This window comes from Schistocerca gregaria, chromosome 6 (genome assembly GCF_023897955.1).
Source record: "Schistocerca gregaria isolate iqSchGreg1 chromosome 6, iqSchGreg1.2, whole genome shotgun sequence".
In the NCBI taxonomy this organism is placed as follows: Eukaryota; Metazoa; Arthropoda; class Insecta; order Orthoptera; family Acrididae; genus Schistocerca; species Schistocerca gregaria.
The window spans coordinates 390,298,737-390,560,075 of NC_064925.1; the positions used below are offsets into that span (position 1 = coordinate 390,298,737).

Genomic DNA, 261,339 nt, shown 5'->3' on the forward strand with positions numbered 1-261,339 from the left:
AAGTTCGTGACTGAAACTTCGTAAATAGATCTCGCCGCGACGTAAAACGTCTTTGCTTTAATGACTTCCATCCAAACTCGCGTATGATATCTGCCACACTCTCTCCCCTATTACGTGATAATACAAAACTAGCTGCCCTTTTTTGCACCCTTTCGATGTCCTCCGTCAATCCCACCTGGTAAGGATCCCACACCGCGCAGCAATATTCTAACAGACGACGAACGAGTGTAGTGTAAGCTGTCTCTTAAGTAGACTTGTTGCATCTTCTAAGTGTCCTGTCAATGAAACGCAACCCTTCGCTCGCCTTCCCCACAATATTATCTATGTGGTCTTTTCAACTGAAGTTGTTCGTAATTTTAACACCCAGGTGCTTAGTTAAATTGACAGCCTTGAGAATTGTACTATTTATCGAGTAATCGAATTCCAACGGATTTCATTTGGAACTCATGTGGATCACCTCACAGTTTTTGTTATTTAGCGTCAACTGCCACCTGCCACCTGCCACACCATACAGCAATCTTTTCTAAATCGCTTTGCAACTGGTACTGGTCTTCGGATGACCTTACATATACATCTACATGATTACTCTGCAATTCACATTTAAGTGCTTGGCAGAGGGTCCATCGAACCACAATCATACTATCTCTCTACCGCTCCACTCCCGAACAACCTAAGAGAACTGCTCGGATTGTCATGAAACGTCCCCTTAAAACAATTATACAAGACTGTGCTTAAACTGACACACAATATTTTTAGTGCAACGCAATCTGACTTTCAAAAATCCCTACAAAAAATGGTCCTGACTAACATTAACCTATATGTTTCACAAATCACTTACCTCACAAAAATCTTCGTTACTCGAACTACTGCAATACAGCGAGCGCCACTACTGCCAGCTAACTAAAAGTTTCAAACTACGGAAGTCACTAACTACTGATAGGCAGTTAGCAAATGAAAGATTTTAATAGAGAACAAACAATATATTTACCTTAATAGTCATTATATATATATATATATATATATATATATATATATATATATATATATATATATATATATATCAGTTCATCACATCCATTCTTACAAATTTCAAAACTCCGCCGTCTCTCTCCCCACGTCCACCACTGCTGGCGGCTCACCTCCAACTGCGCAACGCTACGCGCTGTTAGCATCCAGCTGCCGCTGCCCAACACTACAATGGCAGACAACAATGCAAACCAGCCACATACTGCACACGGCACAGCCAGTGATTTTCATACAGAGCGCTATGTGGCGGCAGCGTTACACATAAAAAAAAACCTAAACAGCTTACTTACAGTCACCCAGGTCATTTATATAGATCAGGAACAGCAGAGGTCCCAGAACGCTTCCCTGGGGAACACCTGATATCACTTCAGTTTTACTCGATGATTTGCTGTCTATTACTACAAAATGCGACCTTCCTGACAGGAAATCACGAATCCAGTCGCACAATTGAGACGATACCCCATAGGCCCGCAGCTTGATTATAAGTCACTTGTGAGGAACGGTGTCAAGAGCTTTCCGGAAATCTAGAAATACGGAATCAACTTAAGATCCTCTGTCGATAGCGGCCATTACTTTGTGTGAATAAAGAGCCAGCTGCGTTGCAAAAGAACGATGTTTTCTGAAACCATGCTGATTACATATCAATAGATCGTTCCCTTCGAGGTGATTCATCATTTTTGAATACAGTATATGCTCCAAACCCTACTGCAAACCGACGTCAATGATATAGGTCTGTAGTTCGACAGATTACTCCTACTACCCTTCTTAAACATTGGTGCGACCTGCGCAATTTTCCAATCTGTAGGTGCAGATCTATCGGTGAGCGAGCGGTTGTATATGATTGCTAAGTAGGGAGCTATTGTATCAGCGTAATCTGGACCTGAAGACTTGCTCGTTTCAAGCGAGTTGAGTTGCTTCGCAACCCCTAAGGTGTCTACTTCTAAGAAACTCATGCCAGCAGCTGTTCGAGTTTCAAATTCTGGAATATTCCATTCGTCTTCCCTGGTGAAGGAATTTCGAAAAACTGCGTTCAATAACTCCGCTTTAGCGACACAGTCGTCGGTAACAGTACCATCGGCACTGCGCAGCAAAGGTATTAACTGCGTCTTGCCGCTTGTGTACTTTACATACGACCAGAATTTCTTCGGATTTTCTACCAAATTTCGAGACAATGTTTCGTTGTGAAACCTATTAAAGGCATCTCACATTCAAGTCCATGCCAAATTTCGCGCGTCTATAAATTTTAGTCAATCATCGGGATTTCGCGTTCTTCTGAACTTTGCATGCTTTTTCCGTTTAATGAATGCAGTAACTACTTTGAAATGAAATAGAAGAGCAATTTAGAAAGCATGTGAAAAGACCTTCTTTAACAATTTTTAGAGACGGCTGTTGTGGTTTAGTTAATTGTTTGTATGATTTACTATTATTGTATTGCTGCACTTAGGTTTTGAGAATGTCCCGTCATAAATCAGAATAACGTGTTACATGTAAATACCTTGAATGATATCATTTTTCGCAGGGTTGCAACTCAAATGTATATTAATAATTTTTAATTTTGTATGTCAACATATTAAATGTGCTGATTTTTGTCATCTTGAAAACATACTATTAAGAATTCTTCGTTCCTTTGTCAACATGTCCCATGAGACCGATTTTATTACATTTGTGAGAGGAGGAACGCCTCATTTGCTCATTTGTCATGGAACAGAAAGGAATCTTATGAGTCACACCTGGTAATGGAATTGTTTATAATAATTTAAATGATCTTGTTGCCTAAGCTCGTTGAAAGTTTCTGCTATGAAATGCTCGTTTACCGATGACGAGTTTATGGTCACCTATGTCTCCATTACAAATATACCTTCGTCCACGTATGCTAACAACACGTCTCAAAAAAAAAAAAAAAAAGAAGGTAGATGCATTTCATTAAGGCATCCCGAGCATATAGGCGCAACTGTTTTTTATGTGTTAATCGTCAAACTCACCAAAACAGTTGAGCAGGTTCCACAGCACGTAGAAACGGTTAGGGAGTGTATCTCATTGAGCCGCAGTTCGTTGTTTTTCTCTGAATGGTGTCCTTCACTTCATCTAACACGATATAAAACTCCTTTCCAGACATCCTGTAAATTTTCTAGAGATCTTATTCTTCTGGCTTTCCCAGTGGTCTGTTGGCATCTAGAGGCGCTGGGTATTCTGTCTGATATCAGTTCATGCAAAATGTTTTAACAACGTGACTCGTTGTCATCATCAGGTGCTCCATGAGACTGATAGTCGAGTCTTCGCTTCCGGTCCTCCATAAGTTCTATCTGGCACGGTTACCATGCCGTGCGACAATACTCGAGAAGAGAACGATCAAGCGTAATGTAGACATGCATCTTCTAAGTGTTCTATCAACAAAAAGCTGTGTTTGGTTAGCCCTCCGCACAACATTTTCTATGTGACGGTTTCAGTTTACGTTATTTGTTATTATAATCCCAAGTGTTTTTTTCGAATCGACGATATTTAAATGTTTGCGATTTATCGTGTAACCGAAATTTAACGGATTTCACTTAGTAATCGATGGGCGACATCACACTTTTCATTGTGTAGGTTCAATTTCCACTTTTCGCAGAATGTTGACGTGTCTTCTAAATCATTTTGCATATGGTTTTGATCTTCTTATGACTTTAGTAGATGTAAATGACAGTATAATCTGCAAACAATCTAAGAGGGCTGTTCAGATTGTCTGTTCAGTCGTTTACAAAGACTGGGCACTGCAGAGGGCCTGTATCATTTCCTTAGGGAACGCCGGATATCACTTCCGTTTCACTAGACGACTTCCGGTGGATTACTAAGAACTGTCACATTTCTGACAGGAAATCTCGGATCCAGTCGCACAACTGAGACAATACTCCAGAGAAATTCAGTTTGATTAGAAGACGTTTATGAAGAACGGTGTCAAAACCCTGCTGGAAATCTATAAATATGAAACCAACTTAGAAGCCCTGTCGATGGCACTCATTAGTTTGTATGCAATAAAGGGCCCATTATATTGTATAAGAACGATGTTTTATTAATGCATGCTGGTTATGTGTCAATAGACCGTTTTCTTCTATAGGTATTTCTTAACGTTTGAACGCAGTATTTCCAAAATCCTACTGCAAATTGATGTCAATGATATAGTTCCGATGGTAAGTACCCTTTGATATGTACGTCCGCTGTGGTTTGCAGAATATGTATGTTAGACGTAAATAGACATAAAGTGTGTCGGATTTTAAGGGAATGCCACAGAAATCTGTAAACCTATTTCACCTTTTTTAGTCGGTAATGCGCCGCAGGGAGACAGCGCTGACAAACGTCCCCTTGAGACGGAGGTCGCTATCAGCAACGTCGGTAGTCGGCAGGAAGTGTGCAAGCTATCAGCGGGACTAAGCGGCCCTTGTCACAGCACGAGTTGGGGCTCATTAGCTCCCACCCGCGAGTTTAGCAATTAGCTATCGCCGCCCGTAATGCGCCAGCTATTCGGACGTTTCCCGGGGGGTATCATACTCTCGTCCGATTTCTTGCTGGTAAACAAGTTTCTCACCCACAACAATATTACAACAGCGCATTTATTGGTGTTTTAAAATTGGAAAATATAAGAAACAGAGCGGCGAAATGTGCAAACTCACTGCAAGACCTAACCTAAAAGGAGCAAAAATATTTAACGAAAACCATGTTACCACGCAAATGAATGAGACAATACTTTTGTTAGTAAACCTACCTATATCGACATGAGCATACTCCATCTATCTAAACAACTAATGTACGATTTTCGCCGTAGAGTAATGAAACCTAAATATGGAGAAAATACTGAAATTACAGGTATGGATACCGATACATTTATAAACATATAAAAACTGAAGATTTCTAAGAAGACATGATACTAATGATTGATTACTTTTATACAAGTGACTATCCGACACATTATATATATATATATATATATATACACTCCTGGAAATTGAAATAAGAACACCGTGAATTCATTGTAACAGGAAAGGGAAACTTTATTGACACATTCCTGGGATCAGATACATCACAAGATCACACTGACAGAACCACAGGCACATAGACACAGGCAACAGAGCATGCACAATGTCGACACTAGTACAGTGTATATCCACCTTTCGCAGCAATGCAGGCTGCTATTCTCCCATGGAGACGATCGTAGAGATGCTGGATGTAGTCCTGTGGAACGGCTTGCCATGCCATTTCCACCTGGCGCCTCAGTTGGACCAGCGTTCGTACTGGACGTGCAGACCGCGTGAGACGACGCTTCATCCAGTCCCAAACATGCTCAATGGGGGACAGATCCGGAGATCTTGCTGGCCAGGGTAGTTGACTTACACATTCTAGAGCACGTTGGGTGTCACGGGATACATGCGGACGTGCATTGTCCTCTTGGAACAGCAAGTTCCCTTGCCGGTCTAGGAATGGTGAAACGATGGGTTCGATGACGGTTTGGATGTACCGTGCACTATTCAGTGTCCCCTCGACGATCACCAGAGGTGTACGGCCAGTGTAGGAGATCGCTCCCCACACCATGATGCCGGGTGTTGGCCCTGTGTGCCTCGGTCGTATGCAGTCCTGATTGTGGCGCTCACCTGCACGGCGCCAAACACGCATACGACCATCATTGGCACCAAGGCAGGAGCGACTCTCATCGCTGAAGACGACACGTCTCCATTCGTCCCTCCATTCACGCCTGTCGCGACACCACTGGAGGCGGGCTGCACGATGTTGGGGCGTGAGCGGAAGACGGCCTAACGGTGTGCGGGACCGTAGCCCAGCTTCATGGAGACGGTTGCGAATGGTCCTCGCGATACCCCAGGAGCAACAGTGTCCCTAATTTGCTGGGAAGTGGCGGTGCGGTCCCCTACGGCACTGCGTAGGATCCTACGGTCTTGGCGTGCATCCGTGCGTCGCTGCGGTCCGGTCCCAGGTCGACGGGCACGTGCACCTTCCGCCGACCACTGGCGACAACATCGATGTACTGTGGAGACCTCACGCCCCACGTGTTGAGCAATTCGGCGGTACATCCACCCGGCCTCCCGCATGCCCACTATACGCCCTCGCTCAAAGTCCGTCAACTGCACATACGGTTCACGTCCACGCTGTCGCGGCATGCTACCAGTGTTAAAGACTGCGATGGAGCTCCATATGCCACGGCAAACTGGCTGACACTGACGGCGGCGGTGCACAAATGCTTGCGCAGCTAGCGCCATTCGATGGCCAACACCGCGGTTCCTGGTGTGTCCGCTGTGCCGTGCGTGTGATCATTGCTTGTACAGCCCTCTCGCAGTGTCCGGAGCAAGTATGGTGGGTCAGACACACCGGTGTCAATGTGTTCTTTTTTCCATTTATATATAACATTCCACAACTAAACAAGAAAGTTTTACGAAAAATGAAAGACGAATGTAATGAAATAAATAATAGAAGAATTCTGTGGTTTAAGAGCAAAAATTTCTGCTAATGAAGGTGATGAGAAGAAAGAGAAAAAATCGAAAGGTGTCAAGAAAAGTATAATAAAGAATAATATACGCCTTCAAGACTGCAAGGACTGACTGTTCAACAATATTGAAAGATACAGAATGATTAAACAGATTCGAAGTGAAAAACACAAAATCTACTCAGTTGAAGTTAATGAGAAAGCACTGAGCCCACATGACAAGAGATACGTTTTGGAAAATAAAACAGGTATATTACCATATGGACATTATAAAATCTAACTTCATAAAATAAAATAATCTATCATGAAAAACAGCTTCTTAAAGATTTTTAATGAAAATATAAGACCTCCCTGTTTGGTGCCTCCACAAAAATTCCTTTCTTAATACAAAAAGGTAGTCGGTTATTCACTAGTTCCAAAAAACTCAACTTTTTAAAATAAAAATAATAGGGGTGTCTTTTTGTCCCCTCACAAAATGCAGCTTTTTAATTAAAATTTTTTAATATAAATGGGTAATAATTTAAGTGAGTTAACCAATAGTCATAACAATTTTTCCAAAACATAAAAATTTTAAGTATAGAATAAATAACTTCTAAAGAAGGTATATTTAGAATTACATGAAATAGCACAAGATTTAAATATAATAGAATATTATTACAAATGTAAACAAGATTTAACAGAATGTGTCGATAAAATACAGCATAATCATAGTCATTCCAAAAAACTCAGATATGGCCTAAAGATTCAGAAATAGAAGCATTAAATTTAAACAACTCTGGGGCACTGCCAAGATTTTAAAGATAGCAAAATACTACAACTATCATACAGAAGAACTAACATGTTTGATAAGAAAACTGTTAACTAGTGTTAGAAAAGCCATTTCAAAAGGATTTAGAGAAGAAGAAAACTGTAGAATTAAAGCACATAGCAAAAGAGTATATAATTTGTGGACTTTTTACACTAATGGTTGTAAAGGTATTCAAGGAACAGAATTAAGAAAATTAATATTGTAAGAAGACGAAAGAGCACAGGACTTTAACTTTGTTGATGTGCTGTTTCAAAAATAAACCCCACTCGTTTGTCCCCATAACAAAAATACAACATTTTTTCCTGGCTGTAATCATAAAGATTTCCCTGAATTTTATTCATTTCTCTCTGGAATAACTGTATTAGTCTCTTTAAAAATTTTAACATTAACTGCGAATATTCCAAACAGAAATATTTCTGTTTGTCATTCAATTTGCTTTCATTAGTGTTAGGAACAAATTTATTTTCAGGAGCTAATGGTAAATCTATATGTAAATCATGCAGTTCCTTGAGATATTCTAGATCTACTTCGAATATGTATCCCTCCTGAGAAGTGTTTGACATCTCACTTATTTTTGCTGAATCAAAAGAACCTGGTTTTTACCATTCAAATCCTGCATATGGTAAATACTGACTCATGGCCCAGGCAAATCGATTGTTTGCATCTAAATAAACTAAATCATTTGATATCTCAGCCATATCTAAATTCTTCAGATATATGTCATTTTCGTTCACACATCTCTTGCAACACTGGGATATCTCTCTTCTTACACTTTTTTAGAGCTTTAGAATCATATCATAATTGTGTATTAAATCAAGTCGTTATTTAGTAATTATTAGCATTGATTCCTGTGATAATTCTGGTGCTGTATAGTATCAAGAGGGATCAAGATCATAGATTTTTAAATAATTTTTCTCAAATTCTTGAAGACATAAGCCAACAACTATACATTAGTTTTCAGATATAAATCATGATATTCACCAAGATTTTTGATATCAGATTTTTTCCATATCTTTTCTGCATGCTTATAGTCTTTGTGGCTTATGTTAGTATTGTTGAGTCTCTTGAAGAAATTCTTCTTTAGTGGAAGACGTGTTTGTTCAAATTTCTTCCAGCTGTCCATGTAATCGTAGGGATCAGCACATTTTCTGATCACTAACTCGACTAAATCTCCCGGAAAAACTTTTTAATGTTTAATGTTTGATCTTGCATGTTACGGTGAACATTTCACCCTTTTCTTGAGATGGACTGTGCTGATGCTTTTCAATGGTAATGTGTAAGCAGTAACGATAAATACAGTGTAGATGCTTTTATTTGTTCTCTGTCTGAGATGTTGTGGAGGGAACATGGTCACCTTTGATTGCTCCTGGGCACTTTCAGCCAGTTAGCGCAGAGGTGTTTGAAAGGGACTGCTCGTGGACAACTTTGAAACACACTTGTTCCACTAGGCTTGTTATGCATTGGTCGAAGGTCAGACGCAGCGCAAGGTGTTTGCACAGGCAAGATTTTCCAGACAGCTGTGTGGTGTTTGCATTCCAGAGAGTAATTTTACTAGCTTCACGTATTAAACTTGTTATGAGTTGCGAAGATTAAGATTTAGGTACGTTGTATTACAATATTTCAGAGCATTTGTAATTTCAGCAACCTTGAAGCTAGTCACAGGATGCTGTCCTGGGCATTCAGTCCTAAAGTATTAAGTATTCAATTTTATCAGTCTCTTCTTCAGTTTAGGTCTTTATATCGTTTTCTTAAAGTCGTGCGCACCTATTGTATCTTTCTGATAGTTGGAACTTCCGACTTACGTTGCATTTTTATCTTGAATTCCAATTGGCATGTGTCATCCCTTTGCTTATTTTGGATTCAACGTACAATTTAGTTACGTTTACTGTTTCTTATCTCAGTTGTACAAGTCATTTATTGAAGATATGTATACATTTTGAAGCGTGCCTATTCGGCCGCTATTCCATATCCACATATTGCCAAGTACCGACTTTACGTCTAAAAGTGTCACGTGACAAAGATGAAAAAGTTAATCATTTCTCAGAGAGTTTTCCCCTGTTTGTAGTAATAAATACCCTGTGCTCTGCTTACAAATTTTTCACCTGTGAAGGCGGCTAGGTGAAGAATTACTGTGGCGGATTCTATACAGAATATGTGTTCATGTTGCAGGAACCTAACTTGCAGATGTTGTATTGACGTTTTCAGCCCTATGTAATAGTTCATGAACACTCAATTCTTTCTAACTGTACTGTCACTGAAATGATTTGCAGAAGTATTGCAAGCAGTTAGAAATCTTCATCTTCCAGTATTGTGGTTACAGAAAGCGACTCCAGTCCCCATTACACATTGATCGGCTATAAGTGGTTCACTATTACACTGTTTAGGTAGATTCTTTCGAGCGATTTTAACATTCATGGGCGTTTCATTACACATGGCATACTTGCCATTGTTGTACGTTTAATGTAATTGTGAGCTACTTATTTAAATTACTTTTTCATTATCGAAGTTAGATAGTGTTACAGCATTGGTTACTGGGTCATGAATTTGTTTATAACATAGTATAGCTCCACTAAATCAGGGCTAAATTATACTTCCTGCATTAGTATGCAAATTTATACTTTAAGTACCATCTTGAAAAGTGCACACCTTTACCTTCAGAAATGAAACGCTTAATAAGCTGTTTCAAATATTACATGACGATAACGATTTTTCTACTTTTAGAAAAAGTGATTTGTACATCATAATGAATAATATTGGTCTTAAGTACAAAAATAAGAAACGAAAAGCGTAATGATACACAGGGACAAAAGTTCTTTGTGGAAGAGGCGTTATTCCCAACAAATTCCAGAATTTAGATGCGAGTAACCTAATGGGAATTGGGTTAACAGAGGTCTACAGGGACTGGTAAGAGACAAGCTTCCTCCCAGGATATAAAAAATCTCAAGGAAAAAAGTAAAAGATCAGTATTGGACGTACAAATAGCGACATTACTTATGTGGATGGCACTCCTTTGATTTTAGGATCTATAAAATTTGGAGACTATCATTAAGACATAAATGGCGATAGATTGAAAAACGGCATAGTCATGTTGGCCAGAAACTAACACCATTCTGTACTATGGGCAGTGATCCGTATTGTAGGATCAAGGCACAATACAGACTACTAAACTCTTTGAGAAAGCAAGACATTATAAAATGGGGGTTATAAAAAGGGAGTCAATGTGATCCGACTGCGAGTAAGCTCGAATTTCTTATACTGGTTGAACCTTACGTTTTACATTAGTGTATTGTTGATGACACGGTAAAGGCTGCGGGGCCACATTGTCGTGCAACTGTGGCTGTACTACAGCACCTTGGAGCCTCGTAAAAGGATATTTCACTAGGAACAATGGAACTTGCAAGCGTCCAAACGTACCGAAAATTAATTCACGAAGCTCTGCCGGACGCCACCGCCGAACGCTAGCGGGTTGGAGAACGTCATTAAGAGGAAATGGGGCACTTGAATGGCTTCGGGGATTCTCATCATTGGTGTACCAGATGTCAGCTCAGGTTGAGAACTGAACTGCAATACTTCTAATATGGTAGGAATTGAGAAATTGCGAGACATTTGAGTCTAAGTACCACCGTAAGTAGCTCTGGTGTTTATTGTGAAGCTATTACATTATGGTGCACTTGGAACACAACATAAATAAAATATTCTGTTTTCGGCAGGTTATTTCCGCCTATTTTACGCTTTCGGGCTGATCTCTTGTGAATCGACTTACTAGAGTTTCGACCTTATAACAATTAAGTGTCTTTTTTTTGCGAATGGTTTTGATTTGCATTTGTACTTCTACTGTTTGATCCGACAATATGGTGACGTAGGAGCCGCGAGGATGCAGCCTAAACCCTTATAATCGCACACTAGTGCGTAGTACACGACACGGCGCCGTTAAGTTGCACGGAAAAGAGGATCCTATGACGTAACAATAAAGAGCAATGTTGACTTCCGTGTTACAGTTTAGTTAAACAGAGTATAGTACTTCTGTCTGCAGATAAAACTAAGAACACACTGGAGTCACAGTACTTCAAAGTATTGCTAGCATAAGCAAATATCGAAATAAACCTGAGCTGTTAAATTGCCATGTGAATAGTTTTGTCACACTTTCATTCGTTATCTTTCTACAGCTGAGTAAATCAATTTGTGATATGCGATAAATAAAAACCATGTTACGCGGTTTACATAGGTCAGTCACTGGGAAACACTTTCACCATCTTGTATAATATATTTGGTTATACACTTTAAGGAGGAAAACGACACACCATGAAGGAGTTATCCAAATGGGACGGAAATCTATAGATGTGATGTACATGTACAGACAAGTAAATGATTGTAATGTCAGAAAAATTGGATGGTTACTTCGAGAGAACGAGGTCCAAAAACTGAGCAACGCAGTAACGAAGTGGTTCAGCTCTCACCATTCTGCAAACAGTTATTCGGCCTGGCGTTGGTTGCCAGGTTGTTCTCTGCCTTTCTGAGGGATTACTTGCCAAATTCTGTCCAACTGGTGCGTTAGACTGGCAAAATCCCGAGCTGGCTGGAGGGTCGTGCCCATGATGCCCCAAACGTTCTCAAATGGGGAGAGATCCGTCGACTTTACTGGCCGTGGTAGGTTTTGCAAGCACGAAGACAACCAGTAGAAACTTTCGTCAGTGTCTAAACAGACATTATCTTGCTGAAATGTAAGCTTGGGATGGCTGGCCATGTAAGGCAACAAAACGGGGCGTAGACTATCGTTGACGTATCGTCATACCATGTCCTGACATGGAATGAAATTGCACTCTAGACCATCATTCCAGATTGTCAAGTCGTATGGCAAGCGACAAATGGTTCAAATGGCTCTGAGCACTATGGGACTCAACTGCTGTGGTCATTAGTCCCCTAGAACTTAGAACTACTTAAACCTAACTAACCTAAGGACATCACACACATCCATGCCCGAGGCAGGATTCGAACCTGCGACCGTAGCAGTCGCACGGTTCCGGACTGCGCGCCTGGAACCGCGAGACCACCGCGGCCGGCGGTAAGCGACAGTCAGGCTGGTATCCCACCACTGACTGGGGTGTCTCCAGACACATCTTCACTGGTCGTCGGGTCTCAGTTCGAAGGGGGTCTCATCACGGAAGACGATCCTTTTCCAGTCAATGAGATTCTGGGCAGAATGTGCCTGACACGACTGCAAATGGGCTTGTCGCTGCACAGAGGTCACCAGTAGCCTGTGCAAGGGGCACATGAGCTTTCTGTGAGCCGTCTGTTAATGATCCTAGTGGTCACTGAAGCACCAATTGCACGTCAGATGAATGATAATGATGAATATGAAGTTCCGAGTGCCTGTCTTACGATTGTTCGGTCCTCACGTTCTGTCATCTCTCTAGGTCAACCGCTTCCTTCTTGACGCTTTGTTCGGCCATGGTTCTACAATTCCTGCCAACATCATCGAATAACGGCATCGCTTCAATTCAACTGTCGAGCGATTCGCCAATTACTCCAACGAGTCTCTTGGAGTCCAATAACACGTTCTCACTCAAAGGCTGAAATCTGTGTATATTGCTCACATGTCTGCCCATCTGATTACGTGGAATGAAATTCGTAAAGACTTCATGCCCTGGTCTCCAGAAGTCCCGTGATTACTATTCTTGCCAGATGCACTGTGAAACCGCGCTACGACACACATTCATCCATTGGCCGCCAAAGTTGACATTTCTGCATTTTCCGTCGATAAATGTATGAATACCAATTTATCACCGATTAGCGTAACTCCTTTGTGGTACGTCATAGATGATCTTTTCAAATGCAAAGAACAGGGCGATAGCTAAATACCAAAAAACTAGGCTGACTAACAAAGACAGTGAAACACTCAAAAGGGGAGGCGAAAGCGACGGACACTTCGTTGGTTGAAAGGCTATGTGATGTCATTTCAGTCATTACAAAATCAGGTTAAATGTCCAAAGAACTTGGCAGTATGAGCTCCTTTATCAGTAGGACGTAACACACCTTCTGACTTGGATGCATGAACTGATTCGTTTGGAAAGGGTTTCATAAAGCTGTTGTATCCTCACCTGAGGCAAGCTAGCCCACAACTGTTGTAAGCAGTCCTTGATATACTGGATACTTGCACAGGGACAATGTTGACATCTGAGATCTTACCACACATGTTCTATTGGAGACAGATCTGGGGATCTTGCTGGCTATAGAAGTATGCCATTATGTAGACAATTCAAATGGACACATGCCATTCTTAACGAGCATTGTCCATTTAAGAAATGGTACCACGTTGCTGTTGCATCAAATGTTACATATGAGGACGCAAGATGTCCATGGTGTGCTGTTGTGCCATCAGGGTACACCCATGAGCCAAAGTCATAGCCAATGCCTCCCCACACTTAAAGCCAGGAGTAACACAGTTCTTGACCTCTCCCATGGATGCCGCTATACATGTCAACGATGGTCATGCGGAGGTGCATAGCTGCAATTCATTGCTGAGTACAGTGTGGCTCCAATTGTCAGTACTCCATGCTTCCCAGTCACTGCACCACTACAGAAGCAGCCATTTGTATTGTGCTGTTCACGGCAGCCTACGCATGAGACGGTGATTCCTAAGTGCAGCCACTGCTATAGCCCGATTCACAAATTATGACGGGTTGCCCTGGTTGAGGCTCAGACGGGGGCTACAGTGTTGCCAGTAACAAAGGACAGTTCAGGTAAACGTATACATGTGCTTAGCACTTGAAGAAAGCGTGTATCCTGAAAATAAATTATGTCTCTCGCTTGCTCATGTGGAATTTATTACTTACCACCAACATCAGCGATGGTATCTTGCAACAAATGGAACAAAAATTGACAAGTAACTCCCTATGATCACGTTTAACGCTCACATTGAGTGTGACATTTACAACAGAGAGCTCAGAATGGTACTGGACACTCAGCGACAGTCAGAAAATGTGGGACACAGGTGAGCAGCACAAGCCTCATCTCGACCAGCACCGTTTCAGACTCAACTATAATCTCTGACAAAAGATGCGGGATATCACAGGATATTGGAGGAAATCGTTACTTGTTCTTGGATAGCATGTGCAGATGTGAAGGTGTTATGATGTGTTTGGTGCACAATACGATGGCCCTCCATAATGGCGGTCAGACCTGGTTGACAGAAACCTAGACAACGAGTATGCCGGCAGTCCAATATCGGGCAACCGTCAAGTCTGAATATCCCACAAATTTGATACAGCACAGTTGACCAGTGGGCGAATGTGACCCCTTTCAAGCTCTGTCAGTTGCTAACAACGCTATCTCATAGCAATGTGTGGGATGTCTGCATCCTTCATGGTGATCGTTCACTGTCTGATGTTGTTTATGGCTGTTATAAACTTTACCAGGGCCAGTATTAACATTAAACACGAACAATGTTAATATGCTAGGATGCACACCCTACCCATTACAGAGAATTGTCACTGTAATCATTTACATAACGACTAATGATGCTTAGGTGTATGAAGTTACGCTGACATTCGACTATGGTGTCTGGATGTTTCAGTTTTTTAGCAGGACGTTTAAATTACAAACCAAACTAACTTCTATACACTCTTAAAGCACATAAACCCTCTTAGGGGTTTACCATCCTGCTGGAGCAAATGTAATCTCAATGTATTGCTCACTTGCTAGAACGACAATTCACAGGTACTGACTGAGACATAAAATATCTTTGCCCCTGTTAAAAGAAAGGTGCAATAGAGTGGCAGGTCAGAGCAGTCTCTGTGGAAGTTGCAGTCGCTCGCTGCTACATTGTAGTTGTAGTCTGTCGCTGGTACAGCACAGTTTATGGTTAGCAGTTGTTAAAGTCACAGTGCAGAACAAATTGTAAAATTTTATTATATGGAACTGAATAATAATTATGATTAGCCCGCAGGGCTAAATGATTCCATGGAAGGAGATGATGATGAAAAAATGAATAATTGTTAATATAATGAAAAATAAACAGTGTAATTAAGTCAACCATCTATTCCAAGGTAAATTTTATTATTTTTATTGGCATACGCATACTTAAGTCACTTGTCTGAGATGTTAATATGAATTTGTTTCAATCTTTTCTTTTGTGATTCGTCAGCACCAGTTGACCCATATTTGTAATATATTCAATTTTCTCATGTAATGATTTGTGGATCTTTATCAATGACATAAAAAAGTTTTCAGAATATTGTTGTTTTTACCAGTAAACTATAAAAGTATAGTTTCCCCTTAAGCCATTGCCAGTCAGAGTCCAGTCATTTACCTAAATTAAAATATTCCAGAATTTTTGTCAGATTATAGTCATGTGTTCGTTAGTAATCAGACGACCAGCTGTGCAGCTGTGTCACTAAGTAAAGTCAGTTTCTTTCGTAATTCAGATCTCAGACAAGTTTATCCAGTATTAGTATATAGGCCAGCACTGTATTAAGCTGTGCCATTTACGAGCAGATATATAGACAGTGTTATGCGGCGACACCATCATGAGGTAAGAATTTTCAGTTTATTTCTCACAGACAGATTCATATTGATTTCACTGGGTCATGGTGTAGCGCTGCTTGCGTCAAAATTTATGTTTTTCAGGAGTTAAGATTTATCACTTTTCATACATCAGAATTTAATTATCCAAATTTAATTATTTTTATTTTCTGTTTGGGAAGGTTACACATCATTATTTTATATTTTTTGTTTATACAGAAAGGTCACAACCCTTATACAAAAAAAGAAAAAAAGGAAAAGAAAAAACTAACCGTGCAAGAATTACATGAACTGTATGCAAATCAGTACATATGATGTTCATGTACCGGTAAACAACCCATTTTAGTTTCAGGAAATTTCGATGATTGTTCAGGCAGAAGAGCATCAGAAAATAAGCAAGTTAATAGCATGTTGGTCCACCTCTGGCACTTAGTCAAGAAGTAATTCGTCTTTGTGATGGTTGATAGAGTTGTTGGATGTCCTCGCGAGCGACACTGTGCCAAATTCTGTCCAATCCGCGCGCTAGATTGTCAAAATCCCGAGCTGGTTGGAGAGTCCTCACCATAACGCTCCAAACGTTCCCAACTGGGGAGAGATCCAGCAACTTGTTGGCCATGAAGGGCAATAAAACGGGGTGTAGGATATCATGAACATACCGCTGTGGTCTAAGAGTGGACAGTTTGATAACCAAAGGGCTTCTGCTGCGAGACGAAATGGCATTCCAGACCATAATTCCTGATGTCGGGCCGTATGGCGAGCGACAGTCGGGTTGGTGCCCCCCCTGGGGCACCTCTAGACACGTATTCGGTGGTAACTGGGGCTCACTTCGAAGCGAGGCTCATCACTGAAGACAATTCAACTACAGTCAATATGATTCCAGGCCGAAGACATGTCTGGAGACGCCCTGTACAGAGGCAGAATTGTAACCTGACTGTGGCCTGCCATATGGCCTGACAGCCAGCAGCGATGTTCTGGGGCGCCATTTATTTTCATATCAGGACCCCTTGGATTGTCATCTGGGGCACCCTTACAACACAGCGGTACATTTACGATATTCTACGCCCCATTTAGTTGCCCTCCATAGCAAGCCATCCTCGGCCTACATTTCAGCAAGATAAAGTCTGCCTGCACATAGCGAGAGTTTCTGCTGCTTGACTTCTGGCTTGCCAAATCCAACCTTGGCCGACAAGGTCGCTGGATCTTTCCCCACCTGAGAACGTTTAGAGCATTATGGGCAGGGCCCTTTAACCATTTGGGGATTTTCACTATCTGTCGCGACATTTTGACAGAATTTGGCACGATATCCCTCATTAGGACATCCAACAACCCTATCATCCAGTGTCAATCTCAATAACTGCTTGCATAAGGCCCAGAGATGGATCAACGTGTTATTTACTTCCTAAATTTGTGAAGCTCTCTCTCTTGAATTAATGATCCAATTTATCTAAAATTGTAATCATTTGTTTAACTGAACATGCACATCACATCTGTAGATTCCCACCCCATTCGGATAATTTCTTCGTAGTGCGCCGTTGTTTTGTTTTAGAGTGTACGTAAGATAAGCAGTGTTTACAGTACAAAACTGATTATGAGAACGACAGGTGTAGATAAATATGTTGTTGCGCTCTGAACGCCTGCCTGCAGACGCAGTCCACAAGTAGCAAAGTGGTACGTGGCAGTCTTAAGTGTACACTGAACAGCCAGAATTAGAGAAGTCTTACATTAGATTGCTGTTAGACCAAGTGGGCGCCAGCACAAGGATGAATCATAAAAAAAGGGGGAAAAGCGGGGAGATGGGACGTTATAATAGGCAGGAAGATACTTCGAAGAAGGCTTTATTACCGAAACCATTTTGTTAATTAGATGACATGAGGAGCTTTTCTTTAATTAGTGTTAATTTTTTCAAGCACTTGAAGTGTATCCAAATGGTGGTGTTTGGAAACATAATGACTGGTATCAAGATGTTTGAAAGCTGTTTTATTACTGCCTACGACACAATATTTCCTTAGGGCTCTTTTGGCCTATGTAAAATTTCGTGCAGGTTCCATCTCTTATATTATAGATGGCATACTTGAGTATTTTCTGTAAACTAAAATATCTTTCTGTCGTATTTTAGGTCGAAATCGATTGTCAGTGCAGAAGACTAATCTCTTTTTGTTCTTAGGAGAAGAACGAGAAATCTGTTCAGACGTTCTTTTTCTGTAAGTGAATACAATGATATTTTTCTTGTGTTTCAGGTCTATCATCTACACTGCTCGTCCACTTCTTAATTAATTTATTATACACATTAACAATTTCTTTTGTCTTATAACTGTTAATCAAGGCTACTTGTTTTAATATATCTAGATCATGATTTGCGCTTACTAGTTTAGAGACAGACTATGTAATCTCTGTATCACAGATCGGAAATATGCCCACTTACAAACCACCTGAATTTTACAAGGAGATACATTGACTTCTAATTAATAGCCTATGAACAGGTCGGCTTACAGAAACATGAAACTGTACTATTATTTTCCTATATTTCGAATGTGGATTCGATATTAGTTTGAAAATATTTAAAAATCGAAAATTTAACTCATAGCCACCTCACAACTAGTAGTTTCCAGAAAAAAATACGATGTCTGTTTAATCTTTTTTAATTTTGCTAGTAACCATTCTGTGTGTTATAAATGACAATGTGGTTCCAAAATTATGTAACAATTCCCTTTTTTAATATTTTGTAATGTTTGTTTGATCATAACCTCTGTAATCAAATGAAAACATGTGGGGTTTTGTAAGTGCATGTGCTTCTGAAAAGTTCCACCAGTCCCTGGATATGAAGAGAAAAATAGCCTAAAAATCTCGAACATGACTGGAGGCAGCAACTGTAACTCAGTCTTCGTGAGAAAAAGGTTAAAAAACACAGCGAAGTCAGTTGAAATAGTACTAGGTTTATGGTGAGGTATAATAACTGCTGCCAGTCACAATAGAAGGTGATTTTATTTAATGTGTGGCCAGTTTTGGTCTTGTACCCACCTTCAGGTGGTTTTCATTCACGCACATATTTCCATAATCCGTGCCACATATCACTGTTTAAATAAAAAACAAATAATGGCTTCCAGCTAAATAGCTTTGGTAAGTCCACATTTGCAATACATCTGATGGCCATCAGCCACAGTCGTTAAAGACAACCTGCATATACTACACACTGTCAGCAAAGGACAGAAAATGAATCTTCTTGAAGAGATCAAAATTTACATCCCAAGCTTCAGATTACCACACCTAATTCTCAGTGAACAAGTAGACCTTGCAAACAAGTCAGTTCCACATGTTTTAAAAGAAATATTTAAAAATCGAAAATTGTAACTCATACCTCATCACAACAAGCAATTTTTGGGGAAAGAAAGACAATGTCTGTTTATTCTTATATAATTTGGTAACAACCATTCTACACATTACAAATGGTAGTGTGGTTCCACAATCATGTAACAATTTCATTTTCAAAATTTGTAATATCTGTGTCTCTGTGTGTGGCATCTCTGTACTTCTTGGACTTAAGCTCTCTGACCATAATCTCTGTTCTCAAATGTAAACTCGCTGGATGTTGTGAGTGCACATGCATATGAAAGGACTAACATCTAAAGTGCCAGTATTTTATAAGTTACATAGTATGGAAGCACTAATAATTAGCATGGTGACTAATGTATAGTTAACATGTCAAAGATGAAACATTTTTGAAAAAAATTTGATAAATGCAACTTGGAAACGATATGATATACCCCCTGTATGTAATTACTATTATAGTTTACAACACATGTCGCTTAGCCACATCAAAAATTTTCATTTGTGTCTATTTAGTCATTATCAGCTATTTGTTTTTCATTTAAACTGCGATCTCAAACACTTAGTATGGAAACATGTACATGAATGTAAACCATCTGAAGATGGGCATAAGCCCGAAACTGGTTCTGTGTTAAATAAAATCACCTTCTATTGTGACTTGTAGCAGTTATTATTTTACACTCTATAAAGGAATAGTCATGGACTTCAGCTGCTCCATTGTGAGTAAAATACAGTAAAAGATTTACTGAAAATCCCTTAACCTAGGATTTGATATCTTTAGAAAGTCTTTTTCAGAAAGTTTGATGATTAACGCCTAAAATGGTTAACAGAACATACATGTAAAAAATAGGTTTAGGCAAAAGTAAAAGCAAATCGCTGGCCTACAAAGAATTTTCACACTAAAGGTCCATGATGTGTGGTGGCACATTAAATATGCAGCCATGAGGCACAAATGAAGATTAAATCACATCCATAATAATGAAACCACAAAATATCTTACTGACTGTCATTAGAAAGTTGATTCACAGATGCAGCTAGTGAACTGATGTCGTGTCAGTGTCGCTTGAGTTGAGGAAAATTTAGGATCCAAGAGGTAAGTAGGTGTATGCTCAGAATAAGTGTGTAAAATTGTGGGAAAGAACAGTACTGAAACAGTCAGAAATGAGTAAGTTATTAAAATATTGTATGAGAAAAGAGGGACTTAGCACTCATATTTTAGTATAAGAGACAAACATACGGGGTTTTATTTGGGTATCCCCAAAATATTTTTGTAGAATCTAACGAGTTGAGCCAAATATAACATAACTTGAAGTAAATCACCTGTAAGTGAAAACAAGGGGTAGGTGGTGAAGTGGAATAAGTGAAATGATGTAAGATAAGAGAGCAGGAGCATTCCACATTTTAGCTAATTAAACTGCTCCATTTTACCTCCCCCTCTTATCATCAATCTATTGCCATCATTTAATTTACCCCCAGTCCCTCTCCCCCTTTTTTACTTACAAACGATGTACTTCAAGTTATTTTACATTTGATTTGAGTCATTAGATTCTATTAAAACGTTTTGGGCGACAGTCAAATAAAACGCCATATGTTTAACTTTATATTACCATACAGGTATTAAGTCCTTCTTTTCTATACAATGTTTAATTATTTAGTAGTTTTCTGTTTCAATTCTGTTCTCTCCTGCACTTTGTACACTTATTTGGTGCATACATGTACTGTCCTCTCACACCCTAAATTTTGCTCAACTCAAGACACTGGCGTGACGTCAGTTCACTAGTTGTATTTCAGAAGCACTTCCTAGTAACAGTCAGCATGATATTTTGTGCTTTTATCGTTATGGAGGTGCTTCTATCATAATTTGTGCGTTATGGCTACCTTTTTTAATGTAGCCCCACATGCCATGTAACTAGTAAGTGTAAAATTCTTTTTAAGTCAGTGATTTGCTTTCACTTTTGCCTTTTACCTATATTTTAATATCTATATAATGTTAACTATTTTAGGTATCAAAACTTGATTCTTCAGAAGAAGATGCTTTTAACGACGTCAAAACCTAGGTCAAGGAGTTGGCAATAGTCCTTGTACTATTGCAATTGATTTGGCTATTTTTTCACCTTTTCCTCATGACATAAAAGTAATCTAATATCACACAGACTGTATCAGAAGGTATGTTACAAGGAGTGGTGGTTGGTAGATGGGTACCATGTGAACATATTATGCTGATAAATTTATGTTCGAAAATGCTTAATCTGCGAGATAGAATCTCTGAAATGTGGAAGATGACATAGGCAGTTTGGATCACACAAACTAGGCAACAATGCCCTTTGTTTCCTGTTGGTTAGGTAAGGCTAGAGCCATTTTGCAGCACTGTTGATGGCACCATAATGTCCTAATTTACTTAAGAGAATGCTGTGATTCACTCAGTCAGAGGCTTTTGACAGTACACAGAAAATGGCAATAGCCTCTAGTTTATTATCTAATGAATTAAATACAGTCTCACAGTACAAGTAATTAGTTTTCTCGACATTGGAGCCCTAAAGCAACCCAAACTGTAACTTAGACTTGTGTGATCCAAACTGCCTGCGTCCTCCTCCACTTTTCAGACATGCTAGCATGCAAACGAAAAGTTCTCGAACATTAGTTTATTAGCAAGATGGGCTCACATGGTATCCATCTATTATCCACTCGCCTTGTAACATACCTTTTGATAGACCTGGGGTGTAGACGCTGTTATGTTTGATGGCAGGGTTATTTTATGGGGATGATTTAGTACATGGAGGCTCCTGAGCAACTGAATGTATTTCAGCCTAAAATCGTGTTCTTGATTCATAAGTAAAAAGTATTTTACCCTCCCTTTTTTCTTTCCGTTTAAACAGTTCATCTGATGACAACCTGATAATAAATCGAAACCGGTAATGACACCATTTGTGTGAGAAGAGGATGAAATTCACTATAAAAAACGTGACAATAACAAATTAAGGTACTTCACATTTGTTGAAACATTCAGACAATTTCTGTACATAAAATTTCTCACTGGTAATTCATACTTATAGTACCAGTACTGTTACAAGTTAGGTTTAGGTTTCTTGTGTTGGAAGGTATTGAGTCTTGTTGTGACTGCACATTGTAATAGTTAATGAACACCTGTATATATTTCATCTTGGTGTTATTAGGTAACTTCTTACGCAGCCTGCACCCTTCTTTATAGTGCTGCATTTTGTTTTTAAATTGTGAGTGCCATTTAACACGTACGTTACAGGTGTATGCTGATTTGTCATTAGACCTAAGTACAGTACACACAGTAGGCTTAGACTATTTAGGTTCAGCATATTTAACTTATCAGTGCTTCATAATACCAAGTAATTTCACATAAATACATTTTAATGATTTATGCTCATATAGGAGATCTGTAGTATGTCTCTCATTATAAACCCATATAATATGATTGATGAAGACTAGTTGACTATTACTGACTTTATTTATTTTATTAACAGGTTCATGTTTAGAAAGAACATTATCAGACTGTAAGTTTCTTAATATTTTTTGAATTTATGTGACAATTTTATTAGTGTGATCTATAGATAGTTTAGTAGGAGGACATAAAGTTTTGTAATTACTCGTGGATACTGATATACTAGTAGGCTTCGTGCATCTTGTTCACATCATAGTACATCTAAGTCAGAAAATGTTCCAAGTTCTTTGATGTTGGTTCGTTTCAGCTGTGTTAGCTCAAGAATGTGCTGCCAGTGATGGTAATGAAACTACCCCAGTTATAATTTTTTGTACATTTATCGTTTGTGGTTGCAGTTTGATAGTCTGTGTATTTGTTTATTATATGTAGATTAGAGTTATTCAGACAATATGTCCCAATATACTTACTTTTTTCATTTTAGAATTGTTTTCCAAGAGTTCTTGTTACCCTCTTGGTAGTATTTGCTACAAAATTTGTAGGTAATATAATTTCATTTGTAGCCTTGTTATTTCAAGGAGAAGCAATCAAAGTTGTACTGTCATCAATATGATTGTTATGCTATACTTCATTTTTCTCTGATGAGATAAGAAAACGACAACAATGATTTATAATGGGTGTTTTCTGTTCTTTCGATCTGTGGCATTGTTCGCTTCTGCTTCTGAGTGTATACATGGGCAAGAGCTAAAGTGTGCAGGAGGTGAAAGGATTATAAACACTGATAGTCCAGAAGATCTCTGTGACCAAAATCTTTATATGTACAGTTTGTCAAGTTGCTGATGTCACAGAAATGTGTGAAATGCATCAAATGACAGAGCCACCTGGGTCAGAAAATTTATCAGAAGATCTCCCTAAGGGTGAAGATCCAAATCTTTCAGGTATGTTCAAATCTAGAGGTGGTCTTGCATGAATTTCTACACCCTTATGTCAAAGAAGATGGGCAGTTCATAGTATTTTGCTGTTAAAGCCTGGTTTATAAAAGGCAGTAAAACTGTCGATTCAATTGTAAATACGTTTTCCGTCTTTCTTCCTAGAAAACGTTAAATATTCCACTCCTGGAAATGGAAAAAAGAACATATTGACACCGGTGTGTCAGACCCACCATACTTGCTCTGGACACTGCGAGAGGGCTGTACAAGCAATGATCACACGCACGGCACAGTGGACACACCAGGAACTGCGGTGTTGGCCGTCGAATGGCGCTAGCTGCGCAGAATTTGTGCACCGCCGCCGTCAATGTCAGCCAGTTTGCCGTGGCATATGGAGCTCCATCGCAGTCTTTAACACTGGTAGCATGCCGCGACAGCGTGGACGTGAACCGTATGTACAGTTGACGGACTTTGAGCGAGGGCGTATAGTGGGCATGCGGGAGGCCGGGTGGACGTACCGCCGAATTGCTCAACACGTGGGGCGTGAGGTCTCCACTGTACATCGATGTTGTCGCCAGTGGTCGGCGGAAGGTGCACGTGCCCGTAGACCTGGGACCGGACCGCAGCAACGCACGGATGCACGCCAAGACCGTAGGATCCTACGCAGTGCCGTAGGGGACCGCACCGCCACTTCCCAGCAAATTAGGGACACTGTTGCTCCTGGGGTATCGGCGAGGACCATTCGCAACCGTCTCTATGAAGCTGGGCTACGGTCCCGCGCACTGGTAGGCCGTCTTCCGCTCACGCCCCAACATCGTGCAGCCCGCCTCCAGTGGTGTCACGACAGGCGTGAATGGAGGGACGAATGGAGACGTGTCGTCTTCAGCGATGAGAGTCGCTTCTGCCTTGGTGCCAATGATGGTCGTATGCGTGTTTGGCGCCGTGCAGGTGAGCGCCACAATCAGGACTGCATACGACCGAGGCACACAGGGCCAACACCCGGCATCATGGTGTGGGGAGCGATCTCCTACACTGGCCGTACACCTCTGGTGACCGTCGAGGGGATACTGAATAGTGCACGGTACATCCAAACCGTCATCGAACCCATCGTTTTACCATTCCTAGACCGGCAAGGGAACTTGCTGTTCCAACAGGACAATGCACGTCCGCATGTATCCCGTGCCACCCAACGTGCTCTAGAAGGTGTAAGTCAACTACCCTAGCCAGCAAGATCTGCCTGCCTGTGTCTATGTGCCTGTGGTTCTGTCAGTGTGATCATGTGATGTATCTGACCCCAGGAATGTGTCAATAAAGTTTCCCCTTCCTGGGACAATGAATTCTCGGTGTTCTTATTTCAATTTCCAGGAGTGTATATGAGTGCTTACTAATGAAAAATATCAAGAAATTTTTAGTATATACAGTGAATCTCACTCAGAATAACCTAAAGAATGACACAACATGACAGATCACGAGTTGTTGGTATTTAACTCCACATTATGGGCGCCAGGAGTAACTAATGGAAATAACACAAGTGTTACCAAGATGTGGACGAGCCGTCCACCCTTCAAAATCCATTTTTCATGGCTGTTATGTCATACCAGATTTTGAGATAGAATGACATAAAACTGTGTAGCATCAGAATTACAGATACAAACTACAATCTTCAGGCAATAAGAGACGCTTTTATTATCTTAATGAATAGAGGTATGAAAAATTACAGCCTGAGCGAGTGACTAACTGCTGATGAAAGACTGGCAACTTTCCATGCTAACTGCCCATTTTGGCTATGTATGACATCAAAACCAGCAAAGTATGGAATAACATATGGGTGTACACAGATGCTAAAACTGTATATGTATGTAATCTACCAGTATATATAGGCATGAAGTAAGTCAGAGAGAAGTAAATCAAGGGCAATGTGTTGTGTTGGATATGGTTGGACAATGTTTTAAGTTTGGAAGGGGGATCACTTTAGGTAACTTTCTTACTTGCATACTGCTAGCTGAAAAATTGTTGGATCACAACTTAACATTAACTGGAACTCTTAGAGCAAACAACAGAAATGCCAAAAGAGTTTTTGTCTAGTGCAACGAAAGAGGAAAAATTTTTATTATTTGGATTCACAGAAAAAAGATGACCACGGTCTCATTCATCCCAAAGAAAAAGAAGTGTTTGTGATCTGGCGCTTTCTCGGCGTGTATGCAGGTACCAAGAGTCTTCGGTGTATTGGCTGAACTGTCAGTACACCCGAGAATCTTGGAAGCTGCATACACGCCGAGAAAACCTCAGATCACATGAAGACATCGTCGAAAGTCCACGGTATTACGGTGAATAAACGTTCCGCCATCATCAAGTGGTGAAAATGATGGCAAAACGGTTATTCGTCGTCTTGTGGACTTTCGACAATTGGATCCGACAGTACATCTGGGAACCTTGGATGCAAAGAGCCACGTGTTATTCTGCTTACAACCGCACCACGATTACTTTGTTGAAGAGGGAATGGAAAAACAGACACGTACCACAATCGCACAATAATGAGACTACAGGAGAGTCAATGTTGGTGATATGGTGAATAGACAATAAAGCTGGGAACGTACAACAAATCGTTAGTCGTACAAATATTCTGGAAATTATGTCGACCACGCAGCTCTCTGTGCATATATTCTGTGTTCACAAAAGTATCCAGATTTGCAGAAAGATTCTTCAAGAAAGAAAAAGCATTTCTTTCCCTAATTTGTTCTGAAGTTGCTGAAACCACACGTGGTATAACGAGCGAGAATTCCAACTAGACTATATACAGAAACTGTAGGAGCTATTGAAGCTATTGAAATTGAAGTAAAGAAGACATATTCTGCTGAAATTACCAAAGAAATGACTTCAGAATTACCGACAGGAAAAATGTGAGCGTTGTGTCTGTGAAATATAGAATGGAAAAGTAGACTCATGTGCATAAAACCAGTGTGTCAAAACCATAGAACTGTGGCAAAATGTTCTCAATATTATGAGAAGTCATCTAAACAGACTAAATTTGTGTGATTTTTTTTAAATTTTGATTTTCTGTTGTGTCAGCAAATTCACCAAACATCTAGCATCCTAAATTATGTATGTTTAAACGATAAACCACCAATGATTGCTTCAAATCTTTAATAAACCACCAGTTTATATTAATAACTGACATTCTGAAGTATCTTGTGACTGCCTGACCAAAAGTAACATAAAATTATACAGTATTGAATTGACTATATTACCCTTCTGGTAATATGAAGGTGTAAAATTACCGTGATAACAGAAGGGTTAACTGAAATGTGCAGTATAATTTCTCATCGGCAAAATTAATCGTCATTGATGATGATCAAAGTGTGCACATTTCTCTATATATTATCGGTTACAACGAGGAATGCATTTCGTACAGCTTCGCCTGATATCTGCTTAGTATTAGTAATTTTGGCAGTAGACATTTATTGAAAAAAATCTGTTACTGACCTGTCACGAGCTCAGGGATTACTTCAAATGAATGTTTGTTGCTGCGCTGACTGCCCATTTTGATCGATGCTTCGTTGTATCCTCGGGGTATCGTCTTTTTAATATTACATTGAAAGCCTAAAATATTATATTTTTTGTATTTTAGCTATATTTCTGAAATTTCCATTATCCTAAACAAAGTCGTAATATACATCTGTAACACTAGCTTTGGTCGGACGACATACATAGTAACGCATTGCGATACCCATCGGGGATGTAGCTCAGTGGTAGAGCGTTCGCTTTGCATGTGAAAGGCCCCGGGTTCGATCCCCGGCATCTCCAAAATTTTTCTATCTAATTTCCAGATTACGGGGTACTAATATTGTTTGAGATTAACAGATATTTGTTGAAAAAGCTGATTGGGGTAGTTGTAATTGCCGAGATGTGTATCGTGAATCGAAATTGCGCTGAAGCTCTTTTTTATAACCACTATCAATTAATATTGCGTACGTTGTTACACATGCGAAGCGTTTAAAGACGCAAGGCAATCACAACGACACAAAAAATATTAATCATTTTCACCGACTTCCTGCGTGCTTTTTTAGCGAGCGTTGAGAAATACTTGGGTCTCCGTTTAAGGAGACGGAAGCAAGAGTGTTGGAATGTTAGGCCCTACTGGCCAACTGCGTGCTCTGTTCTATTGTAAATACGAATATTTATGACGTCATTCGACGCTCTTTTTCCATTCAAACGGGAATATTCGATGTGTAAGTGACTCTCGACAAATATGAAGTAAGAAAAGATCTACTTTCATGACGTCTTTCATATTTAACCACAAATGTTTTGCGCTTGCCGAATCTCAACTAAATGTTATCAGTTCGTTCTTTAAATAAGCTGATGACTCTCAGTCTGTCTAATCAAAAACAAGTCCTAGCTTCCTTGATCTTGTTTCAGTCTTCGGTGACTATATCTCTAACAATGGTGACACTCTCGCAAGGATCAGGTCTGCCGCGTGAGAGTTGTCTCATAAGTTGTCGGAGGCAGCTGTCAGACAACGTTTTTAATATTACTTCACGACACTCTTGGTCCATACCGCCTATAGCGTATGCGTAATTTTCCCTGACGACTATGGGCTCGTTAAAGTCACCGCCCACTACTACCATATTCTTGGGATATTTCCATGTTATCTTTGAATAACTCTACAACTGTTGTGTCTGAAATTGGTGGTCCATAGAAACGCCCGGTTATTAATCTGAAGTCCACGGACCCCGGCTACTCTTGTCCGCGTTAGTTTGGCATCAGATTAGTCTTGAACTTCGCTAGATCTAATGGTTCTGCTTGTCGCTTTGAACACGCCTCCTGCTGGAGAGTCCAGTCTATGTTTCAGACACGAATTCCACATCCTGTCGGAAGTCACCTCGCCCTCTACTTCGGGTTACCTTGCCCTCTACTTCGGGTTCGGCTGAGTTCCTAGAATTACACGATGGCAGCATCTTCCTACGAGAGACCCCAAACTTGGGACTTCGCTATGAGTGCTCCGGCAGTTAACATTTGATATTTAGTAATAATAATAAAAATATACCTACGTCACATGTACACTGCCAACTGACAATTGTACTATCGTTGTCAAACTAGGCGTGTAAGTATGTAAATGCCTGTGTATTTGAATTACGTCTTCTCGTAACCTGTAATACCGCTAAATGTGTAGTATCCATGTAAATGTGATCCACGGATGGTGGGAACTACTTCTATTGCTATTACAGCGACTATTGCTACATTCGCTGACGGCCATATGTTGATTTCAAGGAAATAAAATGAAAGTATCTGTTTATGAATTAAATAAATTATCTCAAGAATGTTACCTGAAAATTTCGTGCAGAAAACTAAACCCTTTGCTTTTGCAAAACAACATTCAGTTCGAAGTAAAATTCGCTAACAGAAAATAAATCTAAAATATACTAACGGAAAGAATCTCAACCACAAGACGCAACTGCGTGACACAAACTAATGTTGGTAGGCGTGTTCGTGCATCTGAAAGATGAAGTCTTTAAATTTGCGCCAGTTGCACAAGAGTGGCCCTAGTAACCCGCTATAAGGACGCAAATCAGGTTTGCTTTATGTAACAGTCGTGAGCGTTAGTTACCTTTGAGATTGGACGTAATGAGTTGATGTTGGTCAAGAATCCATTTAAGGTGACAAAGACGCCATTATCAGCACATCACTGAACGAGGTTGTGTAATAGGGCTATGAGAAGCTGAATGTTCCTTCTGCGATATTACAGAAAGACTTGGCAGGAATGTAGCCACTGTACATGAGTGCTGGCAGCGGTGGTCACGAGAATGTACGACGACAAGAACAACGAGCTCTGAACGGCCACGTGGCATATCGAGAGGGAAGAGCATCGTGTTCGGCGTATGGCTCCAGCGCATCATCCTGCATCTGCAGCAGCAATTTGAGCAGCAGTTGGCACCACAATGGCAAAACGAACTGTAAGAAATCGGTTACTTCAAAGACAGTTCCAAGCCAGAAGCCCTACAGCATGCATTCCATTCACGCCAAAGCACCTTCATTTGCGACTTCAGTGAGGCAAGAGAGAGCTCATTTGAAGGAAGGGTGGAGGTCTGTTGTGTTTTCTAATGAATTTTGGTTCTGTCTAGGTGGCAGTGATGGCCGTGTGTTGGTTAGAGGGAGACCACTTGAGCACCTGCAACCAACCTGTCTGTGTGCCACACACACTGGAGTTATGGTGTGGGGTGCCATTTGGTATGACAGCAGGAGAATTCTCGTGGTTATCCCACGCACCCTGAGTGCAAATTTGTACATCAGTCTGGCGATTCAAACTGTTGTGGTGAAATTAATGAGCAGCATTCCAGGTTTTATTTCCAACATGATAACGCTCGGGTACATATCGCTGTTTTAACCCAATACGCTATACAGAACGTCGACGTGTTGCCTTGGTCTGCCCGACCACCAGATCTGTCTCTCATAGAGCACATATGGGACATCATCGGATAACAACTCCAGCATTAATCGTTCTTGTACTGACCGGCCAAGTGCAACAGGCTTCGAACACCGTCCCACAAACTGACGTCCGGCACCTGTACACCACAATGCACACACGTTTGCGTGCTTACATTCAATTTTCTGGCTGTTACGTCGATAATTAATGTATCAGCATTTCACATTGGCAATGGTTTATCTCGCTCCTACATTATCCTGTGATCTTGCAATGTTAATCAATTACATATGTTATCTAGACATATGAACTCCCGAACATTCATTACTCGACATTATTTTTTGATGTTGAGATTTTTTCCTGTCAGATTATAGTTTTATAAAACTATTTCTCTATCAACACTATTATATGAAAGTGAATCAAGGGAGCCGAACAGAATACGGAGAAGACGGTTCTAAGAAGTTACAAGGGATTGAAAGGACAGAAAGGTTAAAGAAAAGTTGACATCAGAAATGAAATAAGCGTTTGCAGCGTAAAAGGGAAATTTGGAAGAAAATAAGATAAAGTGGAAAAAATATCAACAAAGAACTGATCCTGAAGACCGCCAGTTGAGATAAAGAAATACAAAGCCAAACAGAAAACGAGATCCCGGTAGACAAAAGAAAGATGAGAAATGTAACAAAAATAGTCTAAAATGAGAGGTGACTTGTGAAAACAATAGAAAGTTGTTCAAATGGCTCTAAGCACTATGGGATTTAACATCTGAGGTCACCAGTCCCCTCGACTTAGAACTACTTAAACCTAACTAACCTAAGGACCTCACACACGTCCATGCCCGAGGCAGGATTCGAACCTGCGACCGTAGCAGTCACGCTGTTCCGGGCTGAAGCGCCTAGAACCGCTCGGCCACAGCGGCCGTCTAGAAAGTTGTGTGGCTGTAGTATGGCCACGTGAGTCCCACAAATGCTGTATAATGTCGTTGGGCAGTATTAAGCTTTGCAGACTCCATGAACAAAACTGGAAGTAGAATTAATTTAATATCTTACTTTAGAAATGATTTTTCAATTGAAACATAAGACAGAGGTATCGTCTGGTATCTATGGTAAAAAGAATAATACCAACAAGATCACTTGGAAACTGCAACCTCTTCGAACGTGTGTATTAGCACTCTGCGTCCAAAATACTCAAAAGTAATGCAGTGTACAGTGAGTTGGGAAGAAATTAATTTAACATCTGCAATTTATACAAATACGTAGTGACTTTTCTTGATAAAAACTGCTTTTAAATGTCTAATAGTGCACTCCTCATATAAAGTATATCAGTACTATATTGTAAGAGAGTAAAGGATTTTTGTACTTGAAACTTTGGTGTGTTGAATTTTAATTATGTAAGAATTCTTCTTGTGGCGGGCGAAAAATCTGATACTAGAAATGTAGAATCGATCCAATTTTCACCACTGCCTCACTGGTAGCAAGTCGATTATTATGTTTGATTTCATTGTTATTTTTTTAATTCCATAGAACAAGATGAATGTTGAAATAACTTACGGGAATACACCTGGATAACGTCTTCGTCAATCGCCGATATTTCGACAGGTGGATGCCTCACAGTTTTCAATGAAACGAGAGATCGTTTCATTTGTGCCCAGAAAATGACGATGTGTACACCAGTTGAAAGATCGGCAGTTGTCGAAGACGTTACCCGGATGCATTCCCGTCAGTGATTTGAATATTCGATACGACGGAAAAAGCTCAAGTTCAAACAAGCAGAAACTTTATTGCGTAGGTCATGCCCAGAGGGGGACTGCCCCTCGTAGCTCAGTGGTCAGCGCGACAGAACGTCAATCCTAAGGGCCCGGGTTCAATTCCGGCTAGGTCGGAGATTTTCTCCGCTCAGGGACTGGGTGTTGCGTTGTCCTAATCATCATCATTTCATCGCCATCAACGTGCAAGTCGCCGAAGTGGCGTCAAATCGAAAGCCTTGCACCCGGCGAACGGTCTACCAGACGGGAGGTCCTAGTCACACGATATGCCCAGAGGGCAAAGCAAAAGCGAATGTCACGTGGTCCTTATGACACAGGACAAGACAACGATGCCCCAGAGATGCTGTGTATTTGGCAAGCAACAAGTGTCTTCTACTAGGGAACTAAATAAAGTAGTGGCAACATAGTCCAGACACTCAAAGAAATCGGACAAGCGCAAACAGGATATGGAAGCGGTCAGGTGGCGCTGTTGTAAATGTGTAGTGTATGTTGAGGGGCATCCAGTTGGAAAGATCGTTGCTGTTTGGCGCTTAAATAAGGAGTGTCGATTTTATCACTCTGGAGCATGTTTTCAAAAGATGATCAAAGTTCGTGGATTAAAATCGAAGGCACCCGTACCAAAATGCATCAGAATACTATCGTGGATTACTTCAAGCCTGTGGTGAGGACTCGTTACCGTGTAGGATGACTGCACGATAGGTCAAGGCGTTTCAAGTGGGTCGGAATGAGACTGCGGATTGGCACCGCAAAGGTCGGCCTTCCATTCCCCAAGATCGGATTGATATAGAGGGTGATCTCGTTTCCGTAAACCATCGGTGGACGGTCCGGGAATTAACCGTAGAGGTTGGTCTCAGTCAACAAATGGTGTGGCACATACTGACGAAACGTCTTAACGCGAGGAAAATTATGTTCCGTTAGGTTCCACATCGACGCAACGACCGACAGAAATGTCACTGGAATGCACTGGCTGGTATTCACCTGGACAAATACCGCGTCGAAGGTGATGCATTCCTACAGAGTATTGTAGCCATTGACGAGAAGTGGGCACAAGCCTAAGCGACTGAATTAAAGCGTAAATCGAAGGAAGTCACCTAAGTTCGCCGCGTCCACAGAAAATTCGACAGGAAGCCAATCATGTGAAGCTTATGCCGATTGTGGCATACCAGTACTAGGGTGTTACTCTTACGCGTGCTCTGTCTGAGGGACAAACCGTTAACAGTGAGTATTATTGCCGATTTCTGGAGCGACATCTCCGCCCAGTTATATGGCGCAAATGTCCAACATTTATGGAGAGACGATCGCTCTATCGTGTTGCCGCAAACAACGTCAAGCTCTTACTGCAACGTTGCAATTGGGAGGTCTTGGAACACCCGCCTTACTGCCGACTTCCTGAAGTGCCACCTGTTCAAAAGTGGTTCAAATGGCTCTGAGCACTATGGGACTTAACATCTGAGGTCATCAGTCCCCTAGACTTAGAACTACTTAAACCTAACTAACCTAAGGACATCACACACACCCATGCCCGAGGCAGGATTCGAACCTGCGACCGTAGCAGCAGCGCGGTTCCGGACTGAAGCAACTAAAACCGCTCGGCCACAGCGGCCGGTGAAGTGCCACCTGTACTCTGCACAGTAGGGCACTCCGCTGGTGTCATCAACAGCATTATTAGCGGCTTCTCGTCATTTGGTAAAAGGTAATAAACTTTGCGTGAGACTACATCGAAGCAATGTAACTTGTTATTTCATTGAATATTGTGTTCTATCATTATTACTACTACTTCATTTACAGCCCTCGTAGTTCACAGAGCACGCGCAGAATTTCTGTTCGTTAAAAAATAATCTCAATCACACGAAACAAGTTACCAGATCTCTAAGGTCCTTCTGAAACAGGACCCACCATTACTCCGTCAGTTTTGCCGGCACCTCATCGGGAAGCGAACGCTCTCTGGCGAGACGTTCGTAGCACGCCCGAGCTCGCGATACTGTATCTGTATTCTGTATGCGGCAGGTTCGCTTACTTGCGCCGCGATAACAAATCTCTCATTTAATGTTTCCAGTTCTGTGGCCCCGCCCTGGCCGGCTATAGTTCACTTATTGTGCTGCCAACTGGTGGGCCGGTATTGACTGAACGGTAAAAGTAGAGGCGGCTCTTCGGTAAGTCTGCGATGTGGTTCAGGCTGCGAGTGACAGAGCAATAATTAAGGTTTTAATAGCTTACTGATGGTTACCGTCTGTTGTCTTGTTACGTGTGTCTCCCAGTCTTATATTAGACAGGAAAGGGGTGATACCTGTCTACAGTAGATTTTCCACGTTTTTATTTGTCTCCTTCCACATACATATTCTGTAAGGGACATGGTTATTCTGTACGGTACATGATTGAGGGCACTTATCACCAATATTAGGGATTTTCTGTGCAATTTCATTCGCATGTTGAGTGAGGGAAAAATGAATGTCTCTACGGGTTGTCCGAGGAGGAGTGTTCAATATTCAGGGATATGACAGCAACGATCATTTGAAGCAAGAAACTTCATCCGAATGATTTTTCAAGGATGTACACATTAAATGAACTTCATTTACACTGAAGAGCCAAAGAAACTGGTACACCTGCCTAATACCGTACAGGGCCCCAGCGAGCGCGCACAAGTGCCGCAACACGACCTGGCATGGACTCGACTAATGTCGGAAGTACTACTGGAGGGAACTGACACCAGGAATCCTTCAGTTCTGTCCATAAATACGTAAGAGTACGAGAGTGTGGAGATCTCTTCTGAACAGCACGCTGCCGAAGTGGCCGAACGGCTCTAGGCGCTTCAGTCTGGATCCGCGCGACCGCTACGGTCGCAGGTTCGAATCCTGCCTCGGGCATGGATGTCTGTGACGTCCTTAGGTTAATTAGGTTTAAATAGTTCTAAGTTCTAGGAGACTGATGACCTCAGAAGTTAAGTCCTATATGCTCAGAGCCATTTGAACCATTTTTGAACAGCACGTTGCGAGGCATTCCAGATACGCTCAATAATGTTCATGTCTGAGGAGTTTGGTGGCCAGCAGGAGCGTTAAACTCAGAGGAGTGTTCCTGGTGCCACTCTGTAACAATTCTGAAAGTGTGAGGTGTCGCATTGTCCTGCTGGAACTGCCCAAGTCTGTCGGAATGCACACGGGACATGAACGGATGCAGGTGAGCAGACATGATGCTTACCTACGTGTCACCTGTCACAGTCGTATCAAGACGTATCACCGAGCGAGGTGGCGCAATGGTTAGACACTGGACTCGCATTCGGAAGGACGACGGTTCAATCCCGCGTCCGGCCATCCTGATTTAGGTTTCCTGTTATTTCCCTAAATCACTCCAGGCAAATGCCGGGATGGTTCCTCTGAAAGGGCACGGCCGACTTCCTTCCCCATCCTTCCCTACTCCGATGAGACCGATGACCACGCTGTCTGGTCATCTTCGCAAAACCAACCAACCAACCAACCGTATCTAGACGTATCAAGGATCCCATATCACTCCAACTGCACACGCCCCACACAATTACAGAACCTCCACCAGCTTAAACAGTCCCCTGCTGACTTTCTGGGTCCACGGTTTCACGAGGTTGCATCCATAGCTGTACATATCCATCCGTTCAATACTATTTGAAACGAGACTCGTCCGATCAACCAACACGGTTCCAGTCACCAACAGTCAAATGTCGGTGCTGATGGGCCCAGGCGAGTTGTAAAGCTTTGTGTCGTGCAGTCATCAGGGTACACGAGTGGACCCATATCTATGATGTTTCATTGAATGGTTCACACACTGACACTTGTTGATGGCCCAGAATTGATATCTGCGGCAATTTGAGGAAGGTTTGCACTTCTGTCACATTGAACGATTCTCTTCATGCGTCGTTGCTCCCGTTCTTGAGGGATCTTTTTGGGGCCGCAGCGATATCGGAGAGTTGATGTTTCGCCTGATTTCTGATATTCACGGCATATTCGTGAAATGCTCGTGTGGGAAAATCCCCACTTCATCGCTTCCTCCGAGATGCTGTGTCCCATCACCCGTGCGCTGACTATAACACCACGTTCAAACTTACTTAAATCTCGATAACCTGCCTTTGTAGCAGCGTAACCGATCTAGAAACTGCGCCAGGCACTTGTCTTACATAGGCGTTGTCGTTCGCAGCGCCGTATTGTGCCTGTTTACATGTCTCTGAATACGCATGCCTATACCAGTTTCTTTGGCGCTTCAGGGTATGAAGTAATAGCATTTTGGTGTGTTTGGTGGAAATTATATTAAAGAAAGTTGACGTTGAGAGACAACTGCCTGTCTCTATACGAAGCGTCTACCCTCTGCAGGTCTTTCTGCAGTTCGATACAATTTTTATGGCAAAGTTTTGAACGTGGCTGCTTGGTTCAGTGACCGTTTATAAACTAAAATTGAAACAAATGAGCCCACAGTCACAATTTTTTAGTCTTATTTACCAATTTTCAACGCATCTAAGAGTGCCTTCATCGGAATTTAGACATTAAGGTGTATAACATAATTACAGATTTATGGGAAGGCAAACATTATTTTATATAAAAAAGTGTAAGCATTGACTTACAATGCAAGACAAAGACAGTACTTACATATCATGTATAAAATAAATAACAGGCCAGAAGGGCTTTAGTCACAAAATATTTAAAAGGAATGTGTGAAGGCGAGCCTCTAAGGGCTGCTCATACCTATACAGCCACAAGGGTTGCTCAAAATGGTTCAAATGGCTCTGAGCACTATGGGACTTACCATCTGAGGTCATCAGGCTCCTAGAGCTTAGAACTGCTTAAACCTAACTAACGTAAGGACATCACACACATCCATGCCCGAGGCAGGATTCGAACCTGCGACCGTAGCAGTCACGCGGTTTCGGACTGAAGCGCCTAGAACCGCTCTGCCACCGCGGCCGGCCCACAGGTTGCAACGGACTCTGGCCTGTTATTTATTTTATACGTGACATGTAAGTACTGTCTCTGTCTTGTTTTGTTACTCAGTACTTACACTTTTTACATAAAATTTTTTTCTTTCCATAAATTTGTAATTATGTTGTAGACCACTTTAAAAGTCTAAATTCTGATGAAGGCACTCTTAGAAGTGTTGAAACCTGGTAAATAAGACTAAAAAATTGTGAACGAGGGCTCATTTGTTTCAATTTTAATTTTTATGGCGTTGCTACTTTCCTATACAGGGAAATTTCGTGATGATGTAACAAAACTTTAGGGATGATGGAGAATGTATCAGTGTATCAGTTTGAGGTAAGGCGCCCTAGTCCGGGAACGACCGAGTGGAAAGGTGTAAGCGTAAGTCTATCCAAGTTCTGCCTTGTCCTTGCGCTATTAAGGGCCACAGCGTCCGAACCCAGATCAAGACATGCAGAATTCCCGCTGAATAATCCCCAATACCCTAAGGTAACTTTCCCTGTTGATGGGGTAGTAATGGCGCACTTAACTTGACGTCAGAGGGACCGAAAATCCTACGTGTCTACGGTACAGTTGTTGAATTTCATTTATCTGCATAATTTTTACAAGTTGCTGGGTTTACAACAGTTGTTCAGAATGGTGTCCCCCAGCGTCAGTGCAGGCTTGGCATCACGCACACAGAGTTCTGTCATATCCGTTCTGATATCCCCGATGACGTTTGCACAGCGTTGCAGACACTGAGAATTCTTGCCAGGAGATCTTCTTCAGCCTCATACACAAACATTTTTTCATGGCCCCAAAAGAAGACATCAAGAGTGGTTAGATCAGGTGTACGTGCTGGTCACAAAAGAAGACATCCTCTTCCTATCCAGCTTTCAGGGAATGTCTAATCCAGGTGTTGGAGCACCCTTAGGCCAAACTCAGATGGGACTCCATCACGATGGAACCACATCCGTTCACGATAACAAGTAGGGTATTAGCAACATCAGTATGGGTACATTTATTCCTCAGTCAGAGGTATCAGAACGATTTTCGCTTATAACTTTGGACGAGGTCGTTTCCGGACCAGGGTCCCTTACCTCACAGTGATATATTTACCCTTTCCTGTCATCCATGAAAATTTCTATTATCATCACGACAATCTTTGTACACACTTTTCTTTCCTTCGTTCTGCAGAATATCTTGAACATTTGATTTAGAGATGTTGCTCCACTGCGCGTACTACACTGATCCACTACGGTCGCACGTCCGCTACTTAACAATGCCTGCTCACAACTGACTGGTCGAAGGCATATTTGTTATGAACAGTTGTGTGCAGGCTGCCGCCGTAATTACTGCGCTGACACCAGAAATAAAATGAGTCTCGGAACTTTGTTGATAGTGTACAAAAGCATTCAAAAATGGTTCATATGGCTCTGAGCACTATGGGACTCAACTGCTGTGGTCATTAGTCCCCTAGAACTTAGAACTACTTAAACCTAACGAACCTAAGGACATCACACACATCCATGCCCGAGGCAGGATTCGAACCTGCGACCGTAGCAGTCGCACGGTACAAAAGCATTATTGCAGGTAACTCTCACGGTGCTTTGATCATGACATCCCAATCAGAACTTTGTAATCGGTTCTACTTTAGGAAGTTCTAAATACAATCACCTCCCCCCATGAACCATGGACCTTGCCGTTGCTGGGGAGGCTTGCGTGCCTCAGCGATACAGAGAGCCGTACCGTAGGTGCAACCACAACGGAGGGATATCTGTTGAGAGGCCAGACAAACGTATGGATCCTGAAGAGGGCAGCAGCCTTTTCAGTAGTTGCAGGAGCAACAGTCTGGATGATTGACTGATCTGGCCTTGCAACACTAACCAAAACGGCCTTGCTGTGCTGGTACTGCGAACGGCTGAAAGCAAGGGGAAACTACGGCCATAATTTTTCCCGAGGGCATGCAGCTTTACTGTATGATTAAATGATGATGAAGTCCTCTTGGATAAAATATTCCGGAGGTAAAATAGTTCCCTATGCGGATCTCCGGGCGGGGACTACTCAAGAGGATGTCGTTATCAGGGGAAAGAAAACTGGCGTTCTACGGATCGGAGCGTGGAATGTCAGATCACTCATTCGGGCAGGTAGGTTAGAAAATTTAAAAAGGGAAATGGATAGGTTAAAGTTAGATATAGTGGGAATTAGTGAAGTTCGGTGGCAGGAGGAACAAGACTTCTGGTCAGGTGAGTAAAGGGTTATAAACACAAAATCAAATAGAGGTCATGCAGGAGTAGGTTTAATAATGAATAAAACAATAGGAATGCGGGTAAGCTACTACAAACAGCATAGTGAACGCATTATTGTGGCCAAGATAGATACGAAGCCCGCACCTACTACAGTAGTACAAGTTTATATGCCAACTAGCTCTGCAGATGAGGAAGAAATTGAAGAAATGTATGATGAAATAAAAGAAATTATTCAGATAGTGAAGGGAGACGAAAATTTAATAGTCATGGGTGACTGGAATTCGGTAGTAGGAAAAGGGAGAGAAGGAAACGTAGTAGGTGAATATGGACTGGTGCTAAGAAATGAAAGAGGAAGCCGTCTGATAGAATTTTGCACAGAGGACAACTTAATCATAGCTAACACTTGGTTCAAGAATAATAAAAGAAGGTTGTACACATGGAAGAAGCCTGGAGATACTGACTGGTTTCAGATAGATTATATAATGGTAAGCCAGAGATTTAGGAACCAGGTTTTAAGTTGTAAGACATTTCCAGGGGCAGGTGTGGACTCTGACCACAATCTATTGGTTATGACCTGTAGATTAAAACTGAAGAAATTGCAAAAGGTGGGAATTTAAGGAGATGGGACCTGGATAAACTAAAAGAACCAGAGGTTGTACAGAGTTTCAGGGAGAGCATAAGGGAACAATTGACGGGAATGGGGGAAAGAATTACAGTGGAAGAAGAATGAGTAGCTTTGAGGGATGAAGTAGTGAAGGCAGCAGAGGATCAAGTAGGTAAAAAGACGAGGGCTAGTAGAAATCCTTGGGTAACAGAAGAAATATTGACTTTAATTGATGAAAGGAGAAAATATAAAAATGCAGTAAATGAAGCAGGCAGAAAGGAATACAGGCGTCTCAAAAATGAGATAGACAGGAAGTGCAAAATGGCTAAGCAGGGATGGCTAGAGGATAAATGTAAGGATGCAGAGGCTTATCTCACTAGGGGTAAAATAGATACTGCCTACAGGACAATTAAAGAGACCTTTGGAGATAAGAGAACCACATGTATGAACATCAAGAGCTCAGATGGAAACACAGTTCTAAGCAAAGAAGGGAAAGCAGAAAGGTGGAAGGAGTATATAGAGGGTCTGTACAAGGGCGATGAACTTGAGGAGAATATTATGGAAATGGAAGTGGATGTAGATGAAGATGAAATGGGAGATACGATACCGCGTGAAGAGTTTGACAGAGCACTGAAAGACCTGAGTCGAAACAAGGCACCGGGAGTAGACAACATTCCGTTAGAACTACTAACGGCCTTGGGAGAGCCAGTTTCATGGTTCAAATGGCTCTGAGCACTATGGGACTCAACTGCTGTAGTCATCAGTCCCCTAGAACTTAGAACTACTTAAACCTAACTAACCTAAGGACATCAGACACATCCATGCCCGAGGCAGGATACGAACCTGCGACCGTAGCAGTCTCACGGTTCCGGACTGCGCGCCTAGAACCGCTTGACCACCGCGACCGGCGGAGAGCCAGTCATGACAAAACTCTACCATCTGGTGAGCAAGATGTACGAGACAGGTGAAATACCCTCAGACTTCAAGAAGAATATAATAATTCCAATCCCAAAGAAAGCAGGTGTTGACAGATGTGAAAATTATCGAACTATCAGTTTAATAAGTCACAGCTGCAAAATACTAACGCGAATTCTTTAGAGACGAATGGAAAAACTAGTAGAAGCCGATCTCGGGGAAGATCAGTTTGGATTCCGTAGAAATTTTGGAACACGTGAGGCAATACTGACCCTACGAGTTATCTTAGAAGCTAGATTAAGGAAAGGCAAACCTACTTTTCTAGCATTAGTAGACTTAGAGAAAGCTTTTGACAATGTTGACTGGAATACTCTCTATCAAATTCTGAAGGTGGCAGGGGTAAAATACAGGGAGCGAAAGGCTATTTACAATTTGTACAGAAACCAGATGGCAGTAATAAGAGTCGAGGGACATGAAAGGGAAGCATTGGCTGGGAAGGGAGTGAGACAGGGTTGTAGTCTCTCCCCGATGTTATTAAATATGTATATTGAGCAAGCAGTGAAGGAAACAAAAGAAAAATTCAGAGCAGGTATTAAAAACCATGGATAAGAAATAAAAACTTTGAGGTTCGCCGATGACATCGTAATTCTGTCAGAGACAGCAAAGGACTTGGAAGAGCAGTTGAACGGAATGGATAGTGTCTTGAAAGGAGGATATAAGGTGAACATCAACAAAAGCAAAACGAGGATAATGGAATGTAGTCGAATAAAGTTGGGTGATGCTGAGGGAATTAAATAAGGAAATGAGCCACTTAAAGTAGTAAAGGAGTTTTGCTATTTGGGGAGCAAAATAAATGATGATGCTCGAAGTAGAGAGGATATAAAATGTAGACTGGCAATGGCAAGGAAGGCGTTTCTGAAGAAGAGGAATTTGTTAACATCGAGTATAGATTTAATTGTCAGGATGTCATTTCTGAAAGTGTTTGTATGGAGTGTAGCCATGTATGGAAGTGAAACATGGACGATAAATAGTTTGGACAAGAAGAGAATAGAAGTTTTCGAAATGTGGTGCTACAGAAGAATGCTGAAGATTAGATGGGTAGATCACATAACTAATGAGGAAGTATTGAATAGGATTGGGGAGAACAGAAGATTGTGACACAACTTGACCAGAAGAAGGGATCGGTTGGTAGGACATGTTCTGAGGCATCAAGGGATCACCAATTGAGTATTGGAGGGCAGCGTGGAGGGTAAAAATCGTAGAGGGAGACCCAGAGATGAATACACTAAGCAGATTCAGAAGGATGTAGGTTGCAGTAGGTACTGGGAGATGAAGAAGCTTGCACAGGATAGAGTAGCATGGAGAGCTGCATCAAACCAGTCTCAGGACTGAAGACCACAACAACAACAACAACAACAACAAATACAATCACAAAGCTTGTCTATTATTCTTTAATTCGTTCACTAGGCGAAATTTTTAAGTTACGGAGCATAGTATCTGCACTGGTGCCTTTGTCTAGGGTCCTGTGGATTTTGTGGCGGAACAGAGCGAACTGAATTTCAGAGATCGCTGTCTGTGGAATCCTAAAAGGAGTATTTCCTTCTCTAAAAACGTCAACATAAGCGAGCTTGAAACGTGTTTCGCGATGCTGACTTTATTGGTTTAGTGCTGTAATTATGTGCGTAAGTCCGTTGAGGCCTTCTTGAAATCGGGGATACCACCGCCTCTTTCAAAGCGATTGAAATCCTTCATTGGATCAGCAGTTGACGATAAACTGCTTCTAAAAGGTGAGCAATTTTTTTCGAAAAATGTCTGTAGAATCTTACAGGGATCTCTTGCCTGTCTTCTGTTGAGCAATTTTAGTTACTTTGGTATTGCACGATCATTTATCTCAATATCTGTGATTTCGCTTTTTCTTGTCATGGTTAAAAAATAGGAACTGTGTTACGATCTTCCGCAGTGAAACAATTTTGTAACACCGAATTCAAAGGTTCGGCTTTTTGTCTGTTATTCTCCGTTTCTTTGCCAGAACGATCCGTGAGTACTGTTTTAACGATGTTTTGCTGTTTCTGCACATGTTGATGAACTACACTTTTAGGAGAAATATGGTAACTAGGAAGAATACCTGTCTAACACAGCCGGCTAGTGTGGCCGTGCGGTTCTAGGCGCTACAGTCTGGAAGCGCGCGACCGCTACGGTAGCAGGTTCGAATGCTGCCTCGGGCATGGATGTGTGTGATGTCCTTAGGTTAGTTAGGTTTAAGTAGTTCTAAGTTCTAGCGGACTGATGATCTCAGAAGTTCAATCCCATAGTGCTCAGAGCTATTTTTTTGTCTAACACAGTAACCTGAAATTTTGATAAAATATTCCCCGATCAGGAATTCGACGAGTAGGAAAGAGCCAACGGTGTTCTTCGATAGCAGCAGGAGCACTACATTGCAGAAACCTTATCATCAGAAATATCGCCAAAACTTGCGTACATTGCACACTTCTCGTATTGCTGTCCTTACGTTCATTATTTTTTCATTCAGCTTTTCTTTGCCAACAAGGAAGATCCTAACTTGTTTAAATCCATGATAAAATTTTATGACACGGCAACTGAATCACAGTGGGTCTTTCAATTCCTGCTTGAACATATCCATGTCTGAAGCGTATTGTGCAATAAGTTTGAGTTTTATCCACTTATACTCTACATTTTTGTGTCCAGGGACGAATATCTGATGTTGACTAGAAAGAAAACATATTCTCCTAGCTTTCTTAACGTTTATTTCTGCGCTAGTAACCACCGGCTCTGTGACAATTTCATTGTCAATAGTTTCCTGCTCTGCAGCAACTGAGTCGATAATTTCCCATTTATTAGCTACTAGCAAATCTAAGACGTCGCGCTCATTAGTAGGTTTCTAAATGCTCTTGTAATTACGTATTTGGAAAGGGGTGGGACAGTGAATGGTCGTTACTGAACCGATTTTTGCGTGAGGTGAGCAGTAGGGAGAGGGGCTTAGCGTACAAAAAGGTGCTTGATGCACCGGGCCAAATCGCTCACACAGCTGCCTTTGCACCTGGAAATTTGCTCTCAATTTTTTTTAAGATGTTTGCCCACGTAATCGGTTCCCTAAAATAGATCCTCATGATTTTCTTATAATTTTAAAATTGCGTTAGAGGGCAGGAATTTCCGTCGAATGAACATTACGCAGAACTGGGAATAAATATGTCTTCTGAGAGACTGAAAGGTTTGGAATTTTCCTAGTCATTATATATTCCCTGAATGGAAATGATGTTGAAATGCAAGGTGTGTCAAAAAGAATCATCCGATTAAAAATGGTTCAAGTGGCTGTGAGCACTATGGGACTTAACTTCTGAAGTCATCAGTGCCCTAGAACTTAGAACTACTTAAACCTAACTAACCTAATGACATCACACACATCCATGCCCAAGGCAGGATTCGATCCTGCGACCGTAGCGGTGGCGCGGTTTCAGACTGTAGCGCCTAGAACCGCTCGGCCACAGCGGCCGGCAATTAAAAAAATCAAAACTATAATGTTATTTGAGTTATGTGTGTGGACAATGTACTATTGGAAAGTGCAAACTCTTGAGTTTTACAGTGTGCGCCCTCTTCAGTTCTAGTAAAAATGGTGTCGGGACAACAGAATGCGTTTTGTGTTCTACGTTTTGCGCAGTTCGGGTCATTAATAACTGTTCAGCGTGACTTTCGTGCTAGGTATGGTGTGGATTCTCCTACAGCACAGGGAATTAGACAATGGCGTGAACAATTCCGAGAAACAGGTTATTTGTGTGCATGCAAATAGCTGGTCCGTCCCCGTGTGTCTGACACAGACGTCGAACGCATCCGCCATGGTTTCACAATGAGTACGCATAAAACCGTTCGCCATGCGGCTCGACACCTCACCATGCCCCCGACGTCCGCCTGGTAATGTTGTGTCGACGTGTACACATGAAACCATACAAAATTCAGTTACTGCAAGCTCTTCGTGAAAGCGACAAACAACAACGTGTAGAGTTCTGTAATTTCGTTCTTGTCAAGTTGAAGGATTACAGTTTTCTTCCACGCTTAGTGTTTAGTGTCGAGGCAACATTACATTTAAACGGAGAGGTGAACCGTCGTAATGTTAGAAAATGTTTAGGAACAATCACATGAAGTTGTACAACATGAGAGGGGCTCTCCAAAATTTAATGTGTTTTGCACAGTTTCGCGGGTAAAGAGAACACTGTTACAGGAAGCACATATCTCGATATACTTGAGAACTTACTTTTCCCACAATTGGAGACTAATACGAACGACTTTATTTAGCTACAGGAAGGGGCAATGCCACACTGGCATCTGGAAGTGCGGGAATTTTCAAATGACACTATTACTGAACTGTGAAACAGTCGTACTGGACCATATGATTCAGCCTTACATTACTGGCATCCAAGGTCGCCTGACTGTTTGTTATTATTTCTTGTGGTGGTTTGTAAAAGACTTTCTTTATGTGTCTCCGTTATCATTAACAGTGAATGAACTGAGACATCCAAAGCAGTTGTGGAAGCTGTAGCTCAAGACGTGCTCGCTGCAGTGTGGGAACAACTTGAATACCGCATTGACATGTCGTGCATCTCACTGGGGGCGTATTAAACATCTATGAAAGGTACGAAGAAAAAACATCTTGAGTTTCCCGTTCATCAAAAAACCAAATTAATTGTATATGTTTATTAATTTCAAAAAGACATATGTGCCTTATCGGATGATTCTTTTTGATACATCCTGTAAATTTTATTGTTTGTACCAACGAAAAGCAAACAAAAAGATATTTTACTAGATTTGTCAGTCGGCTTTCGTAAAGGTGAAAACTACGCCTGTAAGGCGTATGAGGTACTATCTGTCGCTACGCTGAAGAGTGGATGTGGGACGGTCCTACCAACATTCCGGTGACCCCTCTGCATACGCTCAGCCAGAAAGGAAAACAAAGAAAACATGCTGCAGTCAGTACTGGCAATTTTAGAGACGGAGAACGAACTTATTGGGTCATGTTTTAAGAAACATATCACCTTTCTAAGCTACCACATAAACTTAGCCTGAAATTATTTAGAGGAACCGCAGACAGAGTGAAGTCCAATTTTTCGAGCATAGGTTTCAACCCTGCTGCTCCTGTATGAGCTTCCGCTGTAAGAAGCTGTCTGGCGATCTGGTACCACGGTTCTAATCTGGAAAGGTGAAGGAGATACGGATAAGTGGTCCAGCTAAATCTACTTGCTTTGCCCTGTGATGAAAATCCCTGAGTGGGTTTACGACAATCGCCTACGAAACCTGTGTGATTTTGACAATGGTCTCAGTACAGCAGATGAAGTTGATGCTTCCCGACCATGGATAGAGAAGCACCGAGTAATATCCACCCGTGGCGCCTAGCATTTCTGACACTATCTTTTGAAAATGTCCCTCATGACGTCATCTGGACATCACTCCTTGGCCTTACACTGGGCACATGAATTAATTATCTCTCTTCGTTGCATAGAAAACACATGTTTATTTTAATACAAAGGTTTAAAATAATAAAATAATTTACTGGAAGTAGTGTCCTTGGACAACTACAACCTGTTCCCACTGATAAACGGATTCCGCAAAAAAAAAAAGAAAAAATACACCAGATTATTTTGTGGTGATCCACTCAAGGAGCCAGTTTTATAGGTTGTTAAAATACTTGAAGTGTTCTTCGGAAAGGTCATGGTCCACGGACCGAAACAATGGCAATGCCTGGTGAATATAGCGAGTGGGGTAAGACATCCCGTCGAAGTCCGTTCACTGTTTCTTTCAGTCGGTTTGCAAGATGTGGTGCGGCAGTTTCATGAAGCAAAATGAGTATGTCATTTTTCTGAGCACACTGCAGGCTTTTGTTATCAAGTGTGCGATTCAAATTTTGTAATTGTGCATCGTAAAGTTCAGCATTTACTGTTTGACCCGGATGCAGCAGAATGTACGTTTGGAGCACAGCATTATATAGTAGTGAAACGCGGACCGTGGGGAAACCGTAACAAAAGAAAATCGAAGCATTTTGGATGTGGATCCGGCCGCTGTGGCCGAGTGGTTAAAGGCGCTTCAGTCCGGAACCGCGCTGCTGCTACGGTGGCAGTTTAGAATCCTGCCTCGGGCATGGATGTGTGTGTTGTCCTTAGGTTAGTTAGGTTTAAGTATTTCTAAGTGTAGGGGACTGATGACCTCAGATGGTAAGTCCCATAGTGCTTAGAGTCATTTAAATCAATTTGAGATGTGGTGCTAGAGACGAATGCTAAAAGTAGGTGAATTGATAAGATAAGGAATGAATAGGTTCTGCGCAGAATCGGAGAGGAAAGAAATATGTAGAATACACTGATAAGTAGAAGGGACAGGTTGATAGGACGTCTGTTAAGATCTCAGGGAACGACTACCATGGTACAGGAGGGAGATGTAGAGGGCAAAACCTGTAGAGGAAGACAGAAATTCGAATACATCCAGCAAATAATTGAGGATGTAGATTCCAAGTGCTACTCTGAGATGAAGAGGTTGGCACAGGAAAGTAATTCGTGGCGGATCGGATCAGACCAGTCAGAAGACTGAAGATTTAAAAAAAAAAATCTGTTAATTCTTCGTAAGTCTAACTCTATTTTGTAACCACTGAGATAACATCACACTCCCCCTCAAACCGTGAATTTCCATTTCGTTTCCTCCTCTCATTTTTGGTGCTTCGCTTTTGTTGGAAGGAAGTGTATAACGTCCATAAAGAGAGATATCATTACACGTAAGATTTTAAAATTTGCATATGTAGAGAAAGTGTACTCTTCTTGCGTTGGCAGCTTATGTGGGCCGTTCTACAGGCCCGTAAATCTGAGTTCAGCACTCGGCCGATAGCCCCATTACATATTCATTCGAAAGCGAAGCGCCTAACGACACAGGCGGCCGGTTTGGTTATATCTGCGTTCCACGTGACAATGGACGCTGCCAAACGTATTTTCGAAGCTATCCAAAGCTGTCCCCCTAGATTTGCAGCGCGCAACTTGCAAGACTGGAAGACTGATGGCTGTTGTGATTGTAAAAGTGGGGAAAGTGTGCTTCGATGCTAATGAAGACTAATGACCGCTTTGTGTCAGAAAAAAGTTACTTTGCTTGGCACTAAAATTGTGATTTCTGAAATGTGTTACGTGACACATAACGGAGCGCGCGAAGTCGTTAACTCTGAACAGTGAATAAACGGTTTACCTCATAATTCCCCGTCTCTTCGCGGTTATTAAGACACTGTATTTGCATTCAAGATGACTTTGAGTCCGCCATCCATACAGCCATCCAGATGTGCGTTTTCCGTGACTACTGCGGATGTAGCGCAGTGGTTAGCACACTTGGTTCGCATTCGGGAGGACGACGGCTTAAGCCCCCGTCCGGCCTTCCTTTTTTGAGTTTTCCGTGATTTCCCTAAATAACTTCCGTCAAATACTGGGCTGGTCGCCGATTTATTTCCCCATCCTTCCGTAATCCGAGCTAGTGCTCCGTTTCTGACGATCTCACTGTCGACAGGACGTTAAACACTGCTTCTTTCCCTTTTCTGTGTCCTCTCTTAAGCTAGCAATACAGTCAGAACTTTTTTGTTTTTTCATTCTCAGAGATCTTTCGTAAGAGATATGTATTGTCTGAACTGTACTGAGAGTCAGCGCGCAGGCAGTGTCCAAGAGTGCAACAAGATCTCAGACAATCACATTCTACGAGTTAAGACCTCTCGTGTGGACGGCAGCTTTTATTCCTCGACGCTGCTCGCCGTAGTTCCGAGAGAAAAAAACTGTACCGGCACTGTCAGGAGACCTGGGAGTACTCGGAGAGTGCTGAGCGGCCATTTTGCGATCCAGATTCGTGTTGTACTTCACAGTTTGTGGACTACCACGTCTTTGTAAGTATACACTGAAGAGCCAAAGAAACTGGAACACCTGCCTAATATCGTGTAGAACCCCCACGAACACGCAGAAGTTCCGCAGCACGACGTGGCATGGACTCGACTAATCTCTGAAGCAGTGCTGGGGGGAACTGACACCATCAATCCTGCAATGCTGTCCATAAATCCGTAAGAGTACGAGGGGGTGGAGATCTCTTCTGAACAGCACAAGGCAAGGCATCACAGATATGCTCAAAAATGTTCTTGTCTGGGAAGTATGGTGGCCAGTGGAAGTGTTTAAACTCAGGAAAGTGTTTGGAATCACTCTGCAGCAGTTCTGGACGTGTGGGGTGTCGCATTGTCCTGCTGGAATTGCCCTAGTCCGACGGAATGCAAAATGGACATGAAAGGCTGCATGTTATCAGGCAAGAAGCTTACCTATGCGTCGTCTACATCTACAACTACGTGATTACTCTGCTATTCACAAGAAATTGCCTGGAAGAGGGTTCAGTGAAGCACCTTCAAGCTGTCTCTCTACCGTTCCACTCTCGAATGGCGCGCGGGAAAAACGAGCATTTAAATTTCTCTGTGCGAGCTCTGATTTCTCTTATTTTATCGTGATGATCATTTCTCCCTATGTAGGTGGGTGCTCTGAGGATAAAGGTGATTGAAAGCTCATGAGAAGTTCCCGTCGCAACGAAAAACGCCTTTGTTTCAACAACTGCCACTCAAATTCACGTGTCACGTCTGTGGCACTATCTTCACTATTTCGCAATAATGCAAAACGAGCTGCCCTTCTTTGAACTTTTTCTATGTTATCCGTCAGTCCCACCTCATGCGGGTCCTACACTGCACAGCAATACCCCAGAATAGGGCGGACTAGTGTGCAGTAAGCAGCCGGCCGGCGTGGCCGAGCGGTTCTAGGCGCTTCAGTCTGGAATTGCGCGACCGCTACGGACGCAGGTTCGACTCCTGCCGCGGGCATGGATGTGTGTGATGTCCTTAGGTTAGTTAGATTTCTGTAGTTCTAAGTTCTAGGGGACTTATGACCTCAGAAGTTCAGTCCCATAGTGCTCAGAGCCATTTGAACCATTTTTTGTGTAGTCTCTTTAGTAGACCTCTAGCACCTTGTAAGTGTTCTGCCAATGAATCACAGTCTTTGGATTGCTCTGCCCACAACATTATCTATGTGATAGTTCCAATTTAGGTTATTTGTAATTGTAATCCCTAAGTATTTAGTTGAATTTACAGCCTTCAGATTTGCACGACTTAACACGAAATCGAAATCTAGCGGATTTATTTTAGTACTCATGTGAATAACGTCACGCTTTTCTGTTTTCGGAGTCAATTGCCGCTTTTCGCACCATACAGATTTCGAACACAGTACATGTTCCAAAACCCTACCGCAAATCGACGTTAGTGATGTGGGACTGTAATTGAGCGGATGACTCCTACTTCCCTTTTTGGGTATTGGTGTGACTTGAGCAATTTTCCAGTCTTTAGGTACGGATCCTTCTGTGAGTGAGCGGTTGTATATATTGCGAAATATGGAGCTATTGTATCAGCATACTCTTTAAGGAACCTGGCTGGTATACAGTCTGGACCGGAGGCCTTGGCTTTATTAAGTGATTTAAGCTGCTTTGCTACACCGAGGATATCTACTTCTGTGTTTCTCATCTTGGCAGTTGTTCTTGATTGGAATTCAGGAATATTTACTTCGTCTTCTTTGGTGAAGGAGTTTCGGAAAACCATGTTTAATAACTCTGTTTTAGTGGCACATTCATCAGTGCCTTCACCGATGTTATCGCGCAGTAAAGGTATTGGGTCAAATGGATCTGAGCACTATGGGAGTTAACTTCTGAGGTCATCAGCCCCCTAGAACTTAGAATTACTTAAACCTAACTAACCTAAGGACATCACACACATCCATGCCCGAGGCAGGATTCGAACCTGCGACCGTAGCGGTCGCGCGGTTCCAGACTGTAGCGCCTAGAACCGCTCGGCCACACCGACCAGCGGTAAAGGTATTAACTGCGTCTTTCCACTGGTGTGCTTTATGTATGACCAGAATGTCTTTGGGTTTTCTGCCAGATTCCGAGACAGAATTTCGTTGTGGAAATTATTAAAAGTATCTCGCACTGAAGTAAGCGCTATATTTCGAACTTCTGAAAAACGATGTCAGTCTTGGGGATTTTGCATTACCTGTCAGAGTATCAGGGACCTCATATCACTCCAACTGCACACGCCCCACACCATTACAGATCTTCCAACAGCTTGAACATTCCCCTGCTGACATGCAGGGTCCATAGAAAAAATTTGGAAATTTGTGGTAAAGACTTATGCGACCAAACTGCAGAGGTCATCGGTCCCTAAGCCTACACACTACTCAATCTAACTTAAACTAATTTACGCTAAGGACGACACACACACCCATGCCCGAGGGAGGACTCGAACCTCCCCATGCCCGAGGCAGGATTCGAACCTGCGACCGAAGCCGTCGCGCGGTTCCAGACTGCAGCGCCTAGAACCGCTCGGCCACTCCGCCTCCGACGGGGGCAGCCACGCGGACTGTGAAGACGCCTGAGACCGGGCAGCGGGGTGCATGGATTCATGAAGTTGTCTCCATACTCGTACACGTCCATCCACTCGATACAATTTGAAGCGATACTCGTCCGACCACGCAACAGTTTCCAGTCATCAACAGTCCAATGTCGGTGTTGACGGGCCCAGGCGAGGCGTAATGCTTAGTGTCGTGCATTCATCGAGGGTACATGAGTGGGCCTTGGACTCCGAAAGCCCATATCGATGATGTTTTGTTGAATGGTTCGCACGCTGACACTCGTTGATGGTCTAGTTTTGAAATTGCAGCAATTTGCGGAAGGGTTTTCACTTCTGTCGCGTTGAACGATTCTCTTCAGTCATCGGTGGTCCGGTTATTGTAGGATCTTTTTTCGGCTGCAGCTATTTCGTTGATTTGATGTTTTACCGGATTTCTGATATTCTCGGTACACCCGTGAAATGGTCGTACAGGAAAATCCCCACTTCATCGATACCTCGGAGATGATGTATCCCATCCGTCGTGCGCCGACTATAACACCACATTCAAACTCACTTCAATCTTGATAACCTGCCTTCGTAACAGCATTTACCGATATAACAATTGCCACAGACACTTGTTGTCTTATATAGGCGTTACCGACCGCAACGCCTTTTTCTCCCTGTTTACATATCTCTATATTTGAATACGCATACCTGTACCAGTTTCTTTGGCGCTTCAGTGTATTTTGCCGTACTCATGCAGACAATAAATAAAAGTACCCGAGAGACTGCGTGTTTTGAGCCATAATACGTGGCTGTGGCATGTTTCTGAGCGAAGAAATTGTGTTTCATCTCCTAAACGAACAGCACAGACAGTTAGCCCATTTCGAAAGTTCTAGAATTACACTATCCTATGTAGCGATTAACATATGAAAACATCATAGCCATGTTATACGGAATTAAGAAACGAAAATAAAAGAATAGTACTGAAGAGACTCGATTCCACGTTAATATAAAAATGTTAGTGAAAAACTAACACGCTAGCTAGTGCGCCAGCCTAATGATGCAACACGATTTCCTGTAAACGTGTCCTGGAGTTGTTGGAACAGTTGCTGGACACGCAATGTGAGTGAATGTCAGTGATGTGCCAGCAAGAGAAGTAATGAAGAAAGCTGCCAGGAAGTGGACTCAGTGCGAAGTTACGCATTTAATTTGATTATACCAGGAAAGGACGGCGTATGGTATGTATAGTTACTGGACTACAGAAACTGACGTAAGAAGCAAAGTTTATTGGTTGATATTATTACAATTTTTAACACGTCCACAGAAGAAATTTACCAGAATATCCACAATTCAAGAAATCAGGCAAAGTAGTTTTATAACATAGGTTAATTAACACAGTGAAGCAAGTAAAACTTTGAAAGTGTTCGTTTTGGAACTCTGAAAGTTTTCCACTTAACTGCAGGTAATTCAGCTGTATATATAATTTATATGACGTGGTATTTATTGATTATATTATTATATTGGGTGTAGAATAATAGGCCTCCAGGAATTTACGAATAGATCTCTAGCTAATACAAGTAACAACTTTCGAATAAAGGTATGTGTGGAAATGTTTCGTTTATCAGACATCCGTCCTATTTGTCTTTTGAACGTCTGTGGGTATCAAGATGAAATTGTTACGTTATTTCAGTGTAACTGTTACTTTACCAAATATTCAAGAGAATAAACGTAACTGATGCTAGAAATATTAGTGTCACAAGCAGTTTGTCTTTAATACTAATGGATTTACTCATAATTTTGGGTCCAATTATAAAGAGTATGTCTTCCATCTCCATCGCAGTCACTCTCGTAAAATTTCGACAATGTGGTGGATTTTACATCAGAAGCTCTACAGTGAGATTCTTACATGCTCCAAAATCGTGCCGCCACCTAACCGGTTTTCTTGTGCAAAACGAACAGGGCCGTTATCGCTTTACCTTTGTCACTAAAAGCATTAAAAGTCGAGTTGCAGCCCGACGCTCTTCCATCGCAACATCTTCCTTCACGCGCTGAACTACGACAGAAAAATATCACGGAGAGTGATGTTACATCTCTCACATAAACACTCGCCCTGCTATGTGTAAACACTTACGACACCTGCTCTCGCAAGACTGTCGGGCACTTACACAGTGCATTCGAGCGAACTACCGTACAGTAACTACCACGAAAATTCGGCCGTAGTGTAAAAAAGTTCTTCGATTATTATCTAAGAGTGCCAAACTGAGAGTAGGGAACTCTCATGTGTATCCCAGACTTAATATACAAGAATTTTTTTCCGGATTTAAAATATTCTTATTGTTTGCCTTACTTGTCTGGTACTTGCAGATTCAAGAACTGTTCTCCAAGCGTTGAATGTTGGATGTCATTATTATTTATCGCCTTCTGTGGAGCATAAATAAGAGCCTATAGATGTTCTCGGACAAGTACTCAAGATAGTATTATGAGCAACACTTAACGTAAAAGCAAGATCTTTCGACTGTTTCTAAGAAGGGCGGGGAGGGGGGGAGGGGAGTTTTAATATTTACACCAACTCTACGCCATTCCCATGCGTAACAAAACCAACATCCAGGCCGTAATCCCATTCTTTTCCTACCAAAAATCTCTTAGTGTAGTATCAGACCTCTCTCTCCTCAAGAGCTAAAGTCTCCTAAAGCCAACTACCATCACTCAATCCTCTATTTTCTTTTTCATTCGTCAGCATATAATTCTACTCGTCACGTTTGGTGTATGAAATATCTACCAGATTGTGCGATAATTCTCGAATTCACCTGCCCTCCCTTTCTTCGAGTGTGGCTTTTAAAGGTACATATACATGCTGGGCTAGTATTATAAGTAATGAAATAAATAAATAATTTGGGGCATATAGTCCAAGGCTGTATAAATATTGTATGCAATCCCTGGAAATATTTGCAGATTTTTGATCGTCAGATGATTAACAGAATTAGAGGCACCTCTTGTTTTCTAGGTCTTGTCCTGATCGGACGTATTTTGGCACACCGCCATTAATACTACGTTATTTTATTAATATATTCGCGAGTTGCAACCAAATGGCACTCGTAATTGCATGATCCAATACTCAATGTAAGTGTTGTAATTTAATTGTGTTATATTTCAGAATATACTGTTATTAGTTACCTATGTATGTTTTATTTTTTATGTTTAGTCATTGTAAGATTGTTGGGTGAGTTGGCATGACAAAAGGTTCAGAACTTCTGAGCAAAGAGTCTCCAGCTCGATCCGCCATCGTCTTCGTGTGCTGTCTTACTACGAAGTCCGATTTTAATCAAAACGCAGAAGAAACACGTTTAAAAATACGTGAACAGACCTTTAACATAAAAAGGCATGCTCAAGCGTCGAGAGCTTGTACGATATTTAATATTCATTACTATAATTCATTGTATTGTCTCGATCCAACTACGAACGAACTAAAATTAAATGCTGATATTCCTTTGAAAGTCCTATGCTAAGTCACCAGCCTAATAAATACTACACAGTAAATTGAATAATACTTTAGCTTTCACTTTCTGCAATGATTTAAAAAATTCTGAAGCGTGTTATCTAACACCTCTCCTTTTTAGAGGACCTCAGTGCGCTATGTGTTTAAGAATTGAATTTATTTTGCAGTCATAACGTTGATATCTTTGCTTTTATGTTCCCTGAAAGTTATTTTGGCTTTTCTATAAGGTGAACCTGTCCTTGGGACAAACATTTCCTTTTCGACTTCTTCTAATCTTTTCTGGGTTCATTTCATCTTAGCTTCCTTACATGTCTTACTGATTTTATTTGCACATGACATTTCTGTGTTTTCTTTTTTTGTCTTGTAATTAATTTCTTCTTTAATCTATATGATCTTCGCTGTTGCCTTCCTAAGCCAAAATTTGTCTGTCCAACTTCTCTGATCACCCTTTTCAGAGATGCTCATTTCTTCTCAACTGCACTTCCTTTTCTAGTATTCATTATCAACTTATCACAACATTTGCAACTTAACAACTTAAGAGCTCTCCAAAGACACCTCAAGTAAAACATGAAATGGAGCTGCAGGACAAAGGATTTCCCCCTTCCCATTCTCCTCAAGGTTAAAGTCACCCCCACAAAGCCACTCCTCGAGGTCACACCATTCCCCTTCCCCCTCATTTCCTCTTCAAAATCACTCCCTCCCCTTGCCCCCCCCCCCCCCCACCCATGAGTCTTTTCTCCTCTCCCCATCGCTCCTCCTCCCCTGTTCAGGGTGCCCAGGGAAAATCCAAGATGGTGAATGTAGCCCACTTCTACTACTTAATCTTCAAGGTGGCAGGAATAGGTGAGCGATAATGGCCATGTAAAAAATTCAGGATGGCGAAAATAGTGATGTGTTTTACATCTAATATTGGAGATCCACTTGTACCGCTTTAAAAATTAATATGGTAGAATAGGTGTTTTTATCAGTAGTGGAAAGGCTTCAGGACCAGATGAGATGCCTAGAAGATTCTATAAGGTTTATGCGAAAGAACTTGCTCGCCTTCTAGCAGTAATTTATCGTAGATCGCTTGAACAACGAAAGGTGCTGAAAAAAAGCGCAGGTCATTCCCATTTTTAAGAAAGGCCGTAAGACAGATCCACACAATTATGGACCTATATCGTTGACGTCAATCTGTTGTAGAATTATGGAACATGTTTTATGCTCAAGAATTATGACGTTCTTGGAAAATGAAAAGCTCCTGTATAAAAATCAACATGGATTCCTCAAACAGAGATCCTGCGAAACTCAGCTCGCTCTGTTCCTCCATGAGATCCACAGCGCAGTGGACAACGGAGCTCAGGCTGATTTCAGTAAAGCATTCGGCACCGTCCCGTATTGCCGTTTAATGAAAAAAAAAAAAAAAACGAGCTTACGGAGTATCGGAGCAGACGTGCGATTGGATTCAAGACTTTCTTGCAGATAGAACTCAACACGTCGCTGTTCACAATATATATATAAATGATCTAGTAGAAAGCGTCGGATGCTCTTTAAGGTTATTCGCAGATGATGCAGTTGTTTATACCAAAGTAGCAACGTCGAGAGATAGCAATAATTTGCAGAACGACCTGCAGAGAATTGATGAATGGCGCAGACTCTGGCAGTAGACTCTGAATGTAAATAAATGTAACATCATGCACACACGTAGGAAAAGAAATCCACTACTGTGTAGCTACACTATTGGTGACAAACAGCTGGAGACAGCGTCTGCTGTAAAATATCTAGGCGTAACTATCTAGAGCGACCTTAAGTGGAATGACCATATAAAACAGATAGTGGGGAAAGCAGACAAAAGACTCAGACTCATCGGAAGAATCTTAAGGAAATATAACTCACCACGAAGGAAGTGGCTTATAAGGCGCTTGTTCGCTCTATTCTTGACTGTTGTTCATCTATCTTGGATTCCTATCAGGTAGGACTGATAGAGGAGGTAGAGAAGATCTATCAGAGCGGCGCGTTTCGTCACAGGATCGTTTAGCTGGCGAGAGAGCATTACGGAGATGCTAGACAAACTCCACTGGCAGACGTTACAAGAGAGGCGTTGTGCATCACAGAGAGATTTATTATTTAAATTTCGGCCAGTACTTTTCAGGAGGCGTCAGACAACATATTACTTCCCCCCACATACATCTCGCGTATTGACCATCAGGAGAAAATTCGAGAAATTAGAGCCAATACAGAGCCTTCCCGACAATCATTACTCCCACTCACTAATAGCGAGTGGAACAGGGTTGGAGGGATCAGATAGTGGTACCTAACGTATCCTCCGCCACACACCATTAGGTGGCTTGCGTAGTATGATGAAGTTGAAGGGATCTTCCCGTATGAATACCTGGATTCGACAGAGGGCTCATTGAGACCACACTAGTTGATATATTTCCAGTGTTCAAATGTGAGTGAAATCCTATGGGACTTAACTGCTAAGGTCATCAGTCCCTAAGCATAAACGCTACTTAACCTAAATTATCCTAAGGACAACCACATACGCCCATGCCTTAAGGAGGGCTTGAACCTCCGCAAGGACCAGCCGCACAGTCCATGACTGCAGCGCCATAGACAGCTCGGCTAATCCCGCGCGGCTATATTTCCATTCTCCAGTAAACTTACCTGATACAGAATTTGAACACGTGGTATGTATTTGACACGAATTTAATATCTCTAGCTTAGGTGAATATGCAGGGCTTTATATGGACACAGATGTACGCCTCCTTGCAGATGTAATCGAACAATTCTGGAGATATGCCTTCAACATGCATTCTGGATCCTGACTACTACTACTCAGCGATTGGGTTATCATTGGACCACAATACTCAAAAATACACTAGTCGAAATGGAGATTTTAACCAATGTCGTCATGTTGTACTTTCAGTGCGAGATGCAAGGAGAACTTTACCAGTGTATTCACAGGCACAACAAGACAAACAACTTACGAATCAGTAAAATTTCGACAGTACCATCTATTCAAGTTACATCATGTTCTTGGATGTTCGCAGTTTATACTGGTTTGCTATGCAGACATTTGCAACTACTGGAGGGTCATGCTGAAATATATAGAATGAATTTTTCAACGATGGCAGGTGATTCTGCTGTATGTTATGTCTTGTAGATATATTTGGCTTATCCTATTAATATGTATGATGAGGACAGTGATTTGCCATTCAATACAGAACACCGAGATCTGCGATATGGTTCCCTCACCAGGAGGAAGATAACGCTGAATGACAAAAAAAAACTGTTATACAAAGCTCTGACTTTTCACAAGTGCCGTTCATAGTGAGGTATAACATTGCAATATGCAACTTTGCATGAATAGTGTACCTAAGCCATTAGCAATTTCATTGGAATGGAGATGGTATGAACTGTTGTGTGACTTTTCTCAACGACAGTTACTCTTTACACGCGTTACTATTATCTGTCGCGTGCGTCCCACGTTTCTCGTTTTAAAATCTACAAATACTCTCAATAGCTTTTAAAAATTCACGTGCACAAATTTTCCGGACTAACTGTATCAGGTTACGAGACATTATTTTATACTTCCGAGTCCATTTTGAAAATGTGTTACATTAAAAAAATGTGAATAATTATTTTCTGCTTTTTAGCCTTGCGAGTTTGGAGTTTTTCATTTGATTTCAAACATTTTGAAGAGGGTGCAACAGAGACAAATGGTAAATGTCAATTTTATTGCAGTTTCTCTTCGCCTAAGTAAACCAACAATATATTGATTCATCTTACATATAACTCATGAAACGACCGTGGAGGTAAAAATTAGAGAAGATCGGACTCACACACCGGTTTAACAACAATCGTTCTTACCACGAAATATTCGCGACTGCAATACGAAAAGGGGGAAATGGTAGTGGTACACGAAGTACCCTTCGCCACATACCAGAAAGCGAGTTTCTGCTACATTGTCGGCCAGTCCTAAGCTGTATTGAAAGTTTTAAATCAATAGCTCATAGGAAAATTAGTTTAAAATCGACTGCAAAATTTGTACCGAACACACGAACCGACAAGAAAGCGACCTGATAAAAACATGCTAAACAAAGTACTAAACTCCTCACCACAGACACGAAAGCGAGTTAATATTGCATTGTCATCCAGTTCTCACATATACTTAAAGTTTCAAGTCAGTAGTTCATTGGCAAGTTCATTTAAAATCAATTGCTAAATTTGTAACGAACAGTCAGACAAGAATATGACCCAATAAAAACGTGTTAAAATTAGCTGTTGCAAAAGACACACCTGGAGATGAGATTGGAATAACTAGAAATACATACAACCTATAAATAAATTAACGTAGTCGTGAACTAGGATAGATACTGGTTTCATTCTAACAACTTGAGTTAAAAGGGCTATGTAAAGAACAACATTTACGTAGAAATGAAAATTAAAGTTAGTGAAAATGATTTTTAACAATTAATAAAAAGTTTCCAAAGAACAGCAGTCTCAGAATGACAGTTTATGCGATACGAGAAAAAAAAATAAACAGAAGTAATTTAAATTTTTATTTGCTCTTTAACCTAAATTTATGTGACTTCTTTAAACAACAAATGTTGACATACAATCACGGTAGTACTTAAAAAACGTAATTACTTTCTTATATTCACAATGCATTTATACTTCATTTTGCCATTGAGGAATATTTGGTATGTGAACATGATTTGTGAGCGTATAGTATTCTCTGTAGACATTCTATTTATGTACAACACACGAAACGGATGTATCACAATACCAACGTGCTTCATTATTCATGATATTTCTTGACTCTTGTATTGCTGATACATGCTAAGGTCAGGAAGTATAGCTTGGTAAATGGTAACGCCGGGTAACATCCTATGGTAGATGGTGACATTGGGTATCAAGCCATAGTGACTGGTAACTTAAGGTAAAATGACAAGGTAAGTGGTAACGTCATGTTACAGCGAATGGTAACTGCACAACGAAGTAAATGATAGTGGCTACTAGCATGAGATTGTAAATGGTAACATCACTTAGTATGGCAAACTGTATCGCTCTAGGTGGCATAGTGAACATTAACATCCGGTAGGATACCATGGTAAAAGAGAATAATACAATAGTATTCTACACTTGTTCAGTCTTCAAGTACAATAATGGGTCTGAGAATGTAAAAATCATAGCCATTATCTGACAATCGGAGGTATTTGATGTCTCGGTGCCTTGCGCTCCCGTGGCGGCCCATGACAGACATTTTAATGGATCATTTATGGATTTATATAGGCAGTGGTAGCACATGACTGGATTTGTGATCCTATTAAGTGTCAAGATACGACAGGCTAGTTCTCCACAATGTGTTTGCTGTGTAGTATCGGCTGCCCTTTGCTCCTCATTTTTGCTTCTGATAAGAGCTGTTGTTGCAATTTATCGAGGTATCCACTCGATCATCTCTGCCCCCAGCTACTATTGACCGACGAATTTGCACTGAAAACGCATTGCTTTTCCTCCTACTACAGTTCTGATTTCTTCTGTCATCCTGTTTCGCAGCTTTCTGCTACATATGCCTGGATTAACTACATTTTCGGTAAGCTCTAGTTTCGCTTTCGCCTAAGAACAGTTCAGAGATAGTGCTGCGTCCTGGAATGAGTTGTGTAGCTCAGCTGTAAGGGTGTGAAAAAGTTTACTTGTAAAGACAAGATGGATGGAGAAGTTTTCCGACTCCTGTAATCTACTACTAAAACTGCAGGTGATGTTATACTAGGTAATTTGATATTCAAATTAATATGGGACAGAGAATGGGAAAAAGGTGGGAAGGCATGGGTGAGAATTCAGGACTTCCAGTCGCAAGGGAATTGTGGTAATGCAATGGCGAAAGTTAAAAATTTGTGTCGTATCGGTACTCAAACTAGGATTTACTGCTTCTCACGAGCGGTTGCCTTAACCGCTTCGGTCATCAGGACACGATCCCTGATCAACTCAAATTTCTAACTTATCGCACGCTGCAATGCAGTACCCCTCGATATTCAAAGCTTGTTACTTTCTTGGGTACAGTAATGGTCACAGTTTGTGTATTTATATGTTGTTAGAGCAACTGGTGCCACTGCTACATAATTTACTAAGTATCCTCCGCCAAATATCATGTGATAGCGATCGTTTGCTTAAACCATTACAATTGAAGTTAAGCACGCCTTTCAAGGAGAACGTTGTCGCATTAAATCGTGGAGACGCATTCCTCTCTTTGGCTTTTCAAGCGTAGTCAAACATAAACAGGGCAAGACTTTTATGGATGTTGAATGTGCACCGCCAGCGCACGCTAATGACGGCTTGGGTGTAGGGGAGACATGCAGACGCGGCCTGAAACAGCTGTGGGACTAGACAGGCAGTAGAGAAGAGCAGGGTGGACGGTCAGGGCAGCAACAAGAGCTCGGGCTCGTGGTCGCCGAGCAGCATGCGGAGGAGGCGGCCAGCGTCTTCGTCTTCGCAGTCGCCGGCAGGTCCCGCAGGCAGCGCCACGGGCAGAGGCTCCGTGTGCTGGCGGTACGGGTCGCTAGAGCGCCAACGGCCCAGCGCGAACGGCGGGGACGACGCCGTCTGCACCACGAAGAAGCCCTCCTGCCTGCGGACACACAACCACATATGCTCGTCTTGTACCTCTCGGTCAAATTCCCACTGTTCGTACAATATCTGGTCAAAAGTGTCTGGTCACTTCTTGGTGGGCATTAATATGAGGTGCGTCCACCCTTCGCCTACAGTGTGTTTTATAATTCATCGTACACACCTCTACAGGCTGTAGAAGGGACATAGTAAATCAAGTTTTACATAGAGAACCTGTTGTGGTTGCCAGGAGAGCCAACCGTATGGTTAAAGGAGGCCGATGTGCACGCGTTTTAGCTCACGCAGGCTGGCGTGAGGTCTGGAACATGACAAGGGAATTAGAAGTGAGAAAAATGGACGTAGCTGATGGAATACTTAACTTTAATCCATTAATGGAGAATGTCGCTCTTTATGGTACATGATTCACAATATCAATAGTGCGGATCCTGGCGCCTTGCTAGGTCGTAGCAAATAACGTATCTGAAGGCTATGCTAACTATCGTCTCGGCAAATGAAAGCGTAGAAGTCAGTGAACCATCACTAGCAAAGTCGGCTGTACAATTGGGGCGAGTGCTAGGAAGTCTCTCTAGATCTGTCGTGTGGCGGCGTTCGGTCTGCAATCACTGATAGTGGCGACACGCGGGTCCGATGTATACTACCGGACCGCGGCCGATTTAAAGGCTACCACCTAGCAAGTGTGGTGTCTGGCGGTGACACCACAGAACCCATGTCCGGAAACGTCATCCGACGACGCTACAGAGCGTCAAAGTGAAGGACGCCGGCAATTGTAAATGTTTGTCTACATTGAGTGATTCCGTGACAACGTTACAAATTTTCAAGGACGATGGAACGGATAAATGTATCAATTTGAGGTCAGGGTCGCTGGTTCGGAAACGAACGAGTCAAAAGGTACAAACGAAAGTCATTCTAGTACCTCTGACAGTGGAATACGTGTACCGGGACTGTTGTTTGCTATGTACTTAGGGTAGATGGTAGTATGGTGCAAGACAAGAAAAAAATGTCCAGTAAACATGGGCTCTCAAATGAATACCTGAGGAGCTATGAGCACTTGTTCATCTTCATTACTGTGAAACACATCTCTACTGAAGAAGTGTTGGCCGGCCGCTGTGGTCGAGCGGTTCTAGGCGCTTCAGTCCGGAAGCGCGCGGCTGCTACGGTCGCAGGTTCGAATCCTGTTTCGGGCATGGATGTGTGTGATGTCCTTACGTTACTTAGCTTTAAGTAGTTCTAAGCCTAGGGAACTGATGACCTCAGATGTTAATTCCCATAGCCATTTGAACCATTTTTTTGAAGAATTGTTCATAGCTCTTAACGTATGCATTTTAGAGCCCATGTTTAATGGACATTTTTTATTTTCTTGGTCCATAGTACCACCTCTGAAAGTTGCCTACCTACAATCTTAGCAAAAACAGTAACGGCACATGCCACTGTCAGAGGCATCAGTACCGGTTTTCGCTTATAACTTTGGACTCATTTGTTTCCGGCACAGAGACTCCTACCTCAAAATGATACGAGGGCTGTCCAGAAAGTAAGTTACGATTGATCGCGAAATGAAAATCACATTGAAAATCAGAAATGTTTCATTTGTAACAGTTAGCTACACCTTTCAGCTACTTCTCTACGTAGTCGCCGTTCTGACTCAGACATTCGTCATAGCGTTGTACCAACTTTCCAATACCCTCATCATACAAGGCAGCCGCCAGTGCTTTCCGCCAATTCTCTACGCTGGCGTAAAGCTCGTTGTCTATGCCAAAATGTTGTCTTCGTAGCCAGCGGTTCGTTTGAGCAGAGATAAAACTCAGTGGGAGACAATTACGGGCTGTATTGTGGGTAACCAAACATTTCCAATTAAAACGATGCAGTAACATCTTCATTGCCCCTGCAGAATGAGGCTGAGAATTGACTTGAAGAAGAAACCGCACGACATTTATGTAATGTTGGTTGCATAGCTTCAGGGGAAAATTCTCACCAGGCCCCCGTACTTGGCGGGAGACACTATTTTCTATAACATCTTTACGCGCTCACTAAGAGCTCAGGAGTGTAAAGAGTGACATAATTCTACCTAGAGTCATACTAGAGACACTGCCCAACACATCTTTGCAAAGCTTTACCGGATTTTCATAGTCGTTTCCATTTCGCGACCGATCGTAACTTACTTTCTGGCAGTCCTCGTACATTTATCTGTCTCCATCACCCTTGAAAATTTGTAACATCATTACTGAATCACTCTCTATAAACCTACAGGGTGAATCACCTAACATTACCATTGGAAACACCTCCCAAACCATAGCAAACACTGAATAACCAATTCCACAGACCGAAAGTGAGGAGAGGGGCTGGTGGAATTGGTTAATACAAACCATTGGGAAATGTACACAAGTATGATTTTCAATACTTACGTTTATTTTAAAATGGAAACCTGTTATTATTATTAGCACAACTGAAAATAGAAACACATACTTAATCAATGCCGTTTGTTACATCGTAAAATGTTAAGCACATCCGGAGTAATTTGTAAGGTAAAGTTGACGCTTGAAATCTCAGTCGTTCAGTCACTTGTTGTAACAAACAAGATCTGTAGGAGTATGTTTACGAAGACCACGATGTTTACGAGTTTGGCTGTCTCTGTGTCTCCATGTAGCGCTTCCTGAATTAGTCCTTGTACTGTAGTACACTGTGTTACCGGACTTCTGTGATAGTGTACTGTACACAACCAAGAACAGCAGCACGCACAGTAGGAACGTGAGAAGGTCGCAAGTACAACAGTGTGTACAGTGTTGTAAGAACTTTGACAATGGTTTATTCTATCCCTGAAAAGGCAGAGACGATACTCGTTTATGCCGAGTGTAGACAAAATGAGCTGCAGCCTGCAGGTTATGTGCAGAAAGGCACACGGACAGAGTTAGTCCAATGCGCCGCATATTTGAAAACATCTGCAAATAATTGTATGCAACAGGTATGGTCGTAACACGTAAACAGGTCCGTAACAAACTCACCACAGGGGAAGCAGGTGCAGTTGCTGTGTTAGCTGCCTTTGCCGTGAAGCCACACATGAGTTCACGTGACATCGCTAGAGGCAGTGCAATGAGTTAAAGTAGTGTAATGCGCGTACTTCATCGTCACAAATGTCATCAGTATAATGTGCCGCTGTATCAACAATTACATGGAGACCACTTTAATAATCGAATGAATTTCTGCCAACGGGTATTAACAGCTAACGCGTTGTAGTTCCATGTGCTTACCGATGAATCAGGTTTGACAAATCACGGTGCAGTGAATTTACGAAACATCCATTACTGGTCCGTGGACAATCCTCGCTGGCTTCGACAGGTAGAACGACAGCGATCGTGGAATGTAAATGTATGGTGCGGAGTAATTGGCGACCATCGCATTGGTCCTCACTTCATTGAAGGCACCCATACAGCTGCAAAATACATCGAGTTTCTTCAAAATGATCTGCCAACATTGCTGGAAAATATCCCGCTGGAAACGCGTAGATGTATGTGGTATCAATATATGGGGCTCCTGCACATTCTGCAATGAACACTAGGCTGACCCTTGACAGGATGTTCGGCGGGCGTTTCATAGGATGTAGCGGACGCATAAATTGGCTAACCTGTTCTCCTAATCTTAGACCTTTAGACTTCTTTGACTGGGTTACGTTAAAAGAGAACGTGTACTGTAATGTGCCTACAACCCCAGAGGATACGAAACATCGTATTGAGGCAGCCTGTGTCAACATTACACCATATTACATTGTACTGCATCGTACAAGACATTCATTACGCGATAGGTTGAAAATGTGTGCAGCACATAAGGGACACCACTTTGAAAATTTTTTGGCCTGAAATGTCAGGACACATTCTTTTACATTCTGTAACTGAAAACAAAAAACAAATTTGTAAGTTTAACTACATTCCCATGTTAATGTACATTTTCTTCTAACAAATCAGTGCCGTACAGCATTCGCCAGAGAAAAAGACTAATAACACTGTTAGGATGTGGACGTAGCGTGCTGTTCATGTCTCTTCTGTATCTACGTAACATCACTTTTCTTTTTGTATCCCTTATTAATTCGGTTCTCTCCGATATACACAATTGAACTGCTGAGGCGTTACTCAAGCGTCAACTTTATGTTATAAATTACTCTGGATATAATTAACATTTTGCAATGTAAGAAACGGCATTGATTAAATATTTTTTTCTATTTTAAGTTGTGCTAAAAATAATAACAGGTTTCCATGTATGTGTTGAAAATCATACTTCCGTGCGTTTCTCAATGGTTTGTAGTAATCAATTCCACCAGCACCTCTCGTCATTTTTGATCTGTGAAATTGGTTATTCTGTGTTTATTGTGGTTTGGGAGGTGTTTCCAGTGGTATTGTTTGATGACTCCCCCTGTATACATACGGGAACCGGCGCCTATAACTCTGATGCTCTGTAGCGTCATTGGATGACGTTTTCGGACATGGGTTCCTGTGTAAAACTTGGTCTACTAAGTCCCCTCTACAACCTCTAGAAATGTGTAACATGACATATGAAACACAATGTATATGACGGCCTGAGCTATGCTGGGGACGCTTTCAGCGAGGCGTCTCAATGTCTTCCTCAAGAGCCGAAACCGGAGAAGGTACCAAAGTTGAACACTAGGGTTTGCAGCGAAGTCACCGTCCTTGCTCAGTGATCGTCAAACTTTTATGCTCAAGAGCCAATACTGACATTATGACGTGGCACCTCGCGCCGCATATTCGTAGCGATCTTATTATTAATTACTAATCTACATAACTTAACTGCTAATCTACATAAATTAATTGCTAATCTACATAAATTAATTGCTAATCTACATAAATTAATTGCTAATCTACATAAATTAATGTGTTATGAGCCCCTATAGTATAGTTACAGTGTGGGTACAATAAGTTAGCACTAATCTTCATGTCGACGGTTCTTTGTTTCAGAGTGCTGTCACTAAGGATGCCACCCTCGGCAACCTCAAAGTTCTAACACTGTAACTGCCTGACAAACTTTTGTTGTGTTGTCTGTGTGAGCGAATGGTTAATTAATTAGAAACATTAATTTTGCTTGTATCTAAATGCATTGTGCAATATGTGACACAAACAAAATTATAATTCATCTTCTACACTCTACATTGTACTACAACAGCCTTTATTTAGTATCATATTTCTTGCATCAAACGTGTACCCCATTTAAAGATGACTGTTTCCAGTGGCAGCTGCTGTGTAAGAGCATAAGACCACGTCAACACACTAATTTTTGACACCTTGCGGATTTATTATTATTATTATTTTTTCTTTGAATGCTGTTAAACGTAACATAGATACGCTAATCTGAAATATACGCCACTTAAGTCTACCGTGCAATGCTACATTGCTACTCCTCTACACTTTGTGAAACTTGGCGAGCACATCTTTGGTTGTGCACGTTTTAAGGGGCTTTTACTCATGCATAACTGTGATGACGTAGTTGCTTTAAGGATCAAACACATATGGATTTGATAAACAATGTGTACGGTTCTCGGCGTGCACAGTCAACCATTGCCACTGAAATACAAATTTACGTCAATACCTCTAGCTGGTAGCACACAGCGGCAGACGTTTATCCCCGTTCGCTTGACATAAATCCCGCTAGATGATAGCTCATTTCTCAAATGTGCAAATTCACTCACTATATATGTAGTAAAATTAGATCAGACGTCAGTGTATATTATAGCGATAGAAAATCAATCTGTATTGTGGATTTCTGAATGTGTTATAGTATATTAAGTAGTCCTGCTGTTTCTCAACAATGAAAAGGATAAAAACTTTTCTTCGAAACGCGATAACGGAGAACAGGGTTTCGGCATTGTCAGTGCTTGCAAATTAAGGAAAGGTTATGAATGACACTACAGGCTTCAATCGTAGCATGATCGAGACAACAACACGATTGAAAAATAGACATACAGCTTTTCTTTATAAATAGGCAGTGTCAGTCATGTTGCAATATAGTTTTCTCTTTTGAACGAGTATCTTCGGTGTGGTGTAACGTGTATTAACATTAACTTTTCGGTGGACTACATGGAAGGCCAGTCAATTTCGTAAGTGGAAATTATGCCGTTTTCTTGCTTCAGGAAATGAGACTTTGTAAGTGGCAATAATTAAGTGGCACAGTATTAATATTTGGCTGACGAAACGGAGAGCGACGAAAGCTTACACATAACGTTGCTCTTCCCCCTAAACTCCACTTAATTATGTACAAAATAAGAAAATTCCACGGAATCAATCCTTTCTTTTGTCAGAGATGCAAATTATTATTAATAAGACTGGTAGTGGCCGTCCGCCCCTGGTAGCTGAGTGGTCAGCGCAGTGGAATGTCATGCCTAACGGCCCGGGTTCGATTCCCGGCTGGGTCGGAGATTTTTCTCCGCTCAGGGACTGGGTGTTGTGTTGTCCTAATCATCATCATTTCATCCCCATCTACGCTCAAGTCGCCGAAGTGGAGTCAACTCGAAAGGCGACCGGTCTACCCTACGGGAGGCCCTAGCCACACAGCATTTCCATTGGCAGTGGCTGCAGTTGTATAAAATTGTCAAATCATAACTGTTATGTAGTACATACTATTTCATCCTTTTAAGGTTATCTGAATGTAAAAATTTGTGGACACACGAAATGGCTACTCATAAGCCGCTATTGATAGTTCCTGCAGGACGAGTTTTTCCACCGTGTACAAACTCTGGGGATTGATTGATGAGATGTACGCAACAAAAAAGGTCTAATGGAATTATGTCCGGTAATGCATGGTTTCCGTGCCAGAGACCAGTTATTCAATCATACTTTGCTACAGCGACTGCGGTCTAATACGCGCTGTGCCATGCAGCCACAGTTGTAGTATGCATGGTTATCTCCTAGAGTATGGTACTGTTCCTCATACGTCATGCCCTAGCGCAGTCTGCTGCCATAGCCATTGGTAATGTTGCGACAGATTCAGTTCTCTTGCTGACTCACCTTGTAGTGGATGTGATACAGCGTTGTCACAATGGTTCCGTTTTCGAATCGAGTGTTTGCCGACATGGTGTTTACTTACGGAAAGGCAAATGGCAACGGGTGGCGAACGGCAAGGTTGTGTCAGGAGACCTATTCCCGCCGACAACAACCACAGCATTCAATGTTTGCAGCAGTGAGTCGTCTTTTGTTTGAGACAGGGTCGTTTGTCGTTTCAGGATGCAGGAAATCGTGAAGGACGTACCGGAAATGTTCGGACACCAGACTTGGAGGAAAATATGATTAACACCATGGAAGGCGACCGCCATGTCAGTGCTAGGCACTTTGCTCGTCACTGCATTGTAAGCCAGACGACCGTGTGAAACATTCTTCATGACAATTGTTACTACCCTTATCACCTGTAGTGCGTGCAGAGCTTACTGGTGACAGACTTTCCACATCAGGAGCAGTTTTGTCACTGGCTTCTTCAGGCCATCTTTACGCGGAGCGGTATCTTCAACTTTCATAACAGTCATCTGTGGGACGGTATGCAGAATCCTCACGGTGTGATGATAGCGAATCATCAGCATCGGTGCAGCCGGAATGTGTGGACAGGGATAATTGGCGACCGTATTTTGGAACCAATCTTCCTTCCACGTCGCCTAATAGGCCGGAACTATCGCAGTTTCTTACAGTTGTTTCGGTCAATACAACTTTGACTGTACTTCCAGGTAGATTCTTCCAAAAAGCCTTCATGTTTTTTTTTATGGAAATGTTGTACTCATTTCCGTCATGTATCATTTCTACCATTAAACCACGCAGGACCCGACAGGTTCACTGGAAAATTTTTGTGAAAACTTAGCTACAAAACGATGTATGGGGAGAAACATTCAAATTTCAAACAGATAAAATTCAGACGCCGACAATACTGGTTACTCTTAGACGCTCAGACGGCACTATTATGGGGGGCTGGAGATGTTAAGTAGACTGCCTGCTGAACAAGCTTCTCGCTGATGACAAAAAGACCAGCAGCATCACACAGACTTACAAAGACAAATGGATGACACCGACACAAATGGGCCCGTTACTGTCCCATTTGCCCGAGAAGAGGTAGCGTTAGCAATTAAGCAATTCAAGAATAAGACGACTGTCGGTATAAATGATATGAACTCAGAAACACTAAAAAGTACAGTTGCACGGATCACACCTTTTCTAACAGAGTTACTAGGTGAAGCACTGCTGCAAGACATGGTCCCAGCTATGTGGAAAATCAGAAGATCGGGACTCAACATATCTGAAGACTTACAAGCCCATCTACCACGTGAACACTGACTAAGGTACAGGAGAAGCTCCTCTGCCATCATCTACACTCATACAGGACGCTCTGCAGCCTTAGTCAACAACAGTATGGCTTTAGACCCAAAAGTTCAATAGACGATGCCGTTAACCGTTTGCTGGAAATAATAGAGGACACACAACAAAAATACGGCGTAACAATAGCAATAGATACAGCCGGCGCTTTCGACAACATCTGATGGCCTGCCTTGTCCGCAAGGCTACGAGAGATGCAGGTACTAACAGTCCAATCCAATGTCTTACTCGACTGGTGCAAGGATAGTGTGGTTCAATGGCAAGCAAGAAAATAAAAGATTATCAAGAAAAGGTTCAATATGGGGGCCAATTTTCTGAGGTCTTGCCATGGATCACTCCTAAATAATCTGGACGAAGGTGATATGGTTAAGGGTATAGTAGCCTATGCTGACGAATTGCTATTAGTAATAACTGCAAACTCGAGAGCGCAAATCGAAAGAAAGGCTGCACAACTCCTTGCAAAACTAAGGGACGACTGATGTAGCCATAACACTGTCATGTTTTCTGAAAACAAGATAGTATATTCACTCATCAATGAGGCACTGCAGAAAAACACACCATTAGACTGAACAACACTAGCATACAGAAAAAAATGGATAGACACCTAGGCATATACCACGACGAATAATTAACATTCAACGAGCGCATAAGACTTAAACTCAACTCACTACAAACTACCATTGCAGATACTACGAATGTATCATACAGTATTCTTTGAATCTGTTATGTGCTTCGCAGCATTACTATTTCTTCCTACAATTACTTCCTCCATTTTCCCGCGCCGTAAACGGGAGAGAAGCGACGGAACGGTGACCTCGAGCCTCGTCTCACAGAAAGGCACTTCTGATCGGTGTTGTGAGTTCGTGTTCGTTTGATTAAGTCTTATGATTCTGTATTTGTATGTTTATGTACAATATTATAAAATTCACTAGATTTACAGTTTGCACCTTCTACAGTTTACGTATTATTCAATCACATGTGTGAAAATAATGATCCCAAAAACTAAAGAATTACTTGTTTTACTTTATACAGGCAGGAAAATTCGTTGTTTTATTTCTTATTACAAATATATTTCAAAATTCCATGTAAATATTACTTGTAGTATTGTTGCAGTCATGTGATCTGCTACTATCTGGTGACACTTGTCTGTTCATGTCGTCATCTGTTTCCTTATCAGTGTTTGAATCTCTGTTGTCCCATGTATCATGTTGTGGTGTAGGGTTTGTGTCTGGTCGTAACGACCCGCAAAACCGCTGTGAGGGGTGGACAAAGAGGTGTATTGCTCAGAATATCAGGGGCATTTGGCACCACTTCCGTAGAAGCGCTATCCGTTGTACTTTCAACACACCCCATTGACATAACCGTTAGCAACAGCTTAATGACTCAAACGGGAAAGACTAGACAAGCTACATAGATAACCGAGGAACATATTATTGAAAAACGCCAATTAAATCTTTTGAAGACTGAGACACAGCAAAAAGAAAGGGAAACACCTGATAAGGATCGTCGGATCTTCTCCTTCTTCCTGACCATCCGGGAACGTTTGAGGCTCAGACATGTTGACCCACATCGCGGTATGATACATTTCCAGACGGGCCATGGCCCTTACCCTACACACCTGTACCGCTTTGGCCTTAGCCAATTGATACATATGAATGTGTGGAAAGTGGATCCCCCACTTACACAAGACCAATGGCAGAAATAAAAGACGTGGGGCAAGCTTCAAGAGATTCAGATAAGTGGAGCTTGCCTAACTGGATCACTGATGAAATATCATGAGCGCTGCACAAGACTTATAAGCAGCAACGACCACATACAAGATTACGACCAGACACAAACCCTACACCACAACATGATACATGGGACAACAGAGATTCAAACACTGATAAGGAAACAGATGACGACATGAACAGACAAGTGTCACCAGATAGTAGCAGATCACATGACTGCAACAATACTACAAGTAATATTTACATGGAATTTTGAAATATATTTGTAATAAGAAATAAAACAACGAATTTTCCTGCCTGTATAAAGTAAAACAAGTAATTCTTTAGTTTTTGGGATCATTATTTTCACACATGTGATTGAATAATACGTAAACTGTAGAAGGTGCAAACTGTAAATCAAGTGAATTTTATAATATTGTACATAAACATACAAATACAGAATCATAAGACTTAATCAAACGAACACGAACTCACAACACCGATCAGAAGTGCCTTTCTGTGAGACGAGTCTCGAGGTCACCGTTCCGTCGCTCCTCTCCCGTTCACGGCGCGGGAAAATGGAGGAAGTAATTGTAGGAAGAAATAGTAATGTTAAACCTCATACACAAACTACGTAATCTCACGATGTATAAACATACAGTAGTAATAACAATAGAATAAACAACGCTAATTTAGGAGAGCAGACTCGCAATGTTTACCGATGTCTTTCCACTTGAAGTAGTCATGCAAAGGGACCTCTTTTATTATTTAAATCTTTCCTTGCTTCTATTTTTTCTTCTTAAGAATATAGGAAAATTTTTTCTTTCCCAAAATGTACTTTATGTATCACATGTTTTCATTAATGATGTAATTACTTAAAAGACAAGAAAGAACAACACCGAGAGAGTCTGTAGAAAAAGACGAAGAGTCTGTCTCTGCAGTTTGTTACTACTTTCTAGTATCAAACGACCAAGCATAGTTACCAAACCGGTGAGTCGCTTTGTAATGCTATAAATAAATGAATGAATGAATAACAAATAAAATTAAACCAATCTCGTGAATGCTGTTATTAACCTGCCCTACCCGTTCGGTGGTTATTCTCAAACCAACGATGTGTTGGAAAATGATTTTTGTCAACCTGTTCTCGCCTATTCTCAAAGTATTTCCGTTGAATTTGTCTCCGTTACCCCACGAATCCTGTAAAGTTTTCGCTGTATTTGTAAAAATCTTCATTTTTCCCTGGTCTTCCACGATCCATCTAAAGTTTACTGTGTTTCTGATGTTCTCCTTTGAATCTTTCTTACCTCTTCTAATGTGTTCGCTGTTCTGTTTAATATATGTTACTTGTTCTTTGATAATAAATCTGTGGATATATAATAACAGTTAAAAAAATCAAAAGTAGTAACAAAGCAAAAATTTTAAAAATAAATTTTGCTGTCATAGGAAAGGGACACCTTATTCACATTCTGGAACTTTTCTATTTTTACTAACTGGTTTCGGCTTCTTGTACCGTCATTAGGGCATTGGGAAATCACCAGAAGATGATCAGAGAGGCTGAAACTAGTTAGAGAATAAATAACAATTCTTCTAGTATATAATTTTATGTAATTATTATCATGTTGTGTCGAAAAACAAAAGAACAATTTAATTATGATAATTTGTCATTAACTGTTTCGAGCAGAAACAAGTTTTAAATAGCTCAGAAACTAGTGACGTTTGACTTTGAAGATGCTGAGATTTCAATTTCGAGTAATCTGACAGAATACATTGAAATTTAATTAGATATACCAAATATCTGTTAATTATTGAGAACCACAAAGAAAAATACACGGAGATAATAAAGCTGTTAGAAGCACAGAATAGGTGTCCGATTACCCTCAAAAAGTTTGAGAGCGTCTGTGCTGATCGATAACGGGATATTTTCCTGACGCAAAAAGACGCGCGCCCGACCCAAAGAGTAGGCAGGACGCCGCGTGCCGACAACCGTGACAAAGTTTCCCAGTTGCAAGTAATTGTGGGTGTCTAATCGCTGAAGCAGGCAGTCGGCTGTGTTTACCGAGTTTAGAGGCAGCTTAAGTCCAGCATTTAAATTAGGTGTAAATTGTTGGTCTCCGGGATACGCGGAGATAACTAAAACTTAGTAGTTTCTTGTCAGAAAAGTTTTTACTTCAGCGGTGACTCTGCGTACGTGCCTGTTACTCCGCCTGATACGCTGAGCGGCAATTATCAACACGCACAAGAAAACAAAACAGGAACTGCGCCGAGCCCCGTGTATGATACGCCGTGCTTGCTGTCTCTACTTGCGTCTTCGTGGTATGCTACCAACCGTACAATACAGCTGTGCGTGCAGCATAAGTGTCATACTGCAGGGGTAACCGTGGCGAATTCGCTCTACTTCGGCTGTTTGCTGTTACTCTATCCATCCGCGACCGTTGTGAATAAAGTTGTCCAGATTGCTTAATACATATTTTTATGTACAGCAACGTTTCGGCTTCTGCCATCATCAGATCAAAGATGAGACCTGTTAAAGTTAAGTGTCAGTTGCAATGGAACCTACTACTATGGGTAGCAGAATGATTTGACACTTGCGAAAGTCCTACGTATGCCTCAAAAGACACCAAAACACACTTTTACATTATCCTCACGACCTACTGACGCAAAATATGTGTGATGTTTTTAGAGGTACGGGAGTTCGATCTGTTGATCTCGTCATTTGTCTTATTGAAGTTTTATTAATCAGTTCATTTTATCTTTTTCGTACGTAGAGTTCATTTAAATTTCTCTTCTGAGATAACAGTTGTATAAGCAAATGTTATCTATGCGTTTATGTCGCATAAGATAATCACATTTTTTATAATTTTGCAGTCGGAATATAAAATTAAAATATTTCAATAATTATTTCATTTTTGTTCTTAAGCATTTGAACACAGATTAATAAGATACAAAATCCTACACTGTAGGTAAGATGTCAAAAGACTGACGTTTGTTGATGTCTGTCAACATCTATGAAAATATGTAACAAATGTTGACGGCATCCTGTATCACGAGACGACAAAGCTAAAGTATAAGAACCTTCAACATCGCAGCGCGTCAGCAATGGTTAGTTAATATATCAAAAAACTAAAAACCCGCCTCGATTGCGGAAAAAGCTCCTAGTGTTAAATGTTAACCCAGGTTTCGGCGTAAATAACTTCACCTTCTTCAGAACAACAATAAAACCCACAAGTGCCTAAGAAGATCTTTGTCAATGATTAAAAGAACACCATAGCTATACATCGAACATAGGCCGGTGTGAGGTGGAGCGTACACCATGAAGTAGTCGTTTTGGCTTTGCACATATGTACTGTTTGTGTTTTCTTTTTCGTTGATAAATGTATAGCTATGGTGTTCTTTTAATGATTGACAAAGGTCTTCTTAGGCACTTGTGGGTTTTATTGTTGTTCTGAAGAAGGTGTAGTTATCTGCGCCGAAACCTGGGTGAACACTTAACACTGGGAGCTTTTTTCGCAATCGAGGCGGGTTTTTAGTTTTTTAATACAAAGCTTAAGTGTTGTGTGAGTACAAGTTTTACGTGACCAAGAACAACATGTTACGAATAAATTAAAGTATTTCACGAAAACAGATGTCGAACGTAAGTCACAAACAATACCACTATCGCTAATTCCGCTTGCAGCATACAAAAATCGAGCAGAATCCAAGGCTACAATGAACTTTCGCCCAGAGTGGCTATCTAAAAGGTATGAACAAATTATGATGCGGTACCTATTCTCAAATATCTCTTAAAACATTGCAGTATATAAATTATGTTGGCGTAAATTTCAGTTAGCAGAAATGAAGGTAGAATATATTGTAATTATGTAATAGGCGTATTTAAACTGTTTTAGCATGTAATTATCTGAACTGTTTCTTATTTAAATTGTTTTGTTAATTAAATTGCATTGTGTATTATTGAGAAAGAGCGGGAAACCGCGCATAGATACATTTTGAGAAAGAGCGGGAAACAGCGCGCAGTAATACATCTGTAATGGTAGCAGGGATTGTCTGCACCAAAAACCATTGTTGGCGGCGAGACCGCACTTTTGTAGCATTGAGCGTTGGAAGCGAGCAGTTGCGAGTAAGATGTGAGACGAGGCAGTCGTAGCTAGCGAGACATGAGAGGAGGTCGCTGTAAGCGAGGTATGAATTAACACTTTGAAAGAAGCGGTGTGCTCGCCAGCCACTCGCTATATGTAGCGCAATGCTAGTTTTTAAGAATTTTTGTAAAGAACTATGCCCCTTGTAATTGTTTGTCAAGATCGTTCTCAGAATATAGTTATGTAATTTTGATGGAAAATTAGGTATGTAGCGCAACGCTACTTTTTAAGAATTTTTGTAAAGAACTATACCCCTTGTAATTGTTTGTCAAGATCGTTCTCAGAATATAGTTAACTTCTACCAGATTAAATGCATTAAGAATTTTCTATCCCAAAATCGTTCACGTAAATGCTTTACGGAATTTATTGTTATCTTAAAAGAAAAGTCTAAACTGAGCTTCAGCTTTTATCAAATCTAAATTAACTTCAACTTAAAGAATTCCAGTCACAAAGTATTATGAAACTCCACCAGCAGCTTATAATTATGTTAAAGAGAAGTAAGTATATTCATTCCACAGTTTGCTGTAGCAGTCAGATGGCGATCCAGTATAAATAATTAAAAGTAAGAATCAGTCTTAATAATTTCAGGTAACGACTGAGGGCCACGGCGACAACACATTTTATGTTTCGTCGTAATAATAAGCAGGTAGTCTTGACAGAGCAGCAGTTAAAAGATTTTAAGAGACGCAGCGTTCAGTCAGCAAGCAAACGTTCATCCAATATTAGACGGAAAGGTTTCACTTGGCGATATCCATTCAGTACGACATTTTAGTGAATCTACTGTGGATATGAATATACTGACTTTGATAATAGTGTGAATAAGTTACTGTTAAGTGGCGCAACGCATATACTAAAGTGTATAACTTTTATTCACAGGTCATCGGCAATTCTGTTTGCTTTATTGATTCGGCGTTGAAAAGTGTTTGTTCAGTGTTGAATCCGCTTTGAACAGTGATATATTTTGTTGCGTGTGATGATTATAGACAATGTCCCGCAGAATAATTACTCGTTCTCAAACTGATAAAACTTTTTGTTGCGTGTGATGATTATAGACAATGTCCCGCAGAATAATTACTCGTTCTCAAACTGATAAAACTGTACAAAATACTGACGAGAGATTCTTTTCTGGAATAGGCAGTAATAATACGTGTGAAAACCCTGATTCTGAAACGTTAGGTGAACAGACATTTAATAACTGTAACAATATGGAAGCGTTTAACGAACAAGTAACTTCAGAAATGCCCACAGACAATGAAACGGTAGTGCAAAATAATTTGGCATTAAATGCAACAGACGGTACACAGTAACAAATTCCGCATAGTAGACATAACAGTTTCAGTAACGAAACCACTACAATGCAGTCAGACAGAGAGACTCCATTAAGCACTGATTTAGATTCAAACGGTACACAGCTACACAACCTGCGTAGCAGATCCAACAGTTCTCATGACCAAAATTCCGAAATTACGGAAAACGTGACGCAGTCACAATCATCTGAGGATGTTCAAATGAACACAGATCTACAGCCTTTAACAACGAATACAAATACACACAGAAGTCAATCCGAAACGGATCCAATAATGGCATTTTTGCTACAAATGAGACAAGACATGAATCAAAACTTTAACAGAGGGTCACAAGAATTAGAAAAAAGGTCACAAGATCTAAAAAACGAAATTAAGGCAGAACACGCACACACAGATCAGAAATTAGACAACATGTACCAAAATCTAAAACACGAAATCAAAGTAGAAATTCAAACAGTCGCTGAAAAATGTTCACAATCAACACAAGAATTACGCGACAAAATTCAAGAAATATCCGATAACCAAGCAACATTTGCAGTTAGTATACGGGAAACAATGACAGAAAACTTTGCTAAACAAAACGCTCAGATTGATGAACGTTTTAACAATCACACAGAAAACTGTTTGATACGTCACCGTAAACTGGTGCGATCGCAGGATAAAGAACGAAAAGAATTACTACAAACAATCACTAAACAGCGTCAGGACGACAAAAAGAAAGTGTTTGCCCAGGGCAAAACATATGTAGACAATCACATACAGTCGATCTCGGAAGAAATTGAAACGGTCAAAGAAACAAATAATCAAATACAAGACAGGCTTACAGAAATCCAAACACAGACAATCGATGTGAAAACTTCTACAGACACTGAAATCCAGAATGTTAAAGATAAATTAACAGAGGACGTTCAGACACTAACTGACAAAATAGAACACATAGAAATTAACCATGACACAGAAAATCTAAAGGCAGATTTTAAGAAAGTCACCAAAAGCAACCGTAAATTACGAAACGAACTGACAGAAAAGATCAATGAACTCACTACAAGAATAGATCTTTTAGATACTAACAATGACGAGAGATCAGACGACACTGCACCAGTCCCAGTGCAACAGAACTCTAATAGTAATAACACGCCATTGACAAATATACAACAAACTATCACAGATCTAAAATCGCGTAATGATTCAGTGCATCAGCAAATAAATTCTCTACAGCAAGAGATAGCGGACGCACAAGAAACCGCCGCACATAATCATTTTCAACAGAACACACACCGTTACGAAATGCCTCAGATCCATAATACATATAATGTTGGTAGACTTCAGAGAGTAAGAGATTTTACCCAGGAAGAAAGACACCGGAATCCATATTCAAGACAATACGACAACACTTACACACACAGACATGACAGTTTTGATCACAAACATTTTCTTTCAGTTAGAAAGTTTAAAACATTTAAAAACGACAGGGCGCAAATACATCCGTTGGATTTTATCCAACAGTTCAGGGGAGCACTTCCACCATCATGGCCAGTACAACATAAGTTAGAATTTATTGTCAGTTTTCTTGAAGGAGAACCAGCACGACGAATGCGACCAATTGCTAGACAATGTTTTTCCGTAGAAGCATTTGAGGAAGCATTTTTATCAGTATATTGGTCTGACACTACACAAAACAGCATCAAAGATCGGCTACTCAGTTTGCCAAACTTTGAAAATTCTACCTTTCCAACAATCACACAATTTTTCGAGTACATGGTGGAACAGAACCAGTACCTCAACGAGCCATACAGTCAATCGGCATTAATACAGCTTTGCATTTCAAAACTGCCCAGAGCTTTGAAAGTGTCATTACTGACAGGGCAACAAAAGGACAATGTATCCGCTTTTAGAGACATCTTACAACTATTAGAAGCACACCAGGCAGACTACGCATTTGTTAACAAAAATTTTTCACGACAGAACGGAAAACAAACAAACTCAGCTACTTTTGAACAAACACGATTTGGTAATAACAATCCGAGTAAACGCTTTCGCAGCGAAAATGACAACGAAAACAGGAGTAATGAAAAACATTATACTGACACGGTAAATTTATATTCAGGACAGCAACAGAATCCGAGACTTAACACGCAACCGAATAGGTCAAATTTCCATATGAATCATCGCTCAGATAATGCGACCGGGGAAGGCCATTACGCGGGTCGACCGCAAAATGAACAAAAACAAACTTTTCTACGGGGTGCAGGTGGGCTGCCGTACAGTCACAGTTATAACGACAGGGGAAAAGAAAACGAACACAGACCGCCGAGGACGTTCCACAATGACAATTTTAACGGAAACTACAACAGGGCCCAACAGCTGCGTTACCGTATGAATGTACCAGACACCTGATTTCATCCACCAGACACTGCTAATAATCAAAACGGCAGAACCGTACAGTTGATAGAACACATACCAAACTCCCAAGCTGAAAATCACATATCGAAAGAATTATGACTAGAGAAAACCTGCAATGAATCTCTTAATGTCGATACTATGAAATCACACAGAGAAAACATAACGACCGAAAATGCCATTACATTTGACGACGTGAGAGACACATTGTTACAGGAAAAACCAATCCTACAGAAAACAATATATCACCCAATAATAGAGATAAATTTACAGTCGCACAATATTTTAGCGAGGTATACACATCTAAGTTATGGACACTACGGAGCGAGGAAATGCTTTCTGATTCTGCGACAAAATTGCCACTTTAATAACATGGAAAAACACATAAGAAAAGTAATAGCATCATGCAAGATATGTCAAAAAGCTAAATCATCAACAGTGTCACACATTCCACCATTGTATCCCATCATACCGGTTAAGTTAAGACACATGGCAGCAGTGGATCTTTTCGGTCCAATCCCCAGAACAAATAATGGTTATAGTTATATTTTTGTAGCTGTAGAACTAACATCCAAATTTGTAACATTTTCTCCACTAAGGAAAGCAACAGCAAGAACAGTATCAAGAGCGTTTGTAAGAGATTTTCTATCAGTAGTAGGACGTGTACAGAAGGTTATTTCGGATAACGGTCCGCAGTTTAGGTCAGACGTATGGAAGAAAATGTTAGAAAGTAAGAACATAACACCTATTTACATATCAAGATATCACAGTTCTTCCAACCCATCAGAAAGAATAATGAAAGAGATCGGGAAGTTATGCAGAATTTATTGTCATAAAAGACATACAACATGGGATAAATATATTTTACAGTTTCAAGAAGTGATAAATGCAATACCCAATGAATCTACGATGCTATCACCAACCGTAATACTGACAAATAAAGACCCACCGAACAAAATTACCGAACTAATTACTTTTCCTAAGACGCGTAGGCTTCGACATTGTGAAATAATAGACACAGCATTAGCAAACACTAAAAGAGCTGCAGATCGGCGGAAGAAACAACAGAAGTAGGTAAGTCGACTACAGAAGTACGAGATTGGCGACAAAGTACTGATTCGCACTCATTTTCTTTCCAACAAAGGTAAGCACAGATGCCGTAAATTCGAACTTCTGTATGCAGGCCCTTACAGAGTTCGTAATATTCCACACGCTAATGTAGTGCATGTGGAAACGCTACGTAAGAAGAAATCATTAGGGAATCATCATGTATCCAACGTGAAACATTTCTTGACTTAAATTTTTGCATTTCAGCTGACGAAAGGACGGCGTGACACGTAAGTATGCAACAATGGTAGTTTCAGCGCGCTTCAGTAACAAACAAAGCCGCGACACGCAGCGGGCCGCTAATATTTCACCGTACCTTAAAGAACACAGCAGTACTTAATGATGCTACGCCAGCCAAGACAAATAAAAACACGAGAAACATTTCCTAACTTAAAGAGAACATGCAGACAACGACACGACGTATGAATTTGTGCACTGAGAGCTCATAAATGAAAGAAATTTTTTTTATAACGTGACATAATTACTTAAGAAAATGTCGATTTTTGCAATAGCTAAACTGATAATATAGATCGTTCATTAATCAATTATTTTAGTGGTAACATTAACATGTACTCTTTATTCCAGAATGCAGCATTGTTGTCACACGTCATCAAAATGAAACGTAGTTTTAGTTAGAATAAGGATGTGAATCTTTAGGTCACGCAGATAGCTGACGCTAATTGTCATTACAGAAATTTTATAGGTCATGCCGGGAGCTGACGTGATTTTGCAGCAGTTAATATTATGATAAAGTGTTTTATAGGTCATGCCAGGAGCGGACGAGAAGTACCAGAAGATGTTTATTGAAGTCATGCCGTGCACTGACGATAATTAATACTGAATGTTTTATAATAAGTTATGCCGTGCGCTGACGTTAATTAATGCTGAATGTTTATAACAGGTTATGCAGAGAGTTGACACAGATGCAGAAGAAGAATGTGTATGTTATGTTAGTATATAAGAAATGTATAATGTTAAGAAATAATTTTGCTAGCATGTGACACATTGCAACACTATGGATGGGGACCACACATTACAATGTCTAACCAGAATAATGTTTACCTTAATTTTCAGCTGCAAAAGAATACTTTAAATAATTTTATGACAGTAATTTTATTGTATATTATGACCTGACATTTGACGACTCATAACTGACGACTACACCCCTGAATGGAAGATAAAATTTTAGGACAGTAAGTCAAGAAAGAAACTAAGATATGTAAATACAGAATAAGTAATAATGTACTTGTCTATAACAAATCTGTATACTATCAAATACTGAATAAGTAGGAACTTTTATGTCTTTTATATATGGGAATAATTTTCTGGAAGAATTCTTAAATTAAAACTACATATTGTTACAAATTACGACACAACATATTTTGTCATAGGGAAAATTATTTGGTAGTCAAATTATGGTACCAACAATGTCCGTGAACCCATTGCCAAAACAATTTTACCCGTACCTTAATTCCTGTGCATCCCCATGGTTATTGAGCACAGAATCAGTGAATTGTGAAACACGTGACTTCAACCAATGATGTTCTCGACGAGGTGTTTGCATACCTAGATGCACACCACAGCCCGATGTATGTCAATTGGTGCCTGCATACCTAGATACACACCACAGTATGATGTACGACAATAGGTGTTTGCATACCAAGATGCACACCACCAACCTTAATGGACCATTGGAGATGGAACTTAATCCTGATGTGGCTGCGGCAACTCAGGCTATTCGACGACGTACTTAGTGTTTGGGTACACTAAAACTATGGAGCAAGGCGATGATGGAACCACATGGCGAAACCTGGTGTTGTGCTATGTGAGGGAAAGGAACAGACTTTTGAGTGCATTCACAGACAGTTGCCAGTGCTTTGACCATGCTATCCAATTCCTTTTGTACCTTCCTTAATTGTGGTACTAAGAGATGCCAATTTGAATTAAATGTTTCATAATGTAAACTTTCAATTGCTTCATATGATCTGTATATTGATTTTCACATTTACTCTTATTCTTGTTGTTAAATTTAAGGGAACCAAATTTTACTTGATGTACAATTCCTACTAAAACCCTTTCTATTTACATATTCTCTTTATTAGAGATAGACAAATCATTTCGTATGACAGCATTTGTGTATACACTTTGTTCAAACTATTTTCTATAATCAAATTTTATACTTATATTGAGTCCATATGACTCAACAACGTAGTAAAATTTTAAGAAAGCCGAGTAGCGGCATATGTAATTATGTAATAGGCGTATTTAAACTGTTTTAGCATGTAATTATCTGAACTGTTTCTTATTTAAATTGTTTTGTTAATTAAATTGCATTGTGTATTATTGAGAAAGAGCGGGAAACCGCGCATAGATACATTTTGAGAAAGAGCGGGAAACAGCGCGCAGTAATACATCTGTAATGGTAGCAGGGATTGTCTGCACCAAAAACCATTGTTGGCGGCGAGACCGCACTTTTGTAGCATTGAGCGTTGGAAGCGAGCAGTTGCGAGTAAGATGTGAGACGAGGCAGTCGTAGCTAGCGAGACATGAGAGGAGGTCGCTGTAAGCGAGGTATGAATTAACACTTTGAAAGAAGCGGTGTGCTCGCCAGCCACTCGCTATATGTAGCGCAATGCTAGTTTTTAAGAATTTTTGTAAAGAACTATGCCCCTTGTAATTGTTTGTCAAGATCGTTCTCAGAATATAGTTATGTAATTTTGATGGAAAATTAGGTATGTAGCGCAACGCTACTTTTTAAGAATTTTTGTAAAGAACTATACCCCTTGTAATTGTTTGTCAAGATCGTTCTCAGAATATAGTTAACTTCTACCAGATTAAATGCATTAAGAATTTTCTATCCCAAAATCGTTCACGTAAATGCTTTACGGAATTTATTGTTATCTTAAAAGAAAAGTCTAAACTGAGCTTCAGCTTTTATCAAATCTAAATTAACTTCAACTTAAAGAATTCCAGTCACAAAGTATTATGAAACTCCACCAGCAGCTTATAATTATGTTAAAGAGAAGTAAGTATATTCATTCCACAGTTTGCTGTAGCAGTCAGATGGCGATCCAGTATAAATAATTAAAAGTAAGAATCAGTCTTAATAATTTCAGGTAACGACTGAGGGCCACGGCGACAACACATTTTATGTTTCGTCGTAATAATCAGCAGGTAGTCTTGACAGAGCAGCAGTTAAAAGATTTTAAGAGAAGCAGCGTTCAGTCAGCAAGCAAACGTTCATCCAATATTAGACGGAAAGGTTTCAATATATTGTCGTCGAAAACAGAAGCAGCTGTCACACCAGCGATTATCGTTTCCTCCCTTTCATGCAGTTCACTGTACCAGAATAGCTTTGTTAATGAAACTGTTCCGCTGAGATGTTAACTATGGTAAAAAAAATGCATACAAGCATTGGAAATCTTCTTGCTATAATTTCTCTCGATGGAAACGTAAATAATTTTGTTTACAGGCCAGTGCAGTCTGACGACCTTAGCTAGTGGAATTGTAGAACATTTTCTGAATTCAAACGCTATGTCTCACCTGGAACGAACTAATTTCCTTCACGAAAATCAGTAACGGTTCCGAAAATATTGTTCATGTGAAACTCAACTCACGCTCTTCACACATGATATTCTCACTATCATGGAGAGACGAAATCTGGTTTATCCTATTTTCTACACTTTCCAAAAGCTGTTTAACCAATACCGTTTAAAGAAAGTTCACTCCTGTGTGGCATCCAAGTTTCCGACTAGATAGAAAGTTTCCTGTAGTGCAGCATGTAATCTTATGTACAGAAATTAAAGTGATGCCTTGTATGCTCCAGCGGAGTGTAATAGCATCGTTTTTATTCACGGTACACATTGACAACTTAGAGAATAATATCAGCTGGAGTTTCAGATTTTTCGCAGTTGTTATCTTCGTAGATATCGTATAGGGTAACAATTGTAGTAATAACCAGTTTCGAACATGCCTACCTGAGATAGTATTGATCAAAACTAGTAGAAATCTTTGTATAAACACATGCGTGGAAATCTATACCCGTTGAGATACGAACCAATCTGTCCTCTCATTCTCATCTGTCTGTAACGAAGACCTAGACACTATAGACAATGGTGAGTATGGTTAACACTCATCGGACACATCCTACAGCCCATCTTCCTCTTTGAAATACATCTGGTTCCGTTTCGGATTACGTCACACGCTCCTGTAACTTCTGCACGTTGTCGATGGGTTGGGCACACACCAATGCATTTAAATATCTCCATAACCGGAATGCAACGGATCCAAGTCTGGCAAACGAGAAGGTCATATTACCGGAAATGCCCACGAAAAGTTCGGTTGTAGCTAAAGAAGATGACTAGTGACGATTCAGTGGTAGCGAATTGGAAAATTGAAGTTTTTCTACAAAAGAGATTACATAGAAAAAATACGTATCGGCTAAACTAACAGGCAACATATAGCGCATTCAAAGAAAGGTAGTGGTAATGGCCACATGTTTCTGTGAACGGCGGAAGAAAGTGCAACCGAAACGCATGCACTTGAACAAAGAGAGTATACAGCTCGCGAGAAGTTGTTTGGAAACATCCAAGAACATTTACATCTACATCTTCATCCATACTCCGCAAGCCACTTGATGGTGTGTGGCGGAGGGTACTGTGAGTACCTCTATCGGTTCTCCCTTCTTGCCTTTTGCAGGAAAAACGAAGAGTATTTTTCAGCCCACTACGTACCAACACTACTGGAACAGTGTGGATAAAACTAGGGTAAGAACAGGTGGTCATTTTTCTCATACTCCGTACAGGAATAGAAACAGAAGAAGTCTTAATACAATGTGTCTCACAAAGTGGTTTACATTGTTGGAACTTTAATAAGAGAGGAGGTATTAAAAATAACCCAATCCAATTGTGATTATATGGTGCTCTCATGACTAATGTGTGTTATCATTCATTTTATTTTGTTTATTTTCAGTTGACACTAACTATACGTATATAGCAAGAAGGCTGGAAACTAGTCCTTGGAGCAAAGAAAGTTGATTTTGAAGTGTTATTGGAAATGTGAAAACACGAAAGAAGTACAGAGACGACGGTGGGCAGAGTTTGATACTGCGCCACCGTCAAGTGTAACAATAACGAAAATATTCGACAGATTTGAGAGGGAAGTGATTTTGGATGGTACGAAAGATGGATGGACGCATTGGTACAAAGTTTCACAAGATCCCCAAAGAAGCCCACATGGCAACCAGCGCGTGAATCAAGTGTAAGTAAACTAGCGCATTTTAAAGCAAGCGAAGTTGAAACCCTACTTTCTCAGGTTGCTTCACGCGATGAATGAGAACGATCTGGATAGTTGCCTCGAAATCTGTGAATTTATTTGCGATAGTGAACAGTTGAATGATACCACTGTTTGGTCTGATGAAGTGACATTTAAATTGGGCACCAATCACGATAACTGTGTGTTCTGGGCAAGAGATAATCTCCACTTTACACAAGAAGGAGCTTTAAATCCACCTAGGCTATCAATGTGGTGTGGCACGTCTGTGAGAGAAGGAACAGTGACAGGTATCAGATACCTTATCATTTGCTGTTAACCAGCCATATCGACATGATGATTGCTTTTTACAAGTTGGTGCGCCGTCACATTATCATCGTGACGTGCAGCAATCCTGGATGAAACATTTGTTGACAGTTGGATAGGTCGACGATGGAGTATTACGTTTCCACCCAGATCTCCCGATCTAACGTCGTTAGACTTCTTTCTGTGGGGAACTCTAAAGCACGCTGTCTACTCCAGAAAGCCACGTACGCAGAATTACATGAGATTAGCGATTGTGACTGTTAGTGAGTCCATTCCAGTGGCAACCGTAACACCTGTTTGTCGATGTGTTCCGCAGCGTTTCAGATGCATTATTGCCGCCGATGGAGGACATTTTGAACATATTCAACAGCAAATAACCAGTGCTGTCGTGACCATCTATGTGGCTTACAAATTCATATTTTGTTATTTTCTTTCGAGTTATTAAAGTAAACTCGTTGTGCAACACTCTGTATGTAGCACTATAGAAAGTATTCCCCGCCAAGCACTTCACCATAATTCGTAGAGTGAACTAGTAGCCGTAAAAAAGGATAGAAAATAATGTAATTTCACGTAAAGCGCGTTTACCGTATACTAAGAAGAACACGATTCATCTTGTAGGTAATTTGTGGCTATACAAAATGAGAAAATTAGCACACAGAGCCTCGATCTCTGGCAGCAGAAGCAGTTGCAATCCGACTGGGCATCGACTCGAAATGATGTTCTTTGACAGATGAGGATACCTTACTCCACAACGCTTCAGCACAACGCCAAACTTTATTAATCGTGGTAGTTGGCGAGTGGTGGCGTGCAAACCTCTGACCAAGTGAATTTTTCTGGGGGCTGACAGATCTGGAGAACCTGCTGCCCAGAGCAAAGGCAAAGCGCCTTCTGTATTGGACAGGACAGCACGAGCAACAACCGGGATCGAGTTTTGGTTGAAAGGTAAAGTCTTGGAGACTTGCAAGACAGGACGCAGGCACTGACATTAACAAGTTATAAATGTAACAGCTGCAGCGCCAGGTCCAAGTTATCGGCTATGGGAACCAGAGTGATCTTTTTGTTTGGCCAATGGCAACCCATACCACTATGCTATTTGCTGAGTATATATGATGATGACAAATGCCATCTGCTAACTTTGTTCGTGAAGGATCCTTTACACACAAATACGCCCATTGTGATGCTGTATCAAGAACCGGTACTCGTCTGAAAAGAAGACGTGCCAGCACTCCTGTGTCTAGTGAGCTCGTTCGCCACATCACTGCCGGCGCACCTCTTTGTTGTCCTATCAATGGAAGCCACCACAATGGACGCCGCGCTGACGGACCGTGGTGCTCCAGATGCTATCGCATTGTCCATGTGGACGGTACGAAGTGTGTTCCACAAGTAAAGTGACTTTATATTTCTATGAAAAAATATTTATTTACTCATCAATATTCATGTTGACCCCATCAAAGTAATCCTCCTCAGATACACTACACTTGTGCCAACGCTTCTTCCAGTCCTTGAAGCACTTCTCACAAGCACGTTTTGGTATAACCTTGAGTATTTACAGCGATGAAGTTTTTATATCCTCAATCGTCGAAAATCTTCGTCCTTTTTTAATCGGTCTCTTCCGTTTAGGGAACGGAAAAAGGTCGCAAGGGGCCAAATCCGGTGAATATGGTGGTTGAGGCCTGATTGTCGTGTTGTTTTTGGGCAAAAAAGTCTCACAACAACGATGAATGAGCAGATGCATTGTTGTGATGCAAAAGCAATGAATTGTTTTTCCACAGTTTCGGACATTATATGCGTATTGTTTCTCGCAAACGGTGCGTAACGTAAAGGTAACACTCATTGACCGTACGACCTTGAGGCAAAAATTCGTGATGCACTACGCCACGGTAACTGAAAAAAAAACTGTGAGCAAAACTTTGACATTTGATCGAACTTGGCGTATTTTTCTCGGTCTTGACTCTCTAGGATGCTTGCATTAGGATGATTGGGCTTTGGTTTCGACATCATAACCGTAAACCCATGTTTCGTCACCAGCTATGACCGATTTCAGCAAATTAGGATCAGTCATTCAAGAGCTCCTGAGCGATGCTCGTGCGACGGTTCTTCTGATCAAAATTGAGAAGTTTTGGAACAAACTTCACTGACACACCTCGCATGCTAAAAACATCTGAAAAATTGCATGACACGAGCCGACCGATATGCCAACATTCTCAGCAACTTCTCTTACGCTAATTCGACGATTTTTACAAAACAATTTTCTTCACATCTTCAACGTTGTCATATGTTGTTGATGTGCTGGGGCGTCCAGGGCATCTTCTCGGCCATCTTGGAAGAGCTTGTACCACTTGTAAACTTTTTTTTTTACTTCAAGCAGACTCACTGTATGCCACTGTCAACATTTCAAGTGTTTTAGAGCACTTGATTCTATTTTTCACACAAAATGTGAGGCAAGTTCTTTGCACCATTTTTTGTAATAATCGAAAATCGCCGAGCACACTAAAACACGTCTAACCTTACTATTTCTCAATAACAAACGAAGTATGATGTGCACTTGAAACTGTGACATATTCGGGACATGTGTACCAACATAACGAAAGAAATGAACGATAATCGAATGTACGTTGCCCGAGCAATTTGAAAAGTCACCTCACTTTTAGAACAGTCCTCCTACATGTGTCTTCTCGGGCGATAGTCGCATAGAGCCGTTGAGATCCCCGATCTTCATCTATATCGTACTCCGCGAGCCACCTAATGGTGCGAAGCGGAGGATACTCTTTGTACTAACTAAGCCTGACAACCCTGTTCCACTTGTGAATAGCGCGTGGGAAGAATGATTGGCTCTAATTTCTGGAAATTTCTCGTCATGGTCATTATACGAGACGTAATGGGGAGAGGTAATATGTTGTCTGATTCTTCCCCGAAAGTTCTCTCTCAAAAGTTCAAAAGTAAATCTCTCCGTGAAGCACAAGGCCTCTCTTGTAAGGCCCAGTATTGAGTAAGGCCGCACTGAAATCACTGATTCCACATTTGCAGGACAGTCGTGGGATCCCGACCAATGTAAGAAGCAATATCGCTGACAGTAAAGCGCAGTCTATATAGGCAACGATGCAACCGTTGTAGAATCTGACAAATTCTGGTAGACGTGCCTCCTTCTGACAAGAGGCGGAACACAATCTTTTCACAAACAACCAACATTCAAATGCGATTTATGAATGAGAAACGCTCTGTTGTAATATTTATTTATACACAGACTTCTTTGAGCAGTTCGATGTAATAGCACTCGTTTGCATTCCGATCACGTAGTACATTTCATACCAGTTTGACGTTGGTGTCATGCTGCTTTAATGGTATTGCAGATTAATGGCCAATAGTGCATATATGCACGTAGACGCTTGTCAGCAACCTGTCCATAGTAAGTGCAGTTTTAGCCGCAGAGACACAGTTGCTGATGCTGTTGTTGGGCCCACTGATCTCGTACTAATGTGCATGTCTGGAAAGGAAAACGTCGTGGGATCGAATCCTGGTTGGACCATGCAGTGTCTTACTTTAACACAGCCTTCACCTTTAATGATGAGATTTCGCAGAAAGTACATACGGTTAAAGACTCCACGCTGAACTGTAGGGGCCCTTTGCCCCGTAGGGTTACTCCTATAGGTTAGGAACACGAAATTACCCGAAGTGTCGTCCAACCAGACCACTGTCCCGCACGACACTATACTGTCCGATCAGAAGTATCCTGACACTCACATTTAATGCGGAATTAACCACTAGATGTCACAAGTGGCGGATCCGCCAGTGATAAATGAGACGGGAATACTGTGTTGTCTGCACGGAACTAATAACACCAGAATGAGTCTGTCAGGAGGGTTGGGTTGTTTGGGGGAGGAGACCAGACAGCAAGGTCATCGGTCTCATCGGATTAGGGAAGGAAGTCGGTCGTGCCCTTTCAAAGGAACCAAACCAGCATTTGCCTGGAGCGATTTAGGGAAATCACGGAAAACCTAAATCAAGATGGCCGGGGGCCGGATTGAACCGTCGTCCTCCCGAATGCGAGTCCAGTGTGCTAGCCACTGCGCCTCCTCGCTCGGTGTCAGGAGAGCTCAATGACTTCGAACATGGATTAATAATTGGATGTCACATGAGTAATAAATCATCCCTTCTATGGCTGTCCGAGTCGACAGTTGGTGATGTGATTGCGAGTTGGATATGCGAAGGAACAACCACAGGCTGAACCAATACCAGGTGGGCCTCATGTACTGGCACAGAGCTCCCGTCAACTGTTGCACAGGTGATTGTAAAGGAATTGCATAAAATCAGGCGAAAGGATCACTCATCAGTTCCAAAATGCTACTAGCAGCCCAAATATCACAATGACTGTAAATAGGGAGTTAAAAAATTGGGTCCAATGTTCAAGCTGCTCCTCATAAGCCACACAGCTCTGTAGCCAGTGTTAACTGATCTGCCAGGCAGTGCAGTGAGTGAATCCATACATTTTGGCAGTCCGATGGACTGAGTTTCAGTTTGAAAAATCCTGGGATGCCGGAGGTAGCCCCTGAGGGTCTTCAACCCATATTACACCACAGAGGTCGGGGATGTCTATGTCCAAGGCATACCAAAATCACCATGGTAAACACCGGCTATTTACGTTCAAGATAATGGAAACAGCAGGGGGAGCGCGAGCCACGGCCTGCAGGGGGTATCACTGCGCCAAACCCTGATTGGCTGGAGACAGCTATTTAGGGGCTGGAACCAGCCCTGAAGCTCAGTTCACTCCGGATGCCGACTTCGTGGACTTCGACTGCTGAAGATTACGTCTTTGTCTCTGAATTGGACTTGTACTAGTGCGTGTATGTCTTACCACGAACCTTTGTGGAAAATTTAGAAGTGAACTTTTTGTTTGCCTCAATTAGGTGACTTTTACTGGCATCATTATTGTTGCCTTTCTTTTGTTGTTCAGTCACCAACCTTGTAAACGAACATAAATAAAAGTTTGTGAAAAATTGCGAATTGTCAGTCACTACGGTTACCTACCATGATGTGAACTACCAAGAATGTAATACCAACGAGATTATGTTATGGTATGGGGATTTTTTTCGTGGTTAGGGTACAATCGTCTTACTGCGCTTAAGAAAACGCTAAATGCGGAAGAACATGAACAGTAGAAGAACGATTGGGAGACGATGGCTGTTTGTATCATCATGACAGTGCACCCTGAGAGGAATCAGCATCTGTGAGGTAATGGTTTGTGGGCAGCAATATTCCTGAAATGGACTGGCCTGCTCAGAGTCTCGACCTGAGCCCAATGGAAAAACACAGAGAGAGTTAGAACGTCGTCTTCAATACATATCTCAACGTCCAACTTGACTATTTTCTCCAGTGTCTATTCCAGAGGAAGAACTGGCTGCCATTCCTCTACAGACGTTCACTTCATTGAAAGTATCCTCCGCAGAGTTTAAGACATCTTAAAGACGGTGGACGCATGCCATGGTAACGCCCAATAATAGGTGTCTGGATGCTCTTGATCAGATAGTGTACTGTTGCAGTTGAAAGTTCGAATCGAGAACAGCTGCCAAGATGAGTAACGTAGAAGTAAATATCCTCGGAGTAGTGAAGCAACTTAAATCACTTAATAAAAGCAAGTATTTTGGTCCAGACGGTATACCAATTAGGTTCCTTTCAGAGTATGCTGATGCTTTAGGTCCATACTTAACAATCATATACAACCGTTCGCTCGATGAAAGATCCGTACCCAAAGACTGGAAAGTTGCACAGGTCACACCAATATTCAAAAAGGTAGTAGGAGAAATACACTAAATTACAGGTCCATATCGTTAACGTCCATATGCAGCAGGATTTTAGAAAATATAGTGTGTTTGAACATTATGAATTACCTCGAAGAAAACGGTCTACATGGGTTTGGAAAACATCGTTCTTGTAAAACACAGCTAGCTCTTTATTCACATGTAATGCTATTGACAACGGATTTCAGATCGATTGCGTATATCTGGATTTCCGGATGGCTTTTGACCCTGTGCCACACAAGCGGCTCGAAGTGAAATTCCTTGCTTACGGAATATTGTCTCAGTTATGTGACTGGATCTGTGATTTCCTGTCAGTTCGTAGTAATTGACGGAAAGTCATCGAGTAGCACAGAACTGATTTCTGGCGTTCCCTAAGGTAGTGTTATAGGCCCTTTGCTGATCCTTATCTATATAAACGATTTGGAGGACAATCTGAGCAGCCATCTTAGTTGTTTGAAGCTGTCGTTTATCGACTAATAAAGTCATCAGAAGATCGAAACAAATGGCAAAACGATTTAGAAAAGATATCTGACCCTAAATAACGAAACGTGTGCGATCATCCACATGAGTGCTAAAAGGAACTCGTTAAACTTCGGTTGCACGACAACTGAGTCTAATTTAAAGCCGTAAATTCAACTAAATACCTAGGTATTACAATTACGAACAATTTAAATTGGAAGGAACACATAGAAAATGTTGTGAGGAAGGCTAACCAGAGAGTGCGTTTTATTGGCAGGACACATAGAAAATGTAACAGACCTACTAACAAGACTGCCAACACTACGCTTTTCCGTCCTCTTTTAGAATACTGCTGCGCGGTGTGGGATCCTTACCAGTTAGTACTGACGGAGTACATCGAAAAATTTCAAAGAAAGGCAGCACGTTTTTTATTATCGCGAAATATGGGAGAGAGTGTCACAGAAATGATACAGGATTTGGGCTGGACATTATTAAAAGAAAGGCGTCTTTCCTTGCGACGGAATCATCTCACGAAATTCCAATGACCAACTTTCTCCTCCGAATGCCAAAATATATTGTTGACACCGACCTACTTAGGGAGGAACTATCACCACGATAAAATAAGGAAAACCAAAGCTCGTATGGAAAGATATAGGTGTTCAAAAATGGTTCAAATGGCTCTGAGCACTATGGGAGTTAACATATATGGTCATCAGTCCCCTAGAACTTAGAACTACTTAAACCTAACTAACCTAAGGACATCACACAACACTCAATCATCACGAGGCAGAGAAAATCCCTGACCCCGCCGGGAATCGAACACGGAAACCCGGGCGGGTGAAGCGAAAACGCTACCTGACGACCACGAGCTACGGTCGATATAGGTGTTCATTCTTTCCGTGCGCTATACGAGACTGGAATAATAGAGAATTGTGAGGGTGGTTCGATGAACCCTCTGCCAGGAAATTAAACATGATTTACAGGGTATCCATGCAGATGTAGGTGTGTGGATACTTTTGATCAGATGGAGCACTGTTGCCGCTGAGAGGCTGCCACTGACCTGGGGTCGAGGAACTCGCCCATGAGCACCTGGTCGCCGCGTGCTGGGCAGAGGCCCAGCAGGAAGAGGCTGAGGCCGCCGCAGCGCCAGCCCCAGAAGCCGCCGGCGGCGTCGCGGCCAGCCGTCACCGACTCGGCGAAGTACAGCGGCGCGCGGTGGTGCGAGCAGCCGAACCGGTCTGTCGGCACGACACACGCCAAGCGCGTCACTTTGCGGCAGAGCGCCTCACCAGAATTATCCAAAGAAATTAATAATGATGCACAGAGAACATTGCGTTAGTCAAAATTAAAAAGAAAGTGTGGTGGAGTGATAAGGTGAAGGAGTTTTTACGAACCGGATCAAAAAATGCCCTACTATAAAAAGAAATGGCACCCCAGACTATCACTCCTGGCCGTCGGGCTGTGTGACGGGTGATAGATTAGTCTACTACCTCTGTCCGCAGTGTTTTCAGACACGTCTTTGGCTGGAACCCTCTTTGATATGGAATTGTTCTTCAGTCACGAGAGTCGCTTCGAATTGAGCAATGATGAGTGGAGAAGCCCTAGACAGAGGGATACCAGCCTGAATGTCGCCCGCCATACGGCCTGACAACCAGGAGCCGGTTTCCAGTTTATTTCATAGCGGGACCCCTTTGTTTGTCATCTACAGCACCTTTACAGTACAGTGGTACGTCGGCGATATCCTACGCCCCATTTGGTTGCCCGTCATGTGAAGCCATCCTTCATCAGGATAACGCCCGCCCAGACTCAGCGAGAGTTTCTAATGCTTATTTTCGTGCTTGCCAAATCCTACCTTGCAAGGTCGCCTGATCCGTCGCGAATTGAGAAAGTATGGAGTATTATAGGCAGGGCCCTCCAACCAGCACGGGATTTTGCTGATATAACGCGAAAATCGGACAGAATTTAACATAATACCATTTAGGTGGATGTCCAACAACTCCATCAATCAGCGCCGGGCCTAACAACTGCTTGAATAAGGACCACAGGTTGACTAATGCGTTATTGACTTCCTCAATTTGTGAAGCTCTTTCTCTTGAATAAATCAGCCATTTTTCTGAAACTGTGATCATTTCTTTGTGTGTACGTCTACATATTTCCGTCCCATTCGGATAATTCCTCCGTGGTACGTCTTTTGTGTTGTCTTATAGTGTATATCAGATCTATAATTTTCAATGCAACAGGGGTCTACTGCTCCGATGAACTTTTTGAATGATTTCGTGATGCTTTCAACTGCCTTTATTTCAATTGCGATTGTACAATTTCAGCCTTAGGCCATTTTCGAGTATTTTATGGGTGATAGTAGTGAATTATGCCACGTATGTATGTATGACATGGAGTCATAGGAGCACACATGGCATAATTAGAACTAAACAAATCCATAAAATACTTGAAAATTGCCTAAGGCCGAAATTGCACAATTGCACATGAAATAAAGAGAATGGCTTTTGACGGCACCATGAAATCATTCAAAAGGTATATCAGTTCCTTGACGATCTGTTTCTCGACATTATCTCTACACAAAATGTTGTTCTCCTTTTTCCACGTTGTTTCTCAAGTACTGAAGCCATCTGAAGATCTTGTAACTCTGTTTTCCCTCTCCACCATTGTTTTTTTTCTAATTGTGCAACTAAAATAGTATTTTTTTCTTCATTATTTGCCTCTTCCGACATAGCACATGCCTGATTATGCACAACTCTGCTGGCTGCTGCGGTGCGCTGACACTGAGGTGCCATGCTGTGTAGCGAAGAGGCAGCGACCAGAACGCTTGACGTGCGCAGGTCCGCATGTGACAGTCAGTCAAATGCGGCAGCCGCCCGACTGGAACGACGGGACGAGATCTCTCAGCGCACAGGACGAGAAGGCGTTTCTGCGCCGAGGCGACGCTATTTTGCGCGTCGTTAATACTGGCACACATTCAGGTTGTCTCGACTCAGTGTCGTAGCACTCTGAGAGAGGAACAACAATAAGGTGGCGCAACTCACCTCTGCTGTTAGTTACAGAAGATTTTTTGTTCCGAGTGAGTATCAAAAGTTCACGACTACCGCTGGCAGGTCAGTGCCAGAGAAGATGAAGGAGTACGCGACTGACCAGAGGTTTCGCCGCAGCCGGGCTGGTCCACGCCGCCGTTCAGGTAGAAGTCGGCGTGCCCGCAGCGCTCCAGCTTGCCCTGCACCAGCGCGTTGGTGTGCAGAACGTCCACCAGGAGCGCGTCGCTCGCGTCCAGCTTGTGGTCGCGGTTCGCAGTCACGAACAGCGGCAGCGCCGGATCCAGACCTGCAGGCGCACACACTCTGCATCTTTAATCATTTCATTTATTTATTTATTTAGCCTGATCTGGTTAGGACCATCAGGCCCCCTGCTGCATCAGACCACGGTTTCACTCGTACAGTATCCTTTTTACGTCATAGTTACATAAGAAATAAGAATTTTAATATGACAAACCGTATTAAAATGATTTGAGTGTCTATAGCGACAATGTAAGTAAACAATGCTGACTATGAACTAATAAAATTAATACTGGCACTTCTCCTGCTACTGCAGAAGCTACCACTAATAATGATACAGTAACAATAGTAATAATTGTGTAATACTAACAATTATGATAGTGGGAGAAACAAAAAGAATTTATTGGTGTACAAGACATATGTTATATGGGAAAGAAAATTTAAGGAGACTGTATCAGGTAACAGTACTGGGTAAAAAGGAAGAACTCGTTGGGAAGATGAATGCACGAGGATAACAAGTGTGCACAGGGACAACGGTAATCCTTATTGTTGCTTTAGTACAAACGTCACTAATTATCTTCTGATGCTGGAAACGTTATTCAGTTCTCTAATATAACGTGGCGGTTTATTTCAGAGTCGGGTTCCAGCTACTGAGAAGGACTTCAAGAAAGTGGCTGAACTATGGAATGGGAGAAAAAGAATTTTGCTCTCATGGAACAGGTGTTTCTGTCATGTTGTTGAGACAAGAGCGTTAAAGATGAGGAGAGATACGAGGGAAGGTGTACGTTTATAAGATAGTACAGAAGACAGAGGGTATGGATCAGTGGACAAAGTTAAAAACCATCATACAATATACGTTAGATGAGTATGTGCCGAGCAAGATCGTAAGAAATGGAAAAGAGCCACCGTGGTACAACAACCGAGTTAGAAAACTGCTGCGGAACGAAGGGACTTCACAGCAAACATAAACATAGGCAAAGCCTTGCAGACAAACAAAAATTACGCGAAGCGAAATGTACTGCGAGGGGGGCTATGCGAGACGCGTTCAATGAATTCGAAAGTAAAGTTCTATGTACTGACTTGGCAGAAAATCCTAAGAAATTTTAGTCTTATATCAAAGCGGTAGGTGGATCAAAACAAAATGTCCAGACACTCTGTGACCAAAATGGTACTGAAACAGAAGATGACAGACTAAAGGCGGAAATACTAAATGTCTTTTTCCAAAGCTGTTTCACAGAGGAAGACTGCACTGTAGTTCCTTCTCAAGATTGTTGCACAGATGACAAAATGGTGGATATCGAAATAGACGACAGAGGGATAGAGAAACAATTAAAATCGCTCAAAAGAGGACCTGATGGGATACCAGTTTGATTTTACACAGAGTACGCGAATGAACTTGCCCCCCTTCTTGCAGCGGTGTACCGTAGCTCTCTAGAAGAGCGTAGCGTTCCAAAGGATTGGAAAAGGGCACAGTTCATCCCCGTTTTCAAGAAGGGACGTCAAACAGATGTGCAGAACTATACACCTATATCTCTAACGTCGATCAGTTGTAGAATATTCAAACGCGTATTATGTTCGAGTATAATGACTTTTCTGGAGACTAGAAATCTACTCTGTAGGAATCAGCATGGGTTTCGAAAACGACGATCCTGTGAAACCCAGCTCGCGCTATTCGTCCACGAGACTCAGAGGGCCATAGACATGGGTTCCCAGGTAGATGCTGTGTTTCTTGACTTCCGCAAGGCGTTCGATACAGTTCCCCACAGTCGTTTAATGAACAAAGTAAGAGCATATGGACTATCGGACCAATTGTGTGATTGGATTGAGGAGTTCCTAGATAACAAACCTCAGCATGTCACTCTCAATGGAGAGAAGTCTTCCGAAGTAAGAGTGATTTCAAGTGTGCCGCAGGGGAGTGTCATAGGACCGTTGCTATTCACACTATACATAAATGACCTTGTGGATGACATCGGAAGTTCAGTGAGGCTTTTTGCGGATGATGCTGTGGTGTATCGAGAGGTTGTAACAATGGAAAATTGTACTGAAATGCAGGAGGATCCGCAGCGAATTGACGCATGGTGCAAGGAATGGTAATCGAATCTCAATGTAGACAAGTGTAATGTGCTGCGAATACATAGATAGAAAAATGCCTTATCATGTAGCTACAAAATAGCAGGTCAGCAACCGGAAGCAGTTGATTCCATAAATTATCTGCGAGTACGCATTAGGAGTGATTTAAAATGGAATGATCATATTAAGTTGATCGTCGGTAAAGCAGATGCCAGACTGAGAGTCATTGGAAGAATCCTAAGGAAATGCAATCCGAAAACAAAGGAAGTAGGTTACAGTACGCTGTTCGCCCACTGCGTGAATACTGCTCAGCAGTGTGGGATCCGTACCAGATAGGGTTGATAGAAGAGATAGAGAAGATCCAACGGAGAGCAGCGCGCTTCGTTACAGGATTATTTAATAATCGAGAAAACGTTACGGAGATGATAGATAAACTCCAGTGGAAGACTCTGCTGGAGAGACGCTCAGTAGCTCAGTACGGGCTTTAGTTGAAGTTTCGAGAACATACCTTCACCGAGGAGTCAAGAAGTTTATTGCTCCCTCCTACGTATATCTCGCTAAGAGACAATGAGGATAAAATCAGAGAGATTACAGCCCACACAGAGGCCTACCGACAATCCTTCTTTCCAAGAACAATGCGAGACTGGAATAGAAGGGAGAACCGATAGAGGTACTCAGGGTACCCTCCGCCACACACCGTCAAGTGGCTTGTGGAGTATGGATGTAGATGCAGATGTAGATGTAGATAGCTGAGCATATGCTGGTGAAATATGATTAAAGAGTGGAACATCACAGACGTAAGGAACACGCATTCACAACCAGTTGCAGGCGCCGCGAGCTTTGCTGAGAAACGTCTTGCAGGTTAGTATTGTTGTAATCAATAATTGGAATTATAAGTGTTTTTATGTTTCTTTCTCACGTCAAGAGCAAATAGCTTTTCCTATTTTTATAAGGGATCGAGAGATTCTGATGCCTTCTTGCACATTGCAGTAGGTACTCAGTCCAATTCAGATTTTCGTCTATTATTACTCCTAGACTCTTTGCAGAAGCAAATAGGTCAATATTAGTCCCATTTAGAGGTAAAGATGGCAGGAATTCGCGATATTTCGCGCTAATGGGCCTACAATGAACAACCAGTACCGCTTGGGTGAGCTTTGACCTTATATCCTGCGCCCATTTTGATAGTGCACACAGGTCGGTATTGAGATTCTCGATAGGTGACTTGAGGTTTGTTGGTTTTGCACTTAGATACACATGGAGGTCATCAGCATACATGTGGCATTTTTAGTAGGACAAAACCGATAAAACTGATGACACATCATTGGTATATGGTGAAATGAGTGTAGGACCTAACACACAATCATGGGGAACGTCTAATTCTACCTGCCTCCGCTGTGACTTTGTGATGCCGAGCATGACGCATTGCTGGGAAAGCCATGTATGAGCGAAACCACTGCACTGAAACTGGCGAGAAATTTTGGCTGCTAAGTCTGGCAATTAAAATGTTGAAGTCGACAGTGCAAAAGGCTTTGCTAAGGTTTAAGAAGTACACGATAGTTGCCTCTCGTCCATCCATAGCAAGCTTCATTTCATTTCACCGAGATATTACACAGTTATCATCATCGGTATATCACCCTCACCATACATGTCAACACCGGCATCCATCTGACTTGTACTGGTAGAACAGACATACTCTACACTTTTCGCAGCTTTAAGGTGATCAGCACTGGTCTGTGTCTACGATCTACAGACACCTGTGCTCGATTTGCTGTGTGGGTCTTACCAAGGAAAATTTTGTGGTAACCATCGCACAAAAATAGCATTTTACCGCAATTTTCAAATTAGAAACTCTCAGGAAAATATCGTAAGAATAAGTAAATAACAATGGGAAACCTGGCAGAAGCCGACCTCGTGGAATACCAGTTTTCGGTTCCAGGGAAGTAGTGGAAAACTGCCTCTACAACTTATCTAGAAGATAGGCTGAGGAAAGCCAAACGTTCGTTTATAGCGTTTGTAGACTTAGAGAAACATTTTGACAATGCTGACTGGAATACTCTCTTTAAAATTATAGATGTGGCAGGAGTAAAATACAGTGAGAGGTTATTTACGAACTGTACAGAAACCAGACTGTAGTTATAAGAGACGAAGAACACCAACGAGAAGCAGTGGTTCGGAAGGAAGTGAGACTTGGTTGTAGCATATCTCCGATGTTATTCAATCTGTACATTGAGGAAGCAGTACAGGAAACAAAAAAAAAAATGAGGAATGAGTTAAAGTTCAGGGAGAAGAAATAAAAACTACGGGATTTGCCGGCGACACTACAATTCTGTGCGGGACATCAAAGGGTATGGAAGAGCAACTGAACAGAATGGACAGAGTCTTCGAAAGAGGAATATCAACAAAGGAAAAACAAAGGTACTGGAACTTAGTCGAATAAAATCGGGCTACACTGAGGGAACCAGAATAGTAAATGAAACACTAAAATAACTTGACGATTTCTCCTACTTTGCCAGCAAAATAACTGATACAGTCGAATTAGAGGGGATATAAAACGTAGACTAGCTATAGCCAAAAAGCATTTCTCAAGAAGAGAAATTTTCTAATGTCTAATATACACTGAAGCGCCAAAGAAACTGGTAAAGACAAGCGTTATGTAAACAGGCAGAATACGGTGCTGCGGTCGGCAACCCCTATATAAGACAAGTGTCTGCAGTCGTTAGATCGGTTTCTGCTGCGGTTTCGTATCAAGATTTAAGTGAGTTTGAACGTGGTGTTACAGTCAGCGCATGGGCGATGGGACACAATATCTCCGAGGAGTTTAGATAATACTGTTTCTGAAGTTTTGTTGGTGGGCTATATTCGAAAAAGAACAGAAATGTGCCACTAAACGTTTCTCACACTCATACCATCTATCACTTTTCTTCACCCTTGCTTTTCAGAATACACTATTTATGTGAGGGTGTTTTATTGATGAGATTGTGGGGATAAACATTAAAAATGTGGAAACGATTGCTTATAACTCGCAAAATATCGAAAGAAATTGAATTTGTTATACACCATTAAATAGATCGATTTCCCAGCTTTCCACTGATATATAATATGTCATACCATTTAGCAGGCAGTGTAATAATGGACTTGAAACCTGCGGCTGGCTGTGAGCCAGCCGTGTAAGCCAATTCGTTAAAGACTTAAGTTTGAAATTCCATACGAAACTCCCAAAGACAGCAAGTAATATACTCCTCAAGAACTTTAACCATATCAAAGAAGTGTGATTCTAGTATGCACCATACTACTCAATGATGTGTTTCTTAACATCAACACTCAATAGGTATGCAATAAGTAGTTGATAACTAGAGTGTGACAGTATTAAGACAGTGCAGGTCTTTCACACTTTTTGGACGTGAATACTTGAAACGTAATTATGTATGATACTATTGTATATGTGGTTATTGCATTCTAATAATAATAATAATAATAATATATTAACAATGTGCAACAACATTGTGTGATGATTATTGTATTACTATTATTATTATTGTTATTATTATTTTAGCACATCTATCTATTGTCTTAAACAATAATTACTGTATTGTTTTGTGTACTGAACACACTGATGATGTCAATTGTACAGGAAACGTCCGAAAGGCTAATAGCGATCATTTTCTGTTCTATTTTATTGTATTGGCTTGGTATCTTGTGCTACACTGCCCCTTGCTATTTGTGCATTGTCCCACCACTCGCCTTCATAAGTGCTCATCACTCTAGGGGAGGCAGTCAGCATATACAGGATGTTAAAAAAAGGTGCGGCTAAACTTTCCGGAAACATTCCTCACACACAAATAAAGAAAAGATGTTATGTGGACTTGTGTCCGGAAACGCTTAATTTCCATGGTAGAGCTCATTTTAGTTTCGTCAGTATGTACTGTACTTCCTCGATTCACAGCCATGATTTCATACGGGATACTCTACTTGTGCTGCTAGAACATGTGCCTTTACAAGTACGACACAACATGTGGTTCATGCACGATGGAGCTCCTGCACATTTCAGTCGATGTGTTCGTACGCTTCTCAACAACAGATTCGGTGACTGATCGATTGGTAGAGGCGGACTAATTCCATGGCCTCCACGCTCTCCTGACCTCAACCCTCTTGACTTTCATTTATGGGGGTACTTGAAAGCTCTTGTCTACGCAATCGCGGTACCAAATGTAGAGACTCTTCGTGCTCGTATTGTGGACGGCTGTGATACAATACGCCATTCTCCAGGGCTGCATCACCGCATTAGGGATTTCATGCAACGGAGGGTGGATGCATGTATCCTTGCTAACGGAGGACATTTTGATCATTTCCTGTAAAAGTGTTTGAAGTCACGCTGGTACGTTCTGTTGCTGTGTGTTTCCGTTCCATGACTAATGTGATTTGAAGAAAAGTAATAAAATGAGCTCTAAAATGGAAAGTAAGCATTTCCCGACACTTGTCCACACAACATATTTTCTTTCTTTGTGTGTGAGGAATGATTCCAGAAAGTTTGGCCGTACCTTTTTGTAACACCCTGTATATCTTATAAATAATTTACTCCCCAGATAAACGTGTCAAATAATTGAAAGGACGGTAAGGAGAGCTAACTGTGAAACTGACCGGTGATGCGCGGCAGTTGGTAGGGCCGCAGGCTGTTGGCGGCGTACGCGGCCACGTGGGCGCCCACGCTGAAGCCCACCACGTGCACGTCGGTGGCGCCGCGCGTGGTCAGGGCGCGAACCAGCCCGGCGAGGCAGCGGCCGGCGAAGCGTGCGTTGTGCGCCGCCATGGGGTAACAGGGCCCAGGGGACAGCGCCGTCCAGTCCACCGAGAGCACGTTGTGGCCGCCGCGGCGCAGGTAGGCTGCCAACCGTAGCAGGCACCAGGTGGAGAGTTAAAACTTTATTGGGCCAATTCACATTTACACAATTCCATCTCTCTTATAGTCACCTAACAAATACTGATTAGACTTGCATTCGCATTCAGTGATTCACACCCAGTCGACAGTCAGAGATCACCGGTGCAATACACTACAACCTGTTAAACCATCCCTTGAAGTCCTAGAGACCATCCAAGTCGTCATTGATAATCTACCTGTTAGCACTGTCATGTTGGCATCTATGGAGTGAGCTCAACTACCAGTCTCTGGCAGGGAAGTCCTATTTATATCTGACCCCAGGAGGTAGGGCTGCTGAGATGTTTCCTGGTGGTTCCTCCCACGTCAGAAGAGTAGTGCACAGTTCTCAAAGGAGTGACTGATTGTTAGGTACACTACTGGCCATTAAAATTGCTACACCAAGAAGAAATGCAGAAGATAAACGGGTATTCATTGGACAAATATTTTATACTGGAACTGACATGTGATTACATTTTCACGCAATTTGCGTGCATCGATCATGAGAAATCAGTACCCAGAACAACCACCTCTGGCCGTAATAACAGCCTTAATACGCCTGGGCATTGAGTCAAACAGAGCTTGGACGGCGTCTACAGGTACAGCTGCCCATTCAGCTTCAACATGATACCACAGTTCATCAAGAATAGTGACTGGCGTATTGTGATGAGCCAGTTGCTCCGCCACCATTGACCAGACGTTTTCAATTGGTGAGAGATTTGGAGAATGTGCTGGCCAGGGCAGCAGTCGAACATTTTCTTTAACCAGAACCTTCAACATGCGATCGTGCATTATCCTGCTGAAATGTAGGGTTTCGTAGGGATCGAATGAAGGGGAGAGCCACGGGTCATAACACTTCTGAAATGTAACGTCCTCTCTTCAAAGTGCCGTCAATGGGAACAAGAGGTGACCGAGACGTGTGACCATCGGCACCCCGTACCAACACGCCGGGTGAAAGGCCAGTATGGCGATGACGAATACACGCTTCGTCAAATACGGATGCGACCGTCATGTTGCTGTAAACTGAACCTGGATTCATCCGAAAAAATGACGTTTTGCCATTCGTGCACCCAGGTTCGTCGTTGAGTACATGATTGCAGACACTCCTTCTGTGATGCAGTGTCAAGGGTAACCGCAGCCATGATCTCCGAGCTGATAGTCCATGCTGCTGCAAACGTCGTCGAACTGTTCGTGCAGATGGTTATTGTCTTGCAAACGTCCCAATCTGTTGACTCAGGGATCGAGACGTGGCTGCACGATTCGTTACAGCCATGTGGATAAGATGCCTGTCATCTCGACTGCTAGTGATATGAGACCGTTAGGATCCAACACGGCGTTCCGTATTACCCTCCTGAACCCGCAGATTCCATATTCTGCTAACAGTCATTGGATTACGACCAACGCGAGCAGCAATGTCGCGATACGATAAACCGCAATCGCGACAGGCTACACTGAAGGGTGTCGGAAACTTGATGGTACGCATTTCTCCTCCTTGCATAGGGCATCACAACAACGTTTCACCAGGCAACGTCGGTCAACTGCTGTTTGTGTATAAGAAATCGGTTGGAAACTTTCCTCATGTCAGCACGTTGTAGGTGTCGCCACCGGCGCCAACCTTGTGTGAATGATCTGAAAAGCTAATCATTTGCATATCACAGCATATTCTTCCTGTCGGTTAAATTTCGCATTTGTAGCACGTCATCTTCGTGGTGTAGCAATTTTAATGGGCAGTAGTGTATTTGCGACTTATAATGTATAACATATGACACATACACACTATGGCCGCCGTACTGCAAGTACTCTTTAGGTGGCGCTACGTCGGCGACTTGCGAGTCAATGATGATGAAAATGTTGATGAAGAACACACAACACCCAATCCCCAGCCGGAAATCAAACCCGGACCCCCTGCGAGTAACACTGTCGCTACGTTACCAAGTTGGTGATCAAGTCAGAATTTGAGAAGATAATTGATTTGGGTTGGAGTGTTATTCGATGGGATGTAAATTGTTCGGTTGACTACTTCTGCACATTTGCTTCCTTTATTTAGTTGAGTGAAGATCGATTGTGGTGTGTTGGATACACGCTTGTTTTTCCTCTACACCCGGGACAGACCTTAGTTGACATGTAAATTATAGCCAAGATCTCGAATATGTTACACGACTGAGACCGGTATTCGAGAGTGGAAATATCATTTTGTGTATGTTTGTTTCTAGTTAGTAATTTACAGCATGCTGCACATAGATGAAGTTCGGCGTTTGTAGAGAATTAATTTGGAGTCTATATATCGGGAATTATAATGAACTAGTGATCGGTAGGGTGTAGCCTAGTGCATGATATTGAGAAGTACAGCTAAGACCGTGTAATATTTTGGAGAAAGTACATGTGTTCTCGCAGTCTATGAGTCTGAGGTTGTTTGTAGAAAAGCGAACAGACTAGGAAGGAGAGACAATAAGGCGTTTGTGCTGGGGGGGGGGGGGGGATGGTAATGAATTTGTAAAAAGAGTTCTGAGGGTTACGTAGATCCGCTGATGTGAGAGGGAAGATTAGCTCTGAGTGTCGGGTCTGTAGAGAGAAAGAGCAGGTTGATGGTCCTTTCCTAGGATTGGAGAGCATTGGGGTTATAGACGCTGTAGGAATACGAAATTTTTTTCGCATGCTGTAGAGATATACTGGATAAGTGCACTGTTTTGTGTCAAATGTGTATATACTGTACTGTAAAGTTAATGTGGCTTACATTGTGTAGCGTTTGTATATATTGCATTGTAAAGTTAATATTGTTTATGTTATGTGATAAGTAGCGAGGAAGTCGTAAGGGCGGTGGAGATATTTCCAGAGTAACAGGGGTCAAGAGAGTGTATTTCCGATACTTAGCTCATTGTCGAATGCCAATCAATTGAGACCGCGATCGTAACATTTAACTGTGGGTGTAATGACCTCAACGACTTCGGTATTCGAGAGTGCGAATATCATTTTTTGGTTTGATTGTTTCTAGTTACTCATTGGTTTACAGGATGCTGTACTTCGAAATATTTTGGTGTGTTTTTGTAGTCTATGGGGGGGGGGGGGGGGGGGGGCTGTGGAGGTTAATTTAGCGATCTCTGTAGAAGTACATCTACATGACTACTCTGCAATTCACATTTAAGTGCTTGGCAGAGGGTTCATCGAACCACAATCATACTATCACTCTACTATTCCACTCCCGAACAGCGAGCGGGAAAAACGAACACCTAAACCTTTCTGTTCGAGCTCTGATTTCTCTTATTTTATTTTGATGATTATTCCTACCTATGTAGGTTGGGCTCAACAAAATATTTTCGCATTCGGAAGAGAAAGTTGGTGACTGAAATTTCGTAAGAAGGTCTCGCCGCGACGAAAAACGTCTATGCTGTAATGACTTCCATCCCAACTCGCTTACCATATCTGCCATACTCTCTCCCCTATAACGCGATAATACAAAACGAGCTGCCCTTTTTTGCACCCTTTCGATGTCCTCCGTCAATCCCACCTGGTAAGGATCCCACACCGCGCAGCAATATTCTAACAGAGGACGAACGAGTGTAGTGTAAGCTGTCTCTTTAGTGGACTTGTTGCATCTGCTAAGTGTCCTGCCAATGAAACGCAACCTTTGGCTCGCCTTCCCGACAATATTATCTATGTGGTCCTTCCAACTGAAGTTGTTCGTAATTTTAACACCCAGGTACTTAGTTGAATTGACAGCCTTGAGAATTGTACTATTTATCGAGTAATCGAATTCCAACGGATTTCTTTTGGAACTCATGTGGATCATCTCACACTTTTCGTTATTTAGCGTCAACTGCCACCTGACACACCATACAGCAATCTTTTCTAAATCGCTTTGCAGCTGATACTGGTCTTCGGATGACCTTACTAGACGGTAAATTACAGCATCATCTGCGAACAGTCTAAGAGAACTGCTCAGATTGTCACCCAGGTCATTTATATAGATCAGGAACAGTAGAGGTCCCAGGACGCTTCCCTGGGGAACACCTGATATCACTTCAGTTTTACTCGATGATTTGCCGTCTATTACTACGAACTGCGACCTTCCTGACAGGAAATCACGAATCCAGTCGCACAACTGAGACGATACCCCATAGCTCCGCAGCTTGATTAGAAGTCGCTTGTGAGGAACGGTGTCAAAAGCTTTCCGGAAATCTAGAAATACGGAATCAACTTGAGATCCCCTGTCGATAGCGGCCATTACTTCGTGCGAATAAAGAGCTAGCTGCGTTGCACAAGAGCGATGTTTTCTGAAGCCATGCTGATTACGTGTCAATAGATCGTTCCCTTCGAGGTGGTTCATAATGTTTGAATACAGTATATGCTCCAAAACCCTACTGCAAACCGACGTCAATGATATAGGTCTGTAGTTAAATGGATTACTCCTACTACCCTTCTTAAACACTGGTGCGACCTGCGCAATTTTCCAATCTGTAGGTACAGATCTATCGGTGAGCGAGCGGTTGTATATGAGTGCTAAGTAGGGAGCTATAGTATCAGCGTAATCTGAAAGGAACCTAATCGGTATACAATCTGGACCTGAAGACTTGCCCGTATTAAGCGATTTGAGTTGCTTCGCAACCCCTAAGGCATCTACTTCTAAGAAACTCATGCTAGCAGTTGTTCGTGTTTCATATTCTGGAATATTCCATTCGTCTTCCCTGGTGAAGGTATTTCGGAAAACTGCGTTCAATAACTCCGCTTTAGCGGCACAGTCGTCGATAACAGTACCATCGGCACTGCGCAGCGAAGGTATTGACTGCGTCTTGCCGCTTGTGTATTTTACATACGACCAGAATTTCTTCGGATTTTCTACCAAATTTCGAGACAATGTTTCGTTGTGGAACCTATTAAAGGCATCTCGCATCGAAGTACGTGCCAAATTGCGCGCGTCTGTAAATTTTAGCCCATCTTCGGGATTTCGCGTTCTTCTGAACTTCGCATGCTTTTTCCGTTGCCTCTGCAACAGCGTTCGGACCTTTTTTGTGTACCACGGGGGATCCGTTCCATCTCTTACCAATTTATGAGGTATGAATCTCTCAATTGCTGCTGCTACTATATCTTTGAATTTGAGCCACATCTCGTCTACATTCGCATAGTCAGTTCGGAAGGAATGGAAATTGTCTTTTAGGAAGGCTTCTAGTGGCACTTTATCCGCTTTTTTAAATAAAATTATTTTGCGTTTGTTTCTGATGGGTTTGGAAGAAATGGTATTGAGCCTAGCTACAATGACCTTGTGATCACTAATCCCTGTATCAGTCATGATGCTCTCTATCAGCTCTGGATTGTTTGTGGCCAAGAGGTCAAGTGTGTTTTCGCAACCATTTACAATTCGCGTGGGTTCGTGGACTAACTGCTCGAAATAATTTTCGGAGAATGCATTTAGGACAATCTCGGAAGACGTTTTCTGCCTACCACCGGTTTTGAACAAGTATTTTTGCCAACATACCGAGGGTAGGTTGAAGTCCCCACCAACTATAACCGTATGAGTGGGGTATTTATTTGTTACGATACTCAAACTTTCTCTGAACTGTTCCGCAACTGTATCATCGGAGTCTGGGGGTCGGTAGAAGGAGCCAATTATTAACTTAATTCGGCTGTTAAGTATAACCTCCACCCACACCAATTCGCACGGAGTATCTACTTCGACTTCACTACAAGATAAACCACTACTGACAGACACAAACACTCCACCACCAATTCTGCCTAATCTATCTTTCCTGAACACCGTCTGAGACTTCGTAAAAATTTCTGCAGAACTTATTTCAGGCTTTAGCCAGCTTTCTGTACCTATAACGATATCAGCTTCTGTGCTTTCTATTAGCGCTTGAAGCTCAGGGACTTTTCCAGCGCAACTACAACAATTTACAACTATAATTCCGAATTGATCCAAGCACGTCCTGTAATTGCCAAGCACCCTTTGACATTGCAGCCCATCCCGCACTTTCCCGAGGCCTTCTAACCTAAAAAACCGCCCAGTCCACGCCACACAGCCTCCGCTACCCGTGTAGCCGCCAGCTGAGTGTAGTGAACTCCTGACCTATTCAGCGGAACCCGAAACCCCACCACCCTATGGCGCAAGTCAAGGAATCTGCAGCCAATACGGTCGCAAAACCGTCTGAGCCTCTGATTCAAACCCTCCACCCGGCTCTGCACCAAAGGTCCGCAGTCGGTTCTGTCAACGATGCTGCAGATGGTGAGCTCTGCCTTCATCTCGTAAGCAAGACCGGCAGCCTTCACCAAATCAGATAGCCGCTGGAATCCAGAGAGAATTTCCTCAGATCCAAAGCGACACACGTCATTAGTGCCGACATGTGCCACCACCTGCAGCTGGCTGCACCCTGTGCTCTTCATGGCATCCGGAAGGACCCTTTCCACATCAGGAATGACTCCTCCCGGAATGCACACGGAGTGCACACTGGATTTCTTCCCCTCCTTAGCCGCCGTATCCCTAAGGGGCCCCATTACGCGCCTAACATTGGAGCTCCCAACTAGCAGTAAGCCCACCCTCTGCGATTGCCCGGACCTTGAAGGCTGAGAATGATCCTCTGAAACAGGGCAGGCAGCTGCATCTGGCTCATCCAGAGACAGTGCCTGAAACCTGTTTGTCAGACGCGCCGGGGAGGCTTTCTGATCAGCCTCCGGGGACGCCTTTCGCTGCCTGCCACGCCTTGGAACGACCTCCCAATCAACCACAGGCGAGGGCTCAGCCCCACTGCGGGCAGCAACCGGGGCAACCACAGCGGCAGACCGATCTGGGGACAGACGGGACGAGGTTGACATCCCCGTGATACCCGAATCCGGCTCCCCACAGTGGTGCCCATTGGCAACAGCCTCAAGCTGCGCGACCGAAGTCAGCGCCGTTTGCAGCTGTGAGCGAAGGGATGCCAAGTCAGCCCTCATCCGAACACAGCAATCGCAGTCCCTGTCCATTCTAATCGATGTTTAACAATAGTTACCGAAACACGAGTCCGCGTCTAGATAACGCAAGCGGAACACGCAAAGAATGTATCAACTAACCTGTACAAATGCCTAACGACTGCGCTACAATCTGCTGAATTTACGATTACAGTAACTAAAACTCGAAATTGCACCTCCTATACGAAACTCGCACGCAATTTAAATAAGAATCTACGAAGTAAACACTATAGCGCGATGCTACAACTGTCAAATACTATAATACGCCCGAAATATATGAATTAAACAATGCAAGTACCCAAAAACACGCAAAGAAATTAATTAAACTATCTAACAAACAAGTAGGCTAGGGTTATACGACTTGCTGCTGCAGCTGCTTATCCAACGGCGGCAGGGAGCACACTGACTGTGACCAACCGACACTGGCTGTTCAAAACAAAAACAGAAGACAGACGACTACGCGAATTTGCACTATTCAGGTACTAAGGCGCGATGCTACAACCCTCAAATACTATAATACGCCCGAAATATATGAATTAAACAATGCAAGTACCCAAAAACACGCAAAGAAATTAATTAAACTATCTAACAAACAAGTAGGCTAGGGTTATACGACTTGCTGCTGCAGCTGCTTATCCAACGGCGGCAGGGAGCACACTGACTGTGACCAACCGACACTGGCTGTTCAAAACAAAAACAGAAGACAGACGACTACGCGAATTTGCACAATTCAGGTACTAACGCGCGATGCTACAACCCTCAAATACTATAATACGCCCAAAATATATGAATTAAACAATGCAAGTTAATTAAACTATCTAACAAACAAGTAGGCTAGGGTTATACGACTTGCACAGCACAGAAGCACAGAAAGCCTCAGAAAGAAAAGAAGGACGGTACTTTGATAACGGGTCCTTAGGAAATAACGCCTGTTAATTAAATAAGAATGAATAAGAATGATTAATCGGTTGTGCTGGGCTATAGGAGGATTGAGAACATTTGTGTATGTTGAGAGCTGGAAGAGTAGGAGGTTAGGAGCGCATTCAGTATTATTTCGTGAACAAGTTCTGTTAGGGTAAGAATTTGAATTTACAAATAAGCTGAGAAAACACGAAAACGAGCGTTAACTATTTCTGGGGGGCACTATACAATTTCGGAGAGGCTGACTGGGCTCTTTTTTTTCTTTTTTTTTTACGTAGTATGATGATTGTTGTAGATTGTAAGGGGATGGCAGCATTGGTATGTGTGCGGACGGTGTGTGTGTGAACTCGCTCTCGGATATACTGATACTAGATGTGAAGGTGGAAATGTGTCGCAAATAGGCCCCAAGCAATGGAATGTAGCCTTAACATGTGTGTTGGACCGCACTGAGTCAGGACAGTGACAGACGACGCACGCGACCTAGCTTGGATAGTCATGTTTGGCGTCTAGGTGATATGAATTTCTCAGGTATTAGGTGTGAATGCGGCTGTCATCAAGTCATGTTTAGGTGTCAAACAGAGACCTTTGAGCGAACTGAGAGCTGTCGGACGTGTGACTAAGTGTGAGACAGATTCATTTCGAGCGTCTGTTGAGTTATTTTGCTATGCTCTATTTAAACAGATTACGAGTACTGATGGTGTTCATAGTTATGTGTACAGCATTATTTAGGAGCAGTTTGATATTGCGCACTGAAATTAGGAGCTGTTTGCGTGTCTGGCGACTGTGCAGCATGACACCAGGTACATCAGGGCAAGTGTTTTTTTGTACCAGAGTACTAGATATACACGATGCCAAAATAAAATGTACGTTAAGTATTTGTGGGGCGATATAGAATATGAAGAGTTCGAATTGGTTATTATTTTTTCCACTTGGATGTTTTGTTAGATCGAATTGCTGAGGTAAGTAGCTACGAGGGCGCAAGGGATGTGATTGTAGCATATCTCCGTCTCTAAGCGGTTAACTACAGGTGGGGCGAGCAATGTTCTCGGCTTAGGTGCTTGGGGTGTGCTCTGGCCATGTCATAGACAGTGTGGATTGAACAACAGTATTCGGGTCATAGTTTAGCTAGAGTATTTACAGAGGAGTATGTCCGACGCGAGTATAAAGGTTCAGGCTGTGACGTGGGCGGTCTCGCGCTCGTGGTGTGTGAGAGAGGCAAGGCCGAAGATTTTGAATCATCACAGGTGACTTAGGTTAGTGGCTTTGTTTGCCACAATTTTCTTGTGTTGGTAGCGAAACAAGAACTGACCATCAGAATTCAAACGTGGCTTATTTGTATAGACAAAATGTGATACAGGTTAATGTAGGTTAGTACACGTTAGTGCAGGTTAGTAACCGACAGTACTCATTAGTACATGTTAGCCAACGAACATGGGTCGGTAAGCGGACGTGGTGGTCGGTAGGGACTTAAACTATTTCATTCCAAGTCCAGGTGGGCGTGGCACTGGCGAAAATTGATTCCAAGTCTAGGTGGATGTGGCACTTTTCCGCATCAGAGAGGTTAATTAATTGATCCATTTAATTAAGTAGTCATGCGAACTTTGTTACATTCACTTGTGGAGGTACTAAGCTTTTAGCTTGTCACGTCACGTGATAGAACTTTCCAAACACCTTGGGCGGTTGTGTGAGGTAGGTATCGGCAGATTCGAGCCTGTTCAGAAAAATAAATTTGGGGTGGAACGTGCCCTTTGTCCGGCACGTTGTCGACAGGTTCCGTCCTGTCCAGCGTTAAGAGCTCGCAGCTGCGAAAGGATGTTTACTCAGCGGCCTCTGGAGCAGAGTCCCGCGCGTCAGCCGAACAGGGTAGGCCGTGCGTACGTCAGCCGCGCTGTGCAGTTGGTTGTGTATGGATCACAAAGTCAGTTGGGACACACCTGCATGACTGTAATGCCTGAAATAAAGAGTCCTTTTCCCCACCTTGTGACTTTGCCTAGTACAAGTGATGAAATTTTAATAATGTATGTCCGGGTGCTGATTTAGAAAGACGTGGCCAGATTCGACCGTCCAGCAAAGCAGGTTGCGACTGCCCTATTGAGGGGTGTGACGTCAGGGCAGATTCCACTTTCGAGCAAACAACTTTGGCGACAAACGTGTGGCACATCGTTGCTTGTCCCACAACACCGCATGGTGGATCGCGAACCGACCGACCGGCAGAGTGGCACCTGTGACATCAGCGGCTGTTAGCTCACTGGACCAGGGGCGCGCGTGGGCTACCGCTGACAGGTGGGGCTGGGGGTAGGTCCCTCTGCTGGCGACGACGTGAACTAAACCGTTTGGGCTCTGGAGTCCGTTGGACTAGACCTGCATGACCATAATGCTTGAAATAAAGACTCCTTTACCCAATTTGTGACTCAGGTTAGTACAAGTGACGCGATTTTAATAATTTAGCAGTGAAAACATAAGTGACGAAGAAAATTCAAACTTGATGGACGTGGCCAAATTGGCTTTCTTCCCGCCATCTTAAATGACATCATGGCGACGTCCTCGGGTGGCTGAGATATGAACTAACACACAGTTGGACTCCAGACCTCGTAGCGAGCACGGTGGATGCTGCTGAGATCTTAAAGCTGTGTACTATGTATATCCCACGAATTCACAGGAGGTAGTTTAGATTAGTTGAAGTGCAGTTTATTATTATCATTATTTGATGCGATTTTGATAGCTTACAAGTGAAACAACAAGTGACTGCGAAAAATTTCAAACTTAGTAGGATGAGGTGGCCTATTTCGTATGTGTGACCGATTATTGTGTTGGAAAATGAACTTGTGAGCGATTTTTTGTAATGGTTGTAACGGAAATGGCTTTCTTGCCGCCAAAATCAGGCGTATTGAATAAATAATAATAAATGATTGAACTTGGCCCCATTTTCTATGTTAGTGGCGGTAGGCCAATAATAATAATAAATAATAATAAATGAACATAAATAATAATAAATGATAATAATGAACATAAATAATAAAAAATTATAATAAATGAACATAAATAATAATAAATGATAATAAATAATAATAAAGAGAAGCCCACATTATCCTGTTGCAATTAAAGTTTGCCGCTATTTTTTCTCGAGGGTTAGGTTAGTGGACATAGCGCAGTTGGTCTATTTTCCCGCCAAAATTCAAAATTCCCGCCATTTTTTTCTGGAGGTTAGGTTAGTGGATATAGCACAATTGGCGTATTTTCCCGCCAAAAGCCGCCATCCTGGATGACGTCATGAGTTGTTGCCAAGTCTACATGCCGCCATCTTGAATAAATTTGACAACAATGGAGAGTGGGGTGACGACACACTTGCCCTACTACTGACGTAAACTTTCACTTTCTGAATGTAATAAGAACAAGCCTAGTACTATTGTGAGCAGCAATAACGTCGAAAATGTTATTGTGAACCTAAATATGCTGTCAAGAATTTTGAAGAGTGCTGTGAAATATAAGTATTTCAATTGCGAAGATAGTATTGACATTTCTGAGGACATTTCAGCAGGGAATGGTCTTTCAAGTCGGTTAGTGACTGCCTGTAACTCGTGTAAGATGCATAGTGATACTATGATGTCGCTAGTAACTGAGAGACGACATTACAGTGTAAATATTCAGCTTGCTTATGCAATGCGATGAATTGGAAGGGGAAGGAGAGCTGCCCAGACTTGTCGTGCAGTGATGGATTTGCCTCCACCTCCACTGATGTTTGACAGATACAATAAATTAATACATAATGCTTTATATAGTGTGAGTGAACATTCAATGAAAAGAGCAGCAAAAGAAGCAGTAGCCTTGTCTGGGAATACAGACATTGTAGCAGCATTTGATGTATCTTGGCGGAAGAGAGTTCATGCTTCCCTGAATAGGGTTGTAACTGCCACATTTATTGCAACTGGTAAGGTACTAGATTATGAATGTCTAACAAATCACTGCCAGGGTTGATCATGCAAATGTATTGGCAATCATGCTTGTGTAAAGAACTCTGATAGCCCAAGTGGAAACATGGAAACGAAAGGAGTTCTCAACATTTTTAGAAGATCAGAGTCACTCTTTGTGAGAGGTATGTATGCTAGTGTTGTCAATGACAGACCATATTGGGACACACTGATAGAAAAGCTTGACTGTGATGGGCATGTACAAAAAAGAATGGGAGCTCGGCTGAGAAAATTATGTAAGAAGTTCAGTGGAAAAAAACTGTCAGGTGGAAAACACATAAGTGGTCCAGGACGTCTTACAAAAAGTGAAATTGATTCATTGACTCAATATTATGGACTGGCAATAAAGAGAAATCTAGGAGATTTTGAGAACGTGAGACAAGCTGTTTGGCTAACATGGTTTCATAGAGTGTCAACAGATGAAGCCCTATAGCATGGTTTGTGTCCAAAAGCCGAAGCTTCGTGGTGCAAGTACTGGCTGAGCAATGTTACAGGCATACAATATACCCACAAGCATTTCTTACCACATGCTCTAATGGAGGAAATTAGGCCTATATATAGGGATCTGACAAATAAAAATTACTTACTAAATGTATACATGGTCTCTCTCAGAATGTGAATGAAAGGTTCAACAGCTGTAGATGGGAGAGAATACCCAAAACTGTATTTGTGGGGCAGACAGTGCTGAAGATTGGTGTAATGGATGCAATAACAACATTCAATGGTGGTGCAGTTTCAAGGATCAATGTTGTGAAGAAACTGAACGTCCAGACGGGAAGGAATATGACTTCAGCTCTAACTGCTATTTATAAGCGGCAGCCGGCCGGAGTGGCCGTGCGATTCTAGGCGCTACAGTCTGGAACCGCGTGACCGCTACGGTCGCAGGATCGAATCCTGCCTCGTGCATGGATGTGTGTGATGTCCTTAGGTTAATTAGGTTTAAGTAGTTCTAAATTCTAGGGGACTCATGACCACAGCAGTCAAGTCCCAGAGGGTTCAGAGCCATTTGAACCATTTTTTTTTTTTAATAAGCTGCAGGTTACCGAAGCAGAGACAGCTGCAGAAGCTGCTACCATGGAGTCACGAATAAAGAAAAGAATGAAGAGAAAGAGTATGGAGGCTAAGGAAACGGGAGGACAACTGGAGTATGCAGCTGAAATATTCTAAACGAGTATAGTGGTAAGTTAATAAACCTGTAAATCTTCTTTTGCGATTTACAGAAAACTTGAAGTTTCATCATTCACGTACACTTTTCTCCTAAATGACTGCAGTTAAACTCACAAAAATTGGTACAGATATTTAGAATGACCTTCTCTGCCTCCTTTCCTACCATTTCCTGAAAAATTTAAAACATGATTATGATGTCTGTGATACTTGAGCTATATTTTAAAATTTTTTGTTGTAGTTAAATGGATTACTAGTGAACACAGGTGTTGTCATCTTGAAAAGTGGGAGTTTCCACACGATATTCATCATGAAGATGTAGAAGAAAGGGCAATATTTTGTCACTGAGAAAGTTGAAACAAACATCCTGGTTCATGATCACTGTAACCACAATGAGTGAACCTCAGTATTGATGCTAAAAACACTCCCAAAATGTCACAGAATTATCTCAGGCGCGAACTACACTCTACGCATACGGCACCTTTAACGCTTTATTAGCCTTTCTGTGCACTTTGCACCTTCTGTCATTTGAAAATAGGATATACACTCCTGGAAATTGAAATAAGAACACCGTGAATTCATTGCCCCAGGAAGGGGATATTCCTGGGGTCAGATACATCACATGATCACACTGACAGAACCACAGGCACATAGACACAGGCAACAGAGCATGCACAATGTCGGCACTAGTCCAGTGTATATCCACCTTTCGCAGCAATGCAGGCTGCTATTCTCCCATGGAGACGATCGTAGAGATGCTGGAAGTAGTCCTGTGGAACGGCTTGCCATACCATTTCCACCTGGCGCCTCAGTTGGACCAGCGTTCGTGCTGGACGTGCAGACCGCGTGAGACGACGCTTCATCCAGTCCCAAACATGCTCAATGGGGGACAGATCCGGAGATCTTGCTGGCCAGGGTAGTTGACTTACACCTTCTAGAGCACGTTGCGTGGCACGGGATACATGCGGACGTGCATTGTCCTGTTGGAACAGCAAGTTCCCTTGCCGGTCTAGGAATGGTAGAACGATGGGTTCGATGACGGTTTGGATGTACCGTGCACTATTCAGTGTCCCCTCGACGATCACCAGAGGTGAACGGCCAGTGTAGGAGATCGCTCCCCAAACCATGATGCCGGGTGTTGGCCCTGTGTGCCTCGGCCGTATGAAGTCCTGATTGTGGCGCTCACCTGCACGGCGCCAAACACGCATACGACCATCATTGGCACCAAGGCAGAAGCGACTCTCATCTCTGAAGACGACACGTCTCCATTCGTCCCTCCATTCACGCCTGTTGCGACACCACTGGAGGCGGGCTGCACGATGTTGGGGCGTGAGCGGAAGACGGCCTAACGGAGTGCGGAACCGTAGCCCAGCTTCATGGAGACGGTTGCGAATGGTCCTCGCCGATACCCCAGGAGCAACAGTGTCCCTAATTTGCTGGGAAGTGGCGGTACGGTACCCTACGGCACTGCGTAGGATCCTACGGTCTTGGCGTGCATCCGTGCGTCGCTGCGGTCCGGTCCCAGGTCGACGGGCACGTGCACCTTCCGCCGACCACTGGCGACAACATCGATGTTCTGTGGAGACCTCACGCCCCACGTGTTGAGCAATTCGGCGGTACGTCCACCCGGCCTCCCGCATTCCCACTATACGCCCTCGCTCGAAGTCCGTCAACTGCACATACGGTTCACGTCCACGCTGTCGCGGCATGCTACCAGTGTTAAAGACTGCGATGGAGCTCCATATGCCACGGCAAACTGGCTGACACTGACGGCGGCGGTGCACAAATTCTGCGCAGCTAGCGCCATTCGACGGCCAACACCGCGGTTCCTGGCGTGTCCGCTGTGCCGTGCGTGTGATCATTGCTTGTACAGCCCTCTCGCAGTGTCCGGAGCAAGTTTGGTGGGTCTGACACACCGGTGTCAATGTGTTCTTTTTTCCATTTCCGGGAGTGTATCTCGACTTTTGGGGCCACAACAGACGCCCCCAGTCAGCTACTATCCGATTTGTGTTCTTTGGCTCAATGAAGACGTGCAATTGAATGTACCGCTGTGAGCAATGGTCTTTCGCGGGGTACCTGACCTCAAATATGCTTTGCCATCCCATAATGCATTGCCATCCCATTCGCAATGTTTGCTCGGAGGGTGGTCGAGGCGCATACAATTCCTGCTTGGTTTGGAACAGACTGTCACTGACAAGGCGTGACACTCGACTCCAGCCCCTGTCGGTCAAGATCTTTACATGACAACTGGTCTTACTCCACGTTGCGTGACTGCGAGTAGTACACCATTCCATGTAGACACGTTGCACAGTCCACATTGATACGTCAACAAATTGTTCAACTTCATTCACTGTATGGCCATGGGCACACTTAAACACGATAGCTCCTTTTCGCCACTCATTTATGACTGCTCGTCGACTCATCTTACTACACTGATTCAACGCAGCCGACGGACATTTATATACCACTTCACTGCAACACATTACATCAGCGGTGGAGAGTCACGTGACCACCTCCTACAACTCTACACTATCTACATTGCTCCAAAGCTATTTTTAAGGACAAGGTAAAAGTTAAAGTTCCGCATTATGGTCCTGGACAGACCAATCTGGCTGGATCGGCCGCTGTTTTATCCGCTACCAATGGCGACATGGGGTGCGGTATGGTGGGGCTTGTGGCCAGTACACTCCTCTCCCGATTGTTGTTGGGCTTCTTGACCTTAGAACCGCTACTACTCGGTCAAGTAGCTCCACAGTTGGCCTCAGGAGGCTGAGTGTTGCCCGTATCAGTCCTACCATCAAGGAAAAATTCCTGACAGTACTGGGAATCGACTCTGGATCCTCCACATGGCAGTCAGCTTCACCGACCACTCTGCTACGGAGACAGACTCTTTTAAGAGGGTGACTAATAATATTTCCAGTGAGCTTATGTTGCTGCATGATTTAATGATTTTGGATACTTTTGCGATTTATTCAAAAATGTTCAAATGTGTGTGAAATCTTATGGGACTTACCTGCTAAGGTCATCAGTCCCTAAGCTTACAAACTACTTAACCTAAATTATCGTAAGGACAAACACACACAACCATGCCCGAGGGAGGACTCGAACCTCCGCCGGGACCAGCCGTAGAGTCCATGACTGCAGCGCCCCAGACCGTGCGGCTAATCCCGCGCGGCGATTTATTCAAAATCCTGAACTAGACAGAAAGGTATTCCGAAGGTGTGATTGTGTGTGTGTGTGTGTGTGTGTGTGTGTGTGTGTGTGTGTGTGTGTGTGAGTGTGAGTGAGAGAGAGAGAGAGAGAGAGAGAGAGAGAGAGAGAGAGAGAGAGTATACGTGTGTGCTTGCTTGCTTGTGTGTCTACATGTGGAAAGAAACTTGGGAGAGGGGATTAAGGAAATATAATAATTAATAGAACACGAGTGTCAGTGTAAGAAGTCTTATACAATAAGTAGATACCAGGGCACACCATGTCTCAGAAGTCAGTTGGTATGTGGAAGAGGCGTCAAAGGCAGGACGCCATGTACTCACCGTTCCTAATGGCAGCGAGCGGCTGGATGTCCATGCCCGAGTTGTAGCCGTGCACTATGACCTTGGTTGGCAGTGAAGGGTCGAACCAAGGACCGTCGAGGCCCGCCCATTCGTCCGAGCCATCCACCTGCACTCGGTCACCGTCACCACCTGAACTGGAATCAGAAGCTCACCTTACAAATGCCTCTGCATAGACTTGCGGTTTATCAGCACTTGTTTCTGGGTACCCAAGGAATCAGAAAGATCTATCTTACAATATAGTCTTGCAGTGAGGTGGTAGTACACAATATTCGTACTCAGCTACCGCCATACCATTAGATATAGTAACACATATTGTTCTATTTATCTTTTTCTTGAATCTAAAAACAGGCAATATAGAAGCGAGAAGTACGAAGCGTGTTAGAACGTATGCAAGGTGAGTCATTTAAGATGTAACACCCCTATTATTTCGTTAACGTTTCAGTTACCTATATGAGGTTATCGCTAAATGATAGTACGCTAAGGGCCATGTACTTTGGTATGTGATAAAGTGTGTGAACTGTTGTATCGATCGAGATACTGAAGCAAGTATGATCTTTTTTTTATATAGGTGATATACTTTTTCTAACGGCATCCGAAAGTACTTTGAAAGGACCAGTGTAGCGACTTAATGGTTGTTAATTTTGAGGTTGAAACTCCTTGCAAGAAATTTCGAGAAATTTACTAAAACTTGAATATAATGTTGTCATTGTTACTGTCGTGTAAACACCGTCTAGCAGAGCTCTCATGCGAGGCTCCGTCGTTACCTGCAGCAAGATAGGCCTACTATACTAAGGCAAGACCTCATTTCCTGTACGACACAGATACAGGGTCAGCTATGGTTTTTATATATAGAACTACGGCATATGCTAGGTTCTGGCACATTCTTCGGATAACTATTTCCAATATTTCATAAGTACCGGTACGTGTACGTTTCCATTTTTTTATGAAAAGAACTGCAGTTTTGTCAGGCAGTTTTGCATTTTAACTCTCCCCGTTGCTGCTTACTTGTCAAAGCCAAAACAGAAACGTCGGCCATTCACACTTCATGATGATAAACAGCCCTATTTAAGGGAAAAAGGAAACTACTATATTAACCTCTTTAGATTTTGAATAAATAAATAAATGAAATAATACCTGACCTGTCTTTGAATGGAGACGCCAGAATACTCCTTAAAGTAAACCACCTACTGTTGGACAGATGTTTCTGTAATACTACTAGAAATTGTAATTAGACGGAATTCACTTTAAACAAACAGTATACGCTGAATGACTGATGACATCTCACGCATAAAACTTAGTTTGACCCTTCACTTACGTATGTGCTGATATTGTTTACCATCAACTGCAAGGTACATTTGCAATCGCAGTTCGACAGATAGCTTAACAGATGAAAGTACATTGCATGATGTACCGTTACCTGCTGCGGCGATACGACGGCTTATATCGTCTGGTGCAGCTTGAGTTTAATGATAAACTCTACAGACAGAAATCAAGAGGAGTCAAATCAAGATACCTGGACAGCCATGGTACTGCAACATTGCGTCCTATCCAACGCTGAGTAAACTTTTCATTACTCTGGTTTCCCTTCAAAAAGAATCTTTTTATTCAGTCACTGTTTGCCCATCTTTTCAGAGGTAGTTGCGTGACCTCAGGTGTTCAGTACAGAATGTCAAATCAAGCAGCTTTCAGACGTCTAAATTCCCAAAATTGTTGTTTTATTGGGCAACAAGTTCCAGCCCACTGACCGACGGCCGGCCGCGATGGTCTCGCGGTTCTAGGCGCGCAGTCCGGAACCGTGTGACTGCTACGGTCGCAGGTTCGAATCCTCCGTCGGGCATGGATGTGTGTGATGTCCTTAGGTTAGTTAGGTTTAAGTAGTTCTAAGATCTAGGGGACTGATGACCACAGCAGTTGAGTCCCATAGTGCTCAGAGCCATTTTTTTGAGCTGACCGACGTGTAGGAAGCCTCGAACCTCGGTTCCGGTCAAGAGGCGAGCATTCAAAGACTGGTATCTGTAGATTGTGAGACAGCGAGCACTTCAAACATCACCTGTCACGTGATCGCTGTTTACAACGCAATAGTCGATTCCCGCCGTCTTGGATTTCAATTTTAGAATATTTCTCGGATTCTTATGCGTGAAGTTTCAATCTCAACATTAACAAGCAATATATGGCTGTAGTCTTTTTTGGCATTTTCGGATGCCGTTAAATAAAAGAGTATCATTCAATTTTAAAAATCATGCTTGCTTCAATATCTCAACGATACAAGACTCAAGGCCCTTCCTGATATACCGAAGTACATCTGTCGCCGGCCGGGATGGCCGAGCGGTTCTAGTCACTACAGTCTGGAACCGCGCGACTGCTAGGTTTAAGTAGTTCTAAGTTCTAGGGGACTGATGACCTCAGAAGTTAAGTCCGATAGTGCTCAGAGACATTTGAACCATACTGTTCAAAACCTAGTTTCGATATCTAGTAGCGTTTGCGAAATGGAAGGGCTGACTCACCCTGTACACTAAAATGTGTTAGAGAATGGAGTTCAGACTCACCCAGTGAAGAGGAAGAAACGGACGGCTGGGTCCGGGCAGTCTCCCCCTAGGACCAGCGGACAGGGCCCCATGTGGACTACCCACAGCGAGGCGCCGCAGCCTGCCAAAAGTACAAGAGAAAGTCAATAAACACTACCGCTGTAGTTGAATTGCACCCAAAACCTCCAGACGTCAGACACTCTGATCAGTACCAAATGTTACATTTCGAGAGAACATCAACCAAAATTCCGATTTGGTTCATACTATGCGCTGTCGTCCAGCAGAACGGGAGTCAAAGTTAATTAAAAGTAACAACGGACTTACGGAGCACAGGAAAAGGATAACTAGCTTCTGTGGGGTCTTTGGTGAAGCAGTACATCTTCGTACCAAGGGTCTCGGGTTCAAATCCCAATGACGAAAAGTATTTTTACTTTATTATGCGTGAAAGTGTCATATGGAACAACCTGTTTATGACATGTAAAAGGGCTATTTGGAGTTTACAGCAATGTTCTCTCGGCCGTCTGGTTTCGCTTCGTTTCTTTGAAAGTGGTAAAACTATAGAGTACATTTATAGTTTCCACAATATACAATCAGAACAGAAAAATAAAGCAACAGTTGCATCACAGGTACCGAAGTAATAATAATAAAACTAATAGTAGTAATAATAAACAAAATAATAAGATCAATAATAAGTACATAACGTTCAACTAACGAATTGAAATCAGAATGCCAAAAGAACAGTGCTACAAACTCGGAAAAGTTCTTTTACATGTCAAGAAAATGTCATCAGTGAGGTCTGAACGCGAGACCTTTAATACGCTGACCGCACATTCTACCAATTTGCTCATGTGAAAGCTACGAAACTGTCACTCATAGATAGGCTTGTCCTGTGATCCGTAGTTCTGGTGTTAAGTTTAATTACCGTTTACGCGTGTTATAGTGGACAACAGCACACGGCACGAACGAAATCGGTGTTTTGGTTGATACTCGATCGACATACAACGTTTGGTAGCGACATGAGTGTCTGACATCTGGAGGTTTGGCTGTTAGCTATTTTTCTACATTGTTCGTACGGCCCTTGGCACTACACTAGGCAGAATTATACTTCATTATACAGCGCTGGACAGACTAGGTGAAACAGATGAAGAGTTAGGTGAAGAGAAAATGGAAGAAAGAAAGACGACAAAAATTTTTCCATCGACAGTGAAGTCATTTGAAGCGTAGCTCAAGCTCGAATTAGGGCAAGATGGGAAAGGAATTGGCAAAGGCCCGTCGAAGAATTCATCCCGGCGTTTGCCTTTAGCGTATTTAGGGAACTGTCAACCTGCCAAGTGCGAGTCGTAAAAATATAAAAAAAGCGGGTAGTCAGAGGTAAAAAGGCGCTAAATACATGAGTAAAATCTCAGTGAAACCATATGTATTGCGTTGTATTCCCGTTAAGAAATAGTCATCACGTGGTTACAATGAGCAGCTGGTGAAACGAGAAGAAACTGCGCACAACTTAGAGCTGTGTCGGAATATTGCAGAAAATGCGCATGCAGTTGTCAGTCCCACCCCACCATCCAAGCCTGTTCGCCCTGACTGCTCTATAGATGTAGCAGTCAGGGCGAACAGGCTTAGAGTGTGGGGTCATGTTACACGCATGGGAGAAGCAAGGTTACCCAAGAGACTTATGGGTTCAGCAGTAGAGGGTAGGAGGAGTCGGGGCAGACCAAGGAGAAGGTACCTGGATTCGGTTAAGAATGATTTTGAAGTAATAGGTTTAACATCAGAAGAGGCACCAATATTAGCACTGAATAGGGGATCGTGGAGGAATTTTGTAAGGGGGCTATGCTCCAGACTGAACGCTGAAAGGCATAATCAATCTTTGATGATGATGATGATGATGATGAGTTGTCAGTCTTTAATAACAGCACCTGCCGCAAGCTCAGCCAGAGTACTCTGTGTTCTGCGGTTATGCTATGATCAATGTGAGTAAATGAGCAGCTGCACACGAAGAAGGATAAGATATCATACTATGTACCAAACTGGCATGAAGTACCTGTACTGGTCTAGACACAATCATCAAGCAAGGGTAGGAAAAGCTTTGTGTCCACCATGACTCGGTGCCCGTGGATTTCTCCTTCACTCTTTGTGGCTCTGATCATTCTCCAATGAGACACACAGGTTATGCCTCGTTGACTGGAAATGGCATTTAGCGAAAAACGTGACTGAATACAGATTATATTGCAACACTGTTGCAGTTAAAAAATAAAATTAACAAAGAGGCTTTGAGGCCCATATTTGCGACTCGATTGTACACTGCAGCTGCTTGTTGTGTTCCATGCCCCACCAGCCAGCTCTGAGCTATCGACGAAGAACATGGCTGCAAGCTTCCCCATTCAGACGCAGCCGGAATGCGGGCGCGAAAGACTACTCAACCACAGCACGAATTTCTCCCCAAAGAAGTTAGTGCGCCTGAGTGACCGACGATGTGTTTGCCGAATAGCTTACTGAGCAGGAAACCCTTCGAGCAATAATACATGCGAACACTATAAAGATATGAAAGGGGACGTAAAGAATCATAAATTGATTGTATGAGGAAAAGTACCATCGTCTCTTGAGAATGTCTTTATTGTATGAGGAAAACTACCATCGCCTCTTGAGAATGTCTTTATTCTATCATACGACTAGTTTTGGTGGCACGTTACCACCATCCTCGAGGCCCCACCATTGCCAAAGAGTATTTGATTCCCTTGGCGCATTTAGTGTGGGATCCCCGTTACTAGACTCCTGATGAAAGCTGGCCCACGTGTGCTAGTAACGAGGATCCCACACTAAATGCGCCAAGGGAATCAAATACTCTTTGGCAATGGTGGGGCCTCGAGGATGGTGGTAACGTGCCGCCAAAACTAGTCGTATGATAGAATAAAGACATTCTCAAGACACAGGTGTGGTGGTGCTTTTTCTAATATGTATCATCAGCTGGAGTACCTCGTCCATGCAATAAGATGGACATGCATAAATAAATGGATTAGGTACGTTCTACACTCAGGCAAAGCGTAGTCTTTCTGCCTTAGGGAAAACTTGCGACTGTCTTAAAATAATTTTATTACATATTTTTCAGTTTCAAGTCACTTATTACTGGATTCGATTTGTTACGAAATCATCATCAGATGGTGGCGATTCCCTTTTCTAACTAGTTCCAATAAGGTTAGCAACCCGAGTTTCAAGATGAACGTTTTGTATAGTTCGACTCGGGTCACATGCCGCTATTAGAGACCTAACACAAAAATACCCTGGGAGTAGTGATGTAGCACATAAAAATCATGTCTGGCGCCCTAGAATTCGCGTATGAGTCTGATAATAACGCTCAACAGCTCCGGGCGTCTTCGAACTAAGTAGCACAGATAAGAATAACCAACTCTCTCAACGCACAAAGCCGTTAATAAAAACTTCACACTCTGCAAGCTGGCTGAAAATAAAATAAAATTCTCTTACTTGCACTTCGTTTCATTTTGTAAAGGAAACTACGAACTTCTAAGATCAAACTATGATGTGTTCTCAAAATCATGTACTCAAAATCACATACAGGCACTGTGCCTCTTAGCAATTATTCACTAACTGTCTTTTAAAAACATTAACTGCAATAGTCTCAGTTTGCCGCAGCGATAAATACGCCAGTCCAAATTGGGTACAAAGGTACGACAGACGAATACGTAGTGCAAACAAAATCTTTTTTGTGACAGCAACGAATTTTCGATGCTGCCTGTTGGGTTATTACCAGTAAACCGATCTATAAAAACAGCTTCCAATGTATGATTACTTCACAAATCAGTCAATGTGTTAAATATTTGGCGTTAAGCATGTAAGTGAGAAAAAGTTTAGGTTTTAAATTCTGCCTGAAGTTCATTGGAAGCCACTAAGTGTTATCATTATCGAACACTGGATGAATACAGCCTCAGTAATTCGCAAGCCATTTAAGGGAAAAACAAGATTGTTACACATCTCAACATCTATGACGTCATATCTCCTAATCCGGGGCCAGTGAGGTATACGGGGCCTGCAACGAACTTGTGACGTCACACCAGGCGGCTTGTCCGCCGCACTTCGGGAATGCTCGGCTCCGTGCAGGGCCAATGGGAAATCAGTATTTAAATGAAAAGGTGCCGACTGAAGGTCTTAATTTAGTCGTGTGCTATCGAGAACTTGCATGCATTTAAAAACGCAGTCTGTAATTACTAAACTAGTCTGAAACAACTAGTCCCTCACCGCCGGAGACGGCTGCTGGTACTCGTTAAGACCTGAAGTGTACATGCTGTGACTTACGCGTCATGGCCTGCCTTTCTCGTAGGCCTCGTTCTGAACTATGTGTCGTACAATAAAACAATTCTGCTAGTACATTCTGTGTTATACGAGCTGTGTGAGAAAAGTAATGAGACAGGGTTTTCATCCACCAAAGTTTTTATTTTTATTTTTTCAAACCACAAGATGTCCCTTTCAAAATATTCCCTTCGGCAGCAGTACACCGGCGAAGTCGTTGTTCCCTGTGTTGGTAGCAGCACTGAAAGACCTCGGCTGGCAGGGCTTTTAACATGTCGGTCAAATTCTTTTGACTGTTTTCCAGGCTCCCAAAATGACGTCCTTTCAAAACATTTTTCAATTTTGGAAAAAGGAGGAAGTCACAATCACTCAGATCGGGCCAAGAGGGGGCTGTGGAACAACAGGAATGCCCCTCGAGGTCAAATATTCCTTCATGGACATGGCCGTGTGACATGGGGCGGTGTCGTGATGCAGCATCCATTTGTCAGCAGTGTGCAAATCTTCAAAATTTGATGTACAGTGAAAGCGTTCTTCAGCTCGCCCGTCATTCTTATTGTTAAACGTCTGATCTCACAGGAGCACTCACACGTTCGATGTTTTCACCGGTTTTTGAAAGCTGAGGAAGTTCCAACTTCAAAGTGTTCTCGTCCTTCCAAAAATGATTTGTACCAGCGAAAAACCTGTGCTCTCGGTAGGGACTGTTCCCCAGAGCCCTGTTTCATCTTATCAGATTGCCTACATTGATTGGTCCCGGCTGTAATCACAATGTCTGCAGACGATAGCAAAACTGGAACGCTGCACGTTTACAGTAAGTCATCGACTACATTAACGAGTAAACAAGGATTTTGTTTTTCTTTGTGTGGAATAAATTATCTCTTGAGCTCCTCAGTCCCTCTGCATCATATATGATACAACCAAATTTCATTTTTTTCTAGCTCAGAGAATACACCAAATTCGCTGTGCCTAATTGTATATACTTTAAACCATGTGCTTTCACTGCATCACTTGTTTTTGGCTCATCATGTTCCCGGTAGCTTGCGGAAGTCTTTGAAAAAGAATGGTAATTGGTGTTTGTTTTTAGCAATTTTGTACTAGAATGTGTTGTGGTTGGCAGGAGAGCCAACACCGTTTTACTAAAGGACGGCGAAATGCACGCGTTTTAGCTCACGCAGGCTGGCGTGAGGTCTGGAACAGGACCAGGAAATTAGAATTTAGAAACAACGGACGTAGCTGGTGGAATACTTAACTTTAATCCATTAATGACGAACGTCGGTATGGACGGTACATATTTTACAATATCAATAGCAACGGATAATGGCGCCTTGCTAGGTCGTAGCAAATAACGTAGCTGAAGGCTATGCTAACTATCGTCTCGGCAAATGAGAGCGTAGAAGTCGGTGAACCATCGCTAGCAAAGTCGGCTGTACAACTGGGCGGAGTGCTAGGAAGTCTCTAGACCTGCCGTGTGGCGGCGTTCGGTCTGCAATCACTGATAGTGGCGACACGCGGGTCCGACGTATACTACCGGACCACGGCCGATTTAAAACTACCACCTAGCAAGTGTGGTGTCTGGCGGTGACACCACAGAATGTGTTTAGACCGTGCTTTAATACGCTAACATACCGTACAGTATCGAACAAGTGGTTGTTTATTTCATCACAACAATAAAGCCATATATTGTTTTTGGTGTAGCACAGGGACTACATTTGGCAATAGCTTTATTTTCACATTCTACTGACGTTGTTTTCATAATTTTTAGGAGTTGTAGCATAAATAGTATTCACTTTGAACACCTTCTAAAATTTTTGCTAATCAAATAATTTTTTAAGATTCAGTATTTCAATCTTACTTTGCCCAAAAACATTGTGGTGACCATCAATGTAAACATTTCATTTACGAAATCGAAGCTCAGGACTGAGGAGGTTAATTAAATGAAATATAATTCCCATATTTCTATCGTGACCAACGGTTTCTGGAAGTTTCCTTTGGTTGTAAGGCAAATGTTGCAACTGGAACTCCCCTCCCAAATCTTCCCGACTAACATCCATCTGCACACTACCAGCTCTCCTGGTATTTGACGGGAAAATCCCTGACTCTACACTGGCTCAACCTAGATAATGTAAAGAAAAAAGACCTGCTGCCAGTGAGTCAGCACTGGCTGATGAAGACGGTGAATATCTTAGAAATTTAGAGTTTAAATTCAAACCTGACGCGGCTTGATCACCGAGAAGTAACGGGTCTTGGAAGGCACCATGATGCTGTTTCCGGATCTGCAATGGGAAAGCTATTTCCTCGCGATGTCATCCATTACTCACTACGTTGCCAGCACGTATTCTGGCATGCGGATTCTGAGCTCCGTCTTATGAATCAGCAATGCCACACCTGGCAGCCATCACGACCACCTGCACACTCAACGACGTAATCACCTCCGTCGTACAACACTGGTACAGGGAGTGTACAAAAATATGGAAACACTAAAAAACAACACATTATCACACCGTGTACGCTACAGGAAAACCGTTGGCACTCAAATCAGCTCCAGTCGTCTTGGAATGGCTATATACATTCCTGTATGGTTTTCAAGGGAATCTTATACCATACTTCCTGCAAAATAGCGGCAAGTTTGTAATGTCCCCTTAGAAAAATTATTACTGACTGTGCTAGTAAACTTCTATCTTATTTGATACAAAGACAGCTGAGTAAAACTGAACGTACTCAGACAGTTCTCTCTTTACTTATTCTGATCATCACTAAACTGACACACAATATTTTTTAGCGCAATTCAATCTTGACTTTCAATAATCCCTACAAAAGAATGGCCCTAACTAACAATAACCTATACCTTTCATGAATCACTTACCTCACAAAAATCTTCGTTACTCGAACTACTGCAATACAGCGAGCGCCACTACTGCCAGCTAAATAAAAGATTCTAACTGCTGAAGACACTAACTACTGATAGGCATACCTAGCAAATGAAAGATTTTGATAGAGAACAAACAATGTATTTACCTCAATAGCGTTCAAAAGTCATAAAACGTATATAATTTTGTAACATCCAATTCTCTTTTCTGATAGACACACGTCCAGATCGTCCGCTGAAAACTCTGGCATCTCCCTCCATATCCACCACTGCTAGCGGCTCCCCTCCAACTGCCCAACGCTATGCGCTGTTCACATTAAACTGCACAACACTACAATAACGAATATTTCAACGATGCCAACCAGCCACTGACTGCACGCAGCACAGTCAGTGATTTTCATACAGAGTGCTACGTGACGTTATCAACATAAAATCCTAAACAGCCTACTTACATAACCACCATGCGCCCCACAAAAAATTTTACAAATTATTTTGGGCAGTGTCCAATATTGATTTGAAATAGTTTTTCATAATTACAATAACAAAGAAATCAAATGCACACACTTATCGATACAATGTTGGTCAAAAGCTAAAATTTTCTCACCGTCCATAAAGACAGTCCAGATCATTCATCACAGTGAAATTGTAGTGTTTTTCTCAAAGTCTGACCAGTAAAAGGGAATGCACTCGGAAGCAGTGGATTTCCATGCAGTCTTGAAGAAGTAGAAAGACAGTGTTGACTCTTGACATGCAGACATGGGCCACAACAGAGGAAACCCACAGCAGAGTTAGTCGAAGTTTTGAAGAATATTGGTAGGTAGGTCATCACAGAGCAGACCCATTTGTACCAGTGCCACGGTTGAAAGCCGGGATTCCTGTTTATTTGGTGGGCTTCAGCCTGGTTCAAATGGCTCTGAGCACTATGGGACTTAACATCTGAGGACATCAATCCCCTAGAACTTAGAACTACTTAAACCTAACTAACCTAAGGACACCACATACATCCATGCCCGAGGCAGGATTCGAACCTGCGACCGTAGCAGACGCGCTGTTCCAGACTGAAGCGATTACAACGGCTCGGCCACCAAGGCCGACCCCATGGATTACAACATTGCGCCTACCGAAATCATCACCGACTCTATGCCACGGTGTACTCTTGCCGTAAGTTGGAAACAGTATGAAACAAGACTCATCCTACCAAATGACATTATTAGATTCCTCCATAATCCAGATTTTATGACTTCGGCACCACATTTTCCTGTTACAAACGTTTGCATAACTGATGATTCATTTTGGAATTCCAGCTCATTTTCCAGTTATCTGATTATGGCGATCTCTTAGCACTGTTTTGGAAATGCAGGGTTCGCGAGTGCAACTTTCAGTTCTGCGGTGACTTTTGCAGCTGCCTCCCCTTATTTTTCGTCACAATCTTCTTCAGTCACCGTCTGTCACGACCACTCAGCACACACTTTGTCATCGTTGTGGCTTAGCGGATGATGTTTTTTCCGTTTCCGAAATGTGCAGTACAAATATTGGATACAGTGCCTCCTGAAACACCAAACACTTCAGCTCCCTTGATTACGGAAGCACCCGTGATTCGAGCACCAACAGTTCCCCCACGTTCGAATTTACTTAGCTCCTGCACAATGCACTCTCAACTACACGGAACACTGTTCTGATTACAACTTAGAGTTGCACCGTTTTGAGGACAGGTGGTGTTCGTGGTCAACCACATCCGTGCAACATGCAAGTTTGGCTATCATCTGCATTTATATTCAAGCACGGACTTCCCGCGGTGTTTCCACATTTTTAAACACTTCATCTAAGTTGATCCGTCGTTTCTGACGATTTTGTGGGCTGCTCAGTTGCTTGACCTCCTGTTGGTTGTCGTATTAATTCGGCATCGTATTACTGGTAAACGCCAACGGCCTTGCCGCAGTGGTAACACCGTTCCCACCAGATCACCAAAGTCAAGTGCTGTCGGGCTGGGCTAGCATTTGGATGGGTGACCATACGGTCAGCCGAGCGCTGTTGGCAAGTGGGACGCACTCAGCCCTTATGAGGCAAACTGAGGAGCTCCTTGATGGAGAAGTAGCGGCTCCGGCCTCATAAACTGACATACGGCAGGGACAACGGTGTGCTGACCACATGCCCCTCCATATCTGCATCCAGTGACGCCTGTGGGCTGAGGATGACACGGCGGCTGGTCGGTACCGTTGGGCCTTCGTGGCCTGTTCGGACAGAGTTTAATTTTCTAGTTATTATTGGTAGACAGCATTTTCCGGACAATTTACTATCGAGGTACACATTCACTAGAATAATTTCCATAACCGTGTGCGTGTGTGACATTCCCAATTTACTACTACAACTCTTCAGTTTAAGTAACTTAATAAACACGTTATGTTGCAAAAGGGATCGTAACATTATATAGTTTATGAATAGCGTAGAATTTACGATGTCTTGGATTCATGAGAACGGTCTCTATGTCTATTTAAAGTCCACTGAACTTTCATGGACACTTACACTGTTCACTTTTCCACTGGAAACAGCCATTGCTCGTTAATATTCCGTTCGGTCACTTTAAAGAAAAATATGCTGATTCATTTTACACAATCAATACGTATTATCAAAATGTATATATGTGCGTCCGCGTCGTGGTCGAGCGGTAGCGTTCTCGCATCCTATGCTCGGGTTCCCGGGTTCGATTCCCGGCGGGGTCAGGGATTTTCTCTGCCTCGTGTTGACTGGGTTTTGTGTGATGTCCTTAGGTTAGTTAGGTTTAAGTAGTTCTACGTTCTAGGGGACTGATGACCATAGATGTTAAGTCCCATAGTGCTCAGAGCCATTTGAACCATTTTATTTTGTATGTATGTGCGTATGTATGTATGTTCCACACACCCCTAAAGCACTTCACCGATTACAACCAAACGTGGTTTACATATCCTTTACTGTCAGGCAACAATCGCTGTGAGGGTAAGAACCATATACCTGTCATAGTACATGACATAAGATGTGATAAACAACGAGATGCGAAAGACTTCCGCATCATGTACATTTAAATTTATTACTTTTGTGCCAATAACTCTATTCGCAACAGATTTTGCAGCCAGTGGCTACATATGCCGCTGAATGTACCTAGAAAATTGTGTCACTCTACAACATATAGATGAGGCGATGTGAGTTGCTTGAAAACTGCAGTACCATGCATGACGTTCAAATTAATTACTTTTTTGGTAATAGATCTACTCGCAACATATTTCGCAGACAGTATCCACATATGTCGCTGAATATACATATCATTGTACAATACACACTTCAAGAAATATGACGTCATAAGCAATGAAATGCGTAAAAAATGCCGCATATGCATGAAGTTTTAATACATATATTCTTTACTACTAAGGCACTCCTACAGTCGAGTCAACTAAAGGAAATCCCAGGCACTTGGCCGCGCTTTTGATAGCTTTCAGCTATGAATCGCAAACGGCTGTATGCGAAAACAGTAGCTGTCTATAGAGCTGTGAAGAGGCGTTGCTATAGAGACTTTTACAAAATTGTGTTGTAAACACGCCCAGCATACGAAAACAGTACGTTTCTGATAGAAAATTGATAAAATCAATACTAGGGCAATTTCGGGTTTGACAGATAGTATTAAGTGTAAAATAACTACCTCGCCTCCCTATTCGCGCCTATGGGGTTCGCTCCTTACTCATAGTTCGCTGCCTGATCCGACGTCCCAGACTGATATCCCACGCGTCTTTTGCAGTCGCCGAAAGCACATCCCACATTTTAGGACATCCCCCGCGACACCATTGGTCTTGGTCTCTGTTCATCTCTAGTGGATATGGAGCAGCAGCCGGTCAGATATTTACCAAAGAAAAATGGCCAAATAGCCCTATGTTTTCACAAACTGCCGGCTGGTGTAGCCGAGCGGTTCTAGGCGGTGCAATCTGGAACCACGCGACCGCTACCGTCGGGGGTTCGAATAGTGCGTCGGGCATGGATGTGTGTAATGTCCTTAAGTTAGTTATGTTTAAGTAGTTCTAAGTTCTAGGGGACTGATGACCTCAGAAGTTAATTCCCATAGTGCTCAGAGCCATATGAACCATTTTTTTCAGAAATTATTTTGTTTAGACGGCCAGTTTCTGCATCTCATTACTGCCATCTTCAGGCCCCTATGCACTCCATGTATAGACAGTCAGATACGTCGACGGATTCATAGGTGGAGCGATCAGTATCTGGATTCCGTGAATTTTTTTATGGAGTGTGTACTTCGAAGTACATACCACAAAAAAAATCACTAAGGCCAGGTATTAATGATTCTGGTTCGATGTACAGGGTGTCCAGAAAAGGACTTCCTGATTTCAAAATTAAATATCTCGAAAACAAAGATCGTTAGAGGAATGCAGTAAACGGTATATTTATTGTGAAAGCTGTAAGAAGTTTATACAGCAGTTTGAAATAATAGTTACAAAAGCTGCTAACAGATGGCGCTGTACGCTGTACAGCTCATATCAGCATACATAAGTGAAATAATCGTATGAAAACAATCTTAGCAAACAATCACATCACAATGTTTTGAAAATGTTGACCATTGGCACTACAGAGGTGGCGCAAACGAAGAATGAAATTCGCCATCACATTTGGTAGAGTCTCAACCGAAATGGATTCACATGCCACAGAGATCGCCGATTCAAGCTCGTCCAGCTTGGCGGGATGCTTCGGGTACGACATGTCTTTCACTGTGCCCCACAAAAAAAAAGTCACAGGGAGTCAAATCCGGCGAATAAGGAGGCCAATCCATGCCTGCACCAGTAAATTTGGGATATTCCAAAGCAATGAGTCGATTCCCGAAGTATTCCTCAAGAAAGCGAAACACTTGTTCGGTCCGACGTGGTCGGGCTCCATCTTGCATAAACCATTCAGTACCTGGTCGATCCTCTAACTCTTGCTGTGTGGCGACAAATTGTTCCAAAATTGCAACGTAACGCGCACCAATGACCGTTTCTCGAATGAAAAAAGGGCCAATAATGCCTCTGCTGCATACTGCAGCCCATACAATAACTTTAGGAGAATACAGGGGTTTCGCTTCACACCAATATGGCTTTTCGGAACCCCAAAATCGCCAGTTCTGCTTATTCACGAATCCATTCAGGTGGAAGTGTGCTTCATCCTTAAACCAGATGGAGCCAACATCAAATCCTTCACTATCAATCATTGTGAGCATCTGATTACTAAAGGCAACCCTTTGTTGCACAGCTCGTACGGGAATGGCCTAGTGCGTTTGAATTTTGAATGGAAACATGTGTAGGCTCTTTCTTAGTATTTTCTGCGTGCTGGAACACTTCAAACCAGTCTCAGATGCAATTCTACGGACGGATGACATTGGATTTCGCTGAATAATTCCAGATACTGTGGCAATATTTTCAGGCGTAACTGCAGTTAGCTTGCGGCCAACATGCCCCAGTAGATCACCAGTTACGCTGCCTGTTCGTTGAAATTTTGCGAAGAGCGTACGAATGGTTTTCGCATAGGGTCCTTTTGGAACATTAAATCGTGCTTGAAAAATTCGCCTTCTTGCCGTAGGACTCTCTTCTAACCTGTGCTACTCTAGCACCACAAAAACCCGTTGTTCAATGGAGCACATGGTTTAAATCTCTTCCTTCGTTACGCTAACCTCCTTTCACGTTTCAGTAGTGGAACTGATCGCTCTGGGCTTCCGATCACTATTTATACTAGGCATTACGTATGGCGAATACAGTGCCCTCTGTTAGCAGCTTTTGTAACTATTATTTCAAACTGCTGTATAAACGTCTTACAGCTTTCACAATAAACATACCGTTTACTGCATTCCTCTATCGATTGCTTTCGAGATGTTTAATTTTGAAATCAGGGAGTCCTTTTCTGGACACCCCGTATCTGATCCTCTGTACCTACAGTGCACCGGGGCCTGAAGATGGCATTAATGAGATGCCGGAACTGATAGTCTAAATAAAAGCATACGGCTGTCTGGCGATTTTTCTTTGGTAAAAACCTTTCGCCTTGAGTGCAGCAGAGGTGGGTAAAGGAAAGATTTGATACATCTGTACCCTTACAAGCTTACATTGAAAAACATAAGATATTTGAAAACAAATTTACATTTTCACTAGGAGGCCGATGACGTTGGTACTCGTGCCTACCTGTGGGGCCGGCAGCGGCGAGCAGGGCCAGAGGCAGCAGCAGCAGGCGGAGCGAGGCGCCGTCCATGTCGTGCAGTGAGGGCCCGGCCGTCCTCAGGGCCTGGCGGCTGTCCAGCTAACGGGCCGCGGGGCGCTCACGCCGGCTGCAACACAAGCGGAGCGCCGACTGACTCAAGCGGAACTCGTGCGTCGCACAGACGCCGTGCCCAATGTTCATTCCACTGACACGGACACGGCCGCGCTCGCAGACCTATCCCTGTGTACAGCGGCGGCCAAAAAGATCTCTGGCGACAACTGACTGTAATGCAACAGCGGATAGCCCTTCTTGGCATAAACGCGAACACACATTACTTACGGCACTGCTGCGAGAAATTCTCTCAAGTACAGTGTAAGGTGTCAGGCAAATCCAACACATTCCATGAAAACCCTGACATGATAAGCAAATCCAGTAGTATGTCACATAGCTCGGAATAAATCGTGACATTAAATTAACCAAGTAATACGAGTAACGAGTGAGCAAATGGAATACCACAGACTAACACAAGAATGCCTAAATGCATGTCGTACCTTCCCACCGTGAGGCAGACGCAGTTCCGAGGGGAGAAACGAGGACAGAAGCCGAGAGCAGAACCGTGTTAAGCTAGATAAGGGAGGGGCTTGGCACCCACGCCGCGAGCCTACCTGTACGACTATACAACCCGCACGTTTTAGCGTGAGGCTTTTTCGCGTCTCAGGTACGTCAAGGATCACCCCCAGCCCATGTTAAAAGTTAGAGCCCTCCAGAAAAGCAGTATAGATCTTACGATAACACAAAAAGGGCCACTACCACCCGCAAGTTTTAGCGTGAGACTTTTTCGCGTGTCTGTTACATTAGGACAATCCTCCAGTCCATGTTAAAAAGATAGAGCCCTCCAGAAGAACAGTATAGATCTCACGATAACGCTAAAAGGACCACACCAGCTGCAGGTTTTAGCGTGAGACTTTTTAGCGTCTCTGTTACGTTGCAAACTTTAAAAACATTGCCCAACCACGAAAAGTATAACGTTTCTCATTGGATAGACAGAATTTTTGTAGGCGGAGCTTAAGGTTAACATTGAGACCCTGATTGGTCAGATTAAAACACAGCCAAATGGTTTTTTAAAACTAACTTCGGTAAATTGTAGTAAGGAGAAGTTAAGGGAGAGTGGGTTCCGAGACGGCGAGCTGGATGGCTGCTGCGCCGGCCGCTGTCGCCCTGACGCTGCCTAAACACCGACAAGGTAATGAACGCACGCGATGCCGCATTTTTGAGCGCATAAGGCTTCACTCAGAACTGCGGAAGTCTCATCTGTTACACCCCTTTTTTGCGTAATACTAGTTTCGATCGTTAATTAAAACTCATGGTGTTCACATTTGCCACTTGAAGTAAAAATCTGAAACGCGATAATTTTTCTGTTATATAGTTATTGAGAAGCCACATCAGCCACTGTAATTTACGACAAGGTAAATAAGTAATTAAAGATAATTGAGGGTCACTATAGACCATTTTTATAGTTGTAGACCATTTTGATAGTTTTCTCTTTTGTCAAACTTAAATTAAACCGAGATTATAGATGTGATATGGCATAGGTCATCCTTCGATCGATTGTAGAACTTGGAAACCCATTCAGGGAATATTCGTTCACATTTTTGTTGAACGCAGTTGGTTTTTACCATCCTGTATTAAAACATTTCCTTTTATCAATAGTGCAATTTATAAAGGTTTTTTTGTGAGTAGAATAAAATTTCCAATGGTAAACTTAACTGCTTTTTCGACGTTATTTTACCAGCTAACTAAAAATAATAAAGCCTTGAACCCTTTCCACTAAATTTAGTTAGTATTAAGATTCTTTTACAGGGAGTGCAGTGGAGCTGACGCTGAGATCATTTAGTATTTGGTTATATCATCGCTAGTCTCACTGAACTCTTCTGAATTCTACATGTCATGTGTGGTCTGGCGTCTCCTTACCAGCAGCATGTCCCAGGTTCAAACTAGTTAATTCCCTAAAAAACACGCTCAGAGCGTCGTTGCGCGAAAGTGGTAGGGAGACACGATATAGAACAAACAGACACCACCATGTATGTTTAGAACAGGGTGTCCATAAAAGAAAGTCCCAGTTTTAAACTTTATAGAAGCATATGTAAGCGTTGTGGAGTATCGGTTCAAGGGCACAATGAAACAGTAACTCAGACAGTTTTAGATATGCACTAGCGCGAGCACTGCTTTGTTCTTTTCCCGCTTGCACCACCACATACGCTACATACACAAATAATTTCCAATAATGATTGCCTATGGAAAGCGCGGGCCCCTAATGATGTACTGGGTGTTTCTTTCCACCGTGTACAAACTCTGGGGATTGATCGATGAGAGGATACGGAACAAAAACGTTCTAATGAACTTCTGTCCGGAAATGCATGGTTTCCATGCTAGAGACCATTTATTCAATCATGCTTCGTTACAGACTGCGGTCTAATACGCGCTGTACCATGCAATTACAATTAGTGTTGACAATGTTTTTGCCGGCCGGTGTGGCCGAGCGGTTCTAGGCGCTACAGTCTGGAACCGCGCGACCGCTACGGTCGCAGGTTGGAATTCTGCCTCGGGCATGGATGTGTGTGATGTCCTTAGATTAGTTAGGTTTAAGTAGTTCTAAGTTCTAGGGGACTGATGACGCCCGCGTCTCGTAGTCGTGCGGTAGCGTTCTCGCTTCCCACGCCCGGTTTCGCGGGTTCGATTCCCGGCGGGGTCAGGGATTTTCTCTGCCTCGTGATGGCTGGGTGTTGTGTGATGTCCTTAGGTTAGTTAGGTTTAAGTAGTTCTAAGTTCTAGGGGACTGATGACCATAGATGTTAAGTCCTATAGTGCTCAGAGCCATTTTTTTGGACTGATGACCTCAGCAGCTAAGTCCCATAGTGCTCAGAGTCATTTGGACCATTTTTTTTGGACAATGGTTTCCATGTGCCTCAACTTACGCTTGTACGCGCCGTGGCATGTTCTGTCTCGCAAGTTCACATCGGGCAGGCTGCATCCAAACAGTGTGAAGGGCAGCATGAATATGCTGCTCCGGTGTGTCCACATCTGTAATGGGCTCTGCATACAGGATACTTTTGACATGGACCCATAACTAGACATCGTACAGGTTGAGATCCGGTGAACGAGTAGGCCATGCAACTAGACTCCCTCGTCCGATCCATGGACTAGGGAAGACACGATTGAGATGCGTCCGGACGTTAACGACGAAGAGGGCTGGAGTACCATCATGCAGCAACCACGTAACCCCTCTAATCATCAATGGCACTTCTTCCAGCAGGGGAGACAAAGTCATTCGCAAGAAGCGGCTGCTAGGCGCCGTAGAAGGAAGGCTGGTCCCAAACTATGGTCGCCAGTTATCCCGGCCCACGCATTCCGGCTGCACCGATGCTGATGATTTGCGGTCACCATACCATGCGGGTTCTGCATACTACCCACAGATGACTGTTATGAAAGTTGAAAATACCAGTCAGCGTAAGGGCGGCCTCATCTGTGAATAGGATGGATGACACAAATCCCGGAATCGTCCTTGCCTGGTGAAGAAACCAGTAGCAAAATTGCTCCCAATGTGGGAAGTCTGTCGTTAGTAGGCCCTGGACACGCTCTAAGTGATAAGGGTAGTAACAGTTCCCATGGAGAATGTCCCACACGAGCGTCTGGCTTATCCTGTACTGGCAGACAACTGCCTGCTACTGACACGGCGTCACCTTCCACAGTGTTAATCAAATTTCTCCAAGTCTGGTGTCCGAACACTTCGGGGACGACCTTCATGATTCCTGCTTCCTGAAACGACCCTCAGACAAACGGCGAAACACTGTTACAAACACTCAATGCTGTGGTTGTTGTCGGCGGGGATAAGTCTCCTGATACAACCTTGCTGCCCGTCACCCGTTGCCATCTGCCTTTCCGGAAGGAAACACCATGTCGACAAGCTCCGATTCGAATACGGAGCCATTGCGCACAACGCTGTATCACATCCACTACAAGGTGAGTCACCACGAGAAGTGAATCGGACATAACATTACCAATTACTATGGCAGGAGAGGGCGCTTGGGTGTGACATATGAGGAACAGTACGACCCTCTAGGAAGAAACCATGTGTACTGTAACTGTGACTGCATGGTGCAGCGCGTATTGGACCGCATTCTTTGTAACAAAGCTATCGCTATCTCTTGTGCCGCATTGAGCGCGGCGTTGGCGTGGTTAATTCGCATTCGGCATGTTAACGTGAAGGGGTGGCGGGATGCCCTTCCTGCCGTCACCCCATACCCCCGGGACAGAATCAGGCTACCCCATCTGTCTTCGCCTAGTGTAAATCATGGAAAAGTGAAGATGTGTTTCAAATGTCTGTGAGTCGTGTAACTGAGGCGGGACGTGGGGACCAGTCAGGTATTTACCTGGAGGGATGTGGAAAAACGCCTAAAAACCACATCAAGGCTGGCTGGCCGGCACGCCGGCCCTCGTCGTAAATCCGGTGGGCGGATTCGATCCGGGGCCGGGGCGCCTACCCGAGTCCAGGAAGCAGTGCATTAGCGTTCTCGGCTAACCTGGCGGGTCACTCTTTGTAACAAAGCATGACTGAATAAATGGTCTCTGGGATGGAAACCATGCATTTCCGGACGTAAGTTCATTAGACCTTTTTTTGTTCTGTATCCTCTGATCGACCAATGCCTAGAGATTGTACACAGTGGAAAAAATTGCCCTGTATATAGAAACTGTGACTCGATGTCGACCATAGCATACATGTGGCGCGAACTTTGGATACTGTTTATAACACTGGTCGTAAAACTTTTTTGATCAAGAGCCACTACTGACACTCTGAGCCTGTACTTTGGCCGCATCTGTACCGATCACGTTATTAATTGGTAACATATATAACTTAGTATCTTATGCGCTGGCAATAGACTAGCTACAGTATGGGCGTGATCATGTGGCCACCAGCTCCTTGGTACTGCTCGTTACAAGTCGCACCATGCGAAACACTTCGTGTCGACTGTTCTCTGTTTCGTATTGCTGCCACCCTCACCAGCCCCAAAGTTGTGACACTGACGAAGTGTTGTTGTGCTGCCTGTGTGCGTGAACGATGCACTGATTAATGACAGTAATTGTACTATATTTAAATGCCTCATGCATTATGAGACGCGATAGCAAACGTTTACTAAATGTTTTGAATGTAATTTTCCGCCAGCCGCGGTGGTCTCGCGGTTCTAGGCGCGCAGTCCGGAACCGTGCGAAAAATGGCCAAATAGCCCTATATTTTCAGAAATTGCCGGCTGGTGTGGCCGTTCTAGGCGGTGCAATCTGGAACCACGCGACCGCTACGGTCTCAGGTTCGAATCCTACCTCGGGCATGGATGTGTGTAATGTCCTTTGGTTAGTTAGGTTTAAGTAGTTCTAAGTTCTAGGGGACTGATGACCACAGCAGTTGAGTCCCATAGTGCTCAGAGCCATTTGAACCATTTGTAATTTTCCTCTTACTAATTGCAATGTACACTAGTGGCCTTAAAACTGCTACACCACGAAGATGACGTGCTAAGACGCGAAACTTACCGACAGGAAGAATATGCTGTGATATGATACAAATGATTACCTTTTCAGAGCATTCGTGCAAGGTTGGCGCCGGTGGCGACACCTACAACGTGCTGACACGAGGAAAGTTTCCAACTGATTTCTCATACACAAACAGTAGTTGACAGGCGTTGTCTGATGAAATGTTGTTGTGATGACTCGTGTAAGGAGGAGAAATGCGTACCATCACGTTTCCGACTTTGATAAAGGTCGGATTGTAGCTTATCGCGAGAGCGGTTTATCGTATCCCGACGTTGCTGCTCGCGTTGGTCGAGATCCAATGACTACTAGCAGAATATGGAATCGGTGGTTTCAGGAGGGTAATACGGAACGCCCAGCTGGATTCCAACGGCCTCGTATCACTAGCATTCGAGATGACAGGCATCTTATCTGGACGGCTGTAACGGATCGTAAAGCCACGTCTCGATCCCTGAGTCAACAGATAGGGACGTTTGAAAGACAACAACCATCGGCACGAACAGTTCGACGACGTTTGCAGCAGCATGGACTGTCAGCTCGGAGACCACAGCTGGGGTTACCTTTGACACTGCATCACAGACAGGAGCGCCTGCGATGGTGTACTCAACGACGAACCTGAGTGCACGAATGGCAAAACACCATTTTTTCGGATGAATCCAGGTTCTGTTTACAGCATCATGATAGTCGCATCCGTGTTTGGCGACATCGTGGTGAACGCACATTAGAAGCGTGTATTCGTCATCGCCATACTGGCGTATTACCAGCCGTGATGGTATGGGGTGCCGTTGGTCACACGTCTCAGTCACCTCTTGTTCGCATTGACGGCACTTTGAAGAGTGGACGTTACATTTCACATGCGTTACGACCCGTGGCTCTACCCTTCATTCGATCCCTGCGAAACCCTACATTTCAGCAGGATAATGAACGACCGCAATTTGCAGGTCCTGTAAGGGCCATTCTGGATATAGAAAATGTTCAACTGTTGCCCTGGCCAGCACATTCTCCAGAACTCTCGCCAATTGAAAACGCCTGGTCAATGGTGGCCGAGCAACTCGCTCGTCACAATACGTCAGTCACTACTCTTGATGAACTACGGTATCGTGTTTAATCTGTGTGGACAGCTGTACCTGTACACGCCATCCAAGCTCTGTTTGAGTCAATGTCCAGGCGTATGAAGGCCGTTATTACTGTCAGAGGTGATTGTCCTTGGTACTGATTTCTCAGGATCTAAGCATCCAAACTGCGTGAAAGTGTCAGTTGTAGTATAATATATTTGTCCAATGAATACCCGTTTATCATCTGCATTTCTTCTTGGGGTAGTGTAGTGTAGTGTATTAAAACGGCTTAATTGAGTTTCATTTGCGTAGCTACGAATGTGAACCGCATTGAATATGACCTTCAGTAATGCGTATTCACGAATCTACGTTACCTCGTTGTCAAAATTTATACGCAGCAGCTGCATGGTACGTTCGCGCACGCCCGTGAGTTGCCAGTACTGGAGGAGAAAAAACAAATCAATCCCTCCCTCTCCCACACCCTTTCCTCCCGTAGGAGCTGTGCTACTTACGCCTCTGCCTTGAGGTAAGCAGCCAACTTTACTCATCTGACAGCCGAATGAACCAACAGTACGAAATCTACACTTTTAAGAAGTTGTTAACTGTAGTTGACGTTTTGGATTCGGCTGTTAGTAGCCGGATGCTCGTCGTTATAAAATACGACTGAAAACCGCACGAATGGTTGGTTCGGGTCGCATGCGGCTCTCAGGCCGTAGTTAGACGACCACTGGGCTACAGCGTTCACTTGACCAACTACAAAAGAAAACCTTTAGTAAGTTACAATTAATTGCAAATGAAAGCAGTAACTTTACTTACTTTACTCATCAGTCATGTCTTTTTATGCACTATTCCTCTTGTTGCATAAGCCGCCGGCATCAGTTCCGTTTCCCCATAACCCTGGTACACCATCGCTACGTCAGTCTAAAACGTCGGAAGAGAATCAAGAGAGTCAATTTTTCCACGTAACCTCAAGTTTTGAAATATATATTGGAAGAGGTAGATCGTCCTACCTCCTGGATGCCCCTCTCATTTTATCGACGGTTTCACAGATTTCCGCAAGCGTTCGATGTTGTGCGTGTGGACAGATCGATCACCCTAAGACAAAAATTCAGTAGAGCGATTCACAAATTTTGTGATCCCCCCACTGCGGGCCGAACCGCACAATAACATTAGGTTCGGTGTTGGGCGGCGGTGGGGTGGGTGGACTGCTGTAGCCTGTTGTGGGGTTGTGAACCACTCAGGGCTACGGCGGGACGAAGCCTCTCCGTTGTTTCCAGGTCCCCAATTTAATACACAATACACACCCAACCAGATGGACGAGTGCGTCAGCACTACCAACAGAGAGGTCAAGACGAGCAACAAGATTTTTGATTGTGATCCGTCGACCATCTCCAGGTCCCCAATTTAATACACAATACACACCCAACCAGATGGACGAGTGCGTCAGCACTACCAACAGAGAGGTCAAGCCGAGCAACAAGATTTTTGATTGTGATCCGTCGATCATCTCGAATGAGAGTGTCCGCACGTTCCAACGTTGCAGGAGTCACAGTAGTGTGCGGTCGATCGAGAAGCGGGAGATCAGAGAGGTTTGCGCGACCTTGTTGCGATGATGGCAGACCTGTCGCTCAACGATGCACCGTGCTTTTGTTCACTACAGGTCTCCATTGACATTCTGCAAGCGTCTACGAATATCTTCGATGCTCTGATTTTCCACCATAAGAAATACAACGACAGCTCTCTGTTTGGAACGCACCTCCGTTACCGACGCCTTTTTGTAGTCAACGCATAGCGTTGCTGCCAATCGCAACGTCACGAGACTACAGGGGCTGAAGCGGGAATACTCCACAACGTCCCACAACAAACTCCGCATTTTTTCAACCGGAATTGGCCGAGCAAAGAAGTGTGTTACATTTCTGATTGAATGCCCCTAGTAGATTTGCTACCCAGGTTCATTGACAAATGATATTTTTCATCTCCCAGGTTTTATCGTCATTTTTGATTAATAGTGACCCAGTCGTCCTGTTCAGGTGCTGGCAACTGTGTAGTAATGTGTACTCGCTACCTGAATTCCAACCACACCTTTTTCCAGAGCCGGCACTGATATGTCACGAAACGCACATTCTCTAACTGTCTTCCAGTGATGATGGGCGAGATCTGAATAAACTGAGTGTCGGATCCCAAGCTTTACTTAAACTGGAACCTCTGTCATCGTTTATTGGGTTTGCCGACATCTTCATTTCGATAGACTTCTTAATTCAGTTTTCGCAGAAGCTTGACTGTTGGTTCAAATTATTCAAATGGCTTTTAGCACTATGGGACTTAACATCTGAGGTCATCAGTCCCCTAGACTTAGAACTACTTAAACCTAACTAACCTAAGAACATCACACACATCCATGCTCGAGGTAGGATTTAAACCTGCGACCGTAGCAGCCGCGTGATTCCGGACTGAAGAGCCTAGAACCGCTCGGCCACTGCGTCCGGCGCTTGGCTATCGCATGACGATATTGCCTTCGTTCTGTTTCACTTCATGATTGTATTCGAGGCAGTGCTCGGCGACAGTTGATTTGGTTTATTGCTTTTAATCGAGCCTGGCGCTGATGTTCCTTGCACCTACCCTTCACTATTCAAGTAGATTGCTCGGATCGCACATGGACGGCATCCTCGAAGAATTACAACTCCTATGAATAGCGTTCTGAAGGGAGGCGTTGCAGTCAAAATCAACAACGCATAAGATTGAGAACGGACATCAGTGGCACACCCGAGTAAAGCAACTAGCAAATCATCTGTCGCCTTGCAGACCTTCGACTACAATCGCCAATTGAAATGCAACGAGAGAAATGCCAAATTTCTGGGACAGCTTATTTAACGAGTCTGTCGAAATTAAGATGTTAGTATACCTAATAAAACAGAATGGAGGTTTCAAGTTAAGCAAGGTTTTGGATTCGGCACTCACTTTGGCGCCGGGAGTCGAACTCGGCTATAAAGAGCGACGCAAGACCAACACTATTTCAGAGACTGATTGGAGTCCAGACAGCGAATACATAAATCTCCCAGGAAAGCTTTATAACAATACAGTTCGCAGCACCTGTGGAAGACGAGTGGGTCGGCTATCGAAAGACGCGCGGAAAAAACGAATCAACAACTCGGCTGAACACTTGAAAGCGCATCTTTTAATATTTTTCACTTCTAAAACAGTAGGATACCGCTTATTTGCGGAAGGTGCGCGTAATTACATAATTATGGAGTCCATCGGTATTGTTGTTCAGTAACTTCTGGTGGATGAACATATACTACTTGAACAGCTACAAAATAGGTTGCGGCGGACAAACCTAAAAGATTAATTCTGGAAAACAGTACAGTAAAGGCAAACTTCAGTGTGTAGGTGAAATACATTTAACTGTCAAGACGAGTGTGGCTGGGTCTAGGCATTGTGAGGAAGTGTGTAGAATAGTCTGTTCTGACTGGCAGCGGTTACGATCTGCACCCTATAAAGGAACAGTCACGGAGTTCAATTGCACACATTATGTATAAAATTCACATTGTTAGGGACTGTGTTACTTGCAAAAAGTCAAAAAGCGAAGTAAAATTATTTATGCAATTACCCTTTAAAAGCACTGTTTTCGCACTTCAATCTGAGGGAATGTGTTGTCTCTGTTAACCACCCATGTACGATCGCCGAAAAATTAAACTATAAAAAGGACTAAAGGAGTTCCAAAAATACTTTCGGTGGTAAGGGATTCTCTTTGTGGCACCTATTTATGCCTTACACTACGTGTATTTGGTGATTATAACATATTCCTATGAGCCATAAACTTCGCAGCTAGCAATCGTCTGGGTGTTCCAGTGCGAACCGAAACCATCAAAAGCTGTTCCCTCACGAAGCACTTCCAAGGAAACTATTTCTTTGGTTGCACTAACATTTCGCGACTACTGATTCATAGGATCGAAAAACATCTAATTCTGAATTGGATGCAGCAACTCTTTGGCCACAATTCGACGATAAAATAAGGAAAAACAACCAACTACATCGCATTACTCTCGATCGTGGCAATGCCAGATGTCACGCAGAACACCAAGCGAGTGATTATTCGAAGGAGAGAAGCATCGAAATGGTGTCTCATTGCTTGTGTTCAACTGATTTATTGCCTAACGACTTCTTTCCCCCTCCCCCCCCCCCTCATCACCCTTATTTTAGTCGCCTCAAGAAGTCGTTGAATCGGTAAACGATAATTTTTTTAAAGTACCAATATCAGAATGGGAAAATATTTCCATAACAGGTCTGAATGCATGGGGAAGTGAATAAATTAAGACTAATATCTTAAGAAATAGTAACAGGAGTATTTTTTTACATTACAACTTGAAAGGGGTCCCTTGTATGAGAAATTCTAAATTTTTCTGTAATATCCAGTAAGATATAAATAAAATAGGCTACATGCTTGTTACAAAGACTGTGAGTAGCTTTTAATGTAGAGAAATGCAATGTTTTACACTCGACAAAACGGGGTATCCTTTGTCAACAGGATTAATAAGTCACAGCCAGAATCAGTTTTGTCATACAAATATTTTGGAGGTTTGGAAGTTAATAGTGTGTAGACATATGAAGCGGAATGGCCACATACGTTCAGTTGAAGGTAAAGCAAGTGGCAGGCAGCAATACGCCAGCAGAATACTGGGAAACTACACTTCGTCTAAAAAAAAAAAAAAAGAAGGGGGGGGGGAGGAATTGCATCACAAATAATTTGTAGGGTCCAACTCGGCCAGTGCTTACACGTATGGGACTACTGTCAGATCGGACCGACAGGAGACAGGGCATGTTCCTACGGAGCGGTGAATCTCATGGTCACCCGTTTCACTGGGGAGAGAGCGTAATTTTTCAAAATAAGAGAGAGGATAATCACGAAGTCGAATCGCACTATTGAACAGACGATTTATTATGTTTTTAAAACTAACTATACACGTCAGAAACTATGCAGCACATGCTAACTAACCCTCTGACTGTAACAGACGTGCCCTCTTCATTCCATGCTGAACGCAGCTCTTGTCGCTGTACTGTTTGCCTGATGCTGCTACCTCTACTTAGAAATAGTGTTCCATTCACTATGAAATGCTTATCATCTGATGTTAAGAAAAATTTTAAGTGAAACAAAAATTGATTTGAACTTATCTTGCAGTCTGCTATCTTCGCTCGCTAAGGGACTGAATTCCTTTTTGATATTCATCATACTTGGAGCACGCAGCTTGTGGCCTAGTGGCTAGCATTGCTGCCTTCGTATCACGTGGTCCTGGACTCGATTCCCGGACGGGCTGGAGATTATCTCTGCCTGAGGACTGGGTGTCTTGTGCTTATCACTTCATATTTGTGACAGTGGCTAGATTAGCCTGTGTAAAAATATTGGACTGTATAAAAACTGGGACTGCGTCCGGGCGCTGATGACCACACAGTTGAGTGCCCACAAACAAACATCATCAGCATCATCATCATCATAGTTAGAGTGCTGCTTAGAATTAAATTAAGCTTTGCAAATACTTTAAACGGTTTGCACTGATCGAAACGAACTGCGTGAACTTTGCTTATGGCTGATTTTAGCACATACATGCTAGTGTACGAAATGTAGATAAGATATCGAAATTTTACTTAAAACTGAGAGCAGAACGCTATCTCATTTCTTTCTCGAGTTATTGGTTTTTATATACAGCGGACGGTCGCAGACAATGCACCTATTTCCTTCCCTGCACATGAGGAGTCATGTGGTCATAACAACAGCCATCTTTCATAAACGATTCAAGATATCATTTTGCAAATGATAGCACGCAAAGAGTCACATGTATTTTATAAAAAATTTTAAACGCCCTACAGAGGTGTGCAAGTGGCTGGTCCGCAGCAGTGAGAGAGTCGGTGGAATGGGTTTACGTCAGTAGTGCTTAACGAAAAGCCCAGGGTCCACTTTTAAACACGACCTCAGCACCTGGGGAGTGGTGGAGCATGACGAGTTAACTCGTCCACAACAGTCAAAAGATTAAAGAGGCAAGAATACTGTTTTAAGTCCCAAATTTGACTTGTTTTAAATGAATGAACTTTGCCTTAGGGGAAATGTAGCAGTTATGGACTTGTGCCTGAAATAGGAAAAGTTTCCTTCATTGTGATTAGTACACAAGTGTCAGGCTTGTAGCAAATGTGTTTAATATTTTTATGTAGGCAAAGGAGAAAGGTTTAATCGACTGAAAGCTCAGTTTAAAGGGGCTTGAATGTGTGCATGAAACAAACTTACGCTATGTGCTATGAACTGAGCTTCTACTACGATTTTTGATTTGGTAATTATCAACAATCCTTCAATTTATTAATCGATCAGTTACACAAGAAACAATAAAATACGAAGAAGAATTCCTTAGGGCAGGCTGTTCCAGCTCGTCGGCTCCGTTGTGAACCGCGGAGCGCTACCTGCTTCAGGGAGCCCTGTCGCTCGCTGTGGCCATCTAGGTGGGCCGGCACGCCGGCACGGCTGGCTGAGGAAGGCGGCAAGGCAAGCGTTTTGATGTGCCAGCTGCGTCTTACAAGATCGACAACCTCATGCTCTTAGCTGCTAAGACATGGTGACATGCTACACGAGGAAATACGATGTTCAGGAAATAAATAAGAAACAACTGTTTTACGAGAAATTACATACTAAATTTATTGGGCCTCTGTAGCTTGACATTTTCTTTTCATTACAAGATCGGAAATATCAGGTGTCAAAGTGTTCGCAGCGTTAATGTGGAGGATGGCCTTCATTGTTGCATCCTGAAGAAACGATGTTCCTTACTTTTTACTCTTTCAATTGCTGAGAAAAGCTGCTCACAACAATACATAGATCCAAACATGCACATGATCTGAGCGGCATTGTTGTGAAGCTTGGGAAATGTTTTTTGCTGTAATGAGCGATACCATCGTAACAAATCCAGTGTGTTGTAGTACCTCTCTTTCAACAAAGTTGAATTTTGCAAATCAATAATCTCCAATTGAAGTGATGATGAAAAGTCATCGGGGGAAACTGAAAACGGAGTGCTGAACACCTTAAGTTCCATTTCCAAACTAGTGAGGTCTCGGAATCCTGTTTCAAACGACGTGATGAGCTGCTTTAACTTTGCTTGGTAATCGCCGAAAGTGGTACCTTCAGGTAGTTTTAAGAAACAGGACGATTGAAGAACGTTATGTCCATTGCTCATCTGCCTCTCAAATAAACGTAACTTTTCCACGAACGCTTTGATCTGGTCGTACATGCCAACGATTAGCTGCCCTTTTCCCTGCAATGACACATTTAAATTATTCAGGTGCAAATTTATGTCAGCTAGGAACGCCAGGTCTGATATCCATTTTATATCTTTCAGACAACGCATTTCTTCCCCTTTCATTTCGAGAAAAAGGCATATTTCCACACAACTGGTTAAGAAAACATCAAGAACTTTTCCCCGACTCACCCAACTAACTGTGCCGTGGTAAGGTATATCCCCATACTCCGCTTCCATGTCCTTCAGGACTCCTTTGAACTGGCGATGATTCATACCGTGGCGCCGCAAAAATTGACACACATCCCGACATCCTTCATTGCGCCTCATCCTCTACTGTTTCAGCATACAGTGCTCTTGGTGAATAAAACAATGAAGAGTCAAAATGTTTTTCCCGTATTCGTCCTTGAGTTTATTTTTCAAACGAGAAGCAAAACCTTGGTGACGCTTTCTACCTGATCGTAGTGCGCTGCGTGAAGATGTATAATGTCATTGTATATTGTACCTCTTAGCAGAATTAAATACTTTATGGTATACAAGACACTGCGGACGACCATCCCTCTCAATGAATATAAAGGTATCCTCCAATAATGGTACAGGGCTCCCGCAGCTAGTCATAGCTGTCGTTGAACACGGATTATTGCGCCAGTTGCGGCTGCATGCGGCCAGGGGGCAGTGAGCTCGCTTGTCTCGCTTTCCCCCTCCACGCGGGCTCCGAGCTGATGCAGTGAGCGCTTCGGAGCGCTCCGGCTCCCTGGAGCTCGGTTGGAACAGCCTGCCTTAGGGTATTTTCGTTCCGTCGTTACGACTACAAGAAAATGCACATTTTTCTCATCAGACGCGTTTCGGTTTTTTGAGGTAAGGCATCATCAGTTGTGGCGATTACGGCTTGGTTTCTCACCTAAATCAGGCAATGCCGTCCGCTAGCGCGTCTTTGGTGTCTTTCTTCATTGGATACTGATACATGTAGTCTAATACTTCGCTGCTCTATAGAACTATGCATTTCTTCGTTTTACACAGCACTCTTTTTCGTACACCACTGTTTACTGGTTGTTTTTATACCTGTAAGTACACTTAGAAGTGTTCTGTGTAAAACTTAAGAAATGCATAGTTCTACAGAACAGCAAAAAATTAGACTACAGGTATCAGTGTCTAATGAAGAAAGACACCAAAGACGTGCTAGCAGACGGCACTGCCTGATGTAGGCGAGAAACCAAGTCAAAATCAGCACCACTGATGATGCTTTACCTCAATAAAGTGAAACACGCCTGGAGAGATAAACACATATTGTTTTTGTAGTTGTAACGACGGAACGGAAACAGCTGGAGGAATTGTAAAGCAACTACGGACGATATGGCCACATAAATGAAAAATGAAACATAAACACGAAGTAGGCCTACATAAGTTTTTGCAGATGTAGAAACACAATCAGATAGGAGTAACGTATTTAATGGAAATTAAATAACAGTAATAAAATGAATTTATTCATAGAAATGTTAAGGTAGAGATAGTTTCTAAGGGAAGAGAAAACAAATATGGCTAATAAAATTCGATAGTTCGTAACCAAATCGTCGAAATATAAAAATTAGTTACGCTATTACGAATTTATTTAAGGGTATAAATCAAAATAATTTAATGTCGCATGGAGGTATTACTAAATTTCGTGAGTACATAACTGTTGCCAGGAAATTTATTCAGCGATTACATTTATGTCTGAAATTTTGGAGCGTGACGTACGAAATATTGAAGTGCTTAAGCATTTAGCAGGCGTGTCTATGTTTAAAGTGCGCCAATCGAAAATAACTTTTTCTTGTATCGTTCCATTGTTGTTTCCCAATTGCGAGCGTGTTTCTGCTCAGCTAATACAGCTAGTAAGTTGTGTTGTCATAGGTCGTACTGTACAGCAATAATGTACACTGAAGCTCCAAAGAACTGGTATAGGCATCTGTTTGGATCGGTTATTGCTGCTACAATTGAGTGAGTTTTAACGTGGTGGTATATTCGGCGCACGAGCTATGGGACACTGCATCTCCGAGGTAGCGATCAAGTGGGAATTTTCCCGTACGAACATTTCACGAGTGTACCATGAATATCAGGAGTCTGGTAAAACATCAAATCTCCGATATCGCTGCAGCCGGGAAAAGATCCTGCAAGAGCGGGACCAACGGGTGGTGGTGGTGGGGGTGGGGGGGGGGGTGGGGGGGGGGGGGGAGAGAATCGTTCAACGTGACAGAAGCGCACCCTTCCGCAAACTGCTGCAGATTTCAATGTGGGCCATCAACAAGTGTCAGTGTACGAACCATTCAGCGAAACGTCATCGATATGAGCATTCGGAGCCGAAGGCTCACTCGTGTACACTTGATGACAGCACGACACAAAGCTTTATGCCTCGCAAAGTGCCCGTCAACACCGACATTGAACTATTGATTATTGCCTGGTCGGAAGGGCCTCGTTCAAATTGTATAGAGCGGATGGACGTGTACGGGTATGGCAACCTCACGAATCCATGGACCTGCATGTCAGCGGGGGACTTTTCAAGCTAATGGAGTCTCTGTAACCGTGTGGGGCGTGTTAGCTGGATACGACTCTGACAGGTGGCATGTCTGATCATCTGCATCCATTCATGTCCGTTGTGCATTCCAACGGACTTGCGCAATTCCAGCAGGACAATGCGACACCCCACAGGTCCAGAATTGCTACAGAGTGGCATGAACACTCTTTCGAGTTTAAAAGCTTCCCCTGGCCACCAAACTCCCGAGACATGAACATTATTGAGCGTATCTGGGATACCTCGCAACATGTTATTCAGAAGAGATCTCCACCCCCTCGTACTCTTACGGATTTATGGACATCCCTGCAGGATTCACGGTGTCAGTTCCTTCCAGCACTGTTTCAGACATCAGTCGAGTCCATCCCACGTCGTGTTGCGGCACTACTGCGTCCTCGCGGGGGCCCTCCACGATATTAAGCAGTTGTACCATTTACTTTGGCTCTTCAGTGTAAAACAAACAGCGTGTTTGGCATCGTAATCAAGAAAATACGAAAAGCTGACCGACATGGAGCTTGAGTGGCTACTCAAGGAGGAAGCAGGTTTCTACACCGTACCAGACACCGAAAATGATGACGACTCGGAGGAAGAAGAGAAACTTAACACATAAAGTGACCACGATTTAGGTTCTGAACAAGATCGCGATTCAGATGGCAACGAACAGTCACTCTCCACAGGTGGTATTTTTATTGGGAGCGATAAACGTGAAAAAGGAATAATATATGCGCTACTGTGACAACAAAAACAAAAAGGAAGAACATTTTAATTATATTTCTTGGACCTAAACGTGTAGTCAAAAAGGCACAAGTGAAACAGAGGATTAATGACTAGAACTGATTGACGAAATAGTAAGATATACGAACTCACATATTATCCACGAAAGAAAGTGTACAATATTGTAGCGAAAGGATTGTTAAAGAAACTACAAGGTGTGAAATAACAGCGGTGTTGGGACTGCTGTATCTCTTCAGGTATGAAAGCTGACCGTGAAAGCTAACAGCATTAATGTCATTAAACTGTAGACAGCAAATGGCATAGATATGCAGATTACGCAAGCTGATATGAGCTACAGAAGTTTTCTGATCCTTTTACATTCTATTGTAACCGGTTTGAAGACAAGAGCACTGGGATAATTAGAACAGTAACTGATAAGGTTGCTGCAATAAGGCGAATATTTGAGTCTTGGGATGAACTGCAACAATACTTCCAGCCTAGGTAACTTTGTGACAGCAGATGAAATTTTGCAAGCTCTCTTTGGTCGCTGTTCCTCTGTCCGGTATATCCCGAACAAACCAGCGAAGTACGGCATAAAGATTTTTGTTTTAGCGGAGGCTAAGATTCTTCACAAGTAATATTGAAGTGTATTTTGGGAAACAACATGCAGGATTATATGACGCTTCCATCTGAGAAAGGTAGAGCTGTCCATTCCTGTTCAGAATAATGACTTTAGTTTCATATGTATCGAAAAAAGCAGTTCTAGTACTTTGAACTACGCGCAATTTTGGAACTGTTGACGAAGCTACATGTAAGCCAGAGATAATTTTGGATTATAGGGTAGCAAAGGGAGGTATCGACAGAGTCGGTCAACTGTGCTCTGACCAGATCTCAAAGAGGAAAAGTGGGACACTTGTGTTTATAATCAACTTCATTACTACAATTACGCCTACGGTACCTTTCTTGTCAGTTATCGTTATATTATGAAATCGATAATAGGCCTGTGACGATGCAGAACCCGAAAAACCTGTTGCAACAACATATCTTCGTTTTGCGAAGTAGAAAGGAAAATGTAGATACATTACACATAAACAAAATTCTTTTCTTCAGAAATAATCAAGATTTATGTATAATTTTTTGTTATAATAGCCTGGAAACCTACTGCAGTGTTTAGTCACTTACTATTTTAGACAGGTAAAATTCGTTAATCCTAAAACCTATGTAATATTACTAATCAGTAATCACATACAAGTTATATATTTCATAATAAGATTTACCTTTGTTATAAGAGTATTTATCATAAGGATGATTCTGCAATCATATATTTCTGTGCAAGGCTGACCGAAATTAGTTTTCACAACAATAGCTGTCACTGCATCAAAACTAGAATGACCTTTTTCATCACGCCAGTACGTGTTAATTATACTGATAACCCTTCCGTCTACAGTGTCGTACTTGCAGACATAGAGCAAAATTAACCATTTTCTCTACATTTTACAAAGAAATATCACAAATTTCAATTTTTTTAAAATATTGCAACCAATCTTCTAGAGGCATTTTCTTCGTTACGCAGTCTTTGATACGCTGTTCCATTATGTTATTAACATGTTCAGACTCATCGAATGATGAATTCTTCTTGAAAGCAGACACTGGAACACCATATTGAGAGAAAAACATAAGAGAACCCTGAGCATGAGTTCAGTGAGGCAGATTGGCGCAATGAATCTAATTATATTCAGAATGTCTGAACATTGACCCGACAGTTACCAAAATATCTGGAATAATTTCAATACTTTTTCTGTAATAATTCCTACGTACATAAGGTTTTAAACATTTCTTTTACTTTTATTATGGATCTGTTAACCTTTATCTAGAAATTTACTGTTGTGTAAGACTGTCAATCGATTTAGAAGTTCCAGTGAGAGAACTATTTTTACTCTCAATTTGTGTAATGGTAGCTACAAAAACTTCGAATTGATTCACTAAAAATCTCAGCCGTAATGGGAAAAAGCTATCACAGAACAAATTTAGCAATATTTGAGGGTCGATGTCAAGGAGAAAGAAGTTTGACTTAAATCCTTCTATAATGTCCAGGTCCCTCTGCAATCCAGGAAGAAGTGACAGCGGACGTGTTCTGCTGTTACTTATCAGTGACTTGTACTGAACTCCAGTAAACTCGCAACATTATTTTAAGGCGTTGTTTCTAACAGTATACGTTTCAAAATATTTGTAAATTGCAAAACCATTTGTTGCTGACTGGACATTATTGTGCAAAACGTGAGAACCACAGCCAACACCAATAAGTGATTTATTTAATTTTGCTTAAATGTCTGGCGAATATTATGTGCTCCGTTACAGATGACTCCCCCAAAAATCGGTATTTATATTGTTTGCAGAAAAAAATTGCTGTATAAATTGAAATTTTGTATCAGTTGTTTCGTTTGGAACATCACTAATATCCAAAATTTTTACTTTTATGCTGAAACCAGGAAAGCTGTAACTTACCACTAATGGAATCATTTTTATTTTTATTGCCTTGTGATTTAATATAACATTCATTAAAGTAAAATATTTTGCATTTTTTAATTCGGTGCCTGTTGTTGTAAGAGGAAGGGGGCGAACAGATTAACAACAACTGCTTCACTTTTAGTTATAGCACAACAATATTTAGGTCTGTCGCACAGTTTACGAATCGAGAAGTAGTATAGCCATTTGACTGAATGCTATGACTGTGAAAGACGGCACAATACGCAAACGTACGTTCTTCAGAGCCAGTTATAATTCGGGCATTCCTGGAGTGTTTATTTTAAAAACCGAATTCATCACCGTGTTGCTTCTAGATGCCGATGACGTCTCCTTGTGCTTCTTGCTTAGGAGGTGATCGTTTATGTAGCTTCTTCCACCGTGACCTATTGGAAACATCAGCCTGCACACCATATACCGAACTTCACCGGTTACATCAGATTCTTAAAGAAACGAAATTCTTCCTTTAACCAACCCCCAGTTGGGCATTTTCACCAGACCCCATAATTTTCATAATTTAATATTCATATTCACTGACTACTACCAATAGCAAGTCGTAACTTTATCCTCACAGCTGGTCATCCCACAGCTTTCACTTTTAAGTCAGAACTGTTGTCTGTTGTTCCAAAAATTGTTACTCGAAGTTTTGTCACTAAGTGAATGAAATCTGCCAAATATGTGCCGCCCTTTCATCTGACTACAGACTCTTAGGGCAAGCGTGCATGCATGCCAAACACACATGGCATCGCTGACATTCTTCACAAATTTGGCTTCCATATGGCTGTAGTCCCGTTAGCTGAAACGGTTCAGGTGATGCTCCTTTGTACCTCGTTTGGTTTTATTTATCTCGAGGGCCATAAAGAGGAAGATCAGTAAGTTAGGGGCAGCCGACGGGATAGGTGATACCTGCTTTAGCTTTCAACATATCTCTTAGTCTTTCTTTAGGCATAAGGCGGGTTAAACGAAATGTGGTATATATTGTGAAATTAAATACTTCTATAATCTTCTACTTGTAGGAAATTCGTTTCTCGAAAATATTTAATTAAATGAGAAATGTTATTGCTTACATTTTGTATCCCAATTAAAAACTGGGACAATTTTCTGTCCCGATCGAATTTCTCTGGGCAGCGGGACATTTATGTGAAAACCCGGACAATGCCGCCAAAGCTGGGACTTCTGATCAGCCTAGATGCAGCAGGAATCGATGCTCAAATAACGTTTCATGCAAATGAGGTAAACCCAAAAAATGGGAACGATTTTCTTGAAATACTTAGCATGTTCGCTAAGGAAGCCTCAGCTAGTGGAAAAAGCTAAGATTCCTTCACTTGCTGGCGCCATAGCAACTTCCCTCGAGAAACACAAAGAACCAGGGGTTGAAAGAATTTAGAAGCCTGCCAACAAGAAAATAGGATGGTGTGTGACATGTGGACGAGCAAAAAACACCTCCACTAGCATAAAATGTGACTCATGTCATGCGTTATTGCAAAGGACATGTGGAAAAAATACATAAATTGTGAGAAGTGTCAAGCAGTTCTCAAAATTGCGCCAGACAAACTATGCAGATCCAAAGATATTTGTGATAACTGATAATGCCTCAATATACAAAGCTTATGGCATTTTATACTGCAATTAAAGATTGTTGTTGTGCAGTGTGTGCTTAAGAAAAGTGATGGACTAGGTTAATATAACTCAGCCGGGGCAGCAGAGTGATGTGGTAAAAGTTTATTTCTTATTTTTTAATTAAACAGTGATTTACTTCAAATAATGTAAGTCTGTTCAATCACTGTTTAATTAAACTAAAATTAAACTGTGATTTAGCTTGGTAATAGAAAGACGGCTATTCCTTACATGTGTAGAAAGTACGCTGTGCGTCCATTCATGTTATGATAGATGGAGCGCCCGCTAGAGAGTTAATGTAGGTAACAGAGCTTGTACTTCTACTTGTTGGTTATCTCTGGGGAGATCTTACGAGTTACTGGAATTACGTAGTCATGTTTTGGGAAAGAAATATCATCAGATAGGATCTGTATCGTATCCTCCGGTCTACGGTCGAAGTTGACAGCTATAACGGTAATTTACAGTAACTTTCTTTAATGTATTACGAAGCGTACTGACCATTAGAAGACGGTTGATATTCGCACTCTTTGACGTGTAAATGGTTCAAATGGCTCTGAGCACTATGGGACTCAACTTCTGTGGTCAGCAGTCCCCTAGAACTTAGAACTACTTAAACCTGACTAACCTAAGGACATCACACACATCCATGCCCGAGGCAGGATTCGAACCTGCGACCGTAGAGGTCGCGCGGTTCCAGTCTGTGGCGTCTAGAACCGCTCGGCCACCACGCCCGGTTTGACGTATAAAGCGAAGAGCACAGAGAACCAGCAAAACGTTACAAGTGGAACTGAAATGTTGGAAAATCTTAAAGCGCAGACAATGGATAAAAATACGCTGTCCACCTCATAAGCAACTGCTTCGGGAACTTGAAGAACCGCCTTCCTGAGCACAGAGCCGGGACTGAGTGTGGAATGCGGACTCGCGCAACGATCGCCGCCGTCTTATGAATCACCAATGTCTGCACGCAGCTGGCAGCCGCAGCTGTAATCCGACCTCCGTCCAGAGACTACAGTCAAAAGTCTCGTCCAGAGAACGAGTGTCCGTATATCAGCGGCACACTACGCGTCGGATATTGTGAAGTTAGGAACATGGACATTGCCACCGACTCTGAATCAGGGAATTTCATCTTGAGAGATGAATCCCGCTTCTGCGTTCAGAATTATTACTTTATTTTTGTCCATAACTGACATGATTAAGACCATGATTCCGACTGACACTGCAGAGTTGAATGAATTCTGCCTTAAGCCACAAAATGTATATCACTGCGCATTCCGTTTCAAACCCCGTGGCTTTATCTTCAGGCGGTTTTTGCAGTTCTTACATTCGCTTCTGTACCTGTTACAAAACAATATTGCCGTAGAAACTGTGGTATCAACGTTCGATACCACACTTGTTAGAGGTTGCACTTCTCGACCGCGGTCCGTATTAGTATCGTTCGACCCGCGACCAGCTTCTAGTTTCTAGCGAGCTCTCGTCCACTCTTGACGTCAAGTAGTAAAGTAGCATAGCCTTCAGCTGCTAGGAAGCAACCTCTAACAAGGCGCTCAGTAACGTATGGCGTAAGTGAGGCCTCTCTCTCTCTCTCTCTCTCTCTCTCTCTCTCTCTCTATATATATATATATATATATATATATATATATATATATATATATATATATATATATATATGCAGCCAATAAGAATCCTGCAGAACCAGAAGTACAATATATATTATTTTTACAAACGACTTCTAATTACTAGACCATGCAGCCAGCACCTTATCGACGTTACTGACAAACCTACTGTGATTTATATGTTTCTGTTTAGCATTGGCCACTAGTCAACATTGGCGACGACTCGTTCGTCACCATCACAGAAACATTAGTTTCTGGTTAAATTTTGAGCCTCTGTACAACCACAAGTGACATAGTCATCTACAGATCTTAATTCTAGTGGCTGTATCACGTCAGAAAGTAGTAAATGGGACGTAGACACACTTATTGATTCATCTCTTCTTTTTTCCTATAGTTTTCGTTCTGTTAAAAGCCAAACTCTTCAATGCTAGCTAAAGACCGTTCTGCCTGCTTGTGAACTCTGTTTGTAAGGCACAATATCGTTATTCGCTATTACTTTACGAAACTAATACCTTTGTCGAATTTAACCCAACTTTTTTGAAGTGGGTATCCAGCGTGTTCCATTGATAGTGACACGGCCAAATATCTCACGAAATAAGAATCAAACGAAAAAACTACAAAGAACGAAACTCGTCTAGATTGAAGGGGGAAACAAGATGGCGCTATGGTTGGCCCACTAGATCGCACTGTCATAGGTCAAACGGATATCAACTGCGTTTTTTTTAAAATAGGAACCCCCGTTTTTTATACCTATTCGTGTAGTACGTAAAGAAATACGAATGTTTTAGTAGGGCCACTTTTTTCGCTTTGTGATAGATGGCGCTGTAATAGACACAAACGTATAAGTACGTGGTATCAGGTAACATTCCGCCAGTGCGCACGGAATTTGCCTCGTGATACATTACCCGTGTTAAAATGGACCGTTTCCAAATTACGGAAAACGTCGATGTTGTGTAGATCTATGGCTATTGTGGTCAAAATGCCCAACGGGCGTGTGTTATGTATGCTGTTCGGTATCGTGGACGACATCATCCAAGTGTCCGGACCGATCGCCGGATACTTACGCTATTTAAGGAAACAGGAAGTCTTCAGCCACATGTGAAACGTCAACCATGACCTGCAACAGATGATGATGCCCAAGTAGGTGTTTTAGCTGCTGTCGCGGCTAATCCGCACATCAGTAACAGACAAACTGCACGAGAATCGGATATCTCAAAAACGTCGGTGTTGGGAATGCTACATCAACATCTTTTGCACCCGTACCATATTTGCACCAGGGTGTATGGCGACTACTTTCAATGACGTGTACAGTTCTGCCACTGAGCACAAGTGAAATTACGGGACGATGACAGATTTTTTGCACGCGTTCTATTTAGCGGCGAAGCGTCATTCACCAACAGCGGTAACGTAAACCGGCAACTACTGGGCAACGGAGAATCCACGATGGCTGCTACAAGTGGAACATCAGTGACCTTGGCGGGTTGATGTCTGGTACGGCATTATGGGAGGACGGATAATTGGCCCCCATTTTATCGATGGCAGTCTAAATGATGCAATATATGCTGATTTCGTAAGTAATGTTCTACCGATGTAACTACAAGATGTTTCACTTCATGACAGAATGGCGATGTACTTCCAACAGGATGGATGTCCGGCACATAGATCGCGTGCGATTGAAGCGGTACTGAATAGCGTATTTCATGGCAGGTGGATTGGTCGTCGAAGCACCATACCACGGCCCGGACGTCCCCGGATTTCTTTCTGTGGGGAAAGTTGACGCATATTTATTATCGTGATCCACCGACAACGCCTGACAACATGCGTCAGCGCATTGTCAATGCATGTGCGAACATTATGGAAGGCGAACTATTCGTTGTTGAGAGGAATGTCGTTACACGTATTGCCAAATGGATTGAGGTTGACGGACACCATTTTGAGCATTTATTGCATTAATGTGGTATTTACAGGTAATCACACTGTAACAGCATGCGTTCTCAGAAATGATAAGCTCACAAAGGTACATGTATCACATTGGAACAATGGAAATAAAATGTTCAAACGTACCTAAGTTCTGTATTTTAATTTAAAAAACCTACTTGTTCGTCTAAAATTGTGAGCCATATGTTTGTGACTATTACAGCGCCATCTATCACAAAGCGAAAAAAGTGGTCCAACTAAAACATTCATATTTCTATACGTACCACACGAATATGTAATAAAAATGGGGATTCCTATTTTAAAAAACGCAGTTGATATCTGTTTCACCTATGGCAGCGCCATCTAGCGGGCCAACCATAGCGCCATCTGGTTGCCCCCTTCAAGCTAGCCATTTTCGTTCTTTGTAATTTTTTCGTTTGTCGCTTATTTCGTAAGATATGTGGCCCGGTCACGATCAATGGATCACCCTGTATAATTATAAGTAAAAAAATAAGAACATGTTCAAAAGCAGCACAAGAAACACAGATAGCTCAACACAAAAGGATGTTCGTGTTCCATATCTAGGAATTGGTCAAGAATACTGACTTCAAAAATATTTTCCTTTTGCACTTACAAGGAGTTGGGAGACGTAGTAACTAAAAATACAAAATTAAACAAAAAATAGTGGCGTATATACAGTGTGAAGAAAACATACTGCACATGGGGATAAGTATGCAAGTCCTCATCCAGATTCAAAACAAAAGTTTAGCTAGCAGAATCAGGTCGAATGCATTTTGATAACGAGGAGCTGGCAACGCTATCACATCGTGCAGCACATCGGAATCTAAAGGGGTATGTCCATCACTCCACACTACCGTACCAGCCGTCATAGCTCACTGGACGCTGGCACGATAGGTCAGCGTCTTCGCTCATAAGGTTTCAGAACGTTAGTTGCCACTGTAATAAAAAAAAAAAAAATTGAGTGAAGGGTTCAGCGATTAACTTCAACGTGTGTCACTGGATGTCCACCCCGAACAAATGTGAAGAACACAATGTACAAATTCAAATGGTTCAAATGGCTCTGAGCACTATGGGACTCAACATCTGAGGTCATCAGTCCCCTTGAACTTAGAACTATATGAATGTAAGTAACCTAAGGACATCACACACATCCATGCCCGAGGCAGGATTCGAACCTGCAACCGTAGTGGTTGCGCGGTTCCAGACTGAAGCACCTAGAACCGCTCGGTCACACCTGCCGGCATAACGAACAAAACGAGTTTAAAAAAAATACTGAGTATATTACTCGGTCATCAAACCCACATCCACCGTGAAACTATGATTTTTTACATGTCCTTTTCCTAGTTCTCGTTGTTTATAAGCGGGACATCATTTTGGCGCATGACAACAGCCTATCACATACAATGGGATCCATTAAACTGTATGTCTGTGTCTGTTAAATGCGCAGACATAACTGGCCCAGTCAAATTCATATAGGGCGGCTTTCTGATGGAGAACACAAACCATGAGTACGTCGATATGCCTTTGGTGCTGGGTGCATCCGATAAGCAAGCTGCTGCTGCTGCTGCTGTTCTTACGTCCGCTACACAGTACACTCAAAAGGCGCCATCCTGATACAAATGTTTCACGTCACCATGAGTAAAGCTTTCGGGAAACCTTAATCTTCGTCAACTAGTAACGGACACAGAGCGTCAAAGGACTCGACTTATGCACAAACAGAGGACGCTGTTTTTGAAACCGCTCAGCGGTCATCTCGGCGAAGTTCCCCATGATACTGCAAGGCAGTTCCAGATATCTCAAGGACTGGTTGTTGATGTATTGCATGATGAAAAACTGCATCCATATCTGCAATTTCAGTCTTTCTCGGCGTATTCCACTGATGAATTCTTCTCGGGTCATCAGCCGAGTGGTGGCGTCGTCTTGTCGAAACTCATTAAAACGTTGCGACAACACGACGCCACCACTCGGCTGATAAGCCGAGAAGAATTCATCAGTGCATCCATATCGTTACACGGTAACTCAACGCAAGCGGCCAGAACACCGCATTCGAAAAATATAGTTTCGCGAATGGCCTTTGCGCCAAGTGAAAGATAACGAACGTTTTATAAATAACGTTATATTGGCTGATTAATCTAGCTTCACTCGTGGAAGTATTTTCAACATCCACAACAGCCAGTACTCGTCGGGACACAACCCACATGTCACTCGAGAATAAGGCTCTAAACATTCATGGTGGTGTCTGTTCGTTCTACATCGTGTCTCCCTACCACTTTCACGCAACGACGCTCTGAGCGTGTTTTTTAGGGAATTGACTAGTTTGAACCTGGGACCTGTTGCTGGTAAGGAGACGCCAGACCACACATGACATGTAGAATTCAGAAGAGTTCAGTGAGACTAGCGATGATATAACCAAATACTAAATGATCTCAGCGTCAGCTCCACTGCACTCCCTGTAAAAGAATCTTAATACTAACTAAATATAGTGGAAAGGGTTCAAGGCTTTCCTATTTTTAGTTATCTGGTAAAATAACATCGAAAAAGCAGTTAAGTTTACCATTGGAAATTTTATTCTACTCACAAAACATCATTTATAAATTGCAATATTGATAAAAGGAAATGTTTTAATACAGGATGGTAAAAACCACTGCGTTCAACAAAAATGTGAACGAATATTCCCTGAATGGGTTTCCAAGTTCTACAATCGATCGAAGGATGACCTATGCCATATCACATCTATAATCTAGGTTTAATTTAAGTTTCGCAAAAGAGAAAACTATCAAAATGGTCTACAGTGACCCTCAATTATCTTTAATTACTTATTTAACTTGTCGTAAATTACAGTGGCTGATGTGGCTTCTCAATAACTATATAAAAGAAAAATCATCGCGTTTCAGATCTTTTCTTCAAGTGGCAAATGTGAACACCATGAGTTTTAATTAACGATCGACACTAGTATTACGCAAAAAAGGGGTGTAACAGATGAGTCTTCTGTAGTTCTGAGTGAAGACTTATGCGCATAAAAATGCGGCATCGCGTGCGATCATTACCTTGTCGGTGTTTAGGCAGCGTCAGGGCGACAGCGGCCGGCGCACCAGCCATCCAGCTCGCCGTCTCGGAACTAACTCTCTCTAACTTCTCGTTACTACAATTTTACCGAAGTTGGTTTAAAAAAACTATCTGGCTATGTTTTCATCTGACCAATCAGGGTCTCAATGTTAACCTTAAGCTCCGCCTACAAAAATTCTGTCAATCCAATGAAAAACGTTATACTTTTTGTGGTGGGGCAATGTTTTTAAAGTTTGCAACGTAAAAGAGACGCTAAAAAGTCTCACGCTAAAACCTGCAGCTGGTGTGGTCCTTTTAGCGTTATCGTAAGATCTATACTGTTCTTCTGGAAAGGCTCTATCTTTTAACATGGGCTGGGGGTGGTCCTTGACGTACCTGAGACGCGAAAATGTCTCACGCTAAAACTTGCAGGTGGTAGTGGCCCTTTTTGTGTTATCGTAAGATCTATACTGTTTTTCTGGAGGGCTCTAGCTTTTAACATGGGCTGGGGGATGGTCCTTGACGTACCTGAGACGCGAAAAAGTCTCACGCTAAAACGTGCGGGTGGTAGTCGTACAGGTAGGCTGGCGGCGTGGGTGTCCAGACCGTCCCTTATCGTAGGGGCTTCTAGCTTAACACGGTTCTGCTCTCGGCTTCTGTTCTCGTTTCTCCCGTTGGAACTGCGTCTGTCTCACGGTGGGAAGGTATGACATGCATTTAGGCATTCTTGTGTTAGTCTGTGGTGTTCCATTTGCTCACTCGTTACTCGTATTACTTTGGTTAATTTAATGTCACGATTTATTCGGAGCTATGTGACATACTACTACTAATTTGCTTATTATGTCAGGGTTTTCATGGAACGTGTTTGATTTACCTGACACCTTACAAGGCTTTCAGGTACGGTTTGTAAAAACCTGCAGGCTGGAATTGTAGGAGTGCTTTTGGGCCCACGCCTATTGCCGGACAAGTTGAACATGCCCCTGTAACGAACGTTTCTTTGCAAAACTTTGTCCGACGCAGTAAAAACGTTGATGTTCGGTGACAGTCATCGTTTCAGCATGATGGAGCACCGCCACTTTTTGGAATGTATGTGCGTAACTATGTAAATGAAGCGCTTCCATGGAAATAGATTGGTTATGGCCCCGGACCTTATTCCACTAAATTTTTTTTGTGGGGACATCTAAAGGAACAAGTTTATCAAGTTTATGGTACTCCACCTATGGAAATACAGGAGAGCATGCCGCTTCGGCAATGGTGGATGCGGGTTGCAAGTGTACTCGGCCTCGTTCACAAACTTTTTTATTTATTTATTTATTTTTTTTTTTTAAACGTGTCTCATCTGCAGAGGGGTTGGTAGTCAACGGTTGCATTTGCGCCCCTAATACTAAGTGATATATTGGCTAGCCTTTGAACAGCAGTGAATTGAATACGCAATTGTCTATACCTTTGTCTATACCACAACCTTGAGCAAAATGAGGTGCACTATACAAATTTAGATTGAAACTTATTTATTTTTAAAAAAAACACTTTTAACTTTGTGGCCATGCATATTAAAGTTCACAAATAGATCCGATCTGGATAAATAATAATCGGTACAATTCGTATACATGGTTTATTGTTTCGCACCTACACCCTTTCACGATGTTTTTTCACAGTTTATTCGCGTACACTGGCGTCCATGCTTACACTCGCGACGATTTGCCGCTCCGAACTTACCACCACAACGGACAACGACCAAAGACCTCCTTTTCCCTCTCATATCCCCAGTCCTGAGTCGGGTCACGTGACACTACATTAATCAAAACAATTTCTAAACAAGGCCACAATTCATTTGCAATTTTTATTAGATTTAAATACTTAAACCTAAATTCATTATATAATTTTACATACATTTATGACCACATAATTTTTTATAATTCATTGCAATTAAAAAAAAGCAAAACACTACGCAATGGAACTACGACGCTCATCTAAACACAAACCAAGTATTTTCATGTCCATTTTGCATTACACTGTTTTCACTCCGCATTTAATACGTAACTTTATTCTTAAGCACGGAAAAGTAAAATCAGAACTAATTTATGACATGCTATCAGATTTATATAATTAGAAATAACACCACGTTTTGGTACAGTTTCAACCTCTCTCTTCCTTTAATGTCTTTGCACGAAATATAAGACATACAAATACTTATCTGGCACTACAAAGATAGAAACTGAATGGTGTCTTCATAATAAAATAATGTCTTACTTTGCAGTTGTTCTAAACATCTTTATAACTTCATTCAACTACGAAATATTTTGATTGAAGTACACCAGCCCAACATATTATTTCTGCTGCTGTGCTTTAAATTTAAATTACGAACTACTTGGAAGAGCTCCATATTATCCCCAGTTACCTTACAAGGTCTGTTGCGTAGGAACCAGAAAAATATGATCCAGCGAGTGGCGAAGTGTTCGCAAATGCAAGGTGGTCGCTTTGAACATCTTCTCTAAAATAAATGTTGCTCGGTCGTGTATTTCTGGCTCTCTGAAGATGAGCCTGGCCGTCAAACGAACAGAATGGAATTATGGAGGTGTAAATTGGATACAAATCTGATGCTTTAAATGAAAAGAAAGTTTAAAGCGAACGCGACCCGAACATCGGCGAGTGTGCATAATAGTTCTCGACGGTATTGCCTCGTCTCACTGAGCTAACAGGACAGCTTCGACACAGTACGAAGCTCATTGCACTTGTTTTTGGCCACGCTGTACGCTTACAACGTTGCCAGAGGTTCGTTTTTTAAATTGCATGGCACAGCTGATCAAGGGACGTACGCTCACTTTCGTCCTAGCGTGAACGTCCCCTAAACGGTCAACAACATTGCATAATAATATTCTGCAATATTACTGACGTCATCTGCAGACTGATCATTAATAGTGTCAATTATACTGTCAATAATATTCAGCATTTTCTAGGTAGCAGCGTGTGGTTCGGAGTGTTGGGCGATAAAGGCGCTGCTGCTGTAATAATTGCTCTTTGTTGCAAATAGAGAGAAAGTGGATGAAAATTGGTTCGAGGAACTCAAAGATCACTCACAAAAACTGGTTGAGACTACTGATGTTCAACGAAAGAAAAACGTACCAATTTTTTATTTGCTGATGGTCCAGCGTTAGAAACACTATTGTAAATTGTTATCCCAATACGTTAGCTTCCTCATACATAGACAGCTATCCGTGCCCCTCATCCCGGAAATGTCAGTATTATTGGCCGTCTAGGGGCCGCTTTACGCTGCCGGAACGTCTTGCCGACTCCACCGGCCAAGATGGTGCGTTCATCTCGATACCGCTGTCTGAATCCAGCGACGGTACTATATATCGTGTTTCCTAAGCCAGAATTGATCGTTACAGAGATGCACAATGAACTCCATTCAGAAACGCTACAAGCAGTAATGTACGTTGCCTGACAGCCACTTGACAAATACGCTCTCAGAGGGGAAAAAGAACTGCACGACCAAGGAATAATTCAAAACGGATAGAAATCGGTAGATATGAAGTACATGTACAGAAAAACAAATGATTGCATTTTCAGAAAATTGGACTACACTCCTGGAAATTGAAATAAGAACACCGTAAATTCATTGTCCCAGGAAGGGGAAACTTTATTGACACATTCCTGGGGTTAGATACATCACATGATCACACTGACAGAACCACAGGCACATAGACACAGGCAACAGAGCATGCACAATGTCGGCACTAGTACAGTGTATATCCACCTTTCGCACCAATGCAGGCTGCTATTCTCCCATGGAGACGATCGTAGAGATGCTGGATGTAGTCCTGTGGAACGGCTTGCCATGCCATTTCCACCTGGCGCCTCAGTTGGACCAGCGTTCGTGCTGGACGTGCAGACCGCGTGAGACGACGCTTCATCCAGTCCCAAACATGCTCAATGGGGGACAGATCCGGAGATCTTGCTGGCCAGGGTAGTTGACTTACACCTTCTAGAGCACGTTGGGTGGCACGGGATACACGCGGACGTGCATTGTCCTGTTGGAACAGCAAGTTCCCTTGCCGGTCTAGGAATGGTAGAACGATGGGTTCGATGACGGTTTGGATGTACCGTGCACTATTCAGTGTCCCCTCGACGATCACCAGAGGTGTACGGACAGTGTAGGAGATCGCTCCCCACACCATGATGCCGGGTGTTGGCCCTCTGTGCCTCGGTCGTATGCAGTCCTGATTGTGGCGCTCACCTGCACGGCGCCAAACACGCATACGACCATCATTGGCACCAAGGCAGAATCGTCTCTCATCGCTGAAGACGACACGTCTCCATTCGTCCCTCCATTCACGCCTGTCGCGACACCACTGGAGGCGGGCTGCACGATGTTGGGGCGTGAGCCGAAGACGGCCTAACGATGTGCGGGACCGTAGCCCAGCTTCATGGAGACGGTTGCGAATGGTCCTCGCCGATACCCCAGGAGCAACAGTGTCCCTAATTTGCTGGGAAGTGGCGGTGCGGTCCCCTACGGCACTGCGTAGGATCCTACGGTCTCGGCGTGCATCCGTGCGTCGCTGCGGTCCGGTCCCAGGTCGACGGGCATGTGCACCTTCCGCCGACCACTGGCGACAACATCGATGTACTGTGGAGACCTCACGCCCCACGTGTTGAGCAATTCGGCGGTACGTCCACCCGGCCTCCCGCATGCTCACTATACACCCTCGGTCAAAGTCCGTCAACTGCACATACGGTTCACGTCCACGCTGTCGCGGCATGCTACCAGTGTTAAAGACTGCGATGGAGCTCCGTATCCCACGGCAAACTGGCTGACACTGACGGCGGCGGTGCACAAATGCTGCGCAGCTAGCGCCATTCGACGGCCAACACCGCGGTTCCTGGTGTGTCCGCTGTGCCGTGCGTGTGATCATTGCTTGTACAGCCCTCTCGCATTGTCCGGAGCAAGTATGGTGGGTCTGACACACCGGTGTCAATGTGTTGTTTTTTTCCATTTCCAGGAGTGTATTTATTAAAGAGAAAGAAATTCATAAACTGAGTAAGTCAATAATGCGTTGGTCCACCTCAAGCCCTCAAGCAAGCACTTATTCGGTTTGCCATCGATTGAAAGAATTGTTAGATGTCTGCCTGAGGGATATCGTATCATGTTCTGTCCAATTGGCGTGTTAGATCGTAAAAATCCCGACATGGTTGGAGGTCTCTGCCCACATTGCTCCAAACGTTCTCAATTGGGGAGAGATTCGGTAACATTGTTGGCCAAGGCAGAGTTTGGAAAGCTCGAAGACAAGAAGAAGAAACTCTCGCCGGGTGCAGCCGGGAATTGTCTTGCTGAAATGTTAGCCTACGATGGGTTACCATGAATGGCAACAAAACATCCCATCAACGTCGGGATCATTAGAGACGGAGCTCAAGCTCGGACTGTGTCAAGGATGGGGAAGGAAATCGGCCATGCCCTTTCAAAGGAACCATTCCGGCATTTTACTGGAGCTATTTAGGGAAGTCACGGAAAACCTAAAGCTGGATTGCCGGACGCGGCTTTGACCAATCGTCCTCCCAACTGGGAGTCCAGTGTGCGGTGTGTTTGCTTTCGCAGGGAATGCCGTAGTACCAGTACAACTGAAATGGGTGTAGCCTCGATACTAAGACGAGTAACCGCACATCACTATCGTCGTGTTGATATATTCTTCGGAGCATAATCAGTTCCTAAGGAATGAGATTTTCACTATGCAGCAGAGTGTGCGCTGACATGAAACTTCCTGGCAGATTAAAACTGTGTGCTGGATCGAGTCTCGGTCCGGCACACAGTTTTAATCTGCCAGGAAATTTCAGTCCTTAAAGAGTTTGCGACCCACGTTTTTATAGTATGACTCTAAAACATCCAACAATAATGTTTAAGTGAAAAATATTAGAACCTCCTCTCTGCAACTCCCAAACTATAGTTGTTTTTTGGTACATATTTATGGGTAAATCACGATATCTGTTGAAACCTTCTGGTAAATTAAAATTGTGTGCTGACCCAGGATTCGAGCCTAGGTATCTTCGCCTTTCGCAGGCAAATGCCCGATGCCAAACTTTTCCAAACATGACTCACAACTCGCTCTACATCTCCATCTCCATCTACATCTATACTCTGCAAGACACCTTACGGTGTATGGCGTAGGGTATTTCATGTACCAGTGTCACTTCCCCTTCTCCAGTAACGTATTGTTCACGAGAAGAACGACTGTTGGTAAGTCTGCGTGTGGGCTCGAATCTCTCTAATTTTATCTTGATCGTCTTTTCGGGAGGTATATGAGGAGGAAATATTGGTTGAATATTATAGAAATGTACGTTCTCGAAACTTCAACAATAGACCACACCTTGATGCAGAACGCATCTTTTGCAGTGTCTGTCATTGGAGCTGGCTGAGTATCTCTGTGACGCTTTCGTGCTTACTAAATGAACCTGTAATGAAACGTGCTGCTCTTCTTTGGATCTTCTCTATCAGCTTTATCAGTCTTATCTGGTCACATCACATATTAACGAGCAATATTTAAGTACTGATCGAACGAGTGTTATGTAAGCTACTTTCTTGATGGGCTATATTTCCTGAGGATTCTTCCAATGAATCTGTCTGGCATATGCCTTCCTCAGGATTAATTTTCACATGGTCGTTCGACTTCAAGTTGCTCCATACGCATACTCAAAGATGTGTTATGAAGTAGCTGCTTTCACTGACTGCTCTGCAACTTTGTAATCGTACAATAAGGGATCTTCCTGTCCATGTATTTCCAATACTTCACATTTGTTTATGTGGAGGGTCACCTCCCATTCTCTGCGCCAAGTGTCGAACGTCTGCAGGTCTACGTGCATTTCTCCAGAGCCGCCACTTCTCTGTATACAACAGCATCAGTCGCGAAAAGCCTCATGGAACTTCAGATGTTATCTAGTGGGTCGTTTATGTATACAGGGTGTATCAAAAAGAATCGTCCGATTTGGTACGTCTATATTTCTAAAATTAATAAACATATACAATGAATTTTCTTTCTTGGTGATCGTGAAACTCAAAGAGTTTTTTTTTCATGCCCTTTTCATAAATGTTCAATATGCCCCCCTTGAGGTGCACGGTATATGTCAATGAGATTTTCAATTTTTTCCCACACTGCAACGAGCATGTATTAAGTTACAGCTTCCACAGTTCCTGTTATGCAATGTCTCAGTTCATTGTTGGTGATGGTGGAGGCACATAAACAGAGCCTTTTATAAACCTCCATAAGAAATAATCACATACATCCAGCCCCGGTGACCTCGCAGGCCAGTAATGTAAGAGTGAATCATTTGGTCCAGTGCGATCGACCCATAGTTTAACAACCCTTTTGTTTTAAAAATTCCCTTACTTCCAGATGCCTTTGTGGCGGTGCCCCATTCTGTTCATAAAAGTCGTCCGAATTAGTCTCCAACTGTAAAAAAAAAAAATAAAGTTCTCAAGCATGTCGAGATATGTTCTTACGGTAACAGTGTTCTCGGCAAAGAAAAGTGGACCATACACCTTTATACGTGAAACTGCACAAAACACATTAAATTTTGGAGAATCTCTCTCGTGTTGTACAACTTCATGTGGTTGTTCCATATCCCATATTCTCACATTACGACGGTTCACCTTTCCATTTAAATGAAATGTTATCTCGTTAGTAAACACTAAGCTTGGAAGAAAACTGCCATCCTTCATCTTGCCAAGAACGAAATTACAGAGCTCCACAAGTTGTTGTTTGTCACCTTCACGAATAGCTTGCAGTAACTGAATTTTGTATGGTTTCATGTGTAAACGTCGACACAACACACGTCAGACAGTCATCGGGGGCATGTTGGGCTGTCGAGTTGCATGGGTGATGGATTTCTGCGGACTCTTTGTGAAACTATGGCGGATGCTTTCGACGACTGTCAGAGGTTCGGGAACGGCCCAGTGATTTGCCTTTACACAAACAAACTGTTTCTCGGAATTGTTCATGCCATCGTCTAATGTCCTGTGCTGTAGGAGGATCCAAACCATACCTAGTAAGCAAATCACGCCGAATAGTTATTACTGACCCGTAATGCGCAAAACGTAGAACAGAAAACGTTTTCTGTTGTCCCGAAACCATTTTTACTAGAACAGTAGCGTGCACACACTGCTGCTACTTAGCGGGAACCATGTAAAGCTCGAGAGGTTGCTCTTTCCAACAGTACGTTGTTCACGCACATATCTCGAAGATCATAATAGATATGAAATTTTTAAAAATCGGATGATTCTTTATGATACATCAGGTATTGTGGAGAGGAATAGTCCTACAACACTACGCCCGAAGTTACTTTTACGTCTGAAGACTTCTCTCTGTTCAGAATGAAATGCTGTGTTCTTTTTGCTAGAAATTCTTCATGCCAATTTCACAGTTGGCCTGATATTCTGTTCGCTTGTGTTTTGTTCATTAGGTGTCAGTGCGGACTGATTCCTGGGTCTCGTGCAGGAACAGAGCGAACTGTGTTGCACAGCTTTACTTCCTCCAGTATCTCATCTCCTATCTTCCAAACGTCAAAGAAATTCTCTTGCATAGCTTGCAGGACTAGCACGATGTATTGGCAGTTCTTTATGTTGACAGTCAAGTGACATTCGCTGCACCAAGCATCGATCCTCTGCAGGTCTTCCTACATTTCTCTACAATTTTCTAGTGTCGTGACTTCTTTGTATACAACAGCATCATCCGCGGAAAGCCTCACGGAACTAACGTAAGTTTTGTGAATGACTGTGTACAAAAATCAACTGTGAATGACTATGTACAAAAACCAAAGCTGCACATACGCTTCGTATCCACTGGAGTGACATGATAGCATGAACAATATTTCTGGTAAGATTGCTATTTGCGTTTTCTATGCGTATTTTAGTTCCAGAAACTACACCCATTTTCTGTTTCACATTTCATATTCATATATACAAGGAATGCAGCGAGGAATGATTTCGAAAGTAAATTAATAGGAATCACAGTCAAGTTTAGGAGAAGAAGCACAGACTATAAAGTAGATTAATGAAAGTCCACAACAAATAAACAAAATTGGTCTTAGGTGGCCACAATATACGACTATGGATGTAAATAACGTGAGTAAGAGCAAAAATACTTTTCCATTCCCAGAAAGGTGTTTATTGGTCGTAACGCGACGTACAGATTCATTTGTCGTGTCTCATGCAGTCATTCATGAGTCAGAAGAGTGGTGGAGCATATATAATCGATAATCGCAACAGCAGCTGTTATCAGTAATTCCTACAGATAAGGTAGTCGATTTCCGCTGTGTGGAGAGATACGATATCATCATTAGCTTCTGGTGCTTTGTTTTTCCTTTGGTGGTGGGGGAGGGAGAAGGACTTGTTAATATAGTAGTTACTCGGCAAACGTGCCAGAATGTTTTGAGTGCCTAACAGCAGTTATGGCTATAAAAAAGGAAAGTTTCCCATGAACTACCAGGTAGAAATCGATCTTGGGCGGTTGGTTACATGAGCCGCTGGGAGTAGAGAGAAGAAATTTTCCGATGGCCGCCTCCCAGCAACTGTCTATTGAGAGTAGAAACTTTCAGCAGTGAAGGGAACGTCCATCGCCTCTAAGAACACTGTTAACACAGTCAGATACTCTATTTTCAGTAGCAGATAGAGTTCGGCCAGAGTGAGGAGCATTCTCGAGGTTTGAAGTTACCGTTTTGAATCACCCCAAACCATCTGAATATGCTTGAGAGATTAGAGGCTGTTCTTTATTCGGTGGGCAAAATTATTGAAAGGACTGACCACCTGGCCCTCAAAAACTTTTCTTCTTTCATTGTAGCTGGACGATAGATAAGCAAAACTAACAGTATGCATTCGAACTGTTTGCTTGGGCTTGGGTATCCTGTAATACATTCGATATTCTAGTACAAGCTGATATGGACACAACACAATTAAGCAACATGTCTATGTTGGTCTTAAAAACGTTTCATACACAAGCTCTCCAGTTATAGAAATGCATGACTCATCTACATCGACCGACGGTTCGAAGAACGGAGGTGGATGTTGTACTCACTGGGGTACCATCTGTCTCTAGTAAGAAAGTAATGCTGCCTAAGAAGAAAATGTTTATGGCTACTGAGATCATGGCTACACAACGAGCGCTTCTGTATGCCGAGAAGTATCTGAATGATCAAATCTTTACCCTCTCTGATTTCAAGCCAGAAAATGAATCACTGAGATACCTGTGCAGTGGGCGAAACAATCATTCAGTGGCGTGCGGCATCATGAACCTGACGTTAGGGCTCACAATAGAAATCAGAGTGTCACCCTATGCTGAATGACGCTGCTGTATAATTTTCATGTAAATGAAACGGCAGCCATTTACTACGGAGTGTGGGAACACACGGGAATTCCAGACGCAGACCTTTTAAACTACCTCAACCCGGTAATCAGAGAGAAGTCGAATTCAGAATGACAAGAATCATGCAAATAAATAGGCACAGATTATGCCAGAATTAACATGGTGCTTGTGACTAAATTATGGCACCATACCATGACTCGTGAACAACCATAGATGCTACACCAGCCTGTGGCTGGCTGGAGTGTCCGAGCGGTTCTAGGCGCTACAGTCTGGAACCGCGTGACGGCTACGGTCGCAGGTTCGAATCCTGCCTCGGGCATGGATGTGTGTGTTGTACTTAGGTTAGTTAGGTAGGCAAACGTACATTTATAGCATTCGTAGACATAGAGAAACATTTAGACAATGTCGACTGCAATATTCTCTTTGAAATTCTGAAGGTACAAGTGGTAAAATACAGGGAGCGAATAGCTATTTACAACTTGTACAGTAACCAGACGGCAGTTGTAAGACCCGATTGGCACGAAATGGGAGTAACGGTTGAGAAGGGAGTGAGATAAGGTTGTAGCCTATTTCCGATTTTATTCATTCCGTACACTGAGCGAGCCATAAAATAAATCAAAGAAAAATTTGGATTAGGAGCTGAAGTTCAGGGAGAAGATATCAAATCTATGTGGTTAGCCAATGACATTATAATTCTGTCAGAGATATCAAAGGACTTGGAAGAGCAACTGTGCAGAATGTATCGTGTCTTGAAAGGAAGATATATGATGAACACTAACAAAAGAAAAACAAGGATAATGGAATGTAGTGGAATTGAATCAGATAAAGCTGAGGGAATTAAATTAGCAAACGAGATACTAAAAGCAGTAGATGTGTTTTATTTGGTCAGCGAAATAACAGATGATGGACAAAGCAGATGGGATATTAAATGTTCAAAATGGTTCAAATGGCTTGAGCACTATGGGACTTAACTTCTAAGGTCAACAGTCCCCTAGAACTTAGAACTACTTAAACCTAACTAATCTAAGGACATCACACACATCCATTACCGAGGCAGGATTCGAACCTGCGACAGTAACGGTCACGCGGTTCCAGACTGTAGCGCCTAGAACCGCTCTTTCACCCCGGCCGGCTATTAAATGTAGCCTGTCAACAGCAAGAAAAATGTTTCTGAAGGAAAGAAATTCATTAACATAGAATGTACACTACTGGCCATTAAAATTCTACACCAAGAAGAAATGCAAATGATAAACGGGTATTCATTAGACAAATATATTATACTAGAACTGATATATGATTACATTTTCAGATAATTTGGGTGCATAGATCCTGAAAAATCAGTACCCAGAGCAACCACCTCTGATCGTAATAACGGCATTGGTCAACTATTGTTTGTGTATGAGAAATCGGTTGGAAACTTTCCTCGTGTCAGCACGTTGTAGGTGTCGCCACCGGCGCCAACCTTGTGTGAATGCTCTGGAAAGCTAATCATTTGCATATTACAGCACCTTCTTCCTGTCGGTTAAATTTCGCGTCTGTAGCACGTCATCTTCGTGGTGTAGCAATTTTAATAGCCAGTAGTGTAATTCTGTGAGAGACAGCAGAGGATTTGGAAGATCAGCTGAGCAGTTTGCATCGTGTCTTGAAAGGAAGATATACGATGAAAATCATCAAAAGCAAAACAAGGATAATGGGATGTAATCGAATTAAATAAGATGAAGCTGAGGAAATTAAATTAAGAAACGATATACTAAAACTAGTAGATGTGTTTTGTTACTTGGGCAGCGAAATAACTGATGGTGGTGAAGGGAGAGGGGATACTAACTTGCCCTGTCAATAGCAATAAAAATCTTTCTGAAGGAAAGAAATTTATTAACATCGAATATAGATTTAAGTGTTGGGAAGTCTTTTCTGAATGTATGTGTGTGGAGCGTGGCCAAGCTTGGAAATGAAACTTGGATGATGAACAGTTTAGACAAAAAAAGAATATAAGCTTTTGAAATGTGGTGCTACAGACGACTGCTGAAGATTAGATGGGTAGTTCACGTAACTAATGGGGAGGTACTGAACAGCTGGCGAGGAAAGAAATTTGTGGCACAAACTGACCAGAAGAAGGGATCGGGTGATAGGACACATTCTGAGACATCAAGGAATCACCAATTTACTACTGGGAGGAAAGTGTGGAGTGTAAAAATGGCAGAGGGAGACCAAGAGATGAATACTGTAAGCAGAGTCAGAATGATGTGGGTTTCCGTGGTTATCAGAGATAAAGATACTTGCCCATGACAGAGTGGCATGGAGAGTTGCATCAGACCAGTCTTCCGAGCGATCACCACAGCAACAACGCCTTAAAATAAAAGCTGAACGCATGCTTTCAGTGTTCAGTTTGGAAAACGTGTCGCAGACGGAAGCTACTTCCGTCGCGTCGAGCACCTTACCTCGCATCAATGTGTACAGTAGGCTAGGTGTACCAGCTGGCCTCTGGAAGGTGACTGTCTGCGCGGATCGCGGCTCTGACGATGAAACACACAACGCACGACGCGGCGAGCGACCACTTGAGGCAGTCAAGCGATAAGGGGTCGCCAAGGACAGCCCGCTGGGCTGGAATCAGCTGAGGCGAATGTCGCCCAGTGGCGGGAAATCTGAGAAAAGGCGGCCGATAAATCCTCGAACCTGACGTCGCAACAAACCGCTTCCATGTCAGGAGAATAAGTACATTTTAATGTATTTGGGCACAATTTCAAAGTCTTCCTTTTTCCATTTCGCTTATTTTGTTTTATTCATTTATAGCGGCTCATTACACTGTCGTTACATTGTGGTTTGAATGCTGGTGAATACATTCATACACATTCATGGTGTTGTTGTGGTCTTCAGTCCTAAGACTGGTTTGATGCAGTCCTCCATGCTACTCTATCCTGTGCAGGCTTCTTCATCTCCCAGTAGCTATACGATTTTTACCCTCTATACTGCCCTCCAGTACTAAATTGGTTATCCTTTGATGCCTCAGAACATGTCCTACCAACCGATCCCTTCTTCTGGTCAAGTTGTGCCACAAACTTCTCTTCTCCCCGATCCGATTCAATACTTCCTCATTAGTTATGTGATCTACCCCTCTAATCTTCAGCATTTTTTGTACCATCACATTTAGAAAGCTTCTATTCTCTTCTTGTCCAAACTATTTATCATCCACATTTCACTTCCATATATGGCTACACTCCATACAAATACTTTTAGAAACGACTTTCTGACACTTAAATCTATACTCGCTGTTAACATATGTTTCTTCTTCAGAAACGCTTTCCTTGCCATTGCCAGTCTACATTTTATATCCTCTCTACTTCGACCATCATCAGTTATTTTGCTCCCCAAATAGCAAAAGTGCTTTACTACTTTAAGTGTCTCATTTCCTCATCTAATTCCCTCAGCGTCACCCGACTTAATTTGACTACATTCTATTATCCTCGTTTTGCGTTTGTTGGGAATTTAGCGGACATAATGAGATATTTCTACTTTGTTCTTTCTTTTTCCGGTACTGAATTCCTATTCATCACGAGCCAAGCGCCAGGCAGCGCTGCAGAGTTAGTAGGCACTGCAAGAGACACCTGTCAGATTCCATGTTCAATCATCTGCAGCCAAGAGCTGCCACTAGAGGAAATTTACCTGCTCTGAAATTACAATGTACATTTGCGTATAATCGTTTCAGTGAAAAAAAAGAATTTAATATAATGTATCTGATATATATTGTTTCGTTAGGCGAGAGCCTGTATCGTCTGTTTCAACGTACTCCATTTCGCGTACTCCACTTCTAATTTCCGTTCACTCCTTACATTAAACGCTTCCTTGGCTGATTTATTTAAGGTAACGTTTCGTGTAGCCACTGTTCAAAAATAATATGCAAACGTATCGTATTTTCTACTTTTGGAACCATCCCGTAATTTTAACAACGGTAATTTTGGTACTGGGAAGTTTCTTTTGGAATAGGAGTTTTGTACCGTCGCTTTCAATTACTTACAAATCTAAATTTGGTCGTAGAACCTAGCTTTGCTTTAAATAATTACGACTCACAGACTTAGGGATTTCATATTTGTACTGAAAGCAGAAAATAAATCCACAGAAATGGATAATTGTGTCTAATCGAACGTTATTTCATACGTAACTTTAACTAATTTTCTTTCAGTTACTTTATTTTATTATGCTGTTTGGTCGTTAAGGAGCAGTTGGCACAGTTAACCGCCATTTCAGTGGTGTAGAAACCAATCAGGAAGACTGTCGACGGGTCTGTTCAAATAAGGAAATAGATATTTCGCTCTGTGTACTGAAACCCACAAGTAAGTATAAAGTTGAACCATTTAAGGGACCGAAATCTATTTTTAACTAACACGTCATAGTTGAATATAAAACCAGTTACATTCAGCTAAGAAAGCGAGCATCATTTTAATCAGTTACCTCATCCCTTTCAAACTACAACTGTTTAATCTCCTTGGGGGCAATGAGGTGTTGTGAATGCACGCCAATGCAAGCTTAAGACTTACAACATATAATTAGTCTTATACTGAATGACTATTTTTCACGGATAACTCATTGCACAATGAGATTCTTATCGATAATACGACAATGATACCCTCTCTTCGGAATTCTCGTTGCTCTTTGAGATTCTGATAAACAATACATTTACGATTTTGTGGAAGTGATGAATTATACGCAACGTTTCTCGGATGTGAAAAGCGCGTAGCGTCAGTTGGAGGTGAGCCGCCAGCAGTGGTGGATGTGGGGAGAGAGATGCCAGAGTTTTGAGATGTTAATATGAGCGGACGATCTGGTCATGTGTCCGTCAGAAAAGGAAATTTGTCAAAATGGAGGTCACGAATATATATATATATATATATATATATATATATATATATATATATATATATATATATATATATAATGACTATTGTTTGAACATTAGTAAGGTAAATACATTGTTTGTTCTCTATCAGAATCTTTCATTTGCTAACTATATGACTATCAATAGTTAGTGCCATCAGTAGTTAAGAGTCTCTTATTGAGCTGGCAGTACTGGCGTTCGCTGTATTACAGTACTTCGAGTAACGAAGATTTCGGTGAGGTAAGTAATTCATGAAGGGTATGGGTTATTGTTAGTCAGGGCTATTTTTTTGTAGGGATTTTTGAAAGTAAGATTGCCTTGCGCTAAAATATTGTGTGTCAGTTTAGAAATGGTCAGAATAAGTAAAGAGAAAACTGTCTGAGTACGTTCAGTTTTATTCAGCTGTTTCAGTATCACATGACGTAGAAGTTTATCAGCATTGTCTTTCTTTACATTCAAAGGGGAAGTTTCAAATTTCATTTCGTGACCGAAACGCAGGCGCAGACTTTTGTTTTTACCTCTTATAGAATTATATTTTACCCCTCATTGGAAACCACTCGTCTACGATAAGACGTGAGCTTTTAGAAGCGCCAGACTGTGGGTCCAGGATGTGGAAAATCCGTCACCGAGCAATCAAGATGTGGCCACAATTACTGGCTGTTTAGCCACTAGATAAACACTGGGAACGAAAACTTTGAGAAAAGAAGACAATCAAGAGAGGAAATGGTAAAACTGCCCACCAAGAACGTAGAGATCAAAACCGATAACTGAATCGTCAGAAACTTTCGGGGAACAGAACCCTCAGAAGATGTAGTGTTCATCGGTTTTTATCTAGGTCCCGCTGTTGCTGCTGCTCTTCACTGATGAAACTGAGCTTTCCATTGTTCATTTAGTTCACAGAACGGGACATTTTATCAAAATACGTTTCAAAATAGAACCAGCCTTGTGTCGAGTATACCGAGTATTTGAATTAACACATCTTCACAGACTTACGATACAAATTATTTCATCAACTTTCAAAACAAATTAATATAATACAAGACTATTATTAATAAAAGTGACCTATAGGATAACTCCGGAAGTTCCTTCAGGCTGTTCGCAGAAAACGCTATTGTCTGTAGGAAGGTAGCAACGCTAGTACACTGTACCGAAATGTAAGAAGACCTGCCAAGGGTCGGCTGTCAGTTGCCCCTCAATCTAAAATAAATGTAACGCATTGTGCATAAATAGGCGAGAGAAGCCACAACTGTTCAATTACAATAGTAGGGAGAAACCACTGGAAACTATCGCAAAACACGTAGTGACCCAAGAAAGCTACACTTGCCAACCCACGCTAAGACAACTGCGCAACTAGAATGGAAAATTGTCAGAAGAGAGTGCGTATTTGGGATTTCCTGCAGACACAGTTCTGCTTTAGTATGGGTAACAGGAGCATCACAGTGTCCGAGTGAAAAGGCGCAGCAACTGGAATGTACACCGTAGTTGAAGTACCCAGGACGGTGCGATTCTTTTGGGCAAAATTTCTATATTGCTCGCTGATTAACCGTGAAATTCTGGCAGTGAATGGACCAAATGTAATGTGACGTGCAGCCGTACTGAAATGGTTCCAACCATTGCTCTTTTTCTGGAAGATCGGTGGGGGCCGTAGAGCCCTAAACTTCTCTGTACACAAAGTAACTTTATTCCGATGTTGGGGAGCTTAGAAGTTCGCTAACAATGTATTTCACGGACGTAAATCGGATGTATTTCATTTTTTTCATTTTGGTAATCTCAATATGAACGATTTCAGCGCGGTCTGTGGTAAGACAAGCGATACATTAAACCGTTTCGAACGTTTTCAAGCAGCAGGCAACCGTTCTCGACAACTGAATCGCTGGCAGCCAGTCTGTCTACTTTCTTGTTCTGTAGTGAGCCGATACACAGGATACGGCATACTTGGTTTATTCATTTACTGCTCCTTTCTTGTTGGTTGTCTGCATGATTGTACAGTGTGTCCTACCTTTCGTTTCAAGGTAACTTAGAGGTTAAGGTAAGATGCGCATCAAGTAACGAACTACCATACTTATTCTACTACAACTAAAAAGCTAAACTTGCCAATAAATCTTGTGCGAGTGAAAACATGTGAATTTCGACATTATCGATGGATGATAAAAGTGAAAATCTAAACCTGAACACTGAACCAAGTGTGGAAATATATTAAGCGAACGTGTTTACGATAGGTATCAAATGATCGTCCAGAATGCTGGACTTTGGATCAAGAAATCTCTTTTTGTAAGAAAAATGATTGGTTAATCGTTACAAAAAGGAAAAATAACTTATTTGCAAAGAAGTAGGAGATCTGGGCACAGAAAGAAATAAACGAGGCATGAATATTGTACTAACTTGGGCTGCCTTATCTGTATCATCTAAAGGTGACACAATAAAAGAAGAGAGAGTCGGTTAGTCTAAGGCGCCTTGCCGCGGTTCGCGCGGCTCCCCTTGTCGGAGGTTCGAGTCCTCCCTGGGGCATGAGGGCGTGTGTTTCGTTAATGTAAGTTAGTTCAAGCTAGATTAAGTAGTGTGTAAGCCTTGGGACCGATGACCTTAGCAGTTTGGTCCCATAGGAACTAACCACAAATTGCCAAGTTTTGAATAGTCTGTTAGTGGGAAAAAATATTTAAACATAAAGGAAGTTCCGTTCACTAAGCTACAACCCAAATATTACTTTGCGCTAACGAGAAGACTTTGGAAAATACTTGCACAAGGGCGTTTTAAAACGAGCTGTAGATGAAGCAAATATATTTCACGCTTCTTTTAAAGTCGCGCAAAAGAAGCAGTTGATCTACCAGAACTTAACGGAATAGACATGGGCAACATTTCAAATTCTGTAAATGCGTATACTAACCTTATTAATGAGACCGCAAAGAAATGAAAAGAAAATGAAACGATTTGACAAGATCAACAATATCATTAGTTTTTATGAGAACACAACAGCCAATTATCATCTTTAATAGCCAAACACCCTGACTTGAGAGAGCTCACAAAGATTTTCATTGATGTAGTAGAGCTAAATAATGGTACTGCTGAAGTTATTTGTAACGTACTGCTGTAATGTTTGGAATCCCTGGGATTTCATAATGGGTTCTTGAGCCCAGCAGATTTCATGATCGGCTAAAATAGTGGAAGGAGAACCACTTTCTATAGAGAGAGGATATTGCTATCTCTGAATGTGCGGAAATGTTCGACTGATCGACCTGACCTGAAAATCCTGTAATAACATATAGTGAAACAAGTATAAAAACTTTAAGTCGTCGTTTTGGCCTTCCAGAGGCAGAAGAACTTAGAGGTTTTCGAGATTATTTGACGGAGAAGAAAATGCGAGCATCCCTCATTCTTCTTCCCAAAGCAGTGAAATATGTTCACATATGTACTAGCGAATGTGAATCTAGATTTTCGCAAATGACTCTCACTATCACACCTACAAGAATTTCATTCCATATTTGTATCATTACTAATCTGATGTTGGTTAAGTTGACTTGTCTTCCGCTGTAGATGTATCAAACAATTAATTACGAGGTGCATTCAAGTTCTAAGGCCTCCGATTTTTTTCTTCTAATTAACTACTCACGCGAAATCGATGAAACTGGCGTTACTTCTCGACGTAATCGCCCTGCAGACGTACACATTTGTCACAACGCTGACGCCATGATTCCATGGCAGCGGCGAAGGCTTCTTTAGGAGTCTGTTTTGACCACCGGAAAATCGCTGAGGCAATAGCAGCACGGCTGGTGAATGTGCGGCCACGGAGAGTGTCTTTCATTGTTGGAAAAAGCCAAAAGTCACTAGGAGCCAGGTCAGGTGAGTAGGGAGCATGAGGAATCACGTCAAAATTGTAATCATGAAGAAACTGTTCCATAACTTTAGCTCGATGTGCGGGTGCGTTGTCTTGGTGAAACAGCACACGCACAGCCCTTCCCGGACGTTTTTGTTGCAGTGCAGGAAAGAATTTGTTCTTCAAAACATTTTCGTACGATTCACCTGTTACCGCAGTGCCCTTTGGGACGCAATGGGTAAGGATTACGCCCTCGCTGTCCCAGAACATGGACACCATCATGTTTTCAGCACTGGCGGTTACCCGAAATTTTTTTGGTGGCGGTGAATCTGTGTGCTTCCTTTGAGCTGACTGCGCATTGTTTGTGGATTGCAAAATGGCATCCACGTCTCATCCATTGTCACAACCGACGAAAAGAAAGTCCCATTCATGATGTCGTTGCGCGACAACATTGCTTGGCAACATGCCACACGCGCAGCCATGTGGTCGTCCGTCAGTATTCGTGGCACCCACCCGGATGACACTTTTCGCATTTTCAGGTCGTCATGCAGGATTGTGTGCACAGAACCCACAGAAATGCTAACTCTGGAGGCGATCTGTTCAACAGTCATTCGTCGATCCCCCCAAAACAATTCTCTCCACTTTCTCGGTTATGTCGTCAGACCGGCTTGTGCGAGCCCGAGGTTGTTTCGGTTTGTTGTAACACGATGTTCTGCCTTCATTAAACTGTCGCACCCACGAACACACTTTCGACACATCCATAACTCCATCACCACATGTCTCCTTCAACTGTCGATGAATTTCAATTGGTTTCACACCACGGAAATTCAGAAAACGAATAATTGCACGCTGTTCAAGTAAGGAAAACGTCGCCATTTTAAGTATTTAAAACAGTTCTCATTCTCGCCGCTGGCGGTAAAATTCCATCTGCCGTGCGGTGCTGCCATCTCTGGGACGTATTGACAATGAATGCGGCCTCATTTTAAAACAATGTGCATGTTTCTATCGCTTTCCAGTCCAGAGAAAAAAAGTCGGAGGCCTTAGAACTTGAATGCACCTCGTATGTACGCTCTTGCTTTATGAAAGGCAGACACATTGCGACTGATATCAAGAGAAAAGTAAGAAAGCGGGAAGACTACACAAGCCACGAACTGACGGAAGTTTGTAAACTATTGTAATGCTAGATAACGTTAATTACAATGTAGTTTCCTTCTACTAAAACAAATAATCAACTATATTGCCAACTGTAGTCATTGTCGCTGTATAGTGCAAGAGCACCGTCATTTTATTTTTTATGTTTATTTTTATTTTTTTGTAAGAAGTGCATTGGTTTGAATCAAAGCCGCACAGACTTGGGCGATGCTCATCGGGAAGGAACGCTATCGACATAACTACTGACGACAATGACCAGGCGTCGAGGAACTGATTCGGAGCAAAGTTCCTGGCGCGTCTCTGGACTTCCCTTAGAGATACTGAGTAGATGGTAATAATTTGCTGAGCCGCTTCGTTAAGACCGATGAGACATGGATCATCATATCACATCTACAAGAAAGAGAGGGTCTTTGGAATGGACACACCCCTCCTCCTTGCCTTTGCGGAAGAAATACGAAGTTGCACGGTCAACAGGGAAGGCAATGGCCACCATTTTCTTCGACCGCGAAGGACTCGTATACACAGAGTTTACGACAAAGGGCACGTCCGTTAACGCCGACTCGTACTGTGCAAAACTTACATCGCAGAACAACGTCATAAATAAGTGACGTGGAAAGTTAAGCAAAGGCATTGTTCTCCAGCTCAGCAATGGAATAACCCACACAGAGCACGCAACACAAGCTTTGCTCCATCGTTTTAGATGCTAGTTTTGAAAGCATCCACCATACATTCCAGATCTTGCACCATGTGATTTCCATCTTTCGGCAACGCGAAAGAAAATCTGGGGAAAAAAAAGACGTTCACACAGCGGTTCTCCAATGCCTCCATGACCGAGAGGATTTCTGGTGCAGGCGAACTGAACTACTGGCAGGAAGTTCCGACCGTTGTTGTAACCGCAGAAAAGCCAAGTCTAAATGCAGTTGTTCTCAGACGATACACCAGAAATCATACGGGGAGATAGAGTTAACAGGGGACGCCAGGCGTGTCAGAGGGGTCACAAAAGATAACGACGCAGCCAAATAGCCGAGGCGGCGGTCCAAGCGGCCAGGCAGCTGCGCGTGATAAGCAAGGAAGCAGACTCAGCTATTAAGATAAACAGGGCGCTCTGGGCAGGTCCCTTAATAAACAATAACTTGTAGTATCAACACTCTTGGCTAGAGGGAGAAGTCTGGGAGCGGAGAGAGAAAGAAAGAGGGCCCTAGGTGGGGACCGCACTACGTCATGAGGAGCCAATGAAGGGCTCAGGACGCAGTGCGTGACCATATAGGGAGAGGCCCCTCTACCCCTCCACCCAGCTTCTGAAGAAAAGTACTGAAGTTAATACTAAAACAATCCCTAATAAGGAAAAGTTGCACTCGACGCTACGTCATGCCAAGCGCTGGCGGGGTCGAAGGGGAAGAGCTAACAAAACTCGGAGGCACGCCGCTCCGGGGATCTCTCTCTCTCTCGGGTTTAGGCAGCGACGGTAGTCAGCGTGAGTAGCAGCCGACTTGGGCTGAGGGCGGGCTGCAGGCAGACAGTTGGAGATAGTCGCCGATGAGCGTTTAGGCAGCGACCGCGGGACTCTGACGTAGGGTGCTAGTGTGGGCAGCAAAGTGCTGGAAAGTTCTATCAGGCAGCCAGAACGGTGGAAGTCAGTCACCGTCTCTGTAATGGGCTTGGCTATTCTGTAGGTACAATCACTACGCAGTTAGGGTGATCTGTATTCTTTATGAATAAATTAGAACTTTTATAACGTCCATACGAGTTTACTTCTACCAACATCCTAGCCTTGTACCTTCACACCAGGGAATTTAACATCTTAGCCAGATCAAAAGTCTCTCTCTCAATTAGGTCAACCGGCTAATTCCCGTTTACGAACCGTGTCGCTCAATCCCTCGCAAAACCCACGCTTGGGACGCGACATAAATAAAAGTTTTGGTGCCAGGTGTGGGGTACCACAAAGGCATATAGGCAAAAAGGAGATAGGAGCCAGTAGATTTTGCTACAGCGACTGTGGCAATTAGCAGGAAGTTGTGGCGACTCGCAACTTTCAGCATTAGTAGCCCCACTACGACAGAGTCCAGAGAAGTAGTCCTCGCGGGTGCAGGGCAACGCAGGATAGCGGCAGCACGACGCGGAGCGACGAGGCACAGAGGTGCCTAAGCAGCCAGCGTTCGAGACCGGGGGTCCGGGCCGAGCAGCGGCAGCAGCCGTAGCAGCGGCAGCCGAGGCGAGCGACGGGGTCGGCACAGCCCAGCAGAGCGGCGGCCGACGCATCGCGGCAGCGCGGAACAGCGCGGGCATAGAGAGCACAGAGACAGCGCGGAGCAGCGCGGCACAACGCGGGACAACGCGGATCAGCGGAACAGACGGCGCACCACAAGAGAAGCGGTACATATAAAATTATATTAAGAATTTTGTATCTTGTATTGTAAAGTGCTAACATAGTTAAGTTGGTAAGATGGCCCAAACTAACGAAGTTCCGTCATCCTCCAGTAGCGGTAAGATATCAGTGAAAGAAGCCTTGTGTATAGTTCCAAAAGTGTTCGAAGGAAATAAGAGAGATCTTAGGGAGTTTATTGAAAATGTAGACGCTGCATTTGAACTTGTGAAACCGGAGGAACACGAAACGTTACTGAAGTTTGTTAAAGCCAAAATAACCGGAGAGGCCAGATCGAGGCTGCAAGTAAGGGAACGCACGGGGACATGGCAGGAAGTAAAACATGTTCTAGAGGAAAATTATGCGAGTAAGCGTACCATTGACTACTACGCGTGCAAGATATTTCAATCGAGACAGGGACAAGGAGAGCCAATTGCGACATGGGCAAGCCGAATAGATGAAATGCAAAGGGATTTCAGGGAAGCAGTAAGCAGAGTTACGGCTAGGGAGAACTTAAAGGGCGCAATAGAACTGGTTGATTCACTAGGAAGAGCATGCTTTATACAAGGGTTAAGCAATGATAGAATACAGACGATAGTAAGAAGTAGAGGCGATGAAATCACGCTAGCAGCGGCCGTGGAACTAGCATTGCAAGAAGAAAGTGCAATACTGTCAATGAAAGAGCGGGGACTAGCCCCAAGAGTAACTTTCAACCGGGGAAAGGAAACGGTGAAGAATACCAGAGATATTAGAGATTTGAAATGTTTCAATTGTGGATTGAGAGGGCACATGGCAAGCAAGTGTAGAAAGAATAGGCCAGAGGGAAGAGTACGGATAATGACGGGCAAAGAGTTTACGAATTTTTGTTACGGGTGCGACAAGCCAGGACATACAGACGCGGAATGCCGGGTAAGATTAAGAAAAATTCAGCCGATAGATACAAGAGACTTTAGAGGAAATCATAGGGAAGCTGATGGAGGGTTACGAGAGTGGAGGTGCCCACAATGTAATCTACCAGGGAACTGTGGAGTTCCGTGTACGAGGGTAAAAGACGTTGCTTGTTTCAAGTGTAAGCGGCCGGGACATTACGCGAAAGATTGTCACGCAGGGCCCTGGCACGCATGGAGAAAAGGCAGGGTACCAGTATCGAGCAAAACCGGTAAAGTGGTGCAGGGAAACTAAGAGGCGGCAAGGCCGCACAGTCGGGCCTTGTTGCGATAGGTAAACCCTCAGTTAGGGTAATCGACTGTGCAACAGAAAATGACGTTTTGGTTTTATACTGCATAGAATTAAAAAGATATTTGAAGTTGCTAATAGACACTGGAGCACAGTTGTGTCTGCTCAAGAGAACGAGTATTCCGATAAATAGTACACTTGCAATTAATGAAGCGGAAAGGCTTCGGCTAAAAGGTGTAACCAGCGAGGCCGTCAGCACAATAGGTACGGTACAGGTACACTTAAGTGTGGACGGTTCTGAGCAAGTAGGGCAAAAATTTCACGTGTACGGGAGAGGATTAGATATTCCGTACGACGGACTGATAGGCAGAAATTTCTTGACAGAGCATAGAGTTAAGTTAGACTATGCAGGTAAAATAGTGAGACTAAAAGGGCGAGATATACCCTTAGTAGTAGAGGAAGAGCCAAAGGGACATGAGAACGAACAAGATTCAGAAGTAGGCGGGGAAATAGGGCCCCGAGAGGAAAAAATAATGTTATTAAAGGTGGAAGGAAATGTAAAAAGGGGAATCGAAAAGTAAATGATTATTCCTAGGCAGGAGATTGCACAAGGGGTACATGTACCTGAAGCGTTAGTAAAAGTGCGAAATGGGAAATGCATAGTAAGTGCATTAAACTTGTCAGAAGACAGAGTGCAGTTAGGAAACGTCAGGTTAATGACGGAAGAATTAGAAAAAGTAGGGAAAATACGCGAAGTAAAATGTTGTACTAATGTCATAGGAAAGACAGAAAGTCGTACTAGTGTGTTGCGAAGGCAATTAAGAATGGATCATTTGAACGCTGAAGAGAAAAGCGCTCTAGCAGAGGTTTGCGCGGAATACGGAGATGTATTTCATCTACCAGGGGACAACCTGTCCTATACTTCCGCAGTGAAGCACAGAATACCGATTGCACCGGAACACGCGGGAAAGGTAGTAAACGCTAGACCGTACAGGATGCCGGAAGCGCAAAAGGAAGTGCTAAGGGAGCAAATAGAGCAGATGCTAAGAGATGACATAATTGTCGAGAGTAAGAGCGCTTGGAACGCACCGTTACTGTTAGTTCCAAAGAAGCTAGACGCTAGTGGCAAACAGAAATGGAGAATCGTAGTGGACTACAGACGATTAAATGATATCACTGTAGGCGATGCATTTCCACTACCGAATATCTCCGAGATACTGGATCAGTTAGGGCAAGCTAAGTACTTCTCGACGCTTGACCTCGCAAGCGGGTACCATCAAATATTGACGGACGAGAAGGACAGAGAGAAAACGGCATTTAGCTCAAACTATCAGCATTACGAATACAAACGAATGCCGATGGGACTGAAGGGAGCCCCAGGATGTTTTCAGAGACTGATGAATACAGTCTTGGCAGGTTTACAAGGAGTGAAATGCTTTGTATATCTAGACGACATAGTATGCTATGGGAAAAACCTGCAGGAGCATAACGAAAAGCTCCGGGAAATATTTGACAGGTTGCGAGAGCACAATTTGAAGCTGCAACCAGACAAGTGTGAATTCCTGAGGAAGGAAGTAATCTTCCTAGGTCATTGCATCACTGACAAAGGAATATCACCAGATATGGCGAAGGTGGAGAAGGTGAAGTTCTTCCCACAGCCAAAGACAACTAAGGAACTAAAAGGGTTTCTCGGATTGATAGGTTACTACCGCCGTTTCATTGCTAACTTCAGCAAGATTGCGAAACCTCTCCATGAGCTCTTAAAAAAGGGAGTGGAGTACCGATGGAGCGAACGTCAGAACAATGCGTTCGAAGAACTAAAAGAGAAATTAATAAACCCTCCGTTACTTCAGTACCCTGACTTTACGAAACCGTTCATCATTACAACGGATGCGAGTAACGCAGCCTTGGGTGCAGTGTTATCGCAAGGTAAGAAGATTGGCGAAGACTTGCCCATCGCATATGCATCCAGAGCATTGAACAAAGCCGAACTAAATTATAGCACAACGGAAAAAGAGTTGTTGGCTATAGTTTACGCAGTAAAATAGTTCAGACCATATGTATATGGCAGAAAGTTCACTGTAGTGACAGACCATAAGCCACTAACGTGGATATTTAGTGTCAAAGATCCGAGTTCGAGACTCCTGAAGTGGAGACTGAAACTCGAGGAGTATGATTATGAAGTAATATACAAGCCAGGAAAGTTAAATAGTAATGCGGATGCGCTGAGTAGAATAAGGCATGAAGGGAAGGAAGAGATAGATGCGAAGCAGAAGGTGGAGACAGAGATCTCGGCAGCAAAAGCAAATGGGGAAGAAAGTTCCGTAAACGTGCGGCAAGCACAAGTGTCGAGTGAAATAGAACAGGAAACGGATAGTGGTGAGGAAATTAGTCCCGAAGAAAAAGAAAATATACTAAAGGAAATGCATGACAATCCCTTGGGAGGTCACCAAGGAATGCACAGGACACTCGAAAGAATTAAAGCATACAAGCAGTGGCGCGGAATGAAGCGTGACATTGAAAATTACATTAGGAAATGCCCATCGTGTCAAAAGAATAAAAACACGCAAATGAAAACTAGGATGCCCTTAGAAATTACAGACACAGCAGAAACAGTATTCGGAAAGTGTGCGATGGATATAGTGGGTCCACTAGATGTATCTAATACAGGAAAAAGGTACATGTTAACATTCCAAGACGATCTGAGTAAATTTACCTTAGCAATCCCAATTGACAAACAAGATGCCGAAACAGTAGCTGAGGCATTTGTGGAAAACGTAGTATTAAGGTATGGAATTCCATCAGTATTATTAACAGATCAAGGGTCTAACTTTCTGAGTGATGTATTTAAAAGTGTATGTAAATTGTTGAAGGTAAAGCGTATAAATACTGCAGCGTACCACCCTGAATCAAATGGTGCACTAGAAAGAAGTCATAGAACTATTGTAGAGTATCTCAGACACTTTGTAACAGGAGATCAAAGTTCTTGGGACAAATGGGTACCGTATGCAATTTTTGTGTTCAACACTACACCACACAGCAGCACAGGATACACACCATTTGAGTTACTATACGGAAGAAAGGTTAACATACCAGGAGTACTGCAGCAAGAAACACAGCAGGTAAGTTACAATTATGAAATGTATGTAAATAAACTAAGAGCGAGAATGCAGGAAGCCCACAGAGTGGCCAGAGACTCGATTATAAGAAGTAAGAAAATCAGTAAGGAACAGTATGACATGAAACAAAATCCAAAAAACTTCAAGGTAGGAGATAAAGTATTACTGCACGATGAGTCGGTGAGACGGGGTAGATCTCGGAAATTAGATTCACAATGGAGAGGTCCATTTGAAGTAGTAAAAGTGGAAGGTCCTAACGTAGTAATAAAAGTTAAAAGAAATAAGGAAACAAAAGTACATGCCAACAGGCTGAAACAATTCTTTTAAATTTCAGGTATGGCACTCAAGTGGCAGGTCGTGAAATTCGTCATAGTGATAACAGCATACTACATCACTGCATCAGAGCATGCAACAAATGAGTACCAAGTGACGCCATTTCCGAGTTCATCAGGACTATATTACGATAATAGAGGACAGGTAGAAATATACAGTACCACATGGAGAATAGTCACATACGTAAATCTAGATATAATAACAGAAAGGTTTCAGAATGCAGAGAGGTATGGTAGGGCAGCGGTACAAAGGTGCCGAGAAACACTAACACAATTAAATGTAGGATTAATAGAATGCAGGGTACTAGACCAACAAGTAACCCATCATGTGGAAAAAATCACAGGATTGCAACTTTTAGTACAGCAGCTAACGAAACACGAGACCAGAAGGAAGAGAGGAGTATTCAACTTCGTCGGGCAGGTAAGTAAAATACTGTTCGGGACGTTGGACGAAGCAGATGCAGCATACTATAAGGAAAGAATAGACGCTATGGAGAAAAACTCAGAAGGGTTGTTGAGGCTAACAAAGGAACAGGTGGCAGTGGTAAGAGCCACATTGGCGGGAGTAAACAGGACGGTATATACACTAGAGTCAAATGAGCACGTTCTGAAGACAGGTATGCAAAGACTAGAACGATTCATGAAGGAATACATGAAGGAAACCGATATAGGGTTTAAATGTGTAGCGTCCTTCGCCACAGTAACAGAGCAAGTATTACAACTATCGGCAGTGTTTGTTCAGATCGAAGAGGAATACGAACAAATGATAAATGCCATTGTAAATGCTCAGAAGGGAATACTACAGCCTCATATAATTAATCCAGTCCAAATTGTAAAATACCTAAGTTTAATACGGGAAGAACTAAAAGATGTAAAGTTTCCTGTTCCTCTTACGGAGTCCTCAGGTTATCTATTGTTAAGAATAATTGATTTAGATGTTTTCATCTCGGGTAGCATACTAGGATATGTAATTAATATTCCATTAATAAATAATAACAATTTCAATTTGTATAGAGTACTCCCACTACCAAAAGAAATTCCAAACATGAAAGGTAAATATGTGTACATACAGCCAGAGAAAGAATTCTTACTAATAGATGAATCCAAAAGGCAGTACGCGAAACTTTCTGCGGAGGAACTAAAATGCAAGGAGCTAAGTAAAAATAGGAGACTGTGCAAACAAGCATTCGCCTTGCTGTCAACATTCGACCACGAAGAGTGCGAAGCCAAATTGTTGCAACGGGTAAGAGAAATTCCGGAAGATTGTGTGCGAAAAATAGTCGCACTGAATCAGAGCCTTTGGACTCATCTAAACAGTAACGAATGGCTATATGTAGCACCGAAGGAAGAAGGCTTAACAGTATTGTGTGGAAGGGAACCACCAAAGGACCTAGTAATAAAAGGGGTAGGAAAAATTAGTTTTTACAGTAAATGTGAGGGGTATGGCACTAGAGTGTTCATACAAACAGATAGAGTGATTCAGAGTAATGTGACGAAGAAAGACATAGTTCCGCAGATCAATCTAGAATTCGATTGTTGCGTGGTAAACAAGGAAAAAAGGAATGTCTCTACGTTAGCATTAGATTTGCCATTGGACCAGGTAATAACACAGTTAGACGACTTGAAAGTCGCAGGAAAAAGACTGGATGATGTCCAGAAGATGGTAGAGAGACAAGAGGAGGAAATGAAGTACTCCAGGTACTTCACACATTACTCCATAACTACGTATGTAGCCATATCAATAGTTATTCTAATCATAATAACATGCTGTTGTAAAAACTGTAAATGTTGTAAAGACTGTTTTAAAAGTATATGGAAATATTTTGAAGACAGTGATTGTTGTGGAAAAGTATGTATAAGAAATACCATAGTGAACCAATACCCAGAGACTAGTTCAGCTAGAAGACACAGTAATAAAGAAACTGAAGAGATAGTAATTTATGAAAGATGTGGAAAAGACCAAGGTGATACGGTCGCTTTCAGAAACAGACGATAAATAACTGTATTTGAAATGTGTAATTGAAATGTAACTGTATTTGAAATATGTAATTGAAATGTAACTGTATTTGAAATGTGTAGTTGAAATGTAACTGTATTTGAAATGTAATTCTAATTGAAATGTGAATGTATGTATCAATGAAAGTGTCTTTTGATTTTAATGCAAATGCTTTGACATAACTGAATGTTAGGCATGTATAATGTAATTGTATTATTGTGTGTTTAATGAATTTGACATTACTAAATGAAAATGAAAAATATAACATATCAGATGCTAATGTAATAAACAAATCTGTAAAGCATGTAATGGAAAAAAAAGAGTCACAATTGACGCTACTCTGAGGAGTAACGCCAATTTACCTGGCGGGGGAGGTGTTGTAACAGCAGAAAAGCCAAGTCTAAATGCAGTTGTTCTCAGACGATACACCAGAAATCATACGGGGAGATAGAGTTAACAGGGGACGCCAGGCGTGTCAGAGGGGTCACAAAAGATAACGACGCAGCCAAATAGCCGAGGCGGCGGTCCAAGCGGCCAGGCAGCTGCGCGTGATAAGCAAGGAAGCAGACTCAGCTATTAAGATAAACAGGGCGCTCTGGGCAGGTCCCTTAATAAACAATAACTTGTAGTATCAACACTCTTGGCTAGAGGGAGAAGTCTGGGAGCGGAGAGAGAAAGAAAGAGGGCCCTAGGTGGGGACCGCACTACGTCATGAGAAGCCAATGAAGGGCTCAGGACGCAGTGCGTGACCATATAGGGAGAGGCCCCTCTACCCCTCCACCCAGCTTCTGAAGAAAAGTACTGAAGTTAATACTAAAACAATCCCTAATAAGGAAAAGTTGCACTCGACGCTACGTCATGCCAAGCGCTGGCGGGGTCGAAGGGGAAGAGCTAACAAAACTCGGAGGCACGCCGCTCCGGGGATCTCTCTCTCTCTCGGGTTTAGGCAGCGACGGTAGTCAGCGTGAGTAGCAGCCGACTTGGGCTGAGGGCGGGCTGCAGGCAGACAGTTGGAGATAGTCGCCGATGAGCGTTTAGGCAGCGACCGCGGGACTCTGACGTAGGGTGCTAGTGTGGGCAGCAAAGTGCTGGAAAGTTCTATCAGGCAGCCAGAACGGTGGAAGTCAGTCACCGTCTCTGTAATGGGCTTGGCTATTCTGTAGGTACAATCACTACGCAGTTAGGGTGATCTGTATTCTTTATGAATAAATTAGAACTTTTATAACGTCCATACGAGTTTACTTCTACCAACATCCTAGCCTTGTACCTTCACACCAGGGAATTTAACATCTTAGCCAGATCAAAAGTCTCCCTCTCAATTAGGTCAACCGGCTAATTCCCGTTTACGAACCGTGTCGCTCAATCCCTCGCAAAACCCACGCTTGGGACGCGACACCGTTTACAGAGACTTGGCGACTGCGTTCCAAAATAATGTCATGTATCTGTGGCTCTTTGAAGTGTAGTGAAGCCTGGCATAACAATGCGTAGCTTACTTTTTGAATACTAGGTAGAGATTAGTTGGGAGAATCTTAAGGAAATGTAAAGCATCTACGAAAGAAATGGCTTACAAAACACTTGTACGACCGATTCTTGAGTGTTTAACAAAGAAAATTGCCAAACAGCCATGTAAATTGAAAAGCTATTTTAATTTATTTTCGTAATCAGTTTCGGCAATTCAATATGCCATCTTCAGGCTCCATACGAACCTCTCAGACATGCTTGATATTAGCATACTGTGTAAGGTGTCAGGCAAATCCAACACCTTCCATGAAAACCCTGACATGAAAGCAAAACCAGTAGTATGTCACATAGCTCCGAATAAATCGTGACATTAAATTAACCAAAGTAATACGAGTAACGAGTGAGCAAATGGAACACCACAGACTAACACAAGAATGCCTAAATGCATGTCATACCTTCCCACCGTGAGACAGACGCAGTTCCGAGGGGAGAAACGAGAACAGAAGCCGAGAGCATAACCGTGTTAAGCTAGAAGTCCCTATGATAAGGAACGGACTGGAGACCCACGTCGCCAGCTAACCACTAGGACAACGCCAGCTGCAAGTTTTAGCGTGAGACTTTTTCGCTTCTCTGTTACGTTAGGACCACCCCCAGCTCATGTTAAAAGATAGAGCCCTCCAGATGAACAGTATAGATCTTACGATAACGCTAAAAGCACCACACCAGCTGCAAGGTTTAGCGTGAAACTTTTTCGCATCTCTGTTACGTTGCAAACTTTAAAAACATTGCCCCACCACAAAAATTATGATGTTTCTCATTGGACAGACAGAATTTTTGTAGGCGGAGCTTAAGGTTATCATTGAGACCCTGATTGGTCAGATGAAAACACAGCCAGATAGTTTTTTTAAACCAACTTCGGTAAATGGTAGTAAGGAGAAGTTAGGAGAAGTTAGTTAGTTCCGAGACGGCGAGCTGGATGGCTGCTGCGCCGGCCGCCGCCCCCTGATGAACACCAACAAGGTAATGAACGCACGCGATGCCGCATAACAGCGCATAAAGCTTCACTCAGAACTGCAGAAATCGCATCTGTTACACCCACATTTTGCGTAATACTAGTGTCGATCGTTAATTAAAGCTCATGGTGTTCACATTTGCCACTTGAAGTAAAAATCTGAAACGCGATGATTTTTCGGTTATATACACTCCTGGAAATGGAAAAAAGAACACATTGACACCGGTGTGTCAGACCCACCATACTTGCTCCGGACACTGCGAGAGGGCTGTACAAGCAATGATCACACGCACGGCACAGCGGACACACCAGGAACCGCGGTGTTGGCCGTCGAATGGCGCTAGCTGCGCAGCATTTGTGCACCGCCGCCGTCAGTGTCAGCCAGTTTGCCGTGGCATACGGAGCTCCATCGCAGTCCTTAACACTGGTAGCATGCCGCAACAGCGTGGACGTGAACCGTATGTGCAGTTGACGGACTTTGAGCGAGGGCGTATACTGGGCATGCGGGAGGCCGGGTGGACGTACCGCCGAATTGCTCAACACGTGGGGCGTGAGGTCTCCACAGTACATCGATGTTGTCGCCAGTGGTCGGCGGAAGGTGCACGTGCCCGTCGACCTGGGACTGGACCGCAGCGACGCACGGATGCACGCCAAGACCGTAGGATCCCACACAGTGCCGTAGAGGACCGCACCGCCACTTCCTAGCAAATTAGGGATACTGTTGCTCCTGGGGTATCGGCGAGGACCATTCGCAACCGTCTCCATGAAGCTGGGCTACGGTCCCGCACACCGTTAGGCCGTCTTCCGCTCACGCCCCAACATCGTGCAGCCCGCCTCCAGTGGTGTCGCGACAGGCGTGAATGGAGTGACGAATGGAGACGTGTCGTCTTCAGCGATGAGAGTCGCTTCTGCCTTGGTGCCAATGATGGTCGTATGCGTGTTTGGCGCCGTGCAGGTGAGCGCTACAATCAGGACTGCATACGACCGAGGCACACAGGGCCAACACCCGCCATCATGGTGTGGGGAGCGATCTCCTACACTGGCCGTACACCTCTGGTGATCGTCGAAGGGACACTGAATAGTGCACGGTACATCCAAACCGTCATCGAACCCATCGTTCTACCATTCCTAGACCGGCAAGGGAACTTGCTGTTCCAAGAGGACAATGCACGTCCGCATGTATCCCGTGCCACCCAACGTGCCCTAGAAGGTGTAAGTCAACTACCCTGGCCAGCAACATCTCCGGATGTGTCCCCCATTGAGCATGTTTGGGACAGGATGTAGCGTCGTCTCACGCGGTCTGCACGTCCAGCACGAACGCTGGTCCAACTGAGGCGCCAGGTGGAAATGGCATGGCAAGCCGTTCCACAGGACTACATCCAGCATCTCTACGATCGTCTCCATGGGAGAATAGCAGCCTGCATTGCTGCGAAAGGTGGATATACACTGTACTAGTGCCAACATTGTGCATGCTCTGTTACCTGTGTCTATGTGCCTGTGGTTCTGTCAGTGTAATCATGTGATGTATCTGACCCCAGGAATATGTCAATAAAGTTTCCCCTTCCTGGGACAATGAATTCACGGTGTTCTTATTTCAATTTCCAGGAGTGTATTTATTGAGAAGCCACATCAGCCACTGTAATTTACGACAAGTTAGATAAGTAATTAAAGATAATTGAGGGTCACTGTAGACCATTTTGATAGTTTTTCTCTCTTGTGAAACTTAATTTAAACCTAGATTATAGATGTGATATGGCATAGGTCATCCTTCGATCCATTGTAGAACTTGGAAGCCCATTCAGGGAATATTCGTTCACATTTTTGTTGAGCGCAGTTGGTTTTTACCGTCCTGTATTAAAACACTTCCTTTTATCAATAGTGCAATTTATAAACAATGTTTTGTGAGTAGAATAAAATTTCCAATGGTAAATTTAAGTGCTTTTTCGAATTTATTTTCCAGCTAACTAAAAATAGGAAAGCCTTGAACCCCTTACACTAAATTTAGTTACTATTAAGATTCTTTTACAGGGAGTGCAGCGGAACTGACGCTGAAATCATTAAGTATTTGGTTATATCATCGCTAGTCTCACTGAACTCTTCTGAATTTTACATGTCATGTATGGCCTGGAGTCTCCTTACCAGAAACAGGTCCCAGGTTCAAACTAGTCAATTCCCTAAAAAACACGCTCAGAGCGTCGTTGCGCGAAAGTGGTAGGGAGACACAATATAGAACAATTAGACACCACCCAGAATGTTAGAACTGGGGCCATCTGTTTCTCGATGTCGTGAATTGTCAAGTGCTCCCTTCGAAGACCTGAATGCAAGGAGTTGCATTCAAATCTGCGAAGGAAGCCCTTGACAATTCACGACATCCAGAAACAGATGGCGTTCACGCGAACTACTGTATCCCATCCCTTTGATGACACGATCCTCTTTTTGTTAATGAGTCGTAATATTAAGGTGGTTCGCTTTGTTTGATGAATGCTAAAATTCGAGAAGAGATTATCTCGTGTTAAGAAATGTCCTTTCTCATGGAGTATAGTTCGGTAGAGTTTTTCCCCTATGTGCATTCCCCCACTCTTTTCCATTTCCTGTTGTTAACGAGAATCGCGCTCCAGCTTCAGAAATGTTTTATAAATTATTTACAAAATTCATTGCCTAATCAGTCGTACTGAAGTCGTTTAGTCAGATTCCGTTGTGTATTGTAGATACATCATGGGGCCGAATTTCATTATACTATCGTCCCGACTTCAGACGACATTGCACTCAGAGACACCAATAGAGAGGGATTCGTCGCTCTTGGTAAGAAGCAAGGTAGCTTCACAAAGTCCATTAGATATGGAAAAAGATGCATCTCCTATTGTCAGTAGTACTAAAGCACAAAATTGAACGGAATCAGAAGATCGATAGCATCTCTGCATAAGGTTAAATCTAATTGAAAAAGCAACTGGCATCTTTTCATATAATCGTGGATAAGACGGCATATTCGATTTTAATGTTAACTGTTATGGGGTTATACAGGGTTATAGCTAAATATAAATTGCTAATAAAAGTGAAATTTATATTCAAAACACTGAAAACCAGAAGTAGTAGACATAAAAAGTAGTAATTTATTTTAGTCCACCGACATTAAGAGGAATTCCAGAATGAGATTTTCACTCTGTGCCGGATCGAGAAGTAGAGCTGTGAGGAGAGGGCGTGAGTCGTGCTTGGGTAGCTCAAATGGTAGAGCACTTGCCCGCGAAAGGCAAAGGTCCCGAGTTCGAGTCTCGGTCCGACACACAGTTTTAATCTGCCATGAAGTTTGGCTTGGTTCAAATGGCTCTGAGCACTATGAGACTTAACATCTATGGTCATCAGTCCCCTATAACTTAGAACTACTTAAACCTAACTAACCTAAGGACATCACACAACACCCAGTCATCACGAGGCAGACAAAATCCCTGACACTGCCGGGAATCGAACCCGTGACAGGAAGTTTCATTAAGAGACTCTGAGCAGTATGAGACTTAACATATGAGGTCATCAGTCCCCTAGGACTTAGAACTACTTAAACCTAACTAACCTAAGGACATCACACAACAACCAGTCATCACGAGGCAAAGAAAATCCCTGACCCCGCCGGGAATCGAACCCGGGAACCCGGGCGCTTCATTAAGAGAAATTGTTCGAAAAGAAAATGGAAAATAGATGCAACAATATTTGCTTCATTTTAATATAAGTTTTAAAAAATCATTGGAGGATAGAAAATGAGAACATTGTTTGATGCATTTTCTTAAACTGAAACGCACGGTAGCCCTAATAGGGTAGTCACGGTACTCGTTAAGTAGACGCGTGATTTTAAGATATGGCCTTTTCGTTTAAGGGAATGTTTCATATTATGCTCGATTAACAGGCTGCATTAAGAGGTTTCAACATATAAGCCTCCAAAAGCCGACTGCAGATGGATTTTGCAGGTTCAGCATTTTGTTCTTCCTGAAATATATAATTAAGCAGATTTATAATTAATTAATTATATATATAATTATAGTACATCCACGTTCAACAGCAAGTCTGTAGGCGAAAAATTAAAGAAAAATGTAACAGGAGCAAATATCAATGGCCTAGTTAACAGACGACATGAACCTTCCTCAAATTACGAATTGTAATGAGAGGAAAACGAAGTCCAATTGGAACGAAATTTACTTTGACTGTGGACTTCGATTTCACGTTTCACACGATTCAGAGTTATTGTTGCTCGCAATTTTCGCTTCGAACTTTAACAAATATATCTGCACTTCAATCTCCGCGAGCTAGATAATACTGTTAAAAAAGTACAACTTCCATTAAAAATGTCATATACTTAAATATATTGACAGACCAAAATGAACACGTTAAGGATACAATATTTGTGTCTGTGTTATGGGAGGGCTGCACACTTTTCAGTCGTAAAATAGTCAGGAAGGTAAAATATTACCTTCCGTTATTCGTCTGAAGCTGGTATTTAAAATATCGAATGTCTCTAGAGTTAGGTAGAGCCTACCCTAAGTCACAATCACATGCGTACCTGGCAGATACGTTTCTTCCAGATAATTCCGCCTGCCGTATGTTGCAGGCGTGACGAGCCGATACTGACAGCAGATGATAATGAACTCCTCACATCGCTATGCTTATCAGCGCCGAACACCAAGACGTCACACTGCCGTATCTGCTTATCTAGATTTCGTCGATACGATATTTGCAACTCACACAAACATAGAATAAGAATACTGTGTTATTGTACAGGACAGGACGACTGTCCTTTTTTCCCTAGCCTTGTACGCAGAGATGACCTATGTGGTCAATAGATTCTGGCTTCTAATGTTGTTTGTTCCAAAGACGTTATTCGTGCAGCTAATTGTATTTAGTCCTATTACTCTTCTATGACGTAGTTTAATTTTCGGATAAGACATCCCAGAAATTCTTGTTCGTCGAAGGACGAATTTATTTCCTATTTTATTCATGTAGCGTGGCGAGCACTCATCTGGTTTTCGAGTGAACTTCAGTGGCTCATAACTAACTCTACAGTTCACCTTAAAGTCGTTCTGTGCGGCTCAAAGCGGGGCTTTGAAGAGAGCAGGCGAGCAGGTCCATCAATAAATTCAGAAAATATTTCGCGTAAACTACGTCTATAATATTAATCACCCGAAATCTCATTACTATACAACCGACGAGTTCCGGTAGAGCAAGCTTCAATCCTCAGACACACGCCATTACAAGAATAAGTGCAAGTGACTCGTCTTATTGTGAGTCAGGTGTGTGGTGTACGCATTGATACCGGAATATTGGCGGCACGGGAAGTCATGTTGCTAGAAGTAGTGCTAACAAGTAGAAAAATATTTGCTGTTGACTAACAGCGAACGAAATACGGTATCGTCACGACGGAGATGATGTCAGAGACGTGGACTGCTAACTAAAGAAGTGCAAGACAACTTGGGCCGACTTTTTTCAAATTTATAAATCGATTTGTAACTTTTATTCGATGAGGCATTCCGATTCTTGTGATTTGTGTTCGAAGATGGACTCCTCTTTATCCGAAAGTCTGAACTGTTACATTATAAATGTATAAAAACGTAGCTCCAATTTTAACTAACGCCTGAAAATATTACATATATATATAAACGTAACTAACCTAAGGACATCACACACATCCATGCCCGAAGCAGTATTCGAACTTGCGACCGTAGCGGTCGCGCCGTTCCAGAATGTAGCGCCTAGAACCGCTCGACCATCGCGGTCGGCCCTGCGTGATGTCCTTAGGTTAGTTAGGTTTAAGTCTAGGGGACTGATGACCTCAAATGTTAAGTCCCATAGTGCTCAGAGCCATTTGAACCAAAGTTGCAACGTCATGGCGACAAGAGAACTACCTCATCAGAAGTATCCGTACGCCTGTTAATAGACATGATGACTGGGTACATCCACTCTTTATCTTTATGACAGCTTTAATTCTACTGGGGACACTTTCAAGGAGGTGTCTGAAAGATTTTGGACCCGAAAACACACAAGATAGTAATACAGGACGCTGGGGTCTGAAGAGATGCCGACGTTCTAGTTCATTCTAAGACTGTGATTCTTGAGTTTCTCTCGGCGTATTTGATATCAAAATATCCACGGGTGTACTGCCGGTCTACAGTGTCCAACGGGCACAATATTTCGGCGATCATACATGTCAACAGACGGACTGAGCTCCTGAGAACGTGCCGGCACGGAGATCTGTACGCTATGGCTGCTCAGACTGGCTGCTCTCATCTTGTACTTTCCCTCTTTGGGGAAGTGTGAGGTGGGACACTGTAGCCTTTCGGCTTTTACTCCCCTGTGAATGTGTGTGTGTGATTTTTCTTTAATTTTTCTGGTGTCTGTGATATTGTGATGATTGTTCTGTTTGTGTCTGGTACTTGCCTGAGGTAGGCGAGATGATTGGTGTTTTGTGGGAAGGAACAGGATTAGGGATTGGGTGTTGTGATTTTCTCTTCGACTTAATCGTCGAATATCGTCATAGGGCGCTTATGTTTATCGCGGGACATGTCGTACCGACCTAGGGAGTGGATGAGGGCATTTCCTGATCTGGAAGAACCTTCGTAGAAAGCCCAGATCTTGGAAGCGCTCTCTCAATAGTGGGATATCAGCTGCGGCGTGCAGGTCATCTATGGGGAACCCAAGGGGTAAATGTAATGCCCTCCTGAGGGCGCGGTTCTGCAGCCTCTGAAGTTTGTCCAGGTGCTGCTTTGCCGCGTATCGCCAGACAGGGCACGCATATTCCATGGCTGGCCGGATCAGGGCCAGGTACACGTTTACTGCTACTGGGCATGGAAGGGAGCTGGTTGAGGTCCTTGTTCGCATTTCTCGTGTAGAAGGCTGTATCGTCAGCGTACTGTGCAGTGTGCACCAGGGAGGCTGTTGGAGTGTCCGCGGTCTACGAACTGTACAAAACGGGCCCCAGGACCGATCCCTGTGGCACCCCAGCACGAATACGCCTTTTGGTGGAGGTGGCAGTTTCGACTTTGACAGAGAAAGTCCTATTCGTGAGATAGCTTTTGATCAGCTTAACTATGCTCCCAGGGAATCCTTGCGTGTACAACTTGTAGAGTAGCCCTCTATGCCATACTGAATCAAAGGCTTTGGCTACATCTAGTAGCACTATCCCGCCGTAGCCTCTGTGGTTGAATCCTTCTGTGGCTACTTCAACCACTCTCATGACCTGTTGTGGGGCAGAGTGGTTCTGCCGAAACCCAAATTGGAAATCCGGTAGGAGCTGCTCTCTGGTAATACGTTCCTGTATGGGTTTTAGCAGGAGGCGCTCATAGATGTTGCTGAGTGTTGGTAAGAGGCTAATCGGCCTGTAGTGCTGCGGGAATAGAGGGTCTTTTCCTGGTTTGTGTATCGCGACCACTTCCGCATGTTTCCAGCAAGCTGGGAACTCACGGGATCGAGTAATCTCGTTAAGGACGTTCGCGAGGTGTGTGATTGCTGTGGGTGGGAGATTTTTGAGTAACTGGTTGGTGACACTGTCGTGCCCTGGTGCCATTTTTGTAGGGAGGAACCTAATTACTCTTGCCACGTCCTCGGGGGCGAAAAGTATGGGTTCGTCCTCTGGGTCCTCATCGGCATTGAGGAAGACAGTCAATTGACGACTGACTACCTCTTCATGCTCTTCATCTTGGGGTTCCGCCGCTTGGAACTGCTTCTCGAAGGAGTCGGCGAGGGCGTTGGCCTTTCCAGCATGGCTGTAGACCAGTCCCCGCTCGCCATGCAGTGGCGGAATCCTAGCACGTCTTTTTGTAAACTGTTTGGTGGCTTGCCATAGTGTATGATCGTCCACTTTGAGAGCTGTGAGGCGGTTTTGCCATTGCTGGTTTCTGTGCTCATTGAGCGCTACCTTCAGTTCTCTCTGTAGACGATTGAGCAGCCTCCTGGTGGCCTGATTTCTGGTGATCTTCCACTCTTTTGCCACTCTGCTCTTATGTCGAATTTGAGCTAGCAAGTGTTCCGGGAGCTATATTTGCGGTGGTGGGCCATCCCTTTGTGGAGGGGTGGCTTCTTCTGCTGCCTGCAAGATGGTGCCTGTTAGGTTTTGTAGCGCTTGTTCTACTGTTTCGGCAGTAGGTGGCGGAGCGCAAGCGATATCAGAGGCGACAGTTTCTCGCTCCCAGTCTGTACGTTTGTACGACGTCTGGTACCGTGGGAATGCTACCCATTCTCCCACATCGACTTCCAGGATCACTGGGTTGTGGTCGGAGGACATTCTGTTGATTGTCGTTGCGGCCACAAACCCTGCGATCCTTCTAGTGAGAGCTATGTCTAACACGTCGGGCCTGCCTCCAGTTTTTGGAAAACGTGTGGGCTCGACTGGACCCCATGTTTCAAAATGGTGGTCGCGCGCTAGTTGCTGCAGTTTGGCGCCTGCTCTCGAGGTTACTCTAGAATTCCAATCAGGGTGCTTGGCATTGAAGTCTCCCCCTATTGTGAGTTTGCCTTCAATTTGCCCTAGAGCAGCTATGTCTCCCTCATCTATCTGGTTCTTGTGGGGGTCGGTAGACTGCAACAATTGTTAGGGGTCCCAGTGGCAGTGGTTACTTCCACCGCCACTGCTTCGATTTTGTTGGTAGCTGGTAAGAATACCTGGTGGTATTCGGAAAAGAAAGTTGGTGACTGAAATTTCGTAAATAGATCTCGCCACGACGAAAAACGTCTTTGCTTTAAAGACTTCCATCCCAACTCGCGTATCATATCTGCCACACTCTCTCCCCTATTACGTGATAATACAAAACGAGCTGCCCATTTTTGCACCCTTTCGATGTCCTCCGTCAATCCCACTTGGTAAGGATGCCACACCGCGCAGCAATATTCTAACCGAGGACGAACGAGTGTAGAGTAAGCTGTCTATTTAGTGTCCTGCCAATGAAACGCAACCTTTGGCTCGCCTTCCCCACAATATTATCTATGTGGTCTTTCCAACTGAAGTTGTTCGTAATTTTTACACCCAGATACTTAGCTGAATTGACAGCCTTGAGAATTGTACTATTTATCGAGTAATCGAATTCCAACGGATTTACCTTGGAACTCATGTGGATCACCTCAAACTTTTCGTTATTTAACGTCAACTGCCACCTGCCACACCATACAGAAATCTTTTATAAATTGCTTTGCAACTGATACTGGTCTTCGGATGACCTTACTAGACGGTAAATTACAGCATCATCTGCGAATAACCAAAGAGAACTGCTCAGATTGTCACCCAGATCATTTGTATGGATCAGGAACAGCAGAGGTCCCAGGACGCTTCCCTGGGGAACACCTGATATCACTTCAGTTTTACTCGATGATTTGCCGTCTATTACTACGAACTGCGACCTTCCTGACAGGAAATCACGAATACAGTCGCACAACTGAGTCGATACCCCATAGGCCCGCAGCTTGATGTCGCTTGTGAGGAACGGTGTCAAAAGCTTTCCAGAAATCTAGAAATACGGAATCAACTTGAGATCCCCTGTCGATAGCGGCCATTACTTCATGCATGTTTTCTGAAACCATGCTGATTACGTATCAATAGATCAGTATGTGCTCCAAAACCCTACTGCAAACCGATGTCAATGATATAGGTCTGTAGTTCGATGGATTACTCCTACTACCCTTCTTAAACACTGGTGCGACCTGCGCGATTTTCCAATATGTAGGTACATATCTATCGGTGAGCGAGCGGTTGAATATGATTGCTAAGTAGGGAGCTACTGTATCAGCGTAATCTGTAAGGAACAATCTGGACTTGAAGACTTGCCTGTATCAAGCGATTTGAGTTGCTTCGCAATGCCTAAGGTATCTACTTCCAAGAAACTCATGCTAGCAGCTGTTCGTGTTTCAAATTCTGGAATATTCCGTTCGTCTTCCCTGGTGAAGGAATTTCGGAAAACTGCGTTCAATAACTCCGCTTTAGCGGCACAGTCGTCGGTAACAGTACCATCGGCACTGCGCAGCGAAGGTATTGACTGCGTCTTGCCGCTTGTGTACTTTACATACGACCAGAATTTCTTCGGATTTTCTACCAAATTTGTGAGGAACGGTATCAAAAGCCATCTGGAAATCTAGGAATATGGTTCGGTCTGAGATCATTCGTCGACAGCACTCATTACTTCATGGGAATAAAGAGCCAGCTGCGTTGCACAAGAACGATATTTTCTGACTCCGTGTTGGTTATGTATCAATAAGTCATTTTCTTCAAGGTGATTCATAATGTTTGAGTACAGTATATGCTCCAAAATCCTACTGCAAATTGTGGTCAGTGATATGGGTCTATAATTAAATGGGTTACTCTTGTTTCCATTCTTGAATATTGGTGTGACCTGTGCTACTTTCCTGTCTTCTCACTGTTTCTGTACTGCATGCAGTCACAATGCCGTAAAATATGTTAATGTCCTTCTGCATTTAGCGTTTCCTTAGGCGCAATAGTTGGACCACAGCCAAAGCGCAATACATGTTCCATACCGTAACACCATCTCCGCCAAGCATCATTGTTGCACGACACATGAAGTCAGGTCACGTTCTCCAGGCATTCGCCAAAGCCAAACCGTTCCATCGGCCTGCCACAGTGTAAGGCGTGAGTCATCACTCTGAATCATTCGTTTCCAGTCATTCAGCGTCCAGTGGCACTGCTCTTTGCATCATCTCAGGTGTCGCTTAACCTTAGGACTCCTACGGGAGGGCGGGGGGGGGGGGGGGGGGCGGCGTGGGGGGGGGGGGTTCGTTGAACCCACCATTTTTTTATGTCCCCTGATTTTGACCAAGTAACTTTCATACTATATATTCCCTTTGAGTTATTGTTTGTTGGCTATTTTATGAAACGTTAGTGTCAATATATTTTATAGGAAATTCCTGCTTTGAAAGAAAAAATAAACTTATTATGGGTCCAACAACCCCCCCCCCCCCCTCCGCTCTTAGGCTTCCATGCTATAGAAAATATCCCTTAGTAGGATTTCGTATTTATCATCTCTACAACAATGCAAGTTAGTTTCTTGTTGGTTGGTATTCTTGATATTCACAACAATCGGTTTACTTTCAGAAGAAGAGATTGTTGATGTCAGTCAGTTGTTATTTATCTTGTAAACTTGCAGTGAGTTAGTGCAGTTCCCTACTGTTCACACCCATGACTAAAAGAATACATGACTGATCTTTAGAAAGAGTTCTGAATGAAATTTTAGATGAAGATTCTGACTCGGGGAGGCAAAGTGAATATCGGGATGGTGTTATGGAGTATGATTCAGATCGGAAAAGTGATGTGGATGTTAGAGATGATTAAGATAGCGCAGCTTCAGGCTGTGACCATCAGGATGTTATTGGGCCAAGTCTGGAAGAAGGCGCGTAACCACACAGCTTAGAATTACTCAGATGTCTGTTGCTAATATAGTAAGAAAGCAGGAAGGAGTAACTTCAGCTGGTGTTTGCCGTTCACCTGGAGAAGCCTTGAAGTTACTTCTTACGCCTGACATCATGGATGTGACAGTAAAACATTCAAATGAAGAGGCAGTTAGGCGAAATGTTACTTTGACTAATGAGGAAGAATTGTATGCCTTTATAGGAATCGTGATACTTATGGATGGATCTTTGGTCAGACCTAATGGGTCGGCCAGTTTACAAGGGTATTATGGTAAGAGAACGTTTCAAGGAACTTATTGCAATTATAAGGTTTGATGACAAAAGTAACCGCCAGCTGAAAAGGGAAGCAGACAAGTTCACAGCAATCCGTGATATTTTCAACAAAGTGAAAGATAGGTTTCCACTCCTGTATAAACCAGGGGTCCACCCCACCATTGATGAGATGCTCAAATGTTTAGAGGGCGCTGCCCCTTCAAAGGATTTATGAAGGCTAAACCGGGCAAGTATGGCATCCTTGTGCGCATGATGTCCGATGCAGTTGACAGATACGTCTTGAATATGAAACCCTATGCAGGTAATGTTCAGAATTTGTCGAAAGAAGAACGAGGTTCAGCAGCCGTCGTCAGACGTCTGATAGCACCTGTGAAAAATATTAGTCGAAATATTGCTACAGACCGATACTACACATCGGTGGATTTGGCGGAAGAGTTATACCAAGGCTGCAAAGTTACTACAGTAGGGACTCAGCAGTCAAACAGGAAGTATATTCCAGGCATAATGAAGAACACGTCAAATCGAGAGCTATATTCATCAATGTTCTTGTTCACAGACCCATCAACAGGTAGGCCTCCAGTAACTTTGGTAACCTACATAGCAAAAACGAAACCAAGTAAAAACTTACTGATGTTGCCAAAAATGCACCAAGATAAAGGCACTGTTGGAGGAGAGAAGAATAAAAGCAAGATAAATGCATATTATATTTCCACTAAAGGTGAAATTGATACAATTGATCAAATGGCGCGTATGTACACCTGCAAAAGGGGAACAAAGAGATGGCCTCTATCTGCATTTTACTCTCTCATCGACATTTATGGAGACAGAGTAGTCTATTGTATATGAACACATCTGTATTTTGTATATAACTATGTCAAATTTTTATTCACTCAATCCAATATTTATATCAATTAACAACATTTATAAACCGATGCCTTAGTTAAAATAGATAAACCATTTTAAAAGTTGTAATTTTTCGTCAGTAAACTTATTTAATACCTGTGGGCTCGCCGACCCCCCCCTCCTCCCCCGCCCCTTAGGCATGCAAGTTAGAAAAAAAAAAGCTTGGGCGTCCTAGGGTTAATACTGACTACAGAAATGTGTCCGCCTAAGAGTAGCTGCTCGATTATTGTACCCCATTCATTTTAACTCCCTATGCACAGTCGTTGAGCTAGCTGGACTGCCGGCACCGCTTTGGAACTCACAACTGATTCATTCTGCAGACTGCGTGCGATTTTTTACCAGTCATCTGCAGCGCTCGACAGTCACTCTCCGTTAGTACACGAGATCTGTCTGTTCTTGGTTTATCCGCATCCAGTGATGGCTATCAGCTGAGGGGGGAGGGAGGGAGGGGGAGAGAGAGAGAGACAGAGAGAGAGAGAGAGAGAGAGAGAGAGTACGAAAGGTCTATTAGATAATATGGAAAGTCAAGAGAGGCTTTTCTCGAATGATGCTGTTGTGTATAGTGCAGTCACAATGCTAGAAAAGTGTAGCGAAATGCAGGAAGACGTGCAGAGGATCGACACTTGGTGCACAGACCCTCAACATAATCAAATGTAATAACGTATTATTAATACATAGACATAAAGAACCTTTTTGTATGATTATACGATTGCAGATCAATTACTGGAAGCAGTTGCTTCCATAAAATACGTGGAGTATGGGTATGGAGCGATTTGAAATGGAACGTTCACATAAAATTAATTGTGGGTAAGGCAGATGCCAGACTGAGATTCATTGGAAGAATCTTCAGAACATGTCATTGAATAAAGGGAGTAACTTGAAAATCACTTGTTTGACCAATAATTGAATACTGTCTGTCAGACTGACAGCCTTGCCAGATAGGACTGATAGAGGAAGTAGAGATGATCTTTAGAATAGCAGCACGTTTAGTTACAGGTTCATGTATTAAGTACGAAAGGTGAGGCAACTCCAGTGGCTAATGCTGCAAGAGAGGCATTCTGCACCTCAGTTTGATGTACTGTTCAAGCCCCGAGAGCATATATTTCTGGAAGAGTCAGCTAATATAATGCTTCCTCCTTCTTCCGAAAAGGCTATGAAGGTAAACGTAGAGACACGGAGACTTACCAGCAATTGTTCTTCTCGAACTCGAACAGGGTTCAAATGGTTCAAATGGCTCTGAGCACTATGGGAATTAACTCCTGAGGTCATCAGTCCCCTAGAACGTAGAACTACTTAAACCTAACTAACCTAAGGCTATCACACACAGCCATGCCCGAGGCAGGATTCGAGCCTGCGACCGTAGCGGTTGCGCGGTTCCAGACTGTAGCGCCTAGAACCGCTCGGCCACCAAGGCCGGACTCGAACAGGGAAATGGGGAAGTGACACTGGACACGAAGTACGCTCCACGGAGTATACTTGTAAATGTAGATGTAGTAGACATAGATGTAGACAATGTTTGCTACTGAAGTCCGTGGCGGCTCGCAATCACACATTCGTAGCTATCCTAAGTCTAGTGGAACGATCTCGCTTTTGTTATTGGGCACTTAAAATTTCACACATAGGCGCTTCCTGTGTCCCTGTCAGATTGGCGTTCCAAACTGCCGATTGCGTCACTTGGGCCCTGTCTGGAGTCGTCGTGTTCGTATAAGGTGCGAGGTGTAGGCCTGACGCCAGTTCACACTTGCTGTCATGTCACGTTACGTCACTTCACGTCAAAACATTTCACAGTGCATTTCAAATGGCTAACGCCTAAACGGTGTAAATACGCACATAAATTGAAGAAGCAATTTCCATTAAATAACCTTTAATTAACTGGGAAAGTCAGCTCTACTGAAGGAGAAAAATACAGTTAGTTATGACGTTTGCTACATAGGGGAAAAAAGTAACGGATAGGATAAACGTACTGTATGTATTTCCTTATAAATATGATTTTATTCTTTGTATGTAGATATTTTCGCTGGCAAATAAATGTTTTGAGATGTTGTTTCACTTCTCCGCAATATACCACACAAAACTGATCAATAACATTCATGTAGTTTGCTTTGGTCATTAATAAAAGTATCGTCATTAGTTCCTCAGTTCCGACACTATACTTGAAATTTTTATATCACGGATGGTACTGCATAACCTCACTTTCACCGTTCGGTACTGCGCTAAGCAAACTGACGTGACGTCTAGTGTGAATACACTCTGAAGTCAGTGTTACGTGATGGTCCAGTGTGCATCGGCGGTTACTCTTACCATGCGTCGGCTTTGCCACGGTCCCGAGGGGAATCGGCCGGCATCCCGCACTCGGCGCATGCGCTCTCGGCTCAGCGCGTCCACCGCAACTGCCAGCTCGCTGAGGCTGGCCGGCTTTTACAGCTGTCCCACCCGCTCGCTATGCTGGGCGGACGCCGTTCACAGTTCAGCTGCCGCCGTTGCGTCATCCCAGCCTTTCTCGCACAGCCGTTTTCCCGTCGTTCAGCTGACCCACATCGCATCGCTCTTCATTTGGCGATTTCGTCCGAGCGCGTAATTTAGTTTACTGTGCGTACATCAGGCGACAGTGGAAGACCGTGTACCGGAGAAGAATACACCCTGTTGAGTCACCGATTTTGCTCATCTTTCTCACGATTGTACGAGCGGCATTCAATAAGTAATGCAACACTTTTTTCTCTAAAAGCAGTTTAATTCCATGCAGGATTACAGTACACCGTACTGCAAACAGATGGACGTCGGAAGGTGCGAGATCCGGGCTCTATGGTGGATGAGGAAGAACGGTCCAATGAAGTTTTGTGAGCTCCACTCGGGTGCCCGGATGTGTGAGGCCTTGTGTTGTCATGAAAGAGGGGAAGTTCGTTTGCCTTTTTTGTGGCGACAAACGCGTTGAAGTTGTTTCTTCAGTTTCGTTATGGTACCACAATGAACTTCACAGTTGATCGTTGCACAATGAGGGAGGATATCAACGGCTGGTGTGGCCGTGCGTTTCTAGACGCTTCAGTCTAGAACCGCGTGACAGCTACGGTCGCAGGTTCGAATCCTGCCTGGGTCATGGATGTGTGCGATGTCCTTTGGCTAGTTAAGTTTAAGTAGTTCTAAGTTCTAGGGGACTGATGACCTTAGACGTTAAGTCTCATAGTGCTCAGAGCCAATTGAACCAATTTTTTTGATATCAACAGAATAACTTGCTCAGAGTCCCCGAGACATTATGGTCCTTTGCTGATCTTTATGGGTGCGAGCAACAAGTGGGCACACACCTTGTAACCTCCCCACAAAATTTAGTGTAACCTCCCCACAAAAATAAAATATAATAATATGAATAATACTCTCATTTAGCGTAACTACCCAACAGTGAAAATATAATACGATGTGACAAACCTATAACCTTTCAATAATTGACAGTCAAGTTAACCTGGTAAATTTTGGACGTCAGCAATGCTGCGTCATGGTCCTGATAGATCATTCTGAATAAGCTGAAAAATCTTACCTTAATTGGATAACGCATATATATCTGCTCCTATAAGAAATTTTCCTGGCGCAGCTAAGTGCAATGCTGGCCGATAGATTTGTCTTATAAAAAAGGAAAGAACTGACTTTTCTTTTCAATAATCGTGATTGCCAAGGATTGGAGAAATTAGTGAATTCTTTAAATTGCGATAAATGTCAAAAGTTACTTTTTATGAGAAAGATTGTTATTAACAGATTTTTTTTAAAAAAAAAAACATTTACATGGGACTTGATGTAACAATACTACATATGCGCGAGGCTGCTTTTACCTTATCGTATAACGCTCAGGCTCTGCCATCGCTGCACACGACCGGCCCAGCACAACACGATACACCAGACACGACTGCTCGCTACCAACAACTAACTGCAACTGCTACACAGTTCCTACTGCAGTCAATACTACTTTTTGGTCTCAGATTCTCTTCTAGCTTACATATCGTAGGCAGTGCGTGAGCAATACATCGAAATTACATCAGCTCGAGTGCGCTAGCAACGAATTCTTTAATTACGGACCTCTTACATAACCCTCCACTGGGGGGCAAAAATTTGGCAGCGATGGTGTGTCAATTGGACTTGCCATGAGCAACAAATTTTTCTATAATCTATTTAGTATATATATCATTGATAGGTGGAGAACATATTAAGAAATTAAATAGAGTGCACATGCACTGAGTACTAAACATATTCAGAAATGACAAAGTATATGCGCAATGAATACAAAATATATTAACAAAATAGAGTGCACACGCACTGAGTACAAAACATATCATTTTACAAGAATTTAAATGCACTGTATAAGCCTTTACTATTTTACAGGAACTAGGAAAGGAATGGGAAGGATTGCATCATGTTTGTAGCACAGTAGGTTGCACGTAGCTGCACTGAAAGTCCGTATCTTTCTACAGAAGCACAACACCAAGTGAGACAATCTGAAGTCCTCTTCCCTGAAGTATTTATTAGTGTAGCCAAGACACTGAAATGTTGTATTAATATTCAATGCTATCATTTTGGTAGTACATTAGGTACACCAAACAGTGGGACCATAATAACATTTCCATCGTTCAAGGTGGTGGACAGCTTGATATGTCAACACCATATTCTTGTAGAAACCATACTCTTACAGCAACGTAGAATTAGTGCAAAAACCAATATAGTGCTCCATAATCATGAGGATGGACAGGATAAACGGATATTGCAGTAATTAGGTCAGAAGGTGAAGGACACATTAAGTCTTATGCTAGTCATCATCGAATTACACTAGTGTATCAACCGATATGAACAATATTGAGTATTACGAAACACTATTCATAACTCATCTGACTGAATCAGTGGCATTCATTGGCCAGTTACAAAGTATTCATATAGTGTTGCAAAACATTATTCAGTGTTATTCACAAGTCATCATTTAAAACAGGAGCTATTGAGTTATTGACATGCATTGGCTAGTTACAAAGTATTCGAATAGTGTTACAAAACATTATTCAATGTTATTTAGTGTCATCATTTAAAACAGGAGCTATTGAATTATTGACATTCATTGGCTAGTTACAAAGTATTCATATAGTGTATTGGCACTGATTGGCCACTTACAAAGTATTCATATAGTGTTATAAAACATTATTCAGTGTTATTCACAAGTCATCATTTAAAACAGGAGCTATTGAGTTATTGTCAATCATTGGCTAGTTACAAAGTATTCATATAGTGTTACAAAACATTATTCAGTGTTATTCACAAGTCATCATTTAAAACAGGAGCTATTGAGTGTAGCATCAAGCTACTGGTGTTTATATATGATATCATGTAAGTGACATGATACATATTTAAAATGTAAGACATTGGAACTATTACTCAAGGTCGGTAGTCCAATAATACATAGACATAATGGAATCAATACACAGAAAATTTGCATTATCTTTAGGACTAAAAATATATCTTAACTGGTAGCATTATTTAGTTGTATACTGGTAATAGTTGGGACTCTTAATATTTTTTTTTTTTTTTTGCTAGCAATGCATTGTACTGGGATCGATAATTAATTGCTGGGGGATGAAAATATTTGCTTTTGACTTATTGCTGGAAATAAGGATTATTAATGTCATTCGTCATGAGTCAGCAGTAGCAAGGTTATGAAACAAGTACAGTATATGTGATCACATTCATAAATGATTGACACAACTGGGTAAAACAATGCAAGTACTAGAACAGGTTTAATAACTAACTGCTTATAACATGTTATGTCACGAATACCTTCTCCTGGAAAAAATACAAAATGGATTATTGAGCTGAAAGAAGAAATGCATATTATGCTGAAAAATAGTGAATTTCGAATTAACAGGTAATAAAACGTGTACTTAATATGTATGTACTCTATCTGTCTTTCCCAAAACATTCAGTCATTATACTATGCGACATAAGACATACTGTCAAAAGGAACTGCAACAAATACTTAAATAACTACATAGCATTTCTTAACTAACAGTAAATATTATCATCATCTGTAAAGAAAAACTTCATTATTCATATTACCATATTATTCATATAACTATTCATCATCATTTATCATCATCTGCAAAAAATAAACACTTCATTATGCATATTCATATTACCATTTACTTCATACAACTATTCATTATCATTCATTACTTCATATAGTATAGAGTTACTTACTTCTAGCATATTTCATCACTAAAATTAACATGTGTAGTTCTGTCTGAGAGCCTGCAATAATCGCCTCGTATTCTGAAAGAAAAATAGTCAAGACTGCTATCATACGATGTGTATAGTGTATTCTGGTTAATGCTTGTTAATTCTGATCCATTTACTCTTCATGACAAGATATTGCATTTTCTTTCCTTCATTCTGATGGTAAAATTTCCATTTCATAGTAAACCACTGTGGTTGTTTAATTAATTTCTTTTACACGGTTTTGCTTTCTGAAAAATGATGAATATGGATTAATATCTTGCATTTAATTCATATACCCATTAAATAAAAACTTGTTTCTAGTAATATAATTAAGCATACAGCATAGCATGACAGAAAACATAGGTCAAAAACATAGACAGTTTTCAAGTGCAAAAGATGTACACACAGTATCATAATGCAGTAGCAAAAAATGTAAAATTGTCAAGATGTTGAGATGTCATAGTGCAAAATGTCAATGTCAACTGGTGTTTGTTACATCTTAAACATTTCATAGTGCATACAGACAAAAATTCTACTTTCGACACAAAAACAATCATACATACAGAAAAAATGGAAAATGTGCACGGTCTGATATATAACGACAAGAAAAGCGATCTGCTAACCTTACCTTGCCGGGCACTTGCCAGGAAAAAATATGATAATCATCAGGAAGCGTTTATATCAATAACTGGAAAAGGCATTGTAATGTGATAAATCATAAAGTATGTTCATTCAATAAAGGGTTTAATATTGGAAACATGGTGATTGCATTTGCTTTTTCTGGTTCTCAAAGTTTCAACATGTACCACATTGGGATGAGGAATGCTGCGAATTCTGTATGGACCTGCGTATAGAAGTTCAAATGTACTGCATCTACTCTTTCCTCTGTTGGATAAATAGTGTGTACGTACTAATATCTTCTGTCCTCTGTGAAATTCACGGCGTGTACAAACCTGTTTTTGCTGTCTTCTCCGGCGCTCTGCGGCACGTTTGATGTTGTTGAGCGCAGTCTCAATTATTTCATGGTGGCGTAGTCGACGAGATGTAGGAAAGGATACTAATTCTTTGATTTTGTTAGGTGGTTCAACATTTTTCAATATAACAGTCGGAGATAGCATAGTAGATTCATTTGGTATGGAGTTAATTACATCCTGGAATGAGAGTATGTGTGTATCCCAATAAATATGTCTTTTATGGCAGTACACTCTACACAGTTTACCAATTTCTTTCATCAGTCGTTCACAAGGGTTCGAAGAAGCGTGATACTTGGATATATAGATCGGAGAAATGTTTCTAGCTCGTAACATACGTGTACATATCGCAGATCGAAATTGTGGTCCATTGTCGGAAATTACTTTCAATACATGCCCTACATGAAATAAAAAATGTTTTACAAATGCATTCGAAATAAATTTAGCAGTAGCTTTGCATAACGGAGTGAAGGTAACAAATTTCGAAGTGAGTTCAACAGCGACAAAGATGTAGCAAAAACCTCTATTAGTTCTGGGAATCGGTCCAAAAATGTCTACAGCGGCCATGTGTCTCAATTTAACAGGTACAATGGGATGTAACGGAGGAATATGTGAAGTCGTGTCTGATTTAGCTTTCTGGCATGACTCGTCGAATACGTTTCTCCATGTTGGCAAAATAACAGTTCTGCCTCAGTATAAGAAAACATTTTCTGGCTCCATAATGTGAGTAACTTAAATGAATATACCAAATTAATTTGTTAACAAGTTCGTCAGGAATGCATAGTAACCAGTTGTTGCCGTCAGGGTGAGAGCGGCGAAACAGAATGTTATTGCGTACCGTGTAATGGTTTCTAATGGTAATGTTATTCTTATCTTGCCAAAGGTGTTTAATTTCTTTCCATACGTTGACTTTACTCTGCTCTTGTGCTATGTCTCGTAATGACGATGAAATGAAGTTTTCAAATGCGACTTGTTGAATATACATGAGGCTAGAATTTGCTTGGCAGAAGTTGGTTGCGATGTCTTGCTGATTGTTGCAGAGAGAACGGGATAGTGCGTCTGCTACAATATTTTGTGTACCGGGAATATGAACAATTGTAAAATTAAATTCCTCTAAATACAGATTCCATCTGCTTAATCTGTCATGTGTAAATTTAGCGGAAAGTAAAAACTGGATAGCTCTATGGTCTGTGTAAACGGTAGTATGTCTTCCATAAACAAAATGCCTAAATTGGGTAAATGCCCATACAACACATAATGTTTCAAGTTCTGTGACAGAATAATTGCGTTCAGCAGGTGACAGAATGCGACTTGCAAAAGCGATGTTTTTAATTACTGTATTACCGTCTTCTTCAATTTCCTGAAAAATGTGTAGTACGCCTATAGCTGTGTTAGAACTGCCGGTGGCAATGGAAAAATTTCTAGTGAGATCTGGGTGTGATAAAAGTGGTGCATTCAACAAAGCTTGTTTCAGATTGACAAATTCAGACTGCGCTTGACTATCCCAGGACCAGATAGTGTTTTTACCCGTCAGTTGGCATAATCTAGGGGTGTCTAAAGCAGAGTAATGAATAAATTTACGGAAAAAGTTAATTAACCCCCGAAAGCTGCGTAGTTGTTTCTTCGTCGTTGGAACAGTAATGTCACGTAAAGCTTAAAGTTTTTCCGGGTTAGGCGCAATGCCTTCTGCTGAAATTACATGTCCAAGAAATTTTATGGAAGTTCTGCCAAAGTGCGATTTGTTAAGATTAACTGGAAGTCCTTGTGCACGAAAAGTTTGCAACAGTTGTTCCAGAATCAAATTGTGTTCAGACCAGTCAGCTTCTGCAATAAGAATGTCGTCTACATACGTTGTGATTCTGTCTTTAAGTTCTGTCGGAAGTATAGTATTCAAACCTCGAATAAATGCTGCTGAAGAAATTGTTAAACCGAACGGTAATTTACAAAATTGATAACAGTCACCAAAACAGAGAAATGCTGTGTACTTTCTGCAGTTCGGGTGGAGCTGAATTTGCCAAAATCCCGATCTCAAATCTAATGTGGAATAAACAGCAGTACCATGAAATTTCTGTAGAAGTTCTTCTAGTGTTTGTGGACGATCTGTTTCATTAATAATAATGTCGTTGACATGACGCGAATCTAGTACGAGGCGAAGTGAGCCATCCTTTTTCTTAACAATATGGAGCGGGTTTATGTACGGACTAACTGCTGGTTCAATAATACCTTGGTCAAGCATAGTTTGCAATTCTTTCTTAACTTGTTCTCTGTGAATATACGGAATGGGATAATGTTTGACTTTAAACGTGTCGTGCTGTTTAACTTGAAATTCATACATAAAACCGGACATAGTACCAGGGATGTTGTTAAAAACTGGAGCTTGCTGTAAAAGAATTTTGCGTAGTTGCGTACGTTCGTCGTCTGTATTTGCGCTGCTCTGTTTAACTTTATCAGAAATCATTTGCATATCGTCATAGTCGGCTTCGTCTGGTATATTATAGTTGTGTACGAACGTATCTGTGAACAATGTGGAATGACAGTCTATGTTACGTGATGCAGAAATGACCTCTGTCCGATTAATTGTTTGTTCTTCTGCAGATAAAGAGTGCTGAAAATCTAATGCCAGTTGTACATTTTCATCCTTTAACATTAAATACGAATTTTGAAAGTCAATAATTGCGTCGTGTTGTACCAAAAAATTCGTACCTAAAATAACGTCTGTTGTCAATAAGGGAACAATCCAAAAATTTGAGTGGAACGTATGACCTGCAATACAAAATGATAAGTGTGTCTGTAATTTTACATCTACTCCTTTACCAGATACTGCTCCTTCTACTTTAGTTTTGCCTAATGGTAATGTAGGATAAGTATTCTCTTTGTTACAAGCGTTGAAAGTTTCCTCATTTATAACTGACATAGGTGATCCAGAGTCGATTACTGCCGAAAATGTGAATGATCCAATCTTTACTTCAATGACAGGGTGGGAAATGGTTTTTTGAATAACTGGTTTTTCATGCAAAAGAGTGTCTCGGATGTCGTCAAAAGTAATAACATTTTCGTGAACAAGAGTCTGTGTATCAAAAGTATTGCTTACATCGCTGGAAGGTTCAATCTGTGCTGTATCTAGTCAAATTCTATCTGACGTGCTGTTATTTGCGGGAGGATGCTGTGACATTTCTACTATTTGTACTGTTCTGTTATTTCTCCCCGACGTATTATGTTCGGGATGATATCTACTGTCTGGTTCATTCATGATAATCTGTTGTTGCCGATGATTCTGCTGCTGGTAAGACCGACTGTTACGCTGAAAACTGTGCTCATTACTTTTACGTCTGTCATGATAATCATTGTTACACGGCGCATTGCGATAGGAGTTGAAATGATGTGTTTTCTGTATGTACTGACTTCCTTGTTGCGGTGGGTTACTATTTGGTGGAGCCGACGCTATACGTGTAGGCGGCGAAACATTAATGCTTGGTTGACCTCGCAGACTACATTGTTGGTTAGGTATGCTAACCGACTGCTTTTGATGCTGTTGTTGTAGGGAAAAACCTCTATTGTTACCAAAATGTGTTTCCTGTTGCTGATAATTCGGCGATACTGATGATTAAAATTTTACCACTTATTAAAATTACGCTGGTAGTTCTTGTCATTTCAGGAGTGTCTAATGAAAATTGTCACTCTCCGTAAAACTTGTCATATCTGGTTTTCTTTACTCATTCTTAATCCTCGATAGATCGATAGTTGAAGAGCTGTTTTGATAGATATAAAGGATAATAGAAGGGAAGGCAGCAGTGCAGAAAACTAAAGAGGAAATAGCACTACTACGGCTCGGGGCCCTGTGCACGCTACGGCACATATTCATCGAAGTGTAATGAATACCCTGAGGTCACTTATGCGCTGCAAATAAATTTTAGTTTTTGCGTTACAGGCAATGCCGGTGAAAATTCAAAAAGAAGTTGTTGCATCCAGTCCAATTCTAATTTCTGCATTACAGGAAAAGCTGGTGAAAATACAAAAGCAAATTGTCGTATCCAGTCCAAAGCGTGAATCTGTGTTCTGTCATTATTAAACACCTTAGATTTTTTCACGGATAAAAATTGCTTATGATCAAAATTTTCGTCTCTGAATGTCTGAACAGGTTCAGGACTGTATGATAATCTGTTTGTCTGTGACTGTTCGGAATCTAAGTCACGTACTCTCTGTAAATTACCTAAATTGTACTGGCTGTGTGAGTGTGAAAAATGTTCGGAAAGTGGCGTATGCTGTGATGTGTTAAAGGCTGAAATATTTTTCATCTCCGTCAATTCGTGCTGTAAAGATGACAATTTTCTACGTAATGTATTATTGGACGAATCTATCTCACTAATCGTCTGCTGTAAATTTTGGAATTCGGGTGTTTGATTAAACGAAACTGGTGACCTATCGTCTGATTTGGTGTCATTGTTATTTTCGATAACGTCAATTCATCAAATTTTTCAGTCAATGCTTTAACCTGATCATCATTTTTAGGGTTACAAGCATTAATTTGTTTTTGGATTTTACGGGTAGTTTTGTTCAACTTCTTAACGTCTGCTTTAATGGCATCGGAATCCTATATTAATTCTAATTGTTCAAGTCTGTTGGTCACTGTCTGAAAGTCTACTGTGTGTGTGTCTGTTTTTGTTTTAAGATCGGAGATTTCATCATGCAATTCGGTGTTCAACTGTTTAATAGTATTGATTTCGTCTGATACTACGTATGTTTTTGCTTTCGTAAATAATTTACGCTGTCTCTGTGCAGTAATTGTTTCCATGACTTGTTTCCTTACTCTGTTCTGTTCCTGTATGAATTTGCGGTAACGCGTTTCACTGTTTTGTAAGTGGTGATTAAAACGTTCGTCAATTAGGCTGTTCTGTTGTTCGAATTTCTTGTCTACTCTCGCATCCAGTGTGCGTGCGTGAAAGTTCTGCTGACATTAATTTAAACTCGTCGCGTAACTGTGTTGCGTTTTCAGAACATTGTTTAGCGACTGCACTAATTTCATCTCTAAGTAATTTAGTTGTGGCTGCATGTGTATTACTTAATTCTTGTGCCACAGATCTAATTTCTTCACTACTATTCCTAGCGCAAGCCTTAATTTCCTCACGTAATTGTTTTTTAGTTTCATTAAACTGATCGGCAACGGCTGTAATCCGTTCAGTAAGCTGTTCAGTAGAGGTGTCAAGTTTTTCATTAATCTGTTTGGAATTGTCTAGTTTTTCATTAAGTTGTTTGTTCGATTCATTAAGTCGTTTGAAATTGTCGTCTTGTTCTTTCTTCGACTGTTTGAGATTCTCCTGTGTGATGGTGTATCTGCATGTGTCATGTTTTGTATAACCATTTGGTCATTGTCTGATTCACAAAAAGGTTTGCTAATCAGATGTGCTGTGTTGGTCACTGCAGCGGAATCAAATAAATCTGACGTGCTTTGTGTATATTGGTCACCTTCGTTAAAAACAATTATCTGTTCGCTACGTAAATTTTGCAAATCAGATGTTTCAAACTGGATAGCGTTCATTGTAACGGAACGTGCCGCGTCATCAATTGTCGTTAAATTAACAGAGGACACAATTGAATTTGTTTGCTCATCATTAGCATCAAAATCATTAATAGTGATCGACACACACTGATTATCTGTAATTAGAGAATTATCACTATTACACTGAGTGTCGCTAGGATTATCAGTCAAATTATTCGAGTCAGCTTTTTCACTCCTTGCACATCGCGATGCACTGTTAGCAGTTTTGCGCGGCATTTTCAGAACTCAAAGTTAAGCACAAAAACAAACAAAGACAAAGCAAAAATGGAACAAATACAGTTTCAACAAAGAGCAATAAATTGCCGATGATCTGTGAAAGAAAAAGTGACAAATTAGTAAATGCGTTGCGCCAGATGCAAACTACTTTTAATATTAAGTAAATAAGAGCAGATATATAGCTGACTACTTCTCAGAAATTCACAAAAATACGATCCTGGCCGGTTGTCGCCAAGTGTAACCTCCCCACAAAAATAAAATATAATAATATGAATAATACTCTCATTTAGCGTAACTACCCAACAGTGAAAATATAATACGATGTGACAAACCTATAACCTTTCAATAATTGACAGTCAAGTTAACCTGGTAAATTTTGGACGTCAGCAATGCTGCGTCATGGTCCTGATACATCATTCTGAATAAGCTGAAAAATCTTACCTTAATTAGGTCGCCGGATAACGCATATATATCTGCTGCTATAAGAAATTTTCCTGGCGCAGCTAAGTGCAATGCTGGCCGATAGATTTGTCTTATAAAAAAGGAAAGAACTGACTTTACTTTTCGATAATCGGGATTGCCAAGGATTGGAGAAATTAGTGAATTCTTTAAATTGCGATAAATGTCAAAAGTTACTTTTAATGAGAAAGATTGTTATTAACAGATTAAAAAAAAACATTTACATGGGACTTGATGTAACAATACTACATATGCGCGAGGCTGCTTTTACCTTATCCTATAACGCTCAGGCTCTGTCATCGCTGCACACGACCGGCCCAGCCAACACGATACACCAGACACGACTGCTCGCTACCAACAACTAACTGCAACTGCTACACAGTTCCTACTGCAGTCAATACTACTTTTTGGTCTCAGATTCTCTTCTAGCTTACATATCGTAGGCAGTGCGTGAGCAATACATCGAAATTACATCAGCTCGAGTGCGCTAGCAACGAATTCTTTAATTACGGACCTCTTACAACCTTTGAGTATCTCAACTTATGGACGAATGCGTCGGCGCTACTAACAGAGACGTCCAGTTGTGCAGCGAGTTGTTTGACTGTGATTTGTCGATCACTTCGAGTGACAGAATCCGCAGGTTCCAACAGTGCAGGAGTCGCAGCTGTACACGACCGGGCGTCACGGGCGAGATTGGACAGGTTTCCTCGACCTTACTGAGATGATGACAGACACCTCACCCAATGACTCGCCGAGCGTTGTTCACTGCCAACTCTCGGTAGACATTCTGCAAACACCTGTGAATATCTGCGATACTCTCGTTTTTAGCCAAAAGAAACTCAATGACAAGCATCTGCTTGGAATGCACCTCCGTTACAGGCGCCATTTTGAAGGTTACTTGTAGCGCCGCCGCCTTTCAGACTTTCATGAAACAGTAGGGGCCGACTGCAGCAACGCCGATTAAAAGTTAACCGCGGTCAAGTCAGCATTTAACCCTGATTAACTCGATACTCGGCTGCACCAACCTCGATCAAAGTTAATCGATGGATTTGATCGCGATTAAAGCTAACCGAGCTCGAAGGGTCGTTTATCTTGAATTGATCATGATTAACTTATTGTAAACATTTAACATGGCAGCGTGTTTTGACTTTTTAGATGGTATAGGAGGCGAAGAAATGCTATATCTTCAACATATAAATCGTCGCAACCGTGTTGGTGTACTTGTGGAAAGGGGAAACCCTTTCGAAAATTACGGTGACCGCAAATTTGGAGAGAGGTTTCGTCTTTCAAAAGAAACAGTGTGGTGGTTATTGGATCAAATCCAAAATATGTTAGAATTTCCAACTTACCGAAATAATCCGGTCTCGCCCACGAACAGAGTCCTGATGACATCAAGGGCACACACAACTGGAGCATTTAATATACTGACAGTGCTAATGTACATTCTACCATGGCACAAAGCATTATAAGTGAAGTGTCGGGAATCATAGCAACAATGTCTTGTCAATACATCAAGTTTCCTTCTCGAGCGGGAGTACGCTCTGTGATGGATGGTTTCAACACACTGGATGTATTTCCTGGAGTCATTGGTACAGTGGATTGCACTCACATAAGGATTCAGTCACCTGGGGGACAGAATGCAGAACTTTTCCGCAATAGGAAATCATATTTCTCCTTTAATTGTCAAACAATCAGCGACCACAATTTAAGTAAGGGACATTGTGGCTCGGTGGCCTGGCACGATAGTGCAATATTTCGTAATTACGCTCGAAGGGCACAGTTTGAAAATGGTGAAATACCAGTCGGTCACTTACTAGACGATAGTGACTACGCATGCACACCTTACTTATTGACACCACTTTCAAATCCATAGAGTGCGGCAGAGCATCGATATAAAAGGTCTCACATTACAACAAGGAACACTGTGGAGAGACAATATGGTTTGTGGAAGAGGAGATTGCCCATTTTATCTATGGGAATGAGGTGTAATCCACAAAAGACAATGGCAATTATAGTGAGTACAGCTGTCTTGCATAATATTGCAAGGAGCACAAGGAAAGAGCAAGGAAGAGCCACCAGAAGATACGGAAATAACGCGGCTGCTGAGGCTATTACGTAGCGAGAGAGGCTCCGATATCGGCGATAATGAGCCAGTGCCTCCCGGCCAACAAACGGATCGTGATGACACATCACCCGGACGAGCAGTTCGTCGCGCTATAATTGATGAACATTTTCACTGAAGTAAACTCTTACTTGTTGTTGTTGTGGTCTTCAGTCCTGAAACTGGTTTGATGCAGCTCTCCATGCTACTCTATCCTATGCAAGCTTCTTCATCTCCCAGTACCTACTGCAACCTACATCCTTCTAAATCTGCTTAGTGTAGTCATCTCTTGGTCTACCTCTACGATTTTTATCCTCCACGCTGCCCTCCAATACGAAATTGGTGATCCCTTGATGCCTCAGAATATGTCCTACCAACCGATCCCTTCTTCTGGTCAAGTGGTGCCACAAACTCCCCTTCTCCCCAATCCGATTCAATACTTCCTCATTAGTTATGCGATTTATCCATCTAATCTTCAGCATTCTTCTGTAGCACCACATTTCGAAAGCTTCTATTCTCTTCTTGTCCAAACTATTTATTGTCCATGATTCACTTCCATACATGGCTACACTCCATACAAATACTTTCAGAAATGACTTCCTGACAAATCTATACTCGATGTTAACAAATTTCTCTTCTTCAGAAACGCTTTCCTTGCCATTGCCAGTCTACCTTTTATATCCTCTCTACTTTGACCATCATCAGTTATTTTTTTCCCCAAATAGGAAAGCTCCTTTACTACTTTAAGTGTCTCATTTCCTAATCTAATTCCCTCAGCATCACCCGACTTAATTCGACTACATTTCATTATCCTCGTGTTACTTTTGTTGACGTTCATTTTATATCCTCCTTTCAAGACACTGTCTATTCCGTTCAACTGCTCTTCCAAGTCCTTTGCTGTCTCTGACAGAATTACGATGTCATCAGCGAACCTCAAAGTTTTTATTTCTTCTCCATGGATTTTAATACCTACTCCGAATTTTTCTTTTGTTTCCTTCACTGCTTGCTCAATATACGGATTGAATAACATCGGGGAGAGACTACAACCCTGTCTCACTCCCTTCCCAACCACTGCTTCCCTTTCATGTCCCTCGACTCTTATAACTGCCATCTGATTTCTGTACAAATTGTTAATAGCCTTTCGCTCCCTGTATTTTACCCCTGCCACCTTTAGAATTTGAAAGAGAGTATTCCAGTCAGCATTGTCAAAAGTTTTCTCTAAGTCTACAAATGCAAGAAACATAGGTTTGCCCTTCCTTAATCTAGCTTCTAAGATAAGTCATAGTGTCAGTATTGCCTCACGTGTTCCAATATTTCTACGGAATCCAAACTGATCTTCCCCGAGGTCGCCTTCTACTAGTTTTTCCATTCGCCTGTAAAGAATTCACGTTAGTATTTTGCAGCTGTGACTTATTAAACTGATAGTACGGTAATTTTCACATCTGTCGACACATGCTTTCTTTGGGATTGGAATTATTATATTCTTCTTGAAGTCTGAGAGTATTTCGCCTGTCTCATACCTCTTGCTCACCAGATGGTAGAGTTTTGTCAGGACTGGCTCTCCCAAGGCCGTCAGTAGTTCCAATGGAATGTTGTCTACTCCAGGGGCCTTGTTTCGACTTAGGTCTTTCAGTGCTCTGTCAAACTCTTCACGCAGTATTGTATCTCCCATTTCATCTTCATGTACATCCTCTTCCAGTTCCATAATATTGTCCTCAAGTACTTCGTCCTTGTATAGACCTTCTATATACTCCTTCCACCTTTCTGCTTTCCCTTCTTTGCTTAGAACTGGGTTTCCATCTGAGCTCTTGATGTTCATACAAGTGGTTCTCTTATCTCCAAAGGTCTCTTTAATTTTCCTGTAGGCAGTATCTATCTCACCCCTAGTGAGATAAGCCTCTACATCCTTACATTTGTCCTCTAGTCATCCCTGCTTAGCCATTTTGCACTGCCTGTCGATCTCATTTTTGAGACGTTTGTATTCCTTTTTGCCTGTTTCATTTACTGCATTTTTATATTTTCTCCTTACATCAATTAGATTCAATATTTCTTCTGTTACCCAAGGATTTCTACTAGCCTTCGTCTTTTTACCTACTTGATCCTCTGCTGCCTTCACTACTTTATCCCTCAAAGCTACCCATTCTTCTTCTACTGTATCTCTTTCCCCCATATCTGTCAATTGCTCCGTTATGCTCTCCCTGAAACTCTGTACAACCTCTGGTTCTTTTAGTTTATCCAGGTCCCATCTCCTTAAATTCCCACCTTTTTGCAGTTTCTTCAGTTTTAATCTACAGGTCATAACCAATAGATTGTGGTCAGAATCCACATCTGCCCTGGAAATGTATTACAATTTAAAACCTGGTTCCTAAATCTCTGTCGTACCATTATATAATCTATCTGAAACCTGTCAGTATCTCCAGGCTTCTTCCATGTATACAGCCTTCTTTCATGATTCTTGAACCAAGTGTTAGCTATGATTAAGTTGTGCTCTGTCCAAAATTCTACCAGGCGGCTTCCTCTTTCATTTCTTTGCCCCAGTCTATATTCACCTTCTACGTTTCCTTCTCTCCCTTTTCCTACTACCGAATTCCAGTCACCCATGACTATTAAATTTTCGTCACCCTTCACTATCTGAGTAATTTCTTTTATTTGATCATACATTTCTTCAATTTCTTCGTCATCTGCAGAGCTAGTTGGCATATAAACTTGTACTACTGTAGTAGGTGTGGGCTTCGTATCTATCTTGGCCACAATAATGCGTTCACTATGCTGTTTGTAGTAGCTTACCCGCATTCCTATTGTTTATTCATTATTAAACCTACTCCTGCATGACCTCTATTTGATTTTGTGTTTATAACCCTGTATTCACCTGACCAGAAGTCTTGTTCCTCCTGCCACCGAACTTCACTAATTCCCACTATATCTAACTTTAACCTATCCATTTCCCTTTTTTAAATTTTCTAACCTACCTGCCCGATTCTGGGATCTGACATTCCATGCTCCGATCCGTAGAACGCCCGTTTTCGTTCTCCTGATAACGACATCCTCTTGTGTAGTTCCCGCCCGGAGATACGAATGGGGAACTGTTTTACCTCCGGAATATTTTACCCAAGAGGACGCCATCATCATTTAAACATATAGTAAAGCTGCATGCCCTCGGGAAAAATTACGGCTGTAGTTTCCCCTTGCTTTCAGCCGTTCGCAGTACCAACAGAGCAAGGCCGTTTTGGTTACTGTTACAAGGCCAGATCAGTCAATCATCCAGACTTGCAACTACTGAACAGGCTGCTGCCCCTCTTCAGGAACCACACGTTTGTCTGGCCTCTCAACAGATACCCCTCCGTTGTGGTTGCACCTACGGTACGGCTATCTGTATCGCTGAGGCAAGCCTCCCCACCAACGGCAAGGTCCATGGTTCATGGGGGGAGGAACTGCGCTACGGTCGCAGGTTCGAATCCTGCCTTTGGCATGGATGTGTGTGATGTCCTTAGGTTAGTTAGGTTTAAGTAGTTCTAAGTCTAGGGGACTGATGACCTCAGATGTTAAAGTCCCATAGTGGTTAGAGGCATTTGAACCAATATTTTAATTTTTCTTTTAGCGCCAAAATTGTGAGATTTTTTTATTGTCATTTCTTTCATATGTTCTCTCTTCATCATTTCCAGCTGCATCTGGAGGACTTCCACCCTCTTCTGCATCACACTGTCCAGTGTAGAGGAGGAAGTTGGTTTAGGTCTCGGTGGCATCCTTCTCCGATTACATGTTTCTTGTATTCCTGTATTTGAAGGTGTGGAAAAAGGTTGCTGAACATTCTCCCATAACAACCTGTGCTGGGATAAGGCTTTCGACAGCTTCAGCAACAATTACAGTTCCATTACTGTTTGTGGTACTGCTGGCATCGCCAACTGCTGGATCATCAACTACACCTACATTTAGATCCATTATTACACTGTACTGTGCATCCAAATCAAAGGTATTTTCCAGGAGCTTCAATGATGAGCCAACTCTCGTGAGGACTCTTTTTAGGTACTGGTATTGCCTTCCCTCCTTCTTTTTTATAGACTTGAATCTTCTCTTCAGCCAAATCCTTCCGCAACATCCTCTTGAAATTCTCGTAACATGTTTTGAGCCTTTCAGGCCTTCTTTTTGTTACACCTGAAATGGATATGTAGTAGCTGATATAATTTTTGTTGTGTGTATCTTGAATTGTTATGCAATATTAATCTTAGCACCATGAAAAATAGTGTTTTAATTTACATTAGTAACAGATATTTATTGATTTATGATTCAAATAAAATTTAATCTTACCTGGAGTTGAATTAAATTGTGTTGCTATATTTTCCCATGCATTCTGTTTTTGCCATAACTGTGCAACCATCCGTTTTTTTTACAATCTAATATACTTGAATTTGAGGCAACCAACTCCAAAAGTATGTCTACTTCGAATTTGGAAAAATTCGGCGTCCTTTTCTTGTTCTCCATAGTGCAATAACAACGCTCACATTACGCCAACAATATGAAAAGCGCGCGCAAGTACCACAGACCAAGGCGGTTACAACACCCTTGCCACAGGCAGATAGCGAATATCATTATCTTTGCATGTATGTGGGCGCTTTGCTTTGTAACACGCGGAGTTAACCGCGGTCAAACTCCCGATTAGCTAACCCCATTTTGGTAATCGGCGTTTAACTTTGGTGCAGCACAGAGACAACTTAATCGCGATTAAGTTTTAACCGTGATCACGGAACCCTCGGTTATTTTGCTTTTTAATCGGCGTTGGAGCAGTTAGTCGTAGGTGCTGAAGCAGGAATATTCCACTATGTCCCACAATAAAGTGAGCATTGTTACAAGCGTTGATGGCCCTGGAGATATGTTCCTACTAACGTGTGAAGCTCTCGATAAAGTGAACAATTCGACGATTGCTATTCTGTTTGACAACTCTCTGAAGCTGCTGTGGCCGGATGGTGTGAAAAGAGACAACGTTTTGCTGTTTGTAACAGATGGTGCTTCATATTTGGCTAAAGCAGCCAAAGGGTTTCAGATTCTCTACCCCAGTATGGTGTACGCCACTTGCTTTGCACATGCCTTGCACAGAGTTGCCGAAGAGGTGCGGTCAAATTACTCTGACGTGGACAAATTAATTTCCTGTGGCAAGAAAATATATGTGAAGGCTCCGCTACGGGTGCAGAATTCAAGGAACAAGCACCTTCAACGTCCCTCCGACCTAAACCTGTTCTTACAGGATGGGGTTCTTGGCTTAATGCTGCTGAGTATTAATGCACCAACTACACCCAAATAGAGACAATCTTCTGTGAGCTTGGTAGCGATGACTCAAGTGCTATCAAAATTATGAAAGAAGTTTTTTCAGATACATTGTCTCGAAACCCTGTGTACATCAACGCCAATTTTTCAGTGATATCAAAAGCCATCAAACGACTGGAAGCTGTTGGCTCTCAGCTATGTAAGGCCCTGAGTGTTGTGCAACATGTGCAGAGTGAGTTAGGTCGAGCTCGTGGTCATGTGGCTGACAAAGTTAAAACCAGATTGCAAAGTGTTCTCCAACGGAATCCTGTCCTGGATATTCTACACTGTGCAAAATTAGTGACAGTCTTTCAAGGGAATGCCGCAACATTTGAAGATACTGAAACATAGCTGAACTCCAGTGACCTGGCTTGCTTTCAAATACGCTCCAGTGACGCCTTGTGAAGTGGAGAGGAGCTTTTCCAAGTACATAACTATCCTCAGCGACAACCGTAGATCTTTGACAATGGAAAACCTGAAAATGCACCTTGTGATCCAGTGCAACTTTGCAGATATTAAAGATTGACAGACGGTATTAAATAATTTGAAACGGTTTAAATCCTATGTAGAAATAAAAACATTGTTTTACTAGATTAGATTAGATCAGTGCTTGTTCCATAGATCATGAATACGACACTTCGTAATGATGTGGAATGTGTCAGGTTAATAAAAGGTGTCTATACAAGATATTAAACTAAACAAAATATTATATGACATGTAACTTTTTTTTGGGGGGGGGGGGGGGGTTGGGGAAATTACCCACTTACTATATCAAAAAATTCATCTAATGAGTAGCAGGAGTGCCATTACGAAATTGATTTAATTTCCTTTTAAATGCTATATGGTTATCTGTCAGACTTTTGATGCTATTAGGTAATTGACCAAAGACCCTCGTGGCAGCATAATTTACCCCCTTCTGAGCCAAAGTTAGATTTAACCTTGAGTAGTGAAGATCATCCTTTCTCAGAGTGTTTTAGCCGTGTACACTGATATTACTTATGAATTCGTATATACACTCCTGGAAATGGAAAAAAGAACACATTGACATAGACACAGGCAACAGAGCATGCACAATGTCGGCACTACTACAGTGTATATCCACCTTTCGCAGCAATGCAGGCTGCTATTCTCCCATGGAGACGATCGTAGAGATGCTGGATGTAGTCCTGTGGAACGGCTTGCCATACCATTTCCACCTGGCGCCTCAGTTGGACCAGCGTTCGTGCTGGACGTGCAGACCGCGTGAGACGACGCTTCATCCAGTCCCAAACATGCTCAATGGGGGACAGATCCGGAGATCTTGCTGGCCAGGGTAGTTGACTTACACCTTCTAGAGCACGTTGGGTGGCACGGGATACATGCGGACGTGCATTGTCCTGTTGGAACAGCAAGTTCCCTTGCCGGTCTAGGAAATTTTAAATATTCTACCTTAGCTACCGGTTTCCGATCGAAGTCTATATATATTAGAGGTGTCATTCCATTTACTGTTTCGATAGATGGTCTTTTCACTGTACTTTGCGATTAGAAAATAAAACATTCAGACATTCAAAAAATAGGTGCAAATTAGCCACAAACGCTACAGAAAGAACTACACTTACAATATTTTGAGAAGTGAATTTTGTATTACTTAATGGTGAATAAAAAATGAAATAAACAAACAAGAATGCTTTAAATACACTTCTATTAAGTCATATTTTATTTTTTAACGTCATAATTGTGCAAGTTTTAGGTCATAAAAATTTGCTTTTTTCACTGTTTTTTTGTAATTAAAATCTGGGCCCTAGTGATGAGTTAAGGATGCACCAGTGATGGCTTGGCTGCTCGGACACAACGGTGAGATACCCTCGTTCAGGTAGTTAACGTAAACAAGCTGCAGGATGGCTTGCTGGAGTCTTAAATTCCCGCCAGGAGGAAGGATACTGGGTCAGCTGTCAGTGGTCACATGACTTGTGGAAGCGAAGTACGGTAGTGCACGCAAAGCAGCGCTGTTAAGCGATGCTTACGCCCCTGGCAGCGGACATGGCACAACACGATACGATAGCTGCTGCTGGAGGTTTAACTGGAAATAATCTGGTGTGATTGTGTTGTTGCCACACTGTTGCCTTTCGCTCTGCATTGGCTTGGGAAAAAAAAGGTTCAAATGGCTCTGAGCACCATGGGACATAATTTCTGAGGTCATCAGTCCCCTAGAACTTAGAACTACTTAAACCTAAGGACATCGCACACATCCATGCCCGAGGCAGGATTCGAATCTGCGATCGTAGCGGTCGCAAGGTTCCAGACTGTAGGGCCTAGAACCGCTTTATTTTTTTGTCTTCGATATAGTTCGTTGCGTTTGGTCTAGGCGGACGTCACAAGACATCAGTTGATTCCTTTACTCAGTTTTTTTTTTTTTATGACAGAGGGCAAGCAGCCGTCTGACCGAACACGCCGAGCTGCCGTGCCGCTTAACCGCTCGCCCACCACGGCTGGCTGGTTTGGCAACCCGTGGTACACTATTATATGGGAGGTGGCTATGTCACAGACCTAGGGATAGAGCAGTAGTTCAGTTTTGCATCCCTTCTGGCGAGGCGCAAAATTTCTGCTACTAGCAACGTTCAGCTTAAGGAGCATAATGTGGTTTCTTCTTGCAGATTTTTAATGAAATCTAAACTGTTTATGGGGATGATGTGATGAATCTTTCTAATGTGTAAAAGTAATGTTGTGACCTTAAGCTGGCAGAACGAATCTTCATGATGAACGAAGGAGTGGGCATTCCTCAATCGTAACTGGTAGGATAGTGAACAAGATTGAAGAAATGTTTCGAAGTGACCATTGATTGACTTTAGACGAGATGAATGCAATGTTTTCAGTTATCTCTAGATCTCTTCTGGATGAAATTATTCCCGAAGCACTTGGTTTTTTTAAGATTTTGTGAGGAGAGGAAACAAAAACAGTTCACAGATCAACACGAAGTCAACAGAATCACATCTTCATGGGATTTTTTCGAGTACCGTACTTCAAGCTCGGAGGTGAACAATTTCTTGACTCTGTTGTGATAAGACGAAGCGTGACTGGCCCATTATACCCATGACACGAAATAAAAATCAATTCAATGGCGGAAACCCTCCCCCCTTCAGCAAAAAATTCAAAACCATTGTTTCAGTCTGAAAGAAATGACCTCTTATCTTTTGCGACCGTAAGAGGATTCTCGTTGTATTGCCGTTTCAGGGGAAAACAAAACTGCGGCAGTACTGCGAATGCCTAAAACAAAATTATGGAGGACTATCATAAAAAAAGAAGTGGAATGTTAACAAAGAGGGCATGCTTGTTTCTAGACAATGCTCGTCTCCACACATCCAGTGCTACAAAGCAACTTCTTGGATTCATTCCGATAGGACATCATCAGCCATCCCGTCACAGTCTTGATCTGGCACCTCTAGATTTTTATCTTTTTACCTTTCTAAGAGATTATGGATGGAAAAAGTGTTTCTATCGACAATGAGGTTCAGAGGGTCATCAAACAATGGGCCAAAGACGCAATGGGAGAGTTTTCTGATAAAAGTATGTGAGAACTCATCTTACGGTTCAAAAATCGAGTTGAGAACGAAGGCAACCACATCGAAAAGTAGCGCTTTAAGTACATCTGTGAATTTATAAATTGTTCATAAATATATACTGTCATTTCAGTTTTTAAACAGGTGAGTACTATTACTAGTTTGTGGATAAGGCTTAAACTAATAGCAGATAAACAGCACCTCTATTGTGTAACTAAGGTAGCAGCTTGTTTCAGAATACCAGCTTCATTTCTAGATTCCTTGATACAATTTACGTGGTGTGAGCACGAAAAGCATTCAACAGTATATGGCAGTTCATTGTCAATAAGTAGTACATTTCAAGTTTTTAAAATTTCCTGCCTTTTGTTATTGTGTTCCTTCACTCACTGCACGTCCCTCGAGGTGCTCCTTGTTGAGAGGTCTACATAACTCGATAAATGAATGAATTATTCACTCTACAGGAGGCAAATAGGATGATGGTTTATCACCAAATCTGTTTAACGTCATCCTAGGAAAAATGAGGAGTATATGGAAGATCGCGATAACCACAGAAGTAATGAAAGAGATCCGACTGGCACTTGTAGATAAACTGGCATAAAGCAAGGCAAATTTGTCGACAACCCGAGGGTTTCTTTGGACCCTGCAGTGCTTTACCAGGAAAATTTTTATTGAAGGTGATATACCTTTGCGTACTTACAACCCTTCAACAGCCTTACGTAGACCAATGCTAGGACTGATGAGGTACTGAATGCTGTACTTGTTGATTTTTTTTACTGATATTTGGCCACTCTGCCATTGACGAATTACTAGCAACATAAGTAGATCTCTCATGAGAAAACAGACTGTATAGGACACTAACATGGCAAGGAAAAGCACCTGGAAATTAGATCTGAAAAATCTAGAAATTATACTAATTTAAATATCTTAGGGAATGGGCAGAGTAAAATGATTTGGATAAAGTAACAGCTAGGAAGGTAGAACGTCTATACAGGATTGTGCAGACAGAGTAATAGGTACAAAAAAAGTTAATCACCTGTAAAGCAAAGATTAAGTATTACACCCCACAGGCAGAAGCTCTCTATTACTCAGAATTAAACAAGAAAGCAATATAAAGGAAACATATAAATAAGAAATAAAAACATTGAGGAAGAGTGTAAGAACAGAAAAAGGAAAATATACTTCATAAATATACTTCATGATCATCATCACTTTTTACAGCCAGCAAGCTGGGAAGAACACGAAAAGTGAAGATGTGTATGCACAGACATAAAAAATAGCAGAAATAACATGCACTAGGAGATAGACATTGTGTGCCGACATTACTCGAAAGAAAAAGAGTAGATTAGCAAAGAAAAATGTTCTTAATCGTCGTGTTAAAACTGACCACAAAATGAGTAACGAAATAAAAGAAGTATGAATGAAGTTGTGATTGATCCCAAGGAAATCCAGTATAAGGAGGCTGAAACACAATCAGACATTCATTAAGTCATACTCGGATGATAATTTGTCACTAGAGGACAGTAGCACACGACAGAATGAAGCGACTGCTTGGTAACTTGGTTCAAATGGCTCTGAGCACTATGGGACTTAACATCTGAGGCCATCAGTCCCCTAGAACTTAGAACTACTTAAATCTAACTAACCTTAGGACATCACACACGTCCATGCCCGAGGCAAGATTTGAACCTGCGACCATAGTGGTCGAGCGGTTCCAGACTGAAGCGCCTAGAACCGCTCGGTCACAATGCCGGCTGGTTGGTAACTATCAAGAAAGCAGTGGGTGAACTATTGAGAGAGGAGGAAGCAGGTGCGGCTAGGCGAACAATACTTGACTTGAAAGGGCTCGAGATTCCCCGAAACACCACAGCACTCGATATGTTGTCGATCCTGCTCAATCACATTAGCGAGAGCTCGAACAATACGCAAGAAACCCAGAAAAAAGCCCCAAAAAGAATCTACGGATCTGCATATAATGTCACAGTTTAGTGAAGCGTAGGAGGAGAGAGCATTAATCAATATACCTATAAACTTCTGTTTTATTTAAACAATTCTGCAATAAGAGTTCTGATACAGTATGTATGGATGATATATAAACGTTCATGCTGGTTTTTAAGTGAAGCTAAAAGTCCAAGGCTGTGAACGTTAAACAACAGTTCACTTGAAATATCCTTCAAAAAATATCACTTGACTCTGAACCCAATAAAATATTTTATTTCGTTATTAGATAATGTAACTGCTTACTAAGCAGGCATTTGAACTGTGATGTTTTCTAAAAATCAAGAAACCACTACACATTCTCATCAAGATAACATTTCTTCCACCAGCATCTTTTCCACTACTTCTGACCCAAATTCCTCTTGTTCCTCCCTTATTGGAGAAATTAATCATTCTTATTATATCCTAATCATTCAATTCTTCAATGCCATAATTCCCAGAGGTATCCAAACTTGAAATTTCAAGGCTGCATGACTTCTTGTCTGTTTTTGACAACTTCCCTGTTGCTCCAAAACTCTTGATACTAGACGCTGGCATAACCACCGTGTACGTTTTGCTTGGCAGGGCTCCAAAATGACCTTGCAAAATTGCAGAAATCTAAGAACCAGTTTCCATGAGTAGCTCCCACTCTAATCTACCTGTTATTACGACTACAATAGGATTAATATCATCCTTAGTTGGCAATAGCTTCCCTTCACGTAATAAGCTTTTAATTGCCATTTTTCGGCCAAAGTCTGGCTTAATGAGCCAGTTTTTAGGCTTTACTATCCCTGAATGCAAACACTGAACTCTCGAAGCGTACTCTTGTCAAGCACCAGGTCACGTATGCACTGTGCTTCAGACCACTCAGCCTACGTTTCTAAAAGCAATGCATTCACATTATCCTGCCCCAGTGACTGTTGTATTCACAATTACCACTGAAAACAAATTCGTAGATAATATTTCTTTCCTCAATTGGTGGTTGTTCAACATTCTAAAGTTTGCTAGCCTGTACTAAAGAAGCATTCGCAACCTGACTCTATTCTAAATTCAGTTTCGGAGCCCAAATTCCCCACACTTGCCCACTAAAGGATTTGTTATTACCTTCTGTTCCCATTGCATTATGTTCTTGTTCTTATATAGCTTTGCTCTGCTGGAATGCACAAAAAAGATCAGGGTGCATAGAACTATTACTGTCAAGAACACTTGATGTGGTTCTGAAGTTGTTCTCCACTTGCACTCATCAACATCAACTATGTCGCTCCAGTGAACTAGAATGCCCCATCAGTTGTACTAGCTGGCAACACAGCTGACTGCTTATTGCTGGGCATGGCTGCTTCATGCTCTCAAATTCAGAGGTAGCGTACCTACTCTGCTCTTCATTTCCTTGTAAACAGGTGTTCTCCACCCCCCAATTTCCTCTAAATGCAGGGATATATGACCTTGTTGTGTCTGACTGATTCCATGCCGAGACACCATTTAGTTTTAATGGTTCATTTGGTACGTGGTGTTTGCCATATTCTGCCCATATGTTATGCATTGGGTGAGTTTTACCTGCTGCCATGACTGCATGTAAGACAAAATGGCCTATAGCCATATTTCTACAGCTATTTCTTCTGATTTCCACCATCGTGGCCATGTTATCTTATCAAACATCTGCTGCCTTGTTGCTCTGCAGTCAATTTCCTACAAATATAGAAGGATGACATTCACTTAGTACTAGCAGCAAACAATTTATAGCTCGGATTCTTGCTTCGCAACTTTTGTGCGCAGTACTGAGTTCCAAGTCTATCTGTGATGCACTCAACTTAAACTTTGAATTAAAATGCTCATTTGAAACTGGTTTGTCTTGTTTCACCTCCAATGTCAACTCAGACATTTAGGTAGGCACATGAGTCTATGGTTGCTTAATTTCTTTCTCTATTTGGAATTTACTTTATTAACCTATTTTTTTTTTTACTTTTTTGCACTGGAATTTACTTTAGCAATGTTTACATTTATCTTGTCACTGTCCTTCTAAATTCAGGTTTTAAGTTACTTAACGTTTCAGTTAATGACAATATCAAAACATTTTGCCCATCAAGTTTGACATCTGGAGACCATTGCTCCACTACTGATTCTGTCAATGCACGGGGTACAAAATTGCTACATTGCTCAGCTCAAGTACAATTGGCTCTGATTTAATTGGCACTACTAAAACAACATTAGGTGATTCTGCAACAGTTTCATCTCCATATTATATCTGGTATATATCAAGAATAAAAACTTCAGTACTGCTAATTTCCCTCTTAACTGTGTCCACATCAATAATACCCTCTGCATCACATTGGTGCATGCGACTTATTGTGTCCCTATTATTGGCCATTATGTTTTGAAGTTTTACATGAGTGTACAGCAGTTGGAAAAGTATCTGAGAACTCAGCTGATGGTGTTTTTTCTGCCTCATAGCTGGCAGATGCTTACCCAATTGTCACTGCTGGGGTGGATTGGCTTCTGGCAGTGTCTCCAAAACTACACATCTCTCATGGATCATAGATTCAGCTGGGCTCCCCAGTGACAAGCTGCAGCAGAGTGGTGGTCTTCTCTGCAGCCAGCTGGAGTGAACAGACTGCCCTAACTCTCACTTTATAACTTCTTTTTTTATCCAGCTGTTCAAGCTCAGTGATGCTTTTAACAAAACTTTCTCATTGGTGAATTCACTGAGAACTTATTACACACATTGATTACACAGCTGTGCTCAGTACTGTTTCCTGGTAACACAGTTTCCCAATTTAAAAAATAATTCTCCCTAACCATCAAATAGGAGAATAGGATAGAGTGTCTGCCATGTAAGCAGGAGCTCCCGGGTTCGACTCCTGGTCGGGGCACACATTTTCAGCTGTCCACATCGAGGTATATCAACAACACCTGTCGGCAGCTGAGGGTTTCAGTTAGTCATCATTTATTCCAGGGAAAAGCTGCACGGTCATCAACAGTATCTGTTCTTTCAAGAACAGTTACTTTCTTCATATATAATGTGGGATGTGTTGGGAGATATATTGCACTATCATGCTCATGTGCACCAAAGACTGTCCAGCAGTTGTCAACTGTGTTGGTGGAGGAATGGACTGCTAGCATGGGAGTATGTTTCAGAGCACGAATTGCTATCCTTGGTGATCAGTGCCCTGTTAAATAAGAACCATGTCACACTTTTTTTTAATATCCAGGGGCTATCATAAATCACTGTAATTTCAGTGCAATCATGTTTTTGAATAGAAGTGATATTTATAGAATGAAATTTTCACTCTACAGTTGGGTGTGTGCTGATATGAAACTTCCTGGCAAATTAAAACTGTGTGCCGGACTGAGACTCTAACTCAGAACCTTTGCCTTTCACGGGCAAGTGCTCTACCAACTGAGATACCCTAGCATGACTCACTGCTTATTTATTTCAGTTACTTTGTGTACTCTACTGTATACTTTCTACGTAAGATCCAAGTTTCATTGAGCTACGTTACTTGGGAGTGAAACATCATTTGAAAGTTACTTTCATCCTTACATTGTGCACACCAGTGTATCTTTACATGTTTGTGTTACGTATCAACAACAAACAAATTAGAGGACATAGAGTTCAGTAATACAGTGTGTGTTTTACCAGAGTATCATGTTATTAATCATATACAGTTGATGTTCCTAAGATATATTGAGTCTCATATTTATCTACAATAATGATGTCAGCTGAAGCCTGCATAGTGAGCAGGGGACCCGGCTTTAAATCGAGGCACTGGTACAAATTTTAAATCATTGCTTCCACATACATCATCATCGTAGATAAAGGTGAGACTCAGGATGTCTTAAGGTATGTCAACTGTATGTGATTAATATATAACCTGTGCCTGAGGTACAGGTAGATTAACCTCATTTCTCTCATTGCTAAGGTGCTATTATGATATTAGAGAGCATTAGCATTACTGATCCTAGTTTAGAAAGGGAACAGCAGTATGACAGCTGTGAGTTGGAATTTGTATTGGAGAGAGAGACATACTAGGCTAGTTTATCTAGGTCTGGTAACCACAGTTAATGGCTAGTGCATCTGCCTATTAAGATGCCGGCACATTGGCTCTGCATATTCAGTCAGATGATGAGCCACCCTCTGTAATAATAATAATAATAATAATAATATAATAAAGAAAGTGAGATAATGCAATGATGATGAATTTGAACAAGCATCATGGGATGTTGGCCCTGAAAAAATAGAACAAACAATCATAAACAAAATATGATAAAAGAAGTAAGCAGGTGACCTGGGTTTTAATCCCTCTGATGGTGCAGATTTTAATTCATTGCTTCAGGCTACATGATTATCATGTTACTTATTTCATGGTGTGTAAACCTCTTTTAATTATTTGTGTTGTATTCACGTAAAGATTCATCAGACTCTACTAGTGGAAGCTCAACATAAGAACAACTTCAAAACAGGTAAGGGAAATTAAGGTTTAACACGTAGAGGGTGTGCTGATGGATTTCTAATACATGGAACAAAAAGATAGGTCTCTGTTATCACATCGTCATGCACTCGCGTTATTCTTCCATTCACAGTTGCAGGCAGTTAGTTCTAGTACACCTTGCAGGAGAGTTTTATGCATATTCTCCTATTTGATGGTTAGGGAGAATTATTTTTTAAATCGGTTTCATTTAGTCATCATTTACATCCCACATTTACTCAATATGATTCAAGTTGGGGGAACAAATAGGCCGCTCCATTCGCTGAATGTCCTCTCATTCCAAGAACTTCTCCACCTGCACTGTTTGATTCGGTTCTGCACTGCCATCCATAAAGATGAAGTAATGGCTTAAAGTACCCATGAATAGATGCGCATGGGGAAGGAGCACACTGTCACAATAACTTGACCAGTAAGTGTACCATGTTTGAAGATTTTAAGATCAGTACACCCATACAACATTATGCTTCCCCACACCATAACACCTATAACACCAAAATGATCATTTCACAATGTTCCTGGGTGGATTACAAGTACTCTCATCTTGCCATATGAGGAAACATCCAGATAACTTCTTCAGCTGAATCTTCTCTCAACTGAGACGAGCACACAATCTTAGTCCACATTGCTCCAGTCCCTATTATCTTGGCACCATTGTAAATGGGGCTGCCAGCATCTGTGTGTCAACTTGAACACAACATACTTCTTGCCAGGCAAAGAGACCATCCCTATGGAGTCGCTGTGTCACTATGGAGCAGGAGATTGTCTGTCTTAAAGTTCTGTTAAATGCAGTTGCAGTTGCACTCAGAGTTAGACGTAGGTCCCTTCCTGCCTATTGCATAATGTAGTGATCAGCTGCTGCTATAGTTAACCATGGTTGACCACCTCCTCCCCTTTGTGCAGCAGTGGCTTGTGGTTCAAAACGCTCCCAGTGCATGTAAAACAATATTGTGAGCAATAACAGACAGCTGAGTTATATTCATCACATTTCTCCTGTAATCCCCTTTCTAAAAAAAATTATTTTCCATTTGTGTGTATCAGTATTTGTATCGATACAATTGTCAATGATTCTGTATGTAAATGCTTGAATAATAAAAGGAGGTGCAGCCTTCACATTTTTTAGAGAGCAGCTAGGAGGAACCTAGCTGTTTGTACTTGTTTTCCTGCTTTGAGCTATCGCAAGGTAAGCATTGTAGGGTACAGCTGTAAATGATTTTATAATATACAAGTTTACTTTGACCTATCTCTTTCTTTCTTATTAATCCACCAGATCATATATTTATATGAGTATTTATTGAATTATGAGTTCTATTTTTCAGAATTTCTAGCAGGAAAGATGTAACACTTTGATATGGCACCGACCCACTATTGGTGTGATTTCATTACTAATTTGCAACATACATTTTTATATACTTTCATTTCACTTCATTTCTTTTTGTTATCTTCCAAAAGATCATTAATATGATGTAGGAATTGTCACAAGAGTAATGAACATGCAAAGTACATGTAATACAAACATAACAGAATCTCACGTAAACAGCTATTTTCAATGCTTTTTTGAGAGTACAACATTTGTCATAAACACATAAACAAATGTTAAGACAATAATCTTAAACACATTCAAACTACTCATCTATGTCATAGCAACTTTTGATTAAAAGGTAATTTTTAAGCAGTCTTAAAATTTTACTTCATCTGTTATTTCCTTCATGCACACTGGCAGAGTATTCTAAAGTTTTATACCAAAATAACTTTCCTGCTTTTTGGTTTGTGGTATCCTTACTCTTTCTACATATAAATTTTTACCAGTATTATAACTGTGGCAGTCCTCATTGGTACTAAATTGGTCAGGTGTGCTCTTTTACAAAGAATTCTTTTAAATATATACAGTGATGGTATTGTGAGAATTTGTAATTGTTTGAAGAGGGGCCTACTGTGAATTCTTGGAGAATTGTGTGTTATAATTTGAATCGCTCTTTTCTGTTGTCTGAAGGTATCTATTAAGCATGATTTAGTTTTGCCCCAGAATACCACAAGACTCAATAGACTGAAATTAAGCAAAATACACTAATCTAGAACAGTCTATGCTACATACACCAGATAGTACCCTCAATGCGAAACATACTGAATTGAGCCTGTGGGACAAATACTTGATAAGATCTCTCAAGCTTAACTTTTGATCAACATGCTTGGAACCCACAGACATTCAGAGAAGAATTCCAAGTTTTTCAAATCTATCATACAGCACAGTCTGGTTTCCAAATCACAATATCCAGTGTACTTCCTCTATTGTGCTGCTCCCAACACCAGTCTGGGATTACAATGTTCATTCTAGTAAAAGCATCTTGAAATCCATCCTTCTTACAGTTTCCTGATGAAGTTATTCAAATGTTGCCTCTGGGCCTTGTTACAATGAAGAACGACACCACAGGGCACAGTAATGCCTCGCTGACTGACACACACTGTCTTTTTTCATTCCTTCTACTTCCTCATATTGTGAGGCCAGCACCATTTGGCGGAATAGACATGCAGACCTCATGCCGCATGACAATCTGCTTTCTGTGCACAACAGGGAGACCTCTGGCAACACACCCCCACACCTTCATTCTTTTCTACCTGGTAGTTGCTCCATCTAGCTGATCCTTATGTTTTGCAAAGTAGTTTAATATCACCACACATCAGAATTCATGGAGACTGTAAAGTAGATGCTAATTCCAATTGACAAGAAACACTTTTACATGTAACTCAAAAGCGACTCACATTTCAATAGTGTATTTCTTGATTTCAAAAAAGCGTTTGACTCAGTACCACACCTACATTTATTGTCAAAAGCATGATCATATGGTTTATCAAGAGAGATTTGTGATTGGATTGAAGGCATTTTAGTAGGGAGGGTGCAGCATGTTGTCTTGGATGGAGAATTATTGTCAGATGTTGGGGTAACTTCGAGTGTGCCACAGGGAAGTGTGTTGGGACCCTTGTTGTTAATGTTGTGTGGTAATGACCTACTAGACAAGATTAACACTAAAAGAATATGCAGTTATCTATAATGAAGTACTATCTCAAAGAAGCTGCATAAATGTTCAGTCAGATCTTCATAAGATTTCAAATTGGTGCTGAGATTGGCAACTTCCTTTAAATGTTCAGAAACGTAAAATTTTGCATTTAACAAAACGAAAAAATGTAGTATCCTATGACTATAATAGCAATGAGTCACTGTTGGAATTGACCAACTCATGCAAATACCTGTGTGTAACACTTTGTAGGAATATGAAATGGATGATCACATAGGTTCAGTCATGGGTAAAGCGCGTGGTAAACTTCGGTTCATCAGTAGAATACTGAAGAAGTGCAATCAGTCTACAAAGGAGATTGCTTAAAAAATTACTCGTGTAGCCCATTCTAAAATATTGATCAAGTGTAGGGACCTGTACCAGATAGGAATAAAAGAGAATATTGAACATATACAGAGAATGGCAGCATGAATGGTCACAGGTTTGTTTGACCCATGGTAGAGTGTCAGAGATACTGAGGAACTGAACTGGAAGACTCTTGAAGATAGTCACGAACCATCTCAAGAAAGTCTATTAACAAAGTTTCAAGAACCATCTTTAAATGATTTCTCTAGTACTCTAGAAATATACCACAACTGCCCGCATATAGTTCACATAGGGGTCATGAGAATAAGATTAGGATAATTACTGCATGCACTTAGGCATTCAGACAATCATTCTTCCCAGGCTTCATATGTGAATGGAACGGGAAGAAACCCAAATAACTGGTACAACAGGACTTAATCTTTGCCGTGCCCCTAACGGTGGTTTGCAGAGTATAGATGCAGATGTAATATCACAATAATACTGCTTCTGCTATGAAAGACCTGGAAAGCAAAATACCAGGATTGTTCTGAATCTGCTTGTCATAAAGCAGCACTATATTCTTCAAGAAGATAATACACTCCTGGAAATTGAAATAAGAACACCTTGAATTCATTGTCCCAGGAAGGGGAAACTTTATTGATACATTCCTGGGGTCAGATACATCACATGATCACACTGACAGAACCACACGCACATAGACACAGGCAACAGAGCATGCACAATGTCGGCACTAGTACAGTGTATATCCACCTTTTGCAGCAATGCAGGCTGCTATTCTCCCATGGAGACGATCGTAGAGATGCTGGATGTAGTCCTGTGGAACGGCTTGCCATGCCATTTCCACCTGGCCCCTCAGTTGGACCAGCGTTCGTGCTGGACGTGCAAACCGCGTGTGACGACGCTTCATCCAGTCCCAAACATGCTCAATGGGGGACAGATCCGGAGATCTTGCTGGCCAGGGTAATTGACTTACACCTTCTAGAGCACGTTGGGTGGCATGGGATGCATGCGGACGTGCATTGTCCTGTTGGAACAGCAAGTTCTCTTTCCAGTCTAGGAATGGTAGAACGATGGGTTCGATGACGATTTGGATGTACCGTGCACTATTCAGTGTCCCCTCGACGATCACCAGAGGTGTACGGCCAGAGTAGGAGATCACTCCCCACACCATGATGCCGGGTGTTGGCCCTGTGTGCCTCGGTCGTATGCAGTCCTGATTGTGGCGCTCACCTGCACGGCGCCAAACACGCATACGACCATCATTGGCACCAAGGCAGAAGCGACTCTCATCGCTGAAGACGACACGTCTCCATTCGTCCCTGCATTGACGCCTGTCGCGACACCACTGGAGGCGGGCTGCACGATGTTGGGGCGTGAGCGGAAGATGGCCTAACGGTGTGCGGGACCGTAGCCCAGTTTCTTGGAGACGGTTGCGAATGGTCCTCGCCAATACCCCAGGAGCAACAGTGTCCCTAATTTGCTGGGAAGTGGTGGTGCGGTCCCCTACGGCACTGCGTAGGATCCTACGGTCTTGGCGTGCATCCGTGCGTCGCTGTGGTCCGGTCCCAGGTCGACGGGCACGTGCACCTTCCACCGACCACTGGCGACAACATCGATGTACTGTGGAGACCTCACGCCCCACGTGTTGAGCAATTTGGTGGTAGGTCCACCCGGCCTCCTGCATGCCCACTATACGCCCTCGCTCAAAGTCCGTCAACTGCACATACGGTTCACGTCCACGCTGTCGCGGCATGCAACCAGTGTTAAAGACTGCGATGGAGCTCCGTATGCCACTGCAAACTGGCTGATACTGACGGCGGCGGTGCACAAATGATGCGCAGCTAGCGCCATTAGATGGCCAACACCGCGGTTCCTGGTGTGTCCGCTGTGCCGTGCATGTGATCATTGCTTGTACAGCCCTCTCGCAGTGTCCGGAGCAAGTATGGTGGGTCTGACACACCGGTATCAATGTGTTCTTTTTTCCATTTCCAGGAGTGTATTAACCTACACAGTCATGACCAGAAGGCGAATTAACACAATACTGTGTAAGTTCACAACCAGATAATAACCGTCATCCAACTCACCGACAGCACAGTGAGAGATGGCATAACAGTATGAATAAGCTTTGTTCATTTACACTACCAATATATAATACTGTAGATATTGTCACAGTAAAAATTTTAACTTTATAAAATCAATTAAAGTCTGTGCCTATGCCACTTTTCACACTCCTACTTTGTCAACATAAAATTACTTATTGCAGAACTTATTGTACCACTGAGGTGGAACTGCCATCAAACATAGGTCATTCCTCAGCCAACATCTAACCCATTCTGCCTCAAACAATGACCTGCAATGCCTTTTTATAACTTTTCTATTGATTATGCTGTCAGACAAGTCACTTTCTTAATATTTACCCTTTTGATAATTTCATGTCCTACACCGGTTTCTTCCAGTGGCAGCTCTTACATAATATTACTTGAAATAATTTTACAAACATGCTAACTGCTTAAAAATATATTTTCTGGAAGAACTATTTCTTTCTCCCTGGCTTCAGGGCTTGAGATGAGTCCAACCACTCATTGCTATTTATTTATTTTACTGCTAGTTCTGGTGACCCTGATAGCAATGAAGTTGCAGGGATATGAAGTGAGCCAGTATTTTTACAATGTTAACAACACAGCAGCACATGATATGGTTAATTCATGATCAGACTCATAGTAACAGTATGGGACACTAGAAGAAATAAAAACATATTACTTACATCAGAATTAACACTTATGTGTGCACGTTCAGATTAGCAGTATCAAAGTATTTGAGCAACAATATAACATTACAGCAACAAACTGTATACATTTATGCTTCCATTGCTTGGCTAACTAGGTTGTATAATCAAAACTTTCTCTTATGCACTAAAAAAGTCACTAATTGAATAGAATGACTTTTGTATTATGTAGTCCTTCAGTTTGCTCTAGAACTTTGGTGTTTCAGGAGCAAGACTTTTGATGACATTGGGTAGAGCATTGTAAATTTTGATGCCTGTATAATTTACTCCCTTCTGTACAATGTATAGTTTGACTGGTTACGATGAAAGTCCTCTTTTGACCTTGTGTTGTGACCATGACATTCACTGTTGGTTTAGAAAAGAGAGTGGTTTTTATTAATGAAACATAGAAGGGAGTAAATGTACTGAGATATCATTTTAAATACTGGTAGTTTCTTAAACAAATTCCTGCATGAGTGTCCTGATTGCACACTACTCATGATACATATAGCTCCCTTCTGAGCAATAAAAACTTTTTTTTGCCAAGGGCTGGTTGCCCCAAAAGATGTTTCCTAAAACAAAAGTGCATGGAAATATCCGAAGTAAGCAGATCTTGCATCCTCCTTATGTGTGGTTGATGCAATTATGCATAAGGCAAATGTTGCAGAATGTAGCTTTTTTGCTAGATGTAGGGTATGGTTAGACCAGTTTAGTTTGCAGTCTATGTACACATACAAGAACTTAGCCAAGTCGACTTGCTTTATTTGTTGTCCATTACCTTCTATATTTATATCCCGCAGTTCTTTATGTGCCATATGAAACTATACATAATGAGTATTTTTGATATTCAGAGAGTCCATTACTGTCAAACCATTTCAGAATGTCATCAAATGCATTGTTTGCAGATGTTTCCCATTTGTTCCCTGTTGCTTTATTAACTAGAAGAGAAGTATCATCAGTGAATAGGATGAACTTGCTCACTTACATGGTGCAGTGTAGGAGGTCATTCATGAATATAAAAACAGTAAGGGTCCCAGTACTGAGCCTTGAGGCACTCCAGAGTTGACCGTGCCCTACTTGGATAAAGCTGGGATACCATTACTGTCAGTAATTATTACCCTTTGTTTCCTATCTGTAAGATAGGGTTTAATTCCTGTCCCCATTATTTCACTTAACCCAAAGTAGTCTGCTTTATTTAGAAGAACTTCATGGTTGCCTCAGTCAAAAGCTTTGGATGGGTCACATAGGATTCCAATTGCACCAGTTTTCCATTAAAAGATTCAAGAATTTGATTGGTGAAAGAGAAAATAGTATCATCAATTGACGGGCCTTGCTAGAAACCAAACTGTCATTGACTGAGAATGTTATGGCTGTTCAGGTGATTAACAATTCTCCTGTATACTAGTGTCTCAGGGACCTTTGAAAACCTTGTTAGTAGGGATATTGGGCAGTAGTTTGTTACACCAGGTTTTTCTCCTTTCTTGAAAAGTGGTTTCACACAGGCATATTTTAATTTAAGTAGAACAGTACCTTCTTTTAGGGATTCATTAAAAATGTGACAAGACTGTATTTACAGAGCCATGACAGTGCTAAAGTATCTTAGTTGAAATATTATCAACCCCAAAAGAGTTTTTTGACTTCATCTCTCTGATTGTCTTATTGATCTCACTAATTGTTATGGGAGTTATCTGCATCTGGCAAACGCTGGCACTGTCAGCTTTATGTAGGAAGGGTTATCGCATCATGCATTGAGTCTTCACAACCAGTTTTTTCTGTAGTTGTACTTCCTCAGTATTTTTTTACAATATTTCCATCCTGAATTAATTTTGTGTCAGTCATATACTCTACTTTTTTTACCACTGTCCCTTTTTATAACTTGCCATATGGTTTTTGATTTGTTGTTTGAGAGATGGTTTTTGATTTGTTGTTTGAGTTATCAATTTCAGATGTTATGTACATAGTTTTGGATTTTTATTACTCTTTTAAAAATATTAAAGTACAATCTATAGTCCTCCTTTTTGATGGGATCATTAGACAGTCTTAGAGATTCATGTAAATTTCTATTTGTTCTACAGGAAATTCTGATCCATTTAGTAATCCAGGGTTTCTGCTTTGCAGCCTGAAGATCATTTCTCAGGATTATTTTTTGAAATACAGTTTTAAACATAGACACAGACTCATTAGAGAACAGATTAAATTTTTTATTAATATTCCTCTCCATAAGGGGTGACTGGCCCCATAATCTGCATCTCGCTTTCAATTCTTTCCTGTCATATCCTTCGACCAGGGCTCCAGAACTCCAGATTCTAGAACTGGGTAACTTGCAAAAATGGGCACTCAGCAGCTCATCACATTACAATGTTCATACTTGACCATCAAGTTCCCCAGAGTATTCTGATGCTAGTGCTCAATTAAAATTTAAATATTTCCATCTGAAATTAGATAGCACATTCATAAAGATAGCTTCCACTGTCACTCTTTCTCTTACTGTACTGACTTAATAACTCAACTTAGTTAATGGGAAATGAGTGTGGGCTGTGAGGCGGCAGATCACTGCCAACTCTCAGCACATTAGAAGCTGCCCCTGCCAGTCAAGAAATCCAGTGGGAATATCAAGACAGCTTTAGGAGTAACAAGGCAGGCAATTGTACTCCTCATGATCTAGGGAAAAATCAGGTTAAAATTGCAAGAACTCTCTCTGGTGGATTATTCAATGTAGCCCTCCACATGCATACTACCACAAATTACAATTTATGTAGTTAGCATGTCCAACATAGTAATGTGTCACAGCAAGAACATTTTAATGAATTTAATAAATTATTACTTAGTTTTGATCAGGTGAAGCACTGCTCTTTATTTACTAAATTTTTTTTTTTTTTTCATTTTGCTATATTCCATTGTCTGTTTACTGGTTAACAGTACTGGCTGACATTACCAACTGTACTGGATCTCATTCTGTGGTCTGAGAGGAATATTTTGATAAAGTGAATTTTCATATGAGGTTGTTTTATTGTCAGTTAGCTGTAGGAGTATTGGCTAACTTTGGAAGGAGAAAGTTGGCTTTCAGGTTGGTGTATTGTGCACTCATATTGAAGTAAGTAATGGAAACCAACAGATGCCAATTATTACAATACAAGATGTTTTGGACTAAGTTAATAGCTCGAAGGCATTTCAGAAAAATGGTTAGAAATACAGAACATATGTTGTAAGTAAAAAGGAGGATGAAGTTCAAACAAACAATGTTGATGTTTAAGCATGACTAGAGGAGATAAAACGGTAACTCAACTGTTGCCCTAGGCCACAGTAGGCTATATTAATGAAGAAGTATGTGACAAAATCAGGTATATCACCTGTTGTTGTGGTCTTCAGTCCTGAGATTGGTTTGATGCAGCTCTCCATGCTACTCTATCCTGTGCAAGTTCCTTCATCTCCCAGTACTTACTGCAACCTACATCCTTCTGAATCTGCTTATTTTATTCATCTCTTGGTCTTCCTCTATGATTTTTACCCTCCACACTGCCCTCCAATACTAAATTGGTGATCCCTTGATGCCTCAGAACATGTCCTACCAACCGATTCCTTCGTCTAGTCAAGTTGTGCCACAAACTCCTCTTTTCCCCAATTCTATTCAGTACATCCTCATTAGTTATGTGATCTACCCATCCAATCTTCAGCATTATTCATAGCACCACATTTCGAAATTTCTATTCTCTTCTTGTCCAAACTATTTATCGTCCATGTTTCACTTCCATACATGGCTACACTCCATACAAATACTTTCAGAAATGACATTGTAACACTTAAATCTATACTCGATGTTAACAAATTTCTCTTCTTTAGAAACGCTTTCCTTGCCATTTCCAGTCTACATTTTATATCCTCTCTACTTCAACTATCATCAGTTATTTTGCTCCCCAAATAGCAGAACTCCTTTACTACTTTAAGTGTCTCATTTCCTAATCTAATTCCCTCAGCATCACCCGATTTAATTCGACTACATTCCATTATCCACATTTTGCTTTTGTTGATGTTCATCTTATATCCTCCTTTCAACACACTGTTCATTCCGTTCAACTGCTCTTCCAGGTCCTCTGCTGTCTCTGACAGAATTACAATGTCATCGGTGAACCTCAAAATTATTCTCTAATTTGTTTATATGCATCTGTATGCATAAGAGTGTTGTACACAATGAATAAAACAATATCAGATTACATCTGTGACTATTTATACAAGATCCAGTCATATTAAAATCGATGTGCAAAACCACTTGAAGATGGCAGGTGGCTGTACTACCAATGGAGGATATATAAGTGTGTCAGGGGGGGGATGCTGAAAACAGTGCAGTTGTTGTCATAATGCAGAAATGGGTCGATATATCGATATATCTTACTCCAAAAGGGCATGATCATTGGATTTTGTGCCAAGGGTGGAAGCATTTCCAAAGCAGCTAAGTACGCAGACTGTATGCACACTGCCATGGGTAAAGTATATTGAGTATGGCAAAATGGTACTATCCCAAAGTGACACCGAGGCAACTGAGGTGCACCATAGGCCATAGATGGCAAAAGTGATTGACGGCTATGGCAATTCAAACAGAAGAATGGATGTGTTAACTGTTCAGCATCAGAGCACCCAGATAAACCAAGAGGTTACCAGCAGTCTCTCCCAACTACCATTCAGCAAATGTTGCCCGCACATGGACATCTGCAGCACACATTTGGTTCTTGCATCCATGCTGACTGCTATTCAGTAGTGATGAAGGCTGTGATGTGCACATTAATGCTGCACGTGAACATCCACTCAGTAGGGACAGGTGGTCTTTTCAGATTAATCATGTTTTATGTTCCATCTGACAGATGGCTGATAGCTTGTGCAGCCAGCAACAACTGTTCTAAGGGTCCACACCAGGGGAGGGAGCATTGTGGGCTGGTAAACGTTTTGTGGCTTCCCTGGGTGATCTCGTCATTCTGGCAGGCACACTGGATCAACACAAATATGCACCTATCCTTGGAGACTGTGTTCACTCCCACACGTAGTTTGTTTTTTCCTTGGCACAATGGCATTTACCAGCAGGACAATGTAATGTGTCACAGTTCAAAGTGTACATGTGTGGTTTGAAGAGCACCACAATGAGTTTAGTGTACTTTCTGGCCACCAAAGTACACAGGCTTAAACTCAACTGAGAATCTGTGAGACCACTCCAATCATGCTGTTCGTGCCATGGATCTTCCACTGAGAAGCCTAGTGCAGCTGGCCATACCACTGGAATCAGCATGGCTCCACATTCTGTGATGTTACAAAATAAATGGAAAATTTGGAATTTGAGATTTTGCTTACTGTTTTATCAATCACAATTGGCGTAAGAATCATGGATTGACCATCATCATAAAATATTGCATTATGAGATGTGAATAGTTTTTACTTGAAGTTTTGCGTGGCTTGAGACAGTCACAATTAGCGTGCTATTGATTAAGAAATTGCGTTATCATCTTTCTAGTTACTTCATGATCGTAGATACGATCATACCCGGTTGTGAAGTTATTGTTATGACAAAATAATTTCCTAAGGGACCAGAAGGTTCTTAAGGGTGCAAAAACAACTGTAACATCACACAAAAGGGAAATTCAATATTAAAGCTGATGCAAGATGACAATAAAACAGTTTTCTTTTTATCAATGTAACATGCACATTGGACTGCTAATCTTGGTGTCTGTAATCTTAGCAAAATGCATAATTAAAAGGAAAATAATACTGAGGAGATGATAGGAATGAACACTGCTAATTGATTCGGTATTCCCAGAACATATATTTATTATAACTAAAACATATATTGTACTTTAAGCTTAGTACTACAATGACGGTAGATTTTTATGTCCGTATCATGTCCATTGAACATTCTTTTCCATTGTCGTTTTGAGCCACCCGTGTGTCGTCACGATAAGCTATAACAGTTCTATTTACACTTCACTCAAACTTAGACGGAACACGTTTTTATTTATTTAGTAAAAATATTAGATCAGACTGCCACAAATCTGCTTCCGTCTTACTTAAGAAACACAGTACAAGTCTTTAGCGCTCAAGGCTTCATTTGTTCTCCAGCGAACAAAATAGTGAAGGATCATATGTCTATCCGTATTTTTCTGTTTATATTGCCGCCCAAAGACGACGAATTACATTATTTAGAAAATTCCATCGTCGCTATGCGATGCCTTATTATACATTAATCATTATTTATAAACAAGTATTTGCCTTCTGGCTGAAAATATTAACTACTTGTATTTGCTGTTTTAATGAAGTCACAAAAATAGTGAATATCACAATTCCTGTTGGTACCTTCAAGAACCTCACTGACTCTCTTCCTGCAAAAAGTTGTTATTTTGGCATTTGGCAGGTGGTCACATTAATGTAACTGGACTTTGTATGTATGAAGTAGTTAAATTTACATCTACATTTGTATTTTACAAACCACCTTATATTTTTTGATTGTGTTCCACTGCCATTTTTTCCCATTTGAAAATGGTACATGGGAAGGAAAACTGCCAGTAAGCTTCTACGTGAGCTCAGCTTTCTATGATTTTACTATCATGATCATTTTGGAAGATTTATGTGCAGCAAAGGAATATGTACCTTAACTTCTCTTGGGCTGTACACTCTTGATGTTTTAATGTTTGACTACTTTGGAATGCTTGACATCTAGCTTGGAACATGAGCAACTGCAGTTGGATGAGTATCTCTTTGATACTCTCCTTATTAAACTATCTGTCATGAAATTTGTCTCTTTTCTTTGAATCATCTCTGTCTACTCTATTAATTCAGTTTGGTGAGAGTTTCACACTGATGTGAAGTACTCAAGAATAAGATGAGTGACAGTTTTGTAAGGATACCTCTAACAAATTTCAGCCAGGCACCCGCGTTTCCTATAACTGGTTTTATGTGGCTTTTCCCCATTAAACTATTTTTTATTTGTAGCATAAGATGTTGTAACTCTATTTTCTCTCTTAATGAAGTGAATATAAAATAATCTGTAGATTGATGAGCAACTGTAAAAAAAAAAAAAAAAAAAAAAAAAAAAAAAAAAAAAAAAAAAAAAAAACCCTCTTAGTCAAGTGATAGCTATAGACGGATAGTAAGTAGTAAGAAGAAATCAGCAGAAGTTATGAAGATACATTGATAGAAACAAGGTGTATGCATAAGAGCAGGTTATTTTCTATGGAGTTCTGCAGCTCTCTCATTACATAGAGAGTATGGAGACAACTGGAGAAGGGATTCGTTGACCATTTCATACTGTGTTGCAGATCAAGGTCTGAAAAAAGGTGCTATATATTTACAATTTATATTGTTTTCTGAAGAGTATTCTAACTAAAGGCTTGTTGTCAATCATTCCATTAGAGAAAACTAAATACAATGTACAAGTCAACTAACTATGAATTATGAAACTGAAATAATTACCAATGATCTTGGCATCAGCAGCCCAAACTGGAAAAACATGTTCTGTTAATGGAGCCACATTATTCCTTAAAAAAGCTACTAATAAAAAAACCAAGCATATTAAAATGTCTCCTGTTACAGTATATGAAACTGAGAATTCTGTTTAGCATTGATGGTATCTCTTCAAGATTAATGAAGGAATGCTATAAGGCAATAAGCAAAATACTGTGTCATATATTCAATGAATCCATCCAGCATAGGACTGTTCGTGAGACCTAAAATATGCTATTGTCAAACCTCTTTTTAAAAAAGGTGATAAAACTGACATTACCAACTATCAGCCTACCTCCCTTTTAACAACCTTATCTAAAACTCTTGAGAAATTTTTTCACAGAAAACTTATTGACCACCTCATTCATTATAAGGTATTAAACAGTAGCTAGTTTGGATTTCAACAAGGTGTATCAAGAGAACAAGCTATTTTCTTATTCAGCCATCAAATCTTAGAGTCTTTTAATAATAAATTATATCCTGAGACCTTTCTAAGGTCCATGATAGTGTTAACCATGTAATCTTTTTAGCAAAGGCTGAATATTATGGTATAAGTGGACCAGCTGGCTCATGAATTAAATCCTTTGTAACGGGAAGAAAGCAGAAGATCATGTTGAACAACTCTGAGGGGCGCTCTGTGCCATCTAGCAGGGGCTCTGTTGGCTGTGGTGTTCCTCAGAGCTCTGTACTTGGCCCCCTTCTCTTCCTTGTCTATATCAATGACCTCCCTTGTGTACTAACTTTAAAACTCATTTTACTCTTTTTGCTGATGAAACCTTCATCCTCAATCAACAAAACTCCCAACCACAGTCTTGAGGAACTGACCAATATTATCTTTGACGAAGTACTTAATTGATTTGGTAATAATTGGTTATCACTAAATGTTAACAAGACCCAATTTGTTCAAGGAGGTAAAAAAGTGAAGGATCAATTACGTATTAAATTTAATGGTAGTGAGTTACTACAAGTTGAGTCATCCAAGTTCCTGGGTGTATGCATTGACAGCAATCTAAAATGGTCTGAACATATTTTACAATTTCTCAGAAAGCTCAGCTCAACAGCATTCACTATTTGCAGTATTTCCACTGTCTGTGACCAAAACACCACAAAACTGTTTATTTTAGTTACTACCATGCACTATTGTTGTATAGCATAGTTTTCTGGGATAAACAGCCACTTTCCAAAAGAATATTCATTGCCCAAAAGAGAGTTATTGGGATAATAAGCAAAGTCCAGTGTAGACATACTTGTAGAAACCTTTTTTTTTTTAGAAAATTAGAGATACTGACAACTGCATGTCAATATATCTACTCCCTGTTATGTTTCATTGGTAAAAATGAGCAACTAAACAAAACCAATTATTTATACAATACCCACAATACCAGGAGGAAGACGGACTTTCATTATGAATTAAAAAGCCTTAGTATTCTACAAAAATGAGTCCATTACATGAACTGCAAGGTATTCAATGCTCTCCCACCATCACTGAAACCACTTGTCAGTCAGCTTCCCAAATTTAAGCAACAACTCAAACACTATCTAATAAATAATACGTTTTATTCAGTTAAGAGTATTTCAATTGTGTTAACTCCAATTGATTTTTGTTTTAAGTAAGACTGATGTACTCTTATGCATTATGATAGTTGGAATCATTCTTAACATTACTATGTCTTTTATGTAGCTATTAAGATCTGCCTTCATTTTAACTTTTTGAGTGTACTTTGGTCTATAGCTATTAACGTGTATTTTGCCTTATATCCATTCTCCTCTTGCAAGAGGATCTCTTATGTATTCCTTTTGTATAATTTGTAACAATCTGACATGTCCTACATCCACATGAATGTCTAGCTGTAGTAGATTTATGGGACCTAAATAAATAAATAAGAAAGGGGTACTCTTAAATGTGGCATGTGTCGAAAGAAGGAATGAAGATATAGTGTTAACAGTTTTTGTACAATAAGGTCATTTGAGATTGAATACAAACTCTGTTTGGATGAAGATAATACAAAGACATTTTCAAAGAAACCATTCCTTTATTTGCTTTAATTGATTAAGGTATACCATGATATATCTTAGCAATGAAATGGGGCCTGAACTCTGCTCATCCCAGTGGAAACATAAGTTATCAGAAAAGAAAGTTGCATAAAGCTTATATTATTAATGAATAAGCATGCTGACAGTGCTGTGTAATGAAAGGAAGACATTTCTTTTGCATGAAAGAAAGTTCAAGTGATTTTGAAGAAATCAAGGTAATACAAACAATCTGATTATACACATAGGTAACTGCAATGGATGTAGTCTGATATGATGGGAGATTTGTTACTGAAACAGATGCAATATTCCTACACCCAAGGATATAAAAAAGATGGTATGTGACATGTGGAAGTTCTCCATTCTTTCACACTGAAATAAATGATAATAATTTGAGGTAGGCTCACCATCTATTAAACAATTAGAGAGTAATTTTTTAATAAACAATTCTAAATACAGACCGCTTCATCTCTGCCAGTATTCTAAAAACAATTTTGAAAGCATGTATGGTCACTTGCCTCACAATATTGAATCTGTAAAAGAGAAATCTATATTTGACCTTAATGGGACAATGTGCAAATTAAACACTCCTGCTGGACATTTCTGCAACCTTGAATAGTACTGTGATACTTTATTTGTGCTGGTCATAAAATGTTAATAGATAAGTTCATTATAGTGTCTATAAATGGTATCCATTATGACTGTATTTGATCAACTCTAAATAAAAAAAGGTAAAAGACACTTCAACAGATACTGGGCCAAGAATAAGACAAATCTAAAACAATCATATGTTACATCACTCTAGGCTTCACAATTGGAATCATGATGCTTGTAACATACCTAAATGATGTGTCAAAGGCAATACAAGGATTATAAATAGCTATAATGATTGCTAGTGCTCAAACATTCTGGTAAAGTGTCAGAGCTCAACAGTTCTGCTCACAGTTAAATGAAGAATCATGATACTTGTAGCATACCTAAATGATCAGGTCACCTTCCATTAGGAAAGTGGGTGCAGTTAATGACTGTTATGTAATTTATAAATGATAGAGTGCAGTAATCAGTCATACCCCCCTTTTTTTTCCACAATTCGAGATTTTGGCTAGTGCCTGCCATTATCAATGCACTATTTTTTAATCTCATTGCGTGTTAGTTCCCCATTGTTCAGGTGTCACTCACAGTTCTTTGAATACTACTTAACATACTGTAGTGAAATATTGAAATATTCACACTGGTGTTTTACTAAGCGAATTAAAGTTCTGACATACATTAAGTATTAAAATGAGGTGTTTCTCTCTGTGTACGCATGTGCATAAAAATTAGCAGAGGTAGCATATTTTCCATTCAATATAGGCTTACCAGCACATTTTAGGGGTGAGCAGTTAATGACAAAAGAATTTTCTACAGAAAAATTATGACAATGTAAATGTCTGCTTGTGTCTGTGTATGTGCGGATGGATATGTGTGTGTGTGAGTGTACACCTGTCCTTTTTTCCCCCTAAGGTAAGTCTTTCCGCTCCCGGGATTGGAATGACTCCTTACCCTCTCCCTTAAAACCCACATCCTTTCGTCTTTCCTTCTCCTTCCCTCTTTCCTGAAGAAGCAACCGTCGGTTGTGAAAGCTAGAAATTCTGTGTGTGTGTTTGTGTGTTTTATTTATTGTGCCTATCTACCGGCACTTTCCCACTTGGTAAGTCTTGGAATCTTTGTTTTTAATATATTATGACAATGTTAGGTAGCCAGTGATATTTTATTAGTCTCTGATGTAGCCTTTGTTAAATATTGGCACAAATTAAAAAGTAAATAAATAAATAGCTAAAAAATCAAATTAGACTGCCATAGAAACAAGGTTTTGTAGATTATTCTGTTTTTGTCTAGATGTACAGAAAGAAGTTTGGTAATCTAGCATTAATCCTTTTAACAAGCTGCAAACCACCACTGAAGAGGAAACTGAGAATAGACATACACTTGAGGACATGTTTAAGATAAAAGTTGTCTGCTAGCTTTTCGATGTGACTTCTGAATGACTGAAATCAGGCACAACAAAATTCTTTTTGTAGAATTTAAGACTGGAATAAGTGTGAACAGATCTAAAAGTGTATAACTAAAGAAGCTCCTTTTCCCTAATAAAAGCTATTGTTATCCTGGTCATTATTAGAGCACAGATTTTATGACATTTCCTTATATGTAGTTATGAGAAAAATGAAAATGTAAACATATTACGCAAAACTGACCCTTATTTCAAAGTTTTAAATTACTTATTTTTACATATTTTGAGGTATAATACATATTTCACACTATGCTACATAATTTGACATAGGTTAATATTATCATCGAATTATTATACATGCCCCTAAGTCCCATACATTTATTACGCAAAACTGACCCTTATTTCGTAGTTTTAAGTTACTTATTTTTACATATATTGAGGTATAATACATATTTCACACTATGCTACATAATTTGACACGTTAATATTATCGTGGAATTATTATACGTGCCCCTAATTCCCATACTTTTTGTTACATAACAAGACAGGAAAAAAATTAAGTTTTATTATTGTGTTTCACATACTGTTATCTATCCCATTACGCACTAAGCTAAATTGCACAAGTTTGATACAGGCAACAATGACTCATTTTAAACACTTTCCTTTCTTGTTCGCAAATACTTCACAATGTGTAACGGTCAGTTGCATTTAAGTTAATCATGGTACAGGTTGCGTCAGTCTTGTCGTAAAAGCTGGAAACATGGATTTCTATCAACAGTGCTTTAACCATATATTCCTCTGCCAAACTTTTAATAAATGTATAGGATGGATGGTGAAATCTTAAATTGAACAAAATTTACAAAGCCATCTACATATTATGAATAAATAACAGATTTTGTACAAGAAACATGTTCAGCTTACACAATCACAAGGACAGCTTGCATAATTTAATAGTGAATTTTAGAAAGAACTGTGACTTGCATTGGCTGCAGGGAACATACTTGGAACAAATTTCAGGTACCTGAATTTAAACATTTCTTACAGAAATACTACAACTGCAACAGTCTTGATGACTCCATCGCTAGATTCAGTAATCATGGGCTTAAAGTACTATGGTCAGGGTCATATTGAGTACACAGATGCAGCTCCATACATGTTGAAAGTGTGGAAATCACTTAAAGTATTTTATTCATACTTAGTGGAGATTACATGTGCAGCTCATACATTGCAATGAGTGGCAGGGACAATTATATATCAATTCCCAGAAGTAAATACACTGATATCTGCAACGAAGAAGGTTTTCTTGAAATTCTTGGAATGTTCTTAACATGTGCAATGGTACAAGCAGCAGCTATATGATGTGGAGCCAGATAAAGTAGGCAACATGGACTGAAGCTGCGATTTTCTACCATAAGTACTTTGAATCTGTGAAGTCAGTGATGAAGAACTTTTCTTCTGATCCTGCACTGTCTGTGAGTAAACACTAGTTAGTGTTCAACAGTTCTTAAGTGCTCAGTTCAGTTTCATACATCACAAGTCACTTCAGCCAGCTTCCTGACAGTATCAAAAAACTGCATACTTCAAGTGTAACTCTCCAAGAGGGTGTGAGAATAATGGAAGATGCAGTTCAGAAGGTTAGTGTTGTACCATGTGAAGTGGGTGGTGTGGTTTCCAGTAAACTGCAACCTGTACTGAATAAGAACCCTGCATACTCAAATCTTGTTATTTTGCCTCATTTATTTAATGTTGAAATTGTGGAACCCCTGAGAATATTATTGCTATCACAATCTGTATGTACTTCTTATGAAGTTGAACTAACTTTTTCTATTTATAAAAGCATGTTGTCAGATAGAAGACTGGGAATGGCAACAGAACATTTGGAAAAGTGTATCATAATTAATTGCACATCCTGTTGCAGTGTTACTTAAATGGTTGAATGGGAAACATTTGTAATTCAGTACTTTGTAGCGGAAGTGAACTGATTAAGGATTATCACAGATATTTTACTAGCCTACCTATGAATTTACATTTTCTAATAAAAAATGCATTTTACATACAAATTCTTCATTACATATTTATTTATATTTTTCACAAATTTTAGTTACATATTTATGTACATATTTTTTAATTTGATATTTCATAAAATCTAGGTACTAGTCATCATCATTATCACATCAAAGTCATAATTGTCACTGCTATCATGTGCCAGAATGACATACACTACATCTAACTGTTTCCAGTAAGGGGTTACCAACACAAGTAATTTACATAAGCTTCCAGTGTAATGTGGGCACTGTGTATCCTATATTGTTGAGTGAAATTCATATGAGACTCTACACAAAATTTGTGACAGAGTTAGCCCTCCTTTTAATGCTAATATACTACGGCTCCTTTGAACAAAATACTGTGTGCAGAGGTTCCCATCAAGCACAGGTCACATCTGTCTAAGAGAAGGCCAGCATAACTAATTCACAAAACTATTGTCCTATATGACTGACATCCTGTTTCTATTCTACATAAATGTCTTATCCATAAATATCAATTCTGTTTGCAGACAATACTTACATTTCAATTGAAGATGACTACGTAGAAAAAAAAATCTAAGCTCCATCGTATGCACACTGGATACTTTAGAAAACTGGTTCCAGTTAAATAGGTTGAAACTAAACTTTGCAAAAATTCTGTATGGTAAATTTCCAAACCAAACATTCAAAATGTGTGGAACTTAAAATACAAATAGCAATAAACCTATGAAAGAAGTTTACATGGTCAAATTCCTGGGACTAAATGTGGACAAGTTGAACTGGAATACACATATTGGCTTCCTTTCAAATAAACTAAGAAGTTTTGCATTTGCAATGAAAATACTAGTGTGGGATTTTGATTGGGTTGTAGCCCAAGGAAACACACTCATTTCTATAACACTTGGTATATTTCATTGTAGATGTCCACATTACAGCAAATCATACAGCCAACTAAACAAGCAAATGGTGTGGGCTGTTAGGTTTAGAGTCAAAGAACTTGTGATGGCAAAGACATTCCGTTCGTACATGTCGACACCACACAGCTCCCCCCCCCCCCCCCACCCCCCACCCCATCCCCCACAGTGTGGTGCATGGTTTGAGCTCAGTGGAAGGGGTGTGTGTCCAGCTGTGAAGGTGGTGAGGGAGACAACAGTGATGTGATGGGGTTGTCCAACTCCGGAGGTTGTTCTGGCAGGGACCACACTGGGAGTTCGACGTGGAAGTCCTGTAGGTGGTGTGGGCACACAAGGCATCGGCCCGTGAATGAAGATGGAATGGTGTGGAGAGGGACAGTGTTGTTAATGAGGATGGTAATGGCCTCCACATGTTTGGGCAGGATGTCAGTTTGCAGAACCACTAGAGGGGGTAGGGGGGTGGAGGTAGAGAGAGAGGGGGCAAGAACCCAAGGAACGGCATTGATGGTGATGCAGATGCATGTTCAAATGAGGGCTGTGGCGGCAGTGCCGAGGGCTCATAGCTTGATCGTGAGTCCTGAGTGCTGGGAGGCTGCATAACGTTGTCGGATGTGAAAGACGCTGGGTTGAGGTGTGCCAGTTTCACATGGTGGAGAGAAATAGTGAGTGGCGAACCTTTAACCCAGATGTCCATTGTGTGAGCAGTGTAGTTTATCACCTGGTATGGGCCTGAATATGGTGGGGCAAGTGGGGCATGGATGGTGTTGTCGCAGAGAAAAACAAACAACCATGAAAGGAGATTGTAGGGTACATAAGAGTGGGGGGAGGGGGTGGGATTATGGCTATAGATATGGATTGGGGAAATGTTCGCAAAATGCGTTCAGATCCAGCTTACAACGTTGGGAAGAGGGGTGGGATTGTTGGGGGAGGTAGGTTGTAACAGCTCCCCATGGAGGACAGGGTTTTCACCATAGACAAACTCACTCATGGTGCCCTCGATATCTGGTTTGTACAATGACTGTAGGCCAATGAGTATCCATGGGAGGGCCTTAGTCCAGAGACTATCAAGACAGTGAAGTGCTGTCTTGAAAGTGTGATGCCACCATTCTACCAGTCTATTTGCTTGGGGATGTTAGGCAGTCATGTGACATTTTGCTTTTTATACCAAACAGCTGGCAGTGTTGGTCGAAAAGTGCTGATACAAACTGCCGGCCCTGGTCAAGTGGTGACAGTAGTGGTGCAGCCAAAGTGGGAAGTCCAGGAAAGAAGTAAAGCCTTTGTCACGGTGTCAGCAGTTATATTGGTGAGACGTATGGCCTCTACCCACTGAGATAAACGATGGATGCAAGAAAGAACATAATGGGAGCCCTCTAAAGGGGGTAGGGGGCCAATGAGGTCCAGGTGTACATAAAGAAAGTGGCCAGATGGAATGTCAAATTTGTGGAGAGGTGGAACAGTGTGCCTGGTAACTTTGTTGTGCTGGCAGGTGATGCAGTTCTGGGCCCTGGTCTAACAATTGCACTTCATGTCTTGTCACAAGAATCATTCTGATATGAGGTGTGTTGGTGACTTGATTCTGAGGTGTGCTAGAGAATGTAGTGTGTCAAATACTGAACGGCAGATGGGGGTGGTGATGAGGGGTTGGAGGGTGGCTGTGGAGGAGTCACACCAGACTTCCTCTTGGAAGCCAGTAAATTTTGCTTTGTGAAAGACAGCAAAGTGGAGGTGCTGCTGAGAAGCTGCTGTGCATCCTCATTCTGGTTTTATAGGGACATGAGGTCAGAAAGGTCTACGACCATTGAGATTGTGCTAATGTGGGAAAAGAAATCTGCATCAATGTTGTCGGTGCCTTTGATATGGCAGATGTCAGTAGAAAACTGAGAGATGAAACTGAAATGCCAAAAGCAACAGGGGGGAGGGTTGTGAGGGGGGCTGCTTATGGTATCTGCTACTGGTTTATGGCTGGTCAGGTTGTGAAAAGGTCGGCCCTCGATATCGAGGCAGAAGTGTTTCACTGCCTCATAAACAGCTAAAAGTTCGAGGTCGAAGGCTGAGTTTTTTTGTTGGGTGCATGAAAGTTTCCTCAAAAATAACTGAAGTGGCATAACCACACAATTTTGGTATTGTTGTAGGACCATGCCTACCATGGAGTCACTGGCATCCATCGTAATGAAGAGTTCAGCATTCGAGATTGGATGAACAATGGTGACTGCTTGTTTGAGAGAGTCTTTCAGGTCTGGAAGGCTGCGCACTTTGATTCCATCCATGGAGTTTGCTTGCTGGTGATGGCATTAGTGAGGGTGGCCTGGGTGTCAGCTGCTGCAGGCAAATGATGCCGGTAGCAGTTTATTGTTTCCAGGAATGAACAGAGCTCTTTGTATGTGGTAGGGAGTGGCACGGATAAGATTGATTGCACCTTTGATTCAGGGGGGGTGTATACTGGCAGCTGAGACTGTGTACCCCAAGAATTGGACAGATCATTGGCACAGCTGCAGTTTGTCAGTGTCGATCTTGAGACTCTTTGATGAAAGAGTGTCCTTTACTATCATTATGTGGCGTTTGTGATATTGCGCGGATTTGCTGAAGATCAGGATATCATCACGATATATGAAACAGAAGTTGAACTGAAGCAAAAGAGAGTCAATGAAGCATTGCCACATCTGGGCAGTGTATTTTAATCTGAATGGCATGAAATGTTACTCATACAACCTGATAGGGGTGATAATTGCCATTTTCTTAATGCCTTTGGGTGCAACTGGGATTTGGTGATAAGTATGTTTGCAGTCCAGTAAGCTGAAAATTGTAGCAGAAGTTGAGTGAAGTCAGAAATGTTCAGTATCAGACAATTGTCCATCAAAGGGCTGTAAAATTCCCATCTCAAGAAGTTCCTGTATTTGCTGGTGAGCCGAGCATAACTTGAGTGGGTTAAGGTGGTGGGCCTTGTGGCGAATAGGCGAGCCCTTGGACATGATAATGGAATGAACAGTTCTGTTTGTGTTGGAGGAAACCAAATGTTTGATGACTGCGAGCTCGTAGGGCATGGTGTCAGTTGATTTATTAGGGGCACATGGCTTGGAAACAGCATAATTGTCTGCTCGAAAGGGATATGTCAGCAAAAATGTTATGTATTTGTTATTCTTATGCAGGCATTGTTGGCAGTTTGCAAGTGACAAGCATGAGGCGAGCATGAGCAGTGTGTGTAGAGGCTGCCTATTGTCAATAGTGTGCAAGAGGGGGATGCTCAGCGGTGGTGGCACTTCTGGCATGCATGGATCTATGAAGCGAGCCATGAGAGGAGGTGCGGGAGGGGGCTGAATGTTTATCAACACACTGGGTGGGCATACCATGGTGGCAGAGGCGTGGTCAGAGCCCAGATGGCTGGATTGTCATGAGGCACGTGAGTTTCAGTGTGGGAAACAGG

The 261,339-nt window shown here is 41.9% G+C and overlaps 1 protein-coding gene and 1 non-coding gene across 4 annotated transcripts; one reads left to right on the plus strand and one right to left on the minus strand.

Annotated features, from left to right (window-relative positions):
• Positions 1–27,215: 27,215 nt before the first annotated feature.
• Trnaa-ugc (transfer RNA alanine (anticodon UGC)) lies at positions 27,216–27,287 on the plus strand. Its single transcript has one exon. It is a non-coding gene; the product is annotated as a tRNA-Ala (tRNA).
• Positions 27,288–58,792: 31,505 nt separating this feature from the next.
• LOC126278148 (phospholipase A1 member A-like) lies at positions 58,793–208,900 on the minus strand. Of its 3 annotated transcripts, none has more exons than XM_049978042.1 (8): positions 208,808–208,900; positions 134,392–134,534; positions 121,069–121,168; positions 118,502–118,656; positions 101,706–101,948; positions 94,861–95,046; positions 92,774–92,951; positions 58,793–60,879 (listed from the first exon to the last, which is right to left on the minus strand). In XM_049978042.1, the coding sequence occupies exons 2-8, from the start codon at positions 134,456–134,458 to the stop codon at positions 60,669–60,671; spliced, it is 1,140 nt and encodes a 379-aa protein (XP_049833999.1). In that variant the 5' UTR covers positions 134,459–134,534; positions 208,808–208,900; the 3' UTR covers positions 58,793–60,668. The 3 variants fall into 3 exon arrangements, with proteins under 3 accessions (XP_049833999.1, XP_049833997.1, XP_049833996.1); XM_049978040.1 differs by lacking the exon at positions 208,808–208,900 and adding an exon at positions 198,492–198,566; XM_049978039.1 differs by lacking the exon at positions 208,808–208,900 and adding an exon at positions 175,093–175,218.
• Positions 208,901–261,339: the final 52,439 nt, after the last annotated feature.

Coding starts and splice junctions, on each gene's coding strand:
- LOC126278148 (XM_049978042.1), bottom strand. CDS start 134,458: ATGGACGGCGCCTCGCTCCGCCTGCTGCTGCTGCCTCTGGCCCTGCTC. Junction 121,169..134,391: donor CGCCGCTGCCGGCCCCACAG/GTAGGCACGAGT, acceptor TACTTTTGGCAG/GCTGCGGCGCCTCGCTGTGG. Junction 92,952..94,860: donor CGGCTGCGGCGAAACCTCTG/GTCAGTCGCGTA, acceptor TCGTGCCGACAG/ACCGGTTCGGCTGCTCGCAC.